Below are 288,358 nucleotides of genomic sequence, written 5' to 3' on the forward strand. Positions count from 1 at the left end.
CCGTCTTGCATACGGCCTGTCCTCTGTATCCTCCTCCGTTTCCACTTTATGGGCGTAGCCCCCCACTCTGACATCCAACCCAACCACACCCTGATGTTCGACAGCGTCAGCCATGGCAACAGCTTGCGCAACTGCAGCTGTGCTGTGGCAGTTCACAGTTGTGATGAGGCGCTGGCCAATGTGCACTGCAGCTGTGGCACCGTCCCACGCTCCGCACTGCCCCCTGGTGGTCTTCGCTGGAATGACAGTCCTGCTGACGGTACACTGACGGTGTGGGTGCATGAGCCATGGGTGTTGAGGGAACTTCTGAATGGCAGCCAAGTTCCAGAGCTCCGGCTGTCTCTCTGTGACTCTGCCCCTCTTGACAGCCCTGCACAGTATCTCACCCTCGTGGGTCTGAGGAGGCTTCAGGTGTCCACTTCTGCCAGGGGGGCAACACGCCTTGACCAAGCCCTGAGCATCAGTACTGGGGTGCTGGGGCAGGATGGAGGCCTCAGCATCGCCTTTCTGGATGTTTGGTCATTGAACGGGGTCCTGCACCTAAAAGCCTACAGCGTGGTAGGACCACCACTCCTTGCGCTGACTCAGCACTTCCCCAACCTGGCTCTCTCTGGAGCTGATGTGTGGAGCAATGACCCCAACCACATCCACAAGCCATCCATCCTAACTTTTATTTACTAAGTTGGACTGTATTTCTGCTAGCCAGACAAGCTCACAGCTCTAAGACTTCAGGAAAACATCAGTTAAATTGGAGCATGACCCTCCAAATTCCCAATATTGTTGGTGGGTGATCACTAAACTGGAACAACATTGTTATAAACCAGTGAAGAAAAATGTGAGTCAAAGGGTCAAAAAGTATATGGACAGTCTCTGATGTCTGGATGAAACAGTAACATGGGTTGTTCATGAATATACCTGGCTCAACATTGTTTAAGGAAAAAGATTCATTTGCTCATTCAGTCGGACTGAGAAAATGAATAGTCTTGGCACCAATATGGCTAATCACATTTAGCAGTACATGCCATATTGTGGATGTTTTTAAAAATATATTCATTCCAAGTTTTTAAAGTTCCAAATATAGACTTGAAAGCACCTCTGACCATTATTAAACAGTAGTGGTTTCCATTTATTTAAACTAGATGTACAAACTATTGAGTGACAGGTGTTGTATATATTATAAAGTATTTCTGCTGAAGTGATTTTCATGACAGTCATTTTAAAAAATGCCGTTAAAGGTTATGAAAACTAATTGCTTGTCTATATTGCCAAATGTAGCAAGGACTACAACTTTACCCTGCATACTTCCTTAAAGACTTTCTTACTTGTTGTCTGGGGAACTCCATGAGTTAAAGAGTATTTTCAGTATTAAAATTGTGATTGGCATTGCAAGGTGGACTTTATCAGTGCTTGGACACTAGCTTTTAGATTAATTAGTACGAAAAAAAAAAACAGTATTCAGTATTAGGTAGACTGCTGGAATGCCTCTGGGTGTAAATACTGAAGAATTTTAGCATTTTGTGTGTCAAGATTGAAGTTGAAGGTTGTATAAAAATTAAACATTTTTACTGATTATTTTAAATATTTAAAACACATGATGAATTACTGATAAAACCAAATACATGACTGTGTGTGTGTGTGTGTGTGTGTGTGTGTGTGTGTGTGTGTGTGTGTGTGTGTGTGTGTGTGTGTACCTGTACCTAAAATTCGTATGAAGCTTTTGTATAGGTAATGAAAATCTAAAAAAGTTTCCAGAGAAACAAGATGCTTTAGACAGAGGTCTTTCCTCAGGAAACAGGAAAATGTACATTACATTGTATATGTTTTACAACATATATATCCAATCTCACCCATTAATTATCTTCTAGAAGATGTATTAAAGGAAATATAGAGAATTTATATACAGTATTCCCTGGATTTTCATGGTGGTTAGGGACATAAGACCGCTGTAAATACTGAAAACCAAAAATAAAATAAAAATACCAAATAATGACCAGGCTACACTTGTGTCGTAACTGGCGCAATAGAGGCAAGCAATGCATAGCACAGGTCCCTGTGGGCTTAAACACTGAGAACAAAACAGGTGTATGTGATTAGTACTCGGGAGCTTGGGAACAGGGGAGGTGTGTGTGTGTGTGTGTGTGTGTGTGTGTGTGTGTGTGTGAATTTCTTAAAGCTAATTCAAATAAAACTGCCCTCTCCATCTCAACCAAATTCCACTCAGTGGGCTCCAGATTCTCTTCTGTCCAGCCACTCAGATGATGGAATGAACTTGCATCGCTTGTCCATGCAGAGACGTCTCTTGCTGTCTTCAAATATAGACAGCTCCTAAAGAAACCCTTGAATGATCCCTAGCCACTTAAAGGTAGTGATGGATGGGTGATGCTAAAGCTAGGAAACATGTTTGACTTCTGTAATGCTCATTGTTTCAATACGTTGTGCTGAAGCTTGTGTCAAAGAGCATCACATGACCTTCAGAAAGGACTGATTGCTTTGAAACTCTTGCCAAAAACTTGTATTCTATCACAGAAGTGAGCGATTACCTTGGCAGAGTTTCAGTTCAAATAAATGACAAATGGAGAGTAACATGGTAAGAGATCCCAAGAATGGCAATATTGTGACATGGTACACCCCATTAAGCTGTGTGTAGTCAGTTGTGCAATTGTTATATAACTTATGAATATTAAATAATATACATTATACAAATATACAAAAGTATATTTGTCTGGTAAACCCTATGGTTAAGCCTGGGAATTAGAACAGAATAGAGGCCCTTGTGGGTTACTGGGGGCAGAGCTTTGATGCAGGTGGTTTCAATGCTTCCATACAAGTTTAAGTCAGATCGTCCATGAGAAATAACTTTATTAGTATTTGGAAAGACCATTGTTTTTAAAAGTCTTGAAAGCCTCTTTGAGAGATCTGTGGCTAAGCAAGGTTTGTTATCACTGAGAATAGAGAGGTACAGAAGAGCATCTTTATCTTGCAGGTTTTTGGTGGTGAGTTGACATCATTTTTTTTTTTTTTTTTGAAGGAAAATCTATTGGGATATAATGGTGTCAAGCTTCAACTTGAATAATGATGGATCTCAATTAGCATATATTGAATAATGTATTATTTGGATATAATAGAAATTTCAAGCACTAATATGTAAAAGAAGGTGCACAATCACTCCTGAAATCTTTATAAAAATGTGGGTTCTTTGTGTGATGGTCAGACATTCTCTGTTGGCTGCCTCAATAATGCAAGTTAACACTGACCTGTAATAAAGAACGGGACCAGCTGTTCCCTAGAATATGATCTCTGGATACTGCTGCGCCAACCGCAACACCATGGACCTCTGCTCAGCATCCAGAATATAATCTCTGGGCCCTGCTGGGCAACCATGTGCAGTCACAGCAGATGACCAGTGCTCCAGCCACTGCTACGGTAGAAGGACAGAGGTACAGTATACTCTATAACTGTTTTGTATTGAAATTGCTTGTTAAAATTTAAATATTTAAAATACCCCCACCTGGCCTGAACAGGGAACCCACTGGAGTACTGTGACACCTGGAAGGTGTTCCTCCACATCTATTTAATCTGGCCACCTAATATTTCTGTACCCCAGCTTCATTGGTGCCATATGAGAGGATCTTTTCGAAGGCTGGTGAAGTTGTTAGCCACAAAGGAAGCTGCCTCAAACCCATTACAGTGGAACTATTATTGTTCTTGAATAAAAAATTCCAGGGGAAAAAACTCAAAACATTTGTACAAGCACTTTCCACAAATCCACTGAATCCGTTATGATTCACTTTCGGTTTGCTCGGTCATCCCTCCAATGCTGATCTCTTTTCCGTTGCCAACTGCACTAACACATTCCCTAATTATTTCCATATTTTATTTCAGCCAACTGACACCTAAAATGTTTTGTAGTACATCATATATTTCCAGTAGTTCTCAGTTCTTCTGTGGTTGTACACAAATTGTCTATGTTAAAATGAAAGCACATCCAGTACCTTGGTATAATGATCATATTAGCAATTTAAAACAGTCACCTGCCTACTAAGCCCGCTCACCTGGTCCTTGCTTCTCTCCCTCACTATATCAGCCCACAGGTCCCTGAGGACAGTTCTGCACGTTAGCGGACTACGCCTCGAATGAGCGAGACCGAAGAATACGTTCACCTTTTGTATTCGTTTTGTCGTCACTTGCATGTATCTAGTAATATGGATAATAAAGAGCGCCTCTTGCTCCCTCTGTGCCGCCGTCATCACAGGCACACAAAGCTTCTAGTCTTCCATCTTGCATGGAAGGAGTGCCTTCTCAAGTATAGAAACGCATTTATTACTGCTCGAACAGCCTCTCTCTCGACCCTAATAGAAAAATAATCCTAGATTTATATTTAATACAATTGCACATCTAACTAGGAATAAAACCGTCACTTATGTTCAGATTACATCATCACATAGTAGGATTGAGTTAATGGATTTCTTTAATGAGAAAATTAAGCACATTATAGATAATATTAAGAGTATTAACATGACAGTCATAATTGTAAGTCGCCTTGGATAAAAGCGTCAGATAAATGCCATAAAAATATAAATGTAAAATGTAAACATCAGGCAGCTACTTGGAGATCAGAACAACTAGGCCAAAAAAAAAACCTCTAGAAGCCTTTACACCGATACAGGAGCCAGAACTTACACCTCTGATCTCACATTCAAAATCCTCCACTTGCTTAGATTCACTGCCCACACACTTTCTTAAGGAAATCCTACCTGAAGTAATTGAACCTTTGCTAATTTTAATAAACTCCTCCTTGAACACTGGCTACGTTCCTAAATCATTTAAATTATCAGTAAACAGACCACTTATCAAAAAATCTAACCTCGACCCATCTCAGCTGTCAAACTACAGGCCGATCTCAAACCTTCGATTTATTTCCAGGATCCTAGAAAAGCTGTAACTCGAATCAGAATCAGATACATGAAGTCTTTCAGTCAGAGTTTAGGCCTCATCATATTTGAGACAGCACTGATTAAAGTAATTAAAGGAAAGTAGTTAAAGGATATTCACACTGACAAATAAATAAGAGTGCACAGCAGGATAAATTAATCGCATTATAATTTAGTTTGAAAAAACCCGTTTCACACATCTGCACGCGTCTTGCATGGCAAACAGAATTTTGGGTGAAGGTTCCCTTTAAGATGGTATCGATTCTCAAGAACCATGTGACTGTACGCAACGCTTTCAGGGAAACGGGTTGAGTTTGGGAAGCGCGGAGTGAGTGCTTCTTGAGTCTGTTGTTCGTCTATCTGTAATTTACTCAGCGGTGTTTAATTCCAGGTGATTCTGCTTTGACCTCCATGGGCTTACTTTACACCTCGAAACAGCTAGAAGAGGAACTAGGAGACCGTGAGTAATGAGCGTGCAGAATCTTAAATTTGTCCTTCACGCTTCAAATGCGTGGTTTCTTCACCGTGTAGTTTATATTTGATTTATCTTACATACATTCAGCCATTTCACTACGAGTTATACTGTGTATGACTATGTATGTGACAAATAAACCAAACTTGAAGTGTTATATCTGATCCGTTTAGTCAAATTTTAATAATGCGTCCTTAAAGATAAAAACAAGCCCTTAAAGTCAAAAACAAGGTGTGACTGGGTTATTTTGCTATCGTTCGATATTAACAATAATAGACACAGCAGATTTACTACATTTTACACAGTCCAGGACCGATGTTGATGACAGTACTACTACTAATACAGTGAACTGTGGGTTGCTGTGCTGAATATCTTAACCTTTAGACTCCCACGGATTTACAAATGTTACTGCCCAATTTAAGGTATTGCACAGAGAAAAGATAATGCACTAATATTGCAAAGTATTGTACAGGAGCCATTCTATTGCAGCATTTATATAAATATTAATACAGGCAGTAAGTACAATGCAGGTGATGTGTTTTCTCATCTCAAAGATAAATGGGAAAAAAAAATGGTATAAATAGATTACTTATTAATTCTGCTATCTGTTTTGAGTTATGCAACACAATTCTGTGATATTTCCAAAACAAGCAAACAAAAATATTGAGTTCATTTTTTACTTTTATTTTTATTTAAATTCTTGCTGTGCAACAGCATCAGCAATGTGACAAAATCTTTTCTTAACTGTTTTTTTTTTCTTTTTGCAGGGAGAACATGCCATTAGAGATCTAACTCACAGTTAATACGATGATACTGTTTCTTTTACTTATTCATTATATTCATGACTCACAAGGTATGATTATAAAGTAGTTTTACTTTATCTCCTGTGCTGATTTCTTTAAATTTTCAGCCTTTGGCAGATGCCCTTATCCAGAGGGGCGTGCACATTTTTCAGTATGACTGTTTGTGTGAACTCATGACAAACTCCCAAATGATTTGAAATCATAATATAATAATTTGAAAACAAAAATGTATAACTTACTGACTGCAACCAAATAGTTTTGTATGCAAACCCCCACACAGACCTTTGAATAAATTTGAAGCCATTTTCTGTTATATCAGCACATAAAAATTAGCTGCAGGGGTAGATCAGTGGTTAAGGTACTTGTCTTGTAATCAGAAAGTTACTGGTTCAAGCTGCACCATTGGCAAGTTGCCACTGTTTGGCCCCTGAGCAAGGCCCTTAACCCTCAAGTTGTACTCAGTCATAACTAAGTCGCTTTGGATAAATGTGTCAACTAAATTGTGTAAATGTAAGTTTGTTTTCCTAATATAAATATGTGTGCATTTATGTTGATGTGACCCACTTTGTTTGTCCTCAGCCAGTTTTTACCTCCCTACTCCCGTAAATGCAACACTGGTGTCCAACAACTTCCAGCACATATTGCGTTGGAGTCCTGGAAGAGACACACCACCACAGACAGCCTACAGAGTCAAACGGTGGTGAGAGCATTCACAGTCCATGAGGCAAACAGTAATAAAAGTGTTTAAGAGAATAGTGTAGATTAATAAAACACATTAACCCCACTGTAAAAAGTTCCAGATGACAATATATATGTGGTGGATATATTCAGATGCTGATTATTCTGAGTGTGATATTTCAACAAAACTGTAGGTCCACTGAAAAATGTGCTTTTATGTCCATCATTATTAGAATAATCAAACATTGAAGCTGATATATGTGTGAACTATTCCACATTTATTATGCATCAATAAATGAAATCCATTAAATGAAACATTGGGTTTCCACAGTTTTATGTAGTTAAATTACAGCAAAAATGCACACACGTAGCATGAGAGGTGTTTCTTTAACTAAGGAAGAATAATAGAGAATTTAAATGGTGCATTGTACATATCAGGTTGTCTTAAATATTCAGCCTATATGATGCGCTTCTACAGTGCTTTGAAGATAAATCATTACATCCAACATGAAAAGAAGCTCAGAGTAGTAAAATAGTGCCACATGAGTTCTAAGATTAAATATATATTGTTTCAGGTCTTACAATAAGATGTAATAGCGAAGCTATTGGAGAATATTGTTGAATTTGTGATATTTTAATGTTTATTACTGTTTTCAAAAGATAAAGTTTCTAAAATTATGTTATGGAAGCCTATGGGAGGTCATTGAGAAGTCTCTCTCTGCATCTCCCTCTCTCTCACACACAAGCACACACACACAGAAAAACAAATGGTTTATGTTTTAGATAGTTATGTAATGTTTTATTTTTCAGTCTTTCTCCATTTACCAAGCTTTATTTTCACGCTAGGAGAGATGGACATGAGAAATTGCTTCCGGAGCTCCGTCACAGAAACCACACTATCGAGGTCTCCAAATACATGAAGAATATATACGCAGTCTACACTTTCCAGTTGAGGGCATTCATTGGCAACAGATCAGCTGTGGTCAATGTCACACCCTCTGACTTCTGTCCCTATGAAATGAGTAAGTTGCTGTGGCATCTCATCACTGCAGGTGCAGTGAATGTGGGTGCCCCAGGTAACATTTAATTAAGTTCCTCTGGGTTCCAGACGCATAATACTTGTGGAGCCCTCTTTTTCTTCCTAGGTTTTTGTTTAGCCTGAGTTCTTAGGGTATGGTTCTCACCAGTTAAGTTTCCTGTCTTAACAGTATTGCTTCACTATCTGGGGCTGAAACGATTCCTTGAGTAACTTGTTTACTGAGAATCATTGATGCATATTCTTTGCGTCAAAACTTATTTTAATCCATATAACTATAACCCACTATATTCTCACACCACATCGTGCCTTGAACAAATATGTGCAAAACATCCATCAAGCAGACTCAGTAAACAGACTCATTTAGCTAAATACTAGGCTCACAAAGCAAAACAATGTGGGAGCATACCAAAACAATGTTAAAGTGAGGCGATATTGTATTTCTTCTACCATAGAAGAGCATAAAGATAATATGAAGAAGCCAAAAGTGACTTTAAAAAAATATATTTTTGCTAATTTTCTTGAATCAATTTCAAGCAGCGAAGAAGCCCCCAGAATCCAGTTTCTTCATAACTGCAAGGTCGACCGGGTTCTAGATCCACTAAATTAGGTTTAGTTTTAACAGATACTATATACAATTTAATAAGCAAAATTTTTTTCATTTTTATAAAATAGAAACAAGTTAGTTGTTCATTTTAAGAGACCTGTCTTATATGCTCTTTTGCATATTTACTATTGCTCTTTAATAAAGCAAAAGTATTTCTTATGTGTATTAATATTGAGTATTAATCTTATCAGTCAATTAATCAATGGAGTAGTCAATAGAATACTCGATTGCCAAAATATTCTACTACTGCATCTCTACAACCTCCTTATTTTACTCTATATTAAATATACAGCAATTACCAATATAACAGAAATGTAAATAATACTATAACACTGTAAATATTAGTCATCCCAACTGAATATGCTTACTAAGGTGACAGGTCACTTAACCTATAGTAATAAATGATCCCTATTAAAGCTATCAAATTGAAATAAATAAAAACAAGTGTTGCCGGATTATTAGAAACACGCTCCAGCGTACTATCAGACAGCTCTACTTGGGCTTGGCAACTGAACCCACTATTAGTGGCTAATACTATGGATAATATCTACTGCCAATAATTGCAACTAATGCTTCTGTTAGCGGCTAAATGCTGCTGTTGACAGCTATTAACAGTTATTATTATTAATTGTTAGAGCCGACCAAGTAATTTGATTCGACTGGGGCTTTGAACCACATATATCTTTGAACTAAATATATCTTTCAACTACATATAATGCTCTGCTTTACAGGTTCAATCTATTAACCATTAATTATGTTAATGATCATCTTAGTAACAAACTTTGCTGTTAACTTATCAGAATCACTAATACCACTAAAGTGACTGTCAACAGTGAACTGGTTGCACAATTAATGTAAACATAAAGACATGTGTATTATACAAAGTAGCTGGGCTGCAGTAATGTAGACCTACACAAAGTAACAGCTATTGTGTGCAGGACAATGTGTAGTCCCAGCCTAGTTACGGAACTATTTGTGTTGGCAGAGCCAAAAGAATGAATAAATAAACAAATCATAATTGGTTGCCTTTTTTTTTTTACTCTTAACTAACCGAACCGGCAATACTAATATTCAATATAACAGGATGCTGTGACTGGGACGGCAGAGAGGAAGCGAAAGGCGAAGTTCCATTTTCACGTTCTTTATTATTTATGCTCTTTCGACGTTGCGTCACCGAGTCTAGTGGATGGGTCGGAGCGGAGTAGCTTCTCTGCAGTAAGGTCGTGTCCTTCAGCTACTAATGTGCAGCCCCGTCCTAGGTGTCTTCTGTCAGAAGACAGGTGATTGTGATCGAGGAAAGCGCGTGACATGGTCCTGGTCCTGGTCCTGCAGGGGTGTGTCTTTTTGGCACCAGTCTACCGTGACAGATGCATCTCGTGATATTTCTTAAATGATACAGCTAACTATTACTTCCTCGGGTAGCAGCTAAGCCTGCTGATAGGGGGTAAATACTTTTGATAGCAGCTAATGCTACTGCTAACACTTTATTCCTCAAGTAGCTGCTAATGCTACTGGCTAAACTCACCAGAACTGGTTTTATTCTTATCACTTCTTATTTGTTAAACAAATTATTGCGAAACGCCAGAGTATGATTATGAGCAAGTCCTCAATGGGAGTGAATGGAGCTACATGACTAAAAGCAAAAATCATTAATAATTATTAACACTTGGCCAGGATCTTTTAATTTTGTAAAGTAAACGTATGTAATCCTATTACACTAAAACAGCAGATAGGTTTGGGCAGTAGCATTTCTGCTAGTGTGGTGATTAGTTGGTGAACTAGGTGGTGGCCAGTTATGATACAAGTTTAGTTTTGGTGGTACCTACCAGAGACGTTTTAGAGAACCAGCTTATGAATTACCAGTTTATTATCTACAAATTCTCCAGTGTACAACTCTTTTTGTTTATTTCATATAGCAAAAATAAAGTGAAGTTGTATTTACTAAGTAACCATCTGGTATATAGAACCTTCCAGTGAGCGTCTGAGCACACTATGAATATTGAGCAGCAAGATGTTTACGCATGTGCTAAATCATCTTTTCAAACACATTATTTACATAATAATGAATGCTATACTAGTGGCTGAGATTAAGATTTAACCCTGGAATACATCTGCATTTGTGTTTGTTTTAGCCACCATTGGTCCTCCCTCTGTGGATGTGTTGGGCTGTGGTGATTGTCTGAACATCACCATCTTACTATGGAAAGGAGATGGCATCAAAGGCAATGATTCAGATATTTACTACAATCAAATCCGGTTCATCCTACACTGGAAGAAAGCAACAGATGAAAAGGTAAAAACTGATGGGATGAAATGTTATGTTCCACTGTGTTTATTTTATATCACAGGGCTTTCCTTGCTCAAAATGAAACAGGTGGTACCATCCTGATTATGAGTGCACAAGCACATGTACTGTGCCTTCAGCTGGCTCAAGCAAACACTTTTTACAAGCAATATAGAATATTTTAGAAGAGGTTCACAAAAGGTTTTATGGCTGTGTTTGTCGAGCCGATTGGTTTAAAAATATATTTGTAGTACAATATTTTCTATTTATTTTGATTAAAAAATGAATTTGTTTTGTCTTACAAAATAAGAATTTTGTCCAGAGCTGGAGATGGCCACCTTGTAATTCTCTATGCAGGAAAAATGCTACATTACCTCTGACAGTTCTGCACAAGGACTAAATATGCAGTTTATGTACTGATAGCATTTGGGGAGATTTTTAAATGAATGTAGAAGGAGCGAAGCCATTGTTTTATGTTTTGTGTGTGTGTGTGTGTGTGTGTGTGTGTGTGTGTGTGTGTGTGTGTGTGTGTGTGTGTTTGTGTGTGTGTGTGTAGCGCAAAGTACATCATGACCACTCAATAGGCTGGCCGCCATAAGCTTCACACAAATTGTAATTATACACAGGATAAGATGTTGGATGTCCTGTACCCAGCCATCAGAGCTTCCATTAAAGGACCATCCCACTTATTTCTTACCAGCAACCACAACATCTCAATATTCTTTTTAGCTTGCTGTCACTCAACATTTTGTGAATGTGTGAACAAATAATAATTTTCCACACATCCCTACAAGTTTGTTTAAACCCATTCAACCCAAAATTTATGTATTTCAATTGTTGTTGTTTTTTTATGTGTGTTTTTTTCTCCCCCCCCCCCAAGTTTTGTTAATTTTTAAAGTTTGCTGAGTAGCCTGTTCTACTAATTGGTGACCATTTCTGTTACATTCAGTTCAGAGTTGTCAGGTTATATTATTGCTTGACAGACAATTCAGCATCTTCTAAAAATTATTCATGTTCACACAGACTGCCTTTGTTAGCCATTTTATTTTATACTCCTGAATTACTTGCTACAGATGGCCATAAGGTAGTCCTATTCTTTTGCACCTTATTTTTAAGTGTTTCAATATTTACATTGTCATCTGGATTTTATGGCTTCCAATGCCATGTGTGTATTTACTGTGCTACAGGCAGTATTTAATTAGTGGGGTTTTTTTTCACGCAGGATGTTATAATGAAAAATCTGCGTCCATCTAGCCAACATCAGAATGCGACATATGCAATGTTTGTGTACAATCTGGAAAATCTTCAGCCACTGGAGGAATACTGTGTGATGGTGAAACCGGATACTAATGTGAACTCCAACACCCTGAGCTCTGGCTGGATCTGTACCTTCACCAGCACAGTACAACCAAGGGGAGGTAAGAGGTCTTAGAGCTCTTTTAATCATTTAATACTAATGTGTATAGAAAGACAGATTTCTTTTACTATAAGCAATTACATTAGCACATTCATTTGTACAATACAATCCTGGGGAGAAGTAGACTGAAAATTTTTTTTGTTTGGGCTTGAGCTACAGACTACACTAATTATGTAAGGTGGGCTTGAACCCAGGTCCGCTCGGTGATGACACCGACAGCCTACTGGGTGAGAAAAGTAAATAACCAAAGGGGAGTTGAACCCCGGCCACTTTGTTGCAAGGCAGACAAAGACCCGCTAGACTGCAGCAGCTATAAGACTACCTGTGCATATATCACCCTTCAAAGGAATGGAGGATGACAAAACTAGAGGAAAAAACTAACACCACACCAAGCGTAGGAAACGGGAGAACCAAGGACGCCACAGGAAGAATGGCAGCCCTGATGCACTGAGGAAATCCAAACTAAAACTTCCCAAACAAAACCAGAAAACAGGAAGGAACTGTAATGGCTAAGGGAAGCCTTGGGAGAAAGACAGATTTGAGGAGGAAAACTGGAGAGGGGAGGGGACGTGTAAAAACACGGACACCCTCACAGCGCAGAAGTGAAGTGTAGCACGAGGGCTCACAGAGCTCAATACCCGAAGTTACCAGCTAGAAGCTTTGCTCAGAACTTTGGCAAAGACCCAGCACTGAAAGACGGGGTCACTGGGCTGATATAGGTCTATCCTAGCTGTTGGGCGTTAAGCCTGATTAGTGGCGTGCCTGACGAGGCCTCCCTCTAGTGGCCGGAGGGGGCCTCGGCCTGGCACTGACCCTTACAAATTATCCATTGTCTGTTTGGATGTATCACTAAAAGTACAAATTTGGAGTCAACACCTGTTATAGATGGTAAATACATAACTATTTTTAATTATGTGTGTAGCCATAGTTAAAGTTATAACAGCAGTCATATATTGCATAATAAGCCATATTGAATACACGTGTGTACATACAAAAGGTTGGGTAATTTATATATTTGGAAATTAAATTGGTGTATCAAAGAAAATGATAGAGTACTGCAGTTATTTTTATTAGATTCTCAAATGTTTTAAGTAAATAGGCCCTAAGAAAAATTCTGAAAATTCTTTTGAAAAGTTTTCTGAACTTGTTGGCCATATCCAAATGGTGCCAGGCCATCAGCCTACAGTCAGCTGCAAATCTGCATGGCTCAAGCGAAATGAGTCTTGTACAGTTTAACATTCACAGTTGCTAGAAAAGTGAGATCAGTCCAGCTGCAAAAGCCCCAGTCAAGGCCCCTCAGTGTGGCACAGACTTGCTTGATTCACATTTCAGAAGGAGAGATAAAGCTTTGCTTTACACATGCATCAGCAGGGGAGGTGCTGAGAGGGATGTGGAAGTGAGTAAAAAATCCAATCAAATGCTTTATAGACATACTGAAGCAGCCATGCTGAGTAAACCCTTCATTAACACTCACTCTTCACATTTGTACTGGGTGTAATTCTGACGTTTGTCTTGTGAAATGTGATGGTCTCCACCTAGTAATTGTAAACATTATAACTGAGAATTGGTAATGCATACATCCTTTTTTTCCCCATGTGCTGTGTGCTTTTGTTTCATTTCACTTGCACCAGTGACTTTTCTGCTTAGCTGGTCTGTTGGGTCTATCCTGGTGGGACTATGCATCTTGGCAATTACAACCTGCCTTGCATACATCGGGATTCTCTGCAAATTAAAAGTGACAGTCCCCAAAGCACTGGTAAGACCAACTGTGAACATCACTGGTGAAAATTCCATGGGCATGTGCCTATTTCGAACATGCCAGGACATCTCTTCTTCCTAATACTAACCATGTAAATAAATACAGGCTAATGCAGGATATACAGGCTCAAGGTTAAGTCACCCATCAGGCATAGAGTTAAAAATTGTGAAAATTATCCAAGCACAAATTAAGACTGCTTGGCACTCCAGTGAGTACAAGAGACTACAAAGTGTGCACTGAGCTGTAGATATTTAAAGGGTGGCTATAATTGATGACAGGTGTAGCATAGGGGTGGAGCCTGTTATCAGTTGTTCCAAATAGGTCTCGATTCCAATTATTTTTCCTCATTCACTTCTCATATGTGCATCATTTATATGTAATACGAGTGAAAACTTGATATAGGAATTATGAGAACATAGCATGAGTAATAAAATAGAACACACTCATCCCCTCCACCACTGGAGCCTGATCACCTAGTAGGTATGTCATTTCATTTGCATTTACGGCATTTAGCAGACGCTCTTATCTAGAGCAACTTACAAAAGGGCTTTGTCATTTACTCATAGAATATATCCAAGTACAGTAGGTTAGAATTAAACATACCACTGAACTAGAATACTGTAGAATACAGGGATGAATGCTGATACCTAGAAGTGCAAAATACATAAGGTCTATCTTAAACAATGATAAGTGCTATAAAACAATACGTGCTAGAGTTTGGTAAAAAGCATAAATAATGCCATACAATAAGTACTAAATTAGTCAGTCAATAAGGGAGCAGTGTCAGTTGTCCTTTAAATATTCTGCAAATAGATGGGTCTTCAGTCTGCGTTTAAAGACTGCAAGGGACTCTGCTGTCCGGACAGCAAGCGGGCGTTCATTCCACCATCCTGGAGCCAGGACAGAAAATAGTCTTGATGCTTGTCGTGCATGAGACCTGAAGCAAGGTATTTCAAGCCGAGCCGTACTTGAGGTTCGAAGTACTCGAGGTACAGATTGGGCTCTGACCATTGACCTCATGTATGAAGGGGCTGGTCCATTTTTGGCTTTGTAGGTAAGCATCCTTTTAAATCTGATGCGTCCAGCTACAGGGAGCCAATGAAGGGAGCGCAGCCGTGGAGTAACGTGTGAACTTCGGAAGATTGAAGACCAGTCCTGCTGCTGCATTCTGGACAAGTTGTAGAGGTTTGATGGCTCTTAGAGGAAGACCAGCAAGTAGCGAGTTGCAGTAGTCTAGTTTTGAGATCACAAGAGACTGCACAAGCATCTAGGTAACTTCCTGTGAAAGGGTCAAATCCTTCGTATGTTACAAAGGAGGAATCTGCAAGACCGGGTTAGATTAGAAACATGAGTTGAGAACAATAACTGGTTGTCCAAAGTTACGCCCAGGCTATGGGCAGCTTTGGATGGTGATACCAGGGAGCTCTCAAAGGTAACAGTAAGGTCGTGGTAAGGGTTGGGAGTACCTTTGTGAGTCAGAGGAGAGTAGTTGAGGGTGAGGTGAAATGCTGTCAACAGCAGAAGGATGCAGGAGGAATGCAACTTGTCTGATGGAAGGTTGAAGTCACCAAGGAGAATGAGTGGATTTCCTTCAATGGGGAAATGACTCAGAAGGATGTCGAGCTCATCAATGAAGTGATCTAGGGAACCTGGAGGGCAGTAGATGACAATGATAAGAAGTTTGGTGGGGAAAGACACTGTAATGGCATGAAATTCAAAAGAGGAGATAGAAAGTGTAGAGAGGAAAGTGGAGTGAAACGCCACTCTTGGGACATTAGTAAACCTGTGCCACCACCCCTGCCAAGACGCCTCGGAGAATGCGTAAAGGACAGGGCAGCCGGAGTTGCCGAGTTCTCAGGGGTGATCCATGTTTCTATCAGAGCCAGGAAGTGGAGGGATGCTAATGTTGAGATGAACTCAGCCTTCTGGACAGCAGATTTGCAGTTCAAGAGCCCTCCTGCCACCACGATATGTGATGGTGTGAGGCGTTGTGAGTCAGTGAGGTTGCTGAGATTGTGACGTCTATGATTGTGTCGAGGAGATCTGTGGGATATGTGGACAGGAATTGTGAAGCACATTTCAGATGCTTGATTTGTGGATGTATGAGAAAGGATTAAGATATGAGAAGATGCTTAGCTGAGTTTGTGAAGTCCTGTAGGTGAGATGTAGTTGAACTGATTGAGAACACCACCAAACCTCCTCTAGATGTTGATTACCACTACAGACACCTGTAGCGGAGTCGTCCTAATTTAAGAGTTCAATAAGTGCTGAGCCCGCCCCTCAATTCACACCTAAGGTCAGGGCAAAACTACACCTGTAGTAAGTAATCACCACTACCAAGCAACTAACAACTAGGTTTAGACAACAAGCCTTGAATTTCACAGAATCTAAGACAAAAGTAACTGAACTCAGAGACTATCTTAACCAACCAGATGATAATCCAACGAGACAAACCAAAGCACACATTTAATATTATCTAAGTAGTATACTGTTTTCCTATCTGTTGAGCTACTGCTAGCAGTGGAGAACAACCTAAATATATTGAGGCTAAGTTATAGAAGTGATTTAATTGAAGCTATTGGCAAGTCAGAGTAGTTTTGTTAGTTAGTCTTTATTTTTAAAAGGCTGCAGTTTAACCATAACATCCATATACAATGATATGATCAGACATAGCTATTTGACCTTATGTGAAAATTAATAGTGAGTTACTAATGTTACTTTTACTAATAATTGTGTATATTTGGATTAGTAAATAATGACAAATGAATGTGGAAAATATAATTAAATTATAAATTAATTATAATTAAAGTACAGGACCTCATAGAGAGGCAGAATGTACTTGGATGATGTCAGATAGGTCATTGGATTTTTGGTCCCCAATCACATGGTCAGACCACAGTTTAAAATGTCTGATGCATAAAAGCATTTTCCACACAAACCCATTTCTCTGTGTGTGAATTTCCTATTGTATTATTCAATATGTGTGTGGGTGCACTCTTCATGACTTTAGCAATGAAGTTGTTCCCCTTCTCATGCAGACTAGCTATATGTCATCTCTCTCTCTCTCTCTCTCTCTCTCTGATTGTCTGCTACATCTCTCAGTTTCCTCTGCCATTCTGTGCCTTAGATGTCTGCAGGTGTTTTGTTCTCTCTGCCTTGTGTTATTTATACCTTTCCTAAAGAAAATCTAACTCTGCCTTTTTTAGACAGGTTTTGTTCTTGGCCATTACGCTTCCCTGGAGGAGGTGTGTGTTTCAGTGGCTGAGTTTGACTGTGGCACAAGGATGAATAAACTGAAAGTTCTCCTTCAGTCAGTGGAGGGCACACAGGAGAATGAAGAGAAGAGTGGCAGTGAGGTCTATCTTTTTGTGGACTCTTATTATCTTTAATCCAAAATGGCACCATTTTACTTTTGGCTTTACAATAACATTTTTGAAACCAAGTGAAACCAAATTGAAATGAATTGATGACTTCATCTCCCTCTCTCATCAGGAGGAAGAGGACGAGGATGAGGAGGACAGTAGCACAGAGGGTCATTGTGCCTACATGGAGAGAGCAAGAGGTAGCAGAGATTCCTGCACCACAAACAAAGTGCAGAGCTCTGCTAGTACTGCCATCTTTACGTGTGAGTCAGCAAATAGTTCTGAGGGATGTAGTTTTGAGGATGTGCATGTACAGGCAGACGAGACCGCACTCTATCAGTTTCAGCTCCGTGCAGCCAGAGATGACAAACAGATGTCCTTATCTGATTCCGTGGGACAAAAGCCAAAGCCACCTAAGGCAAAAGAATTAGAAAAAGAGCAAATTAAAGAGGAGGCAGAAAGAGGTGGTTTAAGGAACATCAACCTGTTTTCAGTGACTCTGAAATCTATGCAGTTGGAGGAAGACATGAGTGAGGCTGCAGAGATGTGTGAGCCACTGTTACCTCTTTTGTTAAAAGACCAACAAGAAGATACATCATCCCTATTAAAACCACGGATGGGAAAGCCTCAGTTATCAGCACTTCAGACACCAGTCTTGTACCAGAAAGACTCAAAGGTGGATGGACTGACAGGACAAAAAGAACTAAAGGATTTTTCAGAGATGAGGTCAGACTGCTTAGACCAATTGGATGAAAAGGTCAGCATGGAAACAGGATGCATGCAGACCGGGAACGAGTGCGCATCAGAGGAAGACGAGGACTTCTGCTCAGACTACTTGGGACGATGAAGACTAGTACTCTTTTATTGTGTGTGTGTTTGGAACAGATGCTTGTAAAGTACTTGAATATGTTGTTCCCCCGGCTGTCATATTTAAGTATGTTTAAGAGACATTTCTGTTTGATGAGGGACATAATAGCAATTTATATGATGATTTATTAGTTGTTGTTTTTTTATTTTATTTTTTTAAATCATTTTGTCAAAACTCAACACACAAAGGCCATGCACACAACATGTAAATGTCTCAAACTTCTTGACAAGCATTTCATCCAAAATTATGTCTTGTCAAAATGTAACTAATTTTTTTCTCTGCACATAAATATCACATAGCTCTTTCTGCATGCCAACTACACACTTATATGATGGGAAAACACCAGTAGATTGTGTTTGTTGGATTTTCAGGGCACAGGAGCAGCCATCATCAGACTCAGAAATACATGCATTTTCACAAATATACAGGCGATGTATGCATATCCAGTGTATATATATATATATCTATATACCATAAAATAAAACACAATCACAAGGGTCATGTGAGGAGTGGAGAGTATAGAGGCAGGTGAAGTACCAAAAATCATAGGTGTTCAGTGAACCAGTTGTGCACAGAGCAGTCTGGGGGAAACATGAGTTGTCCCAGTTGACAAACCTGGTCTGGTCCAGTCCCCTGGTGATTGGGAATAAGTATGTTGTGTAGTGTGTTGTAGGTGATGATGCAGGCAGTGCCATAGGGCCCAAGAGTAGCGTGATGATGAACACCATTATTCTGAATAATGGCTGCACACACTGATGTTGGCGCCACGCTGCCCAGGGACACTGACGATGGCATAGTGTCCTATGATGTTCCATGCCACGCGCCCTGTTTTGGCAAAGTTAAAGCCAGCTTCATCAATGTAAAGAACTCATGTTCCACTGCAGTAACATCTAGCTTCATCAATCTCTGAAACCTCAAGACTCTATCGTATTCTGCTGTACTGTACACCAAGGGGCATGTCAACATGTTAACGACTAAACATCTAAATAGTTTTTATGTTAGCTGTGTATATAGTGTGTAATGTACAATCAGTATTTTTGAGTTAACCGTGTGTTAATATTAGGTTAGCAGTAATGCTTACCTGTAATGTTGGTACCTAGCTAATTTAGCACACTTGAAAATTGTACAAACGTAGCTAAAGTTAGTTTTTAATGTTTGGTGGTGTTGTCAGCTTTATGGGGATGTCTCAGGTCATTTCTAATTAAAAGTCAAGACAAAGATAGACTCAAGCAGGTCACTAAAGGCATTAATTACAACACGTTCAGTGGAATATAGCCAAATGCCCATTTAGATATGTGTGTGCTTGCATGTATTATAACTTATTCTGTATTCAGTTTTCTCTTCAGTAGGTTCTCCTGTCCTCCCTCCTATAATTCCTATGGTATGCATGCCACTCTCACTCCGACCTTGTTTGTGAACAGGAAAGACTTTTACTCTGTTGATAAAGTATGAACTAGGCAGATCGACGTTTGACTCTTAAGGCACTAATTCTGATTGATTATTTATTTCTCAATTTAATTTGTCTTATGACTGAGATGATCAAAGTCTGATTATAACTCAAATCTTGACTCTGCATCTGATGCAAAAGCCAGCAATTGCAAGGGATCTGTCCATTGCTATGCTATGGCTAGACAGAAATGGGATGCTGTTCCATGAGCAAGTGACAGAGCTGAGAAGTTTGCCTATGATTGAGGAGGGTCACCAGAAAGCCCTCAGTGAGGTCTTGCAGGGAGATGACTGAGAAGCCAAAGAGCCCTTCCTGTTTATTTTTGAACACAGAGAGGATACGGAGCTGTTTTTGGCAGGCTTGTCTTGATGAGCAGAAGCTCCAGGTCAACACCATGTTCACTTTTACATACCTCCCTTCTCCCCATAGTGTCTTAGGCACAGACACTAGGCTTCAGTGTCCCCTACCACACACTGCCTGAGCTTTTGTTTCAAATTGTCCTCTATATGTTGATAAACAATTGAAGAAATAATAATCTACACAATTTATTTGCTTTTTTACTCAAGGATTTGTTGTTTCCATGTGATCTTGAGTAGACATTGTGTTGGTGAGGTCAATATATGAATATTATGGGAAATATTGAGGGTGATCATTTGAATACTTTGGGTCCACTTGAAACTTATTGAGAGTGGAAAAATATTTAAATATATAAAATAGTGGTCACATCCTGTCAAGTGACATGACTGTAAAGCTGGGTCTGAGGAACACTGGGAGTTGTATGTGAAGATTTTTTTTAGGCTGACAATCTTTACTTTACATTGTGCACTTAATTTGTGCATGTTTTGTCCTAATGAATGCATACTTTACAGTATGGAAATATTAAATATTAAGTTTTATATTTATACTTTATGTTGAGTAGAGTTAGGGTATTTCTATTACTTGTAAAAAGTGTTGACTTTGAGCATTAAACATTCAACAATTTATCTGAAATGATTATGGAGAAAAATCTAATCATGAAGCACTATTCCATCCATAACTTACCATGCACAATCCAGGTAAGAATGAAGGGAGCTTTTCCAAGTCTTTTCCTAAACCACTGATTTCCATTTCTGGTCCTGGAATACATCATGTGCTGCACATTTGAGTCTTTTTCCCTGTTCTATCATACCTGTTCCAACAGATTTGTGGAAACTAAAATGTGTAGGGCTGGGAGTGTCACAGGAGCAGGGTTGCTCTTACATGTTTTGAAGTATTAATAAAACATTATCTCCAAATATTAACAAAATATAGCTGACACCTTAATCCAAAGCAATTTACAATTGTGACTCTACAACTTGAACAATTGAGGGTTAAGGGCCTTGCTCAGGGGCCCAACAGTGGTGGTGGAAATTGAACTCACAACCTTCTGATAGCTAAAGAAGGACCTTAACCACTGAGCTACCAAATATGACAATTATTATTTATATTAGTGTAGCATTTTCCAGTTAATTCATTCCTGGTATCCTGTGTGGTAGTTGTTTCTGATAAAAAGGTCAGATTGCAGGTACAAGGTAGGTAGACCTAATAAAGCACAAGTGCATGGCAGTACAAACATCAAATTTATGACAGAATTAACATATACTCAGATTATACCTATCTAAATTACATATAAGCCTTTATAAAGCACGTAAATGTTACTGCAATGAACCAATAATTATAAGCATTTTATTTTAACTTTATGATTCCGTCTATATCATAGTGAGATCTGTTTAAATTAAGTCGGCTGGAGTGAACAAGTTTGCTGAAAAAATGGATTATGCTACATGAATACAACTGCTTGGGCGGATCGGCAATAAAACCTTAGCACCTGCTTGCTTTAGCAACGTTTCCAGATAAAGACATTCTACGGTGGCGCAAGAACCGCGCACTGGCTGCTCTCCGCCCAATAGCGGTGAGCGTCCCTCCCACTGGCTGGTCTCCGCCCAATGGCGGTGAGAGTCCCTCTCACTGGCTGGTCCCCGGTCTACAACAACAAAGGGGCCGCACCTGCGGTGGGTATATTGAGGTTTTGTGCTGCTCCAGTAGGTGGCGGTAGTGCTCCCCAATTGTAGTTTGCCATTAACACGAAAAAACGATTCCCGTACTCAGGAAGCGTTTCTGAGAATTATTCATTTTAGTGGGCAACATGGTCTTCGTTACTTAACGTTTATTTTACACTGTTCTGTTAAATGGGCCCTGCTAGCCAGCATGGTAAATCACATCCGAAAGAAGTGGCATTCTGACCGTAAAGGACGCACTGATCGTGCCAACATCGCTGGTATGAGCCTTCTGATATGGAGAATATCCGCATGTACATCTTACTCTTGGAGCTCCTCCAGTACTCAGGTTGGTGGAAAAGCTAGATGGTGTACCAGTTCTATTAAACATGTATTTGGTCGCCCCCCTCCCCCCGAGCCGTAGTTAGTGAATGAATGATCTTGGGAAAATCCAGTTGTGATACGTTGAAGAAGGTTCGATACTGTGAATTGATTTTGTGGAGTTGGACAATAGCCTCCTTTGCCCGTATTTCAAAGTTTCTGCAATATTCCCTCAAATACCAGATCCATTCCGAACCATAGGCTGTCTAGTCTGAACTTATTTTAGAAAATACTTAAAACTAATTGAGACCAGTTGATTAGACTCCCCTCACATGACTTCTCCAGCCTAATTAGGTCTCCAGACAAGCATTCACATGAAAGCACCAACAACAAGTACCAAACACATGCTTTTGCCTGCTTTTGAAAAAAAGTCATAATACATCGAGTGCATTTACATGCACTCATGTTAGGCCTGTTTCGGGGACCTATAGCGCCCCTTAAATCAGGGGTGGGTAAACCTTTTGTGCAAGGAATGACTGCGATTAATTGCAATTCATTTAATCACTCTTCACAATCTAGAATTAATGCAAATTGCCACCATAAACACTGAAGCAGCAAACTTTGTGAAAACCAAAATTTGTGTTATTCTTAAAACTTTTGGCCACGACTGTAGTGTGAACTCTGCATAAGTCAACTTCCATCCAGGCTGAAAGTGCTGCTCTGCCTCTGCTACTCACTGAATAGAGCATAAGCAGTGTGCTTTGTTTCTTTTTATGCTCAGAAAGGAACTAGGTTTGCCTAAGAATCGCTAGATTTGTCACTTGGTTTGGAAAAATGATGAGTTGGCATCACTGCTCACCGTCCTTCACTCTTATTTTTTTGCTTGTTTATTGCAGATTTATGCATGAATCTACCAGCCCCTGTAAATACATACATTTATTCCCATAATTTTGTCCACTTGCTCACCTGGGAGCCTGGATCAGGGTCTCCTGAAGAAACATGTTTCACTGTCTTGGTTCGTTCACTCAGGTACGTATAATGGCAGACATTTTAAGTGCTCGAGACAGACTTCAGTTAATTAGAGACATGCAGTTCTGAAGGGGTTGTTCTGAAAGTGGTCTTAGTGTTAACAAAAGCCGTGGTAGGGCTGATTTAGGACTGGTTCATGGTGTGACACCACTGGCCCGAGTGCCGCAGGGTGCGGGGCAGTACGCACAGACTTCCTCGATGGTGCCAGACGTTTATTAACATTAAACATATGACACTGGTGGAACTCACACACAACACTTACAGTAAACATGACTCTCCACTTAACATTGATACGTGACTATACAAACGAACATTACGGCTACAGAGAACGAAATTAACACACAGGTAGCGAGACTGACCAACGAGGGTGCACACACTGACAGGGGTTTAAATAGACAGACCAACATTCAACAGTGAACACTGTGCTGGTGTGTGCAATCCTGGAGGGCGTGGTTACAAACACACGTGTGGGGGGAGGAGCATTCCGTGACGCATTGCAGACCTACAAGGTGGCACAGGCATGAGGACTACCTAACACTTTGAATGGCTAGTTTATTATTTGATTCTGTTTCTATTCATTAATTTTTTTTGTGTCGCTCATTTGTCTTTTTCACTTCTGTGGGTTTGCTTGTCTAAAGATACAGGACTAAGTGGACAACTGTCAGGAATTGTGCACTGGTGCGTTCTCCTCTCCAGTGTAATCTGACCGATGAGTTCTCAAATCCAGAAGAGACCTACTATACCAATGTGTCTGCCCACCTGGGAAACCAGATCTCTGCTCCTGTATCCTGCCCTGCGTTCCAGCCACTTAAAGATAGTGAGTAAGACAGGAGCGAGGTGTGAGATCACATAAAACTCGCTACTATACTTTGCCAGTTTTTAGTATGACTGAGCTATTAGTATGTTCACCCTGCAAAGATATCAATCCAGCATACTTAAAAGAACTCAAATGTTTTACTAAATTAGACAAAAATTGCTAGTGTTCTGTAGAGGAAACTTGTTGTGTTTATTCAATTATTGTCATCAGATTCAGACAGATTCAGAAAGGGGTAGGGACCTGCATGTGGTTTTCCTAGACTTGGCTAATGCATTTGGCTTAGTACTGCATAAACATTTATGGGAGACATTTGAGCTGTTCCAGGTATCGGCTCAGATCACTAGGATTGTTGATGTCTATTTCGAAGAGTTTCAGTTCTGTTTTAATACATGAGTATGTTACATGGATTGGAAATGGGTATAATGGCTGGGTGTACTATTTCACCGTTGGCATCTATGGCAATGGAGGTGATGGGGGTTCTGAGTAGGTTGTAGGGGGGGGGGAGCCTGCAGGATGGTACTCAGCTCCCTGCACTTGGGGCATGCATGGGTGACATGACAACTCTGACAACTACTGTGCCATTTACCTGCCGGTTGTTGGAGAACATAAATGATTATCTCAGGTGGTCGGGGATGAAGGTTAAACCTAAAAGTCTAGACGTTTGTGAGTTGTGAAAGGAAAATTTGTGGAAGAATTTATTTTTGATTTAATGAAGACTGAAACCTTGTGTGCAGGATAAACCAGTTAAAAATTTAGGTGGATGTAGTGCAGCATTAAACTTTAAAGAACAAGTTGTGGGGCTGATGAAGGATAGCATTGAGAAGTCATTTTTACCAAGTAAATCGAAACTATCGTGTCTCCAGTTTGGTTTGCTGTCTCATATTTGGTGTCTACTGATGGTTTATGAAGTTGTGAGCACTGAAATACAGAGGTTGGACAAAGTTATCAATAAGGCTGTTCATAAAGTGGCCCTGGGTGCTAAGTGTAGGCTATAAATATTGGTATATTGGGTGAGTTGAAAGTGCAAGACAGGAAATTGGTAGCGGATGTAGGTTTAAAAAAAACTACAGTGCATTGCATTATCTATGATGAGGCCAGATATGGTGGTGTACTCTGAAAGTAAGGTAATAATTTATTTTATTTTATTGATTTTTAATAATTCAATTTGAGGATGTAGTGGAAGAAGCATTTGAAAGGAAGAAGCTGAAATATGCAGACTTGGTGGCTGAGGTGAGAAAACATGGGTGTGAGGTTAATTTAAGGCCAGTATACATAGTTGTTGGGGGGATTTGTAGCTAAATCTGCCATATCCTTGCTTTGTGGAGTTTGGTTTTAGAGGTTGTAAATTAAAGGTATCTGAAAGAAGTAGCTGAAAGGGCTAGTCAGTAGCTGTAGAAGAGGAGAGTGCAGCTTAGTTCAGGAAATGTATTATAATGCTGGAGTGCCTCAAGCACGTGGAGGACTGAGCAGGTGAATGGACTGTTGTCATATCATTGTCATGTCTGTAGTGGTAGATCCAGGTGTAACTGGTGACACTGAGCATGCATTAACAGTGCTGGGGCTAAGTGAGGCCAGTGTGTATCTGCTGTGTTGGGGAATGACCAGTGGCACAGTAGGTAAAATCCGTATGGAACTGGTGGCACAGAGTATGCATTAACTGCCAGATTTTATGGGTTAGGAAGTGATTTGCTGCACAGTAAGTAAATATAGCATGCTGTTACTGGCACTGAGCACACATTAATGATGTCAGGGCTGTCTACAGACTCAGTCACAAGGAGGGTAAAGTGGATTTATGTCTAAAGAGGTTTTGCCTGCAGTTGGTTTAAAAGCGAGTTTGAAAGGAGGCAGATTTATGTCTCCAGACCTCACTGTTGAGGTGTTGTGGGCTTGATTCTGCCTATATGATGACCCCTGTGAAGTGCTTGTGAGGTGGTGGTGTCTATTGTGAAGTGAGTTGGCTGAGCCCTGTGTGAAATCAATGGTCTGATAAAGGATGTTTGACATCTTATCCTGTGTATAATTACAATAGTTTCTTTAAATGTATTTAAAATAACATTAAATGTATAATTTTCACCTCAGAAATGTTTTTGTTTGTCTTCTATTGATGCATGTTTCTGATCTTTCTGTTTATGCATCTTGCAGCCATTCTAGAACCTCCCTTGCTGAAGGTCTCGCAGTGTAACCAGTCATTGTGTGTGCAGCTCCAGCCTCCTTCCCCAAGGCTTTTCAGTGTCTATAACTCCCCTTTACATGGATTTCAGTACAAACTACATGTCACTGTAAATGGGGAAGATGAGGTGAGGACATGGCTTTTGTAGTTTATTTATTTATTTACCTATGTACTCGTTTATTTGTAGTGATGTGCTCTAAAATTCTGTTCTATCGTGTGTGTGTGTGTGTGTATGTGTATGTGTGGGTGTGGGTGTGTGTGTGCGGGTGGGTGGGTGGTTGTACAGTTCTGGATGACTACCAAGGGGCTGAATGATGTGGTTCTGAAGCACTTACCTCCAGGCCAGGAGTACTGTGTATCTGTTGGTATAGTGCATCGCAGGACTACCAATAGACCAGCAGTATGCATTCTTACGACTGTGGCAGTACCCAACTCAGGTTATTTGTGGGGTTTTTTTTATGAGTGCCTGTCAAAGGGTGTTTGCATGAGTGAATGGATGAGTGACATTCTTAAATTTCGCAAATGAAGATGATGAAAGAAAATCCCAGCTTGCATTTATTGTATGTGGCTGTTGTGTGTTTTTTAGGTGCAGCCTTCTCGGTGGCTCTGAGCTTGCTGACTCTGCTGTGTGGGATGTGCTGCTTTCTGTTGTGGAGCTCTGGGTTCTTTTGTCTGACAACCCATCTGCCTTCAGTCCTGGTGGGCCACAGGATTCTCTCTCTCTGACTGATGTTGGTTTTGTGTTGGTGTTCATTTGTGGTTCATGAGCAGATGAATGTGTGCAGCAGTGAGCTGAATTTATTGCTGTGTTTACGGAGCATACTCCACTCTGTCTTCCAGAGGAGTCTGGCCATGTCAGGTTTGTAATGGAGAGAGAAACTCGGGGTCTTTCCTGAGCTGTCATTGGTAAACACCCCAAAAAGAGCAGCTATAGTTGAGAGTGAACTGGTGCAAAGAATGCAGAATATAACAACAGATGTCAGCTGCACAGGTTGTTGAAACAAATGGGTATCCTTAGTTAGGAGATTAGACACCACCATTTTGGGGTGATGTTTATGATGAAAAGATAACAATGACCGAGGTCTGTCTGTCAGATGACTGTCTTTAAATGTTCAAAATATTATTTTTTTCTGTACTTTTTAACATCTATATAGCTCCTCTTTTTCTTTTTCCTTCCAAAATGCTTGCATATAATTGACTTACTATTTGTTACTGAGGTTTCCTTAAATTAGTCCTAATTCATAGAGAGCTCGTTTGGTGCAGCTAGAGAGGAAATGCTAGAATGTCGGTGTCCTTTATTTTTCAGATCTTTCAATCTCATGTGAATTCAAACTGTAACTTTGGTTACATGGGGGTGGGGGGTTCCCCACTTTCATAGTTGCTACTAGTTTACTTTTATCTTTCTCCCTCCCCAGTTTGCCACTATAATGTCCAGATTTTAACTAGAAATAGAAATGTGTGTAAGAACACACATGCATAACAGAAAATAATTTTTGCAATATGTTGTTGCTGTCTAATGTTTTTCAGTGTTTATTTACTAGCTTCACAATGCCTAAAGGGTGTCGATATTAAAACTCATGATTTTGTATAGCAGTAATTATATATCATCATCATCATGTAGTGAGTATTGTTATATTGTCCTCGTATTAAATGCTACATTTGTAACCCGAAGACTGGCACTGTGCTTGGGGCCGCGTCTCCAGCACGGGGATGTCTATAGACATCTCCAACGTGGAGGTGATCCATACATGTAATGTGTAAATGATATTTGTGCTTTTCTCTCACAGAGCTCTTTCAAGAAACCTTATACAGAGTCCTTATTGTCCTGGTCTTTTGATGGGTCCATCACCTCTATCTCAGTGGAGCCCAGAGCCAACGAAGAGGAAGCCGAGGGGATGGCAGGAGAGGAGGAGGATGCAGGGGTGGTATATGAGGGGCGACAGAGTCACACTCTCAGTGGTGAGGAAGCCTCTGAAATGGGCTCCTTTTCCTCCTCTGGCTCCCCGGTGTGGAATAGGAGTCCATATATGGGTGCTAGTGACGATGTTCTTGAAACACAAGCATCCCCTGTGCAAGTTGGAGAGGCCTCATGTTGCACAGCTCCCACAGAGGAGGTTTTACCGCCACCGTGCAAAACCAGCTTTCAGTGGAAGCCAGAAGTGCCCAAAGCCACAAGCCAGGCCTTGGACATAGGTGTTTTAGAGCCAGAGTCAGGCATGCGAGAGCTTAGACAGAAGCATACAAGTGCCTTCAGGCTTGCACATGGAACAGAGGTCAAGGGCGGAGTCAACATCAACCTTTCCTCTCTGACCCTGGGAGGCCATTGGGGCGAAAAGGAGAAGATTCCAGAGGAAATGAGAACTGGATGCTCAGGGAATAACATCCAGGTGGAATCTGGAGTGCTGTCATCTCTCCACAGGGCATCAGATGTGGCTCAGAACAGTCAACGCACATGCTCTCTAAACTCCAGCAGCAACATGTCAGGTGCCGAGGAGGAAGAAGAGATGGAAGATTCCACAGGTTATTTGCAGCGGAATTAAAATCTTTTGTGGTTGAACACACCTACAGCAGTATTGTGGTTTAATAACATGATGGCAGGACTTTTACTTTTGGAACCTGAATTATCTCTCTCTGGAAATGGCTGTGTTTGTGTGCATGTGTATTGTGAATATCTTAAGGTATCATGGTATTTACAACATTTACTTCATCCAGTTGATCAGGATATTGCAAAGCAGGCTTTATCCATAATAGCATTAACTGTGTGCCAATATTTTTAATAGCCTCATTCATAAGGCATATCAGATGGGATCTGGTCCCTGCTTCTCGTTGCTTGTAACAGTATTGCAAAATTACCCGTCTCTGAACAAGTGTCTACCAAATTGTATAAATGTCATTTTCGCCTATTGTCATTCTGATAATGTGAATGTATACAGTTTGGAAAAGTTATTTTTCTTGTCATCTAATCAATGGTTTGCTGGCTTGTTGAGCATGGTTACACGGATACATGGATGACGTATGTCATGTCTTTCAGTGACCTTGACCTTTATAGAGTTCAACAGTATAGCTGTATGTTTCATTTTCCACATTGGTTTGTGTTCACGTAGAAGCATGATTTCATCATTACTGTTTACTAAGCCCATGCTTCAGCTCTATTGTATTGTATTAAATGTCAGAAAAAACAATTCTGTAGAACAAAGTTTAAAGGCAGTTAATACATGAACAATGTATCAACTTAGAACCAAGTTGTATTTTGGGTTATCAGTAACACATTACATGTATCTATCAGATGTTGCCTATTTGCTTAGAACTCAATCCCTCAAATACAGTAAACGTTTGCCTACCTTTCTGCTTAGGCTGCTGTACGAGTAACTTTGAAATGTGGTCAGTAGTAAACAGATGTCTGCATGAACTGCTACTTTCTCTGAATTATGATGCAGTCAGAAATGGGTATTATCTTTATTTTTAAAAAAAGTGAAAACTTTTATTTTGTTGTGGAACAGTGACTAACAGCCCTACATGGCAAACAGGCTGAAATGTTATAGAAAGGAGAACAACAGGGAATCTTTATTCTGTTTTCTCTTCACATGCATGTACTGGTGAATCATATGTGACAGTAAACTGTGGAGTCATTTGTAATGAATGCATTACGATTCTGTGCAAGCCATGGTGGTGTATGTACTGACAGTAAATGGAAACCACTCTTACACCAACAGGAAAAAAGCAGTAGCAAGCCCAGCTGTTGCCATGTGCACCTTTTATCTTTATCCTGTACGTGTTTACACAGTGTCTTACATGAGCGCACCTACGATGCAAAGCATGCAGACGGAAAGACTAACAAATGTCAGCACAGTGCTTTGGTGATGATGAGGATGATGTCAAAACAGCACTGGATACTAAGAACCTGGCTGTTTTTATACCTTCTAGTGCAGAAAGGTATGGAAACATTTCACACATGCACATAAATATATACACCCTTATATTTGTATGTGCTATTGCACATATGGAGAACATTTATTCTTCACAATTTTGATATTGATCGTGAAGTTTATGACCAGAAGACTTAAAAAACCTAAAACGTTCAAGTTCAAGTTCGGTGTATTCGTCACATACATAGTCATACACAGTATAACTCGCAGTGAAATGGTGGAGAGTGCTCTGTCCAAACTGAGGAAGAGAAACGGGTGCATAGAGAAAAATATATATACAGATAAATATATATATGCAGATAAATATATATATTCTATGTATGTAACCTTTCCTTATTTCTAAGTAATCTATTTATTTAAAAGTAATCTTAATGTCACCTTTTTTTACAGCCTTGTTTATACTTTCATCCCTGTGCATGTGCCCAGTTTTGTTTCTCCTTTTTCTCATTTTTTGTTCAGTATACTGTTTTCTTCCTGCTCCTCAAAACGTGACCGTTATCTCCTTTAATCTGGAGCACAAGCTCACGTGGAGACTGGGCCCTGGGAGCCCCCCCTTTGTACACTTCCGTGTGCAGGTCTATCGTAACAAGTAGGTGATGAAGTCTTTGGTATAGGAAACACTAAATTGTTGAACTTCTTATTCAACGAAACTGTATTTGAGACTTTTATGCCTCTTGGAACAAAATGCAAAGTGCCTGTTTATGCATTTAATGAAACTGATCGACCTTCTTGTCTTCTTTGTTGTAGGAGGAAACTCTGGGTACCAGTTTCAAACTGCTCAGATTTGCAGATGGGCGAACCATGTGACTTAACTACTTCTTTCAAGAATGTATACGGTTATCACCTGGCCCAAGTGCAATCTTTTACCACAGACCATGAATCGAACTGGACCAGTTCAAAATTCTTCCATCCCCTGCTGGAAAGTAAGATATTCTCATTCTCATTCTCATTCTCATTCTCATTCTCATTCTCTCTCTCTCTCTCTCTCTCGTCCACGCACCCACACTCAGCCTAAGCACACAGTTCACACTTGATGCCATCGGTGCTCCTATGGGGCTGAGGGATTCCTCCTCACTGGGATTTCTCCTACTGTATCATAACCAGAGGCCAGCACTCTGCATACAGTTTCATTCCCTGACCCGCATTCCCTTCATTCAGCAACAGTGGGTCCTCCAGTAGTGTCACTGACAGGCTGTGGAAACTGCCTTCTCCTGCAGCTCAGTCCTCCAACCAGCAGGGGTCTCCACCATGGCTTGGTGGAATACTTCTTTAGGGAGTATACTGTCAATGTGTCCAGAACTAGAGACAAAGCACAGGTGAGTCTGAAATGTTTATATAGATGCATTTATTGCACCTATTTTTATAGCAGATTTTATTATTGCTAAACTGTTAAAGATTATTTAACTCAGCACATTTGATTACATTTGGATGTTTAAAGTAAAAAACAATGCATTTACAATCATTTTAAATTCCATGAATTGGATAATTCTGCTTGTAATTTTTAGTTAAGAGGGGTCCTTTCCTCTCAGTATTGTACAAATGTAAAGAAAATTATCTCCCTCTGCTTGTAAGCAGCATCCTAAATCTCCGAACCCAGGTTTGGGGATTTCTAAAGTGCACTATTAAATCAACATATGCATGCACATATGCATGCACACAAAGTTTGTGGTTGCTAGAAACTCTAACTCTCTCCCACACCCCAGAGTACATTTGTGCATTTTCACAGAAAGTGTGCCTTTCTTTCAAGCAAAGCTTTTCAAGTTTTTTTTTTTTTTTTTTACAAACACAGGAAATGGCAGAAGTCATGATATGACTTCCATTACAATCAAACATTTACAGAAAGCAAGAGCTAGTGACAGGAAATATAATGGTATTTAAGCTGTGTGGTTTTCAACCATTTAATACAATGAAGATAAATGCATGTATGTGCCAGAAAGAGTTTTTTTACACACACGCACACAAAAAAAAAATCCAATACACTTCTTATGTCAAGGTACTCAGATGTACTTTTATATGGAACAGTGTTTGTATCCACACTCGCAGTTTGCTAATTTGAATTCAGCTCAAACACAATAAGCTGCATTTAGTTGGCTGAAACTGCATCCAGGCTTCTTTACAAAACCGAAGAAGGCTGGAGCTGCAGTATAGAAGTTAAGACTTGATAATGGCATTATAAATAATATAAGGTGGCAGAACATGGGTATAAATAATTTAAAGATAAGAATCAGGAGCATTTTAATAAACATCTTAAACAGAACTAAACATAAAGAATAGGGGTTTAAAACATATTTAATGAATGCAACAGATTTTAATTTAAAGGTTATGTCATATTAACATGCAAATGTGTCATAAATATACCTTTCATATGTTTCAGTTGCTTGTAGGAAGAGGATATTAAAATATTCAAAACCTGCAGGTTCTGTATAAAGAAAAAGCTCCTAGTAACTTAGCAACCATTTTTAATTTAATAATTGAAGTTTTTTGTTTTTTACTTTTTAAAGTTCCAATTCATGTATAATATTCAAATGTGGTATAATGTAATGGATGTGACAGTACTGGTGAATCACTATCTTTGACCTCTTTCCCAGTTTACAATAAGGGCTTCCTCTGGAGAGACTCTGATCAATTATCTTGAGACGGGGGCACAGTATTGCATCACTGCTCTTCCGCTGCCAAACATAAACATGAAGGCACTCCCTTCTGGCCCTCACTGTGCCTTCACCAGCCAGGAGTCTGTTGGCACAGGTACAGTTTAGTGCACCATCACATCAAATTACAGCCTTGTCCTTATGGCCTGGTACAAGATCCACACTTATACCCTTTTTAAGTGTATATGGATGTTGCCATTAAATTATAGTATATAAAATATAATAAATGTATAATGTAGCATGTGTATGTCCTGTCCTGTAGTGCCAGTGATTTTGGGTTTACTGTGTGTACTGTTGGTCTTGGCAATACTTGGATCCGCAGCTCTAATCAGCAATGGGCAACTTCATCATCTCCACAAGCACCTATCAAGAACTATGGTATAACATTTCTTAATTTCTCTTCTGATTATATTTGGAGAGATACATAATTGTCTGTAGCTGACTGAAATGGGGGGAAAAAGTGTCGCTCATGACCAGTATTCACATCTATAGAATTTTTAAAAATTATTTATTTAAAATGAATGTGGTGTATTTTGTCATTGGCCCAAACATCCTCTTCACCTCTTTGTTGTTCTTTCTGTTTATCTTCCTTTTTCTTCCTCTCTCTCGTCTCCCTCCAAACTAAAATCCTTTCTTACCCAGAAGACCCCAGGAGCACAGGAGCCCTCTGCTGCCTACATGTTAGCACTGGAGCCCAGAGGAACCTGATCATGTTTCAGTGTACCATCAGGGAGGATGAAAATGCAAAGGGGTCTCTGTGATACAGTGCAGATAAGGCAAAATGAATATTCATTACCCATGACGCAAATAACACATCATAATGAAACTTTAAAAAAAAAAAAGGAAAACAGAAGTAAACGGAGGAAGTCACATGCTGATGCACAAGCAACTGAAAAACAGAACTAGATAGATAGATAGATTACATAGATATAGAATAATAAATAAAGTTCATGTTTCAGAGGTTGTTTTCGCTAGCTCAGAATACTAGTATAGACACTTTTTTTTGTCTGACAGTACATAAGAATATTACTGTTGTGTGTTTGAGAAAATTGAATAAAAATTTATTAAACTCAGAATAACGTTTTAAATGTGCTTTTGCTGTCTTGCTGGTGGATTGGGTGATGAGACACTCGCGCCAAATTCTGTCATTATTGATGAATATTATTATCGTTCTTTTTACATCTCTGCTGCTGTTACACATCATGCCAGAGGCATAAATGAACTGGTAGGATTCCTTGATCACAAAGGTTTCCTGCATTCTTGGGTGGCGTAACTAAGGAGTTCTCCAAAGAGATGTCAAGATGCGGGGGGATGGTCAGGTTTGTCTGACTGTAGTGCTGTGAAAGGCGTTTCAAACACAGGCCACATTTACTCCTGCTGTACGAAAATGTCTCTGCAAAACACGTGATGGAGGTACTAGAAAGAACGAACACTGGTCTGACGATAGCGGTGTGTTTTGCTTATTCATCCATTGATTTATTTATTTTTGGACTGACGTCGTGCGCGAGCACTGCGCACGCGCCGTGCACGACTGGGAGTTTCGGTTTCTCCTCGAGCTGCACCTCGCTGAGCCCGGAAGCGACGCTGGACCGGCGCGTGGATCTGTTCCCCGCGGTGGACATCGTCTCTTCACAAGCGCGGTGACCATGTTGACATTACTGGCAGCTCTTCTATACAGCTCCGCTTCTGGTCGTGCAGGTCAGACTTGGGTTTTTATGTTGTCAAATTAGATTTAAGAAAAAAATATATATAAATAAATAATAATAAAAATATATATATACACACTTTTTTTTTTTACTATAAGTGTGAAACAAGCTAAATTGGTTAACATTTCAATTTCTGAAATGTTAGTTTCGTATTCGTTAAAAATATCGTTGTTTAATGTGAGGTTATATTTTGATCCCGAGATCCTGTCATACACTGGACTTGGAATCCTCGGCGAACAACTTACTGTAAATTTGTGCTTGACTTCCGTCATGGGTCGAGCTTGCATAGGTAAATCAGGACAAAAAAAGTGTCCTGTTTAAAGCAAACGGAACCATTTACAAAGACAGTGGAGTCACAAAAGAAAAGTTAAAAAACCTGGACCAACAAATAATTTATTAAAAAAAAAAATTAGAAGACGGATTGACAACGAGAGCCAATCTGGAAACTAAAACTACCCCAGGCTACCTAAAATATTTTACGCACATTCTTAACATAAAGAGTGTACTGTTAAGTGTCTATATTTAAAAATGTACAATATTTGAAATATATAGCTTGTTTTTGTCATTGTTTTCTGCAAAACTACTACGACAGTTAAATTAAAGCATGGGATAACAATAGCCAGCATCAGTTGTATATTCCATGTGATATTTAGGTGTTTTGCCTAAGCAAGTTATGTAAATATGCAGTTTTCATTTTGTTGTATATTTTTGGGCATTGTCAGGTGTGGCATGAAGTATGACAATATTTTGCTGTCTACTCCCTTCACTTTTTGTGTGTGTTTGTTCTTCATCACCCTCAGAACAACTCCCCCCACCTAAGAATGTGACACTAAAATCGTACAACATGGGCTTGGTTTTGGAATGGGATCCACCACAGAACTCTACAGGGAGAAACTTCAAGTACTCAGCAGAGTACAAGTATGGTTAAACGAATCCAGGACAAAACAGTGTTGCAATAAAAAAAAAAAAAAACAAGAACAACAACAAAAAAAACCAGAAAAATTCTCATGATCTGAATCTTACTAGAAGTCTACTGTTTAGGGCTAACTGTGTTGTGGGTTATAGCCAAGTGTAAAACTTTCTGTGTTTTGCTTGGTATTTGTGTTTTTAGAGGGTGGTCCAATTTTGAGGCTGAATGTAATGGCACCTCATCATTAAGCTGTGATTTCACCAATAGCATCACATCCTTTGGAACTTACACGTTCCGTGTGCGGACAGAACTGGAGGAAAGGAGTTCTGTATGGGTGATGACTGAGGAAGTAGCTTTGGATAAAATAAGTGAGTGGACTTTCATTTGTGTTTATCACCTTTGCTGTGTCTTTGTTCTTATCTGGACCCCAGTAATTAATGTTGTATCATCGCTTTGATACTGAGGTCAGTCCTTTTAAGAGTTCAGCATTTTATGTTTTTATTAAAAAGTTGACTTATTATTACTGACTCTATATGTTAACTGTCTTTTCTAAACAGCTTCTTTTATGTCCCTTCCTGTCTTCTGAGCACAGCTGCTATAGGCCCTCCATACGTGAGGCTCCTAAGCAGGAAAGGGGAAATCGAGGTTGATATCACGGATCCTGTCTTAAGAAAAAGTGATCTTAGTAATATTTATTCAAAGGTTTCCTATGTCATCCATTATTGGATTGAAGGGAAATTGAAAAAGGTATGTTGCCGTGTCTACAACTTACAACAACCTTCTTTATTGCCATTTATATTTCACTTTTCCATCAACAGAATGCCTGTGCTAGTGCCATAGCCAGTGCTCATTCCTGGCCTCTAGTAGAAAGCTGAGAACAGGTCAAGATTTTGGCACTGGCACCATGTTGGTGGAAAAGTGCTATACTTGCGTGGTTTGTTTTGTTTACTGGCTCCCATTATGTACTGTAATGTGTAATTTAATTAGGGACTCAAATACTGTACAGTTTGATATTTAGCAAATATTGTGAAAAACATGCAGAATTGTCGTATTCTGTTAGGAACTTTAATTGTAGAAATGCAACTAGTGTCTATTTTTATAGCTGCTTCAATTCATCTTTTTTTTCCATGACAAATGAAATTTATCATTAGCACTTCTTATTTTTTTACCATCTTCTGCAAAAGCTCTTGTAGCCCAAAATAATGGTTCTAGCCTGGTTATGGCTTGGTTCTAGACAAAACATTACAGAAAAAGAAATTGTACTTCAGGGAAATGCTTTACATTTTAAGAAAACTGAGAATTTCCTTGTGAGGAAATGTATTCTTTTGTACTGGTTCTTTGTAGTGAATCAATTAAGAAATCCAACCAAACATAGTTATAATAGCTGCTCTTTCACAACTAAACTTCATAAACTCATAACATAAAATTCCATATTGTAACATACTGAGAAACACCTTTTTGAATTCATTTACATTTTGTTTATGTGGACAGTAGTCTACCTGGTTTCATATTTGTGGTGTGCTTGCCTCTATGTGCGTTTGTGTTGTATTTTGTGTATTATGTGTTTTTTGTTTCTCTTTATGGCACAGTGTACTGACACAGTGTTGGTTATTAGGTGTAAGTAAATATCCATTGCTACAGTTGATTTGGGCTAGGGACTGATTCCACAAAATCCATCCCACATGTCAGTACTGTTTTTAATAGGGCTTTGTTGATTTGCCTTTGCTACCCCCCCCCCCCCCGGGGAATCCCACGTTCTGTTCCATTACTTTATTAGCTCAAGTAACAGGACAAATGCAAAATGTGCATGTAGATTACATTGACATAATATTCATCATATTAACAGGTAAAATAGTTTCCTTCTTGAGTAAGTGGCTAGGGTTCATTTATGTGCTTCTTGGAGAGGTTTGTCTTCAGTCTTTGTTTGAAGACAGCTAGGGCCTCCATTATGGAATACTTTATATGATTAGAGGCAAATGCCACAAGCTGCTGTATAAAATTGATGAATTCACCTCTTCAGCAGTGTTATATTTTGTTCAAAGCAATATTTTGTTCAGTAGCTGACAAATTCAGTCTTTAGATTTCTTGGTAGTATTGAGATCTGTAACCCAAGGTACATGTGTAAAAACCATAGGAAGATGGAGGACATAGCATGTTTAGGGATGTGTTGATATTAGGCTCTTGCATACCCAGAGAGTATTCTTTATTATAGTCAAAGAGTATGTTTTTAATTGAATTCAGTATTCTCTATTTAGGTATTCCATTTTGGACCCCACCACTGTACTGTGGAAGCATGGCATGTTTAGAACATAAGCTGTAGTGCTTACTAAAATGTTGCTGTTGTCACACAATACCATATAGAATCTTACTACAAGAATTTATTTAAGACACTTTTTCGATCACAGATTTCCACCATTCACTGCTTTCCAAAGATGTAGCCTCGGCCATCTTTAAAATAGTTACTTCATTGAGAAACAAACTATGTAGCAAACTAACAAAATAAATAAATTTCTTTAGTAAGTTTGCTACATTAGCAACAAATAAAGAAATGTATTGATTAGTTTTTTCATTGATAACTTCACCATCTGGCTTAAGCTAAAATAGAGTTTCTGCCTGCCCTAAAGCACTGGCTCAATGTGACAGATGTTCTTTAAATATCTGTAGGAAGAGCTGCGAGGAGAGCAGAGAAAGGTGATGCTTCAGAATCTCACACCGAAAGTCTGCTATTGTGTGCAAGTGCAGATACTTTTGGATGACAATAAAACTAGCTGGCCAAGCAATGTGACCTGTGAAATCAACACTAACAGTGGTAAGTTTCCTTTCCACATTTCCAGTTCAGCAAATTTTCTTTCCTTCTGTTTCTTTTTATTATAATGTTCTTATGTATTTCATCATGAAAATAGTGTAAAATGTGATTATATTTACTCTGTAGTTAAGGTAAAACAAGACTTGGGTTACATTTTTGACCACCTGTAATCATTTATCCAAAATTGAAAATGTTTTAATGAATCATTAAGAACTCCTGCCTACACAGACACTGTCTACTTTAGTAGGTGTCCCATTTATACGTGCATTATTGTTTATATAAGTGTAAAGTTACAGTCTGTAATTGTTCGGTTGCCTGTGCCTGTTACCTGACACCAGCACAACACCCTCTATTTAGGCTGTTACAGTTGTATGCTCACTGATTTATAGACCACAGAGCTAGACCTGTGGTCTAAGACTAACCAGTGAAAATGTACTCAGGGATGGCACCATTGGAAAGGGCACCTGTCAAAACCCCCTTGGTTTTCAAACTTCTAGGCACTTGGTTTCAATGGCAATAATCTTCATGGCAAATGTTATAGCCATCCAACATGATGGCTAATGGATTTTAGCCATATATTCCTAGAATACCAGCCCTAGAATTAGGGACTCGTGTTATCAAAGTGGCCAGTATTACCAAAGTGGCTGGATAACCCTAGATTACATCTTTTTGCTCCTGGCCAACCCTAGAGTTTTGGCCACTTTGGTGATATTCAGTCTCTATTCTTTTATTACCAAAGTAGCCAGTCTAACCCTATTGGCCTTCCAGCCCTAACCTTAACTGTAACACTAACTTGACCTTTAACCTTGCCCCTAAAACTTTTGTTTGTCTGCGTGTGTGCCTGTGTGTGTGCCTGTGGTGTTTCTATGGGCAGGTGTATGTGTGTGTTTAGCAACAGTGACATGCGTTATGAATATGAAGGTGCTTTACTGTTTTTACCTTTAGTGTCAAAAAGGGTGATTTGGTTGACAAAGTGGTTCATTCGCAGAGTCTCATTTCAGCACTTTGATGTATGCATTTGTTCTCTCTCCAATTGTTTTTCTGAGCTTAGAGATTTCACCTTCAGCCAGAATTTGAGGATTCCTATATTCAATCACTTTGAACAACAAAAAATGCAGTGTTGGAGGGAAAAAACGTCTTCACCATTCATTTCGCTATCATGATCATTTATTGAATACCATTGTATCTCTCTGCCTATAGATGAGATTAAACCATGGCTGATAGCAGTGGTACTGGTAGTCAGTTCCATCGTCACTATGGTTTCTGCCATCCTGATCTTCCTTGTTGTGATGTGTGTCTACAAAGTGATTAGATATCTTCACCCTCAACCCACATTGCCTGAAGACTTTAAACAGGTATGTTTGTATTTTTTGCTTGCATTGGTGCATTTGCTTTTTTTTGTGCTACAGCTACACATTTATGGCATTTAGCAGACGCTCTTATCCAGAGTGACTTACAAAAGTGCTTTGTCATTTACTCATAGAATATACATAGCCAGTACAGCAGGTTAGAGTCCAATATACACTTGATCTAGAATACTGTAGAAATACATGGATCACTGCTGATGCCTAGAAGTACAAAAAACAAAGTCAAACACTGTTGTGTGTGCGCGCATATGATGGGTGAGGTTTTTTTTTTGTTTTTGTTTTTTTGTTATTGATTCATTCTGACACTCACTGCCTTGCTTGTTCCTTCAGTACTTCTCAGAGATGCCTCAGTCCTCCATATTTCTGGCCATGCAAAACAGTCATCAGCCTGAGGAGCTCTACTATGAGGTGAGCATTGTTGCAGATCAGGAAGTCCCCACTTCACAACTGGACCTCCAAGACACAGAATGCTTAAAGTTGAACACCTGAAGGAGTGCATCTCCTCAAAAGTCCAGGAGAGATTTGGACTGGAGGAGAACAGGTGTGATGGGGATACCGAACAGTACACAAAGGGATACATCCTAATCAGTTGTGGATGGGGAGATGGACAAACCTTTTCAGTAACGAGTTAGATATATACTTGAGAAATACTTTCCTTAAATAAAACACATGTTGTAAATAAGAATTATATAATGTGTATTTTTATCGAGGGTTGAAATTTATGTGGACTTTTTCATGCTATTTTCAACTTTATATTTTAAAAATAAATTGATATATTGAATTATTTTTATTTGGAAAAATGTATATTTTTATATGATGTCAACTGACTTCAATATTTAATGACTTCATCTGTCCTAGAATATTTTTTTTGTTATTGGACTTTAAAGATATTCATTAAAAAAATCAGAAAAAGAATTCTATGGGAAAATTCTTTGAGAAAATAAAGCTATAAAAATGTACATATGTACAAACTGATTCTCAGTTATGCACTTAATATTAATATAGGCTGTATTATAAATTGATATTTTATTTTGATTCTCATATTTTGTGCCAATCCTTACGGTCGTCGTGTGAACAGTATCTATGTAGTGGCCAAGAACTATAAGCTTCATATCCATAGTCCTCTCCTGCAATGGTTGAATAAGCACCCCTTCTGAAAAAAAGTCTTACTGCACTTGCAGAGTAATCGGTTCCTGTTCTAGAAGTACACTTGCACTGAATCTTTGTCTTTATTATAAGTTTCTTTCCTTATCATACAGCAATGATAACACATGAACATGCATTGTGTCCGTGTGTTGAGGTTAGGTTGAATCGAGATGAGAGGCAGAAGCGTTCTTTGCCAAGTTGAGCATACAATACACCAGGTCTAATTATTTATGGACAAGAATGCAGTGTGGTCATGGGTACAAGAAACATTCTTTTGTGAAATATTCTTTTGTGCTGCATGCCCAATATGACTAATAGGTTATAAAGGTTAATAATAGAAGTTGATGCTAGGTAGAAACATGGGACTCATCAGCACCAAAGCTGTGCCACCAATACAAAAGTTGTAGGTTTGGTTCCCAAGGGAGTACGTAGTCTGGATAAGATCGTCTGGTGAAAATGCAAAGCACTTGAATCGGATTTGTCGTCTTATTAATATCCTTTACTGCAGGTGGCGGTAAAACACTCACGATACAAGATTGGGTAACTCGACTAAGTTACCAGGAGGAAGAAGAAGGTAACGCGATGCTATGACGTACCAACGGGAATTACTACCGCCAAACAAACTCCGTGGTGTTGTTCCTCGCGTTGACTAATCCACGTACCTTATGGTTACTTAACTGATGTATATATTCATAAAGAAAGAAGCATTTACTTTTTTGCGGATATACTTGAAAGAAGTATGAAGACGCTCACCACATGGAGTGTTTTGTTTTTCATCTTCGGTTATTCGCTGGTCGGTAAGTTAGCTAGCTAAAGCATGTCTATTATTATTTAACCTAGTCTCATCCTAGATCACACAGAATGTGGACCGATTCCATATTTGTCCTGTGTGTCGCATATCTCCAAACCTACTCTTCAGAGTTTTAACCGCCGAGCAGACGCACTCAGTCTGTTTTAGGCTACAAAATACCAGTATAATGGAAAATGTAGTGCGCAGTTAGCTTTTCAGCTGGATCTAAGAGGTATGAAGTTGTAATAAGCGTGATTGAAATGTGTACACACTAGTGTACCTAGCTAGGGTGTGCCGCTGTCGCTGTTTGTAGTCCAAAACACACAGTGTTGGCTAAATAGTCATTACTACAGGGGAAATATGATATTAACTGACGAAGTAAGAGGATTACAAAACGGGTGTTTTTATTCTAAGTGGCATTTGTCTGCGGTAGTTCCGTAATAGTCCCCTGCAGGTTTGCTTTGCATTTCGGTAGATATCTTGTGGTTCATTAATGCCTGTGTGGCTAGCGATCTGATCAGGGATGGGCTCTCAACACCTTGTTGTGGCCAATACTGGTACCAGTAACTTTATTTTTTGACACTTGTAGTTCACGGTACAGGGCTCGTCTGTTTCTGAAATGCAAGAACGGCTAAATGTTAAACGGGGGTTATTCATCATATCAAAAATGACAGGCACACCAGTGTTGATTCTGGTCAAAGTAGGATGATGACGCAGAAAAATATGAGTTTCTCACTTTAGCTTCAAGTGAGGTTGTAGCACAGCAATAATGATGCTTTCTATAGTGAACATGTGACACAAATCATATTTCACTAAACAACATTATTCATTAATATTAATTTATATTTAATATTGTCTCAATGAATAATATGAGATACTCTTACATGGAAGCAGATAAATTACACAAACCGTGTGCTTGAGTGAGGGATACCCGTGTTGATATATATTCGGAACAGCAGAAGTCGTTTAGATTTATACTTGAGTTAAAGTAGTTGTTTTTAAAATGCAAATAAGTCAAACTGTTATGGTTATGTATACAATTTCTATTTATGAAGCCTGTTTCCCAAGAATGGTGTCAATCAGAAACAGGTTTCCTTTCAAACTCACATAACTCTACTTCTTATGGCATGCTGGTGATAGTTTCACCACAAAGGATCTTCACAACTATGAAACAACACAATGGAAAAATGTCAGACCTTTTATATGCATGAAAAACACCATTTGACAAAATATGACAAAACACAAGGGTCAAAAAATGAAACACAGGCAGAAAAGATTCAAAACCAGACAAATCAATCTTCGAATCCACACTCAGTAGTGCAATGTGAAAACAAGGCAAGATATTGCAGTGTCCTACTCTTAAGAGCAGACTTATATACTGCACTGATGATTTCCTAAATGAAAATGGGTGTATAGAAAGAACTAAGGTTCAGGCAAGATCAGCCTCTCAGGTCATAGAGAGGAATCACTGGGTCGATGTCACATCTTTCTTGGATACCAAAGACTTTCACAGTATTGTTTCAATATAAAATACATGGTATATGGCAGTACCACATGTAAACTGGTTATTTAAATTTATCCATGAATAACACTTTCAAAGTGTAAAATTCAAGTTATATCATTTGTTTTAGGCATCATTCAAACATTTGACTGAACAGTTGTAAATTTTATGGGCTCAATGGTTCATGGTTGTTCTGGGTTGTTAAAGCCACCTAATGCCACATTTTACTAATCTGTGTAGTGTGCACACACATTTAGACAACACTTTATTGAGCCTGAAGGAAATTGCAGCGTCTCAGTGCTGTACAAATTGCACAAGTAAAGACCTACATTAAATATAAATAGAATAAATTGGACAGGGTTGTAGAAGTGAGTTGCAGAAGTACGAATGTGCAGGGCTGTAGAAGTGAGTTAAAGAGATACAAAAGTGCTGTATAGGTGAACGTTAAACCTTGATATTGTAAGAATTAGCAAGGTCTATATACATATAAAAATTATGTATATGACTTGTGCAAGAGCAGCCATGGAAGGTGTTCCTAGGACTGCAAATATCAGTATTTCATTAAGAAGGTATTGCACTTATTAAGAAACATATTAAGTGGTAAAACATATAACACAAGTGAGAAATTATATACAGAAATGACTATGTACATGATATACACATGAGCTGCGGAGTGATTATTGCATCAATCTAGTAATTAAAAAGTGAAACTCAATAAAATTATTATTAACAATAGGAGACCGTGACAATTGGTCAGACTAGAGTGTAAAAATAAAGTGGACTTAGTAGCAAGTAAAAGTGAAGGAGTGCATCATAATGGTTATAAATAATATAAACGATAGTGTGAACTTGACATGTAAGAGTATGGTGTAGCTTAGCATAGTACAGACAGCAAGAGTTTAGTAGTGTCCCTGCACAGAGGAGACTCATTGTAGAATCTTATTGCCATGGGGGGGGGGAAAAAGATCTCACATTGTGCTCCTTCACACAGTGCAGCTGTATCTTCTGCTGAGTGCTTCTCTGTTTGTCCATTATAGTGTACGGGGTGCATGATACATTGTCTGTAATGGCCAGCAGCTTATTAAGAGTGTCCAGTTTGACTCCTACAATATATCTTGGTGCTGCATTTGACGCTGTAGATCGCAAAATACTTCTAGACAGGTTGGAAAATTGGGTAGAACTATCATGAACTGCCCTCAAATGTTTTGTGTCTTTTTGTCAGGATCTGTATTTATGAATATGATAAGATGGCTATAATGTGTGGAATTCCCCAGGGATCAGTTCTTGGTCCGTTTTTATTTTCTTATGCTCATATTGGGAGCATATATTGTTTATCTATATATGATCCTAGTAGGCCTAATTCTACAACACACACAAAAATTCCTATCATAATTATACAGATCATTCAGACACAATTTATTCAACTCTCTTCAACGGATGATTACAGCCCAGTAGACACATTCTGCCTATGTGTAGAGCACATCAATAACTAGAAGATGTAATGATTTGGCAGCAACTCAGAATTGGTGCAGAGTTTGACTCTAGGGATCTAAAACTAAAGACCTAGTCAGAAATATCAGATCTAATAAACTCAGATCTCACCTTTTACTAGCCACATTCACCAACTGATGTGCTGAAAAAAGTACTCTGGGCCTAATGAACCCTGTAACTTTTTTATGTCCATGTATACAGGCAAAAATTCAAATCAAACATGGTGAAGTAGTGTTTACCTCCTATGTTACACATAATTGGAGTCTCAAAAGAACTTGGATGTACCCAAAATGTAGTGATTTTGGGAGGGCTTGTCCACCTGCACGTGATGCCTGCTGATTCATCAAGTCTTAAGACGTAGCAATTTCCATGTCGGACACAGATGCAGCTGTTAAGTTAACTCACATTGGAACCTCTGTAGAACGTTGTGAGGACGCACATGGGCAGGATGGGCATTTGTATTGGTTATTATTTTTTGCACATCCAACATTCATTATAGAAAAAAAATGTTGCATTACATTGTCCAATTTCCAATTGCATTATTTAAGGAGTAAAAAAAAAAAAAAAAAGAAAGAAATGACCACGAGTTTGAAAAATATTGGGATATTTTTGCTGTATTGCCTATCACTGGCTTGTCGCATATCATCAGTGTCGCTGCCCATATGGCTGCAAAAGCCCAGGGCCCAGTTACAGTCCCCAGGCATAGTGTCATCTGCTTCTGTTGGTTTGATATGTTGAATGAGCTGAAGTCTATAGCAACATTCATATGTTTGTTTTCTTTTGGTCCAGGTGGAATAGGGCAGGATGGAGAGTAGAGAATGTGACCTCATTAGTGAACCAGTTAAGAGTTACAGAGCTCACGTGAGATGGGAGGTCTGGCTTTAATGTAGCCCATAAGCAGCCTCTCACAGCTCTTTTTGACAGCTGACCACAGTGTGATAGCCCTTCAGAGAGGTCACTAAGGACTCCTTTGGCACTGGTGTGATGGTTGTGGATTTGAAGCATATAGAGGCAAGCACGGAGGGAAGATATTTGTGAGGACAGATAACTGTTCTACACATTCCCTACTGAATATTTCAGTCCAGCATACAAGGCACCATCAATCATACTAAATTGGGCTTTTCTCTGCACCCCTTCTCTCTCATTCTCCTTTTCTCTTTATTTCTGCAGTGTGTAGCGAGTTACCCAGCCCTGAGAATGTCACACTTGACACTCTCAACACAAATTATGTGCTGAAATGGAACTGGGATGAAGACAACATAAAAAGGATTACCTTCACTACACAATACCTTCCGTAAGAGAATGCCTGCCCACAGTTTTATTCCTCTCTTTTGCTTTTCTTGAAATTCTCTGATGTGTCAAACGATACTGCAGACTAGGAAACTCTCTTCTTTCAAGTATCACACATCTAGTGCTAAACCCAAATGGAAGGCTAAGATTTCATATTACTATACCATGTAAAACCACTGATGGATTAAAGCTTCATGTATTGGGCCTAGTGCTTTCCTAATACATACGATTCAATGATTTTAAAGATTTCTCTCTGTGTCTCTTTAGTAAAAATATATACAGGCATACCCTGAACCACAATATTTTTTATCATTTAAGGCCTTTTATAGGTGGTAAACTATGAATATGAATATGCTTATGCATAAAGTTTGCTTGTGTTAACAATAAAATGAATGTAAAATGTTAACTTTACATTCATTTTATTGTTAACACAACCAGAATTATAATTTAAAATTATGGTTTAAAAATGTTAATATAATTTTTAACACATTTGTTTAAAACACAACTGAGCATTCAAAGCCTATATGCTTAGCATGCGGCTCAGGTATCATCAGTGTTTTTCTGTTCCTTTCTCAAAAGCCCCCCTCCCCTTTTTTCGTCTCACCTGCCATCCTCACGTTATCTTGCTTTTCTGCTTTTCTAACTTTTTTTTTTTCCTGTGGCCTTTCTCTTCAGGAAGTTTAAGATTACAAAACCCAAGCATAAGCAGAACTGGAAGTCAGCATGTGGTGTGACATTTAAGCACATCTGCGACTTTACTGCTGTGCAGCTGCATTATTATGGTGTGTGGCTGCTGCGTGTCAGAGCTCAGAGTGGCAAGCTCGTGTCCAACTGGGTCCAAATTGAGTTCTGCCCCGACCGAGATGGTAAGCTCTGCTAAAGCCTCCCCTGCTACTCGCTAAAAAGTATTGCCCATCTGCATATGTAGACTGGTTTTGTCTCCTGACCATATCACTTGTTGCCTTCTCTGTGCAGCCCAGCTAGGTCCACCCTCCAGAGTGGATGTAACTCCTGTTAATGGCCACCTGCAGGTGTCCATCACTGACCCTATGACCAACACCAACATCTCCATGAGAGAGTTGCTCCCCAACCTGTCTTACCTCACACAGTATTGGGAGCACCTTTCTCAGACGCAGGTCAGTGCGGCGTATGCACATGCACACGCTTCCACACAAATGCACATACTGAAAGTGACTGCAAAAGCTTTGATCAGTTTCCCAAGTATGCAGCGCAACACTGAAAAAGCAGTTTCGAATCATCTCTCCCCCAGGGCCCTTTCCTTTCTATGCACATGTTTCATAGGCAATTTAAAAATAAATCCCTTTACTAGACAACTTGGGAACAAATAAAGAATAATGATACTGAACAGGCCTGGTATTTCAATGGCAATTTCCCCCTGGAATTAATAAAGTCTATCGCCAGGCCAAAATAACAAACCACCTCAAAAAAACCAAAAAAAACCAAAAACAAATCAAACTTGATAAATAAAAAGAGATACAATTACTTCCCTGACTATACTATTATAAACAAAGATAATATAAAAACTAAAAGGCAGGTCACCCCTACAGATCCTGTTCCAAAAAGAAAGTTAACCCAAATAAAATAACAATAGTTGGTCTTCTGCAAAAATCAACCCATGCTTGTCAATACAAATAATAAACTTGGGAAAGATTATCTGCCTACACATTATCTGATCCCATTTTATAGCACTGTAGATTGTTCAAGAGTTCAATCAGTGAAAACCCATTGATGCACTGAGACAAGTTTTGTATTTGAGAGAGAAAAGCTAAAGTATTTTGGTCAGTGTGTACAACAATGGGCAACAAACTTGATCCAGTGTATACATCACTGAAGTACTGTAATGCCAGTTTCTTTTTCATGATTTAATTAAGTTGATGTTTCAAAAACCAGAAACGTAGCCCACAGGATGATAGATACCGCTTGAATCGTCTTGCAAAAGGACCACACCAACCTGTCACATTGGCATCTACCTCCAACTTGAAGGGTCACAGAAAATCTGGAGCAGAAAGCACAGGAGCACTACTAAGTAACGATTTCACAGAGTCAAATGAATCTGACACTCATTACTCCAAACAAACACACAAACAACCAACTAAATTGGTCAAAGGTAAAACCACATCAGAACAATTTATTTAAAACCCACAGTAATAATCTGCCATACCAAGGAATCATCTGAGATCCTGTTTCTTATGTGGCACTGGGAATTACATTATAACCTGCAGTGTTGCAGCAACTGGATGAATATGACCCTAAATAAATTTGCTTTCCCAGGTAAGTAAACATAGCCTTACCAAATTCACATTTAGCCAAATTTAAAGTTAACGGAGCTTGTTGCAATTTATCAAGTACAGCATAAGTTATTTTTAGATGATCTGTCCAACTAAAAGAATGTACAACACCATCCAAATAAACCACTCAGTCTGCATTCCCCAACAATACCAGAGCCATTGAAACATTGCTGGTTCATTTCAAAATTCAAAAGCTATTACCATATATTCAGAAAAACAATGTGGCCTCACAAAAGCAGATATTTCAGCTGCACAAGAAGACAAACGCACCTGCCAGTAGCCTTTAAGCAGATCAAATTTCGAAATGTATTTAGCAACACAATCCTCCGGCACAGCATGGTGAAGGAAACAAATTTGTCTTAACTGTATTAACTTTCTTGTAGTCAGTGCAGAAACACACAGTACCATCTGGCTTTGGCACTAAAAAACAAGGAGAACTTCACTGAAGCTCGGAACAGCCAAACCGTTATCAAGGAGATATTCTATCTTCTGCTGCATCAACTGCCTTTTTTAACACCCAATATACATGTTTTATATGGGCTCATTCACCAACATAAATGTGATAGGTTAACACGTGAGTATGTGAAGGTATATCAGAAAATCAGGGAGGATATGATTGCGTTAACAGAATAATATCTTTCTGAATATCGATTGGTACATGAGACAAATCCATTTGAATCTCAGAATTCTGCAAATGAGTAGCAACTACAGGAATACTGCACATGCTTAAATCCTGTTTAAGATAACACAGAAATGACAACAGCAGGTAAAACAACACGTTTTATGTCTGGAGTATCCTTATCCCAAGAAACATGGGGTTTTAATATATTAATGTGCCACACCTTAGTACTGTTATTCCTGTCAGCAGTACGAATAATATAATCAGTCTCGTTTACATTGAACTAATGAGGAACAGAAAACTGTGCCTGTAAAGCTGAACCAGGAATATGAAATAGTGTTGTCTCTATCACACTGTTTTAAGATTTTAATTAATTTTCAATCCCAATGGCTAAGGTTATTTGGGGCGCCACCCTTATTAACGGAAAATGTATTAATTTTAATTAATTTATTAATGATTAATAATTCAGTCTCAACTCATGAAAGTTGCTAAATCGATATGTGATGTTCTAATGTTTGTTAGACAAGAAAATCACTCTTGGCTCATATATGTATTACATCGGTGAGTCAAAAGTGATAGTCTAATGGTTGAACTGGGAAAACATGCACATCCATCACTGACCAGAAGTATTCTGATCACTAGAATCACTATAATAACAATCATAAGAATGCAACCAATAAAAAATGAACAGAAATGATTTGTGGAGAATAAAAGTAGCTTACTAGGCTAATAAAGAAAGAGAAAACAGGTTTTAAGCAACCTGTGGGAATGACCGTGGGAATGACCAACTGGGAAATCTACTTATCAACCAAACAAGACCAACAAAGGAAACTTATTAATCAAACGTGATTTGTGATGAAAGAGCACGGCTAAAGTATAATAAAAGAATTGGGAGAAAAAGAAAATTATTGTGAAACAGCTGGAGAGAGAACTAATTATAGGACTGAGGAGGCTGGATCACAGGTCAGAGGGAAGAGTTAATTTGATGTACAAACAATAAATGTACTATTGATACCAACTGGTAATGTAAAAAGGCAAATGCCTGTTTTTAAGACTCGCTGGCATTCGACCATGTAAAACTGTCTAGGTTGCACTGATGGAGAGTGCTCATTTTCCATTGATGCCGTATGAATGGTGCTGAAAGCGAGTGTCCATCTTCCATCAAACTGCTGGGATGGCATTTGAGTGTGTCCGTTTTCCCCAGCATTCCCTTTCTGAAGCAGATGTTTTGGATTTGCTGCTGCCTGCAGCTTTAATCAACACAACCAGACAGGTTTGCTTGATATAAGCTGTGATGAGCAAATTCCAACAAATACAAACTAACAATAAGAAATTGGTAAACAAACAAATCAAAAATGAATAAATTAATTAAGAGATTAAAATCTTTCTATCTGCTTAGCAAGAGGTTATTGACTTAAAAGGAAAAATTCTTGGCCTCTTGGAGTCTTGGTCTCCCCTCACAGAAAGACCTCCCCTTTAGTTTTAGTGGGTCTTTGGCAGCTTCACACCTTGTACCACACTGAGAAGTGGGTCAAACTTAACAGGTATATGTTTGTAACTGGGAATGCCTTGTTTATGCATATTTTAGTAGCCTTTGTTTTCACAAGGGGGGGGGGGGGAGAATTTCTGAAGAACATATAGGAATACATAGAATCCATCATGAATCAGTTAAACATTTACTACCAATTTCTACCTCCTGGTCATAGAATGATATTTGCACAACAAACCCTGGGTAGAGAAATTGGATAATCAACTTAATTATTAATTTGCATTATTCATTATAAGTAAGGAACAGGTAATGGACAAAAGTGAAACAAAAGAAACCTCAATTAATGGGAGCAAATGTCACAGTTTTGAGATTATGTTAAAATAGCCACGTGTTACTGGCTGATTATCAAATGACATCATATTGGGTTAAATGGCAAGTGGTTAGTTTGTGAGTCTGTAGGAAAGAGAAACATTTATTTGAACATATATCTGTGGGATGAGAAAAGTTGGTTGTATTGATAAGGGTTTGAATCTGATGGAATTTATGCTCACAATTGCTTGGAAGTATAACCAGGCTGGTAAAAGAATCCTGCATTCCAGTCTGTGGGTTTTATGACACCTGTGACATCTTATGAAGGGTCAGAAAGCCAGCAAGCTGAAGCAAAGGAGCTCCCTCATCCCAGTCTTTATTCAATCCCAAAAAGTAGGTATGCAACATCAACTTCAATGTCTGATGAAATTTTTCCAATGTGCCCTGATTCTCAGGATGATGAGCACTGGAAGTCACATGTGTCATTTGAAACCAAGAAAACACTTGCTTAAACATCCAAAAAATAAAATTTGTACCTTGGTCTGGTTGTACTACTTGAGGGAGTCCAAAAACAGAAAAGAACTTGACAAGGGCTTTCACAATAACTTTTGCTTTTAATGATTGTATTGGTACGGCCTCTGGATAATGAGTTTTTGCACACTTTATTGTTAGCAAGTACAAGTTAGCAGACTTAGTTTGCAGCAAAGGACCTACACAATCCAACATCACTCGTTCAAGAGGCTCTCCCATAACAGGGATAGGTCGAAGACACGCAAAAGGAACAAACTGATTTGGCTTCCCTACAAGCAGGCATTTATGACATGATTTACAATATTTTGTCACATCTTAATCACGTTTTTAATCTGGGCCAACAAAACTGCTCAAGATGGGGGTTACCCCTAAATAACCTTGCAGAATCATGGTCATGACCCAAACTTCCATATGAAATTTCTTAGGGACAACTAACTGATTATGAATGGGGATCAATTTTTCACTCAAATCTTGTGGTGCCCATTTACACATCAGCAATGCACCATCCCCCAAAAGTATGATACAGGTTTCTCACACAAGCCTTCCTTATTTACCGTATCTTGCAAGGAGAGCAAGCCCTGAACATGATCACACACTTTCTTATTGTTCCTCTCCATTCTTTTGCTTTCTTTGCCTCCCTTGCTGTTCCTCAGGCACACCCTTCCTGAAAGGCAGCTAGCTCATTCTTGCCGTCATGTATGGCAGCTATAAGCATGCGCGTGGGTCCTGTTCTTCAGATCTTGTGTTCTGTCCCATTCAGGGTAAGAAACTAAAGTTCAGCATTATTAAATTTGGACATAATCTTGGACATAAGGGATAATGGTTCAGACAAATACATTTGTTGCCATAACATTTATAGATAATATAAAGCAAGCAACATGTATAAAATTCCTTCGAAAGGCGACAAAGGAAGCTGCATATCCACTGACCCACAGAACCCCACTAAAGATTCTACACCTACACCTATACACCTAGTCTGCTTCGTTTTGCTGTCTGTCTACCACACATGGAACATTGGTAATCTGAACAAACCCAACCGCCTTTGGATTATGTTCTTTAGATGCCTGATTTTTCCTTCTCAGCACAGAGCAAATAGAGATAAGATCACTAGTCCCATGGCAATGAAAGCATTCAAGGTTTTTGAATTGAGAAGACACCTTGCACAGTTTTGAACTATATTGTGTACCTTTTTCCAAACCAGCAAATAGTTTTTCCCCATGAGATGATGACACAAAAACACTCAAGACAAAGAAACAAACATAACACATGACGTAACCCCACCCTTCATAGTCCCTCATTGGGACTATTTTGCCTGTGACAAAAACAATATAAGGAAAAGTAATTTGCATTCATTTGACAGTACATTTGATTTGCATATATAGCTTTAACATAATGTCTGTGTCTGACAGCATTCCTGTCTGATGGCATTTGTTCTCTTCTTTCCTGAACACTTTTACTTTCTTATATACAAAGGTCAATGAAGTTATTGTACATGTGGTGACCTATTCAGTGATTGAAGATTAATGTAGAATAAGTGGACAGTGAAATCTGTCTCCTTTCCACACCAACACAATTTACTTGCCCTTTGTGGTTGACTTTAGACTTGTAGGCAAGTCTAGGCAAATATATAGGCAAATGTCAGGGTTTTGACTCCAGCTCCCTCCAGCTTTGTAGCTCCCAACAATTTTTATTTAGGCAGTGACTGATCTACTGTATTAGTATATTTTACCACTTTTATATTGTGCACATATTTTTTAAAACTCTGTAATTTTGCTGTCTATCAAAGTATGTCTCGTTGTTCAATACTCTGGATTATCTAGCCCATTTTTCATTCTGTCAGATTTTGTCATTTTTTTACCTTTTGCCCGAGGGAAGTTTCTGAAGATTTACTTATTCTGTTTTTAATATGAACTGAATTTGAATATTTTTCCTTTAGGAGTTAACATATTTTATTTATCAGTCTCATAAGCACAAGAACTAAATGGTTTCTATGGTTTCTCACTCATTTTGTCCACACAGAAGCCTAAGAGTCTATTGCACCAGAGTAACCTGGTAATTCTTCCTGAGCTGGCGAGCTGGACATGGTATTGCATAAGAGTGCAGTCTCATGAAACCTTCTACAACAAAACCAGTGTCTTCAGTCCAACATACTGCTTGCAGACAGATGGTAAGATGAGCTTCTTAAACATGCAAGCTGAACTAAAATTTTTCATTAAAGTATGAATTTGGAAGTTAGTTTAGTGGGAACAAATTCAATAATTGTTTGTTTTTTTGTGCTAAATTCACAATTTAATTCTATTTGCAAACATGTTGCAAAAAATGTTCAACCTTCAGTCAATTAGAATCAGAATTTATACACTAATCCCCATAGTCAGTAGTGTTTTTGAACTTGAGGGACACTCCAATTATATGTGTAAACTAGCATAATTTCCTCTCACAGCAGGAATGCAGTCAGCTGTAGAGTCTGACCACAGGTGGACATAAAATCTGAGACTGCAACAAATTTGGGGAAGATGTCTTGCTTGCTAGCTATCTTTCTAGCTAATGGGATGCATTCCATAGGCAGTGTTTTAACTTAAATGTGTCTTGGATAAAGAAAATGGTTATCTTATTTAACTATAACAATTAGTTAACTATGATTTGAGGTAATCGGTGCACCACTAACTATCAGTTAAGAAAAAAGGATCACAAGATATTTATAAAGATCACAAGATATTTATAAAGTCATTGTCTGTTTCCATCACCAAGGTCTAATCTACCTGAAATCATCTAATTTGTTGTTCATTTGTTTGTTTTTTTTTAATTATTTAATAAGATTTACTAAAGCTGTTAAGCAAAATGATGCAGTAATGAGTGCGGTAGTTTTGATGTAATTCTGCAAAAGTTTGATGCATGAGGAAAAATCTTTTATTTATAGCAACTGGCCACAAGTTCATCATGTGTAAATCCATAACCTATGCTTACAATACTGAAAACATTTGGGCACCTGTGCAGACCAATGAGGCAAGAAAGAGTAGTGAAATTAAGGGGTGTGGGCAGCTGTAGCCCCCATATAGAAAGCTCTATGACTTCTGTTCTGGTTTCTCTTCCTGCTTTGATTTTTATTTTTGTGAGATACTCCTGGTGTATGCATAATTATTTATGTGTTAGAAACCTGTCTTAGTATTACACGGTTCCTTGTGTAGACTAATCTTAATGATTTTAAATAATAAATAACAATCTTGACCGTGCCGGCTCTGGGAATAGGCATTTCCCCTCCAGATTTTCTCTCTGCCTCCTCAAACACAACGCAAGCAGAGGCTATTTGTCTATTAACTTGTGCCATTCTCTTTGAACCAATCATATGTTCAACAAATGTTCAAGTCGAAGCCCCCAGTGAGCAAGCCAAGGGTGAGAGTGGCAAGGAAAAAGTCCTTGAGAGGAACCAAGACTCAAGGGGTGGGGGGGCGGTTGGGCCGGTTCAGTGTCTGATCTCCTTTATGCATTCCTCAAATATTTTAAGATGATATGTCTTATGGTTTGGCTGACATATAGCTGAGTATCATCAGCGTAGCAGTGGAAACTAGCTCAGTGTTTATGTATAATGTCACCTAGAGGTAGCATATATAAAGAAAAAATCAAAGGCTCTAGAACAGATAGGGTGGGACACCAAAGCTAACCTTGTTGTAAGATGAGTACTCATTTATGTTAACAAACTGGCAGTGACCAGCTAGATAAGATTTAAACCAAGAATGGGCTGTTCCCCTTATTCCAACAGCATTTTTAAATCTGTCTAGTAAAATGTTATGATCTATTGTGTCAAATAGATCAAGCAATATAAGCAAAGAAACAAAACCCTGGTCAGAAGCCAACAACAGGTCATTAACTACTTTAATCAGTGCTGTCTCTGTACTATGATGAGGCCTGACTGAAACCCTGACTGAAATACTTCATGTATCTGGTTCTGATTCAGGTATGAGCTTAGCTGCTGAGTTACAGCTTTTTCTAGGATCTTGGAAATAAATGGGAGGTTTGAGATTGACCTGTGGTTTCACAGCTGACATAGGTCGAGGTTATATTTTTTGATAAGAGATCTGATTACTGCAAATTTGATTTACATACATTGTCAATGTTCAAGGAGGAATTTATTAAATTTAGTAAAGGTTCAATTACTTCAGGTAGGCTTTTCTTAAGAAAGTGTGTGGGCAGTGAATCTAGTAAGCAAGTGTAGGAATTTGAGCACGAGCAGAGCTGTAAGGGCTGCCTTCTGTATCGGTATAAAGGCTTCTAGAGTCTTTTTTGGCCTGGTTGTTTTGATCTCCAGGTAGCTGTCGGATGTACCATTTATTTCTCTGAATATTATTGCTAATGTGGTTAATTTTCTTTTTAAAGAAATTCATTAACTCATTACTGCTATGTGATGTTGTAATCTGAGCATTGGTGTCTGTTTTATTCCTAGTTAGATGTGCAGTTGTACTAAATGGAAATCTAGGATTATTTTTGTTATTTTCTATAAGCGTCGAGAGGAGCTGTTCAAGCGGTAATAAGTGCCTTTCTATACTTGAGAAGGCTCTCCTTCCATGCAAGCTGGAAGACTACAAGTTTAGTGTGGTGGCATTGACGTTCTGTTTTTCGAGTGTTTGTTTTAAATTGAAAATGTGATCATTATATCAAGGTACAATTTTTTTGTCCCCAATTTCTTTTATTCTTAAGTGGAGCAACATCATTGAGTGTGCGGTGGAATACTGATTCAGCATTCAGTCATTTGATCGACTTCTGTAGGGTTTGAGGGTGTCCTATTTGCAAATGATAAATCTGGGTGATTTCGCAATAAATCTAGATGCAGTGGCTGACGTGATGGTGTGTCTGTAGTAGCAAGGGAAGGTTACAACATTGTGGCTTATATGTAGTTCAATTGCAATAAGGGAATGGTCTGAGATGGCATCACATATGTTCTCTATGTCTACACCGTATGTCAGTACTAATCCAAGTGTATGTTCACCACAGTGTGGGTTCACTTATACAATGGATGAAGCCAGTTGATTCTAATAGGAATTCTAATAAAAGCTGATATCAGCGGGTCTTGGGCACCATCAAAGTGAATATTGAAATCGCCAACAATAATCGCTCTTTCTACTAGACTGACTAGATTAGATAAACTTATTAAGAAATTCTGAATATGGAGAGGCGTGTCCCCTTTTTGTTCCTCACTCTTGTACTGTTCATCCTAAGCAGTGAGAGAAAAGAACAACTCCCTACTAGGAGTTAGGCAAGGTCAGTGTATGGGATAGAAGAGGAACCATCTATAACATCCTGACTTACTTGCATGGTTGCACATAAAGTTCAAGTGGATGATTTAACTATAAATGTTCCATTACAAATACTAATTAGTTTAAGACATGTTTTTCTTTGTTTTCTGTATTTCTGTAAAAATACCAGATATACATGACTCCAAAAGTGCATTTAGTTCAGCATAGAGCATTGTTTGTAGCATTTTGTTTTTGAGTTGTCATAATCATAGTTGTTGTTACAAAATATACATTATAAAAATGTCCATTCAGGACTAAATCTTATCCATATGACTTTGATGTACATCTTTTGGCTCAATGGTAAATGTCAGTGTTAATGCAAAGCAAACCAAAACTAAAATGCAACAATGCATTTTCAAAGCATTTTCTGCTTTGGTCTGGAGCAAGGAAACCAAACTTCAAATATTTACACACACTAAGTCCTGAGGCGCAGCTGCACGCTTTGGTTTCCCCGCTCACATACCAGATTGAACATATCACCTCGTCATCAAGTCTTTCATCCTGAGATATCCTGAATCTGAATCTAGCTTTGATTTCTAGTGCCAGTAACACCTGGACAAACAAATGGAAGCAGTGGAATTCGCCCTGCTGCTTCAGTTAGGACATTTCAGTTACAAGCCAGTAATATTAAATTTTTATTTATTTATTTATTTTTTAGTCAAATCAAACATTGGCAGTGTGGTGAATATTAGCTTTCATCAAAAAACACAGTTTTAGTGTTCCTGGGTGGGGTGCATGCATTTATTCAGCATAAACCATCTTCAAAGGCAGTACTTCAAACATAAATTTATAAAGGTCTTAGCATGGGTGTTGTCACCCTTTATTCATGAGCAAAGACTAAGAAAACTAACGGGTCACATACCAGTCAGACTAAGACTAATAAAACTGACTGGAAACATACAATTATCCATTTGCATTTCTGCCCAGCTGCAAAAAGCTGACTTTTTCGTGGGATATCGGTCATTGCGTTTTCTCTGTTCTGGCACATTGCAGCAAAAGTCAAGCACACCCTAACAGAGCTTACCCTCATTCTGGAAGGGCCAGAACACACACACATTTTTGTATTTAAACAAGGCAAACATTTCATCAGTCAGGTGGACGAGTCCCTAGCACTGTGTATCAGTGAAGCAAAGAGTGTACCAAGCAGGTGGAGTAGACGCTTACACTGGGTTTGGGTGAAGCAGAGGGTTCTTGAGAAGGACCATAGTCAGCATATTTGATCTTCACCAGTGTTTGGAAGATTTGCTTTTTTTTAATTTCCTTTACATATTTTAGAACTTTATTATCACCAAAAAATGCCAGATATTTTCTTGTGGAAAATTGGGGAAAATGAGTGCCATTTATTTCGAATTTTGTTTTGTGTGCTGTGCATGCTGTGCTTGCTGCTTACATATGCATGTCTGTGGTTTCAGGTCCTGTTCCATCCTGGCAGATCTTTCTGTACTTCTTGTTGTCACTTGTGTTGTGTTTCCTGTTTGTGGTCGCACTTGGCTATGGTTTCTACAAGTTGTTTACGGTTGTGAAGAACACCTTGTACCCGGCTGTACCACTGCCCGCCCACATCCACCAGGTAGAAGTTATTTTATTCGTTTTTTATTTTAGAAGTGCAAAATGGATATTTTCACATCATTACGATGCTTTTTGTGTTCACTGTATCTGTGAGTCTGTCAGGAGGGTACATGTTGCATACTTGTATATTTTTACACTGCAGCAGCATTTGTTGTATTGATGTAAATGTATTTGGAGGTTGAGAACACTTATAGAAATTCTAAAACAAAATATTCTAAGGTTTTTAATGTTAATTTAACAAATGGAAATATTTGAATTTACAAAACATCAGCCTTGCTTCCCCTTGTTTTGTGAATTTCATTTATTGGAAAAAAAATGTAAAGCTGTATTTTCCTTTAAAACCTAGATTTTTCAATGCAGTTCAGTTTAGGATTATATGGTTTTTATATACACACGAAATATTAATGTATTATTGATAATTGGTTATTGTCTGTTTGTCTTCAGTCACCTAAACAAATGGCCTGGCTGTGCTCTCTCTCTCTCTCTGTGTGTGTGTGTGTGTGTGTGTGTGTGTGTGTGTGTGTGTGAGCAGTACCTCTGCATCTCCACTAGCTCTGACATGCCCCACCTTCTGACAACAGAGTTGGAGGTAGAGCACTGCTGTGATAGGTTAGATGTCATTTCCAAGCCTGCAGTCACTGACATCATCTTGGAGATCCACACCTCAACCGAGGACTCTGGCCTGGGCCCAGAGCACAGTAACGCGCCTCACACACGCCACAGCAGTGGAGACTCAGGGGTCTACTCCACAGTGGAGGACTCTGGCTCGGACAAGTCAGCTCCACAGAACTGGGTGCAGGAAGTGAAGTTGCAGACAGTTAACAGAGGAATCCTCACTAGAGAGCCAGGAGACAAAGAGGCAGGACAGGAACAGGATTTGTGCATCACGGAAACTATCCTGACATAAAAGATTGCTCTTAACTTCTGTTGCATGTTTGGACACTGTATGAGTGGAGGGAGGTGGGTGATTTGGTCAGTAACTGTGGAGATGATGGTCACTATAAAAGAATCCAAAAGAGAGGAATGTTGTTTTTCAGTGATGTGCTTTTTATCAGTGGTATGCTGCAGAGGTACTGTATGCCAAGAGTTGCTGTTTCATTCTGTTCAGGGTGGAACTCAGGCAAGGCAAGTTTATTTGTATAGCACTTTTATATACAGTGACAATACAAAGTGCTTTAAAAAGACATAGAATAATTAGCTAAATAAAGCTTATTACATCCTACCTGAGATCTATCACCTCAGGAAGGTGTTTGCAAAAGTTAAACTAAAAAGTTGACAAAGTTATCCTCTGCCTCTGAAATTTGTGGGCTCAAACCCATTGTTCAATCTTTAAAATTAAATTCAGTCTTTATTTATTTCATTTTTTTCTGCAGCAGAAACCAGTTTAGTGTCCATCACTCTTATGATCATTGTTCTCTGATTTTGTGTTTGTGTCTGATAGTGCTACTGAGTTTTGGAGAGAGCTAGAGAGGCTTGTGGCTCTTCTCCCCTTCCTCAGTCAGCTGTGCTGTGCTAAGATTATCAGTGTTGTGCTTCCAGGTGTCCAGGCCTGCATGAGGCCTCTTATATTCTGTGTCATTACTAGTTAACCAGGCTAGCTGAAGATGTCCTACCTGGTATTATTTATAATAGAAAAGTCTGATTGTCCATCTTTTTTTCCAGCCAAGCAGTTTCAGGCTTATCAGATGTTAAGATGGATTAAAATGATTCTTATAGAATCATAAGCAATGTTTTTCTTTAACATATTCACTTTTGATTGTCTTATATTTTGAAGTTTCTGCAGTTCTCAGAACTTCTGTAAAGCATTATATACACCTAAAACAACTAATGTAAATATATTTTATATACATGCACTTTGTTGTGTTTTCAATAAAAGCTGAAGTAAAATGTTTACTTTTGCATCATATTGAACGCTACAGTAACTATCAAAGGATTTGATTGAAAAGGTTTGATTTGGAGGTACAGCACGAAGATTCTGTCTTACTCTGCACTTCAGCCAGTGTGTTTTGTGAGTTTTTACCTGCTTGTATACTAAATTCAAGCAATACTATACTTTTGAGGGTCATATTCTTTGTAGTCCACAATGTATTGACCTGGAATCTAAAATTAAAGTAAATAACAGCAACAACAAAAAAAAGTCTGTGTTTGAGTTAATTATGGTTTGGCACATTGAGAGCATTTGCAATTTTAAATGTAATCCGTGTGTGCCCAGGTCTGGTCCTGGAGCTCTACAGCCCTGCAGAGTTTAGTTACAACCCTAAACACACCTAGCTCTAATATTAAGATGCTACTGAAGGATGTAACTATCAGACATGCTAAAGTTGCATTAGAACTAAACTCTGCAGGGCTGTAAATCTGCAGGCCTGGACACCTCTGATTTAATCCTTTGAACCTTTTCTAAGCAATAAAACTCAAAAATTAAGTGTTTAAAATGTGTACAGCAGCCTTAAAAGTTAGGATCTCATTAAATTGATTTTATGTTTGACACTCAGAGGGAAGATATTACCTGTTTGTGTACAAATGGCCAAATATGTTAAACTGTGCAGTACAGTTCAACGGGGATTATATTTCGGTTTTACACTTTTTCCCCTCGACTAACACGAACATGCCATATATTGAAAACCACAGTAAAATAAAGCAACCCGCCACCCAACATAAAACGTTTCTGTTGTTGCGGCTGCAGCGCCGTATAATCCATCTCGGCTTGTTCGTACACATCACGGAAGTGGAAAGCCCACAGCCCCTCGTCACAACGGCGGATCCAAGTGGATTCCACGACCCTTTGTATTCGCTTCTGTGGCCCCAATGATCTGAGAGGCAGCGTGGATCCACAAGACATCGGAGCACCTGGCAGAGGAATGCTTCAACACCTTCACACGAAACTCTCTCTGCTCGTCATAATTTCTGGTAAGGCAACGAGACACGTTGAAAGAGAAAGTAAAATAATATCTAGTTGTTCTCCCTCATTGTTCAGATTGGCAGTGTGAGTGTAACAAAGTAATTGTGCAAAGATAACGCATTACTCTGTTGCACTGCGTAATAAACTAGTTCTCAGTTCTTACTGAGGTATTGTAGTAGATTCTTTGGGCGATATGTGCTCACAGGTTTCATTTGCTGTGTAATGGTTTCGGCGTAGCATCCGTTACCTGTCTGGACTAGACAAAAAAAAAAAAAAACTACTGCAGGAAATTACTCAAAAGGTTTTGAGTAATAGTTTGTACAGAAAATTACATTTAAAAAATATTTATTTAAAAAATATCCCTCAATACATCATGCTGCTAGTTCTTTTTTTCTGGCGCTTTAAGTTTGCTTTATACGACAGCTTCAGATGATGGGTTCGGATTGACGAGCAAGAGACTACATACTGGAGGATTTTAAAATCACACTCTGCTTCTGGAGATTTATACACAGATAAAACGAATCATTGCGTGCTATAATGCACTTGAAAAGCAGCGTGCTTAGGCCAAAAAAGTATGTCAGATTACCCTAACCATTAATAGACCTCTCGTACTAATGCTGTTTTTTTTTTTAATTACTTCTGCAATAATAATACATTAGGCTATATCTGTCCCCGAGTCTCTGCCTCGCTGCCCAGCCCCAAGGATGTAACAATGATTCCATTTGACCTGAACTACACGCTGCAGTGGGACTGGACTTCCACAGAACTCAGAAATTCCACCACTTTCACTGCAGAGTATGCCTTGTGAGTTTTTATGTCATAACTTTATACTTTAGGTGTAAGCAGGGTAATTAGGTTTAATTGATCTTTGCACATGTATCACTGAGTACATTGCAAACAAAGCCCTTCTAGAAACCAAAATACATAAAAGTGTCATATTGTAACAAAAACTGATAAAGAATTTTAAAAAAAGATCCACCAGTGGGGTAAGCAGAATTGCTTATCAGGAGTGTTAGTTACCTGCCACTTTCAGTGATGGGTGGCTGGGGCATCAAGGATGAATAAAGCAAAATTATTTGTAATAAGAATTTCATGACATAAGATTACTTAAAATGAGTTAATATATATTCCTGATTTTTTTCCTGTGTACTTGCTGATTGTTACTCTGAAGGTAATCTGCATGGTACTGAGAACTACCCGGCAAAAAAAAGTCTCTCTGCACTGTCTTTCTAAGCCAAGAGGACCAACACGAAAACAGATTGTATATAAAGGTGTGTGAGGGCTCATGGCAGCACAGATGTGACTTCACCCACAGGCTGGATTTCAGGGGTTCCTATATCATAAGGGTGAGGGCAGAGTCAGGCGGCGAGCACTCTGATTGGAAATATGTCAGTTTCACTCCCGATGAAGATGGTGAGTGCACACACTTTCTGAAGGGCTTGATAAGAGGACTTGGTACTGATATATATTAGAAGTGGGAAATGTATGGGGTCACACTGCCTGAAGGCACTTTACTGACCTAGGTCTCAGAGCAAGACTTGTGGCCTATAGGCAATTACATGGCTGCTGTTATGACTGAATATTGCAGGGGTGCTGGGGCCTCCTAGCCAAGTGAGTATAGAGGCAGATGTCACTATGTTAATCCTCAATATCTCCAAGTCATTGAAGAGCACTGAGGTGAAGTTGCGATACCAAGTCCAGTACTGGGAGCGGGAGAGACCTGCACAGGTAATATTGTGTCAGTTATATTGTGAAGCAAGTTCAAACAACAAATCAAATTGCTTTCATAGTCATGTCTCTCAAGCAAGAGGTAGTTAACACACAGAATACAATATACGAGATGAAATATACAAGATGTACTTTGCACATTGCACTGTATTGCACAAGATATTACAGTAGGCACTACAACAGACACTTTATGATAGACACTATACAATTTACACTGTAGAGGCTGCACAGTACAGAAGACAAAATATTGCTCATTCTGCGATAGAGGCTGTGCAATAGACAGTGTGCAATGTACAGAGTGTACATTAAAGTGTGGTGATTATAGTAATAAATATACAGTACATAGGCAAAATGGAAATGTACATTGTTAATAATAGAGCACGACTAAGAACTGCCTCCGTGATTAACTAAGGTTTAAAAGATGCATATTGTTTATCAATGCCTGGTCATACTCAGTTTAGAGGAAAGTTTAAAGGAGAGTTGCTGAACACTGCCTCCTTTGGTTCATTGTTCATTTGAACACTATTATCTAGTTTTGTGGGCTCATGTTACTCACTAACTTCCTTATAGATTTCTATTTTCTTAAATGTATTTTTATTTCATCCAACACTGTTCCATCTATAGAAACAGCTGAGGATTTATGATAACCCCTATGTTTCACTGGTCTCGCTGAAACCTTGGACAGAGTATTGTGTTCAAGTTAAAGTATTTGACCAGAACTTTGGCATGAACGGTACTTACACATCTCCTCAGTGTGTGTCTACGAAAGGTATGAGGACCCACCACTCCTATTTCCTGCTTATAAACATTTTCTTTTTCTTTTTACATTTTTTTAGAGTTTCTTTTTCTTTACTTTTAATTTGTCTTTATTTTGATCTTTATTTCATCCAACACTGTGTTCCTTGCACCTATAGAAATATCTGAAGGATTATAACCCATATGTTTCACTGGTCTTGCTGAAACCTTAGACAGAGCATTGTGTGCAAGTTTTAGTGTCTTTGACCAGAACTTTGACATGAACGGTACTTACACATCTCCTCTGTGTGTGTGTGCATGAAAAGAATGAGGACCCACCACTCCTATTTCCTCTTTATAAACATTTTCTTAACTTTTTTGGAGGTTTGCATATCAGATTTGCTTCTATTCAGTCTTAATTCTATGCTTTCTTTCTACTTGTTTCCTTTTTTACATTGTATATTATCAGTGAATTGTTCAACTAATTTAAAATTGCCATTTTATATCACTTTTTTAGGTTTCTTTTTATACTGGCAGATTGTGTTTGCAGTGCTATGTATTCTCCTTGTAGGAGCATTAGCATACATATGCTGCATGTTCAGAAGGCAATCTGCAAAACATAAAACCCCTGACAGCATACTAGTAAGAATTTATTATTGTCTCTGCATTTATCATTGTGTGTGCAAATGTTTGGTATATATGTATGTGTGCTCATGTTCTTTGTATATTTTAGGGACACATCTTATCGCTTCATCGTAACAACTCTTCTCTCTTTCCTCAGGGTCTCCCTTTAGATCTTCCCTCTCCCCTAGAGGTCCACGAAGCAACATGTGCAGTAGCACTTGTGACTGCACCCAGTGTGTGGCTGCAATCCTCACAGCACCCCCTGGAGGAGCAGGATGGCACAAGCGGGATCCAGGCTGTCTCTACACTCCACGGGAGCAATAGTTCTGAACACGACTCCGGCTTCGGATCTGCACAAGAGAGTAGATAAAGCAGAACTCGTTTTCTTTTTCAAGGATCTCCTGAAAGTTTCCAGAAGTGGAACTGATGCTGCTAGCACTGTGAAATCAGGGGGAGCAGTGAAAAATGGGAAGTCGAGAGACATCAGTCAGTGCACCCTATCACAAAAATAATTAGAATCAGGTAAGTACAGAGGTAAAATGAGAAGAAATGTTTGTTGTTAGTAGAGGGAGGAAATCTTTCACACTTTCTGCTCCAGAAGCTTAAAGTTACTTCAGATCCACTGGAGAGACCATGGACAGCAAGTGCAGCACATCATGATTCTTTAGATATGGTGTCACTGTAGTGAACATAGACTGGAAATGATCCCTCTGATGAAACTTTGACCTGGTCAGCGTTGGCCTTCTTTCTCCCCTGGCACACGGACAGGACCCAGGACTCCTCTAGCACCATGATGGCCTAGCTGATGGCCACAAATGGCCAAGCTGATGGCTTACCATGCTGGCATGGCTTTCTGACCTTTCCCCCTCTTCTTAAGTGTCATAAAACCCACACACTGGAATGCGGGTATCTCTTACTAGCCTGTCTGTACTTAAAGGAACTGTGACTATAAATTCCATCAGACTCAAACCCTCACCAGGACAATCAACCTTTTCTCATCCCACAGAGAATTTTTCACACACATATATGTTTCTGTTTCTTTTTCTTTGTTTAATTGATTAGTGATGGATCTTATATGTTTCTGTATGTGCTACAAGAATTCTTTTCCCCCGTTGTGAAAACAAAGGCATTAACCAAGCATGCCCTGTTCCCAAAGATGTACCTGGAAAGTTCAGCCCCCTTCTCAGTCAAGTACAAGGTGTGAAACAGAGAGTGAGACCCACAGAAGGGGGGGCTGGAATTTGTTGGAATTTGCTCATAACAGCTTGTATCAAGTAAACTTGCCTGGTTTCGTGTGATTAAGACTGGAATTACATTGTGCAGTCGGCAACAAATCCAGAGCTCCTACTTCTCGGTCCGAGAAGCCTGGTCGTTTCATCATCACTGGCCTTTATCACTCATGCAGTGTCAAACCAGCAATGCTGTGGAAAATGGACACACTCTGTCAGTGTCATCCAGATGGCTTCAGTGGAAAATGGACACTTTCATTTAGCGCCACCATGATGGTTTTACATGGTCGAGCCAGTGAGTCGTAAGAACAGGCATTTCTCTTCTTATGTTATCAGTTTGTATCAGTTGTATCAGTATACTGTTTATGTATCAAAATTAGATCATTAACTCTTTCCACCCCTCTGCAATGCACTCCTCCTCAATCCTTTAATTAGTTCTCCCTCTGGCTATTTCACACCAGTTCTTACTTTTTCTCCTGAGTCTTCCGTTATAGGTTTAGTCATACCCTTTCACCATGAATCTCATTTGATTAATCAATTGCCTTGTTTGGTCTTTGTTTGGTTGATAAATAGACTGCCTGGTTGGTCATTCCCACAGGTTGCTTTTCTTTTCTTTCTAGTTTCTTTATTAATCTAGTTAGCTACCTTTGTCCCCCACAAATCATCTGTGTTAATTTCATTTGCTTGCATTGTTATGTTTGTTTATTACAGTGATTCTAGTGAATTCGATACATCGGTTCAATCAATAGTAGAATCTTACTCCATGATTGTTATGCATGTTTTTGTACCTCTTTCAATAAACTAGCTTAGTTATTCCATTTGTGAGTCAAGAGTGATATTCTAATGTTTGGTAGATGAGAAATAATCAGGTATCAAACTGGCATCTTTTGAGCTAAAACTGAATTATTAATCTGTAAGGGTCGGTGCCAGGCTGAGGCCCCCTCCGGCCACCAGAGGGAGGCCTCGAGTCAGGCACGCCACTAATCAGTCTTAACGCCCAACAGCTAGGCTAGACCTTATATAAGCTCAGTGACCCAGTCATTCAATGTTGGGTCTTTGCCAAAGTTCTGAGACAAGCTCCTAGCTGGTAACTTGAGGTGTGTGAGCCCTCGTGCTACACCTCACTTCTGCGCTGCGAGGGTGTCTGTTTTTACACCTCACCTCCCATCTCCAGTTTCCCCCCTCAACTCTGTCTCTCTCCTAAAGCTCCCCATCGCCATTACAGTTCCTACCTGTTTTCTGGTTTTGTTTGGGTAGTTTTAGTATGGTTTTGCCCAGGGAATCGGGGCTGCCATTCTTACCGTAGCTTCCTTGGTTCTCCCTTTTCCTACGCTCGGCATGGTGTTTAGTTTTTTCACTCTAGTTTTGTCGTCCTCCATTCCTTTGAAGGGCGATATATGCGCAGGTAGCTTTATAGCTGCCGCAGTCTAGCAGGTATTTGTCCGCCCTGTAACAAAACGGGCGGGGGTTAACTCCCCACTTTTGGTTACTTACTTTTCTTGTTTTACTGCTTCTGTGAACTAACTGTTTCGCACACTGGCCCACCATCATTAGCGCGTTGTTGCTTACCCAGTAAGATGTTGGTAGCATCACCTATTTGACCCGGGTTTGAGCCCACGTTACATAATCAATAATAAATTCATTAAAATGAATGCATTTTCCTTGTTAATCAGGGCGGTGCCCCAATTAACCTTAGCAACCATGACTGACCATTTAAGTGTTAAAACCTATTACCAGATGCTATTTCCTGCAGTCTGTGCCATACCCCACACTCAGGACGGCGCTGCCACCACCAAGTTCTGCTCCCTCACCTGCTACTGGCTCTGTTTTGCCCCTCACCCTGTGGGGTATCTCCTTTTCCTTCTCCTATCCCACCTGTCTCTGTCCGGGTTATGGTCTCTGGCCTGCGTCCTGCCATGCGATCCCAGCCCCAGATGCACTCACTGGTCCGTAAGCGCATCAGGAGCCATGTGATAAGGCAGACTTCCTGTAATATTCCCTCCTCAGCGTTGTCCTTCCATGGCGGTCCCGTGTTTGTTTTCTTTTTCAGCTGTCATTGTGTTAGTCATGTGCTTTGTTTACATTCCTCACGTTATTCGCCCATCAGTAGTTATCAGCCTCACCTGTGTCTAATCTCCTTTATTCCTGTGTGTATTTATACTCTTTTTTATCCTTACTGTCTTTGTCGGTTATTGTGGTGGAACTGCTGTGTTTGGAGTCATGTTTCATGTTTGAATGTTTGGAGAACGTCTTTACTTTAGCTTTCATCAAACGCCTTTTGTTTACCGAACAACATGTGCACAAGTCACACATATTTACAACAGATTATTTTATACATTTGCTTGTTTGAGGTTTTTTTTTTTAAACAATATTCTAGCTTATAATGACACCATAAGCAAGTTTTTTTTTTCTCTGAATACGCCACCGTAGATAAGATCTTTAATTATTCAATAATAATGGGGAAAGTGTGATAGATTACATAGTACATCTGAGATGTTACAGTGAATTTTACAAGTCATACTAAGACTATATACTGTAAAGGTTAACACGTTGTCCACAAAAACCACAACAGATGCCATAGCTGTGAGTGGTAAGCACACATTTACAGTGCTTACAGTACGGAATATATATATATATATATATATATATATATATATATAAAACCTAGAATAGATATATAGGTCTAGTAATATAGGTCTAGTTACACTTCTTTGTGGGGCAGTTCCTCTAGAGGAAAGCTTATTTTCGCTTTTGATTCTTGGCACCATCGAACAGGCGTAGCCTAAATGACTCGTTCGTGCAATGCCAGGGTTCAGAAGAGGAGGTTGAGCATATCCGTGTCAGACATGGACTGGACATGGCTGGAATAATTTACCTACATTATGGATTTGCAAAACATAGTCGTTTCTTGTCTGTTCTTCCTCACTGTCCATCGCGGTAAGGGCACACGTCGTATCTTTAATCCATGAATATTTTTAAAGAACGCTAACGTTAGGAATGTGATTTATAAGATAGCTAGCTAGCTGCTGCTAAGGCTGTGTCAGCTCCTAGCAAACAACTAGTGGTCTGGCTTGCGTGGTTGAAGTTAGGCCTTTATATTGGAGTGGTATCTAAATAACCTGGGCACACACCTAGATAGTGGGCACCAGTGCCCAGTGTAGTCTGTCTTAAATAGATATCAATAGATAGCAGAAATATGCACATAGGATTGGTGTAACGCAGGAATAGTTACAAAAAGTGTTTTTCTTGTGTAAGTTTGCGTACTGGTAACTTAGAGGGTTGACGGTTTAACTGAGGGACGTCTGAAAGTGAGCATTGTAGGGAAAGAGGTGACTAAAATATAAAATAACGTCCTGAATTATAAAATATCTAATAATAAACAAATAATAGTAATACGAATAGTAATGTTGATATATTTGGCTTCAAATGCAGTCCAAACTAAACAAAGTTTGTCAGTGTCCACTGAGATTTAGCCACAACACAAACTTAACTGGACTTTATATGCTTTGATTCTAAATGAGATGTACACAGAGGTTGGGTAGCTACTGTGTTATAGTGTCTAATTATCCTGTAACATGTACATATAGAATAACTAGCTTCAGCTATGACAAACAGATGTCCTCCATCATCTGAATAAGAATTTTGATGATGAATCACTTCAGAGCTGATGAAGGACACACTCACTCCATGTTCATCTTTTAATCATAATTAATTTGACTCTTTATACCATATTTTATATCATTGCAAAGATATACAAGAGTAAATTTAGTATATAATGACTGACTTACAAAATACCAATAAATAGTATTAGAAGTGATAATGTAAATGGAATGACCACTTTTTGTTTCTTTTTAGTGCATTAACAGTTTACATTGTCCTTATTTTTTCAGTATGGATGACGGAATTACCACCACCACCACCACAGCACATTCAAATCCACTCATCAGTGTTGATGTGGAATTCCTCTGGAGATGACAGGAATGTGACTTATACAGTTCAGTACAGCAGGTAAGATCAGCCTCCAGTATACTAGTGCCATCATGATAGCACTTCTCTAAAGTGAAAAGGATTGAAAGTGAAGTGAAATGCAGATTTCACAAAGCAACCAAGGACTTTATGTATCACACCACATGCCAGATTAGTACCAGAATGGATGATTTTTGCCTGCACAAACTCAGTGCTGGTTTATAGTCCAGAAAGCACTGTGACACCTAACCACAATGTTTATGTTACTGTTGTAGACAGTTTGTGTTGTAGACCACATTTAATTTGATTTTGTTTGTAACCTAATGTTGTTATAAATTGAATGTAGTGCGCCAGGGGAATTGTGGGACAGCATGACTGGCTGCAGTCAGCTGCAGTGTGACTTTGCTGCTAAGGATTTCTATGGGAAGGTGTTTCGTGTGCGAGCAGAAAGAGGAAACCTGTCATCAGATTGGCAGCAGTCAGAGAAGGTTCAATGCATACACAGTAAGCCTTCTTCTTATTCCTTTCCTTAGTAGATTTCAAAATGATTTTTTTTTTAAAATCATTTGTGTAAAAGACTAATTCTAACAATGCTCTTCCTGGTCCACAGTTAACACATGTGCTCCCATAATAAACCTGTCCATTGTATCAGACAAAGTGGAACTGATGGGGTTACACAGAGACAGTAGCCTGAAGAAAGAGTATGGAGGTCACATCACCTTTAGACTTCTATACTGGAAAACAACCAGTCCAAATGATAAACAGGTCTGTATAACATAGAGATCTCCATGAACAATGTGACAGTGAACTCAAAATTGATGTTTTTACTGCCCATGGAAGCAAGTTCCTTAAAGTTGAAATGATGGATTTTACACACAAATGCTGTCACTGTTCTGAGGATTTTCTGTCAAACCACATTTCTGGCAAACAGTTATAGTTTGGGGACTGGGCATAACAGAATCAACAATTTATAAAACATTGTTCTAAAGTGGCAAAACACATTGGTTTGCTACATGTTGGTTGCCTCTGCAGAACCACCTGTAATGGAGGAAAGAAAAATAAGCATAATGTGCAGGAACAGTTGACTGTCTGCAACAGCAGAATCTTAAAATTCTAATGATAAAGGAGCATAATTACACAGGCTGGACCACAAGATGCAAACCCATCCACAGCTAGATTACAGCACACTAGATTACAGCACACTAGAGACACAAAGATAAAATGTAATCCTGCAAATGTTTACCCATTGATGGAGTCTTTGAATGTCATAGGAAGGTTCAAGTGAATATCAAAAAAACAACCTGCACTGTTGTAGTTATACAAAGCCTAATTCCTAGCTAATAATATCAGCGACATCACGAGTGCTACAAGCAATCAAGCTTGAAGCATTTTTTGGACATGAAGATTTTAGCCTGGGGGTTATTTGTATGACCTTGTCTGTAAAGGGCCAAATGGCTATAGATTTTCATTCTAACCAAGATGAAGCCACATCTGATGCAACTGATTTAAATGTTTGAAAACTGAATAACTGATTAAACAGTGGAAACAGGTGCAGCTCCTGTGTGGTTGGAATGAACACCTGCAGACATGCAGGCCATCTCAAATAAGGTTCTACAACCTTATATTAGACCATTGTTTTAGATTGGACTAAATTCAGCAGAAGAATTAATACAATGAAAAATTTTGTAAAATAGTTTGTAATTAGGAATACCACATGTAATCTGTAATCTGTTGAAACTAAATATAAACACCTTGCTATTATACTTCCATGTTTAATTAAACCTGCTGAGATAGTGTCAGTGTTTTATTATTCTTGAATGGTGTTATATATTTCACTATGAGTCTCTGTCTTCCTTACAAAGTGTACCAAAAGCTAACGGTATTTTTTTTACCTCTCCAGGAGAATAATGAGTATACCCACCCCATCATCATGAACGACCTTGAGCCAGGAAAGAACTACTGTTTCCAGTTTGACTATTTGTATTTCCATAAACCCTATGGAAACCCCAGCCGCTTAATTTGCAAAGAGATCCCTGAAACATGTAAGTTATCTGAGGGGTATGTATAGTGCTTCAGTTTGCTTTTAAGTCCAATGTAAGTTCATTTACAATTTAATACAGTTTGTAGTGGTGAGGCAGGCGAGGTAGGAAGCAAATGAGTAGTGTTACTTCAGAGTAATCATCGTTATTGGGTGCACGGTCTGATACTAAGAAACAAAACAGACCATTTTCACTTGGACAAAGACTATAACAAAACCACCAAGAGAACCAGGGAAACAAAAACATCAATTCCCAACCACAGGGGTAATCCAGAAACAGGGAGGTAATTCCAGAAACAGGTTTGGCATGTAACCCAGATCTGATGACTCAGACTTCTACGAAACTGAGCATTTTCCGTTCCTGAAACTGTGCTTGTAAACTGTAAACTTAGGTTTACTGGACATGAATCAGAGTTAATCAGAACACTGGCCAAATCTCCATCATAAACATGGCTCAGATCATTGATTACAATGACTAATAGGTGTAACCTCATTATATTGCCATCAAATCACACATAGATAGACTTTAGGATCATGGATTCTAGACAGGTTTAATTACAAATTGCATGGGTCATTTTTTTTTTTAAACTTTTTTTTTTTTTTTTTTTTACTTTTAGTGTCCCTTAAGCAAAACTGATATGCGCACACACACACAGACACACACACACACACACACACACACACACACACACACACACACACACACACACACACACACACACACTTGCAGCACTTAATTGATTGATTAGGGTGATTAAGTGACTTTGAAAGTGGCATGTTGTTGGTAATAGATGGGCTGGTCTGAGTATTTCAGAAACTGCTGATATACTGGGTTTTTCATGCATAACCGTCTCTAGGGTATACAGTGAATGGTCCGAAAAAGAGAAAATATTCAATGAGCAGCAGTTCTCTGGGCTAAAATGCCTTCTTGATGTCAGAGGTCAGAGGAGAATGGCCTGATTTGTTTGAGCTGATAGAAAGGCAACAGTAAATCAAATAACCACTTGTTACAGCTGAGGTATGCAGAAGAGCATCTCTGAACACACAACACATTGAAGCTTGAAGCAGATGGGCTGCTGCAGCAGAAGGCTTTACCGGGTGCCACTCCTGTCAGCTAAGAACAGGCAACTGAGGCTACAGTTTACATGGGCTCACCAAAGTTGGACAATAGAAGATTGGAACAACATTGCCTGGTCTGATGAGTCTCGATTTCTGCTGAAACATTTGGATGGTAGGGTCAGAATGTGGTGTAAACAACATGAAAGCACGAATCCATGCTGTCTTGTATCAATGGTTCTGGCTGGTGATGGTGTAATGGTGTAGAAGATATTTTCTTGGCACATTTTGGCCCCCTTAATGCCAACTGAGCATCATTAAAAGCCACAGTCTATCTGAGTATTGTTGCTGGCCATGTCCATCCCTTTATGACCACCATCTTCTGATATTCAGGAGGATAACACGCAATGTCACAAAGCTCAGATGATCTCACACATGCTTCTTGAACTTGACAATGAATTCGCTGTACTCAAATGGCATCCACAGTCACTAAATTTCAATCCAATAGAGCACCTTTGGGATGTGGTGGAATGCGCGATTTGCATCATGGATCTGCATCTTACAAATCTGCAGCAGCTGTGTGATGTTATCATGTCAGTATGGATCAAAATTTCTGAGGAATGTTTATAGCCATTGTCAAATCTATGCCACAGAGAATTAAGGCAGTTCTGAAGTCAAAAGAGGGTCCAACCCGGTATTAGAAAGGTGTACCCAATAAAGTGTATACATAAATATATGTGCATAAGATGATCCCCTCCTGTGCTGAGAGCTGTTACACCCCATACAACTCTAACAAACTATCTAGCTCACAACTAAAAAAAACTGTTCACAACTCAACAGCTTCCTGTGCCTTGCAGACCTGTTCCTTATGCCAGACCCAAACAGCCAGAGCAGCCTGTTCTGATCTACCATCATAGCTAGTGCCAGGTTAGCCTACGGTTAATATGGCCTTGGTCAAAGCTGCTTGAAGCACTATGATGTTTAGCAGGGACTTGTGTTCCATGTTAATTTTCTGCACCCAGTGTAATGCTATGCCACTTAAAACCTTCAAGGGGTGCTTGTACAATACCTTCATCTAAGGGGGAACTGCAATTTCCACTCCTATACCCTTGACTAAGAGTGTTGCAAAGAGTCCTCCACCGTGATCCACAGAGTTAGTGGCCAAACCAAACAAAAGAGGGCCAAGAGGACATCCATACTACATAGCGCGATGGTGGGCAAAAATTGTCTGATTGGCTATTATTTGTCCTTACTATAGTTAAAGGTGAAGAATATAGTAACATAACCCATAAAATGAAATTCATTCTTAATCCAGATTATTTTAAGATGTAAAAAAAGGTAATTCTACTTTACCCTAAAGTCTCTAAAATCTAAAATAGCAAAATAAATGGGACGATATATTGAAAAATCAAAAGGGTCTTTGTTCTTATTAATTTACAGGACATTTGCCATTCTGCATAAATCTAGCAGCCAGTAAAATTTATAGATCAATCTAATTGTATAGCTGAGTGTATAAAGCACATATTGATTATCTAACTGATGTTCTTAATCAATCATAAATTTTTTTATGTTGCTTCTCATAAATTACATATGAAAATAACAACTTCTCTGATATAAAGCTTCTAAGTCTCCCCCCACAAAGTAGATGCCGAAATCCCAGGATTATTATTTGTGCTAAGATAAATTTTGACGTGGTTAGACATTAAACGTGGTTAGACATTTCTCATTAGAGTAAACACATATTAAGGTACCATGAAGATACCATCTCAGAATCAGATATTCAACATTATATGTATGGTATATATCTTCACAAAAAAAAGTTTCATTTAAATGTATATTGTATATGAGAATAAAGGAGTAATGCTCAGAGGTTAAAAAAACACCATGGATCTGAAATAGCACACTCCATTAATGAATGATTTAATCATGTCAGCAGATTTTGCCAACATGATAGTTCTACTAGAGCTATGATCTAGCACTGGATTAAGGTTAAAGTCACAGCCAAGAATAAGAGTGTAAATCTGGATTATTAGAAAGAATAATGTCTGGGAATATTACAAAAATATTACAAAAACGTAAAAGAAAATCATGGCAGTGAAAAAAGTATCAAATAACAAATGTACCCAGTAAAACAGTAATTTGTAGACTTGAATCCAGAACCATTCAAATAGACATCATTCATGATCCAGCCATGGAACCATAGTAAGATAAACGTTTACAGCCAAACCTTGACATTGAAGTACCTCATCCGATATTATTTACGGATGCAGACCTTTAGCATGTTCATTGACAAAGTCTGTGGTTTCCTTTGGATCTTGAAAACTGTGAGCATATCCATCGGGATGGGTGATTTTCAGTGTTGCAGGATTTTGCAGGATGTTGAAGGGGGATTTTCAATGTACAAGCCTCACTTCAGCACAGGAGCACAGCTGACATTAACCACACTAAATGCAACTTTTTGCCTCCCTACAGAAAAATGAAAACCTTGCTTTTGTGAAGAAGTGGCGAGTGTTTTCCAGCCTGTAAAAGGATTTCTGTTTGATTGTGTAAAAGAAATCGAGCAGTCTAACTCTAAAGGGCTGCAGTGCATCTCCTCCTTTGGGTTTGTCACTGAGTGCGCTGTGGAGCCAATCCAAAAGAGGCTTCTCATCCAATTTATGCAGGTCTCGGAGCAATATCGCAAAGAATTTGGTTATCTGTGAGCCTGTGGAACCTTCTGGAATCCCAATCACCTGCAGATTATTCCTCCTAGAATACACTTTGAGATCCTCACACTTTTCTTCAAGGTGTTTGGCTTGGGCACTTAACTTACTAACTGTTGCTTGCAGCTCTGTTAGTTGTGCACTGTGGTCAAATCAACTTTTGTTTGCAATGGTCTAATTGAGTTGTATAGTCCCTTTCTCACAGCTTCAGTTTCAGAATGCAGATATGCCAAAAGAGAGTCGATTTTGCTATTATTAGGCTGTTATAGTCTGCAAAAGTGGGCCACTAATCGCACTGTGACACTGACTTCTGACTTCCAGGATTCTGTCTTTTTATGAGTGGATGGAATTGTGAGCTACAGGGACACAAAGTAAAAATATAGCATGATGAAATACAACTGTGCATAATAGAAAAAAAATCAAACCTATTCTTGTGGTGCAGTTGGGAAATATTTCTACATCCTAAACACCGCAGCACTCCATGGGTTTTACTGTGAGCTACAAGGCAGACAAAAGTAGATGATTAAGAAAATGTTCAACAGTACACACATGATCCAAACCGCAGCTTTAAAAGATATAGTGTACCACAAAACACAAAAAACAGGATAAAACTGAAGACTATAAAGGGTGCTTATCAATTCAGCTAAATTATAGGAGGTAAAGGTAATGAAGGGAGAGTGTGCCAGCGTACACACAGATGAGGACACTGAACTGCGTAAGTGGCAGACGGTATTCAGTTGACTGGCATTTAGTGAATGAATAACTGCAGAAATTTCTATTGCTCTTGTTAATTTTTTTTTCTCTCTTTCTCTGTCAAGCTTTTGGTCGGACCCTTCGTGTTATCGTCTCAGGTGTGCTAACTGTAGTGGTATTGGCCATTTTTGGGGGTTGGCTTTATTTTGCTTACAAAAACTACAGAAAAATCAAACAATATCTTCAGCCACCTCTGGATATTCCTCAACACTTTCAAGAGGTAAAAACATTTTCAGTAAATATTAAAGCAAATCCAGACAAAGAACATCATTAGCTATGAAGTATAGTCTGATAAGCAAATTGTATTTTAATTCCTAGCAGATAAAGAATGATATATTGATCTTATAAGGCATTTTTTCTCATTTGATTCTGAGGAATACTGGGTTCAAAAGAATGACACACCTTTTCTCTCTCTATAGTTTTTGTCAAGTGAATTTTATGAGCACCAAGTTGATCTCCCCAGCAATCAAGATGCTGAAGTGGGCAAGATCATAACTTTTGCATCAGAACAGACTCAAATGGAGCCAAAAGTGGTAGATAAGGAGAAGATTTGAGCTCCCCAACACAACCATTGAATCTCTGCATTTCTTTCCCCAAAGACCTGCAGTGGTTGATCATATACATGTTAAGACTATGGTCTTCTCAAGCTGTTAGTCTATCACTTGCTTGCGGTATGGCATCTGAGCCAAGGATGTTGTGGTAACTAGTTTTACTTATTTTACTGATTTGCACTGTTCACATTTCCATTGCTTCATTATTTGTTTAAGCACTTTTTTGTCTCATTCGTGTTATTTCTATTATGGGATGTAAGGTTTTCTTGAAGAGTAGCTGTGACTATAACATTTTAAACACTATAATGATAAAGAAAACACGAGCATTAACCAAAAGGACAGCAGCTGTCCTTTGTGTCCGTCCTGTCTGCCTTCGTGTATTTTAGTGTATTCTGATTGGTCCACACCATGTATATGAATATAGCAGTCACTGAATTGGTCATGAATGGACCACCTCATGGCACAATATTCCAATCTGTGAGAGTTATTGATGGACATGTCAAATTACATTCTGGGGAATTGAGAGATTTACTGGTGAAGGTGTCTTGTCAATCCTGAAACTGAAACATTTTAGCTCTAGTTCTCTTTTTTTGCCCTTGAGATTCTGGCAATAGTTATGTTACTTAAAAAATGAAACTAACAAAACCTTCAGTGTTGAATATATGTTTTAGCAGACAAGTTCTAGTGCAAATGTTATTATTTGAAGATATTATGGACCAAATTACCTGTAACACATTATGTGCTATCACATAACACTCACATAGGCACATTAGGTAATAGAACAGTTTGGTAGCAACCGCAGTGTACTACTTGATCTTAGCTCATCACATGGCCCTAAATAGGAGTGGTAGGCCTCCTAGAACGGAGGCATGTATATTTTTTTAAATGTGATTTACGCTGTTTAGAATAGAAAGGTTTCTATTTCAAACTTGTGAGTACTCCAGTCTATAGATGTTGTGTCCATCATACTATGCAAATTAATAAATCAGCCATGTGCTAAGATAGTGAATTAAAAATACCTGTATTGTTAGTCAGGAAAGATTTTTGCATTCATTGAGAGAGGAGAGGCCAACACTCAGCAATCTAATTGAAGTACATGTGATGCAACCACGGCAGTATACAAGAATTTGTATACTGAAAATCTCAGTATGATAATCTCAATATACACCCTATATATAATGTAAAAAAAAACTGCATTAAAAACTACAGGCTACTTTTCATATGAACTCATGTTGATTTTACTTTTCATCTTTGGTAATGATAAGGTGATTGTTCATCTAATTCAATTATTTATTTTCTACTGTTCAGGAACTTGTTTATCTACAACATCTGCTAAAAACCTTTTAGAATAGTGTAATGATAAACTATTTACTTATTTTTTTGTTGTGTAAATAATCCTTTTTTTGTGTTGTTTGTTTTTTGTTTTCCATAAAAACACTAAACATTTCTTGTGGACAGTATCTTTTCTCAAGTTAGAAATTCTTTTCTAGAAAAATTATTTGAATAAGAAATTATTTGCAGCTTTAGAGAAGGAAAAGTATACTTACATGCTTGTTCACAGAAAATATGTAAAGTGCAGATGCTTTAATAACTACTTAGGCACAGTAATGATAGCACTGTTAGTGGATTGCAGTCTTTCAACAGGATATATTTTAATATTCAATCTTTGTCTTTATTTCCACCTTAGACATTTTCAGGTTTTCTATCTGTCTCATGTCAGAATAAAACTTAAGGTATAAGAAATCATCTACACTCAGAACTTTATTACCCCATAGAATTAATGAAATGGTTTAAACATCTGTTTTAAACATAAACTGGTTTAATCTAGAAATCCCACAAGCATGTTGTTAGCACTGCTAATGAAGGTCCAAAACATCCTATTTCTGTGGAAACCATGTCTGCTAAACTGAACATAGGTCAATGCATGTGGAAAAGCAAAAGATAATCAATAGAGTCTCAGTACCTTTACCTTGCCAGAGGGAGACTGCACAGTGGGAAATGTATGGGCTCACACTGCCTGAAGGCACTTTACTGACCTAGGTCTCAGAGCAAGACTTGTGGCCTATAGGCAATTACATGGCTGCTGTTATGACTGAATATTGCAGGGGTGCTGGGGCCTCCTAGCCAAGTGAGTATAGAGGCAGATGTCACTATGTTAATCCTCAATATCTCCAAGTCATTGAAGAGCACTGAGGTGAAGTTGCGATACCAAGTCCAGTACTGGGAGCGGGAGAGACCTGCACAGGTAATATTGTGTCAGTTATATTGTTCAAGTTCAAGTTCAAGTTCGGTTTATTCGTCACATACATAGTCATACACAGTATAACGCGCAGTGAAATGGTGGAGAGTGCTCTGTCCAAACTGAAGAAGAGAAACGGGTGCATAGAGAAAAATATATATATGCAGATAAATATATATATTCTATGTATGTACAAAAATATATTAACAATGTATGTACAATATATATATTATGATTATATACACAATGTACACTGTATATGGTTGGGTATATATGTACACAATCTACAGAATGTACAGATCCATTTTGTATAATAACATATCTACAGTTGTTGTGTAACAGGGTAATTGAGTATAAATCTATATATACAGATGTACAGATATACAGTCATGTTACATGGTGGTGGTGGTCCCCACAGTTTATCAGTTTCCCTGATTCAGGGCCCGAATGGCCTGTGGGAAGAAGCTCCTCTTCAGCCTCTCTGTCTTGGTCTTCAGGGAGCGGAAGCGCCTCCCTGACCTCAACAGAGAGAAGAGTCTATTGTTGGGATGGGTGGGGTCCTTCACAATTTTCCTGGCCTTGGTCTGGCACCGCTTGTAGTAGATGGTCTGCAGGTCAGGAAGTTCCGTGTGAGTGATGCGCTCTGCTGAACGCACTACCCTTTGGAGTGCTTGTCTGTCCTGCTTTGTGCTATTCCCAAACCAGACTGTGATGTTCCCCGTGAGGATGCTCTCGATAGTGCAGGTGTAGAAGTTCCGCAGTACTTTGGAGGGCAGTCTGAAGTCCCTTAGGCGTCTGAGGTGGTAAAGACGCTGACGAGCCTTCTTTGCCAGGGAGTTGGTATGGCGGGACCAGGACAGGTCCTGCGAGATGTGAACTCCAAGGTACCTGAAACTATCTACTCTCTCCACCGTGGTTCCACTGATCCTCACAGGTTGGTAGTGCCGCACCTGTTTCTTGCTGCAATCCACGATCAGCTCCTTTGTCTTACTGACGTTTAGGAGGAGATTATTTTCCTGGCACCAGTTTTCCTGGTGTTTAATCTCCTCCAGGTAGGTCCTCTCGTCGTTGTCCGAGATCAGACCCACGACAATGGTGTCGTCAGCAAACTTGACAATGATGTTAGAGCTGGAAGTGGCTGTGCAGTCGTAGGTGTACAGTGAGTAGAGCAGGGGGCTTAGGACACAACCCTGAGGAGCTCCAGTGCTGAGGGTGAGGGTGGATGAGGCGCAGTTGCCCACCCGTACTGATTGTGGTCTGTCTGTTAGGAAGTTGGAGATCCAGTCGCACAGGGATGTATGCAGTCCTAGATCTCCCAACTTAGTAGTTAGTAGGGAGGGGATGATAGAGTTAAATGCTGAACTGTAGTCGACAAATAGCATTTTAACATAATTTCCCCTCCCTTCGTCCAGGTGAGTCAATGTAGTGTGGAGCAGATGTGCAATTGCATCGTCAGTGGAGCGGTTGTGGCGGTATGCAAATTGCAGTGGGTCCATGGAGGCTGGCAGTGAAGATGTGATGAAGTCTCTGACTAGCTTTTCAAAGCACTTCATCACGACTGATGTGAGGGCGACAGGGCGGTAGTCATTGAGGTCGGAGGGTCGAGGTTTCTTCAGGACGGGGACGATGGTGGACCGCTTGAAGCTGGACGGGACGATACCGATATTGTGAAGCAAGTTCAAACAACAAATCAAATTGCTTTCATAGTCATGTCTCTCAAGCAAGAGGTAGTTAACACACAGAATACAATATACGAGATGAAATATACAAGATGTACTTTGCACATTGCACTGTATTGCACAAGATATTACAGTAGGCACTACAACAGACACTTTATGATAGACACTATACAATTTACACTGTAGAGGCTGCACAGTACAGAAGACAAAATATTGCTCATTCTGCGATAGAGGCTGTGCAATAGACAGTGTGCAATGTACAGAGTGTACATTAAAGTGTGGTGATTATAGTAATAAATATACAGTACATAGGCAAAATGGAAATGTACATTGTTAATAATAGAGCACGACTAAGAACTGCCTCCGTGATTAACTAAGGTTTAAAAGATGCATATTGTTTATCAATGCCTGGTCATACTCAGTTTAGAGGAAAGTTTAAAGGAGAGTTGCTGAACACTGCCTCCTTTGGTTCATTGTTCATTTGAACACTATTATCTAGTTTTGTGGGCTCATGTTACTCACTAACTTCCTTATAGATTTCTTTTTTCTTAAATGTATTTTTATTTCATCCAACACTGTTCCATCTATAGAAACAGCTGAGGATTTATGATAACCCCTATGTTTCACTGGTCTCGCTGAAACCTTGGACAGAGTATTGTGTTCAAGTTAACGTATTTGACCAGAACTTTGGCATGAACGGTACTTACACATCTCCTCAGTGTGTGTCTACGAAAGGTATGAGGACCCACCACTCCTATTTCCTGCTTATAAACATTTTCTTTTTCTTTTTACATTTTTTTTAGAGTTTCTTTTTCTTTACTTTTAATTTGTCTTTATTTTGATCTTTATTTCATCCAACACTGTGTTCCTTGCACCTATAGAAATATCTGAAGGATTATAACCCATATGTTTCACTGGTCTTGCTGAAACCTTAGACAGAGCATTGTGTGCAAGTTTTAGTGTCTTTGACCAGAACTTTGACATGAACGGTACTTACACATCTCTTCTGTGTGTGTGCATGAAAAGAATGAGGACCCACCACTCCTATTTCCTCTTTATAAACATTTTCTTAACTTTTTTGGAGGTTTGCATATCAGATTTGCTTCTATTCAGTCTTAATTCTATGCTTTCTTTCTACTTGTTTCCTTTTTTACATTGTATATTATCAGTGAATTGTTCAACTAATTTAAAATTGCCATTTTATATCACTTTTTTAGGTTTCTTTTTATACTGGCAGATTGTGTTTGCAGTGCTATGTATTCTCCTTGTAGGAGCATTAGCATACATATGCTGCATGTTCAGAAGGCAATCTGCAAAACATAAAACCCCTGACAGCATACTAGTAAGAATTTATTATTGTCTCTGCATTTATCATTGTGTGTGCAAATGTTTGGTATATATGTATGTGTGCTCATGTTCTTTGTATATTTTAGGGACACATCTTATCGCTTCATCGTAACAACTCTTCTCTCTTTCCTCAGGGTCTCCCTTTAGATCTTCCCTCTCCCCTAGAGGTCCACAAAGGAACATGTGCAGTAGCACTTGTGACTGCACCTAGTGTGTGGCTGCAATCCTCACAGCACCCCCTGGAGGAGCAGGATGGCACAAGCGGGATCCAGGCTGTCTCTACACTCCACGGGAGCAATAGTTCTGAACACGACTCCGGCTTCGGATCTGCACAAGAGAGCAGATAAAGCAGAACTCGTTTTCTTTTTCAAGGATCTCCTGAAAGTTTCCAGAAGTGGAACTGATGCTGCTAGCACTGTGAAATCAGGGGGAGCAGTGAAAAATGGGAAGTCGAGAGACATCAGTCAGTGCACCCTATCACAAAAATAATTAGAATCAGGTAAGTTCAGAGGTAAACAGAGGTAAAATGAGAAGAAATGTTTGTTGTTAGTAGAGGGAGGAAATCTTTCACACTTTCTGCTCCAGAAGCTTAAAGTTACTTCAGATCCACTGGAGAGACCATGGACAGCAAGTGCAGCACATCATGATTCTTTAGATATGGTGTCACTGTAGTGAACATAGACTGGAAATGATCCCTCTGATGAAACTTTGACCTGGTCAGCGTTGGCCTTCTTTCTCCCCTGGCACACGGACAGGACCCAGGACTCCTCTAGCACCATGATGGCCTAGCTGATGGCCACAAATGGCCAAGCTGATGGCTTACCATGCTGGCATGGCTTTCTGACCTTTCCCCCTCTTCTTAAGTGTCATAAAACCCACACACTGGAATGCGGGTATCTCTTACTAGCCTGTCTGTACTTAAAGGAACTGTGACTATAAATTCCATCAGACTCAAACCCTCACCAGGACAATCAACCTTTTCTCATCCCACAGAGAATTTTTCACACACTTATATGTTTCTGTTTCTTTTTCTTTGTTTAATTGATTAGTGATGGATCTTATATGTTTCTGTATGTGCTACAAGAATTCTTTTCCCCCGTTGTGAAAACAAAGGCATTAACCAAGCATGCCCTGTTCCCAAAGATGTACCTGGAAAGTTCAGCCCCCTTCTCAGTCAAGTACAAGGTGTGAAACAGAGAGTGAGACCCACAGAAGGGGGGGCTCCCCGAACACTGTGAGGGGAGATTCAAAATGTTTCTTTTGAACTAAAAAAATAGCCTCTCGCTAAGGAGTTAGAAAGATTCAAATCTCATGTTATCTTAGATCTTTTTTTTTCTTTGTTTGTTTGTTTGCTAATTTCTTATTCTTAGTTTGTGTTTATTGGAATTTGCTCATAACAGCTTGTATCAAGTAAACTTGCCTGGTTTCGTGTGATTAAGACTGGAATTACATTGTGCAGTCGGCAACAAATCCAGAGCTCCTACTTCTCGGTCCGAGAAGCCTGGTCGTTTCATCATCACTGGCCTTTATCACTCATGCAGTGTCAAACCAGCAATGCTGTGGAAAATGGACACACTCTGTCAGTGTCATCCAGATGGCTTCAGTGGAAAATGGACACTTTCATTTAGCGCCACCATGATGGTTTTACATGGTCGAGCCAGTGAGTCGTAAGAACAGGCATTTCTCTTCTTATGTTATCAGTTTGTATCAGTTGTATCAGTATACTGTTTATGTATCAAAATTAGATCATTAACTCTTTCCACCCCTCTGCAATGCACTCCTCCTCAATCCTTTAATTAGTTCTCCCTCTGGCTATTTCACACCAGTTCTTACTTTTTCTCCTGAGTCTTCCGTTATAGGTTTAGTCATACCCTTTCACCATGAATCTCATTTGATTAATCAATTGCCTTGTTTGGTCTTTGTTTGGTTGATAAATAGACTGCCTGGTTGGTCATTCCCACAGGTTGCTTTTCTTTTCTTTCTAGTTTCTTTATTAATCTAGTTAGCTACCTTTGTCCCCCACAAATCATCTGTGTTAATTTCATTTGCTTGCATTGTTATGTTTGTTTATTACAGTGATTCTAGTGAATTCGATACATCGGTTCAATCAATAGTAGAATCTTACTCCATGATTGTTATGCATGTTTTTGTACCTCTTTCAATAAACTAGCTTAGTTATTCCATTTGTGAGTCAAGAGTGATATTCTAATGTTTGGTAGATGAGAAATAATCAGGTATCAAACTGGCATCTTTTGAGCTAAAACTGAATTATTAATCTGTAAGGGTCGGTGCCAGGCTGAGGCCCCCTCCGGCCACCAGAGGGAGGCCTCGAGTCAGGCACGCCACTAATCAGTCTTAACGCCCAACAGCTAGGCTAGACCTTATATAAGCTCAGTGACCCAGTCATTCAATGTTGGGTCTTTGCCAAAGTTCTGAGACAAGCTCCTAGCTGGTAACTTGAGGTGTGTGAGCCCTCGTGCTACACCTCACTTCTGCGCTGCGAGGGTGTCTGTTTTTACACCTCACCTCCCATCTCCAGTTTCCCCCCTCAACTCTGTCTCTCTCCTAAAGCTCCCCATCGCCATTACAGTTCCTACCTGTTTTCTGGTTTTGTTTGGGTAGTTTTAGTATGGTTTTGCCCAGGGAATCGGGGCTGCCATTCTTACCGTAGCTTCCTTGGTTCTCCCTTTTCCTACGCTCGGCATGGTGTTTAGTTTTTTCACTCTAGTTTTGTCGTCCTCCATTCCTTTGAAGGGCGATATATGCGCAGGTAGCTTTATAGCTGCCGCAGTCTAGCAGGTATTTGTCCGCCCTGTAACAAAACGGGCGGGGGTTAACTCCCCACTTTTGGTTACTTACTTTTCTTGTTTTACTGCTTCTGTGAACTAACTGTTTCGCACACTGGCCCACCATCATTAGCGCGTTGTTGCTTACCCAGTAAGATGTTGGTAGCATCACCTATTTGACCCGGGTTTGAGCCCACGTTACATAATCAATAATAAATTCATTAAAATGAATGCATTTTCCTTGTTAATCAGGGCGGTGCCCCAATTAACCTTAGCAACCATGACTGACCATTTAAGTGTTAAAACCTATTACCAGATGCTATTTCCTGCAGTCTGTGCCATACCCCACACTCAGGACGGCGCTGCCACCACCAAGTTCTGCTCCCTCACCTGCTACTGGCTCTGTTTTGCCCCTCACCCTGTGGGGTATCTCCTTTTCCTTCTCCTATCCCACCTGTCTCTGTCCGGGTTATGGTCTCTGGCCTGCGTCCTGCCATGCGATCCCAGCCCCAGATGCACTCACTGGTCCGTAAGCGCATCAGGAGCCATGTGATAAGGCAGACTTCCTGTAATATTCCCTCCTCAGCGTTGTCCTTCCATGGCGGTCCCGTGTTTGTTTTCTTTTTCAGCTGTCATTGTGTTAGTCATGTGCTTTGTTTACATTCCTCACGTTATTCGCCCATCAGTAGTTATCAGCCTCACCTGTGTCTAATCTCCTTTATTCCTGTGTGTATTTATACTCTTTTTTATCCTTACTGTCTTTGTCGGTTATTGTGGTGGAACTGCTGTGTTTGGAGTCATGTTTCATGTTTGAATGTTTGGAGAACGTCTTTACTTTAGCTTTCATCAAACGCCTTTTGTTTACCGAACAACATGTGCACAAGTCACACATATTTACAACAGATTATTTTATACATTTGCTTGTTTGAGGTTTTTTTTTTTTAAACAATATTCTAGCTTATAATGACACCATAAGCAAGTTTTTTTTTCTCTGAATACGCCACCGTAGATAAGATCTTTAATTATTCAATAATAATGGGGAAAGTGTGATAGATTACATAGTACATCTGAGATGTTACAGTGAATTTTACAAGTCATACTAAGACTATATACTGTAAAGGTTAACACGTTTGTCCACAAAAACCACAACAGATGCCATAGCTGTGAGTGGTAAGCACACATTTACAGTGCTTACAGTACGGAATATATATATATATATATATATATATATATATATATATATATATATATATATATATATATATATATATATATATATATATATATAAAACCTAGAATAGATATATAGGTCTAGTAATATAGGTCTAGTTACACTTCTTTGTGGGGCAGTTCCTCTAGAGGAAAGCTTATTTTCGCTTTTGATTCTTGGCACCATCGAACAGGCGTAGCCTAAATGACTCGTTCGTGCAATGCCAGGGTTCAGAAGAGGAGGTTTGAGCATATCCGTGTCAGACATGGACTGGACATGGCTGGAATAATTTACCTACATTATGGATTTGCAAAACATAGTCGTTTCTTGTCTGTTCTTCCTCACTGTCCATCGCGGTAAGGGCACACGTCGTATCTTTAATCCATGAATATTTTTAAAGAACGCTAACGTTAGGAATGTGATTTATAAGATAGCTAGCTAGCTGCTGCTAAGGCTGTGTCAGCTCCTAGCAAACAACTAGTGGTCTGGCTTGCGTGGTTGAAGTTAGGCCTTTATATTGGAGTGGTATCTAAATAACCTGGGCACACACCTAGATAGTGGGCACCAGTGCCCAGTGTAGTCTGTCTTAAATAGATATCAATAGATAGCAGAAATATGCACATAGGATTGGTGTAACGCAGGAATAGTTACAAAAAGTGTTTTTCTTGTGTAAGTTTGCGTACTGGTAACTTAGAGGGTTGACGGTTTAACTGAGGGACGTCTGAAAGTGAGCATTGTAGGGAAAGAGGTGACTAAAATATAAAATAACGTCCTGAATTATAAAATATCTAATAATAAACAAATAATAGTAATACGAATAGTAATGTTGATATATTTGGCTTCAAATGCAGTCCAAACTAAACAAAGTTTGTCAGTGTCCACTGAGATTTAGCCACAACACAAACTTAACTGGACTTTATATGCTTTGATTCTAAATGAGATGTACACAGAGGTTGGGTAGCTACTGTGTTATAGTGTCTAATTATCCTGTAACATGTACATATAGAATAACTAGCTTCAGCTATGACAAACAGATGTCCTCCATCATCTGAATAAGAATTTTGATGATGAATCACTTCAGAGCTGATGAAGGACACACTCACTCCATGTTCATCTTTTAATCATAATTAATTTGACTCTTTATACCATATTTTATATCATTGCAAAGATATACAAGAGTAAATTTAGTATATAATGACTGACTTACAAAATACCAATAAATAGTATTAGAAGTGATAATGTAAATGGAATGACCACTTTTTGTTTCTTTTTAGTGCATTAACAGTTTACATTGTCCTTATTTTTTCAGTATGGATGACGGAATTACCACCACCACCACCACAGCACATTCAAATCCACTCATCAGTGTTGATGTGGAATTCCCCTGGAGATGACAGGAATGTGACTTATACAGTTCAGTACAGCAGGTAAGATCAGCCTCCAGTATACTAGTGCCATCATGATAGCACTTCTCTAAAGTGAAAAGGATTGAAAGTGAAGTAAATGCAGATTTCACAAAGCAAACCAAGGACTTTATGTATCACAACCACATGCCAGATTAGTACCAGAATGGATGATTTTTGCCTGCACAAACTCAGTGCTGGTTTATAGTCCAGAAAGCACTGTGACACCTAACCACAATGTTCATGTTACTGTTGTAGACAGTTTGTGTTGTAGACCACATTTAATTTGATTTTGTTTGTAACCTAATGTTGTTATAAATTGAATGTAGTGCGCCAGGGGAATTGTGGGACAGCATGACTGGCTGCAGTCAGCTGCAGTGTGACTTTGCTGCTAAGGATTTCTATGGGAAGGTGTTTCGTGTGCGAGCAGAAAGAGGAAACCTGTCATCAGATTGGCAGCAGTCAGAGCAGGTTCAATGCATACACAGTAAGCCTTCTTCTTATTCCTTTCCTTAGTAGATTTCAAAATGATTTTTTTTAAAATCATTTGTGTAAAAGACTAATTCTAACAATGCTCTTCGTGGTCCACAGTTAACACATGTGCTCCCATAATAAACCTGTCCATTGTATCAGACAAAGTGCAACTGCAGAGGAAACACAGAGACAGTAGCCTGAAGAAAGAGTATGGAGGTCACATCACCTTTAGACTTCTATACTGGAAAACAACCAGTCCAAATGATAAACAGGTCTGTATAACATAGAGATCTCCATGAACAATGTGACAGTGAACTCAAAATTGATGTTTTTACTGCCCATGGAAGCAAGTTCCTTAAAGTTGAAATGATGGATTTTACACACAAATGCTGTCACTTTTCTGAGGATTTTCTGTCAAACCACATTTCTGGCAAACAGTTATAGTTTGGGGACTGGGCATAACAGAATCAACAATTTATAAAACATTGTTCTAAAGTGGCAAAACACATTGGTTTGCTACATGTTGGTTGCCTCTGCAGAACCACCTGTAATGGAGGAAAGAAAAATAAGCATAATGTGCAGGAACAGTTGACTGTCTGCAACAGCAGAATCTTAAAATTCTAATGATAAAGGAGCATAATTACACAGGCTGGACCACAAGATGCAAACCCATCCACAGCTAGATTACAGCACACTAGATTACAGCACACTAGATTACAGCACACTAGATTACAGCACACTAGAGACACAAAGATAAAATGTAATCCTGCAAATGTTTACCCATTGATGGAGTCTTTGAATGTCATAGGAAGGTTCAAGTGAATATCAAAAAAAACAACCTGCACTGTTGTAGTTATACAAAGCCTAAATCCTAGCTAATAATATCAGCGACATCACGAGTGCTACAAGCAATCAAGCTTGAAGCATTTTTTGGACATGAAGATTTTAGCCTGGGGGTTATTTGTATGATCTTGTCTGCAAAGGGCCAAATGGCTATAGATTTTCATTCTAACCAAGATGAAGCCACATCTGATGCAACTGATTTAAGTGTTTGAAAACTGAATAACTGATTAAACAGTGGAAACAGGTGCAGCTCCTGTGTGGTTGGAATGAACACCTGCAGACATGCAGGCCATCTCCAAATAAGGTTCTACAACCTTATATTAGACCATTGTTTTAGATTGGACTAAAGTCAGCAGAAGAATTAATACAATGAAAAATTTTGTAAAATATTTGTAATTAGGAATACCACATGTAATCTGTAATCTGTTGAAACTAAATATAAACACCTTGCTATTATACTTCCATGTTTAATTAAACCTGCTGAGACAGTGTCAGTGTTTTATTATTCTTGAATGGTGTTATATATTTCACTATGAGTCTCTGTCTTCCTTACAAAGTGTACCAAAAGCTAACGGTATTTTTTTTTACCTCTCCAGGAGAATAATGAGTATACCAACCCCATCATCATGAACGACCTTGAGCCAGGAAAGAACTACTGTTTCCAGTTTGACTATTTGTATTTCCATAAACCCTATGGAAACCCCAGCCGCTTAATTTGCAAAGAGATCCCTGAAACATGTAAGTTATCTGAGGGGTATGTATAGTGCTTCAGTTTGCTTTTAAGTCCAATGTAAGTTCATTTACAATTTAATACAGTTTGTAGTGGTGAGGCAGGCGAGGTAGGAAGCAAATGAGTAGTGTTACTTCAGAGTATTCATCGTTATTGGGTGCACGGTCTGATACTAAGAAACAAAACAGACCATTTTCACTTGGACAAAGACTATAACAAAACCACCAAGAGAACCAGGGAAACAAAAACATCAATTCCCAACCACGGGGGTAATCCAGAAACAGGGAGGTAATTCCAGAAACAGGTTTGGCATGTAACCCAGATCTGATGACTCAGACTTCTACGAAACTGAGCATTTTCCGTTCCTGAAACTGTGCTTGTAAACTGTAAACTTAGGTTTACTGGACATGAATCAGAGTTAATCAGAACACTGGCCAAATCTCCATCATAAACATGGCTCAGATCATTGATTACAATGACTAATAGGTGTAACCTCATTATATTGCCATCAAATCACACATAGATAGACTTTAGGATCATGGATTCTAGACAGGTTTAATTACAAATTGCATGGGTCAATTTTTTTTTTTAAATTTTTTTTTTTTTTTTTTTTTTTTACTTTTAGTGCCCCTTAAGCAAAACTGATATGCGCACGCGCGCGCACACACACACACACACACACACACACACACAGACACACACATACACACACACACACACACATGCAGCACTTAATTGATTGATTAGGGTGATTAAGTGACTTTGAAAGTGGCATGTTGTTGGTGATAGATGGGCTGGTCTGAGTATTTCAGAAACTGCTGATATACTGGGTTTTTCATGCATAACCGTCTCTAGGGTATACAGTGAATGGTCCGAAAAAGAGAAAATATTCAATGAGCAGCAGTTCTCTGAGCTAAAATGCCTTCTTGATGTCAGAGGTCAGAGGAGAATGGCCTGATTTGTTTGAGCTGATAGAAAGGCAACAGTAAATCAAATAACCACTTGTTACAGCTGAGGTATGCAGAAGAGCATCTCTGAACACACAACACATTGAAGCTTGAAGCAGATGGGCTGCTGCAGCAGAAGGCTTTACCGGGTGCCACTCCTGTCAGCTAAGAACAGGCAACTGAGGCTACAGTTTACATGGGCTCACCAAAGCTGGACAATAGGAGATTGGAACAACATTGCCTGGTCTGATGAGTCTCGATTTCTGCTGAAACATTTGGATGGTAGGGTCAGAATGTGGTGTAAACAACATGAAAGCACGAATCCATGCTGTCTTGTATCAATGGTTCTGGCTGGTGATGGTGTAATGGTGTAGAAGATATTTTCTTGGCACATTTTGGCCCCCTTAATGCCAACTGAGCATCATTAAAAGCCACAGTCTATCTGAGTATTGTTGCTGGCCATGTCCATCCCTTTATGACCACCATCTTCTGATATTCAGGAGGATAACACGCAATGTCACAAAGCTCAGATGATCTCACACATGCTTCTTGAACTTGACAATGAATTCGCTGTACTCAAATGGCATCCACAGTCACTAGATTTCAATCCAATAGAGCACCTTTGGGATGTGGTGGAATGCGCGATTTGCATCATGGATCTGCATCTTACAAATCTGCAGCAGCTGTGTGATGTTATCATGTCAGTATGGATCAAAATTTCTGAGGAATGTTTATAGCCATTGTCAAATCTATGCCACAGAGAATTAAGGCAGTTCTGAAGTCAAAAGAGGGTCCAACCCGGTATTAGAAAGGTGTACCCAATAAAGTGTATACATAAATATATGTGCATAAGATGATCCCCTCCTGTGCTGAGAGCTGTTACACCCCATACAACTCTAACAAACTATCTAGCTCACAACTAAAAAAACTGTTCACAACTCAACAGCTTCCTGCGCCTTGCAGACCTGTTCCTTATGCCAGACCCAAACAGCCAGAGCAGCCTGTTCTGATCTACCATCATAGCTAGTGCCAGGTTAGCCTACGGTTAATATGGCCTTGGTCAAAGCTGCTTGAAGCACTATGATGTTTAGCAGGGACTTGTGTTCCATGTTAATTTTCTGCACCCAGTGTAATGCTATGCCACCTAAAACCTTCAAGGGGTGCTTGTACAATACCTTCATCTAAGGGAGAACTGCAATTTCCACTCCTATACCCTTGACTAAGAGTGTTGCAAAGAGTCCTCCACCGTGATCCACAGAGTTAGTGGCCAAACCAAACAAAAGGGGGCCAAGAGGACATCCATACTACATAGCGTGATGGTGGGCGAAAATTGTCTGATTGGCTATTATTTGTCCTTACTATAGTTAAAGGTGAAGAATATAGTAACATAACCCATAAAATGAAATTCATTCTTAATCCAGATTATTTTAAGATGTAAAAAAGGTAATTCTACTTTACCCTAAAGTCTCTAAAATCTAAAATAGCAAAATAAATGGGACGATATATTGAAAAATCAAAAGGGTCTTTGTTCTTATTAATTTACAGGACATTTGCCATTCTGCATAAATCTAGCAGCCAGTAAAATTTATAGATCAATCTAATTGTATAGCTGAGTGTATAAAGCACATATTGATTATCTAACTGATGTTCTTAATCAATCATAAATTTTTTTATGTTGCTTCTCATAAATTACATATGAAAATAACAACTTCTCTAATATGAAGCTTCTAAGTCTCCCCCCACAAAGTAGATGCCGAAATCCCAGGATTATTATTTGTCCTAAGATAAATTTTGACGTGGTTAGACATTAAACGTGGTTAGACATTTCTCATTAGAGTAAACACATATTAAGGTACCATGAAGATACCATCTCAGAATCAGATATTCAACATTATATGTATGGTATATATCTTCACAAAAAAAAGTTTCATTTAAATGTATATTGTATATGAGAATAAAGGAGTAATGCTCAGAGGTTAAAAAAACACCATGGATCTGAAATAGCACACTCCATTAATGAATGATTTAATCATGTCAGCAGATTTTGCCAACATGATAGTTCTACTAGAGCTATGATCTAGCACTGGATTAAGGTTAAAGTCACAGCCAAGAATAAGAGTGTAAGTCTGGATTATTAGAAAGAATAATGTCTGGGAATATTACAAAAATATTACAAAAACGTAAAAGAAAATCATGGCAGTGAAAAAAGTATCAAATAACAAATGTACCCAGTAAAACAGTAATTTGTAGACTTGAATCCAGAACCATTAAAAATAGACATCATTCATGATTCAGCCATGGAACCATAGTAAGATAAACGTTTACAGCCAAACCTTGACATTGAAGTACCTCATCCGATATTATTTACGGATGCAGACCTTTAGCATGTTCATTGACAAAGTCTGTGGTTTCCTTTGGATCTTGAAAACTGTGAGCATATCCATCGGGATGGGTGATTTTCAGTGTTGCAGGATTTTGCAGGATGTTGAAGGGGGATTTTCAATGTACAAGCCTCACTTCAGCACAGGAGCACAGCTGACATTAACCACACTAAATGCAACTTTTTGCCTCCCTACAGAAAAATGAAAACCTTGCTTTTGTGAAGAAGTGGCGAGTGTTTTCCAGCCTGTAAAAGGATTTCTGTTTGATTGTGTAAAAAAAATCGAGCAGTCTAACTCTAAAGGGCTGCAGTGCATCTCCTCCTTTGGGTTTGTCACTGAGTGCGCTGTGGAGCCAATCCAAAAGAGGCTTCTCATCCAATTTATGCAGGTCTCGGAGCAATATCGCAAAGAATTTGGTTATCTGTGAGCCTGTGGAACCTTCTGGAATCCCAATCACCTGCAGATTATTCCTCCTAGAATACACTTTGAGATCCTCACACTTTTCTTCAAGGTGTTTGGCTTGGGCACTTAACTTACTAACTGTTGCTTGCAGCTCTGTTAGTTGTGCGCTGTGGTCAAATCAACTTTTGTTTGCAATGGTCTAATTGAGTTGTATAGTCCCTTTCTCACAGCTTCAGTTTCAGAATGCAGATATGCCAAAAGAGAGTCGATTTTGCTATTATTAGGCTGTTATAGTCTGCAAAAGTGGGCCACTAATCGCACTGTGACACTGACTTCTGACTTCCAGGATTCTGTCTTTTTATGAGTGGATGGAATTGTGAGCTACAGGGACACAAAGTAAAAATATAGCATGATGAAATACAACTGTGCATAATAGAAAAAAAATCAAACCTATTCTTGTGGTGCAGTTGGGAAATATTTCTACATCCTAAACACCGCAGCACTCCATGGGTTTTACTGTGAGCTACAAGGCAGACAAAAGTAGATGATTAAGAAAATGTTCAACAGTACACACATGATCCAAACCGCAGCTTTAAAAGATATAGTGTACCACAAAACACAAAAAACAGGATAAACCTGAAGACTATAAAGGGTGCTTATCAATTCAGCTAAATTATAGGAGGTAAAGGTAATGAAGGGAGAGTGTGCCAGCGTACACACAGATGAGGACACTGAACTGCGTAAGTGGCAGACGGTATTCAGTTGACTGGCATTTAGTGAATGAATAACTGCAGAAATTTCTATTGCTCTTGTTAATTTTTTTTCTCTCTTTCTCTGTCAAGCTTTTGGTCGGACCCTTCGTGTTATCGTCTCAGGTGTGCTAACTGTAGTGGTATTGGCCATTTTTGGGGGTTGGCTTTATTTTGCTTACAAAAACTACAGAAAAATCAAACAATATCTTCAGCCACCTCTGGATATTCCTCAACACTTTCAAGAGGTAAAAACATTTTCAGTAAATATTAAAGCAAATCCAGACAAAAAACATCATTAGCTATGAAGTATAGTCTGATAAGCAAATTGTATTTTAATTCCTAGCAGATAAAGAATGATATATTGATCTTATAAGGCATTTTTTCTCATTTGATTCTGAGGAATACTGGGTTCAAAAGAATGACACACCTTTTCTCTCTCTATAGTTTTTGTCAAGTGAATTTTATGAGCACCAAGTTGATCTCCCCAGCAATCAAGATGCTGAAGTGGGCAAGATCATAACTTTTGCATCAGAACAGACTCAAATGGAGCCAAAAGTGGTAGATAAGGAGAAGATTTGAGCTCCCTAACACAACCATTGAATCTCTGCATTTCTTTCCCCAAAGACCTGCAGTGGTTGATCATATACATGTTAAGACTATGGTCATCTCAAGCTGTTAGTCTATCGCTTGCGGTATGGCATCTGAGCCAAGGATGTTGTGGTAACTAGTTTTACTTATTTTACTGATTTGCACTGTTCACATTTCCATTGCTTCATTATTTGTTTAAGCACTTTTTTGTCTCATTCGTGTTATTTCTATTATGGGATGTAAGGTTTTCTTGAAGAGTAGCTGTGACTATAACATTTTAAACACTATAATGATAAAGAAAACACGAGCATTAACCAAAAGGACAGCAGCTGTCCTTTGTGTCCGTCCTGTCTGCCTTCGTGTATTTTAGTGTATTCTGATTGGTCCACACCATGTATATGAATATAGCAGTCACTGAATTGGTCATGAATGGACCACCTCATGGCACAATATTCCAATCTGTGAGAGTTATTGATGGACATGTCAAATTACATTCTGGGGAATTGAGAGATTTACTGGTGAAGGTGTCTTGTCAATCCTGAAACTGAAACATTTTAGCTCTAGTTCTCTTTTTTTGCCCTTGAGATTCTGGCAATAGTTATGTTACTTAAAAAATGAAACTAACAAAACCTTCAGTGTTGAATATATGTTTTAGCAGACAAGTTCTAGTGCAAATGTTATTATTTGAAGATATTATGGACCAAATTACCTGTAACACATTATGTGCTATCACATAACACTCATATAGGCACATTAGGTAATAGAACAGTTTGGTAGCAACCGCAGTGTACTACTTGATCTTAGCTCATCACATGGCCCTAAATAGGAGTGGCAGGCCTCCTAGAACGGAGGCATGTATATTTTTTAAAATGTGATTTACGCTGTTTAGCATAGAAAGGTTTCTATTTCAAACTTGTGAGTACTCCAGTCTATAGATGTTGTGTCCATCATACTATGCAAATTAATAAATCAGCCATGTGCTAAGATAGTGAATTAAAAATACCTGTATTGTTAGTCAGGAAAGATTTTTGCATTCAGTGAGAGAGGAGAGGCCAACACTCAGCAATCTAATTGAAGTACATGTGATGCAACCACGGCAGTATACAAGAATTTGTATACTGAAAATCTCAGTATGATAATCTCAATATACACCCTATATATAATGTAAAAAAAAACTGCATTAAAAACTACAGGCTACTTTTTATATGAACTCATGTTGATTTTACTTTTCATCTTTGGTAATGATAAGGTGATTGTTCATCTAATTCAATTATTTATTTTCTACTGTTCAGGAACTTGTTTATCTACAACATCTGCTAAAAACCTTTTAGAATAGTGTAATGATAAACTATTTACTTATTTTTTTGTTGTGTAAATAATCCTTTTTTTGTGTTGTTTGTTTTTTGTTTTCCATAAAAACACTAAACATTTCTCGTGGACCGTATCTTTTCTCAAGTTAGAAATTCTTTTCTAGAAAAATTATTTGAATAAGAAATTATTTGCGGTTTTAGAGAAGGAAAAGTATACTTACATGCTTGTTTACAGAAAATATGTAAAGTGCAGATGCTTTAATAACTACTTAGGCACAGTAATGATAGCACTGTTAGTGGATTGCAGTCTTTGAACAGGATATATTTTAATATTCAATCTTTGTCTTTATTTCCATCTTAGACATTTTCAGGTTTTCTATCTCAGTCTCATGTCAGAATAAAACTTAAGGTATAAGAAATCATCTACACTCAGAACTTTATTACCCCATAGAATTAATGAAATGGTTTAAACATCTACTGTTTTAAACATAAACTGGTTTAATCTAGAAATCCCACAAGCATGTTGTTAGCACTGCTAATGAAGGTCCAAAACATCCTGTTTCTGTGGAAACCATGTCTGCTAAATTGAACATAGGTCTATGTATGTAGATGTAGAAAAGCAAAGAGTCTGATTACCTTTACCTTGCCAGAGGGAGACTGCACAAAGTACTAAATGCAGGGGTACCAATAAAAGTGACACATTTTCAGGAATCTTTTTTTTTTTTTTTTGTCTGTGCCATTGTATCATGGGAAATGCAGTGTATAGGCTTAGCATAGGAACAGCATGTGATATGCATCTTGTTTTAGTAGTTTTAATCAAGGGTGTGTATGTTTCTCTGTGAAAATAGAAATAAATCTTGCATGTTAATGTAATGTTACAATTACAATGTTACAATTTATATGTTCTGGATAACAGTGGATGGCAGTAGATGACAAAGTATCAGAGGCACATTTCAGATTCTTTTTAAGCCTGGGAGAAGTTAGGCCTTGGAGAACTGGATTTTGGACAGTACGCAGCTGCTGTAGGAACTGGCATCATGTAGCGCACTTGCTTCCAGAACCGTGACCCAGGGCATGCAGCTTGTGGACTCCCGCTGTCCCACCTCAAGGGTGGAGTCTTCCAGAGGAGGTGCTGCAGACCCAGTGGCAGCTCTGAGTACTTGCTCATGCCTCCCAGCTGAATAAGAATTGCACTCATTTCTTGTTGAACCAGCACCTGGTGTAGTCCCACATGCCAGTCATAACCTTTTGGGGTCATGACTTTTTGACCTTTGGAGACCCCTGGCGTTAGCACCACTATGAGCCTCCGGCTGAGCTGCATTCTTGCATCAGTCAGCTCCAGGCTGTCTGGTAATGTTATTGGAAAGAGACAAAGGAAAAGAAAGGGACTGTCACTGGCACTCTCATTGGACACAAAAGGACAGCGTCTCCTGCTATTGGCCAAATACATGCTTTGTAAAATAAATACAGTAGGAATAAACTAACATTATAAACAGATGGTGAAATATAAATAAAAGAACCACTTATCTCCCAAATGATCAAAAAAGGCTGTTGGGTTTTTCTGTGAATTAAACTTGTATTACATTATTCAGTTAGATGGACATATTTTTGTATCAAGTTAGGTCTTATTTTACAGCATATGTAATATTAAACAGCTGTTGGGGACATGGGTTCAGTTAAAGCTTATAGTATGTAGTCTGTGAGGTCATGCACAGAGGGCTTTGATTAGATTGGAGGGCAATATCTCTCAGGCTTCCTACCATGCCCTCACAGTGGGGAGGGGGAGTACCTTTAACCAGAGGTACACTCCTGATCCCACTACTAACACCATTTGTAGTCAAACTCAGGTTTTCAATGTGGCCTGCGTGCTCTGACCACCAGACCAAACAGCTCTCTGGAATAACAGATGGATATATCTTATCCTGAGTTTATTGCTTTCTTTTTATTGCTAGCCTATTCTACATTTATGTTGTATATTACTAGCTACAGCTGCGTCTTACAGAATTGGACGTCAGTTCTCTGTAAAGTCTCACTATACTGTATGTGCCTGTTTTAAGTCCTAACTTCTTACATTAAACGAACCATTTGTAAGAGTTCCTTAACTTAACAGACCTCGGTGAAGGGGAATTTTATACATGTTTTATCTGGGATGACTGTCCATAGTGTGCAGGACATAAAGCTTCTTATAAGAATCCTGATTTTAGCTTACACTGGGCTGAATGCCTAATTAATATGTTGTAGTCTAATTCATTAATTTCATATTTACCAAGTAGTCAATCTACAATCTTTGTTGAATTTTAAAGTGTTCTGTCCTTGGTGCAAATGTTTGAGATAGTTAGGAATTAAACTCTGCCCCCAGAACCTTGCACTGCTCTTCATGTTGCAGATTGCAGCTGCTTGCCAGATCTGGGACAGTTCCATTTCACATCATTGTACTTTGCTGTGAAATGTAATAGGGGTGGATATTTCCTAGATGTTAGTGCTACATTTATTATAGTTGTGCACAAGATTCTTCTTGAGTAGTTGCAGAAGTGGATGACTAATTTCCTGCTTAATTAGTCAGGAGTACTGTACTGTGTTAATAAATGTAAAATGTTAGTCATATAAAAGAAAGACTGATTACAAAAATGGTTCATATCTTAAAATAAGGCCTAGAAACTAATGTTGCATCATTTGGTTGTAGTGAGATGAGTGTGAGTATAAGAGACAATTATTGTAGAATGTATGGAAAGTAGAGAAAATATGCTTATGAAAGAACAGCGGTATCTGACAGTTATAAGGCTAGAGATGGACCCAAAAGAGAAAAGGTAGAATCAAAGTCTTTGACAGTAAAGTACAAAAAGTCTTTGGAGGTCAAAAAAAGTATATATGGGCAGTGCTATCTCAGTGGTTAAGGTACTTGACTTGTAATCAGAAGGTTGCTGGTTCAAGCCCCACTGTTGCTATTATGGGGTCTCTGAACAAGGCCTTTAACACTCAATTTGTACACAGTCATAATTGTAAGTTGCTTTGGATCAAAGCATCAATGAATTGCTGTAAATGTAACAAGTCTCTGAGGTGGCATTCTCTCCACTTCAAACAGTGAGGTAACTACACTGCTTCATATACTAATGTATATGTTTGACTATTTTATATTAGGGTGATACCACAAAAAGCATCACAGAGTGTCTATGAGCTCTCTTTGTTTCCGTTCAAGTCAGTAGTGACTTCTGCTTTCTTGTTTCCTGCATGTCTGAAAGATGAACGTGATAATGCTGTGTGAGGTCAGACCACACCACCACACCACGTTGCTTACTCCTTCAGCATGAGCACATTCAACAAGTCCTTTTACAACACACGCATTCAGCGTGAGCGGTGTGCTCTGACCTATTCCAGAAGTGTAAACATAAACTGTACCTTCCCCAGGTAGGTCATCTCTGCCATGAATGAAGAGTTTAAAGCCACACTTGTCCTCCAGGACAGTTGGAAGAACTGTGCTGATGAAATGAGCTAAATTCTTTTCTGTTTCATCATCCATGTTGTCCTTCTGATAGATCACATAAGCATCATAGACTTTTCCATCTGAATATGGAAACGGATATCATTTTAAACTTTTATAAAACCTATGAACTTAGCAGTGGCAAATGTTTCAACAAAACCATGTAGCTTGTCTTTCTGAGAAATTTTGCAATTCATGTGTAGGGCCTATTTCACACAACTCTTCCTTCACTACATATTTGTTTGAACCTTGCACAACACCTCATTTCACAAAAAAATTAAGAAAATAAAAAATGGCTCTTTTTTCTTAGACTGGTATTGCACTCTTTTTTCCCCTTAAAATTATCTAACATTAGTCCTCATACCTGCTTTAGTCTGCCATTTGTCAGTTAATATAATACAGCCTACTTGCCCTGTTTAATAATATATTAATCACATTTAATACAAATAGATTTTTGTAATATTCAGTTCAATATGCAGTATAAAGAAGTTACAATTAGATGCATTAAATAAACAGACTAATTAATTCAAAATCATTTTATAAGGAGGCCCCAAGGTGTATAACTGCTTATAGCAATTGCTAATATAGGCCAAAACATTTCTTCACCATCTCTTTTGTTCCATACAATCCAGAAGCTTCTGAAGCACAAGACCAGATCCACAGCAAACCACTTCATTGTACCAACAGTGACCAGAAAGAGAAGGATCATGCACAAAAACATCATAACCAATGGCAGAACAGATTCTGAAAAATAAAGGAATTAAAGCATTAGTGAGGAGCAATTCATAAGCAGCATTAGTTTATGCTTAGTTTTGCAAACACATAATAATGGAATACATTGTGGGTCATTTAAAAAACCACTTGCTGGTTTTGTGTGTTTGTGTGTTTACATCATTACTGCTGCCTGCTTAGGAGCTGAACTGTAGTACTGGAGGATCTGAAGAGCGGAACGTACCCCTGGTTTTGAGAGTGATGAGGACTTGCACCCATTTATTTGCATCTGAGGCTATGCAACGAAACACAGAGTGAAGGTCTGTCTCTGAAACTTTATTGATATTCAGAACTGACAATACTGTCCTATTTACTTCCCTGTAAAGAATTCACAGTGGGTTACATTACTCTGACACCCATTACTATAAACCTGCATAAACATTCAGCAGTAGTGAACAGCAGTAAGGTTTGTGGTTGTTTCAGTATAGAGAGAGAGAGATAACTCTTAGCTAACCATCCATGCAGTGTGACAGATAGATTAAAATAATGTCACCTTACAAAACACAAATACAAAAAACAGTACAGGGTGGAGGAGGGGGGCAGATATAGTGGTATCCTAGCCCATCCTAGCCTACACCCCAAAGCTGTACCCCTGCTGCTAACAGTTGTGCCCTCAGAGCACCAAAGTTCAAGAGGAAGGATGTACATATGAAGAAAGAGGAGGTAAAAGACCATGACTGATTTTCTTAATGATAAAGTTGTGCAATACAGGAAAAGATAGGCAAGCAGTGCAGCTGATGGGATGGGTGTGATATGTGCAGATCACTTTGAGGATGTTAGTAGCTGAGTTTTATTCGACATGAATTTTAGAGTTTTAGCAGAAAGGCGATATTACAATAATCCGTATGCCATGATTATGCCAGGAGGTTTTACCTTGTGTAATATGAATATCCCTTTACTCCCTCCAGTGGGGTGACATTTCTCATCCAGATAATTCTGAATCGATCCCTTACATTGGTGCCAAAAAACACTGAGCAGTTCAGCACCTGCTTTGTACCTGACACAGAGGGAAGGGGAGATTGAGCTGCCTCTCACTTTAGTTTATTTTGATTACTTTAATCTATAGACATTTCATGTAAGGTGCTCTGTTGGGTATTTTAAGATTCACCTAAATCTGTGAACTCTATGGAGTTGTTACGGGGAGAGAGAATTTTTGGAGGATATCTTTTTGCAGGTTCTGCAAACAGGACCAACAACTCACAGTTAAAAAACATGTCTCATAGAACACTCTGCTGTGTTGTAGATTTTGGCAATCAAAACAATATTAAAACTTATGATCTTTGTTGTCTGGTGGAGGGTGAAGACTTAGCATAGCTCACCTACAATCTGCAGCTGATGGGATCCACTAGACTTGAATGTTTGACCATAGTGTTCCCAGCTGCACACACAGGTGTAGATGCCATCATCTTTCTTTGAGGTGTGACGAACACGAAGAATCCACTCAGTCTGGCCAGGAATAAGGTGGAAATCCTTCAAAACACAAAATGTAGCTATTAGAAGAGTGAACTATGCAAGTTTGCTTACAAATGCTTTTGTTTTGTGCTTATATCTGATAGTGTAATGAGATAATAGGAAAAGTTAATACAAAGTTATTAGTACATTTTTAGGCTATTGCAGAACTACATTTGATACATTTAAGCATGGGTGTAAATTTGCTTTGAAAGTGCTGTGGACAAGAATGCAGACCCGGTGATGCAATCAATTCAGATTCCCTCCAAATTCGTTTTCCCTTTAAGAAGTCAAATCCTTGGGCACATGCGTTCAAAAAAAGAAATTATCGCTGGGACCGAAAGGAAGAAGTTCATGAAAGGATTATGGTCACATTTCTCTAGCCTGTCAACGTTAGAATAGAAGACATATGAGCACTATGGTTTAAATTATATTTGTAGTTCAATTATTTTTTAATTTTTAATTAAAAAATCATTGGTTTAATTTCAATGTCAGTTGTGTTTATTATCTTGGCATACTGTGACATAGGCCTGTAAGCACAAACATTTTCTGATTCTGTCATTAGGAACATAATACGTTTTGTTTTATTGACTAAAACAAGCATATTATTGCTTAGATTATCGAATACATTAAGCAAAACAGCTTGTAGTGAAACAATATTTTCAGGGTACACTTTTAAAAAGTAGTTGGGACAAAATCAGCCATTTCAGAAAGTGGTGGGGACATGTCTATGCATTTAAGCATTTGTGGTATGATTCACAGCATTTTTATCTCATGTTCTGATAACATTTCCTGTAAAAAAAAAAAGTATGATATGCATCATGCTAACCCACTGCTTTTTCAGAGTACTGCAGACAGTAAAATTAAAAAACCTGGAACAATGACACGCTTCTATTGATTGTGGATATAGGGAGATAAGGAAGGGCATTTCTGTTAAACCCCACTAGTCATGTCTTTATGCACAGAGGAGGCAACTTTATTTAATTCACCAAAGTCCAAATGCTTTTGTAATTCATTAATATATGTGAAATTAATCACATAGTGGTGACTAAACACTGATCTAGAGCATTGCCAGTCAGTGCCATGAACATAAGGCAAACGTGCACACAGGATAAGCACAGAGCAAGTGCACATCCTGAGAGCACAGAGCAATGAGCTAGCATGTGCACAGAGCAAGCCAGTGCAAGTACACAGAGAGCATGTACAGAGAACCAGTAGGTGCACAGAGAAAGCATGCACACACAGCGGGCCTGTGCACAGTGTAAACATGAACACAGCAAATGTGTACAGTGTATGCATGTGCACAGGGCAAGTACACTTTAAAATGACCATAAGGTCCAGGAATGACCCACAACTGAGGAGTACACAAGCCTCTGAGGTTGCATACTGCTGGATCAGACTCCCAGTCACCATGGAAACACAGGACTTTGGGCTATCCAGATGGTGTACATCGGGGTTTTCAAATTCTGCATAGTCAGAAAAGTGAATTGTCTCAACAAACCTCATTCAGCTTGATAATTCATTAATTAAATTATCAGCTGCATCGGGAAAAACAAAATGTTCCCTCCACTGTTTCAGTATCAGAGCTGAGGTCTGCATGTATCAGGTGGACATGGCTCTCAAGGGACCATAAAAAAGAAAATATATGAAGCACAAGCAATTTGTTTTAACAGATGTCAGTGAACAACTATCAAAACACAACCTTTACCAATTTATAGGTGTCAATACAAAGTAATCAGTCTACTACCTTGTACCAGGTGAGGTTTTTCTCTTGTTTTTCACAGACTGGGCATAACATCTCGACTGTGGTTGTTTGCTCTGAGAAGTTTCCATATAGTTGATCAGTGTGGAACTCCTCATAGACAACAACATCAGTCTCAAATTCGTCACACTTATCATACTCATACCACCTGCAAAACACACCACATATACAATACCAAAGAACTCTTACAAAAACAATTTTTGGACATATGGAACACTTATGATTTGTGTATATAACATATAAATATGTATATATCTATATAATGACCAGCGTGTGATGTAACGGCCCGTGTCATTTAAAGCTAATGGCAGGATATACAAGATGGCACCATGGTAATGCACTCTGGCACTCTCCTCTGCTGGGATTTGCTGGATTCCATTGCTGTCATTTTTGAACCATGATATAGCTGAAGCATTCATTTCATCGCTGCACTGAAGGTGTGGACAGGGCAAATACAACCCTTCCCCTGCTATCACTCGAACATGATATATGTCTTGCCTTTCACACTGCACTGAAAAGAGACACATCAGTTTTACCCACAACGTTATTTTCTTTGCAAAGGCGACTATAAAAGACAATCACGTGCTTTTATTTAGTTTTTTAGTTGTTAGTTGATACGTTTTTTAGTTGTGCATTTAGTTATATAATAGTTACTGTATGGACTGTAATCCAATAATATGTGGTTAATGACATTATTTTATTAATATGTAATGGTCATGTATACTAAATAAACTTTAAAAGATATTCTTTCATAAAGACACAATAACTAGCAATGTTCATTCAACACTCTACTCCACCTCACCTGTAGAATTTGTGAATGTAGAGGTCATGACAAGCTCAGCCAGAAAACAAACACTAATAATCCATAAATCAGTCATCTGAAAAACAGAAAAATTGCACTTTCAGAAAGTGGCATAAAATGAGAGAGCCTATCTCCAAGCAATACAAAACTACTTTTGTAATTCTCAGTTGGGAACTGCTAAAAGAGCACGTCCTCTACTCTGTAACCTGTGAGCTTTGAACAGCATATTGTAAGTGTACATTAATTAGCTGGAAATGCTGCTGTTGGAGACTTTTGAGTGTAATGTTGTTCAAGACCTTTAAGTGTGTGGTTGCAATTCTGTTTCTGGTTGCAGTAGCTGCAGTACAATTATCTTGCACATTATATCAGTTTCATAATTGAACATAAAATTGTGTTCTATTTATGTTAGAGTATGATTCTCAAAACAGCTCTCTTTTAAAAACAAGCACATAGAAGGTGAGGAAGTTCCCGTGACACACACAGGTATGACTCATTTTGGCACCTGTTTAACATATTGTTAGAAAAGAAACTAGTAAATTGTTTCCAGTAACTATTAATAATACATTTTGATGTGGGAGGTTTTATGTTTTCTAAAAGTCTCTAAACTGAACAGATTTCAGGTTCCAGTACTTTACTAGTGAAATTTACACAACACTTTATAGCATTTTAACTACCAGATAAAATGCAAAAATGTCTGGATTCAGGAAATGCATGAAAAACCCTTGTCCATTGCACTTATAAAACCTTTTATGAGCTGAGAATGTGAGAAAGATATGGTAATAAAATAAGATAGAAAAGATAAGAATATGCTAACAATATTGCAGGAGCTGGCACTGGTCAGAAGTAATATTTTTGTCATGCATAGTCACCAATCAGCCAGTGCGCCACCAATAGTAATCCATGTTCACTTATCCAATCACAATCAACTCCATTCATTTTCATTTCCCCAACATACTTAAGTCTCACAGGTGCTTGGCTTTCAGCCCTGTCAGTTAGTCTGCTAAGCCTGTTTCTTGACTGAAGGACATTCTTCAGCGCATTATTACGTTTTTTACTCTCATTGATGATATTCTCTTTTTGTACTATTTCCATTCAAGTCTGTTCCACTTTTAACACTTGTGTCTCAATCTGTACTTGTTAAAATGTGACAGTTTAGCTCAGATTCTAAGGAGCATATGTGGGTTGGAGGGGTGTCTGAAGTGCTTAAAGCACTGATCTATAATAAAGAACTATATAATAAAATTACTATAAATAATTAAAGCTGTTATAATTATTGTATATCAGTGGCTTAAAAAATTGAGAACCTTATACTCATAAAGTTCAAGGCTGGTGTTACATGTCAGAAATGCTGATGTCGAAGAGTGTTGGAGAGAGTGGGTTTCATGAAGTCAGTTAGAACATCATGTCTTGTGTTACGTGAGGTTGTTATCAAAGATACTGTTCATTTGCATCACACCCTCGCAGTGATACTGAGGCTATCTTTTACCTTCGGCTGTCACTCCTTCTCTTGCTATCAAAACAGGATGTTGCTGAAATGACAAAATCAACGTCATTCTAGATCTCTGTTTCTACAAGGGTTTCCTTTTTACCTGAAGTTTGGTAGTGGCTATACTTACATTAAACATATGTGCACAAAATGTTTCACTAGACACTGGCATGCCCCATGCAATGGCATTTAATGGTAGTCATTATTATTATGGTTAAATAATTCTATATTGTTATTTGTTCTGTTGGAGGCAGTATTGTTATTGTTGTTGAACAATTTTCCCTGTGAATATTATCAAAATCGTTTGTAGTCATAATCTTTGCAAAAAAAGTAGACTCCCAGTGAAAGTGTAATCTTTACACTCGACATGCGGCGGATAGCCTTTACACTTGGAGCACGTTTCGACTGTATATTCAGCACCTGTAGGCTGTTGAACTGCAACTCTAAATGAAATATTATTTGTTAAACAGGCATGTCAAAAATGTTTTTATAATAATTAGTATAAACTTAACACAAACAGCAGGTTACTAATTGTTGTTGGTTGCTATGTAAACTACTGAGGGACACTGCCCAATATCAAACTTTTTCTCCATAAAAACAACAACAGCAACAACAACTACATAAAACTAACATATAGAATTGCAATCAGAAACATTAAACTCTCCTTACCTTAAAAGGGCATTATGGTGATGTGTATACAGTTGAATGAAAATATTAAAAAAATTAACGGTGCATACAAGCGCTTTTGATAAGTTACCATAATTTTTTATTTAAGTAATAAATATCTAATGTTTGTTATTTAAACAGTGGTCAATGCGCATTCCGCAGTGTCCATTGAACCTCAAGTATGGCTTGTACACCATGCTTCAAGTCTCATGGAAGACATGCATCGAGACTCTCCTCTGTCCTGGCTTCCAGATGGTGGAACAAACTTCCACTGGCTGTCCGGACCGCAGAGTCCTTGCAGCCTTCAAACGCAGACTGAATGTTTAAATGATGATTGTTCCTGCGCCTATGTTGAAATGAAACTCTAATGCTCATGACAAAGTTGACAAAGCACTTTTGTATGTCGCTCTGGATAAGAGCATCTGCTAAATGCCGAAAATGTAATTCTCATGACAAATGTTAATGTGTACTGTTATTCAAGCCCCAATGTCAGGAGTGTCCTTTTATCTTGATAACCTCTAATAAATGGTTTTAGTAATTGATGACTCCTCTCTCATGAAATAATTTCCTATTCTTTTCATGCAGATGTTTATGATTCTTTGAGGTTTGATGGCTTCCATGCTGCAACACCTTTCTTTAAATCTCATTGAAGATTTTCTATGGGATTTAAATCTGAAGACTGAGATTACAGAACATTCCAGGATTGCAAGTTTTAGTTGACTTAGAAGTGTGTTTGGGATCATTATCTTGCTGGATAGTTCAATTATCACCAAGATTCTAGTTCACAACAGAAGGCATAACATTCCTCCTCAACATGACGTTCCAGTAACGTGGTTAAGACTGTCATTTCCTGCAGCACAAAAACATCCACAGATCATCAATGATCCACCTCCAAGCTTGACCATATAGGTGGTATTCTTCTGATCATACGCCTTGCCTTTCTTGATAAACCAGTTTTATTTCATCACTCCTAACTGTGTTCCAGAAATCTGCAGGTCTATCCCAATTCCTTCTGGCATATTCCAGTCAAGCTTTCTTGTGCTTCCTGTCAAAAGGGGCATGTGTCATGGACTGTGGTCATGAAGTCCTTGGTTGTTAAGTGATCTTATGATTGACACTGACACATTTGTCCAGCCTTCATCAGGTTATCCTTTTAGACTTTAACAGTGGGGGGTTTTGACATTGAGATTGCTACAGCATTTTGACAAAATTTTGGGCTTTCTCCTACAGCTAGGTAGGTTTGCTGCTTTGCCATAAGTTTTGACCTTCTGTACACTGCTCCCAATGGTGTCTCTAGGAATGTTCAAAGTCTTGGAAATCTTTTTATATCCATTGCCCTTTTGGTGCAAATGATCTCTCTTAGCTTTGTGACAGCTCCTTAGACTTTACCATGGTTACAACACACCATGAACATATTCCTGTTTGGTGTTTATATAAACACATCACAGATGAGGCAAAGGCTCATTATTGCAACTGTATATGCTGCAGCTCTTCTTTTAACAGAAATACACACAAGCCAGAGCATATATACACACTCATCGCCCAATAGGTACACCTGTTCAACTGCTCATTAACACAAATATCTAATTAGTCAATCATATGGCAGGAACTCAATTTATTTCAACATGTAGACATGATCAAGATGACCTGCTGAAGTACAAACCAAGCATCAGAATGGAGAAGAAAGGATATTTAAGTGACTTTGAACATGGCATGGTTGTTGGTGATAGTCAGGCTTGTCTGAGTATTTGGGAAATTGCAGGTCTACTGGGATTTTCACTAACGATCATCTCTAGGGTTTACAAAAAATGGTCCAAAAAAGAGAAGTGTCTAGTGAGCAGCATTATTAAATAGATTATATATTAACTGTACTGAAGTACACACAGTTTCCTGAGAAGCTGTGCATCAGCTGTGCAAGTAAAGTGCTTCTGAATTTTTAGGAGGAAGAACCAGTTTATATATGAAAAAGTAGATGTTTAAATCATAACATTCATTCCATGGGGTTCTACAACTCCAAGAGTGTAGATCAGTTCTTTTTTTGAGTTTCCTAACTTTGTTGCCAGTAACAACTGGCAATGCAAACAGAAATATCGCTAATGTGATGTTAAGTATGCAAAATATATCTTACATTAGCCTGTTTAAAGACACCATTCCATTAGAAATGATAACAGAACTGTATTTATGTAGCTTTTTAAAAGATCTGTGCTTTACACACTTTCTATAAACAACCCTAATAATAGTGTTACATGTTTTACTGACTAACTCATCTAATGAGACTGAAAGTCTGCCAATGTTTTTGAATCTTTAAGTGTTATGTTATTGGTGATTATTACATCACATCTTTACATCACATCGGTGGAGTAATAAGTTAAACCGACATTAAATATATTTCAAATAGCAACGGCACGGAGTTCACAAAATTTATCCCATTACAGTATCTGGTAACTACTAAGTAGGCATGTGCAAGTGAATGGGAAGGTTGTATTGTTATAGAATGATATTTCCAATAATTTTATTATTATACAATGCATGCATGCAATGTCAAGTATGCTTGTTATTATAGTAATTTTATAGTAATTTCTTTCTCATCTGCATTCATTTAGATGAATCACCTCCTTATATTACCTATGCTGCTATTCTCTTGCTTTTAGACCTTGCAGCTGCTTTGCCCTTGCAGTTATTTAGTAAAATTATATAATATGAATTATATTTAAAAGCAACCGCTTTTGTAATAAATGTAAAAATGTGAATCAATTCTTATCTTGCCTGCAAATTCCATGTAATTACTATGGGGTTTACTGTATTTATTACAAATATTTTACTATAAAAGCTTCTAGGGTTGATTTCAGTTAGTCAGCGTGTACCATAGAAGTGACTGACATTCAAGAGTACTAGGGCAAAACATGTCTAAATGCAATTATGTTTGCCTACCTTGGTTGGTCAGGTTTTCTTTGGGCCCACTGAATACTCTCAACTTTTATCCTTTCACACAGCTTTAATATCCCCTGATGAGAGATAAGATGACCACATGTACATGCACCCTGCATTACTCATTATGGGTGCTTCCTAGGCATTACTGTAACATTTAGCAGATGCTCTTATCCAGAGAAGCTTACAGAAGCATATGTAGCTATTACATAATTTAAAAAAAATAAAAATAAAACAAGGTCCCTGTGCAAATAGAATTTTTTAAATCAAATTTGTATATTTGTGTATTTTGTCCATATACAGATAAATATAGTCAGATAAATATAAATATAAATATACTAAGAAGTCCAATGGACATATTACTTGTTACATGTATATTATTTATTTATTTGTGTAGCCGAAGAAGAAACAAGTTATTTTTAAACCAGCCCTACTTCATCATTTTTACTTTGTGAGCTCAGTTAATTCGCCTTATCTTTGTGTGAGACTTTTAGAGTTTGCAGCCCCTTTTATTAGATGTTATTACATTTATGTCCAAGCTTTTGGTAATGAAACAGGCCAGTTTGTTGATCAGATGCTGCTTGTACTCAACATCTCATTTGCCATTCACTCTTGTTCACAATGTTCATGGGCAGTTCTGATGAATCATTGTGTAGCGGGCAAATGCCACAATTATCTTAACCACACAGTAGTGTTTCACCAAAGTATTGCACTTCAATGACAGATGCCAATGACTTAAAATTAATTGTTGAGTGAATACAAAAGATTCAAGTTTGGTTTATTTGTCACGTACATAGTCATACATGGCATAACTCACAGTGAAATGGTTTGAGAGTGCTGTGTCCAAACTGAGGGGAAAAAAAACAGGGGTGCATAAGGAAATATATATATAAACAAACAAACAAACCAACCAACCAAATTATATACATATACACACATATATATACACATATATAAACACATACACAAACACATACACATATATATATATATATATATATATATATATATATATATACATATACATATACATATACACACACATACATATATACATTATATTATATATATATATACACACACTCTCCCGCAGATACCGTCTGGTCCCGCCGCCTTCCTGGTATTCACTCTTTTAAACACTCTCCTCACATCACTCTCCGTGATGTTGAGGGGGCGCGGTTCCATGGTGGGCTCTGCGCATGCGCCGATAGCACCATTAGCGCTGTTAGCATTAGCGCTATTAGATGTAGCCTCGAAGCGAGCGAAGAATGTGTTTAGCTCGTTCGCCAGAGACTCATGCGCACTCATCAGTCCGGGGGGTGTGTCCTGTAGTCCGTGATCATCCGTAGTCACTGCCACAGGGATCTAGAGCCACTCTGCTGGAACTGTGACTCTAGTTTCCTCCCGTAGCGCCGCTTCGCCTCCCTCACCGCCCTGGGCACTCCGTATGCCGCAGACTTGTACTCGTCCATGTTCCCACTGATGATCCCCGCGTTGTAGGCAGCAGTGCGAGAGTTCAGAGCCTTGCGGATGGTTTTGTCCACCCAGGGCTTCTGGTTGGGAAACTTCTTTATGGTGGCTCTTGGAATCGTGTCTTCCACCAGTTTCCCAATAAACCCTACTACTGCCTCCGTAAACTCGCTGACATCATCAGTGCTGCGCCGGAATATGTCCCAGTCTGCGTCATCCAGAGTGGCCACCGATTGGTGTGTCTAGCGTGCGACCGCCCTCTGAACGGGGGCTTCCTGTTTCAGCCTTTGTTTATATTTTCGTATGAGGAAAATGGCGGCGTGGTCCGACTTACCAAACGGTGGATGAGCTAGTGTCTTGTAGCTGTCCTTTATGGGGTGTAGCAGTGGTCGAGTGTCTTATTTCCCCTGGTGGGGAAAGTTACGTGCTGGTAAAGGTTGGGCACTGCACGCTTGAGGTTAGCGCTGTTGAAATCCCCAAGCACGATAAGTGCAGCGTCCCTGTGTTGTACCTGAAACTGTGTGAGAGCCTCATGAAGTTCCCACAGTGCAGTGTCCATGTTGGCCTGGGGTGGGATGTACACGGTGCTGACGATGACCGAAGTGAACTCCCGAGGAAGGTAGAAAGGACGAAACTTGAGGGCGAGCAGCTCCAGGTTGGGTGAGCAGGAGCGGGCGAGAGTAACAACATTGGCATTGTTGCACCAGTTATTGTTTACCATCACACACACTCCACCGCCTCTCGACTTCCCCGAATCTGCCGTCCCGTCCATACGGTGAACTCGAGAAGAACTGGATGGCATGGTTTGGTACCGCTGGGTTCAGCCACGACTCGGTGAAGCTGAGGAGGTTGCAGTCCCGAGTGTCCCTCTGGAACTTTGACCCGGAGGTCGTTGAGCTTGTTGTCCAGAGACTGGACGTTGGCTAGCAGGATGCTGGGTAAGGGAGCTCGGTGTGCCAGAGCCCTCAGCCTGTTCCTGACGCCGGCTCGCTTCCATTGAGTCCTTTTCCTCGTATCGTGTCCTTTGTTCTCCCTCAGGATCTTCGTCGGCCGTCTTGGGTTCGGGGTTAGAGACGGCTTGAGGTGAGTGCTATGTAGATTAAGAGAAAAAATAGCATCTCTGCTGTATGAGATGCGCCTCGTGGTGTAGATATCAGGGATAGCGGGAAGGACGAAAAGAGCGAATAAAGTGCCAGGTGTGGACGGAGCAGTCGTGACGGCAGCCGACCTTAAAATGTGTGTGTGTATATATATCATTATTTGTGGGGAACAGATGGTGTCATTACAGCAGTCCATGGTTTCCATTTAAACCTTTATTTATGCAAAAATGTAACAGACATTAAGGCCTCATCAGTCACAGGGCCTGATGACAATATTGTTCAAATTATATACAGATAAAAATATATAAAAATGCCAAATTAACAAATATAAAATAACAGTTAAAAGAATAACGTCAAATATATCTACAAACAAAGACAGATGCTTATCAAGTGTAAACATTACCATAGGACCAGGTACACACCCTCGTACCTGGACATGCATAATAATCTAGTTTCTGTTTCTGCCAAGTTATGTACACCTGATGTCGTGATGTTACTGAGCCTCAACTCGTCTCAGCTGCCATGGCTCCTCCCATCACCCCGATGTCCCTTGCTGTACCCCACCACACCTCCTCCCCAGCCAACTCCGTTGCCCTTAATGTATGTTCTCTTGTGGAATGGGTTTTGGACACATGCACACCATTGGGACAAGACTAGGACACCCAGAAAATTGGACTAGACATTAACTGCTTATTTTTTCATTTTTATATATATTACTGTGTATTTCTCAAGTGAAAGTTTGTGAGGTAACAAGTTTACTCAGCTTGTTTAGGCACCTATACCCATTCTATTTGATTGCAGACAAAGCCAAGCTCTCATTTCGCATGATGTCACTGTATTTCTTTACGTTCAAGTTGTAATCGGCAATATTGCCTGCAGACTTAAGTTTTAAAACTTAAGAAGTTTTGCTACTTGGCCATTGATTTAAAAGATATTTTAATGTAGCTTCCATTCAATGAATTAAAATTATAAAGCCATCCTATAATTACATTAATGACATAATTTCCTGTGTTACATTTACAGCACTGGCAGTCACAGCATTTCCCAAACTGAACACATTCCATAAGCTACCTATCTGAATAAACCTAATAGAACGATGTACTACTTTACCCACTTTAGACTATAGCAGCCAGTTTGGCTTTCCGCACTGGTGGCATGCGGTAACGCAGCTGCTTCCAGAATTTTCCATTAGGCTTGGTGCTGTAGTCCTGCTTCCACCTCAGTATACCCTGAGTGTGACTGATGTAGCGCAGTGACTCTGGGAGTAAAGATACATCCACTTCCCCTTCAAGCTGGATCAGGATGACCTGCAAATGCCCTTTAATCAGGGCATCATACACACCTACCCAGCACTCGTAAGGTCCCCAGTTTAAGCCCTTCATACCATTTAGGTCAGAGAGATCTGGATAAATTGTCCTTGCATCATTGCTTAAGCTCAAATGTTCAGCAGGCACATGTGAAAGTCCTGTGGTGGTACTGTCAGTAGGCCTTTTGAAGGCCTGTGATGAAAGAATAATGATTAGCCGTCGGCTCTTGCCAACTTTCTCTGCAATGACGTCATGGACAGCTGGGAAAAGAAGCATGAGATTCTGTAATAAAACGTATGTTTTTCCTTTGAGATTTTGAACTTAAAATTAACATGCAATATAAAGATTATTGTTGCTGATGTTGAGCATCTTGGAAAAACCCAATAAAATAATTTTTAAAAATTCATATGCTGTTTGGCAGGTGTGCCAAACTATGACTGAATGTGTGTGTACCTGCACCTGGAAGTTCATCACGACCACTAATAAACAGTCTGTAGCCAAGATCATCCTCTAGGACCTTGGGAAGGATCCTCAGAGCGAAGTTTGTTACAGAGGATGTGTTTTCATCATTGCCATGGGGATAACTGACATAGGCATCATACAGCTTCCCATCTATACATTTAAAAAGGGTAAAAACATTAGAAATTAAGTGTATAGGCATGGTTATCTTGGCATTCCAAATATATCCATATAGGTTTTGGTACATTCTTTTAGTAGGTAGTAAAGTGCATTTTAGTGGGTTGTAACTGAAGAAGAATATTCCAACTGGTAGTTTTCTAGGACTGATCAATGATTGCTACACCACTACTTTTAGATGTATAACCTATTCTCTTTCTATATTTGTTTAAATGTAGCCTACCAATTGCAAAACCAGTGCATTTATGCATGAATGCCTAAATCACCTGAATATATTGCAATTTGATTCAGCTTTAAAAACTTTAAAGTATTTTGCCTGCCGTTAAGCACAATATAGATACCCAGTGGTGGAACGATAAGGATCACAAACATTCTTCTGGCACTGACTTCCTGATTCAGAGCTGTTGCACTATAATCCCACCCCGACGTTCTCTCAATCAGAGAATAAAGCAAACCACTAACACAAAAGCAGGGAAATAGTCCTTATACTCAGCAAGGCCACTGGAGGCTCTTGTCATTATATGTCAATATAGTTCATCTGTTACTGTGTTTTTTTGAAAGAAATAGATAGCGGTCCATTTCCCTTGGTAACTACAAGATACTGTATGTGGGTGTGTTTTGTCCCAATGCCGCTACAGAAAAGGAATGCTAGAAGACTGAAAGTAAGGTGGGGAAAGCATTGGGGTTTATTCAGTCAGTATCAGAAGGGAAGCCATGCTGTCCTGCGATATGTCTGGTGTGTTTTAGGTCTAAATTATAACGACTAAACATATGTAGCATGTCCACAGATGGAGTATCTTTCCTACTGTCCTTTCTCTGTACCTTCCTCTGACTCTGGGCAAATAAATCAATTGTTACCACTACAAAGATATGATATGATATATTCATTCCATCAGTGATCATTATCTAACACTTTTTTGAAAATGTGAAAACTACATAAAATTTAATAAATAAATTACAGTAAGAATAGTAAAAGTGAACACTTTTGCCAGAACTCTGAAACAAAAAAAACAACCAAGTATGAGCTTGTGAGTTTCTCTTAAGTAGACGGGAGAACAAGTGGCTTATTACACCTTATTCCTTTGATGCAACCCTGTGCCGCCCTCTGGTGGCCGAAGATGGCCTAGCAGCTGGCCCAGTATATATAGTTGAAATACAGAAAAATACGTGACTGATATTGAGAGTCCTTTCTTATCTCACTAGCGGAGACAATCACTGATAAGAACAATGAAAACAGAGTGTAATTGTGGGGAGAATAGATGCATCTGCAGTGTGTAAATAACCAAATAACCTACAAATGACTTTAAGAGCTATGTGAAAAACCTGCTGACTCTGAATTCTATCACTCACCATTCTGCCTTTGCAAGCAAGGGCTGCAGTTCCTGTAAGACAGCACCAGGTCCACCTTAAAAAGATGGAAGATCAGCAAACCCAGTGCTAGAATAATAAAACTAGTGAGCAGAGCCAGTCCACCATACAGTTCACCCTCACTGGCTGTCAGGAAAGACAAATGAACATAAATGGTTAATGAATGGAACCAACAACTAATGAACATCTTAATCAGAATTCATAACTGGAACAGCAAAGTAAAAATAGCTACCCCCCCCCCCCCCCCCCCCCCCCTCCCCGTGCACCAATAGCTGTAATGAGAAACACATTTAACATTTACACAAAATATTGCTATATATCTGTATACCGGGTAATATATACCAGGAGTAATAAGTTTGACTTTACCGTCCAAGACTGTGCCAGTACTTTTGAAGGCAAAAATGATGTACATGCATGTGCATTTTAACATAATACCTGGGAGAAGTATGACTGTGCCATTGTCTTTTCCTTTAGAGTTAAGGGCAACACATGTAAAAGGGACATGTAGAAATTCGGTATGAACATCCAAAGAAAGATTACACTGGCAATAGGATGCACTGCCTTCTTGTTCACACCTAAAACCAAGCAGAAAAAAAGGACAGAAACTCTCAGGAAAACATGTACAGCATTGCTTAATATTCGATTTGATTAATTTCATACAGGATCTGTACCATGAATGTAGTTCACTGAGTTCTGGGAATTCTTCTGTATGGCTGTAGTTCACCAGCCAGTAAACAAAAGTTTCAGAAACATCCTCTGTCTGAATAAACACTCTGCAGTTTAAGTCATACCTTAAACCTGCAGTGAGAAATACAAACACAAGCACATGTAAACACATATACAAACAGCAGTGGTTCCATAAATATGTACATAACACTGCACAGTTCACAAGTATACAGCAGATGCACCCCATAAAATAATCACTGAATCTGTTACAAATAAATATTGTCAACACTTCAAATAATTCAGACACACATACTCTTGTTGGCACAGTAGGAATAATATAACATACTGTTACTTACCAACTTTTACAATTCTTGTTTCATGTTTTGGCTTAACCACAATAGGGCTCTGTGGAACTGGACCTGTTTACATATCAACAATTATGAAACATCAACCCTGCTATTTTAAAATATATTTTTTCACAATAACTCATTGTTCATCATTAAACAATGCCTGGTATTATAAAGCTTGTACAGTGAGCAAATAAATTCATTTAACTTAGTTATTCACTGAAAATATGTGCATTTTTTGTTTGTTTGTCTTAAACTGATTGCTCCACGTTTTGCCACAGAGGGGTAACATTTAGTGGTCTCGTGTTGTCCCATGGCTCTGCTGCTCAGGATTCCACATAACGCACCAGCCAGCCAGGTGCTGAGAGCTCCTGAATTCTCTTATCTGGGAAACCACTAGATATCAATATCTCCAAAGTGCTAATCAGTTTCATCTGTTCCTATAAGCCTGTTCTGCTCACTTCCTCTTGGTGAGGCTTTACCGATGATTAATAAGCATACTGAATGTTTTCTCTGGACTTTCATCATTGTCTACTCAACCTTGCCTATTTTTTTGTATTATTCCTTTATGAATTTGCCTCTGTGTATCATATTTTTTTCTGCCCACCTGTTTTGGAAGTCAGCCCATCTCTGTTGACTCTTTAGAAACTCCCTTGTGTTTTGTTCACCCAGTACTAGTTTGGACCATTGCCTGTCTGCTGTTTACAGCTTGGTTTTGACCTTACTTCAGTAAACCTCTCGTCTGAATATTTCTGTCATGTTACAAGCAGAGTTCAGTGAGAATTAGATCTCTACATTTCATGTTTTCCAGATGTTCTGAAATCAGCTTCCTGCAACTACAGTTCATGAATGGCTGCTTCAGGATTTAGGCAGCTTTTTCTTTAGTATATTTTCAGGGTTTCTTTGTATTAACATTTAACTCAGGTGTTAAAGCACAGCTTTGTAACAAAGTAAGTGACTTGTACACCAAAAGAGCAGCGAATATGTCCAAAGGAAAAGACCTGGGGCTGACATAGTGAAATTAAAGTTTAATTAAAATGACCACTATGCATGGATAATACGTATTCATTTTATTAACTCAGCTGCAGAAATGTTCAATTTGCAACCCACGTGTCCCTTCCTTTGTTGTTGTTAGGTAGATTAATATTTTTGGCCTAAGCACCTAAGCTTAAATGTAATATAATTGGTGTGCTGAGTAATGCACACATTGGACACGCTTTGTTAGACTTTAAATCAAGATTCTCAAAGTATTCAAACTCCTGACTCTAATTATTATTCTCATTTGTTTGAATTAAACATACCCACAATCAGTATAATGTGTTCAATAACTATTCAAGTGTCTAACCTCTCTCTCTCTCTCTCTCTCTCTCTCTCTCTCTCTCTCTCTCTCTCTCTCTCTCTCTCTCTCTCTCTCTCTCTCTCTCTCTCTCTCTCTCGCTCTGTGTGTGTGCACGTGTGTACCAGGAACAGTGACAAAGACTTGAAAGGTCCTAGCAGCAGTGTAGACGTGTCCTGCCTGGGTGAAGTTAGCTAAGCAGGTGTAGTTTCCACTGTCACTCTCTGAAAGTCTGTTGAGTCGAAGAACGTGGTTATTCTTATTAAGTGGGGTACATCCCTAGTCAGGAGGAGAGAGAAGAGATGACATACCATCTATGTGAACACACGAGAAATTATGCATTTAAGAAAATTAAGAAGAAACTGCTACATATAGTTATGCACACATATTTAGTATAGTTTAGTTAACTCAGATTTAGAATACAGTTCATTTAGATTGAACTAGTTCAATAAGTTGTTTTTAAAATTTTAAAAATTAAGAAGATGTCTGTCTTAGGATTCCAGTAGTGAATAATACCTTCTGCCATGACACTTTGTAATGTTGGTCTAACTGCAGCATTCTCTTCATGTGGTCAAAGGTACAATTAATGGGCAAATTTAAGCCTTTCTTCCAATAAATTTTGTGTATGTTGGAGGACACTAGTGGGCATGTCCTGTTTGCTACAGAAATTGAAAATTGTTTCTCCAAATATCCATGGTGACCCCTGCCATCAAAACACAAAGCAAAGTGTCTGACTAAGTCAATGTGCCCAGGCAGGACATTGCACAAGAAAAAGTAAAGTGAGAGGAACTGAAATATTACTCATCAGTAACATCTATCTGAGACAGGTTAGCTCGGGACACAATTATCAGGAAGTTAAGACAAGAGAGGCAGGTGATACTGCTACTATACCCTGTTCACTTGTAACCTTACTATAAATCAGACCCAGAAAGTGGGTTTGGGACAAAAAGCACATGATGTAAATTTGTGACTATAATTCCCAGTTCTGCATGTTTTCTTGTTCTTGGTAAGTCGTTTATGAGAGCATAACATCCCCAGGACTGGAACTGGGAGTGACCGTGTTAGTGTAGAATGTATCCTCATACCTGATAACGCAAGAATAGTTCCCACTGTGTGACGGCTGTGCTGGGAAGAACCACAGTGATTTATTTATAAGCCTGATTTTTGCAGGCAAACTTTCTGCAAGCAAACTCTGGTTCTGCTCTTGGCTCCAAGTGACTACATCCTCTTTATTCAGTTGGTCACACTCAAGTGAAAACACATGGTCCATGATGATCTCCAGGTGTTTTGTATTTTGAAATGCTGAAAAGTAGAGTTACTGTATGTTATGAACAAAGTACAACTGTATACTGGTCTAAAACAAGTTTTACACTCTCCGCTAGAAATTGTGTTGTACAGTTCTGGACACAGTGGTAAGAGAAACAAAACAAAAGTTTATTCAGTTTGTAATAGTTTTACTTAATGTACAATGTCCATATAAGTAAAAATACTCTCTATCACAATAGAAGAGAAACAGATTTCACTTTCTCATTTTAACCTTTCATTGGCAAACTGGTATATGATGTTACCTTAATTAAACTGGTTACAAAGATTTTGACTCATGTAATAAACTATGTTTTTTTTTCATGTTGAATCAAAATATGTTTTCAGAGTCTTTTCTCATCCATAGTGTATACTCATATCCTTATGTATACATTTTCTTCTATTCTATTCTATTGTACTTGCTCTGTCACTTAAAAAGCATGTCTGCTGGATACGTTCTAAAAACAGAACCGAATTCAATGTAAAAAACACTATAAGGTCTAATTATTTTAGCTTGTGGGACAACATAAAAGTTAAATGTTATTGCCCGATGTTACAGATGAATGGACAAAGTATTGTGACACCACTGTTTACTATGAAACCTGCATCATAAAATAAGAATACCAAATAACAGGAGCATTTCTACTTAATCCTCTTTGTACAAAAGAGAGAGCTGTGTGACAATTTTTGACTCAGAAATAAAAACTTCTTTATGACCCAAATGTGAAGTAGTATAACACTCCAGACCACAAGACTTTCTAGTTTCAATGGAACCTTTTGCGGTCTGCAGTTTTGGCTAATATGAGGACTGACCTTCAGTGCCATAACCAATATCAAAATTTTAGTGAGGTCCATACAGTAGAAATGTTACCTACAATAAAGTAATAATTTACATTGCTGGATATATTTAGGTCTGGTACTGCACAATCCAGTCACCTGTATTTTCACTACTTCATTGTTGTCTTATTTTCATCATGCTTTGATGGTAATATTCTACTTACCAACTACACCAACTATTTTATACCTGTGTTATTTCAACTATTTCTCAGTTTCTCTCTGTGCTTACCTTTTTGTAAGGTTGTTAGTGTCAGCCACCACTCAGCCAACCATCCACTAATCCACATTCACAATCCCCTCATTATTAGTTATTCTATTCACTTGTTTCACCTTTCTGTTTTCCTGCTGCCTCACTCCAGTGATTCACATTCGAGCTTGAGAGTCACTTCCAAACTACTGAGGTCCCAACCTTGGTGTCCTCATAGCTACCATTCCCTAGGCAATGGGTTATGACTCAAACATGGATAGTGGCGCATTCAAAATGAGCTGTGCAGTCAAACTGTAGGGGGAAAACACTAACCACCAGGCCTTTTACTCAGAGCTGCAGAGAGAGACTGACCCTGTTTAAGCTATGGGTGACACTTCTACATGTAGAAGTCTACATTCTACAGTTTCAGAGTTTATGTAGTTTGGCGGGGGGTGGTTTGGTCGTAAATTTCAAAGTTCATAAATGACATTTAGCTCATCCTGAAAGCAGGTCAGTGGTTTCTTCATAACTGAGCTGGTTATCTCTTAAAGAGAAAATCAAAAGAATTTGCAGGCAGAAAAGAGCTTCATCATTGAACTGATTTTCTCTTAGTGAAAAGATCAAAAGTTACTTTTGGAATTTGTGGGTGGAAATGAACTCTTTACACAGTGTAAGAACCCTAAACCTATGCTTTGTAATATCTGTTGATCCTCCTACCACCTCAGAAAAAGGCAGTGAAGTGAGTTGTTTGTGTTACATTTTATCTCTGAATTTGAAAATGAAGGAAGCTAGCTAAGGAATCACTAAGTAAAGCATGTGCAAGCTACTGGCAGTTATTGTCACAACTTTTAACAATTACATAAAATGTTTAAATGCATATGTTAAAGTTAAATGAAATGTCTTTGCATTTAATTAAATGTCTTTCCATTCCACATAAGGACTGCACCATACAAATACAGTGTTGTGTTCACACATGTATCACAATATCAATAGCATTAAAAACTATGGCAATGTGGGAGTATAGACTGTATAAAAGCATAGACTGTAAAAACATGACAATGTGGAAGCTTTACAAAGAGAAAGGGAAAGAGACATTAGACTCCCACAAACTAACACAGAAACTGGATCCAGCCATCCTGCTGTTTTCAATGGGGATCAACTGAAGTCAGTAGTGTTATGTCCTGATCTGCTTCCCTAATAGCTGGATAGTAGGAATGCACAACACTGAACAAGTGCCTAGTATTGGTGACTTTTATGCGCTATGCACCTCAGCACTCGGTGACCCCAGTCTGTAATTTTATGTAGTCTGCCAATTCATGGCTAAGTAGGGAGGACATTTCACAAATTGACTTCTTACAGTGGTGGCCTCCTATTACAGTAACATGCTTGAATTCAGTGAGCTTTCTAGAATGACCCATTCTCTCTCAAAGGTTTGTAAAGATAGACTGCATGGCTGGGTGCTTGATTTTATGCACCTGTGGAAATGGGACTGAATGAACACTTGAATTCATTGATTAAGAGGTGTGTCCCAATACCTTTGTCAATATAGTATATGAGATAGACAATTTGAAAAGCAAATTTTGGGGGTGTAGCTAATTCTTGAAATCACCAATGTTTGAACAAATCAACATGTTTTTTACACTGACCCATCACAGGCCTGGTGGCATGCCAAGCTATACTCAATATTCTTGAAATACACTCTCATGTCTTACAGTAAAAGTTACTTAAAATCATGATACACGAGAAAGTGTTCCTCATGAATATAGAGATTTCATAAGCATTTCATTTGTTTATTTTACAACATTTTAATTCTTATATATAACACCGAATATACATTTTACAGGATTTTGACCATTACATTATATTCCTAGAGTAAAAATGACTGAAAGTCATATCCTGAATAGAAGAAAAAGTGCATTTCAAGAATATCATTTGATAATAATTACTTTATTTTATAGAACATAAAATCTGGTATGTACAAAATCAAAAAAATATTTTATATAAATGTGACATCCCAAATGAATTGTTTCTTCAAGAATATAGTGGAATGCTATGCTAACAATCTAATGAATGTATTTTATAGAACTTCAAAAGTATATATACAGAAACGAATACAAAACTTTCAGAAATTTGCCACCCTAAAAATTCCTACAGTAAAACACTTCAATGTCATTAATATTAAATTACAACATGCTGAAATGATTGGCCTGATTAGCGCAGCAAATACACAAGGAAGTCTTATGAGTAGCTAGGAAAGTGATCTTTAAAAATTAAATGGATTTATCTGAAGACGAATCTTTTTAATATCTACACTGTAAACAACAGCCGCGGCCGCACCTCCTCCGCGTTTACACAGACGAGCTACCGTAATACATCCAGGATATATTTGAGATATAGTTATCTCGTCTGATCTTTTTGTAAGTGCAGATGGCGTGAATGTTAAAAAAAACTACGATTTTTAATTACCAGTCTGGGGAAAAATGAAACTACAAAACTACAGAAAGCTTACCTTCGGACTGTAAGCAAAGATTGAGAATCGCCACCAACAAAAAATAAAATGTATGAGGAAGCATGTTATCTAGACACGCCGATTACAGGACTTCTCCTTCAAGACTTAGTATGAAGGCCGATTGAGGTAATGTCTAATACATGCAACCTGACACCTACAAAATAAATATTTTTCTTTGTGGGTTTGCTCAGGAAATTTCGACAGCAGGAGGTAGGTTATTTGAAAAGAAAAGGAAGTGACAGGAACAGACTGGTTTGGGGAAACTGGGGAAACAAAACCGAGTACAGGAAATTCTTGTAGGACTTTCCAGCGCTGGGTAAAACTTGGACGTTCATCTTAAAAAATAGACCTTTAAACACAACACGGTCTTAAGAGAGAACGTTTAGCCCACTGTCCTACTGCTTTTATGTTCAATAGATACGATTATGATTTAAGAATATTTATTAACACATTTGTAGATTAAGAAGCTATTCAAAACGATAGCTCAATACAAAATACATAACCTAAATAAAGCAATAAGCGTTCTTCTCATTTAAAATGTCATCCGAGAATGCTGTTGCACATTTGCAATCTACTGTACATTTCGCTGACATAAATGTTTAGGACCATCAAAGCAGATATTATAGTGAGCACTTTAAAAACATCGACGCGTACCTTTTTGCACTAAACGTGAAGCATAACATAGGCTTCCACAGTTATACTACCAACACACACTACAAAAAAGCGCCGAAATTAAACTGCCGATAGCTCTCGGGCTTTCCGGTAGCCTGCTAGCGTCTGCAGTTTCCACTGAAAAAGCAATGACGCTTTCCTCAGAATCGTGTACGGAAATTTGTGGTTTCTAGGGTGCCGTACCAACTTTAAAAGGATTACTCTCACAGTAACATCAGTTATGAATCAGTTATGAATATAGGCGCAAGTGGTAATTCCAGGTTCAAGCGGGCCATGAGGCACCGTCCAGAACTCACTAAATCTGGTATCAATTTGCAACATTATCGTTAACATTATCGTTTGCTACATTACGTTTGCAACATTATCGTTAACTCGTTAACTGGTTCTCTGATACTACCAGGTCTGCTAAAATGAGAAGTAAGCGGTCACCCAGAGGAAAGAAAAATCAAAAAGGAGATCATAATATCTCAGTAGTGTCTCCTAGACAATAATGAGATCAGATGGAAAGACAAAGGAGACTTTAGCGTAAGTACCATAATGTGTCTCCTGAGATAAAGACCTCAATAATTTCACCTGTGTCTCTTGAGTTTTAGTACAGATCTTAAGTCTCACACTGTGCTCAGTTTTGCCAAAAAATAATAACACTCGTTTACTAAAGACAGAAATCTCAGTATGAACTCAATTTCTCATCCAAAGACTAAGAGCCTTTTTAGTTTTGATGCTGAGAATTACTATTTTATCTGGTACATTTTTCCACTTTAATAGATGCCCATCTAAAAAATATTTATACAAACCAGCCATTTTTTTTCGTTGATGACATAAATCATCATCTTTCACTGGAAGCCCAGATAACCAAACTGTAGCACTCTCATTTTGGACACATTAAGAACCAGTTCACTGGGGAAAAAAAAACAGTTATGCTTGAAACAAATTTCCTTGCTACTAAATATTCCACAGTCAACTGTCAGTGGAAACGGTTGGGAATGACAGGAAATCAGCCAAGAAATGGTAGGCCACGTAAAATGACAGAGCGGGGTCAGCGAATGCTGAGGTGCATAGTGCGTAGAGGTTGCCAACTTTCTGCACAGTCAATCACTACAGACCTCCAAACTTCATGTGGCTTTCAGATTAGCTCAAGAACAGTATTTAGAGAGATTCATTGAATGGGTTTCCATGGCCAAGCAGGTGTATCAAAGCCTTACATCACCAAGGGTAATGCAAAGCATCGGATGCAGTGGTGTAAAGCATGCCACCATGGACATGTGGAGACATGTTCTCTGGAGTGACGAATCACGCTTCTCCGTCTGGCAATCTGATGGACGAGTCTGGGTTTGGCAGTTGCCAGGAGGACGGTACTTGTCTGACCACATTGTACCAAGTGTAATGTTTGGTGCAGGGGGGTTATGGTGTGGGTTGTTTTTCAGGAGTTGGGCTTGGCCCCTTAGTTCCAGTGAAAGGAACTGTTAATGCTTCAGCATACCAAGAGATTTTGAACAATTTCATGCTCCCAAAATTAGTGGGAACAGTTTGGGGATGGCCCCCTTTTGTTCCAACCTGACTGTGCACCAGTGCACAGAGCATGTTCTATAAATACATGGATAAGCGAGTTTGGCATGGAAGAAGCATGTTCTATAAATACATGGATAAGCGAGTTTGGCGTGGAAGAACTTGACTGGCCTGCACAGTGTCCTGACCTCAAGCCGACAGAACACCTTTGGGATGAAATAGAGCGGAGACTGCAAACCAGGCCTTCTCGTCCAACATCAGCCTTTCCAGTAGAGTTGAAGCTGTTATAGCTACAAAGGGTGGGCCAACATCTTACTAAACACTATTGTTTAAGATTGGGATGTCACTCAAGTTCATATGCATACGAAGGCAGACAAGCGAATACTTTTGGCAATATAGTATATATCTGTAAATTACAGTGTTGATGCGAGGCCTGTGAATAAATGAAAAGAAGATAATTGTGCACTGTAGAGACTACCCATGTCATAACTGGCTCACTCTTTGCAGGCCTTCATCAGACCTTCATTATATGTGTATCTGTAGAAGTCTGTCTTTGTGGACATACTGTTCCTGACTTCCGTCCATTACGTATTTAAACACAAGGCTCACGATTATATGCAAAATATGTAATTCTGCACTGTAGAGTCTCCTGGCAACAGATTTGTACTCAGTTGTACTCAAAATGGTAGTGTGAATATATGTTTTCATATTGGTCAAAATCAGACAAACTATGATAGCATTTCAGTGATATGACTCAGAAAAGTGATATTGTTACCCATTTGATCAATGTTTAGGCACATAGTTAAAAAGTCAACTTTTTTTTGATAACTATTTCATTTCATACTCTAAAGATTATTACGAGCCCTGACTAGATGTGAAACAATGAAAATCCTAGGAATAGTTCAAAAAGTTTATACAATTAATGAATGTGACAAAACTAAACGTTTTCGAAAAACACTTTGAAAAGTTAGTAGGACTACTGCAAGGAATCATTTGAATCCTGTTGTAAGTAAAAATTTGTAAGAAATATACTTGATTTTCTTGAATAGTAACCTTTATTTTATTATTATTATTATTATTATTATTATTATTATTATTATTATAGCTAATGGATGCAGCATGTCAGGTTTCAGCTTGATCTGATGTTGGGATGCTGTCATGGTTAGTCCCTCCCAGCTTCCATGTTCCATGTTTTCACTGTCTTGTATATTTGAGTTCCATGCCGTAGTTTAGTTTTCTCCGCCCCTCGTTTGATTGCTCACACCTGTCGCTCGGTTCTACCTTGTTAAGTTCATGTATTTAAACCCTGTTGTGTGTGCGTGCGTGCGTGCGTGTGCACTGTTCATTGTGTTTGGTGGATGTATGAAAGCCCATCTGTTTCAAAGCCTTCCTTTATGTTAGCCTGTTTTGTTCTCCTAGTCTGTGTTATAGCCTGTTTCCCCTGTTTTCCTTAGTGTGTTTGTTTATGTATTCCCGTAATCTCCGTGTTTGTAAAGGAATGGGACATTGGCCAATAATTAAAAGGTTAAAAGGGAAAATACAGTATCAGTCTCTACACATTTGCTTTGGCAGAGAGTATTTAATTATAACAGTGGACAATGGTTTAGTCAACAAACTTAAATTTGAGGCCAACAAATATTGGCCAATATATTAATCAGTTTACTACAAGGTATTGTTATAAACTGATTAAAATAAATGCTTGAAAATCTAATCTTCCTGGCAATAATTACATAATCTTTTTAAAGAGCCTTATTATCTTAAGCAAACATTAAAATGCAACATTTTAATACTTGTACTGTATTTTAATATTAACTATTAAATGTTTTTATACTGGAAATGATATGCTAATTTTCCTGGTAAAGGAAAATTTAGACATTATTTCAACAATGACTTCCACAGGGCATAATAATTTCCAGGTGCATATCAGGAGTGACAACTAAGTGGCCAACCTGTTCAATTAACTTGTGTGATTACAAAATCAGACCAAAATACAGAAAACTGGAGTTAAGCGCTCAGTCACAGCCACGTCAGTGACAAACATCCTAAAATGAAGCCTTGCTCGGATTGTAAACTATCCAGTAGCTAATGGTCCAGAGCAGCAAGGCTGATTTGGCCACTTTTGGCATTATTTCTTTTGTCTTCTCATTTGTATCGCCAATAAAGGTGTACATAATTTTTTTTATACAAACTGAATTACAATCTGCATACTGAATACAATCCCAATATTCACATAACACTGGTCAAAAGATTTTGCTTCATGCAAAAAACCTGCTTCTTGTGTATTTTTGCATGCTGAATCCAAATATGTTTTCAGAATCTCTTTATCACCCATATTTTTCTGTTCCAGAATACTCACATTATATAGTAGACACTACCAAGGAAAGAGGCCAACGTATACAGGCAAACATATGTACGTTTGTACATATTTTAAGTGTAATAACACACTTATTTATGAATAAGTAATGTATACTTAATGTAGCAGCCAATAGCTCTGTCACTTAAAAATCATACTTTATAAAACGATTTGAATTCAGCATAAAAAGTAAAGTCCATAAACATTTTTTCAAATGAACAAGTAGGTGTCAGAAGTACTGGCAGGGAAATGTAAAATTAAGATTCCAAAGTCAAGTTGGTCCAAAGTTAATATTCCAAACTTATTTTGGTCTTTATTTGATTTCAGAAGTTTTAACACTCAACCTTTTGGACCAGAGGTTACTAAAGCACAGAAGAATCAGTGTCCACCAATGTGAACCATCACGACTTAAAATATAAAGATGACTTCACAGGGACAAATACCCACCCAATTTTTCAACAAGACAGTCTTTGTCTTGGCTAAATAAGAAGTCTGTTTAAGCCAACTTTATAATTAAAGTTGGTTCAAAACTGAGTAAAAAAAATGACTAAAAGAAGTAAACAAAGTAGCTTTAACTGTTACAAATTCACCTTTTCCTTCTAAGAAGGTTTCACAAAAGGATTATACCAGCAGCACATTTTCTTTGGTCTCCTTATTCAGATGTTTTGCACTCAAGCCAAGCTGAAAAATAGTCCAATCTTTTGTGTAGCCATAAAAACAACAACAAATATCAAAAAGCCTTTACAGTATGTTGCAAGAATAGCAGTTTCATGGACTGTGACAGGATGCCTGTGATCAGTAGATCATGTGACAGTGTTACCAGTTGGCATCACTGTTATTTATTAACAGCCTTTTATCCACAACGACTTACATGTATTTATGTATGACAGTGTGTCAGTAGGCCTGGGTATGGCTTTAGTCACTAGGGAGGCCAATGTAGGTTTATGTCTACAGACCTTTTGTATGTGGTTGGCTTAAAAGTGAGCTTGGAGGGTGGGTGGGTCTGGGAAGTCAGACTTCACTGTTGAGCCTTCTGGAGGTGTCGAAGTCTTAATTAACACTTAAACACTGACAAAAGCCATACGAATGAAGCGAGTGGGCTGGGCCCTATGTGAAACTCTAATGCTTTGGCACAAAATATTTGACATCTTATCCTGTGTATATTTACAACGGTGCTCCCTGGGATTCAAACCCATGACCTTGGTACTACTATTACCTTGTGCTACCTGTTTACCAGGTGAGTTACTGTTTTGATATGCTGTTTAAAGTGCACTGTGGCCCTCCACTCCATCCTTGAGTGCACTCCATTCTGGAGTTCACATACCTGTTGCCTCTTGGCCTTTTGAACTTAGATCTACCATGAACATTGCTTCACAGGGCCAGAAGCATATTTCTCCTCGAGTGAGGCTTTGCCTTGCCCCTCACTGGCATGTTGTAGCGAACCTTCCTCCAAAAGCGGGCAGGCAAAGGGCTTGAAGTGAGAGCCAATTCAGCCTCGCTGACTTCCTCTGTTTTTCTAAACCAGCATGTCCACCTCCTCATGCTCTTCCTCTTCCAGGCCTGCAGAGCCCCCTGTTTCTCCCGGAGCAGACGCACTGACTCAGGGAGACCTGAGGGGTCCTTGACCTCCTCCATCTCCAGGAGTATCACTGTAAGCGAGCCATCCACTAGGACTCGGTGCAGACCCATCTGCTGCTCCAGCCAGACCATTCCCTCGGGACGGCACAGTGATGCTGTTGTGTAGAGCAGCAAGAGTCGACGGCAGCACCTCATGGTGTGCTCAACCACATTTGCTACAGCTACAAGAAAGAAGGTCTTGCATAGTTACATGTGGCTGAAAAGGGTTATACTGCTCCCTTAAAAAGTTAAAACTTATAAAATAATGTAAAACAATAGTTCATTGAGGGAGAAGTTTTGGCTTGGCCTCATTAGAACCATATTCCACCCCAAACTCAAATCATTAAAAGTCAAGCAAAAAGACTTACAACCTAATGCATATAATAATAATTTGTTCTGGTCTATCTTGATGCTAGATTACTAAGGAACAATTACAAATATGGGCAAATTAATGTAACCATCTATCCTTTCAAATCTACGCACATCCTCATCAGGAGGGGTTTACTGCAGTGGTTTACCTTGTCCAGGCAGACCATCCCGGCTTAAGATGAAAAGCCTGTACCCATAGTGTTCCTCCAGAACTTGTGGCAAGGTTTTCAGAGCAAAAATCTCAACTCTTTCACTTGAGGTATCCCACTGGAACCGTGGGTACACAACATATGCATCATACAACTTCCCATCACCATCTGGGGGAGAGATTGACAGCAAAAAAAAATAAAAAATCTAAAAACAACTTCAACCAAGACTAAAAGGGGGATTTGTGCTTGGTTGATGAACAAATGAACAAACAAGCAAAACAAGAATGAACACTTCATCACTAGGTGCTCTCAGTGCAAGTGTTAATTTATTTCCCATTACCTGCAGTTGCACATTTACAGCACATTTTTTGATCGATGCAGTCTCATCTTTAAATATTTAGTTTTAGAACTAAAACTCTAATTGTAATGAAAAGGTGAATATGCTAAAAACGAAACACTTTTTTCAACTGTTTTCTGATAGTAACTCTTTTAGTTAGATCCTTTGCCCAACTCTGTGATTAACTGCATTGACCTCTCTTAATAACACCTAAGAATTCACCATCTTCACATCTATTGCTCATTTAATTACATCAGCATGTACTGATTCTGTTCTTGCTTTCCTGATGTTACTCCCATTCTGAGGAAACCTGGTTGAGGCACATCCTGTCTGGCTAACTACAGACCTGTCAACAATCTCCACTTCCTTGCACTAGTGATGGAAAGAGTGGAAAATACTTAGCTGCAAGATTTTCTTACTAAAAAAACTTTTTGACCCTTTCCAAGTAAGGTTTTCATGAGAATAACAGTAAGGAATCTGCTCTCCTTAGAGTTGTGAACAACCTCCTGGCAGATTGTCATGCTCTTAACATCATCTGTTTATTTGACAATCAATCATGATATTTTTCTCATCTATCCTCCTATTAGAATTGTTGGTACAGCCTTAGAATGGTTCTGGTCTTATTGCAAGGTGGGCTTGAACCCAGGTCAGCTAGGTGATGACACCAATAGCCTACTGGGTGAGCAACCACACTCTAACAATGGTGGGCCTGTGTGCAGAACAGTTAGAGCTTGGATCAGGTAAAACAAAAGGAAAGAAAACTAAACAACACACGGAGCATGGAAAAAGAACAAAGGACACCACAGAAAGAAATGGCAACCCCAATGCACTGGGGAAAACCTCAGTTTCCATTGGTATGACCAAGAGATAATATGTAAATTATAAACAGAAGTGGCCAATGACATGCAGATTTATCTAAACATTTCCACCCCAGGCTATGACTGTCCCAGTTGGCTGGGTAGCCAGAGGGAAGGACACGCCCACTCCTGCTAGGGATCACACTAAACACCTGCCTTGTTCCCAGTCTCCTGAGTACTAATCACCATCACCTGTTCCACATGCACATTAGTGGCCCTTTGGATGACTTACGCCCACTGTGTACATCGCTACAAGGACTATGGAAACCTAGTAGTGGTCTCTTCACATTTTGACAATGGAAAATAAAGAGCACTTTGGCGCAACCTTGCCTCTCGCTTCTTCTGAACTGCCACCGTCACAACGACAGCTTCTATCTCAGATCTAAAGCACCAAATGAAGGGAATCTTAATTTGAATCCCTACCCTTCTTCTGTTAGTGGTCTCATGGCACTGCTGTATGAGTGGCATGTCATTCAGCACAGTGGTCATCAAACTCTGGACCCCTCTACCCTTATCTCTCTATGACCAACTCTTCTTTCATCCACAATAAAACACTATTCAATAATAAGATTTTTTTTCTTTATAATTTGTTTTGCTTACTATTTTTCTTATTTTTTTTCTATCCTTTGTTTTTCATGTAGTGTAAACACATCCTACTCTGCCTGTTTGTCTGGGTGTCAATCACTTCCTGTGTTCATGTGAGGAAGTGGCTTTTTTCTCCGCTCAGCATATTTTCAGACTGTAACTTGTGCAAGTGTGAAATGGAGAGGGCAGAGGGCATTTCCTGCACGCCACCTACCTGTGCTTTCATAAAAGAAGGGGAACACAGTTCTGAACGCTAACACAAGCTCCACTTTAAGCTCTCTGTACAGAAGCACTCCCATAATAAAAAGCAGGGCTGTCATGGCCAGAAAAAGTCCAACTGGCAAGCGCAGATCTGGATCTGTTGATACACAAAGACTGTTAACAAAAGGTAACCGTTTACCTTTCAGACAGATTACATATAATTCCAAGTATAACTTCACTTATCAGAACAGTGAGACAAATTTAAAGGTAATTGGCTATGCACAAAAAAATACAAGAAGCTCTGAACAGTAGGCAGTATAGGCATCAGACATCTGTAAACTAGGCGTCTCTGTTAAATTCTGTTTCCTATAGATATGTACATATATAATTATACACTTTAAATCTGTAGCTTGTTTAAAAAGCAAGGCTATTCTGCATCACACAAACCTACAGATGAATAAATCATGAACAAAAACATTATACATTAAATATGACTCTGATTATAAAAACTTTGTATACTGAGTGTTCCTTATTTCCATTCTGAAACTGAAACCACATGTCAAACACAGATTTAAATATCCCTTCAGTGCTAGGTTATGGGTGAATGTGAATGTGAATGTGTTTTTGACCTGTGGGATGGAGAGTAAAGTAGCCAATGGACATTCCATAGTGGTTTTCTGTCCAGCAGGTGAAGCTTTTGTTGAAATCATCCTCCAGTACTTTAGACACCAACAGGCTGCGCTCAGACCAAACACCGTTGGACACACTCCGTACACTTTAAAAAAAGACAAAGATTTTATTATGCATAAAACAGAGCAAGCTACCAAATGACAACAAAGGAAAACATTATTCTTGTGAAATCATTTTGGCAAGGAGATAGTTAATTATGCATTTATGCTACATTGTGTATTTAGAAAATATTTTGTTTGGAACTTGATAGATTTAAAGATTTAAAATTGTATTGTTAAATATTTTTTACAATATACTTAAAGAGACATTCCTGTAATATGCATTTGGAAATACAATGAGAAAAAAGCTAATGTTGTCAACATATAACCCTACAGGATATCTATGTATATGACCAGGACCACAGTCATTAAAAACATTTTACAACAATCACAGGAAACCTAATAAGCATAATTGCGTAGAGCATTATGCAGTCCTTATTATGCTTATGTTTGGACCACCTGTTGGTTATATTTTTGGGTACTTGAAAATAAATAACAGGATAGCTGTGTGAGGTCTTTTAATAACAGATATATTATTATGCCAAACAGGTACTTTTAAATGTTCTAGTTTCTGGATCCCAGTATAGATCTAGCACTAGTAATATGTTAGAAACATGATTTGGTGCTGTAAAGCTTAATGATTTAGATAAACAGCTGTGATGAAAACAATGATCAGCCTTAAAACAACACTTTTGAATTCATTTTATGGTTTTAAGAATATATTTCTTTATTGTAATTCAGTTGGCAAAACTATTTGTTAACTTAAATCCTAGTACCACTTTGTTTAAAAAAAAAGAAAAAAAGAACCAATTTGAACATTTTTAATTTTTATACCTTTCTGGGAAGGCTAAGCAAACCAAACACTCCCAATTTTGCATCAGTACAAAAAGCAAACATTATTAATAAATCTAACACACACACACACACACACACACACACAGACAGATTGTACGCACATTATAGGTGTCTGCTGGATGCGATCTGAGGGGTTTTCAGGGACAGAACTACCATTCATGAACCAGAAGGGCTTTGTGCTGTGGGTCTCTGTGTTTTGGCCAGGTACAAAAACACGGCAAAGCTTCTTTAGCTGAGAGCCTGTTCACACACAAAATCAACCACAAATTGTGTTGGAGTCCTTCATCATTCTACTTCATAGATTTACTATATGTAATGAAACACAACTGAATATTTGTTTAAACTGCAGCTCACCTAGAGCTACTTTAATATGCTCTTTAGCTGGCTCAATCACCTGAGGTCTTGATAACCAGTCACCTGAAGAGAAGAAAGTCATTAATAAATAATGACAAAAAACAGCATTAATATACAAAAACAAAACAGACATTTTGCATATGGCACAAGTGTGCGTCAATATTTTAGCAGGAAATTAATATGACCAGATGTAAAGGCATTCCATTATCAGAAGAGGGCGCTGTGGAACATCTGTTAAACAATTTCAGAACAAACTAGAAACTATACTATATCACATACCAAATCATGATTATCGCCATCAAACATCATTGGAAAGGCTTACCTTATACCTAAACTCATTGGACATGTGTGCATTTTGTATTTTACTTTAATTTGATACGAAGATTTAGGTGTATTATAATAGTCATAGCTTTTTAAGTTTAAATTCTTACTTATATATTAGCTTGTGTGTGTGCACAAATTTGTTAATAGTTTATAATAATTCATATATATGTACAACTTGTTTATAAATGAAAAGCTATCACCTAGATAACTTTCAACTTTTTTTTTTTTTTTTTTTTTACATCTTTTACATTTTAAAAGATCTAAAAATACCTGAATTCTAAAGGAATGAATTAGTGCTATGTGACAAACTGTCAGTAGGTGCCAACATAGAAAATAGAATCTTTTGTTGCTGTGTGATATAAAAGCAGAAGGATAGACTGTGAGAAAAGCAGAGGACGGTTACTGTAAATTATGAATTAGGGTTAGGTAGTGATTGCCACAAAGGCCAATAATGCCTGCAAGAAGGCAATAACCAGAAAAATGGTGTCACATTATCCTTCTATTTTATTCTCACCATTTATTTCACACTCTATGGTCTCTGCAACTTCACTGATGACACCAGCAAGGACAAACGTCATTCTGCATGTATAAAATCCAGCATCATCACGAGAAACATTGCGGACAAGAAGCACAAGTTTGTCTTTCATAAACATAAACCTGCGACTATTCTGTAGGAGCTCACAATCCTACAAGACAGAAAACACAAGTGGAAGAAAAGAAAACAACAATGAGCAGATTCCTTATGATGGAATTAATTTTATATCATATAGAGACAGGATTAATTCTCTTATCTGAATTAAAGATGGAATGAGTTATCTTGTATGGTTTAAAGACCTTATTATGAACTGTACAGCTAACCTTGTACCACTGGATAGAGAACCTGTCTGCTGCACTGGCATATTCACTTAAAGGGCAGACCAGGTTGTCATTCACAGCTTCTTGCAGCCTTTGAAGTGCTGTCCGTGGTCTGCCACACTCTCCGACCTCAGCCTTGTCCACTACCACAACAGTGGCCTGTTTATAGCAACTCTCAGGAGTTCTGTTCAAAATCATGACAACAAAACACTTTGTAGAATTGTTCCATCAGGGTTCAACATATACTTTGGCTACACAAAAATGAATATGAATAGCTCATATAAATGGCAGATCTCAAATGTTTCCCATGATCATTAAGATTAAGGGGATTCCACCTCATGGGTAACATTTTCCAAAAAATAATTGATATGCAGTTACTCAGAGCATGTAGAAGATGCATTTAATTCCTCTTTCTGGTATGTGGCAATTAAGCACAAGGCTAACCACATTTATGTCAACATGGTAAGCAGTCTACTATAGTTTCACATGCATTTTGTTAGTTTGCAAGAGAAGAATTTGACTTGTAGGAAAATTCATGATCTAATGCACGTTCCTTTAGCCTCCACACATGGTGAAGAACAAAAGCAGATTAAAAACAACCAATGCTGAAAAATACCAGCCACTGACTTTTAGTACCTGACAACACACAAGTAAGATCCTTGGTGTTCCATGGTGCTGTTGAGAAACAAAAGTGATGTTCCCCTAATTAGACGACCCTCCTCTTCTTCAGTGACCACAAGTCCACGTCTCAGGTCATACCATGTTATATTATAAGGTGTGTTTAGAAAATCAAAGACATATTGATTCACCAAAGAGCAGTTCAAATATGCAGCCTCTTTTGGGACTGTGAAGACACGATCAAATGTCTCTTCATAGTCTTTACAGACTTCTGTACAAACACATACACAAGAAAAGAGTAAATTATTATTGAAACACACTTAAAATATGATGTTCAGTACTAGAATGGTAGAAATCAACCTTGAAACTTTGTCTTATTTCCCAGTTGTCATGTTTTATCATAGTATAAAAACTATGTGCATATGAGCAAATGACTCATGTCAATCTTAGATATTTTTCATACATTTTTTTTTCCTTTCAGTTTTTGCACACTGCAGCTGCATTGTACATGTATTTGTGATAAACCAAATATTCTCATTTTCATTCTCAGGTACACTATATGGACAAAAGCACTAGGACACCCACACAGTACACCAACAGCAGCTTTAATGACATCTCATTCTAAATCCATAGGCATTGATTTGGAGTTGGTCCCCCCTTTTTCAGCACTCCTTCCAACACTTGGGATTATGTTTGGTGATGTAAGGCTCGCATGCAGCTGCCTGCCATAAAGCTCCCAGTGCTCAGTTTTTGTCCTGATGTTAATGCCAGAGGAGGGTCTCTGCAGTTACTGAGTCAGTGGAGCATAGGTGACTTTTACGCACTATACACCTCATCACTCGCTGACCCCACTCCGTAACTTCACGTGGTCTGTCTACTTTGTGGCTGTTTTGCTGTGGTTCCTAAACCTTTCCATTTTCAATAATAACACTCACGTTTCTGCTCTGTCAATTTCCAGCACAAATTTCAGGACATATTCCAGCAAAAATTCAGTTGTTAGGGATGGGAAATCTGGCTTACCAGTTTTTCTTATCAAAAGCAACAAAACATTCAGTTTTCAAAGTATTCAGGTTGGCACATGCTAGGACAGTCTTACCTTGACCTACAGTTTCATTGAGTACCAATTCACCTACTGCACTCACTCCAACAGTCCATGCCAAGGAGAGCAGAACAAATGGCCTCGCACTCATATCTGAAAGAGATCAAGAAAATAGGCATCACTTATAAAAGCTCTTAAAACTTTCAAAAAAGTTAAATATTTCTATGATGAATACACATTAGATTAGTGGCACGTCCATATCCATGTGGCTGGGTACTGTGAAAGGGCCATTAATAACTTCTGAAATACAAGATATCTTTAACAAGAATCTTTAACTGTCATCCCTACATCAAGGATTTATCAGGCAAAAAGGGACAAGTGGCTAAAAATTTGCTGCCATTCAAAGTGGAAGTATTTATCGACCCCACAGCCATCATCTTTATTCATTAGGCCATTTTGCTCATTAGACCTCACCACCAGAACTGGTGAATTATATAAATGACTATTTTTACATTTTCATTCATTTTTACAGGTAATACAAATTACCTACAGGTACTACCACCTAACCAAAATGGCTATTTTTATTTACATTTTATTCTAACAAATTTTTTTTTTTTCATTTTAAGCATCATTAATCCTCAAGTTTTTTAAACATAATGTGTCATTATTTATTCACACTAAACTTGTGTAGTGCAGGAACACAAACATTATTTGCCTAATATCTATTTAAACATAGTTTTTATGGGCATTACAGGCTTTGTCAACCGGATATGACATTTATTCACAAACATCCTTTTTTAGATTATTATGGATTTTTTTTCATTTAATGGCTGTTCTTATGCTACTGTTGACTGGCAGAACACTCTAACACTTATTATTTGGTACTGTTTGGTATTGCACTTTTCACTGTTTCATATATAACTTATGCTTATTTAGCATTTCTTCTAGGTATCAACATTCATTCTTGTATTTTAGCAGAACTCTAGTTCAGCAGTATCTTTGAGTCTGACCTACTGTACTGACTAGTGTTGTATCTAAATCTCCAATTAGCTAGTTTTAAAATTAAAATAAAGAAGCAGAATTCAGGATTAGTTAAAGAGAATATCTGGTCCCGTCCATTACTGCAAGTTAAAGCTAATATGCATTTGAGGAACCCTCCAGAGAATGTCTAACAATCATACAAAGAACCCACATTTTTATACATTTTTCAGAAGTGATTATGTATTCACCCCACTTTATTTTACATATTGGTGTTTGCATTCTCCACCATTATATCCAAACCATACATTAGTCAATATATGCAAGCTGACATTCAATACCCACACCAGTTGGAGCCCGGTTCCACTACATTCCATGAGAAGACTTCTCTTTTTTAAAATGACCTCATCCTAAGGAAGGTTGTTTTTCTCTACTGTCCTGTGCCTGGTACAGAGATAATATATCTTACACTAAGGTCTGCTGAAGCCTACTCAGAATCCTTTGCAGACGCTCTCTATATAGATCATTTTAGAGGATACAGAATCTATATGATTATTTATGTTTTAAATTATAATATTATACAGGAAGGCCTTTGGTCTTATTGCATGCCTTAATCAAACTGTTTTTTTTGGTCCATTTTGACACTACAGTGGCACTGTACTTGTCAATTTCAATCACAAATAATCCATTGCTTCAAAATAATGTAATTTCAATATCTTTATTTCCCCATTAATTAATGCTTTCTGAAGAACACTGCAAAATGATAAATGAAATTCATACTTGGGAATTGTCCCCCATGCTGTGTTTTTATGTATGTAAAACATTTTATCTTATCTTATTTTGAAGGTGGGTCCAACAGTGTGTACAATCATTATTGTGCATGTTGAAATGTGCCCCTGAAAGCTAAAGCATCTGAACAGCAGCAGATTTTCCCAAGCACTGTTTGCTTTGAGTCGTGCTCATGAGATAATGGGCCGGGTACTCAGTGTACTCTGCACCCTGACTGACGCAAGTTTTGAATGTAAATGGTGGGTGTTTGTGCCACTGACTCAAAGGTCAGCATGTGTCTCCAGTTTACAAACACCTTAAGGTTAGTTTACTTATATTTCATTTAATTGCACATGAATTCTATTTACACTAAAGCTAGGGTTAATCCTCTGGTCCTCCCTTGACACCAAGGGACCATCATTCTGCCTTGCATGACCTTTCAATCGGAGAAAGCAGTTTCTCCCATTATATTATTGAGTACACATTTTATCATGATGCCTTCTAGTATATGCACATCAGTGAGTGCATCATCTAAATTAATAAACATAAATCCACATCTTGTAATGTTTGCTATATCTTAGGATCAGAAAACACCTTAAAACTCTTTGTCAAGAATCAAGGATTCAAATGGATTTACAAATTATTATTTATCTTCATAGCCACAACAGCAACTCACAATTAAATGCCTTCAGATAGTTATATGAACCCTGTCATCACTATTTCATTCATCCTCCCCATTACTTTACCATATTGACACTTTCCTCTGTGTTCAAACTTATAAATAAAATATTTAAATCATTTAATTAGCACCAATCAAATGCTCCAATTGTTGACTACTAGAGTACATTTATTTTTAAGTTATGAGTTCCCATCCTGTTCTCATTGAAATTAACGACACATAAGGCAAACTCATGGCATCAAGCTAAAACACAGATTCCAACACAAACACAGGTTTCTGTGACTCAGATATGGTTCTGTGTCTCAAACACAGGCTTCTGCTATTCAAACGCAGGGTTCTGTGACTCAGATATGGTTCTGTCTCTCAAACACGGGCTTCTGCTATTCCAACGCAGGGTTCTGTGACTCAGATATGGTTCTGTGTCTCAAGCACAGGCTTCTGCTATTCAAATACAGGGTTCTGTGACTCAGACATGCTTCTGTGACTCAAACACAAACACAGGCTTCTGCTATTCAATCACAGTGTTCCTTGACTCAGACATGGTTCTGTGACTAAAACACAGGGTTCTGCTATTTATTCACAGGATTCTGTGCACTCAGCTGCTTGATAGATATGTTTATAGTTGAGATGTTTTGTTTTACTGCAGAGACCAGACTAGTCTCATGTCAAAATAATGTAAAAAACCTTGCTATTTCATATTGGCTAACACAATTACTTGAACACTTATGTAGTCTGTAAGCACATGGGATGACAGGCTTGTCAATGCAGAACAAGTACCAAAATCTGATGAAAAAAAACCTTCTTTCTAAATAGGAGCATTTTCATGTCTCCACCATCACGAGGAACTAAATCTGTTTAGCTTGGCAAAAAACTTAGGTGTGTGAACATAACAAACAGGATCCAAGCCAGTGAAACAGGATGTGAGAGTAGGCACCACTGGATTTGGTCTATTTGACCACATGGAACCACTGAAACCACAGAAATAGGTTTATCTGGGTTCATATAAACATTTAACAGAACTTAATGCCTTTCAAGAATGAAATGCTAAGATTGCAGCAAGCTCTCTTCTGCATTTTATAAATCACTAACTCAGCAATGCTGCTTGACACATCTGTACATGTTTTGACTTGTTTACAAAATTGTTCATGGTCAGGTCTGACATTCCTCTGTACATTTAACAGATGTTCTATAACAAACACTGTTACAGAGGTTTCAGCCCTCTATGTATATAGTGTACAAAACATTAAGGATAGCTTACTAATATTGCATTATATCCCATTTGGAATCAGCTGACAATTGTTTACTTACTTACAAACTGTTTACTTATCTGTATCATTTGACTTCTTTAACTTTAACACTCAGCTATTGTCCCACTGTACACACCTACTGTTCCACAATACACATTTTGCCACATCTACTGAATATGGTCAGGATATTCCATTGTGCCACTGCTTTGAGACAGTACCGCACTGCCGTGAGACACCATGCTACTGCCATGAGACACTAGACCACTGCTGTGAGACACTACCGCACTGCCATGAAACACCATGCTACTACCATGAGACATTAGACCACTGCTGTGAGACACTACTGCACTGCCATGAAACACCATGCTACTACCATGAGACATTAGACCACTGCTGTGAGACACTACTGCACTGCCATGAAACACCATGCTACTACCATGAGACACTAGACCACTGCTGTGAGACACTACTGCACTGCCATAAGACACCATGCTACTACCATGAGACATTAGACCACTGCTGTGAGACACTACCGCACTGCCATGAAACACCATGCTACTACCATGAGACATTAGACCACTGCTGTGAGACACTACTGCACTGCCATGAAACACCATGCTACTACCATGAGACACTAGACCACTGCTGTGAGACACTACTGCACCGCCGTAAGACACCATGCTACTACCATGAGACATTAGACCACTGCTGTGAGACATTGTCACTGGTGTGAACAACTATACCACTACCACAAGTCTCTATGCTGTTCTTTCTTAACCATTTTCTTTCACATGCACAGTCTATGGTTCAGTTGTGTCTACACACACCCCTCCACTTCTACTACTACTACACACACACACTTAGCTACTTTACATTGGCTCCCAGTAAAATTTCGTATTGGTTATAATATACTTTTAATGACTCACAAAGTACTGAATGGTCTTGCCCCACAGTACCTTAGAGAACTCCTAATGTATTATGATCCACCACGTCTGCTTAGATCAAAAGGTGCAGCTCTTTACTAGTACCAAGAAAATCTAGCACAGGGGGCAGAGCCTTTTCCTATAAAGCTCCGACACTATCGAATAACGTTCTTGTAAATGTTCAAGACTCAGACACAGTCTCCATATTTAAAGCTAGGCTAAAAGCCTATCTGTACAGTCAGGCATTTTATTAACTACTTCCCATCTTAGGTAAAGGTGTAGATCTGGGGTCCATGGGCATTGAGAGTTATGGTAAACTGGGATGGTATGATGTTTTTCCTTGCCACTGTCACCCTTGGCTTGCTCACTGGGGGCTTGGACTTGAACATTTGTAAAGCTGCTTTGTGACAACATCTGTTGTAAAAAGTGCTATATAAATATATGTGATGTGATTTGATTTGACATGTACCACATACACCCACTTATTTGTGTTTTCATACGGATCTCATTCTCTCATGTTTATATTTTATGTTCTTAATTAAGCCACTGGGTTTAACTCTTCCTCTGGGTTCTTTTTGCACAACAGTTTGCATTTACATTTATTTAATTTAGCCGAGGTTTTCAATCCCAAAAAGAAAGCTACATGAATCTCACCTACAGGAATTAATTATAAGTATGTTTTTTTCTGGACTAAATGAAGGGCAATAGCGTGCAGTGATTCAATACCAGAGTGTGCTTGTTTCTGCACTATATGAAGTGTACTAGAAAGCAGTATATTTACAAAAATCTTTTCAGCACTGATTGATACAGGATAAATATGGCCTGTGATACATCATTTAAATAAGTAAATCCTGAAAGGGTCAACTGTGGGTCAATAAATAAATCTAAAAGAAAGCAGAGTTCCCATCATAGGAACATACAAGATCTTGACAATTTTCCACATTTCCCATATTCTTAACGGGGAACACTTAAGCTAACAGTTTCCAAGCTGGGACAAGTATTAATTTCTCTAAAGCAGCATCTCTGAAATTAGACTAAAAACCCAGACAGCAGATTGACCCAGCAGATAGAAAAAGAAACAAATTTGCACATAATTAACAGCACTGTTGCTAACAGTAAATGCACAGCAGTGCATCACATAATCAGAGTCTGAGAGAGAACCACCAGAGCAGCAATCTTGTTCAGCACTGCAATTCCCTGCAGAACTGTGAACGTCTCAACCAGAAACAGGCCGTGACACTGACCACTGGCTACAGATGCTGATGGCCTATAACAGATGTTCAAGATTACTCACGCTGAACATCTTTTCCTTACCTTTTCTGTCAGACACATTTCCAAAAAGTGCTAAATATAATAACAGAGACTAATAAACAGTAATAGCAGCAACACATGCTTTTATTCGCATTGAAGGAGAAAATCGAGGTGCCTGGTGTGAACAGCGTTGAATATGCAACCCACTCCAGCATATGCGGGAACTGCAAGGAAATATCAGCAGTGAAAACAAAACATCTCACTTTTAAAAACCCCATTAGTCTCAGATATTTAACCTGCTAAACTCTGATTTAAACACACCGTATCATGTTAGGTGTACATGTTAATCATTTCCTGCTTGATGTTAGCTACTTTTAAATTAAACATATTAGCCTACTTTTGAAGAATGTCTGTGAACATTCCATAATTCATAAATCACATAACTGGTGTGTGATAAAAATCAAGCACACCAGCATATTGTGTATTAATTGCTGTTCAACAGAGCATTAGAATGTTAAAACACATAAAGTTAATGTCTCGGAAAGTGCCAGGATAATTCTAATATCTCCAAAATGGCTACTGTATTGGGCTTTCATGTGCAAACATTTTAAGAGCTTACTGAAAATGCTGTGGGGAAAAAACTGTGATTAGTTATTAGTGATCCTATAGATGAAACAGTTGGTAAGTGAGAAGGGTCAAAGGAAAATAGTGAGACTCATGTAAGCATACAGACAGGCCAAAACCAGATAAATCACATCTGAATTCAACAGCAGAGTGCAGAATATCATATCAGAACTTTTTCTCAAATGGACTACAACAGCCAAAGAACATGTGGCGTTTCAATGATTTTAGTAAAGATCAAGAAAGCGTGTCTCCAGTGGGCACAAGAGCCTCAAAACTCTATCATAAGTAAAAAAAAAAAAAAAAAAAAAAAAAAGACCTTTTGGAATAAATCTAGGTGCCTTTTGTATGTGAGCTATTACAAAGATCAGAATTATGTGCAAGTGCTGGTAGTGTGATAATTGCAGGTAAACGTTTTACCAGGATATATTACAGCTCCTTATTACCACTGAAGAATGGACGAATACACGATATATCTAAGCATTATCAGTGGACAGTTTGATTCCTTCGTGGTTAGAGTTTATCTGCACTACAGTTCATCTGATATTTCCAGCAAAGATAATGCACCATATGACAAGGCTCATATTGACACTGAATGGTTCTAGGAAAAATGCAGCAATGCAGAAGGTAAGTGTTTGACAGGCTCCCTCTCTGCCCTGCTTCTAGAATGATCAGCCATTTCATTAAAATCCATCCACATGCATTTTCTACATATACCTATCGTACAGGTGTATTACACACCTGTGTACAGTTACCATGTGTAACAATTTGCCAACCACCGCCAACCCTTTTACTGGTCAATTTCTGACCACAGGACCACTGCTAAATATCACCTGGGTGGAAGACCTCCCAGTCAGACTGCAGAGTTAGTGGCCTGGTAGTGGATGTTGTGCTGTTATGACTGTGTCAGGTAACAGCCGTGTAGAAGACAGGAGCCTCATTTAAAACAATGGGTTAGGGTAAAAAGGTTTTATGCACATCTCAGGCTTTCTTTTCAAATGGGGCTGACCTTTTCCCAGGATAGAAGACCAATAATGTGCATAGTGTGTGCTGACCATTTTTCTGCAGTAGAAACAGCTTAGCACACTCAGACTGATTGGCTAAACTGAAATCACAAGTGCACACTGTAATATTGTATATTGTCTAATTCACAAGCAACCACAGATGTCTAATACACTCCACCAACCTGCACTGAGTCACTCTGTCTTTCACAAGAATTAAGCACAGACAGTCAACAAAGTACAAAACTGGGTACTCACTGTGTACTGGGTACTCTTCAGAAGACAAATCGATGAAAAATAAAATTACTTATGAGGAAGAATATAAGCATGCCAATTGATATAATGACAGATTAAGCATTCAGAAAAGAATACCTCAAGAAAATTAGATTTAAATTGATATTCAGTTTGGAATTATTTAGTAGTTATTTCTGTGCTGAACATTCCCAGAACTGTAAGCTCTAACCTCCAGCAGTCAGAGACAGCAGGACAGGGAGTCCACTCTTATGGTTCACGACTCACTGTATCCCAGAACAGTGTGACTGATGGTCAAATATCATCCATTCACCAAGACAGTACAATACAAATGTTTACATAACATACTATGTGAGCAGCAGGACATTTCCGCGGTTTTCTTTTCAGAATTATAATCATGGGGTTATGATCACGTGGGCTAGCTTTTCTAGGGGAAAAGGGCTATTAAGGAAAGTTCATGGGCAAGCAACTAGTTATTTTGGAAGTTTTTTTTAATTTTTGTTTTTTTTTTACACGATTGGTTGTACGAAAGTCTCGAGCTTCTAACAATCGATTGCCGAGTTTATTTGGCCATAATTTCCTGTCAGAATAAAACACGTACACATACGCCCACGTATGAAATAGGTAGCCTGCTGAAGAAGAGCCTCACCTCTTACTTGGCAGACTCCATATCCACTCTTTCTGGAAAGCAACGTGTTAAAACGGAATCAGACTATATAACGGATTTTAGGTTACGGATCAGTAGCTTGTTAATAAACAAATCTTAACGACGCAAAATGTTCCGTTTCTTATCCGAGCAGCCTCGCTGACAGCTTCGTTTCTTCTCCATGGACAGAAACGTTCGACAAACCGCATGTTGCAATTTCCTTTTAGAGCCTGGATTGCTTTCCTCTTCACCCGTCAATTGCGCAATTTGTGTAGCAGTGAAGGTATCTAAACGCAGAAGTTAGCTATGTATACAAGATCGGGAAAAAATACAAAGTCGGTGTTTTCAACCGCGCTGAATGAGATTATTCCTGTAGACATTACAGGTTACTTCACAGCAGTTCAGAACCGATACTGTTATTCGCTCTTCCCTCTTCAAGCCTAGGACACATTGGGAGGACGCCAATCCTACATCACTATTTGGAATGGAACGTTTTCTTTTTCCTTTCTGTGGAGTGCAACTTACAACAGGTTCCTCCCACCTTCGACTTTACCCAGATTTATGGTTCAGGCCCCAGCCAACTCTTCCCTACGGATCTCTCACACTTCTTTGCACCATTTCCCACCCAAGAGCGCGTTCTGTTTTCTTCTGTTTCTTGCACCCCTCCAAACAAATTTTGCGATACACCCCAGTAACTGTGCTTGGCATACTTTTGTAGCTACTTGAAGTGACATACAAAAAAAATCTTTATTTACAGAGTTCTGAATTTCCCTAATTTTTTTTAAAAATTATTCTAAGTGGTAACAATAATACTAAACAATACTCAGATTTTGAACTAATGTTATTAGTTTTCCTGCTGGCATGTTCTGGTTAAATGCATAGTTAACAAAAAAAAAAAAAGTATTGCATGGAGAGAAATAAAGAATGTATAATGCTTAAGCATTTTCAGTAGTTTTTGTAACATACCTCGGTTTTGTTTTGCTGAGTTGGGTGGTTTTGAAGATGAAAGAAGCCGCACCGCAGAGGATTTGCAAGAAGTCGCTGAGGATTTGGTTCAGCATAGTTTGTTTAACAAGCTTTAAAAAATAAAGTAAAAGAAAAAAAAGGGGAAGTCTTTGATGAAATTGCAGTGGATCATAATGAGACTCTCAGGAGCGATTCTCAATAAATAACAGCAAAGCAGCCCCCCAGTCAACGTTTCAGCAAGCTAAGAGAAAAGAGAAGTCGTAGGCATCTCCTTTCAGCAGGGAAGGAGATTTTCCCAGTGCTTTTAACCTGACACCCTGTCCTGAAATCCTGGAATGTTCCATTACAGGCTAAGGCTTAAAATTAGACCAACATTTAAAAATACTTTTCTGACGTCAGTGAAAAATACAAATACACATTTGACAATATGCCACGTTTTTTATATGACAACGTAGAATTTGTGCTCTTCTTCTTTACAGGTTCTGTTATCCTCTCTCAATGATGGCTGTGGGTCCATCCAGCCTCCTGAAGAAGGTACACTCACAGCAGCCCTATAGACAACTCAGAAGTATACATGTCACAAGATACATTATGTCCTTTGCAGTCTCTTGGGGGCATTATACTTTCCTGGTTATGAGACTAGGCCCTTGTCTTCATCACATCCTCACTCAGTTCATAGCTATTTAGGCCCTTAAGGAGTTTTAAATAGATGTTAGAGCAGGAAAACCCAGTATGACTGGGAAATGCACACTACAGACAACAACAGCAACAATAGCAATATTTCATTTCAAAATCTCAAAGAGCTTTACATAGGAAACAACAAGGTTTAATAAGATCTGGGACACTTTGGTTCTATATAACAAAAATATCTTTGCAGGGATTGGCACTAGGCCTGCTTCAGCTGAGTGAAGTGGTCGAGATGGACTATAAGACTTCATCTGAGTCAAATGGTCCAAATTGGCTGTGACGCTTCAAGAAATGAGCAAGCTTGGTCATATAAACATCATAAGCAAGACTGTGTAGTCAATGTGGAACTTGACAGGGAGCCAGATCAAACTGAACAAGGCCAGGGTAAATAAGCTCTGCTTGGGGTAATAAGCTCTGGCCGGGGTAATAAGCTCTGATTTTCTTTTACAGGTAAGGACAGGGGATCCTGCTCCAAATGAGTAGTTTTAAATTATATTCTTATTTTTGTTTATCTGCAATGTTGATAAATGTTCTGCAAATGTTGATTGTTGATCAATGTTCTGCAAAAAATATAATAGACTACAGTTAGCATTGTCATCTGGTATTATAATAAGATATAATCTATTCGGAGAAATGTTGGGTCTAAGTCTGGTCCCTTATATACTGTCATCATCCTTTGTAAAAAAAAAAAAAAAGTGATTATATAATTGTGTTACAGTACTGTAAATCTACTACTGTGCCATCAGCCTTACATGGTTTAATCAAAACTGACTGATATGAAGGCTTCTTTCACTAATGCAGGCTCTCTATTAGCAGGCTTTAAAAATACAGTACATCAAATATCTATGCAAATCAAGCATGAACCAGCATGCTAAAGGTGCACTGTATCATTCATAACATAAAACAGAGTAAAATAAAGATGATTGTGTATTCCCAGTAGTTTTCCCAACACACCTGACATTATTTATCATAACTCATCATAATTTATAGGACCTTACTGAGTTGTCAGTTTTACAGTTTTAGTTTAATTGCTACATAGTTAACTGAAAGTACTAAAAATATTTTATGAAGTTATAATTACTTTTAGTTCTCTGGATTGGTCTCTGGATTTTGCCTTTGTTTTATCTCATTCTGGTTTGTTCGTTTGGTCTATTTACTGGTATTGTACTTTTTGGATTGTTTTCCCATTTACTTTCTGGCAAGTCCTGCTTGTGACCTGATACTGTTTTATGACCATGACTTTGGATTTCCCCTGTCCTAATAAACCTGAACTGCTTGATCTTATCTGGAAGCATCTGAACTTCATCAATTGTTACATAGATGTTACATAGTCACAGATTAGGGTATCTGTAATCAAATTGGTGAGAAAACCATTCAGACAGAATGGAAGATGCCAGTTTGAATTGAAAATGTTTTTTTAAAGATAACATTTTCTGCATTCTCCTACCTTTAAAACGGTATGTTGATGCAATGTAATTATAAAATCTAATATGCATATGCACTGCCTGGCCAAAAAAAAAGGTCACCACCTAAATTTAACTAAGCAAATAGGTAAGAGCCTCTCATTGGATAATTACTGCATGGGTAACAAGTTATTTAACCCTAACTGATGCAGTGAGTAGCTTCTCATTTGTTAAACAACCATGTGGAAAGACACATCCTGTGCTCATGGAAAAGATGTTAATCTGTTTCAGAAGGGTCAAATTATTGGCATGCATCAAGCAGAGAAAACATCTAAGGAGATTGCTGAAACTACTAAAATCAGGTTAAGAACTGTCCAACACATTATTAAAAAGTGGAAAGATAGTGAGAAAACATCATCTTCAAGGAAGGAACGCGGTTGGAAAAAAATCTTGAATGATCGTGATCGGCGATCACTTAAATGTGTGTTGAAATCAAATCATAGAAAAACAACAGTAGAACTCAGGGATATGTTTAATAGTGAAAGTAAGAGCATTTCCACATCAACAATGCGAAGGAAACTCAAGGGATTGGGACTAAACAGCTGTGTAGCCTTAAGAAAACCACTTGTCAGTGAGGATAACCGGCAAAAACGGCTTCAATTTGCTAGGGAGCATAAAGATTGGACTCTGGAGCAATGGAAGAAGGTCATGTGGTCTGATGAGTCCAGATTTACCCTGTTCCAGAGTGATGGAACAGGGTAAGAAGAGAGGTGGCTGAAATGATGCACCCATAATGCCTAGTGCCTACCGTACAAGCCTGTGGGGGCAGTGCAATGATCTGGGGTCACTGCAGTTGGTCAGGTCTAGGTTCAGCAACGTTATGTGCCCAAAGAATGAGGTCAGCTGATTACCCGAATATACTGAAGGACCAGGCAATTCCATCAATGGATCTTTTCTTCCCTGATAGCATGAGCACTTCCAAGATGACAATGCCAGGATTCATCAGGCTCAAATTGTGAAAGGGTTGTTCAGGGAGCATGAGACATCATTTTCACACATGGATTGGCCACCACAGACTCCAGACCTGAACCCCATTGAGAATCTTTGGGATGTGCTGGAGAAGACTTTGCGAAGTGGTCCAAATCTCCCATCATCAATACAAGATCTTGGGGAAAAATTAATGCAACTCTGGACAGAAATAAATGTTGTGACATGCAGAGGTTTGTGGAAACGATGCCACAGTGAATGCGTGCTGTTGTCAAAGCTAAAGGTGTTCCATCGAAATATTAGAGTGTGTGACCCTTTTTTTTGGCCAGGCAGTGTGTGTTATGGTAAACTGCATATGTGTTATGTTAAACTGGGATGTTATGATGCTGCCACTTCACCTCTCTTTTGTCACTGAAGTTTGCTGACTGAGAGCAGTGGAGTGCTGATGTTCCAGGGTGCCCTCATGCCTGTGGTTCCTTCTGGCTCTTTCCTTTTATCTGTGTTGCCATAGCTAGATCTGCCAGAGTCCATCCTTGAGCAATATTGATTCCCTAATTTTTACACTTTAGCATTTGGACATGCCTAATAACCTACCCTCTCTTTCTTCTGTGGAACACCTATTTGCTGATCCGGTCTCAGCTGTGGTGGTTCCTCCTACCAACCCCATGCCCCGCTGCTGTGCAAGGGAGAACCTGCTGAATAAAATGGCAGGGCCAGAGACAAGAAGCAAAAGGTCCAGACAGCAAAAAGGTCAATAATCGAGTCATAGAAGGGCAGTAGTACACTAGGACAGGACAAAATCCAAATAAACAGTAACAGGCAGAGTAATAAAATAAATAAAAGATACAGAAAACAACAGCTTTGTATGCAGAGTGATGATAGTCTGGCATGCTTCGCAAAGACTAAAGTTTCTTGGGAGCCTTATATAGCGTGTTAATGAAAAGGAGTGGGTGCAGGTGAGTTTAAGCGATAACCATAGAAATCAGAACTCTGGAGATGAGGACCTCTGGTGGCCAGTAATAGAACTACCAGGTTGCTCTCTGAGAGCTAATAACATGTAGTGGTGTATTTAGGAGAAACAAGCTGTAGTTTCCTTTGTTTACTGTTGTTCTGAACTTATATGATGTTCTTAGTGGATTTGCCACATGCTTCTTCAACAAAGAGAAAACTATAATTTTGATGCAATATAACCTGACACCTCATGTCTCTGTGTCTATTTACATGCAGGCAAAATACCAGATATAAGAGTTTTTTATGAGTTTTTTTAATGTGTGTGTACAGAGACATCAGGTCTGTACATAGATAGCAGTGATGTGAGTAATTCAGGAGCTGCTGCTTAGAATATTAATATCACATCTAGGGCAGGAAAGAAATGAAATCCTTACTGAAAATTATATTTAGAATGTTCCTAATATATTAATACCATTATTAAGATTACAAACATGCATTGCTTTACTATCATTACAACGGTTTTTGACATTTATTACTAGCACAATGAAAGTTCAGGCATGTTGCACAAACACATGCTTATCACTATTATCACCAACAAAACCAAATGCAGTATTGCAGCATTCATTTGAAAAGAAATTGGACATTGCACTTTTGTTACTTGCACATACTTCCTAGATGTAAATCCACCTAAAGAAATTCTATTACAAATGACTCCAACAAGCATACAACATCGCCATGTTTCAGGAAGTCAGAGAGACTACCACTGCAGTTTAAATGAATATGCATGAACCACAATTCCAGACAATTTTGAAAGATATTAAGTTGTGAACTTGTACAATTCTTGTACCATACAATTTACATGAAAAGACCAGAAAATGATTTTAACATGAAATTCACAAAGCTGACATAGAATAAAAAAATCAAAGTAGTTCATTCTCAGGATAAGAATTCTACAATTATTTTAGAATTTATATTTTTATATTTTATAATTTTATATATTATTTTAAACATTGCCTTGACATTGCACAATTGATTGTGAACCCTCGTTTGCTGGCTTTCAAATCAAACTAAAATGAAACTGAAAAGCGTAAAAAAAAATGTTTTTGTGTATTTGAAATATTCCCAGCAAAAAGTAAAATGTGTTGAGCAGATGAAAGACATTTAAAAGCTGCTGTTCTGTCGAGCACGTATGTAGTTATTCCTTTTGGGTGATGTAGGGCAGAGCTGATACAGGAACACACTCATCACCAGGAGAAAAAAGCAAGAGGATACAGCAGCTACCACCAACCACATCGTCATGGAGTCTGTATGCAGAGATGTTTGTAGGGTGCAAGTAAATTAAATGACACGGGGTTTCATTTTACTTTTCCTAACCTGCTTATTTTTTCTTTCACATTTTCTCTTTCTGTGCTCCAGTCCTCACCCTAGCATACCTGCTTCAGGTGCCCTAGTGATCCCGTTAATCAAAAGCTAGGGTTGAGGATCATGAAGTACCCATATGAAAATATAATCCAATAAGCAGTCAATATATTTCAATATCTAAATAACATGCACCGGCCAAGTATTGTACTGGTGCTGTCTCATATACAGGACCAGTAAAAAGTCTGTGCACACCTGACAGAATGCAAATTTTTCATAGCAATTTAATCTAATGGCTTATGCCTTATGGCTTCTAATATTTAAAAAGTAGTGACAGACTAATATGAAATTGATAGTATACTTATAAATTGATTTCCAAAACAAATATGAAATAAACAAAGAGTAGGTGCATCCACACTTTTGACCTTTGGCAGCATAATCATAATATACACATAAAATCATTTTGTGTGCACCTACCTTCCAGTGTAACTTGTGTAATGACTTCCTGCTTTCCTGACAAGTTCTGAGCAACACACTTTAGCTCCACTCTTGTGTCCTCCTCATGCACCTCCAGAAAAACAAGCTCCACCACCACATGGTTGGGCAACACCCTAGAAACAAACATATATGTCCATATATTTAGTCATATATCTATATACATATATTTAACCTAATACTGAGCATGGAGTCAAAATTATGATAATGTATCACTTGCAAGTTCCTGATATGAATTAATGAGCAGTGAAAGTTCAATGTTCTATATATAAATTAAGCTCTAGACACACCGTGTTAGTGTTTTCACGCACCATATACTGTATACCGTTGCATAATAGTGATAACATGGGACTATCATATGGATAGCCTACATGAAATACACTGTAGTCCTTTCCCTGGCATGACGACACTCGAAAAGGGGAGTAAAGCGATAAGTCAAGCAATGAACCTGGGTCCAGAAAAAAAGCTCTAGTGTGAAAACATCATTTTTTGGAGCTGTTTTTGAAGCAGGAAATATCTTCTCTATCACGTGTCACTACACTGCACTGGTGTGGAATTGCACCGCTGACCTGGAATACGTCAAAGAAGTCGAGAGTGCACAGCAAAAAGGAAGGCGGTCTATACCACCCCAGTGCCACAAGGGGGCACAAGTGAGCTCTACAACCCCAGTGCCACAAGGGGGCTCAAGTGAGCTCTACAACCCCAGTGCCACAAGGGGGCACAAGTGAGCTCTACCATGCAACTCTGCACCCCACAACCATTTGTAGTCCCAATTTCAAATGCAAGTAGTTTTTTTTTGTTTTTTTCCTGCGAGGTATATCCCTTTCAAACTGCAGTTGATGTAATTTAAGTGGATGTTTTCTACCTGAAAGATTGGTTAGACATTTCGGTCGACCTTGAACAATATGTGCTATCATCAATTCGGTTCATTTTCATAATACGAAATGAAAGCTTGTCATCGCCGCTTGATTTTTTTTGTCTGGCATCTACAACACTCCTACAAGCACTAGCTATATTCCTATGTCACTCCTAATGATTAAGTTAGCCCATTCCACCCACAAGGCAAGTTAAATGAAATCTTGCTGCCAAAACAAACAGAAAGAAATCAAACTAATTCAAACATATATTGTCTGTGTGCTGGGTGTGAGCTACTGGTTGAAAGCAATAGAGCAGTTTACAGTTATCTTTGCTTTTCTTTCCAGCTCCACACCTTTCTCTGTATTTGGTTAGTATGATTTGGGTTGTTGGTATGCTGCTGCTTGGTTAATATTTGGTTACTATGAGTGTGTAGATGATAAGGTTGCATGCTGTTCTTTACTTTTCTTTTGAGGCATAATTTTTCTACAGTACGGCAGAGATTTACTGTGAGAACTGCTGCCTTGGTACTCTGGGGAGATTTTTGCCACCGATGGAATCATGAACAGCACCACCAAAAGGTTATAATTCCTAACCTGACCCTATTCAGTGAACATCTCAGTGTATTATAAATGGCATTTTTAACTGCTATCCATCTAACATTAGCCAGATAGTGATGTTGAAAATGTTAATTTTAGTTTTGCTATTTAAATTTAATTGGTATTAATTTTACAAATCTGTAGGAATATAGCACTTGTTATAAATCAAGCTAACAGCAGATCTTCACCATTATCACAGGACTGTTAGAGCCAGCCATCTACTTTTAACTTCACTTTAGCTTGCAGTTTTGTTGATTGTAATTTGTGCTTTGATTGGACGATGCATCCAGAATCTAACACCTGGATTTTTTTCTCCAAAGAAATTTTTAAACCAGTATGCTCATTAATGTTCACTGTACATGCCAGTGTGTATTCCACATACATCTTCATAGTGACCATTAATGTAGTATCAATCAGAATACCATTAAAAAGGATTTATGGCTTTAAAAAAAATCAGTCCAAATGAGTTACAAATCTAGGGCACATTTTTAGTGCTTGGGGACATTTTTAATATACTAATATGTAACACATGTATGTCAAGGTACGGCCCCTCCTCCCAAACATCTCCCTGTGTGTGTTTATGTGTGTGTGTGTGTGTGTGTGTGTGTGTTCGTTCATCCGTCCGTATGGCCACACCCTCCCTGTGTTTCACACCTGCTCCTCATTGTGTATCATTAGTGTGCATGTATATAAATCTTGCGTTTGTGTGAATGTTGTCGATGTTTGAACCCTGTTAGCCTGCGAGCCACGTAGTTGCCCTTGTTTTGTGTTGCAATAAGCGTATCATTGTGTATTAAATGATCCGTCCTCGCATCCTGCTCCGCCTCATCGCATTACAATGTAAAAGACTCACAGGGTTCAGAGGTCAACAGAGTTTTGAATGCTTACCTCCTAGTTGCTTGAAATGCTCGCTCACTCAGATATGAACTGTCCACCGACCGGCCATTGACCAACCAGGTGACCTCAGTGTGGTCATATGACTGATTACCAACCAGCACCTTACACTGGATCACCAAACTGGAGCCTGAATGCAAATATTGTAAATCAAAGACCAAAACATCTTCTGTTCATTGCAATTATCGCCTTATAAAGTGTACATTTTACATTTTAAGTACACCTTACTTATTTTAATGGATGTTTTGCTAATTGTATTGCATATTTTGGAATGCAAGGAATACTGTCTTTGCAGATCCTCTGAGAAACGCATGTATCTTACAGTAAAATGTACAAGCATTTGTGTAAGTAGTTCAGTGGATTGAACAGTGTTTTTAATGCATTTCTAATGTTCTTTGTCCATTTAAGCTTTAATTGAAGAGTGCACAGTGAACTCACCAAAATGACTTTCAATCATGGATCCATTTACAGGTGTAGTGATGTAAGGGTAGAGTATAGCTGATGCTGCATGAAAGAATCATCATTAAGCCCACACACATCTATTACATACTGTATACCTACATTACTACAAGCAGCTTCTTATTAAGTATTGCAAACTTATATCCAAACATATGTATTTATTTGCGTACATATGTATATATTTATTTATGCATGGATCTAAATTTATGTAATTTAAAAGGATGATGGTCAAGTTCTAAAATCTGTGGAATATGAACACATTTAAGGAGCTTTCTAGCTGTTGAAATACAATCTGTGAACTCCACCACAGCACCTCCTTACAGCTGTGTTCTGCTTCTTGACACTTTTATTGTTTCTGTACTGTCATGCCATATTTCAACTCTATCGCTGTTCACCAGTTTTGTAAGTTCCTATCAAGCCTATAGTCTTCTGCCTGTGTTTCTGACCTCTGTTCTAGTTTTCTTTTTTTTTTTTCTGGTTTGCTGGTTGCTCTCCCACAGTGAATTGTCACATAAATCAGAGGTCACTCACATGTCACTGCAGCAGCTGTTGACTTGGTAGGTTGTTTACTACCTGAGTCTGGAATATTTGTAACCGGGGCTGAACAACATTAAGGAAAACACAGTGAGGACAGAAATAATTATATAAATACAACTTAAGAGGGAGCTTTGCTCAAATATAGAAAGGCTAGCTGGTTAGCTTTTAGCTGGTGATTTATAGATAGTAGCCCATTTTAAGGATAACCACAGTAGATCTTAGTGCAGATACAGTGCTAGTCCATATGCGTGAGATACATACATTTACTCTTATAAGCAGGATATAACATGCATTTGCCCAGGCTTTGTGATCATGCAAATGAGAATAAATGTTATCTGTGGTACCATGTAATTCTGCGACTCATAGTTTACCTAATACTTGTAGTTTCCAGGTCCTGCTAACATTGTAGTGGGTGTGATTGAAAATCACTTTGAGCTTACAGGTGTATAAACCTTTGTCTTCAGGAGAAACTTTCGTAATAGTAAGCAAATTTCCTTTTTCCCGCTTATAACGAGTACTGATTAAAGGAAAAGCACCCACATTAAAACCCTGTAAAAAGTAAGCGAATAAGTGTTAGCAAATTGACCAATACAAATTTACAAATGCAGCATTGGAAGTTTTGTGGCTTAAGCAGACAAACTGGCTGTCTTCCTATTACCAAACATGCTGTCACTCTCTTCTGTTACTGAAACCCACCTTGTACCACTGTGGACTTCCAGCCATTATGAAATGTTTTATGTGGGGACAACTGATGTTCAGATCTGTGTCTGGCTGTGCAGAGACAGGATATGACATCATATCCAGGTCCTCTCTTCCTGTCTCATAGATGGTCACAGAAATGCTCCCGGTAATGCAGAACATGTCACTGCTAAAGGGATAACATACAAACATACACATCCAATCACACATGTACAAACACACACACACACATACACACACACACACACACACACACACACACACACACACACACACACACACACACACACACACATATATATATATATATATATATATATATATACACATACACACACATACAAACATACATAAATACAGACAACAAGGTAGAAAGAGACAAATGATTTGTAATCTGCCAACATTATTAATATATAGTAATAATTATATGGAAAACTTTTAGAAAACAAAATATTGACCTAAAACCAGGCCATTTTCTGGTGTGTGCCATTAACCTTATTCAAGCATAACGTATTCGAAGCGGAGGGACCAACCTGAGTACATAAGAATACGTTCCTGAATCTGATGGGTGTGAGGGGAGGAGCCAAAGGGATCGCCCCCGCTGTATGACCCTGACAGTGTCATTTTGGAGGTCATGCTGTTCGCTGTGTGAGATGTGAAATGTGCTGTTGTCCACTAGGAGCCTCAAGTACAGAATTGCATCTTCAAGAAATGGGAATCTGATGACCACTAGTTCTCCCTGAGTGTGGAAGTCTGGGATCTCTGGACCCACAGCCAAACAGCTGGCTGAACAATACACAATGGCTTATTTTAAGAGTTTTGTTCAAGGATACAGAGGTAAATCAGCAGAGGGGAAAAGGTCTGGTTCAGTTCAGTGAAATTCAACTCAACCCAGTTAATAAGGTTTGCAGTTCCACAAACATCTTACATTTTGTAGGTAGTGCATGGGCCATGGAAAAAGTAATGCACACAACCATCCATGTGAGGAAGCCAAAGGAAGACTGGGTGAAACAGAGCAAAGAGTCAAATGACTGCTTACAAACACACACCTCATCACTCATACCGAGTTACACCACTTCATCTAATGACACAATAAGAAGCAAACACAAGAGACTGAGCCAAAGCAGTGGGTATTATTCTCCAGCTAGTTCACTATTTGTTCTGTCATTCCAGAATAGATCACAAAAAGGCCTAAAGAAGATACAATAAAATATATGGATGTTGAATAAATGTTAAACTGTTAGTGAAAAACACTGGTATTACTTTTAAGCATGAATTGAAAATACACATTGAATCTTTATATAAGTTACTTCAAATAAATACTTTAAAGAACTGTCTGTTATCAGACAATCTGACACTAAACTGGTGCATTATCACTGAAGGCAAAAAGTCAATATGAATGTCTGAACAGCTCATTCAGAAGCAAGCGCAGAGAGGCATTTTTTAGTTCCACTAAACTGCTCCTCAAATTGTCCTTCATTCAGCATTCAGCTCACATATTATTTAAGTACAATTATGTACATTTCAGTACAATTAAGCATATTGTCTGATAAGACAGTTTTTAAAGTTTTTTTTAAGTACAATATATTGTTTTACCTTATGGTGTTGTTCATGAAAAATATAAAAATAAAATCAATGATGTAGCTTATGTAAAGATTTAATTAATATTTTCAAGTCATGCTTAAAATAATTAATATAGAACACATTTGGGCAAATCCATCCATGCGCTCACACCTAGACAAACTTTATTAGCTCTCACCTGTCTGATGATGATGATCATTGTGATGAAGAGAAGACCAGCCGGCAAAAATGGGACTGACAATGGAGGTAAGACAGAAGGAAATAGAAGAAGGAGGTAGAAGGAGATTTGCTGCAGGAGACAGAAGCTGTTAGCAGTTCTTTCCCTTGTGCTGTCTGTAGGCGCCTATTGGGGAACCTCCAGTTCGAGCACTTTAAGACTTCTCTCGTGAGCCTGGAAATTCCTCAGCTTTCCCAATCAGAAGGCCATTTCAAATCACCTTTCTAGAAAACACAAAAATTACACATACACACCCAAACCACACACACAGACTAAACGCGCATGTGTGCACATGCCTGCATACATGCTGAGCACACACCGCAGACACACGCGTGTGTGTGCACGCTCGCAAACACAGAAACACAATTAAGGTAATGCTATCTCACACACTTCTGCTGTGTCTGTGTGTACGGAGTAATGAGTGGTGTCTTTGGCTTAAATTGTCCAACTGAAAGCTATTTCTCATTTAAATGGAAATAGTTCTGTAAAACCATCATGGAAAGATAATAAAATAGAACCAGCTGACGAAATAACTATTTTCCTAAAGTATTTATATAATAGACTATGGCTGCTAAGTAACCCTTTTAACATTAGCTAAAATAGTGTTTACAATTAAAAAGTACTTAGTACTTAAGTCAATAAGATACAAGTTGTATATTGAAGCTTCAGTTGGTTCCACAATGATTTGGATGCTCTTTATCCTCACAGTGTTGCAGTTGCTTTGTGTGTGTACACTCCTGCAAAACCACACACTACATGCTGCAATTTACATGCTGCTTTTTAACGAGTATTGTTGGAGCATGAGAGAATTTCTATATTTCAGTTTTGGACACAACACTGAATCACTGCCACACATGAAAGCCTTTATGAGGTCATATAGCGTAACTTGGCACACAACCTTAATTTTGTACATTTTACATTATATTTGTTATGCAGTAGTATGCAGTTTTGGATGTAACCAGAGAGAAAGAGAGACAGAGACAGAGAGACTTTGAACTTTAAGATATTTTATGCATCAATTACCTTTTGAAAGACCCATTCACCTCCCCCACCTACTAACCTCAAATACCCCCACACACGTTTATAAACAAACGGTGTGCCTTCAATATACAGTGCACAGTTCCTGTGGAATGATAAAACATTGCATACAAATATTCAGTGTCTCTTCATCAACACACTGTATCAGCAACACACCATATAATTTTTAAAGGGTTTAAATCCTTGAAACAAAAAGAAAGTGTGTATTACTCGTCTTATTTAAAGACTCCCTATTAATTTCCACATTGCCCATAAAGTGAGTGCTTTTGACATTTAAAGCCTTAATAGTCAAAGCTCCTGCATGTCTGACTAATCCTATTGGGGATTTTCAGAACCTTATTTGAGATTTTATTTTGTAAATATTTTAAACTACATCCAGGACGTCTTTATGTGTCCTTAACCTCCTGACTACCAGCAGTTCAATTTTGTCCTCTCTAGAGTACATATTTAGACTTAAATATCTCCCACACCAAATTTACTACAGAGCTAACTCCTTTTGTTCTTTAAAGAGGACATTTAGAACTTTTAAATGATACCAATGTAATGGGGGTGGGGCTTTAGCAACTTACTCTTCCTCTTTAAAGAAAATGGTGTCCATCAGCACAAGGGGTTCAGGCCATCAAAAAGAAAGGAAGAGGAGCATCTGAGATGGTGGTCAGGTGAGATCTGGAACTCGCTGTCATCAAGTGGATTGACAACAAACCAGTGGTCATGGCATCCTCTGCCTATGGCATTGAGCCACAGGACACATGCAATAGATGGTTTAAGAAAGAGAAAAGGTATGTCCAGGTGTCAAGACCAGTGGCAATTGCTGAGTACAACAAAAACATGGGTGGTGTGGACATGGCCAACAGGATGCTAAGTTTCTATAGGATGTGCGTACAATTTTCCAGATGATTACTCAGGTCTAAGTAGGAATCGCCAGTGAGAGTGAAGATGACTACATTCCCCCACATCAAAAGTGGAAACCTCAGCCAAATGCAGCTGAGACACTATGGGGCCATCCATCTCCCACAGATGGTGGATGAAACACATGCATCAAGGTGTCGCAGGTGTGGTTGCAACACAAAATGTATGTGATGTGTATAAAGTGCAAGATCTTCCTCTGTGTTTAAAAGAAAGGAAATTGTCATACTCCATAAACATAACTCCATAACATCAAAATACACTAGACATACACTAGAAAAGAGTTACATATAGAGTATCCTAGCTGTTGGTAGTTTTCATCATATATCTTATGACAACTTGATATTTTCTTTGGGATTGATTTACTGTGATTATGATTCAGTTTCATAGGTAGCGTGTTCAGATGTCCACTGTAGTGGACACATTATATTTTTAAAATAAAAACATTAAATTTATTTTTTTTTTTTCAGTATGCTCATTGCCTTCCAAACAATTGGGGAAGTTAAAAAAAATGAATTGGGAGACATTTTTTTTTTTTCCCGGTAGTCAGGAGGATATTGGTATTCCTCACAGAATAACTTGCAATATTGCAGTTTTTTAAATACCAGATGAGTCACAGTGGATTACTTCCCTGCCTACTTCCACGAAGCATTCTGTAAATATTGAAACCTCTCTGACACATGTATGCACCAGTCTGAATTTCAATTCATCTACGTTATTCACCAAACCCATCCACTCAGCCAACCATTCCAAGAACGCAAGTAACAGACGAGGGGAAAGGGAAGTACAAGGGGAAAGGAAAAAAAAAACAATCAATCACAGTTCCCACACCGATTGCAAAATAAACAGTGGACGCACCACAACACACACACAGTCCTGAAAGGGATATGGCCAGCATTCCTTAAAATAAAAGACCACAAAAAGGTATTTTAATACAATGTCAAGCATATACAGCTGCTCTCGCACTGTGGTATCGTTAATTCATCAAATGATGTGGTGTTGTAAATTCATGAAATGAGCTGAACCTACCCTACTCTGAAACCCCTCAAGTTTCTGCATGACTGGTAAACCAAGAAACCACTGATTTTATCACACAATGATGGAACAGAACAGGCAACATGGGTTTGAGGTGCCAGTGTTTTGTGAATGTGTCTCATTGTCTTGTGTTAGTGTAACAGGTAAAACCTATGAATATTTGTCTTTTGAATTTCACGAAAACATTTCATTTATATATATATATATATATATATATATATATATATATATATATATATATATATATATAAATGTATTCATTTTTCCCCCCAATATTTTACCTGTGTATATTCTTCGGTTTGTGTGCGGGCACGTTTGGAGTAGTTATGTAGGTGCATTCGAACACATGAAAGCTTTTACTAATGGAATTAGAGGAGAACCCCCCCCCCCCCCCCCGCACACACACACAAACAAACAAACAAACATTTGTATCATGTTTATATAATCATCACAGTAAAAGACCAGCAACCAGTATGTTTCCAACTTCTCAAATTCCTTCCTTTGGGTGTTTCCCTCACTTGGAACTGCCACATCTATTACCACTGCTGTTTTCTGCATCTTGTCCACTAACTTAATGTCTAGTTGGTTCACCACTACTTGTTTATGTGTCTTGAGCTGGAGGTCCCACAAGATGTTAACCTTGTTTGTGTCCACCATTTGAACTTGGGGGTGTACACCTTATATGCCTTGTATATGTTTCTGAACATGATCTCAGCCACTTGATTTCTCAGTGTATGCTTTGCCTGCCAGCATCTTGCATTCTGCTACTAGGTGCTGGATCATCTCAGAGGCTCATTTGCAGTCTTGGGTCTTCTTTGGTGTGATACACACATGCCTTTGCTAGTGCTTCACTCCTGCCTTGTCCAACTATTGGTAGGATTATCTTATGTCAGCATCAGTGGTGCATTCCATGGAGGGGCTTATCCTGCCATAGCTTCCATGGTGATCACATTCCCTAGCTGTCTGAGGCACTTTCTCATCCACTGATCCTTGAGGCCATTGCTTGAATGTATTCATGGATGTTTTGTGGTTACCATGAACAATAGATCTAACACTTTATAGACCCCTTCCCCCCTCCTGTCTTATCCTATGGAGGTACTTGGATGGTGCTGTCCTTCTCATTTTCTGCTTCATAGTGGGAACCATGATTGGAGAATCCCCAGGTATTTGTACCTGTCATCTAGGTCTGTTAGACGGCCTCGTGGAACTTCAATTCTCCATGACCAGACCACTTTTCATCTTTTAACCATCAGCAGACTACATTTTCCTGCCCGAATGACATTTCTATGTCTTTGCTGTAGATCATTATCATGTGGAACAGTGAGTTTGGTGTCAAGCATATACAGGAGGTGGCTGATATTAGTTCTACTCCTGACTTTTAACTGTATCCACTCTTATTGATGATCTAGCTGAGTGCATTCAGACCTATGCAGAAGAGCAGTGGGGACAGTGCATCTCCTTGATATATACCACACTTTGGTACCACACCTTGGTATATATACCACACCTTGTGGTGACCTGTCAACAAGGAAGCTCCTGTAAGGAATACTAGCCACCAAGCTAAATGAGCATATATGCAAGTGTATGAATGGCTCAAAACACCACCTGCTAACTCATAGAGCCATCTACCTGCTGCCCACCTGCTATCAATATCATGTTATGCCTCCAAGTTGAGTATGAACTGCAAGCTGCTTCAGAATTACAGACTTGCCACCTTAAAAAGATGTGGTTTAACATACTAGAGATAAATGGAAAAATACTTGCTTGGGTCATGAAGGTATATGAAGCTGTAGAAAATTCTCTCAAACTTGTGATACATTGGTGGTATTGAGAAAATCCCTACATGTTACATCTGAACAGAAAGAGGATGTCAGAGCTCACTAATTATGTATTAATTAATAATTCAGATAATTTACATAATACATTTCTACCTAAATAATTACATACCCTGAATACATATAACAAATACTAACATTTTAAAAATGTTTAAAATACATGCTAGTTTTACCTGTTCAAATCTCTTGGATTACCTATGTGATTAGATTGTAAAATGGTATGTACAAGTTATTTTGTTGTTTGTTTTCAAGGAAACAAAAATAAAAACAAACATGCCATGAAGGTACCTTAAATTACTTTAGGAGTTTATTTTCAAAGAAAAACAAAGGACCATCAGGAAAATACAGGACATCCTGCCATACAGAGAGGACAAACAATATAGTGCCACTGAAACACAGACATCCAACCAGGTGGGAACAGACATCCAACCAGGTGGGAACAGACATCCAACCAGGTGGGAACAGACATCCAATCAGGCAGGAGCATTTTTGCACTGCACTAAGAAAACACTGCCCCAATGATTATCTGTAAACAACAGAGTAAAGAAATATTGCCAAAAAAAGCAAAGAATTGTTTAAGAGAGAACATAAATACAATGATGCACATTAGTTTAACAAAACTGCTTCTGTAAACATTTTCTCAACAGGTGAGCATTATATTAAGTGTGCACTATATTAGGCCATTATTGATATACAGTTGTAAAGACAGGAAAAAAAAAGGTTGATAGTTAGGCATCTTAACTATGTCAGAACCGAAGAGTAACAAAAGCACTTAAAACAAAGATCCAAAAATTAAGTTTCATTTAGTGGTTCCTAAACATCGGTACATCTCAGTTTTGTCATTTTAGCACAACTGATATATTACAGCTAAAGTTAAAGTAAACTGAAAGTTCAACAGCTTTTGCAATAATTCTTACTCATTACAATTAAATGAAATTATATAGGGGAGAAAAAAAACCCCTAATGATAAAAGGGAGCATGGGTGGTGAGGGACATGTAGGGTGGGGTTGTGTGCATGTGTGTGTTGCAGTGGTTTAGGGAAAAACTAAAGGAGAGACACAAAAGTGGGCAAACAAGGGTGTGAGGGCAAAGCCAAACAGGCTTAGGGCTACATGTGTGTATAAGAGAGAGCCGAGGCGTGTTATAATTTGTGTTACTGTAGCTTTGGGTATTATTCAAACCCAGTTCTTACTTTCTTTTACACAATTCACACATGATCTCCTAACAAGTCAACTGAAAGATTTGTTTAGTCTATTAGATGGTCTGACTTGAGTCCAAAAAAAGTACTTTTAAACATATGAACATTAAACATATAACTAACACTTTATAATCCTTTACAACAAAGAGGAAACAGCAGGGTGTTTGCAAGGAGAATTTCTTTCTCCCCCAGAGTAACTATGCTAGTCCTGATTATGCTCAAACTTTCAATGCCAAAAATAAGGGTGATAAGGAGAGACAAATAGAAAAACACAAGAAAAATAAAATGTCTGTGTATGGTACTATGGAAATTGGTATTGCAATAAACCATTTATCTCATTCTCTCTCACTAGCAAAAAAAACAAAACAGAACATCTGCAATAAATCCAGACTCCAGAACAGCAGAACTGGGTTGTTTGCAGGTCTTCAAAAGCAGGATGGTAAAGACATATACCACTGTCTCAGTGCTGTCTGTAGGTGTCAGACACTAGAGATTTACTATCTGTTAATTTCAATATCAATTTCAATAACTGTTAAATCACCTAACAGAACTCCAAGTGGCAGGCAGAGAACATTACACTGATGCTGAAAGAATCCTATATTTTACAGTCAGAAAAGTAACAGGTTAGTGTGAAATATAACCCTTCTGGTCCATTTTCTTTTTAAATGCAATAAGTTTCATAGGCTTCAGCAAAAAGAGATGACTGACATAATTAAACATAATTTGACATAACAACCGACAGCAAATAATCCCAGTGTTATGTACAACAGAAACAGTCAGGCTCAGTTACTGAAGTATTGTTGAAAATAAAAAAATGGGTTCATGCCCTTCAGTTTCAGCCACATGACAATATTTTCACACTGCACTCCAACTTAGTGCATCGCATATAGAGGGAAGGAACATCTTACAGAAATGGTGGAGGAAAACAAAAAAAAGAGTTCCAATAAATTCACCAGCAGAACGTATTGTGTTTGTGTATATTACACATGACCTGTCAAAATACATGATTTAAGATTAAACATAATTTCTCTCAAATCCACAAATGCAACCACACAACCCCCCCCCCCCCCCCCCCACACACACACAACTCAACCATACATTTACATCCATACACAGAACCACTCGACCCATCCATACAAACACACCCTCCTCCATCACCATGCATGCGCACGCTGAGGTGACACATGTTTCCACTCACTTTCGATTTCTTATCATATATTCACAGCAGGTACATAACTTCAACCAAAGCCTATTTCAGCCTATGAAATTCTAACTAGACAAGAGACTAGAGTCAGGCGTGTACACCTGCTCCCTACGTTTCCCTGTCAGGGAAGTGGTCAGAGCGACACTAACAAAGAAATGACAATGGTGGTTCCTCTCTGCCTTTGAAAACAATAAGGGTCAGCACCATGGACTTCAACAACATTAAATAAGTAAAATAAAATAAAAAATGACTGAGGACACAAGCTGTGCAAGCATGGATAACAACAGGTACAGGAATATGCTAATCCATTTAGTGAATAATAATAATAATAATAACAACTTCAAAATATTATTCATGGTCCACCTATGTCCAAGACCCTCCATTCGCCAACTTTTCACAATGTGAACACATTTCACTTTCCCAGGGAAAATAAAACAAACCAGCAACAAAAACCTGAAGCCTATCTTTACCTTACATTATGAAACTCACTCATTTAGTTATGGCCACTAGCCAGCTAGTCACTCTACCAGATGATCAAGTAGGGATACTGTGGGGGGAAAAAAAAACACCATTTACACATGAATAATACTGTTCCTGCTTACACCTTTCCCCCAGCTCAGCAATAACACTGCACAAGTTCACATCTCTCCCCAGTCTCAACAATAACACTTCCTGCTCACACATTTCCACAAAGAGCCTGGGCTTCCGTCTCATCACACACACTCAATTCTTTTGTCATGTAAATTGAATTTTCTGGACAGCTTCTCAGTCTGTCACGAGCCATTTATGTAGCATGACTTCTGCTAGTCACATAGAGGAAATTCGGTGGTAGTTCAGATTCATGGTTGTTGTAGTTTTTGCCGTCGTCATAGCAAGGTAGAAAGGGCTCACCATACCCGTTGACCGAGGTTTACCAGCTGAGTAACGAGGTCCGGCCCAGAGTCATGAAGTAGACCTGGCTAGAACCACCAGAACGCACCGATGCAAAAAAAACCTGGGAACAAATCATTACCAACAAATTAAATACACTGAACAAACTATTCAGTCAAGACAAAATCAAGAGAATCATTTTACAGTTCTCCCTTTACTGCTTGGCATTGCAAGCCAATATATTGTCCTCTGACCAACCGGTGTGTGGGTTCAAGTTTCAGCAGTGCCATGTGTCATCGAAATGAATTTAGCTTTGAAATGCAATATCTGTTTATTGAAGTGTAGAATGAAAACTGAACGGTTTTCAAGACAAGCATCCAAAAGAAAAGATGGAACCATGATTTTAACTTCATGTTCAAATATTCTTCTCCCAGCAAAATGACGTTTCAGTGTTAGCAAAAATGAAACAAAAGCAGCAATAATTACAATTTTCAAATGAAACGAGATCGGGAGTAGGCTGCATTAACTGTGTGGTTGGGGCTGTGATCCCATAAGTGCGGTTTAATCTTCAGTGCTGTTTACAATGTAAGATATGACTGTTTATCTATACTACAAATACATAATTCTTCCTAATGATGTATCAAAATAAAAATCTGGAGCCAAAATCGAAATTCAAGACATACTTGAATATACTTGGCCATTTTTAATCCATTTTTTCTACTCAAACCTAGATAGTGATTAACTTACTATGTATGCACAGAACTATAAACTAGTATGTACAATGAAGGTCAAGGTCATCAAAGGTCTAAGAAGTCCCACATAATGCTATATAAAAGCTACATAATAGTGCAGCACTGAAATTCAAAACCTTGGCTGAAACGAGAACCGAAATTCAGGATACAGTGGGCCGAAAAAATGAAACTCAAAAACGCCTTTTTTTTTTTTTAAAACAAATTGCCTTTATATTTTACAGGAAGACATGTATCCAATGCCCTTGACAACGAAGAAAGAACAGTTGGTCATCCAAGGCAATGAGTTCCAGTTTTTTTAGTTATACTTTAGTTATACTTTGTGCTCTAACACTATTTTTTCATCTTCTCTTAAAGTGTGGCTATAGAGGGTGGCAGCATGCTAGCAGAGACGTTCTTTTTGTCTTCTGTAGTTTTGCTGTGTCCTCCATACTCAGAGGGATGTCGCATTTTCAAATGGTGTATCAGACCTGTTGTTGAGATATCCTTGGGTGTTGCACCTCCTCTTCAAACTGTCACATCTGCAGCCTCTAGCCTGACTCCCGAAGACTACATTCCCCATAATCCTCCTGTGCATTCCCAATCCGTCTATTGATTTCACCTGTGTCTAGTTATCCCCACTCTGTCTCTGTATTTAAACGCCTCTGTTTGTAGCTTTCTATTCTGGAAGATATCAAGCCTTCCAAAGGCTTGCCTTGCCTTCTCATTTTAAGACGGCCCTTACTGTACTTACCTTGCTCTCTGGTTCATGAGCCTTTTTTGCCAACCCCTAGCCTGTTCAGTCTGCCTGGTTGTTTGATAAGACTGTTTTGACAATGCCTTTGCATCAGTCCTAATTTGGTTTTATTAAATCTACTAATTTCTACCTGAGATTGACTCCTCATCTGCCTACCGAGCCTGACAGAAACTTTGCATGAACAGAGATTACACTTTGCTTGTCAAATGCACTGAGACCATGAAATGTTTCATTTTCACTGTTCCTGCTCATGAGAACAGAACAGCAAAGGGAACAAACAGCATTTTTTGGGGGCTTAAACAAATTGTTTTTGGGTTTTTTTAAGTTATTTATTTGTTTACGTTAGGCCATTTTCTTCTTTTGATGGGAAAAGTCAAGAACCTTTGTTGGACATTTTAGTCAAATTTTCGGTGTCCAAAATTTCAGTGCATCACTACTATATAATGATCACAGCACAGTACGTTAGTGATGACTGTAAATCCTCCAATATCCCACAATTCTATTCAACTCTCACACTAGTAAGAGAAGCAGAGCGGAGCACTAGCTGAATAGAAACCTGAATGATCCAATATCACCACACCTGTAACAACAAACAATGCTGGGAACATAATGGCAATAGAAGAGCCTGAAGTGGCACCCTTTGACTGTGTCCACCAGTGGACCGACTGCGTGTCTACTACTGTTTGCATACACTCACCTTGTCATTTCGCTCACACAGGAATTTAAGTCTCTGAGCTCTCTTGTGCATGAAGACTCCGTCCAGGTGACCAGTCTCTACGGAGCGGATTTCAATGGCCTTCTCTCCCCAGCCCATAATCTGGTTGGACCGAATGTATGCTGCCATAATAAATACACATGTAAATAAAAACGGGGGGAAAAAAATCATAATATGAATCAAGGTTGAAGTTTAATTTAAACAATCATTTAAATGACTATAGTTTTTAATTAAATTTATTAAACTTAAATTAAACTAAATTAAATTAAAATGTATTCTCCTTGGACAACTGTATTCTACTGGTCATGTGTTATGTGAGTGCAATTTGAAATTCCAGCATGTCTGGCATACAAATGTGCATGTTTGGGGGTGTTCTTTACATACCCACAGAAGTGGGCATCTCTCCCCACTGTAGCACCACATCTTTAGTGATGCGGCCATAGGTATTGACATACACTCCCTCATCCTCATAACACACTAGAAGTTCAATCCCATCTGTGTTGGGCAGGATGATGATGGCATGGGACTGAATACTGGTCTGGATCTGTACATCGCACAATACAAAATGTGAATGTGTCAGTTCATATTTGTAAGTGTATGGGTGTGTATGTGAGACCTTGTTTGTAAGTGTATGGATGTGACTATGTGTTTGAGTGTATAGGCATGGAAGTATGAGATTGTTAGTATTTGGGAGGGGGACCTTGTGTTAGTATTTTCCTGTGTGTGCTTGCATGTGTGTGAGAGCATGTGTTTGTGTTTATTAGTGTACAAGTTTATGTTTGTGAGTAAGTACTTGTAAGTTTTTAGGTGGGGGGGTGTTTGTATGTGTGGGTGGGCACGTGTTTGTAAGTGCATAAGGTTGTGTGTGTTTGTGTGTGTGTGTATATGTGTGTGAGAGAATGAGCGAGCGAGCATGAGCATGTGTTTGGAAATGTATAGGTGTGTGTGTGTTTGTTAGTATATAGGTGGGTGTGTGTGTATGTGAGTGCGGACTTACGTACGTGTGTTCACTGTGTTACATACAGGAGTGGGCAGATAGATGTCATACACCGCTCCTGAAAAGTGTGTGTGTGTGTGTGTGTGTGTGTGTGTGTATATGTTTGTTAGTATATAGTTGTGTGTGTGTGTGTGTGTGTGTGTATGTGAGTGTGTTCACTGTGTTACATACGTGATAGAGGTCATACACCGCTCCTGAATAGTGTGTGTGTGTGTGTGTGTGTGTGTGTGTGTGTGTGTGTGTGTGTGTGTGTGTATGTGAGTGTGTTCACTGTGTTACATACATGAGTGGGTAGATAGATGTCATACACCGTTCCTGAATAGTGTGCATGTGAGTGTGTTCACCGTGTGACATACGTGAGTGGGCAGATAGATGTCATACACCGCTCCTAAATAGTGTGTGTGTGTATGTGAGTGTGTTCACTATGTGACATACGTGAGTGGGCAGATAGATGTCATACACCGCTCCTGAATCTACATCCACTGCATGAAATCCTGAGCAGGAGCCATAGATGACTTTTAACCTCTGACCTTCCTCCACCGTCAAATCAACTAAGAGTGGCTTGTGTACTAGGTCACCAAAAGACTGATAAAAAAGATAATTAAATTAGTTAATTCAGTTTAGAATTTATTTAAAATAATAAGAGTATTAATTTGGCACAAGACAAATTACAACCAATTATAACCTTTCAGTTTTGCCACTGCTATAACACTGGACTTTAACAACCTCATGACGTCAGTATTTGCAAAGGTTCACATATCTGTCTGAAGCACACACATTTCAGTCATTAAAAGACTATGCAACCATTTGAAACTGACTGACCTTGAAAGCCATGAACTTATGGTAGGGTTTTGGTGCCCATGCATACACCTCCACGGAGTTCTTCAGTGCAAGGACCAAGAATTTGATTCTCTCATACTTCACTGGAACAAATCCAAACAAGAAGAGAGAGTTTCAGTGCAACACATGAAAACAGCATCAGGCTAAGACTGACACTCTATGCCTGGCTCACAGTTTTAAAAACAGGACCAAAAAGAAGCAAATCAAATAATTACTGTAGTAATAAATTCCCAATATTATGCACAAAACAATGTTTAATTGCTATTGAAAATTCATGCTATTATAGTCATGCTATTATAAGACTAAATAACACTATTATACAGATAAATAACACTATTATAAGTTTATCTGAGGAGAAACAGGACACATACCAACTTTGTAGTGGACGCACCCCTCCAGGTCCCCTACAGTGGTCCAACCCTGTTTTTTCTCTACCTCTGGGTCATTGTGAAGAATCTTGTTTCTCAGCCAGGAAAGATAGTACACACGCAACTTATTCTTTTTCCCTGCATCAAAGAAATTAGGAGAAAGACAGAGAATGAGGCAGAGAAATGGGTGTATGGTATGCTTTCACCATTCATATGTCAAAATTCTGCTGTAGGAGTTGGAAATTCAGCCTGTTAATTCAGTTTAACTCAGGAGAATAGGACAAATGAAGAAAGAAAAACTAGACACTGATTAGCCAGATGGGTTGTTGTGATTCACAGTAGATCTCATTAAAAAACTGCCTGCCATCTACAGAGTCTGAGTGCCCACTCTTTGTTTCTGTGCCACTCAAAAACATGTAGATTCTGAAAGGATTTTTATAGATCAGCGAAACCTGCAGGTCCACTAGGGTCCTAAATGGAAACCTAACATGAATCGAATGCATGAATAAATATATTTAGTGCAAAACCAACATCCTGAAAAGAAACAAGCAAAAAAAAAAAAGAAAACATTTACTAGACTATCCAAGGTTCAAATTTAAAAGACTAGCATCCCCCCACCCCCCTAAAAATCCCTTGATTTGTTTAGTTACATGACTGTTACATTTACAGCAGGGGCAGGTGTGGGTGTGCATTTATTGCTGGGTAGCTATATTTATGGTGGATCATATGACATATGATGGTAAAGCACAAAAAAATGAAAGAAAACCCCCCCTGAATGGACATAAAACAGCAAAACAAAAAAAAACCCCACAGATGACAGTAAAACTGGATGACAGTAAAACAATTACAGAGAAACATTGTCATCATTTCCAGAAACCGAAGATGCAGGTTCATCAGCTAACATGAACATCACAGATGGCAACACTACAGGACCTAGAGCAGTGACTAATGACTCCTACAGCATTGAGCTCCTTCTCCATGGGGTAATGCCAAGGAAAGCACAGGAGCACACTGGGGTAGTGTGCGGCTGGACACTCGCATCGCTGTAAGGATGCGGATATTAGAAAACAACAAAACACAACCACAGGTCTCTCTTTGCATTTCTTCTTGCCCTTCACTCTGAACATGGACAGCTCTCTTTGTGAGACAGGCATTGGATATGCTCGACTCTGACTGTGCTAACCTGCACTCAAATATAAGTTTAAGCTCTGACAATGCTTATGTCACGCCATTAAACTGCTGCAAAGATGAGGGGCTGGTTCTCGACAGCACATCAGACTGATGGAAATTCCACTACTCCTCATGAAAGAGTCCAAAGCAGCTATTATAGTGTGTATAAAGCTATTGATAAGACAGTTATGATATGATAAAACACTGTTTTATCTGTTATGTCCTTTTCAGTATTCTGTATGATTTAATACATGCATGCCTGCTGTTTCTCCTTCCACACCCAAAATAAATAAACCCCACAATGCCTGCATTTTTATTCTAATGTTTCTAACCCTTTGAAAACAAAACAGAAGCCTTTTAAAAATCAGAAACAACAAGGCATATTTACCACATTTACCTTACCCTGTCAGTCTGTTGAAGCAATGCCTTTACTTTCGTACTCCATTATTATGTAATGGAATAATTTTTGGGTTAAATTTAGACCCACTCTGAACAGATGACTTGCTCAATTTCCTTTGCTGGTGGAAACCTATTACGATAGCCTTAGCAACGCTTCCTCATTGCACTAAAGATAATATAGAGAGAAAGTTGAGCACTACACGAGAAGAAAGAGAAAAAAAACGAGTTACTAGTTCTGTTCTCTGCAAGAAACTGTGTAGGAGAGAGTGAGTGATGTCCATAATAGGTAATGAGCACAGCCACCATTTAATAGTACACAATACAAAAACAAGAACAGAAAAGTGCGTTTTATACAATTTTGATGTGAATTGAATTTCAGACCTTTTGCCATGAAGAGTCTAGTGGAATACGTTTATAAATGAAAACCTGTAACTGTATGTCGCACTCCACACTCCAGAATGCAAAATCCAACCAGGCCTTGAGACATTATTCCAGATTTAATTATCAAAACATCAGACAAGAAAAGTAATATTGGCTGTTGCTAGCAGATGCTGCAGGTATGACAGCAATGAGAAAAAAACAAGCAAGAAAAATACAATAAAAGATAAAGCCTAGTGTATTTTAATGATGCATAAGACCTGAAAAATCTAACCCTAACTCTGAATATACTTTGCACAGGCCCTTCACTTTTAGGTCTGTAAATCAATAGCTAGAGGAAGGAAACTTGTGTAGGTAACCTACCTGATATAGTTACCAGCACATTTAAACCTTCCAGGACATCCATTTGCTGAAAGCGTCTGCGGTTGATGAGGGGGTAGACCTTTCCTTGACCACTACGGTCAAGCAACATCAGGCCACTCTCCGTCCCAACTAAAAGATTCACACCTGGGAGTGAAAGGGAGAGAAAGAGACCAAAGATCTCCTATTAAAATCAAATCAATCCAACATATTTATTAATAAATCACTTTACATAAATGTATACTGGTTTTCCTCTGTGATTACACACCAGTAAAAAAAACAATCCACGGGAAAGGTACATTAACAAAAAGTTACAATCATACATATTTCACATGCATAAGGTCAGACATCAATATCATACAGAGACATAAATGCTCAGATGTCACTATCACAGACATCAATACAATAACCTTCCATGTAGGACTACAGCTAGGAGAAGAACCTTCCCCTCTAAACCCCCTCGTTTAGGGGCCTTAGAGCTTAGGAACTCACACACACCCAATTTTTAAATCTCGGTTAAAGACTTACATTTTTAAGCTTTTGGTTAGTTTTCCTGTACATAAAGGTACAGAGCCTGGGGCCCACAGTTATAGTTTTCTGGTAATCTGAGATGTTGATGCTGCCATCCAGCTACTTCACACATTCACTGGGATTTGTGATGACCATGTTCAATACTGTATTTCTGAGTCTTCAGGACTGTGGTCACCCTGTGATCCTCCTAACTACATCTTTCTCTTTTATTTGAATGTTAGTGCAGAGATGATGCCAACACTGGAGTAGACCTGCTCATCGGTGGTAAAGCATCTAACTTTGATGCTAGAAAATGTCTCTGTGCCATCAGCAGATGAACGACAATGTGAACCACAAGAGCCTTCTGTCAGTACTCTTTGACTTAGAAATCACCAGCCCAGCATGGAAATGGTTCAAGTCCTACCTGGAAGGACACTCTTATCAGGCAACATGGAGGGGATCCACATCTCTTACATACAAGGTCACAAATGGACCTGCTTCCTTCTACTTTATGGCAGTGGTCAAAATCTGATCTTGTCTTGAGGCCTTACCTCAAGCCCTTTGAGCTTTGAGCTCCTTGAGCTTCAAGAACAGCAAATCATTCAACTTCCATGGAACACAAGTATCAAGACTCAAATTGTGATAGCCAGATGACTGGTCCAGACTATCTCCAAAATGGCAGGTCTTGCAGGCTGTTTCCAAAATGCAGTGGTTAGTACCTACCAACAGTGTCCCAAGGAAGGACAACTGGTTAATTGGTGACAGGGTCATGGTGGCCAAAAACTCGCTTATATTCATGGGGTGCAAAGTCTAGCCTGCGAGGTCTGATCCCATAGATCCCATAGAAGAGCTACTGTAGCACAAATTGCACCACCTGGAGAAGATGGCTCAGTAATGGACTATGGGAAGAAGGCATGCCGGCAGAGGCAATGTGTTGCACTGGGCAGTGTTCTGCTGGGAAACTTGGGTCCTGACATTCATATGGATGTTACATGTTACATACCTAAACAATGCTGCAGACCAAGTGCACTTCTTCTAAACAATTCCCTAATGGCAGTGGCCTCTGTCATTAGACAGCTTCCTATCACACTGCAAAAACTGATCAGGAATGGTTAGAGGAACATGACAGAGTTCAAGGTGTTGAGTTGGGCTCCAAATTCCCCAAATCTCAGTCTGATCAAGCATCTCTGGAATGGTCTGGAAAAACTAGTCTGATCCAAGGAGGCCCCACCTGGTAACTTAAATGATTTAAAGGCTCTGCTACTAAATACTGGGAGTCAGATACCACAGGACACCTTCAGAGGTCTGGTAGAGTCCATACCTCAACAGATCAAATGTGTTTTGATGGCATAAGGGGGACCTACACAGTATTAGGCAGGTGGTTTTGATGTTATGGCTCATAGGTGTATTTCCAGACAGTGGGAACATGCAAAGCTGTGTGTGTGTGAGTTGGTGAGGAGGTGAAGGGGAGAGAGAGAGAGAGAGAGAGAGAATGCAATATTCACCCCAGAGAGCAGCACAGAGGATCTCAGAATTAAACCTCTTCTTGTACTTTCGGATCTCCGGAGTGTCACTCTGAGGCCTGGTGTTAACGGGGTTGACATTGACCACTGAGCCCTTGCGGGACGCATCCTGCCTTAGGGCCTCCTGCAGTCTTGCATCATTACTGTAACCTGAGGAGACCAGTGGAGGTAAAGACAACAGGACTTTAGCTCTTTGTACTTGTCTTATGATGGAAACAATATTTATCTATCTTTTGCAAAAAAATTCCTTCTGACAGAATATTTCCTTTATTTTGATATTTTGAGGTCAGATGCTGTCATACCATTCACTTTGAATCAAGTTTCAAGTTTGAATCATTTTTGCATTATTTTCTTCAAATTATTTTCAAGTCAAAGTGCAAAGATTAATGAAACATTTATGTAAACATTTGTGTAAACTGGTTACTTTCATTAGGTCTTTGTGAAACTTTGGGGAAACTCCATCCACAAAGACCACTTGCCCGAATTTGGCAAAAAATAAACCTTATTAAATACTCCTAAATATAAACATTACAATGTTTGGACTTAGGTGACAAACGTTTTATTAGTAGGATTTGTCAGTAGTAATTTCCTATTATCAACAACTGTATTTAAGATGACGTTCTTAACCTTTTCTCAGCTTTTTGAGATAAGATAGCTGCCTTCAAAACCTGCAATCAATTGTTTTTTGTTCACAATTTTTCTATATTTAATAAGTTCTATATTTCATTAGACAGCAGAACAAGGCAACAAAGTGCCAACTCCCAAACCTACAGCCCTATAGGCTGAAGCATACAGCTCTACAAGGTAAAACTGTACCTTCCAGGCTATAACTACAGTGCGACAGGGTAAAACCCTACAGCTCTACAGGACAGTGAGGATGCCAGAAGGCAAGTCCTGCTCTTCAGTGGGAAAAGTAGGAGTGACCTTGGGATGGTGTCTGGGCTGAGTTATTAATCACTCCCTCAATTACTCACCCCTGAGTTATTCATCCACATTGTTGAGGGACTCAACAATATTAGATAGATGGTTATAGACTGTGACTCACCCTCTATTTACTTATCCCCTAAGTTACTCACCCGCGTTGTTGAGGGCACTACCAGTGGATGGAGAGATCTGGAGGAGCCGTGGGTCAATGAACGGAGTGAAGGAAGAGGAGGACTTGTGCTTCTGTGCAGTGCTGGACTGGGACTGTACATGGGAAGTTTGTAAAGAATCAAACACTGTACAGTAAAACTGCTTAATCTGGCATAATCTTAAATGCAAGCAAAAAATTATTGGTAAACTCCGCAAATCAGCTCCATCAACTCCACAACGTTTACACCTATATGAAACACCTATATGACGTTCCCTACTAAAGCATACAACATAATGCACTAGCATTATTGTCAGTGTCTAAGAACAATGACATTTGTAAATGACTTTGTAGGTCAAATTCTGAATGCCTATAGACACAATGCCACAATGTCTACACATTTTCACATAATTGAGCTATGTATTAACTGTTGAAAATAGGCAAAAAAAATTCTAAATTAAAAGGGCCAACAAATCAAAGAGTTACTGTTTTTCTCAGAACTTATATTATAATCAGGAACTAACTTGTATTGACAGATACATTCTATGCATCAAGAAAAACAAATCAGTAACTTCTGTAAAAGCTTCCCCCCATCGTTTTGCATAATAAATGCATGAAACTATTTTAACTGAGTGCTCATAAGGTATTATCAGCTACTACCAACTGTTTTGTTATGCTTTAGTGTTGGCCATCTAAAAGTGATTAAACTTTAATTCTGCCTTAACAGTAACACTGCAGTTCTAGTAACATTATAATGGGAACATAGTGTAAAGCAGGCAGAATACCAGAAAATATAGACACACACAAATGTAAAACTCAGTGGTTTGATGGCTAACGGATAAAACTTAACGTGCGTGCAATAAGATAAGGGGGCAATGATGTTTGCAAAGGCAAGACAGAAAGGAAAAGAGAACAGAAAATGGAAATAAAATTTGGATTATTAATCTCCCAGTTTTTAGAGAAAATCTGTTACATAATGTCCTGGATTAAAGAAAGTAAAGAAGTGTTAAAAGTAAGCAACAGACATTATGCACTGAGCAGTAAAAATGATACCAGAAGGTGTTTAGCCGCCATGTGTCCTAAGTCAACACTACTGTTTGCCATACTCAACACTATCCTTTCCCATACCCAACACTGCCCTTTCTCATAACCAACACTGCCCTTACTTCCAATACAGTGCACCAGGTGGAGAAATACAGCAGAGCAGAGGTGAAAGGGCAAACAGAAAAAAAGAATTAGAAGAGGATAAAGAGAAAGCTGCTGCAGGTTTGCCTTAATCCTGTCATGGTTAGTCTGAGGGCGTCTTCAGGGGAAGGCTTCTAAGTTGCTACTCAGCCAGTCCAGAGCAGGGCGCTATGGACTGCAGCAGGACGTACCTCCAGGAGGCTGAGCAGTCTGTCCGGGGGCGTGAGTGGGGACAGGGCGGGACTGCTGTGGCATGAGGATGAGGAGGGGGTGGAGGGGCAAGAGGAAGGGGGTGAAGGCCGACTCTGCTGGAGCAGGTCAGGCAGGAGGTGAACTCGGCCTGAAAAACCATTCCGGTCCTGGATCCCCTGCAGATCCACCCCAGCGGCAGGGCTAAAGCCCGCCCCTGGCATCGGCACAGGCCGCTTTTTTATATCCCCTGAGCTCTGGAATTAAGAAGAAGTAGAATGTCTGCTGTGCTCTGGAAGTAACATCTAGCTGATTATTATTTAGCGGAAATATTTTTGTCACAAAGCAACTCTAAATTTAGCCAAGTAAATTAGACACTGCCTCTAGAGAAGAAACACATTTTACAGAGCTGTTGCTACTGAACAGTTACTGCGAGATTAAATAATAAAGGTAATTAACTTGTACTGAAAAAGGCAACTTACTGCATTATTTATTACCACTTCCTGTTTGTCTTATTATTTCCTACAGTTCTTATTTCTTCTTATGATTTACATTTTTTCTCAATCCATGTCCACCTACAGCCTCTTGGTTACAGTCACCTAACTCTACAAACATCTTCTAACTAGCAGCGTTTGCTTGCTTGTGATTTTTGTGCTGTCTCTTAGAGTTCTGAAAAAACTTAAAACTTTAAACTTTGTCCCTCATAGAAATACAAGGTAAAATGTGCAAAGACTGAATATTCTGACTACTGCAGCTGCTTGATGTAATGTCGTACACACTCAACAGTACACTGTCAGCTTTAATGGGTCTCTGCTACCCCAATGTCTTCATCCCTTCGCCATTCTTCCTGTGCTAGTTATGGCGCCTCAGTCTCATATTGCCTACTCATACTGCCTAATTTAGCTCCTTACTCAAACTTTTTAAACCAAAAAGTAGCTTTCCAGAAGAATGGCATTTTCAAGGCAACTTGAAGCATGTTTAGTTCAGTAATTTGACATCTTTTTTCTCAGGCAAAGCAACTAAAGGATGAAGGAGTAGTAGGAGTGAATGATCTGGAGATCCAAGGCTTAATTCCTATTGAACTCTGGTCTTCAATGGGAAAAAAACCTTAATAGGAACATAAATAAGCAAAACAATAAAAAATAAAAGTGTGTATATATATATATATATATATGTATGGAATGCATAATGAGGTCACAAGGTGTCAACAACAGCGGTAAATGGTTTAAGCTGATTAATGAGAAATAAATTATCTGAAAAGGGCTGTGCAGGAACTCAGACTGCACTATACTGTTTTATGTAGTGTGTATATATAATGTACATGGCTATACAATGTAATGTGTTTTCACCACAAAATGAATCCCCACAATAAACATGTTACAAAGAGCTGTGATAACAAGACTGCCTAATTTCAGAGAGTTCTGACTGCAGCCAGAGAGTCTTGCCACCCACACATTTTTCTGGCAGAATCAAGAGCTTGCAGATTTGATACACATTCGACTGCTTTTTAATCATCTCACCAGTCATGATAAATAAAAAAAGAGCTGTTCAGAGGGGTGGCAGTTACCCATAATGCTTCTGTGCTTTAATATGACAGGTCAAATCACAAATATTATGTCGTCCAGCCTCCTCAACACAGGTAAATATTAGGGGAACAAAATGCTACTTACAGTAATGTAGCTAACTGGTATGACACCAGACACAGGCAAGTCATTGCGCTGTTGTTATGGTTACAGCGTATGTGCTGGGTAAGCTGTGTGAATGCTATCTTAGGTTGATTCAACTCCCTATATATATATATATATATATATTTGCAGCATGTACAATCAGAGGCATGCTGAAATTGAACCCAAGTCTTTTACACATTGTACATTTTCTCCCTCTTGTATAGACCTGATGGTTTAATAATGTGGCACTACACGTGGTTTAGACCCGGTGCACTGTGTGTTTGGTACCTGTCGCACAACCAGTGTGCTGTCCTTGCATGGAACAGAGGCAGCCTCGTCACCATCGTCATGGACAACCATTGTCTTCACTGACTCTGTCTCACCATTGCTCAATCTGGATGAGCTGTCAATCAAACAAAAAGGCTCTCATCTCCCACGTATGTGACTCATCCCCTACACACTGATCTTAAGATTACATTTACTTAGTCACTGACTGCTGTTTGACAGTCATAGGGTTAGATCATAATGCTTAAATTGTCAAACCATAATACAGAATTAGACCATAATGCTTAGAGACAAACCATAATAATAAAGATTTAAGCCATAATAATAAAAAATTAGATAATAACAATAAAGACATATAGACTATAAGGCTAACTTTTCAAATAACAAACGAAGCTCCATTTAACATTACACAAAGACGACTGGCAATGACTCTTAGCACCAGTTTTTGGGGCCTGTATTATTCCCGCTAAGGATTTGTACGGGGTCTGCAGGATCTGCCTACCCTCCCCGGGAGTCCTCTGGGCCAGAGGTGGACTCCTCTCCGCCCTCCTGGTCCACCTCTTCGTCATCCTCATCATCAGTGGTTCCAGAGTCCTCGCTGGAGGAGGAATAGTCGGTTGCCTTGTGAGGCGGCCGAACGTCCTCCACAGCTCGAAGCTCTTTAGCCAGCGCGGTCAAATCCTGTAGTTCAGGGGTCACAGGTTAAAGGTGAATATTCTCCCACTGACTGTTTGAGTGCTCTCTCTTTTCACTCAGATTTCTCCCTCTCCCTCTGAGAAGTTTAGTAGTCACAGAAGAAGATGCGGTAGTAACATTTAAAAGCATAATTCCACTCTTTGTTCTTTCTCTCTCTCTCTCTCGCTCTCTCTCTCTCAGGCTGTCTTTATGCTCATGCTTTTTAACATTCACAGCTTGATGATGCACTCTTATTTTGAAAAGGCTGTTTAGTTTTGCCATTCAGGGTTGACGTGTGGGTGAAATGCTCTGTGCTGGTTGGCCATCACAGGCTGATTTTAAAGGCTTGAACACCAATTGGAAGCCAACAAGAACAAAAGCTAAGCAAAAGAACAAAGAAAGAAAGAAAAATAAATGAAAAAATGAACCGAATGCAGATTTCCTACAGGTGCCATATAGAGCAGCACAACCTTCCAGTGAGCCCAACGAGCACCAGCGGCTGTGATGAGAGATGCAGTAGTTATCAGGTAGTGTTAATGCAGTTATGTGACACCGAGGTTACAGTCCAAGCCCAAGAGAGGACACAAGCCATTAGTACAAGACAAGCCATTAGTACTTCAGTTAAGTCAACACGCGTTCTCCGTTCTTCAGAACAACCTTCTCATGCTTACCACATCAGCCTATAAGAACCACACCAGAAGATCACGCAACAGCAATCCATAGTGGTGGATCATGAACAAACACAGGAACAAATATACAACAAAGCACTGCATGTACCAAAAGAGAAGTCAGATCAGAAACCAGACTCCAGCATATTTCCAAAGGCATGTTTTAGGAAATTCTTTAAACACACACACACACACACACACACACACACACACACACACACACTGCTCTGCTACGGCTCAGGGTTCTCTCACCACCAGACGCCCTGGCCGAACTAAATCCTTCTTCTCCTCTGGTTTTTTCGACGCATGCTCCACCCACTGCTGGGAACCTTCAGACTTAGAAGAGGCTGCAGAGAGAGACAGAAGCATCATAACTGCACACACAACGCTGCAGAGCCTCAGGTTCAACGTATAAAAGTTTTTTGAGTTATGCAGGGACCCTTTATTGTCTTTTTAAAGATATACAAAGGCTCCACTCTGCATTTTAATGATTGGAAGCATTTAAACTTTAATAAACTTTAATCAAACTAAAAAAAAATTATGAGGGCTTATTCTGATACTTAAATAACTTGCTGTTAAGAGATTACTGCTATTGTGCTTCTGAGGGTTAGCAGCTCCACAAGTTATCACGCTCAACTTTGCAGGCTTTTGAAATATTGGGCAGTAAAATCGCTAAATTTAGCTAAAACATGTGGATAAGCACAGTCTGCACATTTCTTTGGGGGGAGTAGAAATATGTCAGAACATAAACCTCTGCTTATTTTGACTGGTCATTAAACTATGCTTATGATTTATGTGCATCTCTAAAACCTTCTCAAAAAATCATTTTTAACATTGAAAAGCTGCTCAAAGTATAATTTTGTCTTCAACAGAATGAACAATTATTCTACCTGTTTAAATAATTCTATTCTGTTTAAAGAGGATGTCTAGTTTGTATACAGTAGAGTATTTATCTCTCCTAATCCTTTGGAAGGTCACTGAAACCTGATCTCAGATGGTCAGTAAGAGATGACGTAATATCACAGACACCCCTTACTTGAAAAATTCACTGTGTGTGTCTGTTTGTGTAGCCATGTGTGTGGCTTTGTTTCTCTCCCTTGATCCCGTGTGTGTGTGTGTGTGTGTGTGTGTTTGCGTGTGCGTGTGTCTCTCTCCCCTAAACCTGTGTGTACTCACTGCGTGGTCTGTGTCTCTCTCCTGATCCTGTGTGGGAGGTGCTTGAGGTGGAGCTAGACCCTGATGAGCTGCTGCTACTGCTGGGCCTGGGGCCCATTCTCTCTATGCGTTCCCATAGCAACCGTGGCTCAGCATTACTATGGAGACAGGTACAACTGTTCAACATTTATACCGAAACCCAAGCAGTGTGTGGTTGAACAAGAATACGCACACACACACACACACACACACACACACATACACAAACTGGCAGACACACATACCTTCCAACATTCTTCTGAGCCAGAAGGTTGCTAGCCAGCACAGTGGCCTGAAGAGATGCGTCTCTGAGAGAGTGTACAGGGGACCTAGAGGTTGTTCTTAGTGGAACCTTCCAGAGATGCAGGCAGGGTCATATGTATGTGTGTAGGAGCAGAGGATGACAAAGACACTTTAGGTTTGAAAGAAACCCATCAATGCTGCCTGCACACCACTGAACCCAGCCAAAGACATTCACTCACATCCAGAAACCCTGAAATAGCCATGCTAGAACTAGCCAGTTGACACCATCTTAGGCTTTCAACATCCGCATGGGAACATATCAATAATCCCATTGGATCATCAATATTTCCATCAGGACATCTAAAAACTGACCAGAGCAGACAGAGTTGTGCGGCGTTCAGAGCTGTGGCGGTGAGGTTCACGCTTACCCGGGGCGGCTCCTCAGTGCCGGTGGCCGCCGCGGGGGGGTTTGAGTGGGGAGGCGGGTTGTGGTGGGGGAGCGGAGGCTGGAGGCGGGGCTGAGCAAGTGGGGGAGCTGGGTCGCTGAACGAGTGGGAGCGAGGGATGGAGTGAAGTGCAGCTGAGCTGCTCTTTAGCACGGCCTCCTGCAACCGCCTCTCCTTCCAGAGGCAAGCGTAACAGCGTGATGGAGCAGGAGGAGCAGAAACACAAAGGGGTGGGGAGGGGGTGGGGTGAAGAAAAGAGGAGGAGCAATGGGGTATGAATGACAGGTCAATGACTGCACTGAGAGCAGGAGAGGAAGGTCATGGGGTCACAGTGCTAATGCGCATAAAACTGAGAGGAACTCTGAATGCTTAAAATGCTTCTTTTACCACTCATTTCCACTTTAACTTTAACTGCAATACATTCTTTGTAAGGAGAGGAATGAAAAAGCCTAATGTTCAGGGCTCGGCATACTTCTTCTCATTAGAAAACCGAGTCTGATGAAAGAATCCATGTCTAACAGGAAAACACCGACACACCTCGGCAGTGAAGTATGTCTGTTTCCAACTTGGAAATAGAAGGCACTCAGACAAACAAGGACAATATGTAGAAAAAACACTTTTGCATCCACACTGATGGGACTGCTTTCCTGCACCCAAATATCTTAACCTGTGTGCTTAGTATTTCGTTATTAATCGTAAGGCAAATTATGCAGTAACTTCTGTGAATTATTTAGTAACTACACTGAAACTAATATAAAAGTATCATAGCCCTAAGAGTTTAAGGGTTTAAGCTTTTAATTGTAGAAACAGTTCTAATAAGCATGAGTGAGATCACACACACACACACACACACACACACACACACACACACACACACACACACACACACACACACACACACACACACACACACACACACACACACACACACACACACACACACACACTCCCAGGTGGGACCGAAGGTAAAAACAAGCAAATGAAGGAAGGTGAGTGGTCATGGGATGGGGTCAGAGGGTCAGGGATAACACACCTTATCTCTGCTTAGAGGAGCTCACTTTTTACTTAATCACAATGCTCATGACAGTAAAATATGTTGCTTGTTATTTAGGAAACTGGCCAGCATAAGATCACACCACATGCCAAGATGCTTTACTTCTGTAACCTAGCAACAGTTACCTAGCGCCATTACAGACAACTGGCTTAGTCAACGCAATCGACAAGTTTTAGCAAGTAGCAACCAAGCAAAAAATACAAACAAAACAAACAAACAAAAAAAATCTAGCTAGAATAACAAAATTAAAATGACAAAAATTGGACTATTTATCTACTTAAAACTTTAAAACTCAGCCTTATGACATTTTTGGACATCTTGACAGATCAGAACTCCTCTTTGATGAGACAGCTTTGCATTGCAATATGGTATATTACTAGAAGTCAAATTTACTATTGAAATTCCAAACAACCAGCACGCTCTATAGTGCAAAATTCTCTATTAACAATTCTGGGCTTAAATATAAGTATCCATATCAGTCGTGATACCACACAGTTTCCCCCCATGACATCACTAGAAAGCATGAATATAAGCCATTCTCTATAATAAAGCAAAGTACAAAACAGAAAGATTAAACACAGTAGTAATTTAGCAATGGATAAGTAACTTATCACAGAGAACAGGTATAGTACATCCAGCTGTGAATCAGTTAGTGTAAAAACTAAGGAAGTTGTAAGAGTGCATGAGAGAGAGGAACAAAGACAAACTTGATTGCTTGTAATAGAGTAAGAATCCACTGTGAAGAAAAGAAGAGAGCAAGCAGAGCGAGAGAAAGAGGTAGAGCGGAAGCTTACGTTCCCCTACGAACTAGCCCAGAGGGACGAGGAGAACACAAAGAATCAAGCAGTCAAAACAGCAAGGGTGAAAATGCAGTGCATAAGCCTTGACTCTTTGACAAACAGCAACATGCCAACAGTACAGACCAGAGTAAAGGGACCCACTAGCCTGACTTCATTTACTGAATGTTAACTGTGCACTCCCTCAACTAGCTCTGACTGAACATTAGCAATGTTAGCATTTTGGGGGAATTCCTCTATTTCTGTGAGAGCAAGATGGAGAGCAAGTGTGAAAGGTGAAAAACGGAAGGTACACTATACTACAGATGATGTGGCTACTGGTAGGAAATGGTAGGCTACTGGTGTGAAAATTTCTCTGTTCTAAGAAAAAGCCAACCCGGGAATGGAGAGTGAGAGGAAGAAATGTACTCTTGAAAAAAAATTAAAAGTGGACATCTAATTACAGTCTTCAAACTGTAGCCAAGAGCCACGAAAAATGTGAACTGGCTAAGTGGCAACATTCTGACATCTTTGATGACATCTTCCTAAGCCCTGCAATGCACTTCCGTTGTTCCAGCATGGAAACCCTTACTAACTCTAACCAACCCTAAGCCTAACCCAGCGGACCACCGTGGGCCATGCCAAGAATCTCCTGCTTACCTATAAAGATGTTAGAATGTAAGCAAAGTTAGTGTTGAATTTTTTAAGGACAACAGTTATAAATCCAGTATATCAATTCCTTAAATCATAATCACCTTAACCCAATGTGTATTAGCGACGTACGGGCGGGATGGGTTACAGATGTTATTGCATAGGGGAGATATTATGGATGGGTTAGTGATGAGGGGTGTCTGTGTATCAGAAGGGGCTGAATAGTTCTTGAAAAGATGTAGTGATTGGCTGCACGAGGGAAGTCTCACCTTCCCTGATTGGCTGCTGTCATTAGACATGGGAGTTAACCTGATGGGGTGGAAATTGGTTTTCTAAACTGGGAAAATTTTTTAAAAGAAAATAATTTTTTTAAAGGTTGTTAGCTATTATTATGTAGGAAGGGGCTCAGGATAACCTTAACTTCTGACTGTTCTGCAACCCCTCACATCTGCTGTTCCATCATACATTGCACAGAGCCTATGATGTATTTCATGCTTCCAATAAAAAATAAAATAATAACAAATACAAGATTTAACAAGGCAGACCCATGTTGGAACAGTACACATGGACCATTATTTGGCTATCTGTCAAGATCAGGCAATTCTGGTGTAAACCTCTTAAATGAATAGGGTATTTTATGGCAAAAACAATACTTATGAGAAATGAACTAAGAACCTTCCTATTTCTTGAGGGAGAGACTAATGTGAGCGCAGGAATAGAGCTCAGTTGAGTGAATTCTGATGGCAAATTACAGCAACATTTGCATTTGTAACATTTGCAAACAAGGTGAATGGTAGCAAAACGTCTGTTAAGCCCATTGCACCAGTGTAGTTGATGTTACCAATTTCATATGCTTCTGGATTCTAGTGCTAATTTTCCAGCCCCCACATCAGGGTTCCCTAAATGACCCATCCCCATGGTTACCTGTGGTTCCATAGGCCGATGTGCAGGAGGCTGGGCCTGCTCTGAGGTGTTGCCATTGGGAAACGGTTCAGCACGCGGTGGGACGGCAGGAGGCTGCTTCTGAGCCCCTGCAGGCTGCGGAGATCCCTGCGCACTCCTGCGATGGCGCTCATCAGCCTGCAAGCCCACAAAAACACACACATCAACCACGGGCAAAAAATGTGGGACTTATCCTAGCAAAACACACTTACACAGAGCAGCAACAGCAAGTTCAGGTTAACCTATAAAAGGAGTTTTGGATGGGATTATTTGTCTCAGGAGTGAAAAAACTACAGCGCACACTAGTTCAAAATAAGCATGTTAGTAATACATTTTTAAAGCTCTTGTTCGAAACAAAATCTGATTTATAGAAAATGAGGAGCAAGGAGAATAAAGAATAAAGCAAGGAGAATAAATCATAGTTCTATGATTGCGACAGGAGACCAATCAAAATGGAATGGGGAGTGAGAGGAGTGGATTGTAAGCACAAAAAATGGTGCCCAAGTGAGAAAAGCTGGAAAAGGAAAAGAAAGCAAAGTGGCAAAAAACCAGAAGCTCAGCATATCTGAAATGGGTCAGGATCATGAGGTTTTTATCTGAAGAGACTGTAAGCAAGCAAAGCATAGGGAAATGCTGCAGAATGCTGAGATGCAATGCACAACCTCTGCACAAACCCCTGAGAGAACAATATGCAAGCTTTATGGGTAAATATATTTATTGCCTTTTCTCATTAATTAATCTACCGAAAAGCCATCTGTGAGATACAGAAGTGACAGAGTACCGGTTATCTTCCAATGAGGGCTCTGAAATTCATCTTTGCTGAGGATGTGTCTGTTACGGTGAGTGTGCCATCAGTACACTCTACAACACCACAAAATCTTTGGCCTTGCAATTAAAGCATAAACATCAGGAGGGAGTTAAAAGCATGAAAATCCTGGAATTACTACTGCAGGTGAGTAAGCATGAAGCAGAAATGGTAGTACCCTTTTATGCAGAGGCAGCGTCGTCAGTCCAAGCAAAAGAGTTATTAGCAAATTAGGTCGTAAGAACTGTTTAATGCTTCACCTCTCTGATTGGCTCAGAGTCAGGGGCAGAACATTCTGACTGGAGCATCAGACTGGTTTGCCCCTCGTCGTGGGTGTGGGGTGGGGGACGGGAGACTGAGCTGCATTGCGTTTGGTCTTGCTGCGGGACTTCTACACAGCTAGCCGCCGAAGAAAGGCCTTGCTGAGGCTGCGGGACTTGCTGAGGTTGCGGGATCCTGCTTTTGTCTTGAGAGTCCTGCTGCAGCTGTGGATCTCTGCCCTTGTCCTGTGCAGACTGCTGCGGCAACGGGGGGGATCTGGTCCTGTCTGCCGTGGGATGCTGCAGCTGAGGGATTCGAGACCTTTCTGGGGCGGCGTGTTGCTGGGATCGCTGTGTCTTGCTCTTGTCCTGGTGCTGCTCTAGCGGCACTTTTTTTTCAGCCAAGCCCCGCTGCTGGGGCTTGTTGCTCCTCTGAGCCGAGGGTGCAGTCTGCGTGGCCTTTCTGCTCTGCTCCAGGGGCGGCTGCAGGGAGACTACGTAGGCCTGCTCCTCCTGTAACTGCCTCTGCTCCTCCAATTCCCTCCACTTAAACTCCTGACATACACACGGTGCGTTAAAACGGCTGACGGATTATGCACCGTAAGGCGTTTCGACACGAGGTGTCATCATAGCAAGGTCATGCTCAATTTCTGATTGGTTAACTTAATTTACCAGCAAAAAGCATAATAGGAATGCATCGATGGTACTTTTGTTCAGCAATGTTTAAACATTTACCCATGGGGGGCAAGGAGAAAGATGACTTTCCTCAAGAAAAAAAACCCAAAATGTTGCTTCTCATCATAACCTAATGAGACTCAATCTTAGCCCAATACATTTTTGTGTTTTCCACCTTGAGAACATTCAGTTAAACTCTTAGTTGGTCACATTATCAAGGCTCCCTTGATTGTCAGAGTAAGGCAAAACAAACAAGCAAACAGGCTAAAAACAAACAAACAAACAAGTGTTTGGGGTTCATGGGAATGGTATGCAAAACTGCCACAGCTCACTAGAGCAAGACTTGCTTTTTTAAGACTCATTCTGCTATTCTGGAAGATGAAATAGTGAAACAGATGCAAACCTGTTAACTAATCCATCTGTTACCCAATTCAACCAGTCTTTACCTATGTAGTAAAGATACTATATATGAAGAGTTAATGAGCTCCAGGTGTCCAAAGAACCAATCACTGTAAAAGTGAAAGCTAATGACATCACATCACTTGGTTTATATCCACATTATATGAATTCAGCCTTCACATTTATGTATCTAATACTCAAAGATTTTATATAAAAAGTGAGAGAGAGAGAGTGCAGGAGGGAGAGGGAAGAGAGCAAAGGAGAGTGTGAGAGAGAGAGAGAGAGAGAGAGAGAGAGAGAGAGAGAGAGAGTGAGTGAGTGTGTTGTGCTCACCAGCAGCATGGCCTGCTCATGACGAAGCTGCTGCTGTAGTATCTCCAGGTGTCTTTGTTCTTCCTCCAGCTGCCGCCGGATGTACTCCTGTCAATCAAACACAGGGACATGTCAGTACTGTCAATCAAACACAGGGACATGTCAGTACTGTCAATCAACCTCAGGGACATGTCAGTACTGTCAATCAACCACAGGGACATGTCAGTACTGTCAATCAACCAAAGGGACATGTCAGTACTGTCAATCAACCACGGGGACATGTCAGTACTGTCAATCAACCACAGGGACATGTCAGTACTGTCAATCAACCACAGGGACATGTCAGTACTGTCAATCAAACACAGGGACATATCAATTTATGTTGATCAAACACGGAAACTATAGTGAAAGTGTTCATATATATATATATATATATATATATATATATATATATATATATATATATATATATATATATATATATAATTAAATGCATTTTTTAAAGTAATGTTAAATGCTCCCTCAGCAAATAGTTTTCATTCAGAACTTAAGTCCCTCCCTGCGCTCAGCATATGTGAGAATTTCTTTAAAATTGATGAAAAAGCATCACAGGAAGTTTAAGAAGCTGGTTAAGAAATCAACAAGAGCTGTCATCAAAGCTGCCATCAAAGTAAAGGGAGGCTACTTATATAACAATATTGATTTAACACAGCATAATCACATGAGTTATTTCATTCTTTTCATACTGTCACAATTTTTCTAAAATGTAAAATATAGTAAAAATAGACAAAGAGTTGGTAACTTCTGATTTGTACCATATACTGTTACAAGTGTGCAGGTGTCCTGTAATAATATACAAACCTTTCCTCTTGGGGAATGGAACTGGATATCTGTGTGTGTGTGTGTGTGTGTGTGTGTGTGTGTGTGTGTGTGTGTGTGTGTGTGTGTGTGTGTGTGTGTGTGTGTGTGTACGCACACATGTGTAGTATGCATTCATATTTGCTTGGTCCTGACTGCCTCAGAGTAAAAAACAGTAAAAAAAAGTCAACTTTTTGTGCTCATTGTGTTCCGACTGGCTGCATATCGGGTCTGTTTATGTGTTCAGACTGGTCAGACTACTAGATCTTAGGAATGGCTCACACATTCAACACTGTTTTCATGGTAAGTGCAGAGTCAAGAACTGCAGCTCTGCTGCTGTTTTTTGTAGCTCCTACTCTGCTCACAGCTAAGCGCACAGGTGAATTCATTTGCATAAGAAAACGAGCTTGAAGACCAAACTAAAATCAGTAACCAAACCATCTGAGCCTGTCACATTTGGCCTGTGTATAAATGCAAGCAGTAGCTCACTTCTTATTGTGTTTGTGTAATGAGGTCAAACGACCCCCCACCTGTTCCCGGTCTGCTCTCCTCTTCTCCTCCTCCGCCCTCCGCCGCTCCTCCTCTTCTTTGCGCCGCCGCTCCATCTCCTCCAGGCGCCTCCTCTCCTCCTGCTCACGCCTCCTCTGCTCTCGCTCCTGCTGTCTCCGCAGCTCACGCTCACGTCGCTGTTGCTGTGGACAGCCAGCAGAGGGCAAACGAGAACAGGTCAGACAGACAGAGACGGGCATAGAGAAGTGGAAGCAGAAGTGGAACAAGACACACAGAGAGAGAGAGAGACTCAAACACACAAGGAGGCATAAGAAATATAAATACTTCGTAGAAAACCAATATCACAGGCATACTGCAAGAGTATATACTACACGTTCCTTCTCCACCTGCACAGAACCTGCTACTTCACATTCAGGCCTGACTGACAGTAAAGTGAATTGTGTGTTTTAACAGCTTCATGCTAATAAAAGGAGCCTATAAGATGCCACACATTTAAGATGATATGCAGAGCCCCATCTTATGGACAAATAACACAATTACCAGAGGGGAAAAATGGAAAATAAATGAGTAATATTGGTGAGTCAATGCAATGGGCGGGCTGTGCTTTTGTGATAGGATCTTCTGGATAGCCATTCTAGGGTTCGTTTCCATCAGCTAGAGTCAATCATACATGATGCACGCTTCAGGGAGCACCACATATATGACCAAAATAGAAAATGTATGCCATCTCAACATACTATGTTGAGATGGCATACATTTTCTATTTTGGTCATATATTTACAGGGTTTTATGGTAGTTTTTTTTTTTTGCCATGGAGCACTTGTGCTGCTTTGTGACAAGAGCTGTTGTAAAAGTGCTATATGAATAAGTTTGACTTTGACAGATCCCCTGTGCCGATAAGTCATGTAGTGGTCAAACCACAATGACAACTACATGATTCAGCAAGACAGCAAGCTTTGTAGTGTGAACAGTACAGTGATCCGATGACTTTGTAAGTCATGTAGTGTGTGCTTGGCATAAGATAATGTACTGCTATTCATGTGATTTAGCTAACGTTCTTTACGTGTTCTTTATATTATAGATAATGTTACTTGACATACGTAATGTGCAATATACCAAGCAGGCTAATTTTCTCGTCATGTTCAATCAAAATTAACATGCAAATTTTGGGGAATTGTTCAATTTATATGAACTGAATACTCTGTAAAACCAGTAGCTAGTTAGACTATTCAGATCAAAATCTCTCTCATTGCAGACGTGGTCAATTAAAATTCCATTTGTCTTTTCAAAAAAAGAAGAATCAGGTGTGAGTTTTATTCACAATGCCTTTGTTACTCTTTCTGTTTGGTAACATTAAAAGTTTATCTGCCTTTTCTCCTTCTCTGATTCATAGGTGTGCACATGGCTTATTATAAACAATATTAAATGTTGATTCAAATGCAACATTTAAAAGCTTGCCTGTAGATATGCACCAATGCTACAAGCCTACTATGAAAAGATGTCAAAGAATGATCGCCATGTACTTAAGCACAGACCAAACTGTGGGAGGCCTGAGGGAGCTCAATCAGTGAACTGGGAACCTCTGCTCTATCAGAAACATAAAACAGGCCACTAGAACAGTCCAAAATAAGAAGCTATCCTGAAAACACCCTGACAGTGGCCTGGATCTTGTTCCTCCTGCAGCCTCCCATGCCCCTCCATGGCCCCCACCCCCAACCTCCTCTGCTCGCTTCCCCCCCGCCTTTGGCCCCACTCCTCACCTCTTCCAACCTCCTCCTCTGCTCCTTCTGCTGCTCGATGCGTTTCTGCCGCTCGGCCAGTAGCTGGCGCTTGTACTCCTCCTGCTCGCGGAGCTGCTGCTCCTGTAGGAGCTGCTGCCTCCTCAGCGCCTCCGAGCGCTCCTTGTTCTCCTGCTGCAGGCGGATGAAGTCCCGCCGCAGGGTGGACTCGCCCGGTACGTTAACGATGGAGCTGCGGGAAGACATCCATTAGCCCGGATAGAGCTGCAATGCTGGCACAAAGCTCCTGCTAATGTACATCGCGCAGTACACTATTGCTAACACAAAAGATCCATTTTGTGGGACAAGGAAAAGAGCTGAATAAGGCAACTTTGATAGGAGGAATGTAAACATTTTTTGCTGAGTTTTTTAAGTGGTGTATGTTAGATCTAGTGTGTGTGTGTGTGTGTGTGTGTGCATGTGTATGTGTGTTTTGAACAGTACCTTGGTTCTCCTTCCTGCTCTGGGGCTTCCTCCTCCTCTTCCTCACTGCCACTGTATTCATATTCAGTCTCATCTACAATGAAAAGTAACAGAACAGTATATAAATGCATAAAATATCCAAAGCAAACCCACACATTTACACATATGCACATACACACACATGCATTTTTCCACTCATGATTGCACCCATGCATACACGTACACACACACACGCGCGTACACACATGTACACACACACGTATGCACGCGCACACACACACATGTACACACACACGTACACACACACGCGCGTATACACACACACACGTACACACTTGCGTACACACACACGCGCGTACACACACGTACACACACGTATGCACGATGCACGCACACACACACACACGTATGCACGATGCACGCACACACACACACACACACACACATATGCACACACACACACACTTGTACACACACACGTACACATACACACGCGTACACACACATGTACACACACACGTATGCACGCACACACACACGTACGCACACGCACACACACACGTACACACACACACACGTACGCACACGCACACACACACACATACACACACACATGTACACACACGTACACACACACACGTGTACACAAACGCGTGGTGCGTTTGATCAGACCTTTCTCGCCTCTCTTCTTGCGTGTGCGGTCGATGTGGTCTTTGAGCTGAATGCGGACTTGTCTCTCGTTGGGCTGGTCCCTGATGAACGGATGCTTTAGCAGCTGCTCTGTCGCAGGCCTCTGAGTGTAATTCTTCACCAGGCAGCTTTCAATAAAGCTAAAAAACTTCTTGGACCTGAGACAGACAGAAAAAAAAGAAAACCCACCTTTCAAAAATTGCACTACATTTGCAACTTTAAAGCTGTATATCTGATGATTTTTTTATTTTAAAAAGGTCACAAAATGCTTGAAGAGTAATTTTAATTACATACTTAGTTAAATATTATGTCATGATGCAGAAACATTTTGGTTACCCTTAAAAAACCTTGTAAACTGGTGGATAAAACAACAGATAAAAACAAAACCAGAATGGGAAAGAAAATAAGGCTCTGATTTTTGATAAAACAGCTTTATTTGAATACCATTACTTAAATAATGTGGACTGCTTTCAATATCATATAACTAAAACGTCTATAATTCTATATTTACATAATCATATAATTAAAGATTTTGTGTGACACGATTGCACCTTTGACTGTTTTGTGATATCTGCAAAAGTATTTATTTTGGGGTCCATCATTTGGTTATTTTTATTCTAGCAGGACATCATCAGATTCCTTTTGACCTGAGGGAAAGGTTACTCACCATTTTTTGGATTTGAGTCTGGGTGGAGGGTTTCTAGGAATGAGGAAGAGAGCTCGCATTGGGTGCATGTCACACAGCGCTGCAAAGCACACAGAAGACCAGACATACTTAAGAAGGACTTTCACTGACCAACAGAGTCACTGACAAACATCTGAACATTTCACTAAAATGCAGACTTCAGTTCAGGTCAACTTTGTGAAAATCTTGTGCATGTTTACAGAAGCTTGCTTAAATATCTATGTAAGGCTTAAAATCATGTTATAACGTACTTGAAGTTCTTTCTAAATATAAAGTTTTAGCTAGTTTTAACTGTGCATCATGCCAGACTCTAGTCACTGGCGCTTTATTCCCTTTGGATTTAGGGACATCCTCTACATCAGTTATAAGAAATTCTCAACACACTACACACACTACAAACTGTTCAACACTCACAAATGTGCGATATTAATACTGTATTGTCATTTGTTTATTATCTATTGCTGATTTCTCCCACGCTCACCCCACTGCAGTGTCACTTTAGTTGGTGTTGCTAATTCTGTAAAATCTCTGCAGTAGAATCCCCACCTGCCGAGTGTTTCTTTTATTGCGCTTGGAATTGTGATTTTCAGTGTAATGTTGACATTTATCGTTAAAATCGTCTGATCTGTGGGGAGCAGATCAGACTACACATGACTTTCTATGCATGACAGTAAGCTAAACGTGATGTGATCTGCAGTACTGGAAAGAGTAAGAGCAGAAAGAGGAAAGAGTGTATATCACAAAGAGACACTTACGTGGCGCTCCCTCTGCCATCTCTATAGCCGTGATTCCACATGACCACAAATCACTCTGGACACAATGCACAGGGAAAAAAGTGACTCCACTAGTGCAACTGTTTAAGCGCTCAAAAATCCTGATAATTCTTTTTGGGTTTTTTTAAACTACAGATGTTCTACATGAAAAATAAAACAACAAACTATATTTTCCAGTCTCGCTCAACATTCTGAACCAATATGAAAAACAAACTCGCTTCTGGTACGTAGCTATACCGTGGCATGGTTTTGGAAAAGGAGATTTATCAGGGTTCTTTAAAACTCAAACTAAGTGAGAAGCAGATGGGTGAGGTCATGCAATTCACAATAATAAATGCCAGCAAAAAAGAAAACATTTTAGTTCAAGCCTGTCTGAAACAGGAGCTTTAGATTGAGATTGTCTGTTACACAGACAGTCATTTTGACAGTCATGCTAAGGAATATGCCACTGAGTGAAACAGACCTGAAGTATAGATGATCACCAGCACCATTTCTTTTCCATCACAGATGCTCATTTTGGAGATCTACACCATGCGTGCTTGTGTCCGCAGAGATAAACATATGTAGAAATAAATGTACGTCTTACCCTGTAATCATAGGTAGCATCAGGGTTTTCGTCACAGGCGATGACTTCAGGTGCCATCCAGTAGGGGGTGCCGATGAAGGTGTTTCTCCGTCCTACAGTCCGGTCCAGCTGAGCACTCACACCAAAGTCCACTGCCAAATGCAATCAGAGCAAACCAATTCAAAGAACATCCACACCAACAGGGAGAACAACGGCTCCTATTCAGGTGCTGTTTTTGGCAGCAAAGAGTCAATTCTCAACAAAAGGTTAAAGCCTGAGCGATAGCTAACAACCCACTTTTAAGATACAAATACTTGTGGTTTACCACAGAATTGTGCCTTATGGGAAAACAGTGTAAATTTTGAGCAAATCCAGTATGCTATGGTTATGGTTATGTTAGTTGGAAACCGGAATCTGCTTTCAAATAAGCTTGATAATGGTCATTTTTAAAAATGTTCACATGTGCCTCACCAGAATGTCCTCCCCTTTGATTTAAAACTCCTCCAAGATCCACACTTAACATTCATTGACTTGAATCAATACATTTCTCTTTCTCTTTCCCTTGTTTGTTTTGACTCAGCTGGGTGGTCCTAATATTAGGTTGAGTTTGTGTGAGCTATATCTCGCCAATCACAAGGCTCATGTCAAATGTCCCACCTACATAACTTTTATGACAGGTCTAATCAGCAAACTCATTTTTAATTTTTTGTAGTATTTCATTTATATCTTTTTTTTAATATATTAAACACTCAGTAAAGCAATATAACACCGGTATTGTACAACCAGCTCGGACTGGAATAATAGAGTTTCTTATGTAGTTTCTAACTCTATTTGACAAACTATTGGACAAAATAATGTTCCATAGAAAAAAATACAGTAGCCATCCTGAAGTCAGAATTCTGTCTGTACATTTCTTCATGTGTTCAATAGCAGATTTGGCATAGTTTGAGTGGCTTTGTCTTAGCCTGAAATGGTACTGCATATAGCACATTATGTGGAGTGTGAGGACCATGATTTAAAATGCTTCATCTCACCTAATTTGACCTCTGCATTTTCAGTTAGTAGAACATTCTGGCCTTTAATATCTCTATGGATGACATGATGGGCATGTAGATGAGCCAATCCCTGAAGAGAAACACACACCCACCCACCCACACACACACACACACACACACACACACACACACACACACACACACACACACACACACACACACACACCCACACACAGACTTGAGCCTGGAGAACAATAAGATTACAAGCATCAGTGTTTGTGTGTAGAAGAAAGAGAAAAACAAAAAGTCCATTGACAGTTCACACTGGATTCATGTGTTTTGGATCAGTACTACAGCACACTAGATTAAATAAGACAAAGGCTATGAAGTCAGGCATGTAAGCGCCATGAGACATCAGTACACCTGCACTCTGGCTGACCTGTGTTTCTCTTTATGGTAGTCTTCGACACATCTATGATTACATACCCATATGTGTTCCTGATTTAATTTGAAGTTATTCTTCATAATGCAAAGTATTCTTTATTTATTTGTTTTTCCACTACTGTGGTGTTCTGTGAAAGGTTGTTGACAATTGCCAAGCTTACTGGTGCATTCTTGCTTCTTAAAATTATACCAAACAGTAGATTATAACTTCTGTTGGGACAAAACAGCAACAAATTCCAAATCTACAGCATTTAGCTGATGCTTTTATCCAAAGCTTACAATTATGACTGAGTACAACTTGGGGCAATTGAGGGTTAAGGGTCTTGCTCAGGGGCCCAACAGTGGCAACTTGAAGCAGCAACCTTCCAATTACAAGTCAAGTACCTTAACCACTGAGCTACCACTACAATAAACTTTAGACCTTTACACAGCACTTTTATGCATGAGTTAATAACAATCCAATTGTTTACAATCCCCTGAAGTGGATGGATATTGTATAAACATCGCTGTCATGCCCATAGGGTTCACTCACAGATATAAATACCTTCAAATGTGGCATTCTGAATTTGGGCCACATGCTCATTCTTTTATTTTAAAACGAATGGGCCAGAGTACAGAACCAAAACTATAAAAACTAAATGTCACAGGCAAATCAGTCAGTCAGTCAGTGTCAGTGAGAGAATGAGTGAGTAAGTGTGTGTGTGTGTGTGTGTGTGTGTGTGTGTGTGTGGTGACAAAGAGAGTGAGTGAGTGAGAGGGAGTGAGTTACGACAGTAAGTGGGTGTGTGGGTGAGTGAATGGTGATAGGGTGACTGGGAGTGAGTTATGACAGTAAGTGGGTGTGTGGGTAAGTGAGTGATGATAAGGTGAATGAGGGAGTGAGTGAGACAGTAAGTGGGTGTGTGGGTGGGTGAGTGAATGGTGATAGGGTGAATGAGGGAGTGAGTGAGACAGTAAGTGGGTGTGTGGGTGAGTGAATGGTGATAGGGTGACTGGGAGTGAGTTATGACAGTAAGTGGGTGTGTGGGTGGGTGAGTGAATGGTGATAGGGTGAATGAGGGAGTGAGTTATGACAGTAAGTGGGTGTGTGGGTGAGTGAGTGATGATAAGGTGGCTGAGGGAGTGAGTGAGACAGTAAGTGGGTGTGTGGGTGGGTGAGTGAATGGTGATAGGGTGAATGAGGGAGTGAGTGAGACAGTAAGTGGGTGTGTGGGTGGGTGAGTGAGTGATGATAAGGTGGCTGAGGGAGTGAGTGAGACAGTGGTACTCTACCCTGAGGATCTCTCTAGAGATGTATGCAATCCAGTCTTCCTTCAGTGTGTTTCCTTTCGTGTTCTTCACTAGATCTGTGATCGAGCCAGCACCACAGAACTCCATCACCAGCTACACAGATTGGGGCACACACACACACACACACACACACACACACACACACACACACACACACACACACACACACACACACACACACACACACACACACACTCTCAGTTAGAGCACTAGACATGAACCCTCATTGTTTTGTTCCTTTGCCTCTAGTTAACTCTTGTTTGTGTTTTCATATATGAACTACTTACACCCCTTATTCTTATGTCTATAAAATTAATCATCGTGTCTATGAAGTTAATGAAAGAGTTATAATTGTGTGGAAACTGGTGCTTGTTCAAAACTGCCTTGTCCTGCAGAGTTTCATATAAAGACAAACATAGACACAGTCGCATTTTTATTCTCGTTGTAAAGAGTAGATAAGACATGGCTTGGTTAGAATGAGACATGTACACGCAGATACACACTTGATTTTTGTTTTGTGTTTGTTTTTTTCGCCACAGTATTCAAATGAGCTAGAATTCCTAGTTCTGAAGAACTGGTGCTGTACTCTTGTTAATGCCACGATGAACTGCAATATGTCTGATAAGATAATAATTAAAAGAATCTTATAAAAATGCAGAAATAATGACTCAAACTCATGTCTTATATTGTTGCATACCTTAAACAAGCTTTCAATAGTTTATATTACAGACCCAGAGCCGGTTTAAAATTTGTTATATTACTGATCCAGAGCCGAGTTAAGGTTAGTTTTGATACTGAACCAGAGCTGGATTAAGGTTAGGGTTAGTTACGATACTGACCCAGAGCTGGTTTAAGGTCAGGGTTAGTTACGATACTGACCCAGAGCTGGATTAAGGTCAGGGTTAGTTACGATACTGACCCAGAGCTGGATTAAGGTCAGGGTTAGTTACGATACTGACCCAGAGCTGGTTTAAGGTCAGGGTTAGTTACGATACTGACCCAGAGCTGGATTTAGGTTAGGGTTAGTTATGCTACTGACCCAGAGCTGGATTTAGGTTAGGGTTAGTTATGCTACTGACCCAGAGCTGGATTAAGGTTAGGGTTAGTTACGTTACTGACCCAGAGCTGGTCATCATGGCCTGGAGGGCTCTTTTTGATGAAGGCACCATAGTAGGTGGCGATGTTTCGATGGTGCGAATACTTCTTCAGCATATTTATCTCCAACTTAATCTCCTCCTCTTCATCCTAGATACACCCCAACACATACACACACATATACACACACATGCACGCATACACACACACACACACACACACACACAGAGTACACAGCAAGAGAAAAAAGTGTATGAGAGAAAACCAGTGTACAAGTGCACATGATTAATAGTTCTAACAGACCCCAAATTGAAAGGGACACCAAATCCCATGTTAACTGTAAAGAAAATAAACACATTTATTCTTAAGTTTATACTTACATTTATGCATAAATTATAACAAAAAATGGGAAAAAAGCATATCAAAATGTAAAACTATAATCAACAGTCCCCTCAGTCTTTTCCAAGGCTCAGTTGCCTAGCTAGGATACAGTTTTAGAAGATAATTGTCATGCTACTTTGCAATCTTTGTAATCTTTTGATTTTATTGTGTTCGGGAGAGTCGTGATATCAATGTTTTTCTAAACCTCAGTACATTTCACATTTTGGACTAATACTGTATATACGTCACTTGAAGATAGATTTTCAGAACAGGAAAACATTCTGACTGTGCTGCCATTAATAATAAAGCGAATGAAAGAGCTGACGAAAGCAAAAACAGAACTTGGCGAGGACGTCAGTGTATGGTTTTAATAGGCCATAAAATATGTACTCCGTGGTTCTGTGCTGCCTATAGCCAGTGTTTTATACTGTGCGTTTTGTTTGGGTGTGTGGGTGTGTGCACATATGTTTGTATGCAACAGAGAGCAGGTGAGGCATGCCAAAAGAGAGAGGCATCATAGCAGGAAAAAATATGGCAGAATGACATCATCCTCTCTTGCCCCTCCTCTCAAAACTGCATTAGCAAAACAGAAGGGGGAACGACGACGACACGCTTCCTATAGTCCCACAGCACCTCCATATATAGAGCAGGAAACTGTATGTGGGTCAGGCACAGAGGTGCTCTAGTGGCTCTCAGTTAGTCCTGCACCAGTGAAGCGAGCCAGCTGTCCTTTAGAGAAGCAGCTGTCATGGAACTATATGTACATGAAAGGTATAAACAGGCATAATCTTTTGGATTGCATTGCAAAATGCAATATTTACAGTATAACGACTCTCAATATGAAGCACTCGTCAAAGCATGTCTCAGTCATGGGTTGATTTATAATACCACATTAAAACTTAAAACTGCACAATGAGCTAAAATAATGTTCCTAAATAATCCTAAAATCTAAAGTCCTAATTGTACAATGATATTGGTTAGAAGTATAAAAGTGCTGGCTAGACAACCTGCATCTAGCTGTTTACACCATCAACCACTGTTTTAATTTTGGATAATTAATGGTATATATAGTTATATAATTATTCAAGTGGTTAAGTAATGGTATATATATTTATATCATTTTTCAAGTGGTTTTTACAAATTAATTTTGCATAAATGTTTAACCACTACATTTGGGACTTTAAATTGCTTATTTAATCAGTCCTACAACATCTCAAAAAAATATAAGACGATCTAATAATTAGATCATCTAAATATTATGGTTTTAAATGAGATTTAAATTAGAAAATTTTATTTAAAAATAAAATTAAACAATGGGTTCATCATCAGTCATATGACTGTAAATGGATGTCTCATCCATTTTTTTTTACCCCAATCATTTATTATTGAGAACCTGCCGATAAATGGTACTTCCTTACATAATACAGTGTAAAAGGTGACCTTACATACAAGTAAATAAACATTATTAATAATGATTAATAAAAATAATCATTATTAAATATATGAATGAATGTTGGGCATGAAGTAAATTCATTCAGATTTCAGATTCAGATTTGTGATTTAGGTTTACTGTCATTCCAGAAGATGTATACATTTAAGGAAATGAAATTATGTACTCAGGTAGTAGCAATAATAAAAATGCAACAGAAGACACAATAAATACCATTAAAAATAAAAGGTAAATAGAGTGTAAAATGAGCAAGTGTGGACAGAAATAAGATTATGAGAATCTAAAAGGTATTAAATTGGCCAAGTGGCTCAAGCTGCAGCAGTGCCCTGATATTAACTTCAATTACAAAAGTTCCTTGAATATGAAACAATAGTAAACGTACATCAATTGTCTAGTGAGACAGCAAATTTACAGTAGGACTGTAGCACTCCTAGTCATAATGCACAGAATTCAAATCAAAATTCACATTACAACAATGTACAGATGTGAAATAAAGTAATAATGATACACTGATATTCAGTGTTGTGCAGAGTTTATCAGTCTCACAGCCTCTAAGAAGAAGCTGTTCTTCGACGTGGTGGTTCTGGTGTTAATGCTGCGTATCTGCCTACCTGGTGGCTTAAACAGACCATTGCCAGGGTGGCTAGAATCCTTCATGCTGCAGGAGTCATTTTCCCTGCTGTTGTAAATGTTACTGATGGTGGTTAGGCTACGGCCAATGATCCTCTTGCAGTTCTTTACCACCTGCTGCAGTGCCAATCTGTCTATAGCAGAGCAGTTGCTATACCACAAGGTGCAGGAAGTGAGGATACTCTCCACTACACACTTGTAGGAGATGAGTATAGTCTCCACTACACACGTGTGAGAGGAGGTGAGGATACTCTCCACTACACACCTATAGGAGATGAGTATAGTCTCCACTACACACGTGTGAGAGGAGGTGAGGATACTCTCCACTACACACCTGTAGGAGATGAGGATACTCTCCACTACACACCTGTAGGAGATGAGGATACTCTCCACTACACACGTATAGGAGATGAGTATAGTCTCCACTACACACGTGTGAGAGGAGGTGAGGATACTCTCCACTATATACCTATAGGAGATGAGTATAGTCTCCACTACACACGTGTGAGAGGAGATGAGGATACTCTCCACTACACACGTATAGGCGATGAGTATAGTCTCCACTACACACGTGTGAGAGGAGGTGAGGATACTCTCCACTATATACCTATAGGAGATGAGTATAGTCTCCACTACACACGTGTGAGAAGAGATGAGGATACTCTCCACTACACACGTATAGGAGATGAGTATAGTCTCCACTACACACGTGTGAGAGGAGATGAGGATACTCTCCACTACATACGTATAGGAGATGAGTATAGTCTCCACTACACACGTGTGAGAGGAGGTGAGGATACTCTCCACTATATACCTATAGGAGATGAGTATAGTCTCCACTACACACATGTGAGAGGAGGTGGGGACACTCTCCACTACACACCAGTAGAAGGAGGCGGATTTACACCTGTAGAAGCTGGTGAGAATACTCTCCACTACACACCTGTAGGAGGTGGGGACACTCTGCATTACACACCTGTAGGAGGTGAGAATACTCTCCACTACACACCCGTAGAAGGAGGTGGAGATACACCTGTAGAAGCTTGTGAGAATACTCTCCACGACACACCTGTAGGAGGTGGGGACACTCTCCACTACACACCTGTAGGAGGTGGGGACACTCTCCACTACACACCTGTAGAAGGTGAGGACACTCTCCACTACACACCTGTAGAAGGTGGGGACACTCTCCACTACACACCTGTAGGAGGTGGGGACACTCTCCACTACACACCTGTAGGAGGTGGGGACACTCTCCACTACACACCTGTAGGAGGTGGGGACACTCTCCACTACACACCTGTAGAAGGTGAGGACATTCTCCACTACACACCTGTAGAAGGTGGGGACACTCTCCACTACACACCTGTAGGAGGTGGGGACACTCTCCACTACACACCTGTAGGAGGTGAGGACACTCTCCACTACACACCTGTAGGAGGTGAGGACACTCTCCACTACACACCTGTAGGAGGTGAGGACTAGGATGCCAGAGGTTCAGCATCCTCACAAAAATAACGGTGTTTGTGGGCCTTCTTCACTATTCTGGCTGTGTCTGTGTTCCAGGCAAGGTTATCTGTAATTCACTTCCAGGTAAAGTAGGAGACCATCTCAACAGCTGCTCCCCCGATGCTGAAGGGAGAGGGTGATGGTCTTCCAACTCCACTATAATCTGCTTTGTTTTCTTTACATTGATGGAGAGGTTTACTTTGCATCAGACCTCCAGCCTTTCAATGTTTTATTTACACATGTATTTAAGTCTATATTTATTTACTTATGCATTTATTTATAGATGTATTTATTTCTGGACTTCTTTCTCCACTATTATAATTAAATAAACTAAACTAACCCACTATTGGGTAATTGTAGTGAAAGCAGTGCATGATTACGTCTGCCTTGTTTTTGAGTTACGTTAACACCTCAAGTCCATTTACACCAGGAGTGGTGCAAGTTGATGACACGATGATCAGCTGTACGGTAGCCAACTCCCATGGGAGCCATAATAACATGTCTGTTAACAACTCTGTAATGGTTACTGCATTTCCATCATGGTTTAATTTAAAACAGCTTTGTTCTGAGCTGTCACAGTTTACCTTCATAAAGTTCAAATACTAGTGAAAAATTTCTAAGCATTAACTGTACTCTAGACCTTTGCTGAGGTTGAGCCTAGGCTAACTATTTTCTGTTTTGATTACTGTCCTTGATATAGCAGGACTACTATAGGAGCAGTCATTTTTACCACCATAAAGTAGCGAACAATATTTATTGTTTTTATATATTTTTTTAAAAGTACAGCTCACATGAGCTGAAGAATTATGCTCCATAGAGCAGGTGTCTAACATGAAGGTGGCCATGTTTAAAATAGAACCTCTGATACACCCAGGCCCTAGTTGTCAATATAATGGCTGTTTCATAATGTGAAGATTATTTACTGGAAAAAAATGACCTTTTTTTTGCTCCATCAATTTTATACTGATTCTAGAAACTGCTGAAACTGCCATGTGCTACCACAATTTATTTATTCACTCTTATGTACAATATTTTTTTATTCATTCATATAGTTTTGTTTTTATGTTGCACATTTATTTATTTATTAATTTGTAGTTTAGGCGACTTTTGCTAAATGTTTTTGCTTAATGTTTTTTTTGCTAAAGAAATTAAGACAAAGAAAAACAAAGGTCTAGAAAATTAATTGAGATTCAAATAACAGTGCAATGAATTATTATGCAATAAATGAACATATTGAATACTTAAATTATTCAGGTCATCTTTATTGGCATATTTCCTGTCTGGAGGGCTACTTGAGTTAAATGAATGACAATATTAATTTTCTATTTTTGACCCAAAAATAGTAACAAGTTCAATGAGCTGTCACTTAGAAAGCCATCATTGTTTTTTAAATGCTTTACAACTTCACAAAACTTTTTAACATGCTCCACTGCTGCGATTTATCAATAAATTCCATTTATGTCAAGTGTATGAGAGTCATGAGAGATCAGAATTACATTGAGCTTAATGTAATAGCGCACTTTTCTCAGTTCCGATCAGTCTTTCAGATTAGACTGAGACATTCCTAAATATCTATGTCTGACTTTTTCTTACCTCAGTGACATCCATGACCTTGATGGCCGCCAGTTGTCCCGTTTTGACATGCCGACCCTAAACAAAGACAAGAAGAATGGTGGAAGTGAACAAGACATTTCAAACTCTTATAGGTAAATGGCATGCATATGTTCCTGTGCTTAACAGTTGAAATTTAAACATTGTTTTGTATTTTTTAAAGAAAATTCATGAAAACCAGTGTCTAAAACTTAGCAGGTAACACAGACGGGGGATGGAAAGGGTGTTGAGGCATGTGGGCGGTTCGTGTTAGGAATGTGGGCGATGGGTGAGAGGGGCTAGGGTTAAAAACGTGGGGGGTGGTGTTAGGGATGTGAGGTGTGAGCAAAGTGGGGATGGTGTTAGGGATGTGAGGTGTGAGCAAAGTGGGGATGGTGTTTGGGATGTTTGCAGTGGGTGATTTAGGGATGGGCTGAAGGAAGTGGGGCATGGGTGAGGTGAGGACAGAATTTAATGTCTTGCAGCTCCCTATTTACCATAACGTCCCTTAAAAAAGGTCCAAGATGTTGCAACATTGCTGGTGGAATTGGACCCAAGGCCTTTATACACCAATCTAATGGCTTCAACTGTCCAAGCACTGGGATAAAATATAATTATGCAAGGAGCAGGAAACCAGGGCTTGTAGTGCTGCATGCTTCTCTGAAGGTATCTGGTGCTGTCCAAGTAGGAAAGCATGCACACTGAGCCACCGATAAACTAGTGCACCCACACCCAAGGCGATGGACATAAGGATGGCATTATGTTGCACATAAAAAAATATGTTTTTATGTTGCAGAGTTGCAAGTAACCATTTTTTGGACATAAATGGTCCCATTACGAGATGTTATATATAAGATCTGGTCAGTTCTGTACAATGTGAACTAAATAGATTTTTATATATAGGATACACTGATTGAGTCAACAAGTGAGGCATTCCAAACACACCTGTGCTGTTATGGGGCAGTGGTAGCTCAGTGCATAAGGTACTTGACTTGTAATTGGAAGGTTGCCAGTTCAAGCCCCACCATTGCCAGGTTATCACTGTTGGGCTGCTGAGCAAGGCCCTCAATTGCTCAAGAAATAATTGTGTTCAGAAATAATTGTAAGTTGCTTTGGATAAAAGTGTCAGATAATTGCAAATGCTACTGTGACTAGTGTTCCTGTAATGATATACCATGCAAATGTCTGAAAGAAAGCTGCTTATTAATGCCTGGTATGGTGATACTAGCTTGATATGTGCAAACAGGTGCACAAACCTGCCTGCTGAGATACTACTACAGACAATGTAGTAGGCTTACTGGCCTGATATGAACCTGATGTGTTGATTTATTCACCTGTTAATTTATTATTTCTTACCTAGATGTGGCTGCTGCTTGTGTGTGCATTTTACATATGCTTGACTGGCAGGCTCAGATGAACTTGAGCACAATATCCACAATCCCACACCAAAACGCAGGCCCACAGAGCTCACATATCATTACATCATGGCATTTTTTCGCTGGGCAGAATGGCATAGTTATGTTACTTATGCAAACCCAGAACCACCCTGCTCCAATACCTGTGTCTGCTTTCCACTGCAAAGCACAATTGTGAAAGTAGACAGGGCTCTGGAAACTGTGATGTGGTCATGTGATGTTCACCCGCAACACTAATGTGACTCAAGCATTTCCCCGCGTGTTTGTGTGACTCGAGTGATGACTGTCATGACTGCATTTAACTAGTCTGTGGCTTTTCAGCCTCCTGCCATACAATCCAGGTCAGCTCGCTTTGTACACCAGCATAAAAATGCAGCTCTAGTACACAGGATGGCAGGTTTGGCCCTGGCCACTCAGCAGTGGATAAGGCATCAAAATGAATTATCTTGGATTTAAATCTGTGCCCAGTGTAAAATTCTACAGTCATGTATTATGTCTGTTTTTTCTACTCTACGTGATTTATGGATCCTGCTAATTAACATGGTAACCTAAAATACCTCAGTGTACAGAGATATAAACACCACAGAAATATAAACAACACCTAGTAACCTAAAACACCTCAATGGATAGATATAAACACCATAGAGATATAAACCCCACAGAAATATAAACACCACAGTGATAGAACCTCCACAGAAATATAAACAACACCTACCTGACAAGTCCACCCTCCAGTGGTTAAATCTGCATGTATGTCCTTAAACTACACAGCAAGTACTGGGTTTAAAATGTCAGTCAGGAAGAGAGTGGAAGTGTCAGTAACATGGATGAAAAGACTAAGAGAGACAGGAAAAAAAAAGAGAGACAGGGCTAAACTGGGTGATAGAATGAGCGACATGGGTTGGGGTGCAGAACGAGTCAGGAATATATATATACATATATCAAATAAAACACCACATGACCACATCACAGTTTCCATAGCCTTGCTTTCACAATTGTGTTTTGCAGTGGAACGCAGACACAGGTACTGGAGTGGGGTGGTTCTGGGTTTGTATTAGTAACAGAACCATACAAACACACTATATATATGAACACTTTCCTTCTGGCTGCTATTTTCATAACCTTTACATTAATGGCTGTTAGTATTGGATCCCCTATTATTCTCATTATATATACTACTGTTATATTGCCACATCAGCCGAACCCCAAGCACACTACAACACCCAACATGCTGTTCATTACACAGCTAATGACTTAACCAATCATACACATTCCTTCAGGTCCTCATCACTGGAATATTGATATAAAATATATATATAGTATATATATATACTTAAAAAGTGTTCATCGTTGATCGAATCTCATTTGAAACTTGTCTGTCATGCTCTCCTGGCTTCCAAATATATGACAGGTAAAAAAAAAAAAAAAGAGTTGCAGGGCTGTAATCGAGCCAGTCATAAATTTCATACAATGTTTTCCTAAACTTTTCACAATCTATTACTGGAATTAAAATTAATGGTTGATGCGGCCCGCTCTCATTAAAATTCACAAATTTTTAATGCCATGAATTGGCCTTCTGTCTGATGGCTGCCGTGAGTCATATGGCTAACCTCTTGAAGATTAGCTGGAGTCGACACTGTATGTTGTATGGGGTCAACAATGTCGCTCATGTGTGCATTTATACTGTATTCTCAAGTGTTTGCATAAACTGTATTTACAAATTTCTTCACAGTATAAATGTATACAAAAAGCATCCAGCTAACACCTGGCCTATGAAAACAGGTTACTAAGGTCAGAACAGGTTGGCACAGGGTACATGACACCAGGACAGTGAGTAAGCCAGATCGAGATTATAATAGTGGTGCCAGAACTGGTTGATTACAACTTACAATTCACTGTAAAATGAATGACAGCTAATTATGCATAGCAACAGAATAGGTGCCTCTAATAAAATGATTACATAGTATAAAGCAGCATATAAACAGTTGGTAACGAAACCCTGGAGAGGGTGAGAACCCCCCATTCTCCAGCCGCTAACCCAGCGAAGCTGAATGCAGAGCAGCGAGGCGTGTTCAAGTGCTGAACTGATTCACACCATCACCTCCGCTTGGAATAGCTTTTAGTTGTTACCATAGAAACAAACAACAGTGGAGAGAGCTTAAGAAAGGAGGGGAAAAATAGCCAGAAAATGAAAGCTAGACTTTAACTAGACTTACTGCCCATTAGCAATGAGAAGGTCTGCTTTTCACAATACTGTGACAAGTAACTATGCAAGCTCAAACTCACGCATTAAGAACATACTGTAAATTACATTACATGGAAAACTGTTTTAAACAAAACTAGATACAGCAAATACTAGCATTAACATTAACTGGCATTATCAGGAGCTAGCATAAGCCCTAGAATTAACATTAGATGGTGCCATTAGACCCTCAAAAAAATGAAAATTGTCACTTGAGCTAATATTCCATTAAATTATTCTATAATTTTATATAGTCAAGAGACTCAGTCTCAGTGTAGAATGTGAAAACCTAATGAGGAGGGATCTGAACTAATGCCTCGCTGGCTTAGGGAGACAATATGCTCTTTTTGCCACGTCCTCTTTTTGGGAACTAACTAAACTAAAAGTAATAATTGTAATCAGTATACTCCAACAACACGCCACGGGTTCAGTATGAGCAACTTTCTATTGATGCCAAAACATTCTATGCCTGTCTGTGATTTTTACACTGGTGCAGCCCAGAAAGTACACAGGAGTGAAGGGTTTGGCATTCTGCAGTAAAGGGCCTTCTCAGCAATGCTTGACTGCTGGGGAAAGCACATGTTGTTTATATGGACAACATTTACAAATCAACTGTTCAGTTCGTGAGTCTGCATAAAAAAATTACAGCTTGTGGCAGATTGTTGGTGGCCATCCTGGCTGGCACTGTACTGGACCAGTGTTCTGAAACTCCTTGGCAGTTTATGGGTTAAAAAGTGCTCCAAAAGTAACCAAGAGTAATCACTTTAATTACGTTAATATGGAATACATTTTTTAAGTAACCCTTGCTGTCCTGATTCCCACTCAACAGTATTGTGATACAATCCATCCGTACTGCTCATGCATGATTAACTGCAAAAGAACATTCCTCCTTATGTGAGATGAGGAAATGAAACAGGCTTACTTGAACTAATTAGCAGTAACTAGCAGTGCTAAAAAGATGATTACTGCAGATATTTGGCAACAAGTGGGAGCCAGAAAAGTCACTGTTGTATCTTCTCAAAAGAAGAAACATTGCTGACCTACTATTGCAGCAGGGAAAGCATATGACCTACAGTACGGGCGCACATGCTGATCTCATATCACCTAAACAACTGTATAAAATGAAAAAGACAGAAGGAGAATGAAAAGGAAATTCATCCCAACACAAGTAGGCACTTGCACCCATCTTAAAAGAGCAGGGTGGAGCAGAATGGAAAGTTTATGAACACATTTTAAGTTGTATTATAAAAGCATGAAACTATAATAATAACATATCTATGTTAAATGGCAAACAGTATACATACTGGGTTAAGAACAGATATATCCTTATTTACCAGTTTGAATGTATAGGCCCAGTTTGATGGATGTACCTTTAAATTTAATTTAAGGACAGACAGCAGAATGAAAGGAGAAAAAAATAGAATGGTGAGACATTAGTGGGACAAGTGTTTGGACCAGAACATTTAGGCCTGGAGTGTTTATACCAGTGTTTGGATCAGTGTTTATACCAGGTCTTCAAATATTAATGTATAAAAAGGAATAGGTTCCTATAGGAAGAAAAGGGATGAAAGAAAGGCTAGAGGGTACAGACAGGTAGGTGATATTACCTCTTTGTGCACTGGGTCTGAATATTTACACTGAATATTTATACACTGTTTTTAAACGGCTCCTGAAAAGTCAGCGGGAGGATAGAAGGATGAAATAAACTTGAGAGCAGAGAAAAATAAGTTACTAAAAGAAGAATTAAACATATGAATTATTTGAACAACAAGGTACATAAGTAACAGGATAGTGTTTCCCCCTCAACAATTCAAAGACTTCTCTTAACTTCATACAAATACAAATACTGCATTTCTGCCTTTCTATATGTTCAGCAGTTAACAAACTGTTTAGCCAGCAGACAAGTTGTGCCTGTTTAGCTGGACCATCCTTAAGGCATGTATGCACACACACACATGCATGAGGCTTCTCTTGTTTCAGCCTTACTCTCAGTACCCAAGGCGTATATGTCACCATATCCAAGACTCAACCTGATATTCAGTTATTTACTTAGTGTGGCAGAACACATTCTGTGTGTGTCTGTGTGTGTGTGTGTCTGTGTGGTTTTTTTTGTTTGTTTTTTTACACAGTGTAATTTAGGCTCACATTCTCAAGGGAGTTAAGAGCCTGCCTAGCTACAGGAAAAATGTGTGGTTTCCCTAACCCAATCCAAGCCTTCAGTTTCGGTCAGCTGATACTGGGCCCGTATCCAGGAAGAGGAGTAAAAGAAAGAGCTCTGCCTCTGATGAAAAACTCAGTAAGGATGTAAAGTGTGTATAGAGTTAGAAAGGAAAAAAAACAACTTAAAGAATTAACCATGGCCAAATCTACAAGTATTTCAAGACGTTTTCAACTTCAGGCTTTGTCATAATTCACTAAATGTCTTTGATATGAACCTCTCCAGTACAAAGTATTACAAACCAGCAGAGATGCTACAGAAGATAATTACTTTATCAAGGATATTAACAGAGGATTTTTTTTGTCCATGCTCAAATTTGGTTAGAACAGATTTTGCATTTATATATGAATATTGAGATTTACATGGTCAAGTAAGCACAAATGAATAAGACCACTACTACAGCAAATTCTTTTATCCTAGTACAGCATGAATTTTAAAGGCTTTGCGATGATAAGTCTGCTGTGTGTGCATTTGTACTGTAGTTTAATGTTTGTATCCATTTATTTTATTTTTTCCTATGTTTCTGAGTGAGCGCCACACTTGAATTCTAATGTATATATATTTTTAATACTCACTTTAATTTATTTAAAATAATTTAACCTAGACCTGAATCCAGATGTATGATCTAGATTGTATCATTTTCTGGAGTGATTTTGAATGTAATTTTTAATTTTAACAGCCTCCACATCATAAACAAAAAGAAAAGACAGTGCAGGGTGGTTGCTTTCCATGTGGTCATGTTGGTTGAACAATTACTTTTAGCAGAGAGTAAGTATAGAGAGCTATAAAATAACATGTCATATCACAGATATTAAGGTAAGTAGCTTTCTCTTTGGTTTATCTAGCTTGTATGATCATATACATAGCAGGACTGAGTGGTCTGTTGTTATGGTTACAATGCTTTCAAAGCATTTTAGTCTGTGTTTTAATTTATTTATTTATTAATAACACCCCTCATAGTGCTCGACTGCAGTATCTGCGAAACATTTGATATGTTTAAATGTATATAATCTTTCATATTACAAAGCCATCTTACTAATAACTATTCCTGCTGGTTGCCTAATAGCAGCTCATGTTTGCATCCTGAAGAGAAAATTCTTTTTTTTTTTTTTTTGCACACAAGGAAATGTGGAACACACTGGATTAATACTTATAGTAATCCTCCTCATACGATTTGGTACATGTCAGTTATGCAGTTAAATGAGAGAGGATTTCGACAGTTGAAACTCCTTGCCAGCCATCTGTTATGTATTTTAGGTACTATTTGTTATTTACTCTATGTGATTTCATGTTTTTTTTAAATTGCCTTGCACGAACAAAGTTGTTTAGGTATCACCTAGCTGTTTATTTATTAGACTTATCTGCATAAAACTTTATAATATGTTACTTCTAAAAGACACCAGAACCTACTTTAGCATTGAAAAATTACCAATGCAAATCTCAAGCTATGCAAATCATCACAAATTCTCCAAGATATTAACGTTGGCACTAATGATGTAAGACTGAGGCAGTACAAGATTACAAAGAATACTGTTAAAGAGGTGTGTGACTTGCAGGAACGATGTCACATGCTGTAATATACTCTGGCCCCCTTCCAATTTGCCATGACGAAACCTACAGCGTTTCATGGGCATTGAACTGCTGGATGCCTAAATGGTGTTCAGAAAACAGCAGCCTCTTTTCCACTGTATAGCCAAACAGTTATTAAAGTCATGTTGGGCCATTTCGCACTGCTCTGAACTCCTGAGAGTCGTTACATTTTCTTTACAAGTTACTGCAAATTGGGATCATGAAGTATTTGTGGTGGTGACAGTTTCTCATAATAATTGTGTCACTCAAGTGCTCTGATGCTGCATGTGTCCGATGACATGGACAAATTGGAGTTGTTTGGGCCATTTTTAGTCTTTTTCTTTTATTGTGTGCAGAACATCGCGGGACAAATTCAAATGCCAAACACAGGTGACAAAGCAGGAAGCATCAAGAAGAGGCTTACCTACATCTGTGTAGAACAATCAGCAAATCTCTGTGTCATTAAGCAATCGCAGCTGTTCAGTGACTCAGCACAATTAGCTAACCATGCAGAGAAATCCACAGCAAGCACCTCTTTTAGGCATTCCGTGCCAAACCATGTTTGGATATGAAATACGATAGGAAGGGTTACTGGCAGTATTCAGAACCATTCATTCCCATAGTGGAAAAGACGCTATTGTCTGTTTTATAGATAGCTGGACCTGTTTTGAAGGCAGGCCTGGCCTTCTGAAGTGGGATAGAATCCATCCCTCAAACTGCTTTCATTTATGTTAACATAGCCATTAGGCTTGAAAGTGATGGCGCACGTCACTTTGATTCCACTCAACTGAGTCCTTGCTTTCTCCAAAATAGATCTTGGAAAACCTGTTTTAAAATTAATGTTAAACTAAATTGTTCTAATGCCAACAAACACTCTAATCTGAAATTAGGATTACAAAAATAAAACCACTGTAATCTAAAGCATTTATTGTTAATGAAATCAGTGAAATCATCATGGTTTGAACATTCTTTGTTTAATTGAAACTTAAACCAGGCCAGATGAGAATATGGTCCTGAATGAACACTTTCCTTCTGGCTGCTATTTTCATAACCTTTACATTAATGGCTGTTAGTATTGGATCCCCTATTATTCTCATTATATATACTACTGTTATATTGCCACATCAGCCGAACCCCAAGCACACTACAACACCCAACATGCTGTTCATTACACAGCTAATGACTTAACCAATCATACACATTCCTTCAGATCCTCATCACTGGAATATTGATATTACCTGTTTCTCTACATTCAACTGTATTTAAACCTGCCTAGAACTTCCTAGTATTGCGAAGTATTGCCACTTGTATCTACTGAGCATACTGAGTGGTCTTTTCTTGATTTCTCGCCTGTGTATCGGTTTTGTTTTTTTGCTCCTCTGCCTTCTGATTTTTGCCTGCCTCTTTTTGGAATAGTTTGCCTGGTTTATGATTGCTCTCTGGTTTTTTGACTTGGACCGTTTACCTTAAAGATTTGGATTACCCCTGTCTTTGCTTTCCTGGTTTTGACCCTGGCTTGTTCGCCCACCACGAACTTGGAATACAATAAATCCATCGCTCTACATCCACGAGCGTCTGACCTTGCTTGCCCCATCACATATATATGCACAGTTATTTGCAAGCATGGCATTAGCTTCCATTGTCACATGGACGATACTCATTTTTATATATATATATATATATATATATATATATATATATAAATTCTGATTAACAAAACTGAGGATTGTACTATTCTACCTAAAATGCTTTTCAGTTGCAGCCAAAACTGTTGCAAAAAAACTGACTCTGATCTCTCACTTGACACACATGTAATGTTACTGAAACATACGCTTATTGTATTTTCAAAATGCATGATTTCTCTTACATCTGTGAGTTAGTAAGACTTTAGCCAGGGTAAGAGCCTTCCAGCTTTAATTTAGCACTCAGGCACACTTCCAACTTTTACATCTAGTTTATAGACCGTATATAAGGTGTGGAGAGCCAGAGTTTTGTGGTAACCTGATTTGTTGCTGCTGTTGTCCAGCTACTTCATGTGTTCAGTCAGGTTTGTGACGATGTGGGTTTAACGCAACGTTTCAGGGAGCCCTCAAGACTGTGCTCATCCTCTGTTATGCTGTTACAGAAGGGCCTGCCAGAGCTGCATGCTGTTTACTGGCACACACTGTTTATGGAGTGTTCAACTGTAGCTCTAACTACATCTTTCTGTTTTATCTGCATGTTACTTCTGAGATGATGCCAAACTGGATTAGAACTGCTCATTGCTGATGATGAATCTGAGATGATGACAGAAAATGTTCCAGTGATGCCAGTAGATAATATAGGATGTTACCATATTCCTCTACCCACTCTATCTATTCCAATGGATGCAGAAATAGCTCACGCACCCTAGACCCACTGTAGTATCTGAGAGTCTGACACGAACTGGCTACATGGACTATCAAAGGGCTTAGGGTCAGCAGTGGAGTAGGGTCTGGGGGTCAGATCAGAGCAGAAGAACGAGGCAGAGGAATAGGAGCCTCTCACTTTACCTCCAAATACAAGACAGGTCCTGCCTAACCATTTTATTTACCATCCTCTCAACCAGTCAAAAATAAAAAACGCAAACGCATGCCTTGGTATTAATGCAAGGAGATGTTTTTGTTTATTGAGTTCACTTTTAGTGGTTTAAATAGACTTTTTAACTATTTGTGTTAGATAATGTAAACAACTGCTTCTGTTGTTTCACTGTTAAATTGCCATTTTGTCCATGATTATCTTAATGACTGCATTAAAAACACAAACAGAACCACAGTACGATGCTCCCCATTCACTTAATTCTCACCATTTACCAATGACTTTAGTCAATATTCAGAATGTTTGCCTTATTTTGGCCAAAAGAGTGGACTTTTAGGTTAAATGTGTCTAGAAAACAAATTTGCTTGTTTTTTAATCTTTGCATTGTTTTATATGGCTACTCAGTTTCTGGGAAAATCAACTGGTTAATTTAGTGTTGAAGTTGACATTGCCCTAGTTCACGTACAACATTTCCTAGTACAAAGTTTACCACATATCAGACCATGCATTAACATGCATAAATCATTGTGATTTATGTGATCTATCCATATAAATAATAATAAGATTTATTTTATTTGCTAATATTTTTTCAGGGAAATCTATGTGCTACAATAGACAGTACTGAAAATTATGTGCACACAATGAACTAATACTAAAAACACACAGTACAAAAAGGACATTCCGCTAGTGCAAACACCACCATTGTAGGACAACACATACATAAGGTACTAGAGACAAACTAGGTGGAAAGAATCCAGACCAAACACAAGAATGAATTTCATGGCAATGTGTATTAACAATTAAATGGACTGGACAGAACATGTTCAAAATAACAGGATAGTTGATATTACTATTACTGATCATACATGCACAATGACCATACATAGATTCCATCTCAATAAAGCAGCAGATTTTAAAAAGCTGGTTTTAAAGAGGTGCACTGGGAGGACGCTTTATAATGTCTGATGGCAGCTGACAGGAACAATCTCCTCTAACGCCTTCTAGTACCAGGGTGGTATGAGCTGGTAAAAGCTAAATGTGAACCGATGTGCCACATAATGGAAGGGATGAACAGAATCTTTCTAAATGTTCTCCAGTTTTGACACCATTCCCTTTAATTACAACCACCAGAGTCCAGGCCCATACTGTGAAGGAACTGGTATGAGCATGTGGGTAAAGTATAAAGTTACAGCTCATGTAACTCAATACTCTAGAGAGCTTCATATGTGCAGTTTTCCCTCTGCTTTCTCTTTGCATCATGTTGGTTTTTTACAATGTTCATGAAAAGCCCTCACAATTCATCACCTCCATAAGATTTGTTTCTTGAAGATGACAAGTCTAACCCTAAACCTAACCTCCTCTTAATCTGTAGGACATTTGTGCCACCTTCCAAACATAAAGGAAGACACACTGGGCGGAATTTGAGGAAAAACTACCATCTGAGATAAAATGGTTTATAGCTAGTAGCTAACTGTCTGGTGTCAAATCTTGTGGGATTTATATACATTGATTGAAGTTATTGACCATTACTGTGGAAATTCACTCCACACTCTGGGTGACTTTACATGAAGTAGCCTAACTTATTGCGGGTTTTATAGAAATACCCACGCAAGTTGATAGTTAGAGTTAAGCAATAGGTCATAACCCTAACCCTAAGCAAAGCAGTTACAAATACCAGTAATTAAACTGATGCAGAAGAGAAACTTTACATTACATTACATTATTGAAGTGAAAATGTAAGGGTTAGTTCACGTTCAAATTGCCAACAACTAAATCTCCAATTAAATTTACAACAACTAAAGAATATGTTTCATAAACTAATGGCTTTTTGCTACTGGTAGTCATCTGGAAGTACAAATTTTATATACAAATTCCTGCGTTTGTAATCAGACAAAAAAGCTGAAGTAACTTACTGAGCTACTAAATTTAGTGAGTTATGCTGGTTGATAGCCAGGAATGTTCTTTCACTAAAAAGAAATCAAACCTGAAAAATGTTTTACAGAAAATGTAAAACGTTTTAGCTTAACAATGCATTTTATTATATGCACTTCTTTGTAAGCAAAGTGCTTAAAAAAAGTGCTTACTACACCAGTTTTCACAATTTTGCATTTCCAAACAACTAATTGTACATTAAAACGGGGAGTGTTGGAGACAAAAATTGTGCTGCAGAGTGCCTGCATAAAATGGACCATCAGAGCAGAAATGCAGTCAGTCCAACATATATCAAAGAAACAGGACACACCTGTGTAAGATAGGGAAACCATACAGGGAAGGTATTTTCAGAAGGTTCACTAAAATGTCTGACAGGCCTTAAGAAGGGATTAACCAAGATGAATATGCCTTTGCTATTTCAAAACTTCTAAACCCATACTGGACAGAAACACAGTGTTCAAGTAAAGGTCAGTTAGGGATGTTTAATTTACTTGTGCTTAAATTCAGTATAGTAGTTTACAGACTAGTAGATGACCCAGCAATGCAAACACATTTAACAGCAACTGAGAAAGAGATTTTGCTGCACTTTCTAATGGAGGTGTGTTTGTGTTTTATATCATGGTTCTGTCCCAAGCCCTAGCATACCCAGTGTAACAGCACCTGCTCCTGTTATTGGGATACATGTCAGAGGGGTACATAAAAACATTGCCTACTGGCTCACTGTCAACAACTTAAGCTCATTCTGCCCATATAGACAGAAGTGGATTTGCCCATATGTGCAATCCACAGAACTTGATGAGATTTTTAGAAAACTAACTTCCTTAAATTAATTTCTCCCCACACATACACAGGTTGACAGTCTGCAATCTGGGGCACATGCATTTGGAAAACGTGATTTAAAACTGCATCCCGCATCTTCAATTTAAGATGGAGAAATCATTATTTTCACACCACGCTGTGATGTGCTTGTCAAACACATTAGACCTACATGCTTTTAGTAGGGTGTGACTGTCTTCACACTTGGGAAAATCCTGTAAAGAACAATAAGCCCTATGTCCCATCCGCCCATTAGCAAATAGCCCGCACTGAACAGAATTACTTTCCACCTTCTACCAAGCAACAGCGGTCTCGCTGCACAACAGGATGTGATGTAGCTTTCTCAGCATCCAGGCTGTTTTTAGGCACAATGATGCGCAGTGGTGGGAGCGAAGCTGGCCGCCGGTGGCTCCAGATCTGGCCATGTAATGGTCCGCACACCGCTGCGCTCGATAAATAAGCGGAGAATGCGCAACCGATCACACCCATCACTAGCGCAGAGGAGCACAAATACCAGCAAGAATTTCCATCTGCAAGGTTTATATTTACGCATTAAGATTTATGCGTCACGATAACGTATACCCTAATTACAAACCAGCTAACAAAATATATAAATTCGTCACTTAAGAAATTTAGGGAATGGAAATATATCTGGAAAGGGCAGTGGCCATCGGGCTAACGCCGATCTGGACTCTGGTTATCGTTAGCTAGCTAGCTATATCAATTTGGATTATAAAACAGCGATGACTCAATCCTCACTGGTTGACAATGGTAGCAAAGACGTAGGACTGGAACCTACAATACATAAATAAATACTCTTCGTTTTTTCGGTCTTCGTTTGTTAGGTTACACAAAAATTAGGGTGACGGGAGGAGGAGAAAGAGCCCATACCAACCTTGTATACTTGTCCATACGTGCCATTGCCGACAACTTCCACCAGTTCAAAAATCCCAGCAGGGTCCTAAAAGAAGATGCATAAAACATTACTCATAACAATAAGTAAATCAATACAGTCATAAAATAAAAACGAAATAAATTGGGTCCACAGTCTTGGACAAAAAGTTAGCTAGGGGGCTAGCTAGCTACTGCTGCTCTTTGCAAACAAAGAGCTCATCGGGTTTGGGGGCCCATATCAATAATAAGCATAATAGTCCTAAAAATTGCACACATGCAAACAGGACTGTGGGTCGCATCTCAAAGATCATAAACGACAGCGTTGATTTAGGCGTGTTTCGATTCCTCTACCATACGGTTTATTATGTTGGCTTCAAAACACAGGTTAGCTTGCGATACTTACCCGCAGAGAGGCGAGGTCTATATCAACCAGACTTTTAGCTGGGGAATCGTTCGCCATCTTATCCGTATTTTATCTGAGTTGCAATGAATATTCCGTTTCTCTCACACTAATGCTGCACTGGCGACGCAGTATGTCATCGTTTAACCGTCCGTCGCAATCCTGCTTCGGACACGAGGAGGCCCGGGACCGCTGCTTTCCTTTGTATCCGCGGAGTCACTGGAGAGGAGCGGACGCTGGTGCTGTTCCGTGCCTGGCGCACACGGAGCTGCGCGCAGGACGCCGCTCACAGGAGGGCAGTCAGAACAGCGCACAGGGGTCGGCCTAGGAGCTGGCGGGGTGGGCGATTGCGTACATAGCTCAGTGGACGTTTCAGTGTGAGATTTTTCTCAGTGAAACATAAAAATGTGACCTAGTTGAGGCGACTTGATTGTAAACGTGACTATTTAGGTCTACTCGGTTACTGTGGTCTTGCCTTCACTGTGACTGAGTAGCCTATTTGATTTTGACAGTTCTATACTTTGTTTAAATTGTGGTGTTTAAAATTAAATAAAGCAATAAGGGATAATACTTATGAATGATCCTCTCAGATCAGTTTAGACTTTTTTCTAACCTATTTTGCATCAAAATGAAATGTGTTCCTCCGATTCATGTTCTGTCTATTAGAAACCATCTGCAGTTGTAAACCCAGACAGAAACATTTACCTGTGTTGTTTAGGGCAGACTGGGCATGTTGTAATGCATTGGAAGTGTACTTGAAAGACTAGATTGGAATGGTGGGTCAGTTTTCAACTTATTGAAAATGTAGTTGAGGCAAAATTAGTATCCAATGTTGAATTTATTAGTTTAGCACCAGAATTCTGAGGATAATTTAAATAGCAAGCATTGGAATTCAGAATACCAAAATATATTTTTTGTAAATACATGCCTAAATGTTAATGCTGCATCTGCAATGCTTCCAGTTCTTAAGTATTTTTACACCAACTTGCTGATGTAGATTAGGACACTGTAAGATTTAGTACAATCTATAAAAATTATCGAAACAATACCATATACCTGAAGACCAACGTCTTGGACACTGCCATCTTAGGCAGCCAGAATAATTTTTTCCTTAGTGCCTAATTTGGCATCATTGTGTTTGAAGCTGTAAGAGGCAGCATGATTGAATTCTCAAGACACACACACACACACACACACACACACACACACACACACACACACACACACACAGGAAGCTACAGGATAAGACATTAAGTATAACAATCATAAAACACCAGAATGTGTGATGACCTTCTTATCAGTAGCTTGTATGCTTGTGTTGTGAATTAAAAAAATGTTTATAGATTACAACAAGTAATGCTGTATCCTAAACCACGTCAGCAAGTCAGTGAAATTTCATAAGAAGCAAGTGTGCGGACATTTGGCCATGTATTTTACCAAAAAGAACATTTGGTCATTTTGATCATTTGCTGGCATACATACATACTAATATGAATTATCATGAAAATAATATAATCATCAAATTTAAGAATTACTTTTTTTCCAACTTATGACAAAAGACACAATCATAGTGAAGATCAAAGTTTGTTGTATAGTGCAAACAGAATCACTATATAGTGTGCAGTAGCACAGTAAATAAATAGTAATGCAGTAAATATATAGTAATGCACTATATCATGTGCAGTAATGCAGCAAATACAGTAAGCACATTTAGTGGGCAGGTGCAGCTAGGGTCCTCCCATGTGGTTCTGTACTCTTGAATTGAGAGTTAATACATTGACCTGGCAGGAGCACTGTAGCTACAACATTACCAAGCAGGCTTTGCTCTTATAGCCAGTGATGTCCTGTATGCTTTGCGACTTGCACAATAGGTCTGAATCGTTATTGAAATGCTATTTATTTGTAGTTTGTACTTATATTTTGCTGTATTATGATTTTCCAGTTGCTCCAAGTGCCCTCCCTCTAACAGGCCTGAAATCCGAAATCGGAATGGAGACAGGTGTTCTTTCCTATTCCCTGTTGTTGCACAACTTCAGGACTGACAATGTTTCATCATCCCTGTGGTTACAGAACCATTAGCACATTTACTAATGTACCCAGTAAATAATCACACATGTTCATCTATGTTAATCTACAATCCTTCTGGTCTACTGCTGTGAACCGGTTCCATCCAGTGCTGCCAGTTCCAGTGGCAGTGAAGACTAGGACTCTTGTCACAGTGAAGACTAGGACTCTTGTCACAGTGAAGGATAGGACTCTTGTCACAGTGAAGGATAGGACTCTTGTCACAGTGAAGACTAGGACTCTTGTCACAGTGAAGGATAGGACTCTTGTCACAGTGAAGACTAGGACTCTTGTCACAGTGAAGGATAGGACTCTTGTCACAGTGAAGACTAGGACTCTTGTCACAGTGAAGACTAGGACTCTTGTCACAGTGAAGGATAGGACTCTTGTCACAGTGAAGACTAGGACTCTTGTCACAGTGAAGACTAGGACTCTTGTCACAGTGAAGGATAGGACTCAGACACTAGGGGGAAATTAGCTCCTAAGGAGTATTCGGACAACAGTGTAAAACAGGTAACAGTGCACAGGAGCCAACAGGCTACTAAGGAATAAGTATAAACTGGAATACTTAAATACAGGTTGGAAATAGAAACGTATGCAGGCAAACCACACAGAGCTCAGCGCAGTACATAAGACTTCATTTAGAACTAAGGTAATGAAGTTGCGTTTATGGAGAGTATCATGAGTGCAGAACTGAGAACAGAGCCAGTTCATGGTCTGTGCTACTGGATTGGTTGGCTTGCTGCTTGTGATGATGCGCTGCTCTTTGAGAATCTTTTAGAACAACCGCTGACCAATAACTGATCAGTTACAGGAACAATAAGGACCTTATATTGGCAATGCAGCAAGGTTACTGTACTGGACACGTACACCTGTGTAAAATGGACAAGATGTAGACATGTGTAATGTCATGTATATTTTTTAATTGTGACATTTATTCTTCAGCTTTGTAACAAAGGTCTGCTTATTTGTTTGTTTCTCCATGTCTATTTTAATTTTTTTTTCAATTTTCAGACTTCAGTTCATGACATATTTAAAATGCCTATTCAGTTCTTTTACACATATTACTTCTTATTACTTCTTATAAGTAATTCTATCAATTTTTCCTATCATTCTCCAGTAATTAAATAATGAGGATTTGAGGTCAGTGACTCATTAAACATGATGATGGGTGTGACCACATGATGTTTGACAATGTTTAGGTCATGATATGTGAAAAAATTGTATGAAGCAACATCAGTGTCAAGAAATTCTTGCACCACTCCCAAGAATAAAAAAAATATTTCTTTGTCTTTGTCTTTCTCTCTCTCTCTCTCTCTCTCTCTCTCTCTCTCTCTCTCTCTCACACACACACACACACACACAAACACACACACACACACACACACACACACACACACACACACACACACACACACACACACACACACACACACACGGGGTCCTGAATAGGAAATAGGAGTATGTTGTGTATACTCAGGGAACTGCTGGCTCCCACTGTCTGTGGTCTTCCTTTCTTCTGTAACCTAGTATCAAATATATATATATATATATATATATATATATATATATATATATATATAGAGAGAGAGAGAGAGAGAGAGAGAGAGAGAGAGAGAGAGAGAGATTGAATAGAGCCTTCCAAATAATAATTAAAGTAAGGTTTCATTTTTAAATTAGTGATACATTAAACCACTACGGGCTAGGAAATACCCCATAATGTGCAGGCTAAATAAAAACGCTTTCGTCTTTTTTTCCTTAACAAGGACTTTACTCGCTGAAAAGAAGTGGTTGGCAGCCTTTTGTCCCTATGTTTTGGACATGGCCCCAATAAGTCCAATGTCTAATGTATGACTGGAATATTTGCTGGTGTGAGGCCGTCTCCGCCTACTTCAAGATGAGTGAGTTTCGTTTTTCTGTGGTTGGAGTGATTACTTTTCTACTAACAACTGAGTCATTTGTCATTCAAAACGTACAGACAGGAAGCTTAGACTGACATACTACACATAACATCAGAACAACAGAATGACAGCGCAACCCAGTAGCATTACAGCCGATCCGCTGGTTGGGGCCATAGACCAAGGAACTAGTTCGACGCGATTTCTGGTGAGAATGTAATACTTACTACTGTAAAAAATGTCTCTCCGCTATTTTGATAATACTCACTGCTTGCAACATTTAGAAAGAGAGCTATATAAATGATTGAGCAGTTTTAGACAATTGCGAAACATTAAAATGTCCCATTGTATTTCGTTGAATAATACTTCTAACTAATAAGATTACAAGTGATGTGTATTCCAGTATCAATATGGCGCAATGTGCAATCATTTGCATGCTATTACATACGCGCTGTACTTCCAAATTTTCGATACCAGATCCCTGCAAAGCTAGAAAAATTGGAAAATATTTAGTCATCTATTATATCTACGATATCTATATCTATTACAATAATCTTAATTGTCTTTGGAGCATGCTGTTTATTGTAAATGTTTCTTTAAATTAATGAAAAAGCAGTAAAAAAAAAAGCAAATAAACGTCTTGTTACTTAATAAAAATGAAACTCATTATCAGCTTCTCAGATCCACATTTTTTTCAGCGTGGGTGTACTTTAAGATTACTTTAATACCCCTGTAGTTCCAGGGAACAGATAAAACCGCACACTTGTTGTCCTTTTCTTTAACTTAAAAATATTTCAAGAAATGTCACGTTTAGACGTTCAGGTCATCATCTTCTAAATGCATGTTTGATGACCATAAGGCTAGTTAATGGTAGATGACATCTAAAGTTCAAGTTGTCAAGTCTATCAACGTGTATCAACGTTCCTATTTTTCTTTGCATGCAAACACTGGACAAGATTATTTAATTGCTAAAATGTATTTCTGTAAATATACATAAGCAAGCTTCAAAGAGGTTAAGTCTTTCTTTTCAAAGCTTGCTTTGTCATGTACTCTACTGATAAAAACCAAACTGTACTTAAATATTTATTATTAGGGATGTGCACCCAGAGCCAGTCAAAGGAATTTTGATTGACTGGAAATATTTGACTGTTGTGATCTTAGGCAAGGCAAGGTGTGGCAGATCGATTTTTATAGTACAAGATATATCTACTGGGTCTATACTCTTTGATCAAAAAAAAAAAAAAAAGAATTCTGGCCCAAATTCATTCAGTGATTTATAAACTAGTGGTAGTGTTTTAAAATCTATTTTATATCTGTATAATAGTGTAGAAGTTTTAGAACTGGAGTATTGTGCTCCTTGTTAAAGGTCTCACAGCATCATTCTGAGAATGTAGCTGTTGAACAGCCTTTTGGGGACATTCAGTTAGTACCATTACAGTAGTGAGCCTTGTTGGCGATAAAAACATACACGAGTGTCTTTCATGATTCAAGCCTTTGATTCTTTTAAGATGATAGAAGGCTGTTTCAGTGATTGTTTTCATATGGTTTTTAAACATGTGATCTGAGATTTCTGACAAGGTTTTAAGTTTAAATCCCCAACTACAAGATGTGCACTAATTTTGAGGCGCTCCTCTCCTCTTAATCTTTGTTCTGTTCTTATTAAACTGGAAATCCCTTTATTTGGGTATGCCAAATATAGACAGAGTGTGTTTGTTGGGCTGAAATGATTGGGTGAGAGAGCCAAGTACAGATGTGATTTATTTGCATAAGTGAGATAGATAAGATTTTATTGCGTTGTAGAATTTGGCCTAATGGGAACATGTACAGATTGAGTAGATATGAACTCAGCGCTGATCCCTGGGAGATTCCAGCTTTTAATGATATTTGGTAGTACTACTCAAGGAAATACATCAAACCAAAAATTAATTACTTATCATAGTTCAGAATGTCACAAATCCAGTACTATTGTTAGTAACAGAGGTATCTTGTTTTTACTTCCTGCTAGTGTAATCAATGTGTGGCCATCACTGCTGTCAGTATGTTTGTGTGCCTGTGTGTGTCTGTATGGGTCTCATTGAGGTTGTGATAGACCTTTCACCGAGCGTGGACATCTGCAAACCAGTTAACACAACATGATGGGCAAAGTACAGATTGGTTTAAACTTTGACAGTGAGTTAGTTAACAAATGTCCTATGCAAAACAAGGTGCAGTCTGCAAAGCCTGCAATCTTTTGATAAATGGAATCTTTGTGCAATGATTTAGTCATATACTGTTCCTGTTTTCTGTGGTAGCTTTAAACATTTGTTCTGTATCTTTTCTGTTTCTAATTGGTGCACAGTCCTTTCACAGAATGCTCTGTCCCTGTTGTGGTCACATCTAAAAGAGTAGCTTTGTGAGGTAGGATTCATGTCCTGGGTTATCTGCACCATGATACATTTTTTTATTGCCAGGTTCCTCTAAAATTCATGTTTTAACCCACAACAGCATATACATTTGCAGACTCAGAAAACCTAGTTACAACAACATACTTACACAATGTCCATATTCCACAGAACACATTTACACATAGTTACAACATAGACATAGTTACAACATCTCCTTAGCAGTCAAATATTTATAAAATTGGACTTTTCCCTGTGTTGCAAATTACATCTTAGAAATATTACTTCATATGTATGTGTTTAAATAAAGAAGTAAAAGAACATTATTTCATGTTACAACACAGTATTACACAGTAGAGCATTACACAGTCAGGTGAAGGTGTGGTGGGCTACAGCAGGGGGACATCAGGGGGTGGTGGGAGGAGCCATGGCAACTGAGACGGGTTGAGGCTCAGTAACATCATGACATTGGGGATAGGTGTACCTTGGCAGAAAGAGAGAATAGATTATTAGGCATGTCCAGGTACGAGGGTGTGTAAAATAGGGAACTATAATGTGTAGATCTAGCTATGGCAGCACAGCTAAAAGGAAAGAGCCAGAAGGAAACACAGGCACGGGGGCACCCTGTAACATCAGCATTTTGCCGTTCTCAGTCAACAAACTTGAGTGACAAAAGAGAGGTGAAGTAACAACATCATACCATCCCAGTTTACCATAACTCTCAATGCCCATGGACCCCCAGATCCACACCTTTACCTAAGATGGGAAGTAGTTAATAAAATGCCTAACTGTACAGATAGGTTTTCAGCCTAGCCTTAAATATTGAGACTGTGTCTCTGTCTCGAACATTTACAGGAAGGTAATTCCATAGTTCGGGAGCTTTATAGGAAAACTGGGATGAATCAAGTTTACTGACTATTGTTCTAATAGGATATTGGGTTAAAATCTGCTCATAAGAATTCATGGCAGATGTACTTGCTACCAGACAAAAGACATTACATTTCTTAAAAATTGGTGTGATATGTGATGTCTTCCATAATACGGGAATGGTGTGTATCTATGTAGAAAGCTGGAAAGTTGTTTTTTTTTTAATCAAACTGGAGCCGGTTTTCTTGCTGAAGATTACATTTTTTCTTTGCAAAACTTTTTTTAATTTTTATTACTGAAGCAACACTGCCAAAACGCAGAAATAACATGGAGGGATAAAACACATAGACACATAGATTAAACAGAAATGAGAAACTTTCCAAAGGAGTAAAGAAAACCAAGGAGTGAGCTGAGTAGGGGTGAGAAGGATATCCAACCAAATCACAGGTGAGTGCTGGTGTGGCAAAGCATTTTCTAGCTGGCCACAGTATGTGGAGATGTTCCACTACTACAGGCCGTGATAGTTGTACAAATCCTGCCCAGCTGAAGTGTACGGCAAGGTCCAAGGTGATGGACCAGAAAGACACTCAGCTCCTGAAGCCTGAATAGATAAGTGGAACAGAGACCTTATTGATTAGAAGTCCAGGTCAAACTCTGGGGACATAAATACCTTAGCAGAATGGGGATTGCTGCATTTGGATTAAGTCTCCCATCTCCATGTGAGTGTATCCCACTGCTGCCACCAAGGAAGTTAAATTATTTTGGTGTAAAGCAAAACATTCTCAGCACTTTTTATTTTGCTTTTATTGATAGTGTACTTTCGTTTTCCTGTATATGTTGCTATTATTCCTTAGTCTTAAAGATGAAATGAATTTGCAGTAGATTGAGAATTACTTCTCAAAAATCATGGGAGTACAGTGTCTCTCTGTGTCTTCATACTGTGATCTACAGACAATTAGACAGCTAAGGACATTCTGCATGATCCAATACACAATTTGCATGGCATGTTTGAGCGGATCCGCTCTGGTAGAGGATTCACTGTTGTCAGTGTAGAATGGTTCACATGAAATTTACTTTTATCACACTAACTGCTGTCTAGAGCTGGTATACAGCCATCCACTTCAGGAAGCTAGAAGACGCAAACTCCAATTTGTGTACCACATAATGCATGGAATCATGCTGTTCTGCATAGTGTATCATATGTGGTTTTACTTCATCTATTACATGTTTATCCATGTTTGTGTCCTATGCCTGCTTGTGAGCAATTGTCCATCGAGGATAATTAAAGTTCTCTTGAACGGAGTTGAATTGAACTGAGGGAGAAAGAAGGACGTGTGAAGAGGAGGGGAGAGGCTAGACAGGAGGGGCAAGCATCAGGGTGAGAACGTCAGGGGGGAAGGAGCAAGAGTGGAAAGCAGAGGTAGTATATGGGGCAAGTGTGAATATGCCCTTACAGTAGATTCTTGTGAGACCTTTATTTTGAAGGACCTTATTAAATCTAAATTGCCTGTGTATATCCATCGTTGTGTAAGGTGAAAAGTGGAATGATTCTTTGACACACATGCAAACAATATCTTTTGGTTATTATTGTTGTTCTTTTTCTTCTTCCCTATTTGTTTATGACATTATTGATATCAGTAATAATACTAATACCAAGCTAATTAGATGTTGAAATGTAATGCTTATGTAACACACTCCAACCAGACATGAGTTTGACCATAGAGCTAGACCAAAGATGACTTATATTTTCAATGAAATGGTGACATTTCTATGAACATGTTTCTCAAAAAGATTTGAATGTTTACAGTGTTGACGATTATATGTTAGAATAGAATAAATAATATGCTGTGACAGGAAACATTTGGCCTTTATTTGGCCTAGAATAAACTTGTGGTTATTTAGTTTAATCAATCAAGGACACATAAACTCATGTCATACTGGCAGTAGAGTTTTAACAGCAAATGAAAAGTATCAGTTTTGTTATGTACCTTGTGCATTATGAATGTGATGTGTATGAATTTAAATGTTGCCTTTGTTTTTCCCCTCTAGGTGTTCAATGCTAGAACAGCAGAGGTGGTCAGTCAACATCAGGTTGAAATTAGACAGAGGTTTCCTAAGGAAGGGTAAGTACAGCCCATTGAGTCTAGCATCTACTTCAGCACTAATGAGTCACTGATCATTTGCAATACTATTGGTCAATGTTAGTCTACCCACCTGGCCTGATGTATGTGTACAATAGATAAATATGAAAACATGACAGTTATTCCCTTCAAAATAAGTGCAATTATGTAAAAAGAAGTCTACACACAACCCAAACCATAGGTTGCTGTAACTCAAGTGTCTGAAATGGGAATAAAATATGAAGACCATATTTGTGGATTAGAGATCCTTTCACATCATTGTCTTCAATTCACATTAACAATATTACTATAGTGGGGCAACATTAAACTAGGAAGGGATGGCAAATGTTTCCATGCGTTAGCTGCCACCCAAGCTACCATTCACCAGCAACACTAGTAACAAAATGTTGCTGAAACCAAGGCTTCACAAAGACTGGCCTTTGTGAAGCTTTTATATACACAGGAGTGATCCTGTGTGAGTGATCCAATTGATTACTGATTGACAGCTTGTGGCCTCCTTCTAGCCATTCTTTTTAAAAGATGTCTGGCAGTAACAAGATATTTTATTATTTACATTTAATATATATTTTCATGGGCCCTCCCAAAATTTTGTTAGGGCTGGGCCATCTGCTAGGATGCCTTTGGCCCCCAGAGGGAGTCACTGTGTTACTCCGGAGTAGGCAATTAGCTCACCTGTCAACCTGACCTTTTCAGAGCAGTTCATAGGCTCCCTGGTGCCTTAGGTCTTTGTTCAATCTTCTGGAAAAAGAGGCATGTATTTTAGGGTAGCAACTAGTGATGGGCAGACAAAGCCTTGTGAGGTGTATGAGGCTTCTTCTTGATCATTCCAGTAAAAGAGTCAAATGGTTGGAGCACTGAAAACTGACACCAGAACAGGGACCCCTGGTGGTTTTAACACATTTTAGCACTCAGAGGTTCAAAACTGTGAAGCACAGTACAATACCAATTTCATAAAAGAAAAATGATCAATAATGACTTTTAGTCATTAAAACACACACACACACACACACACACACACACACACACACACACACACACACACACACACACATATTTGATATCAAACATTCCATCACTAGTAGCTCTATTTCGTCTCTTGCCCTTTGAGCTTCTCTTAAATGTCTTGAGTTAGTTGAGTTGTTCACGTTTCCTCAAACCCTCAGCAGACGTTTCCCAGCTATGGTTTTCTTTTTCTCTTTCCTTAGTCTGCCCCCACTTTATATTTGGGTCAGCTTTAGTTTCCTTGTTGCTCCACTGTCTTGAGCATGTCAGCCCACTTTCTCTTGATAGTCTCAGGTCTGCCTGTTGAGCTCTTTCATGTGGTGTGCTACTGCCATGCTGCTTCAGCAACACTAAAAGTGGAATTTCTAACCTGCCTTGGGTCTTTTGGTTTTCTCTTTGGAGGAGTTCACCCCAATAATTACACAGTTCCAGTTTGAACTTGTTCCTGGTCGGGACATGTATTTTACTTTGTCTTTTTTGTTACATTTTTCAAGCTCTCTATCTATTCTGGTCTTGGGTCCTAATATTAATACCAATTAATATTTTACCTAATATCAATGTCCCAGCCTCCCCTGTTCTCCCATATTCAGAAACTGGCTTCCGGTCAATAAAACCGCCAGTTACTTCCAGTATATTCAATTTGTGTTGAACATTATCTGTAGTAGGATGCCAAATTTACCCTTATGGTGATGGTGGGTAGTGGAATCCTCAGCTAGTTTACCTATATCACATTTTTTTAGTGCCGGTTGTATTGATATTCATTTTCTGTGTTGTTTTTTTCTTTATGTTGTAAGATGGGTTGAAGAGGACCCTAAAGAGATATTACAGTCTGTGTATGATTGCATGGAGAGGACTTGTGAGAAACTCACTCAGCTTGGCACTGACATCTCTAATATTAAAGGCAAGTGCACGCATGCACATGTTTCTGTGAATATATGTTTGTAAGTACAGTTGTCTCAGAAATTATTAAGACCCCCTTTACTCGTTGCAGGCTTTGTGTACATGGATTTAATTTTGAATGGATAGAATTGTTATTTTTATCCATTAATCTTCATTTAATCACCCATGGTGTGCAAATGTTTTAGAGATTCCAAAATCTATTAAAAATAAAATATGTTAAGTTGCTTATTCACAACATTCAAACCTTTTATTCAATACTTTGTAGAAGCCCATCTGGCAGCAATTACAGCTGCAAGTATTCTTGGATATGCATCTACAGTCTTTGCATACCTGAATTTGGAAAGTTTATACAAATCTTCATGGCAGATCCTCTGAAGTGCCATGAAATTAGATGATGAGCATATGTGCATTACCGACTTCAGGTCTTTACACAGACATTTGATGGGGTTTAAATCTGGGCTTTTGTCAGACCACTCAGGGGCATTCAGAAACAACTCCAGTGTTTTGACTATATGCTTCATGTCACTGTCATTGTTAAAAATGAACTGTCACTGCAGTCTGAGTTTGCATGAGCTTTGGAGGAGGTTTTATTCAACAATGTTTCTGTATTTGGCTGCATTCATTTGTCCCTCATTTGTTACCAGTCTTCTTGTCCCTGCCGCTGAGAAGCACCCTCAAGTTTCACTGTAGGCATGGCATTCACCAGACATACTGCTTACTGTTCTACAAAAAGAGTTAAATTTTTGTCTCATTACACCAGAGAATCTTTACAAACTCCAAGTGGCTATCATATGCCTTTTACTCATCAGTGACTTCTGCCTTGCCTGATTTAGGGAGTGCTACAGAGATGGTTGTTCATTCAACAGGTTTACCCAACTCTGCACAGGACTTTTGGAGCTCTTTTAGAGTGAGGCCACCTTTTTACAGTTATCGAGGCCCCTGTGGTCCTAGGTAGACTCCGTGTCTTAAATATTGGGTTTTTTTAATCATTGCTCTTGCCACAATTTCTTCTACAGACTTGGTTTTTGTCCTGATATTCAGTGTAAATTGTGGACCCTTCTAGACCCAGGTGTGCACTTTAGATAATTAAAGTAAATAGGATGTGTCATAGCAAATGGTATGAATGCTTTTGTGAATAAGAGATATCAGCTTATGAGTTTTAATTTTTTTTTATTACAGTTTTTGCTTTTTTACTTTATCATGAAGTGTACTGATGGGTAAGATGGCAGTTATATCCATTTAAACAACACAGTGTGCAACAAGTGAAGGAGTCTGAATACTATCTGAATCCACTGTATTTATATGCGAATTTGTGTGTGAATGTGTGAATGTATTTATTTCACACTTAAGGGTGATGTGAGCAATTTTGTACAGAACACTTTGGTTAAAGGCAAAACAACACAAATTAATTTACTTAGCACATCTAGCGCATATATAACCATGATAATTTAGGGCACTTTATGAACATAAATATAAAGTAAAATTGGTTTAAAGAGAAAAGAAAGTTAATTTTAAAATGTTAGAATAAATATTAAAGACAACACTCATACAGCTGAGGATAGGTGTAATGCAGAGTGAGGAGAGGCAGGATGCAAATGCAGAGATGAACAATGTTTATTGAGGACAATTCCACAAACATGGTCATTATAACAGACCAAGCATGACCAAGCAGTTGGACAACCAAAACACATAGCCAGAAAACATAATGAAAAAAACATAGCAAAAGCTCAGGGGCACAAAGTCAAGAGAGCATGAAAACCAGAGACACGATGAAACAAAAACAAGAGATAGTCAGGGAAATACATGTTTTGAAGCACAGTAGACAAACACATTCATTCATCTTCTAAAGCACTTAATCCAATTCAGTGTCACAAGGGACTGGAGCCCATCCCAGAAGCAAAGGGCACTAATCCAATGGAGGGCACACACACCAGACCAATTTAGAGATGCCATTCAACTGTACATACACAGGAGGACACCAGAGTACCCAGAAGAAACCTGCATAGGGAGAACATACAAATTCAAAACTGGGGTCATTGTAGTTGTAAGGCAGTAGTGTTAAATACTGTGCCACATTGTGTCCTCTGTGCTCCATGCCTGTTATTACTTTGTATGTGCATGCAGCACATAGAAGGTAAAGAGCTAAGCAGAGAATGTTTTTGGTGGAGAACTTGCAATTGAAGTGGGTAAGTCTGGCAGAAAGTAGTTATGACATTTTGAACGAAGGAGCGAGGCATGAATGAGAGCAAACAAAAATAGATTTTAATGGAAAAAAAACATCAAAGGCAAAGAAAGGAACACACTGAGGGCAAAATGTAACAAAAAATACATAAGGCAAACAAGAGTCTGAATAGTCTTAGAGTTCATCGGTTTACGAGACATTCTCAGAATGGAGAAGGTCAATGTGAAGCACTGAATGAATGATCCTGTGTGCTTAAGTGGGGATGATGAATGAGGTGCAGATGTGCATGATAATTGTGAACATGGAAGTGGCGGTGTGCTGTGATTGGTGGAGGGGCTGGTGATTGACAGGTTGGAGGTGTCTGATTGGCAGAAAGAGGGTGAATGCCACTGTGTGGGCTGTGTGGGCTGGAGGGTGACAGTAATAAGAACTTTGTAATCTTTGGAACTTTGTAATTATAGCAGCTTTAAATTCAGCTGTGCTCTTCAGTGTGAGCCAAGGGACAGATGCTATTTTATTTATTTTTTTCTGTTTCCATAGCAATTGGTGTGTCCAATCAAAGAGAGACAACCGTGGTTTGGGACAAAGAAACTGGAGAACCTCTTTACAATGCTATAGGTGAGGCACCCACAAATTGACAGCTGCCTGAAATTATGAAAGCAAACTACTATACTTACTATAATACTAAAAATAATGATGTGGGCTAACAGGATCAATGATATAAGACTTAAATTATTATTAATTACCATTCTAAGACCAAACATCTTATATTTGTAAAGTTATAATGATTGAGAGCAACCCTAGCGCAGTGGTTCGCTGGAGAGTCTTTAAATCCAACACTTTGTTTATCCTCTCTGAAGTTTGGTTGGACCTGCGGACACAGTCCACCGTCGAGAAGCTCATTGAGAAAACTCCTGATAAGAACAAAAACTACTTAAAGGTGAAGATCCTCTGCACATGCAACTCAGAAACATAAAGTTACCCAATAATTGTTGATAGTCCATAGAAATAGTTCTGTTTTGTTGCCTACACAGGATAAGACGGGTCTGCCCATCAGTACATATTTCAGTGCAGTGAAGCTGCGTTGGTTGATAGATAACGTAGAAGAGGTGGCTGACGCTGTACACACTGGCTGTGCTGTTTTTGGCACTGTGGACACCTGGCTAATCTGGGTGAGCAAACATATTTACATAATACTGCTTTACACGCTATGTAACCTCTAGATGTGTAGATGAGAAATTGTAGTGATGGTTTGAGTGGCTCAAAGGTTGGGAAATCAGTTGCACAGGACATGAGAGAACGGTTGATTTATTCTGGATAAATGCAGCATAATGCATCAGTTTAGCACATGCAGACATGAATGAGTGCCCTCATACTTCCTATATCACCAAAAACGATACTCCTGACACAATATACAGTAAAAAATATTTAATGTGTAACACTATGTATAGTTTTCAATGGGATTAACATAATACAACATTTCATCCTACTGCATTACAATAATTTGAGAACTGTGTAACAATGGCAGTCGAAAACAGCTGCAACACAGATTTTTACAAGAATTACATTAAACTTTATAAAATAAGTGTTCGTCTGAATAAAATATTGTATGTGACCGTAAAGTATTTTGATAATAGATGTGGAATTATGATTTAGATCTCATTTTATGTTGTATTCATTTTCTATACAATGCATTAGCCCATATTTGTCAGAGTTGTATATAAATGAACATCTGCAAAAGGCAATTCATAATTCAACAATTTGAATGAAACTAATTAAACTCATATCTGATCAGAGTGGTTGTAGATGTGATCATAATATTTCAACAACCTAAAAATGCTTGATGTGTATCATTATTTATCAGCATCATCAACAATACCTGTAATAGCAAAACACATAGAACATTAACACTACAACACAATATAACAGACAATAAAAAGACCATTATTAATAACATTTTGGAGCTGTCTGGCTTTGTTTTCTTTAGAGTTTGGTCATAGCCACAAAGTTAATTTGCTACTCTGTCGTCAACCCTTTGAGCTCCCCTTGAGAACCTGAAACTTGTGATTGAATCAGGCATGACAGGTCATAATAGGTCTTGGAACTGCATAGGTACTATGGGGAAAGATCAACCTATATAGAACTTTATATATTAGTGGTACTATTGTGTAGTAGTATGATTTTGTAATCAATACAGAATTTATCTGGGAGTCAATGTACTGTAGAATAAGTTAAAATGGTCAGACTTTCTGGTTGTACAATCAGAGTCAAATCATTGTAATCTCTTGAATTCTGTCCTGTGAACTAATTGTCGCTTATGGAAATTTCTTAGCTAGAAGGTTTTGCTGATATGTGTGCATTGAATGACAATTGAATTACAGTTTGTTATCTGTCATAGGCTACACTAGCTCCAACTGAAAAGCCAATGTAATTTATCATATAATCAGATGGCTTGCATCTCGTAGTCCTTGTTATTAATATGTTATTAACATATTAATTACTCATAACTGCTGAATAACTTTTGTTTATTCGTTTTTGTCCCAGTGCTTGACTGGTGGAAAGAATGGTGGAGTTCACTGTACAGATGTCACCAATGCCAGCCGTACCATGCTCTTCAACATACACACCATGGAGTGGGACCTAGAGCTGTGCAAGTGAGTTTACACACACACACACAAACAAACACACACACACACACACACACACACACACACACACACACACACACACACACACACACACACACACACACACCACACATCACACACACAAGTAGACTCAAGCATTCATTCTCTAGGTATTCACTGACTATATGGCAATACCCATAGTATAATATTAGTGTTATAACATCAACAACAATAATAGTTACTATTGTTGTTCTTGTTATAATTAATATTATAATTATGATGCAGTTTTTAACTGTTTTCATTTTAGATATTTTGATATCCCACATCAAATCCTCCCTGAAGTTAGAAGTTCCTCAGAGATATATGGCTACATGGTAAGGGAAGCATGTGTGTCTGTGTATGTGTGTTTGTAAACTCACTTGCATGATTCCAGAAAAATAATGTCTGGTATCATAAAATGATTCAACTGAATTTCTGAATTTTATTTTTACTGTACTCTGTGATGCAGTTCACTGCAGAAAGAAAATGTTGCAGTAACCATTTTGATTGGTGCTTTCAAGCAAGTGTAGACCAATCTACATAGTAATGTATATAAATAATTTGAAAAATAATTATTGATAGATGTATTTAATCCAGAAGTTATTAAAATGTACCTATCTAACACTTACACTGGACGGAGGTCAGATGAGTAGTTCCATTTGTATGTCTGTGTTTGAGTACTTTTAAAATAGTGATGAATATTGTTTTTATCACTATAAAGGCATCAATAAATAAAAAATAATCAGAACCAAATCAGTATTGGTTTAAAGATGGGTAAATCACTGTAGTATGATCTTTTTGCTTATTAGTTGATGGAGAAAAACAGAAAAATTCTCCATACAGAAATGTGACTGCAGTATGACTGCTTCAGTATGTGTGTTAGTAGTATGACTGCTTCAGTGTGTGTGTTAGTAGTATGACTGCTTCAGTGTGTGTGTTAGTAGTATGACTGTTTCAGTGTGTGTTAGTAGTATGACTGTTTCAGTGTGTGTGTTAGTAGTATGACTGCTTCAGTGTGTGTGTTAGTAGTATGACTGCTTCAGTGTGTGTGTTAGTAGTATGACTGCTTCAGTGTGTGTGTTAGCAGTATGACTGCTTCAGTGTGTGTGTTAGTAGTATGACTGTTTCAGTGTGTGTGTTAGTAGTATGACTGCTTCAGTGTGTGTGTTAGCAGTATGACTGCTTCAGTGTGTGTGTTAGTAGTATGACTGCTTCAGTGTGTGTGTTAGTAGTATGACTGTTTCAATGTATGTGTCTCAGTAGTGTGTATCTTTCAGTATGTGTGCCAGTAGTGTGACTATTTCATTGTGAGTGTCATTACTGTGACTGTTTCAGTGTGTGTTAGTATTGGTAAAGGGCTTCTTGGTGTTTGGCCATAAATTAGAAATGCTTTCATGCTTAACATTTTTGTTCCTGTTTCCTAGAAAGGTGGTTCACTGGCAGGTGTACCCATCTCTGGAGTAAGATACACCAGTAGCTATGTTTTTTTCTGAACAGAATCAGATTACTACTTCATTGTTGTATCCTGCATTTCTCGGCTTTATCCTGGGCATTTCTGTGCACATGTTGTTTCCACAGTGTTTGGGAGATCAGTCTGCAGCTCTTGTTGGTCAGATGTGCTTCAAAGATGGTCAAACCAAAAACACGTAAGACCATTTCTTTAACCTTTTTTAGACATGTAACAGTGTGACTTCATGGTCCATGACACCCTCATTTGTGTATTTTTGTTTTGTGTTTGGTTTCCATAATTGTCAGTTCAGTGTGCTTAATGTTGTCCACTTCTGTCTTGTTTCCTTTCATTAGTTCTTATAACTCCATGTCTTTGCAAAGTCTTTCCATATTATTCCTGTAGGCTCCAAATTCAAATGTTTTTTTTTTTTAATTAAAAATTTAATTGAAGTTTGTTACTTCAGTTAGTTCCTACATACGATGAATTAGCTTATATTATCTAGCCGAGATTGTAGGAGGGGTAGGAATAGCCTGGATCATCACTCTGGATGATCCCTCCCAACATTGGTTTACGTCTTTGGGATACTGCGTTCCCAATCCCATTCACAGGGGTAGAGGTGTGCCAACGATTCTGTCCGTACTATCCTACTATATCCATTTTTTTCATGACATTACTGATATCAGTGAGGATATATATAACATCGGTGATCAACTAAACACAAACCAAGCAATTCTCAAGCAATCCTCAATTTAGATGCACACCAAAGAGGATATTGATGAAGAAAGAAACTGTAAGTGAAATTTGCATACAGTTGTTTTATGATTGGCTTTGAGTATGCACTGGTTTCATGACTAATGGTCATTATGTTTCAGACATTATGAAAAGCACCTATAGCTTTTGAACTGATCACTACAACACTCTGTCCTTTTATAGTTATGGAACTGGTTGCTTCATGATACAAAACACAGGTGTTAAGGTAGGCTGAGACACTTTTGTTAATGTTGTGGGATGATTTTCACATGTAGTCAACACTCATTCTATTTAGCTACATCTTTTTAAAACAAAACAACCCCTTTTCTCACAGCCTGTGATGTCAGACCATGGTCTCCTTACAACAATTGCATACAAACTAGGAAAGGACAAACCAGCTTACTATGCACTTGAGGTAAATATCTCTTATAGAAATGTTGGTTTCATTGCAATGTAACTGTGATTTTCATAAATGGTTGCACCTCCAAATATTACATTTGCTGAAATGTCAAGGAAGATCATTTCTTTCTAGGTTAGTCTTTTCCTGCCTTAAAATAGCATAATCTGAAATGCACATAACAGCTTGAACAATCTTAAAAGCTGGTATCTAATTTCAAGATGGGGCTCTAAGGGATTTATAGCTCCCAATTGCGAGGGTCACTGTCTGTTCACAATGGATTGGCAGTTCCCACGTGTGGAGGACACAGTCTGTCCTTAAAGTAGTGACAGCATAGTCATGTAGCAAATGGTTATTGCTGTCCATTAAGCACACTGAATATTAATGAGCATTAATGTGGTGTAAAAGGTTCAAAAGACACTGTGACAGCCGTGAGATGTGTTCATCTTTTATTCTCCATAACTGGTGGTGCTACTGTGCAATATGTGGAGGGAAGAAATTGGAAATTAAGTCAGACAAAATGGGTTGAATTAAAAAAAATATTTTAACATTTATTTGAAAATGTATTTAATTTAAATGAAAATGAATTTGAAAATGCAGAACATTTTTTCTCCCTTTTCTCATTTGTAATTTTACAGTATTCTAAAGATTCTGAGATTAACACTGTTACAGGACCTAAATCACATTTGATGTCACGTGTCATTGTTATTGTTAAGTACTGAGGTGTTATGGCTGTTTCTGTCTGTGCCTCAGGGCTCTGTGGCCATAGCAGGAGCTGCAGTGAGGTGGTTAAAGGATAATCTGGGAATAATTAAATCCTCGTCAGATATAGGTGACCCATTATGCTTTTTTTATATTTTAAATAGACAAACGTTATTCAGTCATTTTATTTTCTTATCAGAAATTATCATTGATATTGATCCTCGCGAAATGTACAATGCTAAATATATAAGATTAATAAGATATGAGATTCTTACATAACTTGAGTTTGTGCTTTTCTCTTCTCATATCTGTGTGATAGAAAAGCTGGCAACTGCAGCTGGGACGTCATATGGCTGCTATTTTGTTCCAGCATTTTCTGGACTGTATGCTCCCTACTGGGAGCCTAGTGCTCGAGGGTGAGTGGCAGGTTACTAAACCTACTAAGCTGAAGTAAAAGGAAGTGGTCGAATCTGATGTATTTATGTGTGCAAAAAAGGCGGTGTTCACATTATCCCCTCACACACCTTTTATAATAACTTCCTCAGAATACAAATCCACTTTTATTTTGCTACCCTTCCATATGAGGTGTGGAGGGCCAAGTGTACATACAGTACTGTGCAAAAGCCAACACTAGATTTGTTGTTTTAGCAATGGTATAATGACCATATATAATTATTTCTCAGTATCTTTTTTGATACAAACAGAAAATATAGGAAATATGTATACAAAACTTTAAAGAAACACACATTTCAGAACAAAATGGCTTTTACAGGCGAAATTCATTGTTAAATGTGAATTTCCTTGGCGCTAAGCACACTGTACTAAAGAGGCTGTACTAAAGTTTTTTGGAGTCATTTTCTGGCGTATTATTCCAGGCTTCTTTCAGCACTTCCCAGAGTTCTTTAGTCTTTTCCTGCCTTTTTCTGATTTTTTTCCTGTTCTTTAATACTGCATACAAATTTCCTGTATTTAAATTGACTTGACAAAGCCAACTTTGTGTTTTCGACAGGTTTTGGAATAGAACCACCAAACCTAGAAAGCTCCATCCTATACCTGAATGGTTTTCTTGTGCGTTTTAGGGTGATCCTTGTCTCTATAACTCTTTTTCATTCCTCTATCTGACCATTTTCCCCCTAAACTTTCATGGGACATTTTTTTCTAACTGCTCCAATTTTACAAAATGTCAATCCACCAAACCATGCTGTGCATCATCCAGGGAAAAGAAATTACTCATCCACTTTTCACACCTCTATCACTTCTTAATCCCTACTTTTTCATCCATTGACTTCAATTCATTTTCACTGCCTTCTAGCTCCTATGCTATATGCTATGTTATATGCTATAACCTCCAAAATCACTATATATAACAAGTCTGCTCTAATAACACTAATTACCCTTTTATTTTCCTCCACTCATTCTTTTTTCATCCTTTTTCATCCATCCTTTCTTCCATCCTCCCACAGGAATCCAGATTTTATATCTCCTTTAGCTGTGAACAAACAAATTTGCTGTACTAATTCAACTACTGGGTCCAGTCACCAAATTGTACTTCATATTGATGGCGCTGGTCTATCCACCCTTTCTGTCCTTTCATTCATCCCTCCATCCCCCCATAGGAATCCATTGCTTTTATAACTCATATTTCAATCCCTTGTATCCTTTGATTCATCTTCCCACAGGAAGCGACTGATATTATAACTCCTTCAGCTGTAAAGACAGAATAACTAAATTTGCTCTACTTATTGAACTAATGGGCCCTACTAGGAACTAGTATACTGATTTTCAGTTAACATAGCCATAATTTTGCTATTACAACAGGCTTTGGCATGCCCTCTTAAAGTTTTTTCACTTTACTTTCCAGTTTCTGGTTGTATATTTATATAAATAATAATTATATATGGTCATTACCATTGTTAAAACAACAAATCTAATGGTGGCCTAAGATCGTTGCACATTACTGTGTGTGTGTGTGTGTGTGTGTGTGTGTGTGTGTGTATATATATATGTATGTATGTATGTATGTACGTAAATGAATCCCTTTGTTTGCACAACTGATGAAGGACCTCTGTCTAAAATGTCCTATTTCTGTAGAAATGTTGCATACTACACTCTGCACTACATTCACTAAAGTGTGTGCACTACTCACTATTAATCAGCTATATGTTTTTTTCCTCTCACCCTTTTAGAATTATTTGTGGTCTGACACAATTCACGAACAAAAGCCATTTGGCATTTGCTGCACTTGAGGCCGTTTGCTTTCAAACGCGAGAGGTAAACCAAAAATGTAACATTCAAACACAAGAGGTAAAACATATGCATATTCCTATTCAAACAAGAACACAGACAGCCCACATAGTATTATAATATATAACAATAAGACATATATATATATATATATATATATATATATATATATATATATATATATATATATATATATATATATATATATATATATATATATGCAGTTCACAAAAATAAAAATACTTTACATAACATAGTTAAGAAGAAATGCCAAAAAATATAAAGGAGTTTGGGTATAAACAAATGATTTGACTATTTGATAATTGATTACAAGGACCGAAGAATAACTGCTGCTATAACATTTTGAGAATGTGATTGGTGTGACAATAGTCACTTTTCACTATACTGCATGCATATCTACAATATTGGCTAGAATATTTCTAAACACTGTCAACACTTTGGTTCTATTTGTTCTAAATTTGAACTGTTTTGAACTTCCTACTTACCATAGGTTCTGGATGCAATGAATCAGGACAGTGGTGTTCCACTCACTAAGCTACAGGTAGACGGAGGGATGACGGCTAACAAATTACTAATGCAGCTGCAGGCTGACATCCTCTGCATTCCTGTGGGTGAGCACGTGTGTGTACACTCACTCAGGTGTGCCTATGTGTGTTCACTAAATTAGGTGTGTGTGTGTGTGTGTGTGTGTGTGTGTGTGTGTGTGTGTGTGTGTGTGTGTGTGTGTACAGTCAGTCAGGTGTGCACTCTAAATCAGGTGTGGGTATGTTGGTTCTATCCCTACATATTAGTGATTGGTTATAGTGTTTGTGTGTAACTATTTTTCTCTCATGTAGTGAGACCCACTATGTCTGAGACCACAGCATTAGGTGCTGCTGTGGCAGCAGGGTTAGCTGAGGGGGTCTGCGTGTGGACTCTACATCCTCATGGATTAACATCTGTGACTGCTGAGAAATACCAACCTCAGATAAACAAAGAGGGTGAGAACTTGCAGAGACAATCGTTTCTTTCCAAATAATTGCTGCTTTAAAGCAGTACTCTCAATGCTGAATCCCATCTTAAGTGTAATCTAATTAGCTGAGCTAAAGTTAATATAATATAATATAACAGTGTCTTAAAACATCTGTCTTGACATGCCTAAAGATATACTGATGACTGAGGATGAAACCTTTTTTAAACAAGTGGTCAAATATTCAAGCCTGAATTTGTATATTTGTAAATATAAACATGACTACATGTGGTGTGTTCAAATGAAATTAGTGTAACAGTCTTCAGGCTAGACTTTTAAAAATATGAGACATGTGACTTTGGCCAACTATCACATTGGAAGAAAATTACCAAACAGTGGCATAGGTTTAATTTCAACTTTGGTTGGGGACACCGCTCACACCTCCTAACCTAACACTTTATATTATTAAAGTGAGCAGGAAAAAAAACTTCAAAAGTAACTGTAGCCAACTTTCCACTGGTAAAATGCAGTCCCATTATACCCAACCACAACCAATGATAAAATAGTAATACAGTTTTTAATATATCCATAAAAAGTGAGCTCTTTGAGTTTTTTTGGTTAAATGGAAACCAGTATTCAAGTATCCAAGTGATTAACATAAACTATAACACAGCACACGTAATTTCAGGATATTCTGATTAAATAAGCACATCATTGTTACATTCTCATTTGGAACATCAATTTTCATCATTGTGTTCAGGTCCATAAATGGGTCAACATTAATCCACAATATATAACTTTGTACTCCTTATTAGGAAATGACTTTAATTGTCCAGCAAAGATATGGTGATTCAAAATAAGCAAAGAGATACTGAGACAAAATAAATCTAAAAAAACATTTTCTGTCTGAAAGACATATTCTTAATATTGATCTATGTTAGCTACTTTTCCCCCTTAAGATAAAAGTATTCCCATAAATAAGAGTTATTTGAAATTATTTGAAATAGTTTATTTCTATATTTTTTTGGTACTGAAGTGTTGCTTGCGCTTCCATGGTTCATAAGTACTTCACCAACATGCATATGTATTTAAATTTACAGCATTTAGCAGACACTCTTATCCAGAGCGACTTATGCATTTTTTGTATGACACTGTGTGAGCTCCCTAGGAATCAATGAAAATACTTGTTGAATTATTGCTTAATTAATAATAATTAATAATTATTGCTTAATTATTTTGTGAAGTGATATATACTAATGACTAATCAGCTATAATAATGTATAGTAAGGAACTATAGCATGGTGTGTGTGTGTGTGTGTGTGTGTGTGTGTGTGTATATATATATAGAATTATATATATAGAATTTAACTATAGTAATGATTCTTTTAACTTTGTAATATGAATAGAAAGTGAATTTCGTTACACAAGATGGAAGAAAGCTGTAAAGAAAGCTATGAACTGGGAAACGCATGAGCAGGTTTCCAGTAAGAATGGTACGCACATGCATAACCACATGTATAAACACACACAGCAACAGACACACAGTGGCTTGCGAAAGTATTCAACCGCCTTAAAAGTCATCAGCAATACAAATTCTGGATTCCAAATGATTGACATTTTGTGCTACATCATATTTTATTTTTAAAACAAAATTAATTAATTTAAAGTTATTGCAGTTTTATGTAAGAAAATATTCTGTGACAATTTTCTAACAGGAAAATGCTGTTAAGTATTCAAGAATGGTCAGAATCTGAAAGAAGCGGAAATGAAGACCAAACAAGCACATAGATCACAGTGAGCCCAAGCACAAGGCCATAGCAACATAGACCTAAGTTGTAGAACTATGAGCAATATCATTTTCAACTAGTAAAAAAAAAAAGAGTGGGGCATGATTTCAGGGAGCTTTTCATTAAATCTAACTAAAAGTTTATCAATTAATAGATGTCAGTTCAGTCTTTGCTATTAAACGTTCTGTAGTGTAGTCATTGATCATCTACCAAAACTTAGAAACAGCGCTAGGAACCACAAGTTTCGTGATTAATGGAATGCTTGTTAAATCAGCAATAATAGGTTGACTACATGAGGGAATCCTCTAACCTAATTCTACTGAAAAGAATGACAGGAAATCAGCGGCATCAACTCTGCATATGGATGGGGTTATTATGCCTTACTTTGATGCAACCGGTCCTTCAGTTTGAACTCGTCCTCTGTCCATATTTAGACCAGGCCAAAGTAGGAATGCTTTTGATAGCTAAGCCCATGTGCCATCTTGAGGCCTGGAATTACATCGCAATTACCCTACAGGCTATAGATTTTCTGGGAGAGGGGAGATAGCCTCACTGTTTTCTCCAAGCTGGACCATCCAGGAGATACGGTGATGACTAGGCAAGTTTCCAAAATGAAAGAAACAAACTTCGTAATTCAAAGATTACATTAAGCTAACCATATATTACTTTAACTTCTTATGCAGTTTGCAATCATAGTGAATACAAAGTTAAACCTTGTATTACTTTGTAGATCCTTATACCTGCAAAGGGAGAAACAACATTACAAACTTCTGTTTCGTTGCTAAGTGGCAATGTAGATCTATGCTTGATATGATGATCTATGAGCTATGTAGCAATTAATTTCACATAGATAGCTTTGCGAATAAAAATGATATGGAAGAGATCTTGGTGTCCTTGAGATATACACAGAGAATTCTGTAATCCAGTTTTGTCATCCAAATTAAATTCTGATAGAATGGGAACAGTGTTAAAATGCTTGCTATTGTTTTAAGAAAGGGCTCTCTCATTCCAGTCTGCAATTTTTGACACTTAGATGTTCTAAGTTTCCCGGTGGAGTGGGAAAGAAATAAAGTGGTGATAAGTCTTCTTTTAGGGTTTTAAATGCTGATTTTAGGGCTTTAAATTGCTGAGGTTTTTTGTTTGGAGGTTGTTATGCATACTTACGTCACAATTGTTCTAATTTCCATGAAGCTGACATGAGGGTGAAAAAGTTCAACCTTAAGAAAAAAAAAACTATTTTTAATCAGAGGAAAAATGAGAAACTTTGGAAACCGTGGACCACAAGCGTCATCCAGTCATCCTGAACAACCAGGAGTGAATCTACAAGGAAGAATAAATGAAAATCACTACCAAACAGTGTGCAAAGCTGATAGAAACTTACTGCAACAGACTTAAAGCCAGCATGGGAGTAAAGGGTAGCGAATACTTATGCAAGTAGCATATTGACACATGTTTAAAGATCTGCTAAAAATGAATTTTGACTTATTTTAAGAACATATTGTTTTTCATTAATATACTAGATGGAAGAATGAGTGTGTCATTTGTAATCTAGATGAATCTGATGATTTAAAGGTGCCACCATATCTATTGTAATCAGTGTGGTTATTCCCAATGGAAATAATCAATATACTACTGTGTTTCATTTATTTCAGTTTATTCTTGGAATTGGTTTAAGTGAAATGAACTTGAGCCAATTTGATTTGACCATAATTTGATGTTCGTTTAAGTAAACATCAGCTTTCAATAAATCACAAGAAAAGAGGAGCATAAGATAGTGTTCTGTAATATAACAGATATGTGATTGACTAATAGAAAATTACTTATTTTCAAGGAATCCCTTTACATTTTAAATTACTCATTAAAATCTGTTCTACATTTTTATCTTTCAGCATGCTGTAACTAAATGGATAAAACTTTACTAGTGGCGAATTTCCCTGGAACAATGAACATACAGTCTTATTACTGTCCGGTTCTTATTACTATCCTGTGAGATAAGCCTCAGTAAGGAATGTGCTAAAATGTGAATTTTGGTCATTTGTTCACATACTTAACAGCAAAATAAAATTCCAATCTGTATTCCTGTTCAAAAACAGAGTGTGTTTGTCCCAGGTACAACAGTGTGTCCCAGTTGTTCCTGTACTTAAAACTGGTCTACAAAGTTTAGGATCCCTGTAAATTTAGCTCTGCAAGACTGAACACGTGCACTGTATACCTGTATTGTATATCTCAATGAGTGACAGTCCATTTTAAACTCAGTTTAAAAAGTAAAAAAAAATGTCAGCAAAATGTATTATTTTAATGAAAATGTATTTTCTCTTTAAGGAACAATAAGCAATAAATTGTCAATAATTATTTCATATGTCATTTTTTCATACGTCATCGTCATAGTCACCACTCCTCTGGCTTTGTAGTTCCTATAGCTATGCTTTCCATTTGTTCCTTTTGTTTTGGTTTCTTATCTAGCCATGTGCTTTCTGTTTGTTTTGGTCCTGTGCCCCACCTTAGCCACACCTCCCACCTGTATCTGCTTTGTTACCCCTCCCTTCTGTAATCTGCCCCAGGTGTTCCCTGTTGGGAGTTCTGTGTCTATATAATCTTTATTTTTGCATTACCTTTGTCAGTTATTTTCACTGCCCCATCTCCCAGTCCTGGTTCTGTTTTAGTCTCAGTTGTTGTGTCTATTACTGTGTTGGTGCTAAACTCTGCTGGAGGGTAAATCTGCAGAAACAAGGTTGAAAACAAGGGTTAAGCTCACGGCCACAAACACAGTGGGTTACACACCTATGATGGACTTGATAGATGCTGATAAAGCTGTTGCGCACCCGAGCCAGCTGCAGATGCTATATTTTAGTGACACCTTTGTTCAAACATTGCTCAAAGTTTGAAATGTGGACCCAAATAATGTCTTATCAGTAGTGGTCTAAAACTGAGCAGTGCTAACTGGGTAGAGAGAGAAACTATACCAAGAAAACAGGGACTACAGGCTGTAACACCTAAAAGTGCACATACAAGACGTTTGGGTGGTAAAATAAATATTTATGAAAAATGTAATTTGGTTCAAAAGCCTTTGTTCTTTGCTTAAATTTATGTCAACACCACTGTGAAGATTCAGTTGTAAAAGGTATAACAGTGATACATTGAACTAAATAACCTTATTTAGATTTTTCCAAATGAGGGTAGCAGAGTGGTATGTAATAGTATGTAATGTATGTAATCAATCTGTTGCTTATTTTTGGGGCAATTGTTTATTAAGAGAACTCAGTAAATGTATATTTTTGTGTTTTATAATGACACTTGATGCTGCCTCCATCTTAAACTGTGGTTTATTTATGCATTATTAATGCATAACTGAAAGGGAGATGGATGTGTGAATTTAAACATGTGAATCTGAATATGTCTAACTGTGTGCGCTTAAACATGTCTATTCAACTTGGTTTAACGTTGAGAAAATTACTTGGTTTAAGGTTTGATTCCAGAATATGTTTTCATTAAAAAATCTAATAGCCATAAATTATATTTATCTAAAAATATTTTTAACATTCAGATGGAAATATAAAGTGTCACACGCTTTCAGATAAAAAGTTGTTTTAATAAGTGGTGGGGCAATCCAGATTAGAAAAACAGACAAGAGCAGTTTATGGTCCAAAGGGTCACTGCTCAAGTGAGGAAGATGATCGTGATCAGATGAGTCAGATCTAGCATGGAAGTGATGAGGATTCTGGGAGTTGGAGTCCATGACTCAATAGAGCCAGCAGGGGAAACTGAGCAATGAGAAACACAATATTCCTGAACCACCTCATCAATAGGAAGCATGATAGAAAGATTTGAGACAAGCCAACTCATCCCCATAAATCCTCAGTTCGTCCAAACTTGTACATGAGAGTGCTGTGGAAAGGACACATGGGTATATGAGAATGCTGTTCATTGATTCATTGGCCTACAATGTCTTATAACTCATATTATTTTCATAAGATTCATTTGAGAATAATATATAACCTAATGGAGCTGCTTCATTATAACTGATAATGGAACACCCCAAACTGATGTTCCCATTCGAACTTAAAAGGGAATTCATTTGTAATGCTGCTGGCCCGAGTGCCGCAGCGTGCGGGGCAGGACGCACAGACTTCCTCAATGGTGCAAGACATTTATTAACATTAAACAAATACGACAACGGTGACACTCACAAACAACATCTACAATGAACTTGACTATGCAGTTATCATAAGACGAAGAACACACTCATTAACACGTGACTACACAAACCAACATTATGGCTACAGAGATGGACATTAACACATATATAGAGACAATGACCAATGAGGATGCACACACTGACACGGGTTTAAACAGACAGACAAACATACAACATTAAACCTTGTGCAGGTGTATGCAATCCCGGTGGGCGTGGTTACAAAAACACACATGTGAATCCCCCTGCATGTGGCGGGCTGTACCACATGACTTGTTGGGGGAGGAGCCTTCCGTGACAACATTTAATTTTCAGTTTAACCCACACCCTTTTGTTATCATTCATTTCATGTATCTGACAATTCATTTACACCTGCTTTTACAGCATTTAGCTGATGTTCTTGTCCAGAGAAACTTACAAATGTCCTTTGCTGTCTCCATAGAGGAAATCCATATGCTTGTACATTAGGCCAGAGTCTAAGTAAACTATAAATTGTAAACTACAAAGTATAAGACTCTAAGTAGAAAACTATAAGGTAATATACAGTATATTGTAAGAAGACAACCAAGTCAGTCTATCAGAATGTGGTCTAAAGATAATATTTTATTTCAGGAAATAAAAATGTGTGTAAATGCACGCACCTGAAAAATATGAACAAGTTCTGAAAGAATACAGAAAGTCCAGGATACACAGGATTTCCTAACAAATAAAATCACATTTTGATCCAATACTACACAAATTCATAACAACAGATGCCTTCCATAAAAAAAGGAAGAAAAAAATACATTTTAAGACAGCTCAAAAATCTGAAAACATTTTTAAGGAATTTGAGGTTTAATATAAACAGGATGCAGTGCAGCTAGATATGTTTTACCCTAGTAATAAGATCCCATTTATATTGAAGACATGTGATTAGGTAGGTAGGTGTACCATATTGAATAGACATTACTAAATGATACAATTGAGTCCATTTATCATTTGCTTCTGTGTCCTAAATAAAAATGTGTAAAAAATATACATGGTCTTTATGATGTATCAAGACAGTGATGAAGTTTTGTGTTCAACTATTTCACGGCAGTAAATTGTAATACTGCCATGAGTCTCTCAAATGACTTGGAAAAAAGACTTACCTGGCACAATGTAAGCCTGAAACAGGATCCAAATAGCAGCAATCAGGGAGCCAAACATTATCAGGAAGCCAATAAAGAGCCACAGACGAGCTCCTATAGTGGAGAGAACATTGTTACGCACTTAGAGCCACAATAAGTATATGACAGTGATGAATACACACATTATAATCAGAAAACAGAATACATAGGCCGCAATAAATAAAAATTAATAAGCTTGCAATTAACATTTTTCTGTTGGCCTTTGAAGACCTCATAAAGCCTTTGAAGATGTCATCTCCTAGACAACAAGCAACATCTAATTTTTAATATTTTATCTTAATTTAAAATTAAAATATTTGTTGTCATATAAAAAACCTAATACAAATTCATACAGCATAAATTCAATTTCAATTGGTGGGTACCAAAAAATATTTTAATGTGAAGTAAACATACTTCCCTATAAGGCATTTGTTAGCTCATTTGAAATCCACAAGCAAAATAAAGCATAAAGCATTTAACTATTATGTAGATGTAGTAGATTATTTATTGAATTTTAGTCTATTCTTTTGACTACTTTTTGTCTACTGTTCCCTAGTCTCACTTATGATGAGGGTAGGTCTTTGCTGTGTCCAGTGGACAGTTGTGGGTCTTACCTGTGTTTCAGTGGGTTTGAAGTCAGTATCATGCGGAAAGATGCAGGATAGGTTGTAGAATTTCTATCTAACTAATTTTTCACTCAAAAAGAAATTTCTTTGTGTTTTATGGTATTATTATGTTTTACATATTATTTTCAATTATAGTGGTATTTTGTGTGTTATATATTGTTTTACATATAAATGAACATTAACTAATAAATATTTAATTACCTGAATGCCTGCAAAATCCTCCAATATTACAGCATCATTAGTTCTTACCACATGAAAATTAGTAACTTGTATCATTTTCTTACCTATCTTTCCAAGACAACCTTCCCCATAGATGTCTTCCTGGATGTGAGCATTTGACACTGCATTGATCCTGTAACACAAATTTAAAGTCACATACAAATGTCTCCATAACATGGAAAGGTTTTACAGAATCTTACTAAAATGATGCTTAAAACTATATATTATTTATTTGCAGCAAACAACTCTCATGGTGAATTTTTCTCTGCCTTTTTCTTTTGACCTTACTTTTTAAAATTGATCTCACGTTTATTAGTTTTAAGGGTGAGGCTGAGTTCTACCCATTCTGTAATTGGACAGATGTATGGATATACATGAGAATGGACACATGTTTGAATGCATGTTTGAACACCTGTGGTAATAGGAACTGAATGATAACTTTAGGATATCCTGTATTTAGACACTATATGGGGGTCAGGACACTGTAAATAGCACACAGCTGTTGCATGTAGTACATGTAGCATTTGTGAAACCAACTAGTCTTAACTAGCACAGTGTTTCATAATCAAGCATAAGCAACACTAACCATAGGTGGGTGCAAGTGTTAAGTTGTCCTAAATATAGCTTTTGTCATTTAATATTTGTGTTATATTGGAAATTGTGTTTAATAGTAACTGATTTACTACACCAGTGAAGGTTTTGGTTAGTTTTGGAATCCCATGTATAAATGCATGCGCTTAATCAGTGCATAGATTTATATTTAACAAACAGTGATTCTAAGCAGGGAGCAGGATTTTGGATGTTACTGCCCAACACAAGCTGGCTAAAATCAATCAAAATTGAATCAGCTCTACTGTAGCAGATCCAGACATCACTGTATCTCTCAGGATTAGAGGCGGCGGAAAAGAGGCTATAATACATGAACACCTACATGAAAAAGGCCAAAGTAGAAAAGACCCCACATGTATAGAAGGCATGGTTCAGATCCTTCTGATCTGTGTAGCAGACAGCTGCATCAATTATAATCCACCACCCTGTGAAAAACTGAGTAAGAGTAAAAGAAAAAAAGAGAAAAATAGATGATATTTGCTCATTTAAATGTGATTTGCTTTGTCAGTAGTGTCAGTACCATCACTAATGAGGCACACACAGGCACACACTCGCACCTACCAGTATACCAGATATGACGGAGGCCACTGTGTTTCTCCTCTCTCCCCAGTCTATACACTCAAACTCTGGCCAATGAACATTATCCAAAAATCCTGCCATTGCTGGCAGCTCCTTTCCTGCAGTCCCACACGTTATTAACCTTTATCCTCTGTGTAAGGCTTTGCTCATGAACACAATGAATCCAATGCAGAACCTCCTGGAGTGCAATTACCAGTCAGCGGTCACGTGGATCAATCTGCAACAAGAAAGCAAACATCAGGCTTGCAGTCTGACCTGTCTCACATCTCACAAAACAGTAGTGCATGTGATAAGCTTATAACAACGTAATATATTAGAAGGATATTATAAATTGATTAGATGTATACTTCTTACATGGTCTAGACCATGATGTATGAAATAGCATGATGTAACTGATATACAATTTAAAAATGGATTATCCAAAGTGTTTGGAAACATAGTTTTTATGTTTTCAAGCTTTGGAACTCACTACCATTTTGTATTAAGCAGTAAAGCTTAAAAATATTTAAAGACATCATTTTATTTGACTGTTGTGTAGAACAGTGTCTTGTATTTAATTTTTCAATAAATATTTAGCTTTTTATTATTATAATTTCTAAGTTTATACATAGTTTTATGAAGCACTTTGAACCTCCTTTTCATTGCCTATTGTGGTATCAGCTCATACTTTGTAGTTTCATTTCCCCAAACCTTGATCTGCAAGTATGGCATCTAGGCTTGAAACAGCTTTCTTTATAGTAGCAAGTAATTTGCAAAGCAAAAAGGAAAATAGAAAAATACTGCAGAAAAGAAAGTAGACACTGGATGCTATGAACAGTGTGTTCACATTTCTTTTTCTGATGTGTGAAGTTTTACACCACACCTTTTGTAGGGTGTGTTGCTTAATAACACATATCGCAAAAGCCTGCCAAATTTGACAAAACAACAGTCACTTCTGCAGAAGGGCCTTTTTGACATACTTTTACAGATACTTGCTTATCTGAGACACCTAATGACAAGTAGGTTTATAAATAATTACAATTTCAGATTTGTGCTAACAGGTATGCCATGAAAAATCTACTCCCTACAACAGACCAGTACACATACCCTTTTCCAGTATGAAACACTGTAATGTGCAACTGCCTACTCATAGAGAAATGAAACCAGAATTATTTTTCACAACAGGTCATTGTAGACTCTTCCATAGAAAGTGGATATATACCAAATAAAGTGCACTGACTGGAACTATATAGTGGTGTAAAGTCTACAATTCTTTTTTACCATATTCATTATTCTACAGTGGATTAACAAAGTAGTGTTATGGATATAATTACCATTTTTACCCACCAGTTTACACTTAATAATGCATCATGTTAAAATGAATTTTTTTTTTTAGAGAATTATTCAAAATGTATTAAAATTCAGAAACTGAAATATCTTATGCACAAAAGTGTACAGGCCCTTTGCTGCCGTACTCTAAAATGTGATCAGGTACATCTGCTTTAATTGTTTGTTTTTACTTTATTTATTCTTGAGATTTGTCTAGAACTCACAAGGAGCCCACAAGTTATACTGCATACAAGCTTTCAAACTGTGGCAAGGAATAGATTAGAACATAGACAGACATAAAACAATACACTATATGGACAAATGCATTGGGACACACCTCTGACTCATTGAATTTGAGTGTTTCAATCAGTCCCATTGCCACAGGCATATAGAATTAGCACCTAAACATGCAGTCTGCCTTTACAAACATTTGTGAAAGAATGGGTCATTCTAAAGAGCTCACTGAACTCGAGCATGGCACTATAGAATGCCATCGTTGCAACAAGTCAGCTCATGACATTTCTGCTCTTCTAGATATGCTACAATCAACTGTGTTTGGTATAAGTGAAAAGTAGAAGTGTTTAGGAATCACAGCAACTCAGCCATGAAGTGGCAGACCATGTAAAGTTACAGAGTAGGGTTGTTGAGTGCTGAGGTGCATAGTGCATAAAAGTCGCGAGTGCTCTGCTGACTCAATAACTGTAGAGTTCCAAACCTTCTCAGGCATTAACATCAGCACAAAAACTGTGTACCATGGCATGGGTTTCCATGGCCAAGCAGCTGCATGCAAGCCTTACATTACCAAACACAATCCCAAGTGTTGGATAAAGTGGTGTAAAGCATGCTGCCACTGTACTCTGGATCAGTGGATATATGATCTGTAGCATGACAAGTCATGCTTCTCTATCATGCTTCAGAAGTTCCCACAGACACACTCCAAAATATTGTAGAAAGCCTTTCCAGAAGAGTGGAAGCTGTTATAGCTGCAAATGGAGGGGGTCCATCTCCATAGATTTAGAGTGGGATGTCATAAAAGCTCTTGCAGGTGTAATGTGTAGGTGTCTCAATACTTTTGTCTATATAGTGTATCTAAGGCTTGAGTGTTCCAATAATCTTCTGAAACAGAGGAAGCTTGGCACTACCTTGAACCTTCCTAGAGTTGGCCAAATCGCTTTGGTCAGGGAGGTAAAAAAAAGAACCTAACTGTTACTCTAAGAGAGCTCTAAAAATCCTGAAGAGATGAGCAAATCTGTTGGATTGACAACCATCTCAGACCTTTATTGCAGGGTGTCAAGGTGGAAACCACTATTCAGTAAAAAGCTTATAACAGCCAATTTGTAGTTTGTTAAACTGCATGTAAAGGACTCTGGAAACATGAGGAAAAGATTATCTGGCTAAATTGTTGTCTGGTGAAAAAAAATGCACTGTACATAAACTGGCTAAAAAATTAAATTCACAAAGTAAAATAGCAAATAATGTGTTATTATAGTATTTTCAATGCAGTACAGGGTGACTAGAATTTACAAGTCACTAACAAGTTTGTTTTGATTGGCATTTTAGGGAATAGGAGTTGTAGGTAAAATAAAAAGTAATAAAGCCAATACTGAGACTGACCGACATGTCAAACAACAGAAAAGACAACACGGACAGAGTTTGGATAGAAAGTCGTCTACATCGCATGCCCGCTGTTTGATCATAAGTAAACGCTGTCGCCGTTAAAGCGGAAGTAACGGTAACAGAAGTTACCTTACTAAGGCAGGCCAGCTGACGTGAACAGAAAAATATATATTCTAAATACGTTTTGAACAACTGTGTGTGTGTGTGTGTGTGTGCAGACAATATTTAAATACAATTTATCGTGTGTCTATTGGTCAAGTGCTGTTTGCTCACCTCTAATCACCGCTGCATTTATAATAATTCGAGCTTGACTTCACTCACATGCCTTACGTCCAGGAACAGGATGTCACTGATCAGATTCGCCTTAAATGTTTGTTCTTGTTAGCGCGCTAAAGAAAAATCATTGCTATGCAATCATTGTCCGCCGACTGTACACACTTTTGCGCAGTCTAGTAGCCCGTCTTTCTGGACCTGCACACAGTGGGAGTCCCATACGCTTCTTCCTAAACGCGCTGGTCTTCGTTGGACCATCGAAAGGCGAAACTAGAACAATGACGCCTGGTGGTTTGCAGTGATGAGTTCAAAACTACATAGCACTGCAAACTATACAACACTCCACTGATTTCATATTGCATTATTAAAGATCTAAAAATGATCATTAATAATCTTTAGTCATTAATGTTATGGTTTAAAAAAAAAAAAAAATTTACATTTAATGTGAAAATGCCATACTGCGAATCATCACCGTGCTCCTCTCTGAGCATCCATGGGACTAGAGCCCAACCCAAGAGGATGCCAGTTTGATCAATAGCCATACTATCTATACTATTGCAAACTAGTAAAAATACATTTACCCACTTTTCTTTGAAAAAATCCTTATGTCAGACATTGGTGGGTTTTAAAGCATAGTTTTCTGACACTACAAATCATAAAAATTAAGTATAAGTATAATCCGTTTCTCCATCAAAACTGCTTTTGGCTATTTTTGAATAAATGTGTTCATCAATCATTTCATAAAATGGGGCGGGGCGGGGCGATCCACACACTTCCATACGAAATGTATTTTGTTCCTCGATAACCGCTCTTTGACCACTGTAACTTGCAAAGTTAGTTTCACTTGGAACAGTGTGTAATAGGCAACTTGAATTATTACTTGAGAAGTTCAATTTCTATTAAAGACCGTAAACAAATACATCTAGCCACCTTCCTGCCTCATATTTAGGGAATTTAGAGACTAAAATGGCTGTGGTACAACTGAAAAGACAAAATAAGCAAAGTAGACAGATAAGGGAAGTTTTAAATCACTTTATAGTGTCACAAAAGACAAGTCTACAAAACCAATTAGGCTGAAGACTTCAAAAGTGGGCTTCGCATTCACTTACAAATATTAAAGATATTAAAAAGGTATAGAACAGTCAAATTACATTGAAAAACTTACTCCAATACCAGGCATAAACATTGTGCCCTTCTGTACAAAAAATAAAAGCAACACCCATTGCTCCAAGGAATTTCTTATATAAGAAACTAGAGTTAAATCAGACTTAACACTTCCACAAGCCACAGGTGTACATGTATTCATGTTAACAGTAAGGACAACAATCAACTGTGAATTTCAAATAATCCACATCAAAGAGACTAATATTCCTCCATCAAAACAGTTATAGCAGATAACCAACAAGAAAAAACATCCATTTTCTTCAGTCTTAAAAGAAATCTGCTGCTGTTGGCCTTTTCCTGGATACAGTTTTCTTCACGCTGACAACAGGTGACTTCAGCATGCTGGACACGGGCATTTTCTTAGGATCAAAAGCCACACGAGACGAGCCTACAGGGCTCACCAACAAGCTCCAATCGGTCTTCCTGAATTCTGAAAGTTTGAAAAGCAGAAGAAAATTAAGAATCTGAGGTAGGAACTAATTCTGAAAATGTGAAGAAGACTTTGGAATGGCCATCTCAAAATATAGTAGCTTCTGATGCCAAAAATCAGGAGCACTTCAATGGCAAGACAAAAGATGACGTTTTAGGTCCACTGCCATTTTGAAATCCACTTTTTCTGGGAAAAGTTGGTTTTCACTTTTAGATGCCGACACTACGTCTTTCTTTAATGTCTATGTTTCTATGCCAAAGAAAGTCATAATTCATTTTTATATTACCATTCTGCAACCTCTATCCCTGAAACAAAAAGTGTTTGTTACTGTGCCTTTAAGATGGATACAAGCTAACTGACCTGTTATGATTGGCTGCCCTGTATTGTGCCTCATTCAAAAAGGACTCTAAACATGCCTGAGAACAATGCAAGTTGGCAGGGCTAAACTGAACAGGCAAAGGTACACTTCAAAAGGGTGTTTTTGTACCTTAGATTCCATATATGGACTGTATGGCCATGGGTAGTGAAGGGTGTGCTTTCAAACTAACAGTATTTACATATTAAAAATTATTTATTTCAATGTAGTGAGGGAAATTGTTTTCTATGGTAGGGGTCCTTTCAATTTGTAGTTATGCTGCTGCATTAGATAGCTGGAAAATCAATTGCTAGAAAACAAAACAGAAAAATAAAATCTCTTTGCAATTCTGAACATATTCCAACAAATAACGTTTAAAAAGTTAAAACTGACAACAGCAATTCTCTAAAACTTGGGGTGACATCCAGATAAATAAAAACCTCTCTTCTACAATACCTGAAGTGGTGAACAGGTACACATTCAGTTCATTTCTAGCACCATCACACAGAATGTTGTAGGTTTTAAGAGTCAAGCTAGACTGAACCATTTAAAAAAAAAAGAAAAAAGAAAAAAAAAAAGAAAAAAAAAAAGTTACCTGTGCATAGTGTTCGCTTGATTAAAGAAAAAAAAAAAGTTAACTAACTGTTCTAATTGCATGAACTAACTATTTTATCTGGAGCAAGTTATTTACAATTAACACTAACTCCAATATCCATATTTATCAGTCATAGCCCATAACGGTGTAACAAAAGTTAACTAAACACACCACAATGAATCTCCCACAACAGTGGTTTTTACTGTAATGGAGTCGTCCCCCCCTTGCACATTAACTGCAAAAGCCACATTATCACAGCTAAGGTGATAAATCTTAGCCTTCTTAATAAGACTGAGCAGTTAATGGAAACCTGAGCCTTTAAGAATAAAGGCTCATATGGGGTGAAAATATATGTATTTGCCACACGCAAGTACCTGGTGACTTCTGCTGAATCTTAACTAAGCTGCAAAAAACTGCAAACCACAAACTCAGAGTATCAAGTTGCTAATGTATCCTCAAATTTGGCTCTTATGGGCGCATGCGCACGCACACAGATTGACTCACTTGAATTATGGTTGCTTGGTAGGTTAAGTTGGCTAGCTACCGAACTGCTTAGCTACAGCCATTATAGACATCTGCTACTTTCATCCACATATTTTCTTAGAATTCTCTGTCCGTGTGTATTTATGCACGCATGTGCATATAATAAAGTCTAAGATAAATCTTTGTTGTTTCTACTTAAAGACTCTTAGTGGCAACAGAACAAGAATGCAGGTAAGAACAAAATTTGTTTGGGAGACAATACAATTTGTCAAAGGGATTTATTTGAATTTATATGCTCCACCATATAAATCTTGCTTGATGGCATTATACCCATTTTGTATAAAGCTGAGGAAACCCCAGTGTGATGTCACAGCACAAAATCACCTGCTCTTGTGAGAAATGGTCTGTTGCTTAGTGACTTCCTAGTGTGATTGTACAGTACGGCAACACAAGAAAACGGTCGTAATATTTCTACACAGAACTCACCAGTGGTTTTGTTGTTCTTAAGTCCAAAAGTCACTTTCTTAGTTTCGGACTGTTGAGTATGGAAAGCCTGTAAAAGAAAAAAATATGTATACACAGCAAATACATTTTTATGAACATACTGAACAAATGTGATCAAATTGAATGTGAATCTTCATTTACAGTTTTTGGGACATATTCCTCATGAACATGTACCTTGTGGGAGAATATGACTGGTCTAGATAACATGTGAGGTTGCACAAGAATGTGTGCTTGAGGATGCATTAGCTAGTGGTTACAAAGAACTTCTCATTGGTGGAGGTTTCCAGCTTAGTGCGATCAGATCCAGAGTCTACAGCATAATCTGCCCGATTATGTAGTTTCCTTTCCTATTTTAGTGGGGATCAAACCAAGATACAGCTCTAAAGCACAACTGTGCAGTACATTGTAAAATTACACTTCTTGTTGATGAACTCTACAGGGGACCCAGTCTTAGATAAGCAAAAAGTGAGCAACTTTTAAAACATGTTAAGAGAGAATACATGGTATAATTTTGTGCTGTCAAATACCCTATTTGCCAAAAGCTCCTGATAACCATATAGGTTCATTCATCTTTCTGGACCAATCTGCACAAGATTTAATATTTACTATCTACAGTCACACAACTGAAGTCCTCTTCAACAGGACTAAAACAGGATTTGGGCTTACCCTAGGGGATATTGTTCTTAAAAAGGTTCACTCCATTTGTACTTGCCACTCTCTACTTCAAATTTAAAAAAATAGTATACAAATTTCATGTATTCAAAGCAAATTTATCTAAAATGGAGCCCTGCGACAAACGCAAAGGCCACATGGATACACGTTTTTGTTATATTCCAGTCTAGAGCAGTTCTGTGGAAAATGTACTCCAAATCATGAGCTTCTGTCCTTAATACTGGCTTAAAAAGTTTAAATCCATAATGGAGTAAATCAATTGAAGTTAAATATTCAACAATATGGCCCCAGTTAACAGCCCCAAAGTGCATGTATTTTTTTTCTTAGTTAATTTTTATGTAAGCCTTTTCTTTGACACTATTATTGGATGGAGAGGTGCATGGGCTTTAGAATGGGGAGTGCAAGATTAATTTAGAATAATATGGACCATCGTTGTCCTCGGAGCTTATACTGAAGCTAGTGCGCACATACAAAAAACCCAGACAAAGGTTAAGCAACTAATACCAGAGTCAACCAATGCTATAAATATTTGTACATCATCCCAAGGTCTCTTACACATTTACGTAAAGCATTTTTTAAAACTGTGCCAAAGTATCATGCAGAGATCAAGAATAGCAATATCTTCAAGGAATTGAATTTAGCTAGCAAGAGTGTAAATTTCTCCTTACCAGTGTAGGCCTCTTAAAACTCTATAGAAAAGCGTTACGTTTGAAAGTCTGAAATGGTGTGTACCTTGATGCTGGACAGTGGTGCGCTCCAGCCTTTTGGTTTAGTTTTACAGAAGAGTGGATTGGGGGGAGTCATTTTGCCCTCAAAGGAGATAAAGTTAGCTTCTTGTAAGCCTTTCTTCATCTTCAGTTTCTTTTTGGGTATTACAGTAGTGGACCACTCAACATCCTCATGCTCTTTGGTTATGCAGTTGTCCTTTGTAGGCTGAACTCCCATATTCAGCTCTCCTGTCAGACACACTGCCAACTGCACCTTTCGTTTCTGGGTTTTCTTCTTTTGAAGTGGCGTGGGAGTACTGGAAGACCGTTTGACTGCATTAGTCTGTGCTGCACACAATGCATCTACAGACTGCTCCATGTCTACTCCGAATTCTTGCTCTTGTGATGAAATGCATTTCTTTTTCTTTTGTTTCTTCGTTGATCTGAGTTTAGAGTGTTTAACAGCATCTGCATTTAATGCTTCTATGCAATTAATCTTGGTGTCTGTGCAGTCAGATGACATGTCCACATCTCCACAACTTGCGGTTTCTCTAGATTTACCTTTTGATTTCAGTTTCTTGCTTTTCTTGTTCATCAACAAGGGAGCAGTAGTATTTGATGACTGACATCCTGTTGTAATCACCACAGCAGCTGGTGGGTGTGAGGAAACGTATTCTGCTTGAACATCTGCACAAGTCTTCTCTAGTAAAGAATTAACGATCTTTGCATCAGCTCTCATTTTCATAATCATCTTTTTCTTGTGCTTTGTTTTTTTCCTCAGCACGCAGGTAGCACTGTTGGTCTGATCTTCTGATGGGTACATTTGTATAGGCAATGCTCTACTCGGATCTGCCGGCCTTTTATTTGTGCATCTCTTCAGTGGCACTTCAGCTTCTCTGCTCATTTTAACATCCACCCCTTTTGTGCTCTCTTCACCTGCTAGCACACTTTTCTTTTTCTTCAGAGGAGTATGATCACTGAACTCCGCCAGATGCTGGCTGTTTTCAAGGATGTCAGAGGCACACTCCGAGATTTGCTTTCCAGCCCTTTTTTTGGGGGGCTTTTTTCCGTTGCTAGATAGAGTTGTGGTTTGCTCCTTTCCGCCTTTGTCCTCTGCTACTGTCTTTGGAATTGGGTGCCTTTTAACCCCTTCATCAACAAGAATAAGTTCTTTATTCATGTCTTTTGAAATTAACAGAGATTGAGGTGCTGCTTCTTCCCCAACATCCGGTATATCCGACTTCAGCTTTTTGCCTTTCCTTTTTTTGCCTTTGCTGTTTGCCTTCACTTGCCTTTGTAACCCTAGTTCATCATCCTGGGCTTGTGATTCGCCATCATCTGCTGAAGTGCTTGATGCATTAATTTGGTTTGCTTCGCTTGGCTTCTCACCAACTACACAAGCTGCTAGATGGAAATGAAGAGAAAAGACTTTTTTAAAGCCACTGTTGACCAGTCGCACATTTCCAGAAAGTTTCTTAATTCACTGAACAGTAAAAAGGACGAAGTGTCACAATATAATCTATTAACAACTGCACTTTTAGTTAGTTATCAAAACTATCATTTAAGATTCTGTGGTTCCCCAGTTCACTCAAACCTGTAGAAATTATCTACAGTCGTGGCCAAAAGCTGAGACTAACACAAATTTTGGTTTTCACAAAGTTTGCTGCTTCAGTTTTTATGGTGTCAATTTGTATTAACTCTAGATTGTGATGTGATGCACTGCAGCCACTGAATTTCAGCCCTGCCACAAAATGGCCTGCTAACATTTTAGTGATCTCATTAACTCAGGAGAAAGAGCACAAGGCAGATGATATCACCATCATGCTGATTAGAAGAGCAGACTGGTTGATGTTTTCATCCATTAACCATGGTTACCTCCAAGGAAACACACAGTCATCATTGCACTGTATAAAAAGGGCTTCACAGGGAAGCACATTGCTGCTTGTAAGAGAGCACCTAACTCAACCATTTATCGAATCAAGAACTTCAAGGAAAGAGGTTCAATTGCAGTGAAGGCAGTTTGTGGGCACCCAAGAAAGTCAAGCAAGCGCCAGGACCGTCTCTCAAAGAGGATTCAGCTACAGGATCGGGTCACCACCAGTGCAGAGCAAAGGCATGAAATGCTTGTAATTGCACTTCACTATACCATATCAAACATCTGACAAAAGCAACACACACACACAGAGAGAGAGAGAGAGAGAGAGAGAGAGAGAGAGAGAGAGAGAGAGAGAGAGAGAGAGAGAGAGAGAGAGAGAGAGAGAGAGAGAGAGAGAGAGAGAGAGAGAGAGAGAGAGAGAGAGAGAGAGAGAGAGAGAGAGAGACAGAGACAGAGACAGAGACAGAGACACAGAGACAGAGACACAGAGACAGAGACAGAGACAGAGAGAGAACCAAAACTCGTGTCAGTCTCAACTTTTGGCCATGACTGTATATACTACTATAGATGGTGTCCTATAGCTATACACCAATACAGGCCATCTGTTCTAGCGTCACTACATGCTTTGTAGGTATAAACAGTAGTGGATAAAGATAAAAACCTTTTTTGTGATAAATATTTTCTTAGTACATGTATAAATGTACTAAGAAAATTGCCCTGCTGCAAGTAAAGTAGATTATACAAATTCAAAATGGTTTATGTCGGCAGATTAAAGAAACCCTTGGGAAACCCATCTTAAATTGGCAGGGAAAATCCTGATTCTGTGATGGAGCTGATCCTACCAGAAAACTGCTCAAGATGATGTTTAATATTCACTTTTTTGTGGGAGTACAGCCAACTTGGCAGCAAAACTCTCTTTGTGCTTCTTGGCTAAAGTTCCTTCTTCAGCTCCCTTTCGTTTCCTTCTTTTCTTTTTGTCCTTCTTCTGGTTAAACAGCTCATCTTCTGAAGAATCTGGCTCGTCCTCATCCTCATCTTGTGGGAAGACACCTGCAGCCACGAGAGAAAAGACTGACTGAGTGACGGGAGGTTTCCACCTCATATTGCCTTACAGTTTCACGCCACCGCTGAAAAGCACATTTTCTTTATGCAAAGGCAATACGTCATTTTATATTTATACATATTGTACAGCTACTGTGTCGTATTACCCAACTTGTGTAAATATTTATTTAAAGGTGACTGCAGTAAACAAGAAAAACAAGACTATTACTTCATGATTAACCGTCACTTTCAGCTGCCCGTTTAACCTTTATAGCAAAAACAGAAAAATGACCAGGCCTCCATTGTTCTTCAGAACTGAACTTTTCCATCATATTTAAGGCTTTCTTTAATTTGATGACCTACTGTCAAATATTTACAGATTTTGGTCATTACTCAAAGTCTTGAATATTCACCTTGATAGGCCTGTAGATGCTTCCATATATTGCACTCTAAATACGGTGTGGTAGCTCAGAGGTTAAGGTATTTGAATAGTAATCAGAAGTCTGCAGGTTCAAGCCCCACCACCAGCAAGTTGCCACTGTTGGGACCCTGAGCAATGCCATTAACCCTTGATTGCTCAAGCTGTATTCATTCATAATTGTAAGTCGCTTTGGATAAAACAATCAGCTAAATGCTGTAAATAGCGTCTAATTTACATTACATGTTGCATTTTCTGATCACTACTAACCCCCCCCCCCATACACCAAACCTAGTTTGTCATATTTCACTAATGTTTTCCGAGATTAACAGTAGCCCCATTGCTACAGGTAAGGACAGACTCAGTGGAGTAGCAAGAAAATCAGCTGGTGTAGGGAGACCAGATGCCATTTATGATATGTATAATCAAAATGACTGCTATGGCCTTTTGAGGTAGAAGTACATTTTGTACTTTGTGCTATTAACTTCAAAATATATAAGAAAAATCAGAGCTTTGTAAACATGGGTGTATTTTGTCCATTAAATCTCAAAAGTTCAAGTAATATGTTCCTGTTTGTTCTGTTACAATAAACTTAGTTATCCTGCAATAAATAACGTTACAGTTGCACTTATCACATTTCATATTTAATCTTAAATATTTTTTACCCCATTCCTACTGTATCTTTTGATAAAGAACTTTGTAGGTCTTGTTTAATGAAGTGCTAAACTAAAGCATATTAGTATTGGTATTACTGGTGTGATCTCTTACCTTCACTTAAGTCACGAAATCTTGGTAGGAAGGCATTAAGAAAAAAGGGGGAAAACTCAGTTAAGATGTAATGATGGTAGAACGTTTTTGTACTATTGTAAGCGTCTTTGGGTCCTTGAAAAGTGCTATATACACACACACAATGTATTATTAATAATAATAATAACAACATTTTATATTTAACTTTATACATTATTTTTAATGTCAGACATGGTTATACTTACATCTTCACCATGCTGTACATTCTAGTTCGATTGAAGTTTGTTGCATTCTTGCGACTGCCCAACTCAAACAGCCGATCCGCTATTGCACCATAGTCAAACTGCAACATGAGACAATATGATGGTATAGTCCATTTTCCATAATGCTGCTTGATGCAGGACAAAAGTAAAATGACTCCAGTCATCATTTCCTCACACAGGCGAAGCACTCACTTGGAGAACATGCTCAGGGTCTTCATTGTTTGGTTCCTCATCAGGACGTGCATCCTCCATAATAGGAATTTCATCTTGACTGCCTTGGTTGCTTTTCTTTGGGACACCTGGAAAACAAAACCAACATGGTAGTCTGAAATGCCAATGGCAGAAAACAGGGTGAACCCACAGTTGAACTATCAAGGGATTTCAAAGTTAATCATCATCATCATCACGAACTGAAATGGAGCCAAGTGTCAACATGTGATGAGATGTAACCTCTCTTTCCCGTTTGTTTGGGCAAACAGATGTTGCATCCTAATCTGGTCTGTTACACACCCCCCACACCCCCCCCCAAAAAAAACAAAAACAAAAAAAAACCCAAAACAAAACACTAAAAACCACAACCCACATCTCTTTTGGAATCCCTTTTCACCTTCTAGGTCTAGATAAGCAAAAGACGCAGTTATCTGAAGATTCAATTTCATGAATTGAGCTTTTAGCATTTTTTTTTTTACAGGACTCATGGAATGGAGCAGACAGTAATGTGCAAGTTTACTGGGCGAGGAAATGAATGCAAACATGCAAACCAATATCCACAGATCCCAGCATGTGTTCATTTTTTGTATTATCATACCATTCCAGCAGAACGCATCTACATATTTTATAGTCTTCTTCCACTTTCTATTGCCAACAATACATTTGGTGATACTTAGTCTCCTGCTTAGATGAGCACATGGGTATTGCATAACAGACTTAAAGGGTCAGCAAATTTGGGAAGGGTTCTCAAACCTACCATACCACATTTTGTAACCCCCTGCTTTAATCTGTTTAATTTAGAAAAAAGGCCACTTAAATTTAATGCCACTTGACCCACCGTTGACCACATTAGCTCTCCAGTTTATCTTGAGTTCATCTTGCTCAACAGTTTCCTCCTCATCTTCAGAAGCCTGACCAGAGTCGGAATCTGCTCCTCTTCCTTCACACAGCTCCTTCCTCAGGTCCTCTATAGCAAAGGAGGCCTGGTCTACTATGCTGGAGAAGATGTGTTTGGAAATTGAAGTCACCAGTCGGCGACTAGCAAAAGACCAAGGAATGGAGGGAAACCAGAGTATACAGTGTGAGCAAGTTTGGTAAATACACTGGTTACTCCAAAGATGTAGCCATCTGAGCAACTCACTCTTTGCTTTTAGCCATGGTGTTGCAGAAAGGGTCAATGAAGGTCAAGTTCTGATCTGCTGTCAGCTGCAAGAAAAGATACATAAAAACAACTGCTTACCCACATTAAAACATCGCATAAAAGCAAAACCATAAAGATTACGATAGAATAATGAACTTCAGACAGTCTACCACACAAATTTTGACTGTTCACCAACTCTTACCTCTGCAGAACCAATATGAGCCAATTCAGTCATATACACGTCCAGAATATGTAACACAAGCCCATTTGGAATGCCTTCTCTGCTCTGCAAGAGGTGCGTTGTGAAAACCTTTAAAAAATTATTTACCATACTAGAGAGAAAGAGAGAGAGAGAGAGAGAGAGAGAGAGAGAGAAAATAAATAAATAAAGAGGAAAGCCCATTAAATTCACTTCACTTTTCACTGCTAAACTCTGGTCAAAATTTAAAATAGAAAAACAAAAACAAACCCCCCCCCCCCCCCCCCCCCCCCCACCTTACCTGGTTTCCCATTCTTTCCTCTTGAGCATCCCAAAGGCTTGTCTGAAGACAAAGCGAACCAGCTTTTATGGAAATGACAAAAAGACAAGGTTATAAAAATATACTTTACATTACAACCCAAGAAATATTAGTGCATCAACTCCATTTGCCATATAAGCCTTATTTGGACTGGATTACAAATATTGGGGGGGGGGGGGGAAATGTCATTAACACACACCTCAGTTATTAAACTCATCTGAACGACATTAAAATTACTTCAGGACAAGACAGCTTCTAGTGTGTTGCATTTTATACAAACTCGGCTTTGCAGTTAAAAAAAAAAAAAAGTCAACAAGTAAAATGGCATGTTGATGTTGGACTGTAGTTCTTACCAACATTATGGGTTAATGATCATGTTTTCATATCAGTTGATTCACAGGCAGAATTTACAATTACCTTTGTAGCATGGGGCCCCAAAGTAGTTGCATGAATGTATAACCCTCAGCATGAATTAAGCCTTAGTTCAGGAGAAACATGTGTAAACTATATATAAGAGAGCTGTGGGTCATATTTATCTAATGTGTAAAAGCAACTGCTGGGGCCACAATACACATTGAAGAATGTCTTTTAGGCACAATGCATCTAAACTTTCCTGACCAGGTTTTTCCTTCATGGCTACAGCTCATCCATAATCATATAAGCATATCCAGCATGATGAATGTACTATGCCATAAGGCATGCATCAATCAGTGAATGATTCCAGGAACATGTGTTTTCACTACTTCATGGGGAATCACAGTTTATGTGAAATACTACTGGACAGATATATCCAAGATCCTGGCAATCCACTATATAAAAATGAATTACACCATGTAAACAACCATGGTTTCGGTGCAAGGTCATCATTTTATAGCTGACCTGGAAAAATTTATCCATGCGAAGTCTGTCAATGCCATTCCATTCTCTCTTTAGAGTCTGAAGAAAAGTTTCAAAATACAGCAGCTCTACAGTTTTGAGAAAAACAAGACATGGTTAAAATGAATGGCTATTCATGTTTCTGATCAACTGCTGCTGTATTTGATTTACGTAGCTTGCGTTGTATGCAATGATCCAGATGTTCTTGTAAGAAATATTCCTTTATTCTTAGACATTTGCTAGATTTTTCCCTTTTAAAACTATAAGTGATTAACTGATCAAATTTCACACAGTAGTAAACATGCTCATTTCCTTACAAAAAAAGACAAAACCAGCTCCTATACACAAAACCTTGACCTCAATATTTACCAAATAAAAGTATTAGGCAAATGAACTGTGCGCCTGTTCGATCATTTCCAGTTATTGTTTTGAAGCAAGACATGGTAATTTTATTTGTATAGCACCTTACATAGAGCATAGCAACTTAAGAGTTCTTTACAATCAGGCTGTACCAATGAAGCATGTCTTACTGATATAATAAGTATGACAAATTTCAATCTCTCTTCTGTAGAAAGTGGGAAATGACCTACTGGATATAGGCTACAATGGGAGATTATCATATTTATACATTTTTCACTGTATTCTTTATATCTTATTTCATTACACGGAGCCGACATTGAATAAGACTGTGCTGTCACTGCATATTCCCCCATGTACATTTGTTTTTAACGTCCACTGTAAATGATCATGGATGAGTGAAGTACATGCTCTTTAAATTTTTAAAAATCCAAAGATATATTTCTTGCACTCATTCAAATGACCTAAAGCGGGACAAACGTTAATGACATTAGCCTAGAAATGTAGCCTGCCAGCTTTATCTGTAATGCACTCAAATTTGGCCCTAAAATATTAGAGCCCACCTGATGGGTAGCAAACATTGACAATATAAGGAGATGTTAATGCATCATAACCTCACAAATGAAACATTGTCTCAGAAACAGTACTTACGGCTCTCTGTGGTGCAGAAGCTATTCATCAGTCCAGATATTTGATCAGAGAGTTCCTCCTGAGATCAAACATAACAGACCATTGTCAAATAGCCACACAAACATCAAGACTGAGGTGCATCAGTCAGACAGAGGTTACTGCAAACATGTATAGCATTTGGTGCCCTTGGCCTGGCTGTCAGTTGAGACAGACAGATTGTCTACTGTGGACAAGGAAGAATAGTTAAACAATGACAAGTCTTGATCAAACCTCATACTGAGTGCCTGGCTTGATCTGGTCTACCAGGTGAGCTACAGGAGCACGAAGTTTCTGAGAAGTGGTGGTTTATCTTCTGATAATGATTCCAATACATGAACTCTGCTGATATAGAGTACTGACTATCAGTGCTGCTTTTTTATCACTATTTTTTAAAAGCTGATCTATCTTCAAGTGCACTCCCTTGTAACTTTCACCATGTTGACCTAAACTCCATCATTTCTTAGTCCTGACTGAACCTGCATGATAATCACAATGCACAAGACTGCCTGGAATGCAATGAATAAGAACAATCAATTACACTCGCCATACATTCTCATGCATTTAACGCATCACATGTATGGGCCATGCATTCACACTATTTGGCCAACAGTAAGGCCTATGTAGGTGTTAGCTACCCTCAGATTGGTGGCAATTTGATGGTGACTGCAAGGCTATCTGAGCACAATGGCTGATGAAAGCATGAAGAGCAAAGAAAATGTGGTTGATGGAGACCTTATGAGCAAAAGAACAGCACTTCGGAATCTAAAAAAAATTCCAAACAGGAGAGAAAACAATTTACACAATACCTGTGTAAAACATGTTGAACAGATTTCTCATTTCCAGAGAACTATAAACAGAACTTTTACAAAGCAGCAACAATTTTTATTGTGTGATTGCTCAGATATTTCCTGCACATTCAGAAAAGTACTTAAGGCCAATTTCATAAATGTTAACTTTGTATGAGGCACTTTTTCATAAAAAAAAAAAAAGAATATCAAGTAACTGTATACATGTTAACTAAACTTTTAAAATGCCTTCAGAAAATAATGAAGGACTATACTATGATCAATATCAACATTTTCTATTGTTTATGGAAACCCAAAAAACGATTTTGCTACTCCTTTTCCCTCCCGACACAACATATATTCTACAGTACATCGCTAGACAGCAAACATGTGCTGATTTTACTGCTTTAGACCTCTACTCACTTTCTTTGGCCTTTTGTTCGTATTCCACAGGTACACATCTCTGCGCTTCTCTCTGTTCAGTATTAACAGGAGTATCCCAGCTATGAGCTCGCTAACCTAGTTATCTCTACTCGGGTCCCATTAACTCACCTGCAGAAGCGGCTTGTCCTGCATCCACAAACAATAGAAAAGTCCTTTCCATATTTTCAACAAGTCATCACTCGTGAAACCACCTTGCAAGAACAAACATAACACCAAGTGTTACTGACTGGCACGCATTAATCTAACCTGGATGATAGCTAGTCTAGCTAAATAACGTATGGTAACTAGCCTCGCTAGACAAGACGCTAGAACTTCGCTAGCTAACTATATGGATAAACAATGACGCGTGTAACAAAATTGCATACTGATTGAAGTTGGTTAAGCCCGACACGAATATCCACAATTTTCAGTTGCAGACGTCAATCTGAAGCAAACCAGTTAATGTTTTTAAACATCATCTATTCGTCAGTACCTTAGCAAAAAGCTAATGGCACTGGTGACACTGCTAGCTAACTAAATAAACTTACTACGAATATGTACCTTCGATTTTCTGAGACCGGAGGCTGATGTATTTCCTCAGCGTCTTTAAAGCCCTAATCCTAATGGACGTTTCGTTCGAAGCCAACCTTTGTGCCAGGAAGATCTCTGGGTCCCGCTTCGCCAGCGCCATGTCTGCGCTTTTTCACGTGGAACACACGCTTCTTTGGCTCACGTTGATGACGTTTCACGTGGAACACACGCTTCTTTGGCTCACGTCGATGACGTTACCACCACGTCCTCCCAGACGCCCCTCAAAAAGCGCATTAAATACCCGGGCGTCGTGCACGTTGCAGTTCGTACAGCAGGTTGACTTTTCCATTGTGTACGTTCTTCAAACGACCGATTATGAGTAAAATTAGTCACAACATTTTTTTTACAATCAATTCACCAAAAATAAATGATAAAGGCTGTCAGAAATCCTACCTAGAGGCAGTTGTACTTTTTGGTTCAGTTGTGTTCCACTCTACACAATCTGCTGTTATATAGTCATTGCTAATGCGCTTGAACTATCCCAACTATGAATAAAGTTCCGGATCAACGTGAGTTTTTAATCAATTAGCAAATAAATAGCGTTTCCAAATGATATCAGCAGGTGGCACTCTACACATCCCATATCTATAGGCTGGACCCAAAACCACATACTACTGTTCTTAATAACGGTGATGTGCATCCACACCCTTTTAATCCTTTGTGAAATGGGCAACACAGAGATGGACAAAAATTACACAGAAATAGACAAAAAACAGAGAAATGTTCGTGCTACAGGAAATCCTATAGGCTTTTCCATGTAATTTATCTAATTCCCTTATAGACCTCCATAACATCTGACATTATATCCGCAAAACTTGAATGGATTTATTTCGTTCACGCGGGAATATTTACATGTTGTTGCAATCTTTACAATTTAAAATGTGCTGTAAAATTCTAAATTATGCAAGTGTTTTATTTTATATGTACAGATAGGGTTAAAAGATATCCTTTACACATTTTAGATGCATATGATTATGATAAATTATTACTGTACAATGTAGAAACCTTTAAGTGATTGTGCACACATGTTTAACTGTTTAAGTCTGGGACTGACTAGAGATCAGAGGCACCACTTACCACAAGCCAAGGCAGGCAATTGTTTGAGGCCCCAGACCAGAGGGGGGGCCCCTGAAGGGCAGACAAACTTTAAACTACAGCAGATCTGACAAAAACAATGACATACATCATAACTGGTATGTGACCCAGTGACAGAGTAATATAACACTGATCTATGGAAGGCAACTACCAGTTCACTCCAGAAGGATGACAAATAGGTGTCTATCCAGGTGTTCTGCCAAACAGAGGAAAGGGAGCTGAAAAACTGGACTGCCTGGCCTAAAACTGGTCATCTGGCCAGCCTACCCTCACCTTCCAGAAAGTAATATTTAAGTTCTGTGTGTTTTGACTTTTTTTTTTTTTTTGCAGACACAACCAAAGTTGAAGAATTCTCAGTGCACTTCAGCCATTACATGGCATTGCATTTGTTCCATTAGCAGCACGCATGATTAATTAGTCAAGCTTCGATTAGCTAAACCAGGTATTGAATAGTAACCAGAAGTACTTGCCTTTTCCTCGCAAACTTTTGAATACTTACTACTTTTTATTTTAAGTTTATTTTTTTAAATTAAGTACTCAGTGTGTAGATAAACAACTTTACATATATATTGTCAAGACTTTTCAGTGTTATATATTCCATTTTTAATTTTTAGGAAATCCTGTTTGTTTGTTTGTTTGTTTGTTTGTTTGTTTTTCAGGCAAGCAAAATGCTGTAACATGGTTTTCTACCTCTTCTTGGACCAGTATAATGTGCATGATTTGCAGTATGCTAACTATCAGTGTAGGTTTTTGGTGCAGAGTAAGGTGTATCATTCTACCCCACAAACCCATATTCAGAGAAATGGGACATTTGAGGGGCTGCAGTATAAAGATCCTTCCATAGAGAAGTGGTGAAGACCATGTATTTTTTTTTGTTATAATAGCAGTTATGACACTTGCAGGTTTCATAGCCAGTATCTCAGTATCACGATTTCCCCCACGAGTTTCCTTAGCATCTTGGTTTCCACTACAACGTTTTCCACGTGCTTTCTGTTTCCTTCCTGAACTTGTTTCCATGAGTTACCACGTTTTGGTTTTGTTCTGTTACCATCCCCCCCCCCTCATTATGCCTTTATAGGTTTGTATATTTAATCCTGTTGGGTTTTTTGTTTTGCTTTATGTGTTTGCTACATATTTCGCTTAGTTTCACGTTTGTTCTGGCTCCTGCTCCTAGTTTTGTGTTTTCTGTTGTTTTAATTAAAGAATGCTTCCGCACTTGCATCCTGCCTCTCAGCCCATCATTGCTAACATAACAATCAGTATGTAACCTGATCCCTGACACATGGGTTTGAGTATTCTTGTAACCTTGAAGGAACTGAATGTTTCTGATTTTTTTAAAAACAATTGGTAGGTGTACCTTCATACTATTTGCATAAATAATGTACCACACCAATGTTTGCTGTAATGACCAGCATAAGAATAATCTTATGCTGGTCAAGACCCCTCAAGAGCATTCATATATATATATATATATATATATATATATATATATATATATATATATTTGTCTGTCTGTATGTGTGTGTGTGTGTGTGTTTATAACCACGCCCCCCGGAATTGCACACACCAGCACAGGGTTCACTGTTGAATATTTGTCTGTCTATTTAAACCCCTGTCAGTGTGTGTACCGTTGTTGGTCATTGTTGTTAAGTGTTAATGCCAATTTTTGTGAGACCCACTGCAGCTGAAACATTGGTTTGTGTAGTTACCGTTAATGTGTATACGTTCTTCGTTTAATGTTAATTGTGTTGTCGTGTTCATGGTAGACGTTATATTTGAGTGCCACCTTTGTCGTCTGTGTTTTGGCTGATGTGCTGATTGTTTCCTATTTTTTAGATTGCTTAAGTCGACCCTGTTCCAATCTATTTCCAATAAATCCAATACATTTTATTTCCAATAAAACTAATCAAAGCACTATGATGTGTCTTGATTACATATCATTTCCAGTGTTTTTCAAAGGACTCCACTGAGGAGACGGCAACAGCTTAAAGGCTATAATAGCCAAAATAACAGCCCTGTCCATCTCACTTCAATCTTATCTCTTAGACCGCAATCTAGATCAAACTTCAAAACCAGCAGGGGAGATGATCCTGATGCAGGCAGCATTAGGGAAGAAAATTATAAACCTGTCTGATGGGGCTGATCACAACGAGGTAGTTGTTGTTCAGTTTGAGCACTGTCTTTCATTTTCTTTTTACTGTTTTGTCAGTTTTAAAATGCTTGCTAGCTTTTACTACTTTGTACATAGATTTCAAGGGTGCTCATGAGCACTAGCCAAAGGGGGCTGGCTTCTGTATAAAGCTGGAGGTACTTCATGCAATTTCCTCAAAATATTTTTCCCAAATTTGATCAAGTCTTGATTATTTTTTGAACACTTCATTTTCAGGGGGAACAGGCCAGAGGCTAAATTGTTGTTGTTCCACCTGAAGCAGAAGGATACAACAGCCATTACCTTAAAAACGTGTCTAGTAGTAGAAGAAGTATTTTGTACATAGTTCCATTACAACAAACTCTGGACACAAATCCACTCCCTGTGGATTTCCCTGAACTACAGATGACACCAAAAGCCAAGTGCAGTTTTGTAGATCTTGTATGTCTTTGCAGCTCCTTGCTGTATATTACAAGAACTACAAGTGGGAGAATGATTTACTGGACATAGAGGAAGATCCAGGAAGGGTACAAAACAACATATCCTTCTTTTTGTCCAATATGTGACAAGAAGTTTCCAGACAATGTAAGTTTCTTGGAAATATGAACAGACAGGGTGTAGGTGTGTTGCCACTGAATTACCAGATACTGTCGCTCTATGCAGGCCTGTTTTATTAGTTCTGAAATGTACCAAGAACAGATTCTTCTATTTCATATTAGACCAGAATAAAGGTCAGGAAGGTGGCCCTTCAGAAGAAGATCTACACACAGACCAAGACTCATCAGAGTGGTCAGACTCATCTTCATCCTCTACCTCCTCCTCTTCCTCCACATCAACATCAAGTTCCTCTGATGATCAGCGCAAAAAAAAAAAAAAAAGAAAGAAAAGAAAAGAAACACAAGCAGTGCCACAAGAAAAACCTGAAAAGGAAAAAGAACATCAGGACAGAGACAGAGAGGTAAATGAGATCATAATAAACTCATCTGGGGATTATTCATGTAATATTCCATGAAATGCATAAGGATACAGAAGATTACACACTTCATTTAGTGACTGTTTAAATTGATTTGTACTGTTTTACTTTTGTATGTATCTCTATTTTGTTTTTTTCTTGTGCCTTTATAGCTAGAAATCCACAACTGGCTGTAAGAAGATACAAAAAGATTTACAGGAGAGGAAAAAGTCTTTGTGATGCATACAAGGCTGTTGGTGTGGACAGAAACACTGTAATGGCCAATGCTCCCATTGCAGAGCTTGCTATTCTGGCACCTGACCAATACACTAAGCTTTTAGAGCATTACTTGCAACAAGAGAAATTACATGTGTTTGCAGTGAAGTCTGCAGATGTCTTAAACAATGATATGCTGTTGCTGACCACTGTGGAAATGTACAAAAAGAAAAACAAACTTCTGCCTTTAATGAAAAGAAAATAAGAAGGCTGTTTCCTACTTAATACACCAGTGTGGATTGGATTAGAAAAACTCAAATGAGTACTTAGTTTTGGAATATCCCACAGTATTGGTGTGAAAAAAGAGGAAGTATTACAATGTTTGGTACAAAGTAAAAATACCGTATACATATATATATATATATATATATATATATATATATATATATATATATATATATATATATATATATATATATATATATATATATATATATATATAGGTCATTACTGTTATTATCTTTTGAGGGTTGTAATGTTATGGAGGCAGGTAAATAAATAATATGTTCCAACTAGTACTTCATACTTGAAATAGTAATGTTTACCAACCATTGTAAATGTCTATATATTGATATTTTTTGCAATTTTAAATAAGGGGCAGCAACATGTTTTATAAATTGTTACCAAGTCATTTATACATGTCTTAATAAACAACTTAAAATGATAAGTTTACTTTAAAGTGTGTAGTTTGTAAATGATGTATAGACAGTTATAGATATTCATGTATATCGAATAGTTTCCACTTTAGTTTAGCAGCTGCAAAAATGCTACAGATTATTCATATATGACATGTAAGTAATTTATAAACCACAGCTGCTGTTTGTTACTGTTTAACAAATCATTTGTATGGCTACACTTTTGAATTATTTTAACTGGAAATCACACACGTGCCTGAGAACTGTGTAATGACACACGTGAGTGAGAACTATGTAATCACACACATTTTTAATCACACTTGATTGAGAACTATGTAATTACACACACCTGAGTGGAACTATGTAATCAATTCATCTGAGAGAGAACTATGTAATCACATACATCTGAGTGATCTGGCTGTCCATCTACTTTTCAAATAGGTACTGCTTAAGATATGTAATGAGGACTGGCTGGATTTCAAGCACTGGTTCTTGATATATGGCTCATTAACTTGTTCACAACCTTGACTCAACCAAAACCCAACAATGTGTGTAGTTCAGAGTGTCACACATGTGCTCCATAGGTCATTATTTTGACCCCATGCTGATTTTACACTTGGCTTGAGAATAGAAAGTAAAAGTCTACAAAGAGATGTGTCTGAAAGATAAAGACTGCATGTGAATAAGATGCACTTTGCCATAAGTATCCTTGCCTCATAATTCCTAATATTTGTTTGAAAGGTTTTGTGACCAAATGTTGTTGGATTTAAAATACCATGGTCACTCTGGGTGCATTAAATTCTTGCATTTGCTTTGATGAGGTGATCTTTCCTGAAGAGCTGTGATCAATGAACTCAAGATTCATGTATTCATTCACAGCCGATCAGGAGCACACCGAGCTTGCTGTAAGGATTTCCTTGGTGCTGTAGATTCAGCCCAAAAGAATTTGCATTGAAAGACGACAACTACAACATGCAGTCATTTAATTTCCTTATAGACCTCCATAACATCTGACATTACATCTGCAAAACTCGAGTATAGAGTATTGATATTTGATATTGTGTTCTGTTTGTTAGTCGAGAATATTTTATTCTATTATTTAAAAAAATATTACATTTTAGTTTCTTTATAATATTTCTTTGTGGAATATTTTCATATACAAATAGTGATACTCCACTTTAGAACTATGGATGAATAAGTAATATTATTCAATAAAAATACTTTCAAACTTTGCCATTTTAAACAGCAGAATTCTAAATGTTGAGTTTTTTAGCACTTTTGAGACAAAAATAGAAATCAGAAACCTCTCCCTTTATCCAAAATAAGATACCTCTCCCTGTATTGAAAGCAGACTGAAGTCCACAGAAATACATATGTGCTCTCATTACAATAACAGAGGCCACGTGTTCACCTCTGTCCTCCAGGGAAGCATATATAGATCATTAAGGAGATGCATGCAAGTGCTCACATGATCAGTTTCTTCAGCTTGATTTAACAGCTACATAGGAAATGGACACATCATTACCATAGCACAGTAAACCTTTCTCTGAAAAGTAAGAACTGGGGTACCCGTACCAGAAATATTGTCAAATAGCGACTTCCAACCAAAGAAAAATCTTCCAGCCTCACTGAACTCTGGAAGAACTCCACTTGCAGTCTTAGCAGGCTTGAAGTTGGTCATGTATTACATTTACATTTAACACATTTGGCAAACACTTTATGGAAAATGGCTTACAATTTTCAGTCATGTTACGGAGGTAGGCAGGTGTAGTGTTAGGATTCTTGTCCAAGGACTCTTACTGGCATTGCCAAGAGTGGAATTGAACTCCAATACCCAAAGGTGTGGGTGGGGGCAGCAGCGTTGCTACCTACACTATAACAACCAAACCAAACATGCTATAATTAGTATATGATTGGGTGAATTACTAAGCCCTTTTACATACACAGTGAATCACTCCAGTGATTCCAGCCATCCCCTTGACAGTAATGTGCTGTACTTGCTCACTTCCTAGCAGAGACCCCATATCTGCTTCCAATCAAAGAGATAACACTATCACATAGTTTCATGTGTTCCCAGAATGCAGCTCTCATTTGTCTGAATTAAAACAATAGTTGTGCTGCACAGTTAGGAGTTTGCCTTCCTCTCACTTCATTGGCCTGTCGGGGGAAATGTTGAGGTTTTATGATGCAATTGTTTGGGGCCATCTGATTGGTTGGTTGAGAATATTCTTCACAAAGGCTCACATATACGCAGACACACACATACATGCAAACACACAAAATGTATCTCACAGCCTCAACATTGCTCTTGTAAGTCTTTATTATCGGTTTGGTACAGACCAGTTGATTAAAACCAATGACTGACCTTCTTCATATTAAACAGAAAAAGTGCTTATACAGCTGTGCTTACTATGGTAAAATTATGTGTGTCATTGTCTTTTTATCCTTCTTTCTTTACCAAAATTGGAATATTGAAATTAAATTAAACTTTTTTTTTTTTTTTGGCTTTTCATTTAGAATACCTAACCTGCTTACCCTACGCAGTATCTCATGTACTCCTGAGTTCGGTTTGTGGGGCTCAAGTCTTTAAGTTGCAAGATCTGTTGCACAGTGTTTCATTTATTCTAGTACATGTAGTTTTGTGGTCATTTAGAAGAGGGGACTAAACACAAAATGCGCTATTCTAAAATAACAGAATTGATATGCTGAGAAATACCTGCCAAAAAAAAAAGGTTTAAAAAAGCAAAAAACAACAACTAAACAGTGGTTGACTTTAGTACATGTGGGAGAGAAAACGTATATGTTTGATCAATAAGTAAACCATCAAATGGGACACAGCAGCCGCACTCAAAAGTAAGTTTTGCTGTTGTTTTTTTCTGCTGCTTCACAGACGTCATTTACTACGCACGATTCGCCCAGCTTATACCCATAGTTTGGTTTTAATCGATGCTCAAGTTATTAACCTTATAAATCTCCCTCTGTGCCCACTGCCCACAACAAGCCACACACACACACACACACACACACGCACACGCACACGCGCACACACACACACACATTGAGCGACAGCGACGATAAATGGCTATGGTTGTTAAGTGCAAAGAGACCCTTGGAAATATCTATCCAAAGGCCGCTCAGAAACAGGACAATCTGTTTGCTTGTGTAATGCGTATTATGGGAGTCTTACAATAAAGGCAATTTCCAGCTCATAATGAAGTCAGGGCTCTACCAGATCGGAATTGCTTTTCCTCCTGGAGGTGACCACACTGTTTCGCTCTCTCATCCTTTAACATGTGTTGAACTGAGTACTTTACCGTGCGATTAGTAATCTTATGCCTCTCCCGGGATGCGGCCCATCGCTCGACAAGTGTTAAGTATTCCAGCAAACACTGAACATAATGCACAAAGTCTGTTTTTACCACTTATGAAAAAAAAATCTAAAATCTAAAATTAACATTAACAGTGCGATCCAATCTAGTGTACCCTAGATACCTTTATTCATCTCTTTTTATTTCTATCTTATGCGTAATTGCTGTTAATGCATCGGGTAGAGCAAACTGGTAGTTTCAGAGTTTAGCAAATAATCAAATCTGAATTAAATTTTGATTAAGAGCCTTCTCTCCACGCAGGACCGTTTTCTTTCTTATCCGTACAAACTGTCCACAAATATCATCAAAAACCCTCCAGACGTTGCGCTTCAACCTGCCTGCTGTCTTCTTTGATCTTCTTCGCTATTTTTCCACTAATAGAACCATTTTACCACAATATGCATTTGCTACATAATTCAGCGTTCCGTATTATTTTTGGATATTCAACTTCCTACAATTTGGCAAGCGCTCCAAACAGATAAAACCGGATGACGTTTACAAATTGGTACTTTTTCACATTTGCGCGTTCACGTGTGACGCATATTTTTTTTCTCCAACAGGTTAGCGCAAAGGCGGGGGGTCGTGATGATGCCCGGGGGCACTTTGCTGGTGTTGATTGGTCACCTGTGTGGTAGACTACTGCCCTTTTTTATAGCTACTGTTCATTACCTACTCGGGTACCTCGCATGGTTTCATTTCTCGGCTCAGAACGAACAAAGCGCTCGGTAACTTTTACCGAAGTTGACAGCAGGTCAGAGCTGCGTAGTCTCACACGACGAAGTGCACGGAGCGTAATCGGAACTTTGAGGAGATGGGCGACACGTTTTTCAGACAACTTTACGTTCTCTATATAGTAATCTGGTGTATCACCAGTTTTTACTTAAAAACTGTTGGTAAGTAGTCTACTTTTTGATGAATTAATTAAACTACCAGTTTATTGACATTTTCTTATTCCATGAAATGAGTTTTGCAGCGTTTGTGAAATCAACTTAAACATTTGATCAACATTTGTCAGTCATATTTTCATAATTAGGCATTTCTTTATTCATAAAGGTAAATCTGACCGATTGTATAATTATTCCAATTTTGTAATACCGCTCATATTTAAAATAAATTTGAAACGGCTCTATTGAAGTACAACGTAAATGTTTACCTATGCTTTCAGAAAGTTATCCACTGTCAGACTGTGAAGTAGATGGTGATTATAATCAGGTAAGTCAAGGCAGGACGTGAGAGCACAGGCAATGAGATTCGCTCGTGGCATGCCTTTTGTCTTACCTTGCACATTGTTTGCTTGTCGCTCATTCGCTCAACATGATGCATAATGCAAAAAAGCAGTCTATGCCCACGTACATATTTTGCGCAGTCTATGTACTTATACATATAGCTTCATATTAACTGCGACTGAGTATTCTATCTATCTATCTATCTATCTATCTATCTATCTATCTATCTATCTATCTATCTATCTATCTATCTATCTACACTATATTATATATGTTTTTATATAGAATGTAATGCCTTTATATGGATATTCTATGATTTTATATAGAAATGTTACAATACATACTATTTACTGTACAAATTGAGTTTCATATTGAGTCTGCTTCTCAGAATGGCATTGGGCACACGCACATATAGACACACACACACACACACACACACACACACACACACACACACACACACACACACACACACACACACACACACACACAGGTAGGTACCTATTAAATTATCTTTAATATGATTTAGATTTTCTGCAAGTCTTTCTGGCATGTTTGTTAAATGTAGACCTGGACTGAAGTACCACACTGTAGGTCTACTAAAGTGTGCTAAATCATGATCCATGCTCTAACATTACACAAATGTATCACTTTCATGACATATATGTGAACAGTATCTCCATTGTTCATACACTGTCTCTAGATAGCTATGATGTCTAAGTAGGTCTACAGAAAATCCTTTCCACTTTTAAATATCTATCTTCTTTGAGATAGTTGAACTCAAATTTAATTAATTTAAAGACATAACTGTTCCTTTAGCTGTTCATAGTTTAAAAACTAAAACATGAAGTCCATGGAAAATCCTTTCATTTCAGGTAAAGTGTATAGAAAAGTTAAAGTTTGTTTCACCAGTCCTGAACTAGTGCTGCAAGAAGTAAACTTTAAATGTGTTGTTATCTATTCTGATGCTCTTAATCCCCAGATGTTACTGAAAGCCTGGATTAGATGGTAGAGGTAAATATTATGGGGTATGGGTCCAGTGAAATGATAACTTTTGTAGATAAAGGGTCAGCCTTTTAGGAAGGAGAGAAGAAAAATCTCATGAACTCAGAGACAATCCTGTACCCTTACATCTCCAGTCTGTACCCTTACATCTTTAACTCTGTACACTCACATCTTTAACTCTGTACACTCACATCTTTAACTCAGTACACACACATCTTTAACCCTGTACACTCACATCTTTAACTCTGTACACACATCTTTAACACTGTACACTCACATCTTTAACTCTGTACACTCACATCGTTAACATTGTATCCTCACATTCTTTAACGCTGTACACTCATATCTTTAACACTGTATGATTATGATAGTCACAATGCATCTCTCTGCTTCAGGGTTCAGATCTGCAGAGTACTTTGTGTGGACTCATTTGGCGAGACCATAACCAGGTGAAAGTTATATGCAGTGTCTTTGTACAAATCTGTGTGTGCACTCTAATTACTTGTAAATAAGCATGTTTCTTAGTCTAAGCATTCATCATCTAATACATATTTGTATATTCGGTTTCTCAGGAGCAGATCCAAAATGTCTTCAAACGAGTGAGTATTATGTGTCTGGCTGTGCCAGCCATTTGATACCTTTGGATTGATAATTTCAGAGTAATAAGCATTTGATAATAGCACCCTGTCAAACTGAGTATAATGCAAATACCAAGAGATAGTACAGACTCTTTAAATCTCTTTTTTTTTTCAGTTTTTGTTTCACTATTCCAAAGCACAGAATTCTCTTGGTTCTGTTGAGAGAGAGGTAAAGCCCCTCGAGAATTCTTTACTTAACTTTGCTTAATTGCCCTATGAAACATTCTCCTTGAACATGTACTGAACTACATATTCTTTATCTAGTCACACTTCGTCCACCCGCTAATGCGCCTCTCCCCCAAGTTTACCCAGCGCAGGAAGAAACAGCAGGCATCCTCGGTAGGCCTGGTCCCATTTTCCATCAGCTTATACCATCTGAAGAACAGATGTATTCATAATAGGCTCACCATTATAGATTATAATGATGTCAAAATGTATAAATATTGCTAGCTACTAAGATCAGGATTGTGAGCAGTGGTTTTAATGGTCACAAATCAGATGAAATATGATGTCAGTGCTCTGTGACGTCTTGTGTCAGTGACCTCATCTTTCTCTTAGAGAAGCTGAAGGGGACATGCAGTCACTCAGACAGACTCGTTTGAGGTGATGTTTACTTCGGCCGACATGCCGGATGTCATGTAGTGGTGGTAGAGTCAGACAGCTAATCTCACACATGACTCAGCCTATCAGTTCACATATCTGCACATCATTACCCACTACCAACTACCATTTGAGAGATTTAGTTGGTCAGATTTCTGGTGATTAAGATGGCATCTTAAAGCTGTACTTACCCACACTACTGTGTGCTTCATAATCTTCTCTGGGTTTTAGATTCTCAAAATCAACAGGCCACATTCTAAACAAATGTCTAAAAGATGCAATAATCAGTCTAATCCATCATGTGCAGTTAACATGCAATATCTAAAACTTCTATGCATCCTTATTCACCAAGTTATTATTATTTTTAATTAATTAATTAATTTATTTTTTTGCAGATGTCCTCTGTTCTTTCCTTGGATGCTCTGCAAGATGGGGAACAAGGTCTGGGCTGATCCCAACTCACAGACCACTCGAGCTGTAATTGAGTCAATGTTTGTAAATAAATTGAATCTCATGTTTTTAGTGCCATGTCTTTCAGTCTTTCACAAGCACCATTTCACTGCCCATGCACTCATTGTTTGCTGTATTATTTTAACCTTGCACCAACACTCACAGTACTAATTAGCTACAACTCTCCTATAGGTATATTTCAATTATTCTGGTGCAATTATTCTGTTACCATTTACAACTGGTCAGCTATGCCATAACATATTAATCACTGGTCAGTTTCTGATCTAGAGTTGCACAATATATTGCTTGTAATTCGTTAAATAGCAGTACTCTATTAGAGAGCCTTCTACAAATTGCATGTTGTGACCCTGACCAATCAGACCTCGTAATCTAGATATTTTTTGGGTTTCAGTCTAACAAATGTAAACTCCTTGTAAAATATACAATAACACCATCTCAATATGTAGATATCTCAGTACAGTATTTTTGTCTATCCAGCAGCCCAACTCTACACAAATTCTGTCCTTTATTAGATTGAGTTGGTTTACTGGGTCAGTTTTTTCCATATTGGAGTAAATATTATATATTATTAATAAATTATTCAGCACTATTATGATCACTTATGACCAGATATTATTTTGTGCTAAGAAGCAGATTGACTGCAATCTCTAACTATGCACCTCCAAGGTATTTCCAATAAAGATCTGAGTATATGGAATTTTATCGAAGACATCAACTCTTGGATTTGTTGCTGTTTACATAAGCACACTTGTACTGTACTGTCCTGAATGTCTCTAATCATAATATCAAACCTGATCATTGCCCTGAGGCCATAACTAGCAACCAGCTTAATCCTAACACAAAAACTAAGACACAAGGGTTTTTACTCATTTAATTTGAAATATAAGGTCACATGTCATGTTTACTATATTTATAATGTGTAGACAATACACAAATCAGAAATCCAAGGGATTTTTATAATAACCAATGGGACCATTTGTATAAAAACTGTTTAGGTGAGGAACATGTATAATGACTCATATATACATGACATAAATAAAATACCACTTTCAAATAGCATTTCTGGAAGGTGTCAACCGTTAGCAGACCTAAAAATCATGATGAATTGAAATTTTGCATCTTTGGAACAAGAATCCTTCATCAGGCTTAGCTTCAAAGTGCAGTTCTTAGTCAACACCACTAGAGGGAACATAAGCCTGACTATAGTAAAGAGGACTTAAGCACTGTGAGAAGTGCACAGCACACTATATTCAGGAGAATCAGGTCAGCAGCTGCATTTTGGGTGTGGAACATGCTGAAACATGACTCCTTGTGTATCAAACACCACTGGGTGGAGGTGGGGTGGACCACACACTTCAGCTGTGGGCCCTGGCTGAATGCACCCGTGAGCCAGGCATTCAGTCATCGTCAGATTCGTCACTGTCTCTGCGGCTGGGCACGGAGCACCTGATGGACGACAGCAGCTGATCCTGGATCTGCTTCCGTGGATTTTCCTCCAGGTCTGTCTTCACAGCACCTGCCTCAGCCAGGCGCCACTCCAACTCTGATAAACACAGGCAGCAGCAGGAGGGTTACACACACGCCAAGAAATCCCAGACAGCTTTTGGTATTAACTGATTTCCAATTTTTTTTTAAACAAAATGGAGTACATAAGGTTCTATACTGTATAAGCATGAACTTGAAAATCTTTGAACTTTAGAGGGTTCATAAATGGTTTAGGGAAGGAACATTCCTAAAGTCATCAAAACTTGAGCGAATGCAGAGGATCTGAAATGTATCATTCATCATTCTTTTTCAACATACATACCATCACACTTGAGGTTCATGCCCCCAAAAACAAGTGGGCCGATGAACTGGGCCTTCATCTCTCCCTCATAGTAGACGAACACAGTGGGGAGATTCCTGTCGGGGTAGTTGGGGATGCATGTTGTTGAGATGGACTTCAGGAATTTGGTTTGTGGGAACTTTCGAGCCAACTCCGAGAGGTGCTGGTTTATGAGTGTGCATAGAGGGATGCTGGGAAAATAAAGATCATCCTTATCATCAATGTTATGAATACTGTGCTACATAATAATCATCTGTATGGCATAGGAGACTTTTAAGTTATTTTACTACACAAAAGCACATTCTTGTGTATGCTTGATGACACACATGCTCACTCACTCATTCATTCAGGCTCTCATCCTTGTTTGTAGAGGTGCAGTACCACCCAGATTCCACTGCCAGCCTTGTTCACTTCCTGAATGTAGTCCTGACCAGAAATTTCATTCACCTCACCAAACACATTTTTTATCTGGTTTGCTTTCCACTCTGCAAGCCTCTTTTGCCTGGGAACAGAAACAGCAATACTTTAATACATAATAAAGATCATGTGCTTGCATTCATTTTACTGATGAACTGTAGGTCAGACTTTCTCAGGAACTTAAAATGCCAAGTTTCAGGCATTCCAAAATGCTAAAGGTTCTAGGCCAGTACTCACCTGTACATCTCTATGGCAGCCTCATCCTCCTCACTGAACTCATCCTCATTCTCTTCTAGCTCCTCCAGAGTCATATTCTCATAGGTCTTCACTACAGAGACAGAGGAATCAGACAAATTCCACAACAAACCACCCAAGGTCAAATCAAGCCTAGCAGAATGTACTGCTCCAGTGTTCACATCACTCAGGATCAATGTCTGGAAGCTTAGAAACATTATTACCACCACAATAAAGAGTCCTAAATAAATTACATTTATAGATAAAACAATAGCTTGTGGTCAATACACTCATTCATATTGTTTTCTTGGCATTTGACGAATCTTACCAATGGACTGTTGGTGAATATTTTGTTCCTCTTCTTTGTCCTCCTTCGGAGTCTCTTTAGGAGGGAGGATACCTTTTTTTCTGAGAATATCATTCCACTCAGTATCTTCGTTCGGGTCCTTGAGTCAAGACATGTATAGATTAATTACATAGAGGAACTGTTATTTGCCAACTTATGATGAATTACCCATTTTATTATGAAGCTACTTCCACAAAATCTGAGTTTAAGATCCAGAAATCAGACTGGACGCGACACTACACAAAAAGCCAGCTACAGATAGTCCATTAACCAGTTACCTAACCAAATCTAACTATCCAAAAAGGAATCCTTATTCAGTGACCAAGCTAGCTAACACAGCTAACCTAACTCAAAGCTTACTAAATCATGTTTCCTAAACTTGGCCGTGTTTAAAACACAGTTAGCTTCGTTGATATCATTGATATCATTGATCTCCGGATGGCCGAAAAAACGAAAATAAAGAATAATTAAAGACAAACCTGCATTTCTATTACTGAGTTGGTCTCTCCGTCAAATTAGACTGTGGCTGTTCCGAGACGGAAATAGAAGGACCAGACATAAATTAGCTCCGACTGGATGAAACGTCTACGCATACCAACAAACGCGCTTTCTACTTTAATGCTAACTCTAATAATTTAAAAAAACCAATTCCTAGGCGCATTACTATTTATAAAATTGTTTATACATTTTATAATAAATGGCATTATGCACTGATAATACTGAGCAAAATAATCTCAAATGTGACGAGAGTTACAGCGTGGGACAATAATACCGGTTGCACCAATATCCGAGTTGAGCCCAAATGGCCATATAAGGGTTGCAGCGCACGACCAGGCGAAGCTGTCAATCAGGTCGATCTGATCATCTGGAGAACAAATAAACAGTGTTTACTAACAGCCTGTTTTTTTTTTTGTTTTTTTTTGTTTTTTTGTTTTGTTTTTTATTTTATAGCCCTACCTGATAGTAGGATAGAGTATTGATAAAGATTACTTGTTATTAAAATGACTAAATTGCACACGGTCCCTCCCGCATAGCTACGGGAAATGTTTCATTACTGGGGGAAGTGTTGGCTGGATGTTATTTTAAAGCTACTGTAAGGACTAATTACTGTTTATGCAAGCACACACGGGAATACAATGTATGAACACATCATAAACTGATATATAGGTATTTATATATAGGCCTACATACACAAGACATGTATACTTCACCTGCCTTTTGTTTTAGTAACAAGTCACTCGTGAAAGAAGCCACTGCTACTCTGTGCAAATGGTTTGGTAGTTTCTTCAGCTACAAAGTAGGTTTATTTGGTCTGGCCCAAACTAGCATCCCCTCCCTTTCACAAATTTGATTATTCTTACAATACGATACTGTAAATATCGCCATAGGTTTATGGACTAAAATGAATGCTTAAAGACAACCGATTAGCACTAAATGCAAGACAATTAAATCGTAGTAAATACTGTATTTTTGTAAAATCAATGAACATTCAATATCATACACTGCCAAAAAACAAACAAACAAACAAACAAACAAACAGAAAACCAAGACAGGCCTCTTAGTGTGTGAGGAATAAGAAATAGAATACTTTCAAAGGTTTAAGATGAGTTGACAGATGGTAGGTCTCATATAAAGTTAGTCAGAGGCAAACTTATATGAACATCAGAGGCCAAGGGACCATTAAAGGCCTTCTCTAGTCATTAACAGGCTATAGTCTAAGCCTATATCTTAGTTGCATTTAGTTGCCTTTCCAGAAGCCTCTTCATAAGGGTACTAACCAAGGGCTAGAAACGTTACTTTGAAACATTCTTTCAGCCGATTATATGTAATCGGCTTCATTTATGCGAATAACCGAATAGCCGAATAACCGGCTCCAGAACCGCCTTCACCATTTCGACAGCGTGCACGGAGGGGCTCGTGTGGACTTCCGTCTGTTTTCCTGCCGTGTCCTCTTGAGCCAGCGAAGATCCGAAAACGGAAGTTATGTCTAGATCGGTGCGGACTGCAATCTGGAGAACCAAACCGTGAGCCAACAGTGCCCGGGCTCTCCTGGGCGACACATGTCGAACATGGATGCATCAGACAGCTAGATAGCTGCGATCGGGTGTATCGTTGCCGGGACCCCAACCCCATTTAGATATCACAAGAGACAAAAGATCGGCGTTGTCCGCGTTTCGTCCGTGGACTCGCGCTGTTTTGCGCAGCGAGGATGTGGCTGACTCCAGATGAGGTTTCCCTGAAAAGCGCGTTGAAGCTCTGGGTGACGGAGAAGACGAACGACTATTTCCTCCTGCAGCGAAGGAGGGGACATGGCGATACTGGGGGTAAAATTACAGGTAAGGCACCCCCTCCTCTTTTACCTAAACTAACTCAGACCTGCTCTAATGCTGGTAACATGAAGGTTACCAAGTTATAGGGCCCAGAAAATTGCACTACGAAGTTGTTATTGCTATCAACAGGAGGTCGATTTTGATTTAGTTGTAAAATGGTAGCATTTGCTATGAAATGTATGCCAGTAAATATTTGAAACCGTTCAAATGAATCTGAATGAAAACCTTTAGCAGATGACACTCCCACACCACAATTCCTTTTAACCATGGAATTGTCTTTGAGAACGTAGCACTTTAATCCAAACAAAGGAATTACAGTAAACCACTTATAAACAAAAAACAATGCTCACATAAGCCTTTTGTGTTGTACTTTTTAGCTTGTGGACAATGAAAAAAGTTGCATCCTGGTTAGGCTTTTGTTTTCCTCTCTGCCAGGGAGTTTCCTAAACTGAGAACGGGTTTGGTATGTGGGAAAGTATCCTGTCTCATATCCACAACAGCTGTCTCATTTCCAGAAAAAAGTGTGTGTGTGTGTGTGTGTGTGTGTGTGTGTGTGTGTGTGTGTAAGTGTAAAAACCCTATCAAAGGAGAGGACTTTGGGAAGGTAAACTATCAATTCATGTTTCCTGGTAATTTAAATCAAATTTTTTTTTTTTTATGGATATGGAAGTTTTTTTGACAACCTCAAAAGTTCAGAAAACTCAAAAGTTCAGGTAAAGCTTTTGTTAACAGTGGTGAAGCTCAAATAATAAAAATTTAAGAAAGTGTACTGTGACACCGCACCAAGTTGGAGGAAGTGTGTATGCTGTATAGACCAGTGCCATCCCTCTGAGAGTGGGGCAAATATGATCTATAAATGCAATTTACTTACTCATTCACCAAAGGAGCTGGCCAGTTAGCTTATGATTGACTACTGAGAGCTGAGCTTGTGACCTGTTCTGAGTGAAAGCTATTTTTCTTTTTTTACTCAATGTGGAAACTTGCTTATTCTTCTTCCTCTTTTTGTCACCTTCAGTGGTTAAATGAGGAAATGGACAGCTGTGGTCTCATGTTAATGCATATTTATTTAAGATAGCAGCACACAGAGCCAACTCAGCATGCGATTGGAGTTCAGTAAACTGCTGTTTACAGCCAATCTCTTTCACGTCAGTGATACCATTAACTGTGAACCTACCATGACCCTGGTAATATTTAAAGCCAGTGTTAGTGTAGCAGATTAATAATTTCTAACCATTCAATTGGGAAACGTTCTAGTTAAATTTTGTGCAAAATGGCTTTTAGTGTAAATGTTGAAATTGCACTCAAATGAATCACAGACAAGGTTTTCAGCATCATCTTTAGAAGTCTACAGTTTTGTGCTGTGGAGGTATTGCAGGCAACTTTGCATTTGTGTTTGGTGTCATTATTAGATTTGTCTACTCTCTTTGTCTGTGTGCTCTGGGACCTGTTCAAACAGTAACTGTTTACTTCTTCACATCCTTCTCTTCTCGTCCCAGACAGGTCTAAAGTCCCACCATTCTCCTAGGAATCAAATCCCCTGCTCAGGTCACTGTAATGGGAATTTATAACTTTACCATTTCCCTCAGGATCAATAAAGCGTAATTTATCCTGTGTATTCCTACTGCAGTAACCTCAAATCTGCATGAGAATTGAATGCATTTTTGAGTGAAACATTTTGTTGGTGTAATTTTTTTTTTAAAGGATATTTTTCTGACTGTCTGTTTAGAATATACCTAACTGTTGTCTAGTTTGAAGTTTAAAAAAAAGCAGGCATAGTTTTTGTGTGTTTTTTACTGTTCTGCTATTACCCTTTTGACTTGACTGTCTGTTTCTTTGTTGTTTTTGTAAGAGTTGATCCTTTCCTCCAACTCCTTTTCTGCTGCAAGCTCATCACAGACTCAGTGGGCATCATTAGTCCAATTGCTGCTCAGCAATCTAATTAGCTCAGTAATCGAAAGGCATCTGTGCTCCTATTAGGAAAGTGAGTGGTCCCTTTGCCCATCATCCTGCTGTAAGAGGCCCGTGCTGCACTGTGGTTTTACACTAATGTTTTCATTGTTAAACTCATCCCATTAACAGGAAATGTTGAACTAAAATGGCATGTGAGCTTCATCAGCTGTGCCTGAAGTAGCATGATATAGTGCTCCCATGTAAAGGGAGAGACCACAGCAAGTGAGGGGCCTCTGATTCTCCTGCGCAGTGAAAGCTCTGATCTTTTTGCCACAAAGGTCTGTGGGCCTTTTTTGTTCCAAAACAGCAGCAACTATGGACGGAATGTCGATGCAGTTCTCTGCCGAGGTTTTTTCATTTAGTCACATGGGGCGAGAAAGCTGTACATTTATGGGTCAGTGTTGATCAGATACTGGGTAAAGTAACTTGGTGCTAAGCCAGTGCATGCCTCTGTTCCAAAGAAAACTGCTTTAAGCCACATACAGGGGTATGTAATTCTCTCGCTGTGCAACTTTTATTCATAACATGTTTTGATATGCTTTACTTTTTTTTCTCAGTGTAGTATTTAAAATAAGATTCATCTGTAGATAGACTGTAGGCTTGTTGATTTATTCATAATGTGTTTTGATATGCTGTTTTGTTCAGTGTAGTATTTAGTATAAAATTCAACTGTAGACAGACTGCAGGTTTGTCGTCCATCTGCAGTTCTGAAACAGCATCTTCCTGATCTAGTAGTGAAGAAATGGCAGGCAGTCAATCTTTTTCCTGTCACTACCTCTTCACAGCAGAGCCAGACAACAGCAGGTGGCCCTCAGAGGCTGGAGTCACTGGAGCTCTGAAGAGCTTCCAGCAGTCTCATAATGTGAGAGCTATGAGGTTCAGGAAGGAAGTGTAATGGTGCCGTTTTCACCGTGTCTTCACCATGTTATCGGTGAGCAGGACAGACAGAATCACCTCTGTGCCCAGCCTTTTGCTGGTAAACCCATGGGAACTTTCTTATTCTGCCTGTTAAATGCAGGCATGCTATTAACTGCGTGTGTTAGGAATTCTGAAACAGGGACCTGTTAAGTGCAGAAAGAAAATCTCTTACAGGACTCATACATTTTGATTATGACCATTTGCTAAGTACCTCTGTCAAACACATGCTGCATGTCTGGATTAAAGGGAGTTAATAAAATAGCTGAACAAATTATCAGGCAATATATGTAGACGTGAGTGCATACAGGTTTGGGCTGCTGGTTGTTCAGAGAGCAGCTCCTGTTTTCTTTTGGAGTGATATGCTTGTTTTCTAGTGGGAAATTGTGCCATTTTTCAGGAAAAATCTGTTGGCTTTCTCCAAAGCAAAAAGCCCAAAGAGGTTTAGAAAAAAGGAAGTTGAGCCATATTACTTCTCTGCTGTTCCCACACCTAGAAGTTGTGTAAATAAGTACACAGGACTGGATTATATTGGATTTAAACTGATCTGTCATTAAGGCAATCCAATTAAGACAAATGATAAAAAACCTTTTTTTAGCAACTATCTTGTTTATTGACAGTTCTATTAGTATTCGATTTTAATTTTATGTGATTGTCACATCGAGTGCGTGTGTGTGTGTGTGCGTGTGCGTGTGCGTGCGTGTGTGTGCGTGTGCGTGCGTGTGTGTGTGCGTGTGTGTGTTTATGTATGTGCATGTAGGTATGTTGGTGGGGGCATTGGACACTGTTTTGGATTCAAATGCTCGAATGGCCCCATTCCGAATCCTTCTGAAGGTGCCAGGGTCCCAGGTTAGCTGGGTTATCGCCAGTGGTGAGTCTTCTCGTATCTCGCTACGCCGTTTGAGCACATGCTGCATTTGGTGCAAATGCATTGACTCACTGTGGTGGCAGTGAGGTCATATAGCTGTGCAGACTTCTAGAATGTGTATATTTGTGTGTCTGTGTACACACACACAGGAGCCACAGCAGAGGAGGTGCAGAAACACTGGCGATGGCTGGATCAGAACCTGCTGCCGTATATGGCTGTGTTTGAGAACAAGCAAGATGCCGCAAGCTTTGCACAGGGCAAAGTCAAGGTGCCTACGCAGACTCACTCCCACTTTAGAGTCCAGTGAATGACTCCATACCTCTTCACACACTCTCATTACAAATTAACCACAGATTCATTACTGGTGAGAGTCACATACATCAACCAGTTACGTACAGAGAGATTAGTCACTGACTCATTGTGATTCAGTACAACTCCTTACAAATCAAACGTTTTACATCTTGAAGTGTTCAGACTAACCATTAGAGGCTTTGTTTAACCTAGACTCCTAATGGTCTTCTAGTATATAACTATAATTATAAAATAAAACTGGTAACAGAAATGTGAATTCTTTCTGTCATTTTCATTAGATCCATCTGAAGTGCATTTCTAAGTGCACTCATATTTTCAGGCAGACTATCCTGTGATGCTGGCTTCTTCATCTCCAATTGGAGAGAAGGACCGATCACCAACCAATTTAATATTTTCTTCCATCCAGCAACTCATGCAGGAAATGAGCTAAAGAGTTAAATGGGTCCTCAGAGGACACGGAAGCGCTTGCACTCATACGTGTGTGTGTGTGTGTGTGTGTGTGTGATCTCTCAGGGCCTGATTGCTGAGGAGGTGCTGGGCGGGCAGGCGGCGCTGGAGGATGATCCTGTGCGGTTCCGGGAGGTCCTGGCCCGGTTCACGCAGCACTTCGCCCTGCCACCACAGGAGAAGCTGGTGGCTCAGTACACCTGCTGCTGCTGGAAGGGACATGTGCCACGCCAGGGCGTGCTCTACCTCTCCGCCAACCACCTGGCTTTTTACTCCTTCCTGCTGGGCAAAGAGGGTGAGCGCCGCAGTGAACGCGCGCAAAGAACCCGGTTTAAAGGAGAGGGGTTTCCCAGTGTCAATGCAAGAGTGTCAGATTCAAGGGTGATGTAAGGTGTCTAGCGGAAACTGTGGCCTACGACTGAGCCATGTTCCTACCGTTTTATTAACTCGGGAGGCCACGCCCAGAAAGGAATAGTCAGATGGACTCAGTGTGAGAACATG

At 38.7% G+C, this 288,358-nt stretch overlaps 19 protein-coding genes and 1 long non-coding RNA gene across 41 annotated transcripts in view; 11 read left to right on the forward strand and 9 right to left on the reverse strand.

Annotated features, from left to right (window-relative positions):
* Positions 1–1,195, forward strand: part of LOC113575354 (uncharacterized protein C21orf62 homolog) — a 3,766-nt gene extending 2,571 nt beyond the window's left edge. For both annotated transcript variants that reach the window (XM_027006812.2, XM_035522877.1), the window contains exon 2: positions 1–1,195. This exon is cut by the window's left edge. In XM_027006812.2, coding sequence (XP_026862613.2) covers positions 1–681 — 681 coding nt within the window. In that variant the 3' untranslated portion in view covers positions 682–1,195.
* A 4,049-nt stretch (positions 1,196–5,244) lies between these two features.
* Positions 5,245–20,645, forward strand: crfb1 (cytokine receptor family member b1). Of its 3 annotated transcripts, XM_027006797.2 has the most exons (9): positions 5,245–5,391; positions 6,171–6,256; positions 6,786–6,906; positions 7,731–7,906; positions 10,660–10,820; positions 12,034–12,229; positions 13,860–13,984; positions 17,194–17,343; positions 17,480–20,645. In XM_027006797.2, the coding sequence occupies exons 2-9, from the start codon at positions 6,211–6,213 to the stop codon at positions 18,194–18,196; spliced, it is 1,692 nt and encodes a 563-aa protein (XP_026862598.2). In that variant the 5' UTR covers positions 5,245–5,391; positions 6,171–6,210; the 3' UTR covers positions 18,197–20,645. The 3 variants fall into 3 exon arrangements, with proteins under 3 accessions (XP_026862598.2, XP_026862596.2, XP_026862599.2); XM_027006795.2 differs by lacking the exon at positions 6,171–6,256; XM_027006798.2 differs by lacking the exon at positions 6,171–6,256 and having other exon boundaries at positions 6,790–6,906.
* Positions 20,646–21,759: 1,114 nt separating this feature from the next.
* Positions 21,760–29,356, forward strand: crfb2 (cytokine receptor family member b2). Its single transcript, XM_035522765.1, has 7 exons — positions 21,760–22,028; positions 22,897–23,029; positions 23,668–23,846; positions 25,989–26,143; positions 26,303–26,453; positions 26,603–26,715; positions 27,804–29,356. The coding sequence occupies exons 1-7, from the start codon at positions 21,977–21,979 to the stop codon at positions 28,554–28,556; spliced, it is 1,536 nt and encodes a 511-aa protein (XP_035378658.1). The 5' UTR covers positions 21,760–21,976; the 3' UTR covers positions 28,557–29,356.
* Positions 29,357–29,453: 97 nt separating this feature from the next.
* On the forward strand, positions 29,454–40,253 carry LOC113575348 (interferon alpha/beta receptor 1-like). The gene is made up of 11 exons (XM_027006799.2): positions 29,454–29,949; positions 30,402–30,531; positions 30,690–30,865; positions 31,101–31,258; positions 32,531–32,687; positions 35,097–35,214; positions 35,408–35,574; positions 35,799–35,953; positions 37,871–38,015; positions 39,213–39,367; positions 39,710–40,253. Exons 1-11 carry the CDS (start codon positions 29,652–29,654, stop codon positions 39,866–39,868), a joined length of 1,818 nt encoding a protein of 605 aa, XP_026862600.2. The 5' UTR covers positions 29,454–29,651; the 3' UTR covers positions 39,869–40,253.
* Positions 40,254–41,135: 882 nt separating this feature from the next.
* On the forward strand, positions 41,136–59,602 carry LOC113575367 (interferon alpha/beta receptor 1b-like). Its single transcript, XM_027006833.2, has 7 exons — positions 41,136–41,322; positions 45,478–45,601; positions 46,273–46,463; positions 46,573–46,733; positions 52,874–53,021; positions 57,555–57,712; positions 58,244–59,602. Exons 1-7 carry the CDS (start codon positions 41,265–41,267, stop codon positions 58,616–58,618), a joined length of 1,215 nt encoding a protein of 404 aa, XP_026862634.2. The 5' UTR covers positions 41,136–41,264; the 3' UTR covers positions 58,619–59,602.
* Positions 59,603–60,443: 841 nt separating this feature from the next.
* On the forward strand, positions 60,444–65,744 carry LOC113575380 (interferon alpha/beta receptor 1a-like). Its single transcript, XM_035522899.1, has 7 exons — positions 60,444–60,618; positions 61,270–61,414; positions 61,845–62,023; positions 62,199–62,338; positions 62,963–63,107; positions 63,645–63,715; positions 63,855–65,744. Exons 1-7 carry the CDS (start codon positions 60,570–60,572, stop codon positions 64,065–64,067), a joined length of 942 nt encoding a protein of 313 aa, XP_035378792.1. The 5' UTR covers positions 60,444–60,569; the 3' UTR covers positions 64,068–65,744.
* Positions 65,745–67,695: 1,951 nt separating this feature from the next.
* LOC118240785 (interferon alpha/beta receptor 1-like) lies at positions 67,696–77,212 on the forward strand. The gene is made up of 7 exons (XM_035522903.1): positions 67,696–67,863; positions 68,817–68,934; positions 69,239–69,396; positions 69,503–69,657; positions 70,793–70,934; positions 75,507–75,661; positions 75,861–77,212. Exons 1-7 carry the CDS (start codon positions 67,809–67,811, stop codon positions 75,993–75,995), a joined length of 918 nt encoding a protein of 305 aa, XP_035378796.1. The 5' UTR covers positions 67,696–67,808; the 3' UTR covers positions 75,996–77,212.
* Positions 77,213–82,644: 5,432 nt separating this feature from the next.
* Positions 82,645–84,565, reverse strand: LOC118240786. The gene is made up of 3 exons (XR_004775617.1): positions 84,434–84,565; positions 83,924–84,069; positions 82,645–82,814 (listed from the first exon to the last, which is right to left on the reverse strand). It is a non-coding gene; the product is annotated as an uncharacterized LOC118240786 (long non-coding RNA).
* Positions 84,566–85,504: 939 nt separating this feature from the next.
* On the forward strand, positions 85,505–95,505 carry LOC113575381 (interferon alpha/beta receptor 1-like). 2 transcript variants are annotated; one of them, XM_035522900.1, is made up of 7 exons: positions 85,505–85,609; positions 86,563–86,680; positions 86,986–87,143; positions 87,248–87,402; positions 88,570–88,711; positions 93,276–93,430; positions 93,630–95,505. In XM_035522900.1, exons 1-7 carry the CDS (start codon positions 85,555–85,557, stop codon positions 93,762–93,764), a joined length of 918 nt encoding a protein of 305 aa, XP_035378793.1. In that variant the 5' UTR covers positions 85,505–85,554; the 3' UTR covers positions 93,765–95,505. The 2 variants fall into 2 exon arrangements, with proteins under 2 accessions (XP_035378793.1, XP_035378794.1); XM_035522901.1 differs by having other exon boundaries at positions 87,290–87,402.
* A 291-nt stretch (positions 95,506–95,796) lies between these two features.
* On the reverse strand, positions 95,797–108,501 carry il1rl1 (interleukin 1 receptor-like 1). The gene is made up of 11 exons (XM_027006861.2): positions 108,429–108,501; positions 103,346–103,421; positions 102,811–103,054; positions 102,529–102,691; positions 100,652–100,802; positions 100,441–100,509; positions 100,206–100,329; positions 99,517–99,650; positions 99,168–99,305; positions 98,480–98,644; positions 95,797–96,430 (listed from the first exon to the last, which is right to left on the reverse strand). The coding sequence occupies exons 2-11, from the start codon at positions 103,419–103,421 to the stop codon at positions 96,048–96,050; spliced, it is 1,647 nt and encodes a 548-aa protein (XP_026862662.2). The 5' UTR covers positions 108,429–108,501; the 3' UTR covers positions 95,797–96,047.
* A 3,137-nt stretch (positions 108,502–111,638) lies between these two features.
* Positions 111,639–121,699, reverse strand: LOC113575388 (interleukin-1 receptor type 1). Its single transcript, XM_027006862.2, has 10 exons — positions 121,491–121,699; positions 117,741–117,957; positions 117,172–117,358; positions 116,781–116,934; positions 115,329–115,391; positions 114,978–115,104; positions 114,742–114,881; positions 114,289–114,432; positions 112,756–112,914; positions 111,639–112,562 (listed from the first exon to the last, which is right to left on the reverse strand). The coding sequence occupies exons 1-10, from the start codon at positions 121,552–121,554 to the stop codon at positions 112,111–112,113; spliced, it is 1,707 nt and encodes a 568-aa protein (XP_026862663.2). The 5' UTR covers positions 121,555–121,699; the 3' UTR covers positions 111,639–112,110.
* Positions 121,700–125,227: 3,528 nt separating this feature from the next.
* Positions 125,228–144,624, reverse strand: zmp:0000000936 (interleukin-1 receptor type 1). 4 transcript variants are annotated; one of them, XM_027006836.2, is made up of 11 exons: positions 144,242–144,624; positions 134,967–135,062; positions 133,889–134,141; positions 133,256–133,436; positions 132,912–133,083; positions 132,074–132,136; positions 131,821–131,959; positions 130,766–130,911; positions 130,150–130,293; positions 128,157–128,324; positions 125,228–127,820 (listed from the first exon to the last, which is right to left on the reverse strand). In XM_027006836.2, the coding sequence occupies exons 2-11, from the start codon at positions 135,058–135,060 to the stop codon at positions 127,393–127,395; spliced, it is 1,788 nt and encodes a 595-aa protein (XP_026862637.2). In that variant the 5' UTR covers positions 135,061–135,062; positions 144,242–144,624; the 3' UTR covers positions 125,228–127,392. The 4 variants fall into 4 exon arrangements, with proteins under 4 accessions (XP_026862637.2, XP_026862636.2, XP_026862638.2 ...); XM_027006835.2 differs by lacking the exon at positions 144,242–144,624 and adding an exon at positions 143,279–143,891; XM_027006837.2 differs by lacking the exon at positions 144,242–144,624 and adding an exon at positions 142,636–142,818.
* A 4,014-nt stretch (positions 144,625–148,638) lies between these two features.
* Positions 148,639–156,070, reverse strand: LOC113575382 (interleukin-1 receptor type 2). The gene is made up of 10 exons (XM_027006849.2): positions 155,926–156,070; positions 155,095–155,167; positions 154,700–154,952; positions 154,164–154,335; positions 153,839–154,016; positions 153,462–153,530; positions 152,910–152,975; positions 152,466–152,601; positions 150,106–150,239; positions 148,639–149,573 (listed from the first exon to the last, which is right to left on the reverse strand). Exons 1-10 carry the CDS (start codon positions 155,944–155,946, stop codon positions 149,431–149,433), a joined length of 1,245 nt encoding a protein of 414 aa, XP_026862650.2. The 5' UTR covers positions 155,947–156,070; the 3' UTR covers positions 148,639–149,430.
* Positions 156,071–161,063: 4,993 nt separating this feature from the next.
* On the reverse strand, positions 161,064–216,270 carry map4k4 (mitogen-activated protein kinase kinase kinase kinase 4). 9 transcript variants are annotated; one of them, XM_027006852.2, is made up of 33 exons: positions 216,005–216,270; positions 215,603–215,668; positions 201,963–202,019; positions 196,424–196,549; positions 195,287–195,397; positions 193,610–193,700; positions 192,597–192,727; positions 191,993–192,047; positions 191,220–191,298; positions 190,535–190,710; positions 189,884–189,956; positions 189,422–189,632; positions 187,682–187,843; positions 186,315–186,401; positions 184,908–185,462; positions 183,825–183,980; positions 180,402–180,593; positions 179,976–180,082; positions 179,713–179,849; positions 178,789–178,883; positions 178,540–178,548; positions 177,696–177,874; positions 177,197–177,311; positions 175,244–175,498; positions 173,872–173,983; positions 172,778–172,945; positions 170,766–170,909; positions 168,459–168,593; positions 168,070–168,170; positions 167,683–167,832; positions 166,635–166,794; positions 166,233–166,372; positions 161,064–164,174 (listed from the first exon to the last, which is right to left on the reverse strand). In XM_027006852.2, exons 1-33 carry the CDS (start codon positions 216,059–216,061, stop codon positions 164,091–164,093), a joined length of 4,476 nt encoding a protein of 1,491 aa, XP_026862653.2. In that variant the 5' UTR covers positions 216,062–216,270; the 3' UTR covers positions 161,064–164,090. The 9 variants fall into 9 exon arrangements, with proteins under 9 accessions (XP_026862653.2, XP_026862659.2, XP_026862655.2 ...); XM_027006858.2 differs by lacking the exon at positions 184,908–185,462; XM_027006854.2 differs by lacking the exon at positions 180,402–180,593.
* A 3,732-nt stretch (positions 216,271–220,002) lies between these two features.
* On the forward strand, positions 220,003–242,821 carry LOC113575342 (glycerol kinase-like). Of its 2 annotated transcripts, XM_027006790.2 has the most exons (19): positions 220,003–220,171; positions 225,261–225,334; positions 227,149–227,255; positions 229,977–230,054; positions 230,297–230,376; positions 230,471–230,608; positions 231,981–232,090; positions 232,371–232,437; positions 233,527–233,562; positions 233,681–233,748; positions 234,486–234,528; positions 234,637–234,717; positions 235,453–235,531; positions 235,721–235,817; positions 237,588–237,672; positions 238,157–238,277; positions 238,503–238,646; positions 240,022–240,108; positions 240,331–242,821. In XM_027006790.2, exons 1-19 carry the CDS (start codon positions 220,091–220,093, stop codon positions 240,342–240,344), a joined length of 1,590 nt encoding a protein of 529 aa, XP_026862591.2. In that variant the 5' UTR covers positions 220,003–220,090; the 3' UTR covers positions 240,345–242,821. The 2 variants fall into 2 exon arrangements, with proteins under 2 accessions (XP_026862591.2, XP_026862592.2); XM_027006791.2 differs by lacking the exon at positions 240,022–240,108 and having other exon boundaries at positions 242,292–242,821.
* A 1,149-nt stretch (positions 242,822–243,970) lies between these two features.
* On the reverse strand, positions 243,971–251,270 carry LOC113575368 (transmembrane protein 50B-like). Its single transcript, XM_027006834.2, has 7 exons — positions 250,974–251,270; positions 247,758–247,992; positions 247,519–247,631; positions 246,653–246,720; positions 245,725–245,817; positions 245,236–245,293; positions 243,971–244,287 (listed from the first exon to the last, which is right to left on the reverse strand). Exons 2-7 carry the CDS (start codon positions 247,854–247,856, stop codon positions 244,242–244,244), a joined length of 477 nt encoding a protein of 158 aa, XP_026862635.1. The 5' UTR covers positions 247,857–247,992; positions 250,974–251,270; the 3' UTR covers positions 243,971–244,241.
* Positions 251,271–251,990: 720 nt separating this feature from the next.
* On the reverse strand, positions 251,991–265,919 carry LOC113569177 (ribosomal RNA processing protein 1 homolog B-like). 2 transcript variants are annotated; one of them, XM_035522985.1, is made up of 15 exons: positions 265,769–265,919; positions 265,337–265,419; positions 263,982–264,039; positions 262,977–263,062; positions 262,080–262,141; positions 261,782–261,911; positions 261,580–261,644; positions 261,277–261,476; positions 260,421–260,527; positions 260,211–260,308; positions 259,987–260,006; positions 258,636–258,809; positions 255,909–257,284; positions 254,487–254,553; positions 251,991–252,567 (listed from the first exon to the last, which is right to left on the reverse strand). In XM_035522985.1, the coding sequence occupies exons 1-15, from the start codon at positions 265,896–265,898 to the stop codon at positions 252,404–252,406; spliced, it is 2,820 nt and encodes a 939-aa protein (XP_035378878.1). In that variant the 5' UTR covers positions 265,899–265,919; the 3' UTR covers positions 251,991–252,403. The 2 variants fall into 2 exon arrangements, with proteins under 2 accessions (XP_035378878.1, XP_035378877.1); XM_035522984.1 differs by having other exon boundaries at positions 255,909–257,287.
* Positions 265,920–274,937: 9,018 nt separating this feature from the next.
* nms (neuromedin S) lies at positions 274,938–278,262 on the forward strand. 2 transcript variants are annotated; one of them, XM_035522998.1, is made up of 8 exons: positions 274,938–275,166; positions 275,439–275,485; positions 276,900–276,953; positions 277,077–277,103; positions 277,258–277,311; positions 277,407–277,481; positions 277,706–277,745; positions 278,138–278,262. In XM_035522998.1, exons 1-7 carry the CDS (start codon positions 275,085–275,087, stop codon positions 277,742–277,744), a joined length of 378 nt encoding a protein of 125 aa, XP_035378891.1. In that variant the 5' UTR covers positions 274,938–275,084; the 3' UTR covers position 277,745; positions 278,138–278,262. The 2 variants fall into 2 exon arrangements, with proteins under 2 accessions (XP_035378891.1, XP_035378892.1); XM_035522999.1 differs by having other exon boundaries at positions 277,701–277,745; positions 278,138–278,177.
* Positions 278,263–279,070: 808 nt separating this feature from the next.
* On the reverse strand, positions 279,071–281,606 carry pdcl3 (phosducin-like 3). The gene is made up of 6 exons (XM_035522695.1): positions 281,515–281,606; positions 281,018–281,135; positions 280,693–280,783; positions 280,397–280,540; positions 280,021–280,229; positions 279,071–279,756 (listed from the first exon to the last, which is right to left on the reverse strand). Exons 1-6 carry the CDS (start codon positions 281,518–281,520, stop codon positions 279,611–279,613), a joined length of 714 nt encoding a protein of 237 aa, XP_035378588.1. The 5' UTR covers positions 281,521–281,606; the 3' UTR covers positions 279,071–279,610.
* Positions 281,607–281,986: 380 nt separating this feature from the next.
* The window catches only part of LOC113592178 (mediator of RNA polymerase II transcription subunit 4), a 91,934-nt gene continuing 85,562 nt past the window's right edge, over positions 281,987–288,358 (forward strand). For 2 of the 4 annotated variants that reach the window (XM_035522689.1, XM_035522691.1), the window contains exons 1-4: positions 283,230–283,371; positions 286,991–287,101; positions 287,248–287,366; positions 287,924–288,152. In XM_035522689.1, the coding sequence (XP_035378582.1) occupies positions 283,245–283,371; positions 286,991–287,101; positions 287,248–287,366; positions 287,924–288,152 (586 nt within the window). In that variant the 5' untranslated portion in view covers positions 283,230–283,244. Of the gene's footprint in view, positions 283,372–286,048; positions 286,247–286,990; positions 287,102–287,247; positions 287,367–287,923; positions 288,153–288,358 lie in introns of those variants that run through there. The other 2 variants (XM_035522692.1, XM_035522690.1) reach the window with 2 other exon arrangements.

The sequence above is a fragment of the Electrophorus electricus genome, chromosome 25 (assembly GCF_013358815.1).
Source record: "Electrophorus electricus isolate fEleEle1 chromosome 25, fEleEle1.pri, whole genome shotgun sequence".
In the NCBI taxonomy this organism is placed as follows: Eukaryota; Metazoa; Chordata; class Actinopteri; order Gymnotiformes; family Gymnotidae; genus Electrophorus; species Electrophorus electricus.

Bases quoted from the DNA above. Each gene is read 5' to 3' on its own strand.
- LOC113575382 (XM_027006849.2), bottom strand. From the start codon at position 155,946: ATGATCATCATCATCAGACAG. The intron at 154,953-155,094 runs GTAAGATGTTTG...TGTATTGTTCAG, and splicing joins CCATGCACTACCTACAAAAT to CCAGCTGTTTGGCTGTGGGT. The intron at 152,602-152,909 runs GTGAGTTCACTG...ATTTGCATTCAG, and splicing joins CATGATTGAAAGTCATTTTG to GCTCCAGTTTGGTGATCCAG.
- LOC113575381 (XM_035522900.1), top strand. From the start codon at position 85,555: ATGGATTTGCAAAACATAGTCGTTTCTTGTCTGTTCTTCCTCACTGTC. The intron at 87,144-87,247 runs GTAAGCCTTCTT...CGTGGTCCACAG, and splicing joins GCAGGTTCAATGCATACACA to TTAACACATGTGCTCCCATA. The intron at 87,403-88,569 runs GTCTGTATAACA...TTACCTCTCCAG, and splicing joins CCAGTCCAAATGATAAACAG to GAGAATAATGAGTATACCAA.
- nms (XM_035522998.1), top strand. From the start codon at position 275,085: ATGGGCGACACGTTTTTCAGACAACTTTACGTTCTCTATATAGTAATC. The intron at 275,167-275,438 runs GTAAGTAGTCTA...CTATGCTTTCAG, and splicing joins TTTTTACTTAAAAACTGTTG to AAAGTTATCCACTGTCAGAC. The intron at 277,104-277,257 runs GTGAGTATTATG...TTTTTTTTTCAG, and splicing joins TCCAAAATGTCTTCAAACGA to TTTTTGTTTCACTATTCCAA.
- LOC113575380 (XM_035522899.1), top strand. From the start codon at position 60,570: ATGCTTCAACACCTTCACACGAAACTCTCTCTGCTCGTCATAATTTCT. The intron at 62,024-62,198 runs GTGAGTGCACAC...TGAATATTGCAG, and splicing joins TTTCACTCCCGATGAAGATG to GGGTGCTGGGGCCTCCTAGC. The intron at 62,339-62,962 runs GTAATATTGTGT...TTCCATCTATAG, and splicing joins AGCGGGAGAGACCTGCACAG to AAACAGCTGAGGATTTATGA.
- crfb2 (XM_035522765.1), top strand. From the start codon at position 21,977: ATGGAGAATATCCGCATGTACATCTTACTCTTGGAGCTCCTCCAGTAC. The intron at 22,029-22,896 runs GTTGGTGGAAAA...TGTTTATTGCAG, and splicing joins GGAGCTCCTCCAGTACTCAG to ATTTATGCATGAATCTACCA. The intron at 26,454-26,602 runs GTTATTTGTGGG...TGTGTTTTTTAG, and splicing joins TGTGGCAGTACCCAACTCAG to GTGCAGCCTTCTCGGTGGCT.
- map4k4 (XM_027006852.2), bottom strand. From the start codon at position 216,061: ATGGCGAACGATTCCCCAGCTAAAAGTCTGGTTGATATAGACCTCGCC. The intron at 190,711-191,219 runs GTGAGTAACCTT...TGTCTGTCTCAG, and splicing joins AGACTCAAATCCAAAAAATG to GTCCAAGAAGTTTTTTAGCT. The intron at 189,633-189,883 runs GTACTGTTCAAA...GTCTTCCCGCAG, and splicing joins GAGCAGGAAGGAGAACCAAG to CTCCATCGTTAACGTACCGG.
- zmp:0000000936 (XM_027006836.2), bottom strand. From the start codon at position 135,060: ATGAGTGCGAGGCCATTTGTTCTGCTCTCCTTGGCATGGACTGTTGGA. The intron at 132,137-132,911 runs GTGAGAATAAAA...TCTTCTCTTCAG, and splicing joins CATAGAGTGTGAAATAAATG to GTGACTGGTTATCAAGACCT. The intron at 130,912-131,820 runs GTGCGTACAATC...CTTTTTTTAAAG, and splicing joins ATCCAGCAGACACCTATAAT to TGTACGGAGTGTGTCCAACG.
- LOC113575388 (XM_027006862.2), bottom strand. From the start codon at position 121,554: ATGCTTCCTCATACATTTTATTTTTTGTTGGTGGCGATTCTCAATCTT. The intron at 115,105-115,328 runs GTAAGTAACAGT...TTCTCACTGCAG, and splicing joins AACAAGAATTGTAAAAGTTG to GTTTAAGGTATGACTTAAAC. The intron at 114,433-114,741 runs GTATTATGTTAA...CTTTCCTGACAG, and splicing joins CACAGTCATACTTCTCCCAG to CCAGTGAGGGTGAACTGTAT.
- LOC113575348 (XM_027006799.2), top strand. From the start codon at position 29,652: ATGAATGCATTACGATTCTGTGCAAGCCATGGTGGTGTATGTACTGAC. The intron at 35,575-35,798 runs GTGAGTGGACTT...TTCTGAGCACAG, and splicing joins AGTAGCTTTGGATAAAATAA to CTGCTATAGGCCCTCCATAC. The intron at 38,016-39,212 runs GTAAGTTTCCTT...CTCTGCCTATAG, and splicing joins TGAAATCAACACTAACAGTG to ATGAGATTAAACCATGGCTG.
- pdcl3 (XM_035522695.1), bottom strand. The intron at 280,541-280,692 runs GTGAGTACTGGC...TTCTGTTCCCAG, and splicing joins GCTGCCATAGAGATGTACAG to GCAAAAGAGGCTTGCAGAGT. The intron at 280,230-280,396 runs ATGAGAGCCTGA...TTATTTTCCCAG, and splicing joins CTGCACCTCTACAAACAAGG to CATCCCTCTATGCACACTCA.
- il1rl1 (XM_027006861.2), bottom strand. From the start codon at position 103,421: ATGACTGATTTATGGATTATTAGTGTTTGTTTTCTGGCTGAGCTTGTC. The intron at 99,651-100,205 runs GTAAAACCTCCT...AATTCTTTACAG, and splicing joins GGATATTCATATTACACAAG to GGAAGTAAATAGGACAGTAT. The intron at 98,645-99,167 runs GTGAAGAAATGT...TTCCATATTCAG, and splicing joins TGTATGGAACAAAAGAGATG to ATGGAAAAGTCTATGATGCT.
- LOC118240785 (XM_035522903.1), top strand. From the start codon at position 67,809: ATGGATTTGCAAAACATAGTCGTTTCTTGTCTGTTCTTCCTCACTGTC. The intron at 69,658-70,792 runs GTCTGTATAACA...TTACCTCTCCAG, and splicing joins CCAGTCCAAATGATAAACAG to GAGAATAATGAGTATACCCA. The intron at 70,935-75,506 runs GTAAGTTATCTG...TTCTCTGTCAAG, and splicing joins CAAAGAGATCCCTGAAACAT to CTTTTGGTCGGACCCTTCGT.
- LOC113575342 (XM_027006790.2), top strand. From the start codon at position 220,091: ATGACAGCGCAACCCAGTAGCATTACAGCCGATCCGCTGGTTGGGGCC. The intron at 230,055-230,296 runs GTGAGGCACCCA...TCCTCTCTGAAG, and splicing joins ACCTCTTTACAATGCTATAG to TTTGGTTGGACCTGCGGACA. The intron at 238,278-238,502 runs GTGAGCACGTGT...TCTCTCATGTAG, and splicing joins CATCCTCTGCATTCCTGTGG to TGAGACCCACTATGTCTGAG.
- LOC113575367 (XM_027006833.2), top strand. From the start codon at position 41,265: ATGAAGACGCTCACCACATGGAGTGTTTTGTTTTTCATCTTCGGTTAT. The intron at 41,323-45,477 runs GTAAGTTAGCTA...TTATTTCTGCAG, and splicing joins CTTCGGTTATTCGCTGGTCG to TGTGTAGCGAGTTACCCAGC. The intron at 45,602-46,272 runs GTAAGAGAATGC...CTTTCTCTTCAG, and splicing joins TTCACTACACAATACCTTCC to GAAGTTTAAGATTACAAAAC.
- crfb1 (XM_027006795.2), top strand. From the start codon at position 5,343: ATGGGCTTACTTTACACCTCGAAACAGCTAGAAGAGGAACTAGGAGAC. The intron at 12,230-13,859 runs GTAAGAGGTCTT...CACTTGCACCAG, and splicing joins CACAGTACAACCAAGGGGAG to TGACTTTTCTGCTTAGCTGG. The intron at 17,344-17,479 runs GTCTATCTTTTT...CTCTCTCATCAG, and splicing joins AAGAGAAGAGTGGCAGTGAG to GAGGAAGAGGACGAGGATGA.
- LOC113575368 (XM_027006834.2), bottom strand. From the start codon at position 247,856: ATGGCAGGATTTTTGGATAATGTTCATTGGCCAGAGTTTGAGTGTATA. The intron at 245,818-246,652 runs GTAAGAAAATGA...TCTCCACTATAG, and splicing joins AGGTTGTCTTGGAAAGATAG to GAGCTCGTCTGTGGCTCTTT. The intron at 245,294-245,724 runs GTAAGTCTTTTT...TTTATTTGTTAG, and splicing joins TCAGGCTTACATTGTGCCAG to GAAATCCTGTGTATCCTGGA.
- LOC113569177 (XM_035522984.1), bottom strand. From the start codon at position 265,898: ATGGCGCTGGCGAAGCGGGACCCAGAGATCTTCCTGGCACAAAGGTTG. The intron at 260,528-261,276 runs GTGGGTCAAGTG...TTTGTTTTCCAG, and splicing joins GAGAGCTAATGTGGTCAACG to GTGTCCCAAAGAAAAGCAAC. The intron at 258,810-259,986 runs GTAAGAGATCAC...TCGTGGCTGCAG, and splicing joins ATTTCGTGACTTAAGTGAAG to GTGTCTTCCCACAAGATGAG.